This window comes from Homo sapiens, chromosome 13 (genome assembly GCF_000001405.40).
Source record: "Homo sapiens chromosome 13, GRCh38.p14 Primary Assembly".
Lineage (NCBI taxonomy): Eukaryota > Metazoa > Chordata > Mammalia > Primates > Hominidae > Homo > Homo sapiens.
The window spans coordinates 21,969,898-22,203,309 of NC_000013.11; the positions used below are offsets into that span (position 1 = coordinate 21,969,898).

General features: G+C 40.7%; 1 long non-coding RNA gene and 2 pseudogenes across 3 annotated transcripts, besides 14 other annotated features; 1 reads left to right on the forward strand and 2 right to left on the reverse strand.

Moving 5' to 3' along the window:
* Positions 28,950-29,119: an enhancer, noted in NCBI's record as "experimental_32608 CRE fragment used in MPRA reporter constructs". NCBI's record gives its function as "activates a minimal promoter by MPRAs in K562 erythroleukemia cells, with activity observed for the introgressed 13:22573071 variant allele {active_cell/tissue: K562}" and the evidence as "EXISTENCE:reporter gene assay evidence [ECO:0000049][PMID:34662402]".
* Positions 70,843-71,344: an enhancer, noted in NCBI's record as "H3K27ac hESC enhancer chr13:22614879-22615380 (GRCh37/hg19 assembly coordinates)". NCBI's record gives its function as "activates a minimal SCP1, AML or CMV promoter by ChIP-STARR-seq in naive H9 embryonic stem cells {active_cell/tissue: H9 hESC(naive)}" and the evidence as "EXISTENCE:reporter gene assay evidence [ECO:0000049][PMID:30033119]".
* Positions 71,074-185,659, forward strand: LOC105370108 (uncharacterized). 3 transcript variants are annotated; one of them, XR_007063716.1, is made up of 4 exons: positions 71,074-71,487; positions 94,076-94,333; positions 95,144-95,220; positions 103,886-145,591. It is a non-coding gene; the product is annotated as an uncharacterized LOC105370108 (long non-coding RNA). The 3 variants fall into 3 exon arrangements; XR_001749777.2 differs by lacking the exon at positions 71,074-71,487 and adding an exon at positions 185,370-185,659 and having other exon boundaries at positions 91,797-94,333; positions 103,886-103,939; XR_007063715.1 differs by lacking the exon at positions 71,074-71,487 and having other exon boundaries at positions 91,797-94,333.
* Positions 71,345-71,844: an enhancer, noted in NCBI's record as "H3K27ac hESC enhancer chr13:22615381-22615880 (GRCh37/hg19 assembly coordinates)". NCBI's record gives its function as "activates a minimal SCP1, AML or CMV promoter by ChIP-STARR-seq in naive H9 embryonic stem cells {active_cell/tissue: H9 hESC(naive)}" and the evidence as "EXISTENCE:reporter gene assay evidence [ECO:0000049][PMID:30033119]".
* Positions 91,071-91,621: an enhancer, noted in NCBI's record as "H3K4me1 hESC enhancer chr13:22635107-22635657 (GRCh37/hg19 assembly coordinates)". NCBI's record gives its function as "activates a minimal SCP1, AML or CMV promoter by ChIP-STARR-seq in primed H9 embryonic stem cells {active_cell/tissue: H9 hESC(primed)}" and the evidence as "EXISTENCE:reporter gene assay evidence [ECO:0000049][PMID:30033119]".
* Positions 91,071-91,707: a biological region, named in NCBI's record as "Sharpr-MPRA regulatory region 1095".
* Positions 91,413-91,707: a silencer, noted in NCBI's record as "tiled region #1095; HepG2 Repressive non-DNase unmatched - State 24:Quies, and K562 Repressive non-DNase unmatched - State 24:Quies". NCBI's record gives its function as "represses a minimal TATA promoter and a strong SV40 promoter by Sharpr-MPRA in HepG2 and K562 cells {active_cell/tissue: HepG2 | K562}" and the evidence as "EXISTENCE:reporter gene assay evidence [ECO:0000049][PMID:27701403]".
* Positions 91,851-91,900: an enhancer, noted in NCBI's record as "active region_7442". NCBI's record gives its function as "activates an Ori minimal core promoter by ATAC-STARR-seq in GM12878 lymphoblastoid cells {active_cell/tissue: GM12878}" and the evidence as "EXISTENCE:reporter gene assay evidence [ECO:0000049][PMID:35858748]".
* Positions 92,191-92,350: an enhancer, noted in NCBI's record as "active region_7443". NCBI's record gives its function as "activates an Ori minimal core promoter by ATAC-STARR-seq in GM12878 lymphoblastoid cells {active_cell/tissue: GM12878}" and the evidence as "EXISTENCE:reporter gene assay evidence [ECO:0000049][PMID:35858748]".
* Positions 93,833-94,333: an enhancer, noted in NCBI's record as "H3K4me1 hESC enhancer chr13:22637869-22638369 (GRCh37/hg19 assembly coordinates)". NCBI's record gives its function as "activates a minimal SCP1, AML or CMV promoter by ChIP-STARR-seq in primed H9 embryonic stem cells {active_cell/tissue: H9 hESC(primed)}" and the evidence as "EXISTENCE:reporter gene assay evidence [ECO:0000049][PMID:30033119]".
* Positions 110,846-111,397: an enhancer, noted in NCBI's record as "NANOG hESC enhancer chr13:22654882-22655433 (GRCh37/hg19 assembly coordinates)". NCBI's record gives its function as "activates a minimal SCP1, AML or CMV promoter by ChIP-STARR-seq in primed H9 embryonic stem cells {active_cell/tissue: H9 hESC(primed)}" and the evidence as "EXISTENCE:reporter gene assay evidence [ECO:0000049][PMID:30033119]".
* On the reverse strand, positions 129,266-129,656 carry NME1P1 (NME/NM23 nucleoside diphosphate kinase 1 pseudogene 1; annotated as a pseudogene).
* Positions 141,116-141,175: an enhancer, noted in NCBI's record as "active region_7444". NCBI's record gives its function as "activates an Ori minimal core promoter by ATAC-STARR-seq in GM12878 lymphoblastoid cells {active_cell/tissue: GM12878}" and the evidence as "EXISTENCE:reporter gene assay evidence [ECO:0000049][PMID:35858748]".
* MTND3P1 (MT-ND3 pseudogene 1) lies at positions 143,222-143,441 on the reverse strand (annotated as a pseudogene).
* Positions 144,957-145,296: an enhancer, noted in NCBI's record as "active region_7445". NCBI's record gives its function as "activates an Ori minimal core promoter by ATAC-STARR-seq in GM12878 lymphoblastoid cells {active_cell/tissue: GM12878}" and the evidence as "EXISTENCE:reporter gene assay evidence [ECO:0000049][PMID:35858748]".
* Positions 156,948-157,147: an enhancer, noted in NCBI's record as "active region_7446". NCBI's record gives its function as "activates an Ori minimal core promoter by ATAC-STARR-seq in GM12878 lymphoblastoid cells {active_cell/tissue: GM12878}" and the evidence as "EXISTENCE:reporter gene assay evidence [ECO:0000049][PMID:35858748]".
* Positions 192,130-192,219: an enhancer, noted in NCBI's record as "active region_7447". NCBI's record gives its function as "activates an Ori minimal core promoter by ATAC-STARR-seq in GM12878 lymphoblastoid cells {active_cell/tissue: GM12878}" and the evidence as "EXISTENCE:reporter gene assay evidence [ECO:0000049][PMID:35858748]".

Below are 233,412 nucleotides of genomic sequence, written 5' to 3' on the forward strand. Positions count from 1 at the left end.
GTTTGGAGGGGAGGGCAGCAGGCTTTGGTGCCGGAGACTGCTTAGTCACAACCCGACCACTGAAGTGAAGCTGGAGAGAATGGCAAGCCTACTGATTTAGAGCATAAGATTTCAACTGGCAGCCAGGCACGATGGCTCACGCCTGTAATCCCAGCTCTTTGGAAGGCTGAGGCGAGTGGATCACGAGGTCAGGAGTTCAAGACCAGCCTAGCCAAGATGGTGAAACCCCGTCTCTATTAAAAATACAAAAAATTAGCCGGGTGTGGTGGCCGGCGCCTGTAATTCCAGCTACTGAGGAAGTTGAGGCAGAGAATTGCTTGAACCCCGGAGGCAAAGTTGCAGTGAGCTGAGTTTGCACCACTACACTCCAGCCTGGCAACAGAGTGAGACTCTGTCTTAAAAAAAAAAATCCATCTGGCCACCCTCCATTTTGGAAGCCTCAGCCTTGAGGTCTTGAGGGTTGGACTGCAGTGGGTCTGAGGTCCTCAGGGACCAGGCGGGAGATGCATTCCACACCATCTCTTGTTTTCTTGGTCTGCAGAAACGATGCAGCAACCCAAGGAGGGTTCTGCTGCTCAAACAGTGGACCAGGCCGGCTACCACCACAGGCTTAGCACGTGCTCTGCCTGGAATCCCGTTTCCTCCGGGGGTTGTTGGCTTGTTCCCTCACAATGCACAAGTTTCTGCCTGAAATCACCTTTTCAGGAAAACCATCCTGCTCTTAAGGTAGTCTCCACCCACCTCTCTCACCAGAATTTCAGTTTCATGAGAGGAGTGACATTGCTGGTCTTGGTCACTGCATCACCGTGTTCTTATCAGTATTGGATCATTTTCAATTTCACATGAAAAAAGTGTGTATGGTGTGTATGTGCATGGTGTGTGTGTGTGTGTTGTGTGTGATGTTTGTGGTATGTGTGGATGTTTGTGGTATGTGTGCAGTGTATGTATGTGTGTGTAGTGTATTTGTATAGTGTGTGGTGTGTGTAAGGGATGTGTATGTGGGGTGTGTGATGTGTGTATTTCTCTGAGGGATGTGTGTGTATATGGTGTGTGGCGTGTGGGGTTTGTGGGGTGTGTGGGGTGTCTGGAATGCATATGAGGTGTGTGTGGTATCTGTAAGGGATGTGTATGTGGGGTGTGTGATGTGTGTGTTTCTGTGAGGGATGTGTGTGTGGGTGTGTGGTGTGTGGGGTGCATGTGAGGTGTGTGTGGTGTAGTGTGGGGGTGTGTGTGGTGTAGTGTGGGGGAGTGTGTGGTGTGTATGTTATGTGTGGGGTGCATGCGTGGTACACGCTATGTGGTGTATGTGTCTGTAAGGGGTGTATATGTGGGATGTGTGATGTCTGTGTGTCTGTTAGGGATGTGTGTATGTTGTGTGGTGTAGTGTGTGGGGGGCGTGTGGTGTGTGTGTGGTATATATGAAGTGTGGGTTGTGTGTCTGTAAGACATGTGTATGAGGGGTATGTGATGTGTGTTTCTGTGAGGGATGTGTGTGTGTTGTGTGGTGTGTTGTGTGTGTGGGGTGTGATGTGTGTTTTGTGTGGGTGTGGGGTGTGTGTGGGGTGCATATGAGGTGTGTGGGGTGTGTGATGTGTGTCTGTAAGGGATGTGTATGTGGGGTGTGTAATGTGTGTTTCTGTGAGGCATGTGTGTGTGTTGTGTGTGTGGGAAGTGTGTATGTTGTGTGGGGGTATGTGCATGTGGTGTGTCTGTAAGGGATGTGTATGTGGGGTTGTTGTGTGTGGCGGGTGTGTGGTATGTGTGGGGTGTGTGGTGTGTGGGGGTGCATATGAGGTGTCTGGGTGTGTGGTGTGTGTCTGTAAGGGATGTGTTTGTGGGGTGTGTGATGTCTGTGTGTCTGTGAGGGATGTGTGTGTGTTGTGTGGTGTGTTGTGTGTGGGGTATGTGGTGTATTGGGGGTATGTGTGGTGTGTGGGGTGTGTGGTATGTGTGGGGTGCATATGAGGTGTGTGGGTGTGTGGTGTGTGTCTGTAAGAGATGTGTTTGTGGGGTGTGTGATGTGTGTTTCTGTGAGGGATGTGTGTGGGTGTGTCGTGAGGGATGTGTGTATGGAATGTGTGTGTGTGTGTGTGTGTGTGTGTGTTGTGTTGTTTGCTTGTTGGGGGTGTCTTTGACCAAGCACACTCTCGTAGGACCACTGAGTTGCACAATTCCAGGCACAGCAGATCTGAGTTAAGGTGAGCAAAATCTTGAAAGATTATTTATCACTCAAACTCATGGGCCTCTCGTAGACATGACCTGACAAGGCCACCAAGGCAACCCAGTGCAGGACTTCTTAGGGCCTGGCCAGCTGGTCTTTCGCCGACGTTGAACACTGGGCTGGGCAGCATTTATTTGGAGTTTAACAAAAACTCCACTCAGACCATCTGTTTCAGTCACTAAATAAACAGAAAATACAAATTTAAAAATAATTAGGAAAACAGCACATTGGGCAGTCACCCATTTAGGAAACAGAGTGATAGTAGTGTTAGGCTCAAAGTATCTCAGCTATTCCTAATTGATCAAAATATCCTGATGTTTATAGCAAATGAGAGAGTGACTCAGAATGAAATGAAGTCAGCGAAATGCCAGAAGTTTTTACATCCAAAACAGAGACATGGCCCATATGTTCAGAAATACTTTTGTCCTTAGGAAATGTTTATGAAAAAAAACCAAATAGGCAGTTCCTCCAAAAACAGACTCAAATAATAGTAATATGATTCAGATAACAGAAGCATTTTTTTCCATTAAGATGACTTTCCTTTTTTTTTTTTTTTTTTTGCTAATTGTTTCACCCTTGTGTTTGAGAGACCATTCAGAGAGCAAATGCAAAAGGTTCCATTCATGGCATGTTCATTTTTACATGCAAAAATTTGAGAAGGTTGAAGGGTTTTTAGAAAGCTTTTCACGGTGCCATCCATATACTGATTATGGTAAATAAACATGATAAAAGATAATGCTATTGTCTCATAATATACAAAATATCTACACAAATATTTATAAGCAACTATATAGCTAGTATTTGCCCTCTGTATAATCCCATCCATTTACACTGGGACATAGAAAACTGTGGTGCTAATCACATGATGATTTTTTTTTTTTTTTTTTTTTTTTTGAGACGGAGTCTTGCTCTGTCGCCCAGGCTGGAGTGCAGTGGCACGATCTCTGCTCACCTCAAGCTCCGCCTCCCAGGTTCCGGCCATTCTCCGGCCTCAGCCTCCCGAGTGTCTGGGACTACAGGCGCCCGCCACCACGCCCGGCTAATTTTTTGTATTTTTAGTAGAGACGGGGTTTCACCGTGTTAGCCAGGATGGTCTCGATCTCCTGACCTCGTGATCTGCCCGCCTTGGCCTCCCAAAGTGCTGGGATTACAGGCGTGAGCCACAGCGCCCGGCCACATGAAGATTTTTTTAAAGTAAGAAAATGTTTAAATAGTAGAAAATAAGGGTACTACTAAGACCAGGAAGGAAAGGCGGCTGGTGCTGGAATGGGGCATTGCCGGACCCAGGGCAGTGACTGTGCTGCCTGGGAGAGTAAGCGACAGACGCTGTGAGAAAGGGGAGTTGAGCTCCTTCCTTCGGAAAACACTGCAATGGGATCTCATCAGGCAGCTCTGAGAGTAGAGGGGTCCTCAACAGTCGTGCCAGGACAGCGTGTGCCTAGGAACTGCTCTTGGGGACTCTCACAGGCGCCCTGCACTGCCCCTGCTGTGCGTGTCTCCTGTTGCCTGGGAAGCTAAAGGGACTGTGGTCCAGGCCTGCCATTGGCTCCCAAGAACCCCGCCTCCTGGTGACACCCCCTCCTCTTGAGTGTGGGTGAGACCTGAAGACTCACTTTTACCAAATGGAATATGGAAAAGATGTGGCCTCTGAGGTTGTTATAAAACAACTGTGACTTCATGGGGCTCTCCGTCCCTCACTCTCTGCAAATCTCTCACTCTGGGGCAACAGGCTCCCCCCCCGTGAGCTGCCCCGTGGAGAAGCCCATGAGGCATGGAACCCAGAACCTAAGACCTGCCAGCGCCCCCTGTGTAAGCCTGGACGCCATCCTCCCGAGTCGGGCCTGGAGAGGGCCCCAGCCCCAGCCCCAGACCCAGCCGACGCTCTGAATGACACCCCACGAAAGGCCTTGAGTGAGAGAACGCAGGTAAGTTGTGCTCCCTGGCCGATCTGCAGAAACTGAGATAATAAATGTTTGTTTTCTAAGCCCTTAAATTTGGGGGTAATTTGTTTCATAGAAAGAGATAATAAATACAGGGACCTTAAAATGTGGCATCCTAATTTGTTTCCAGGGTTTATAGTGAATATATTTATCTGTCAGCACAGTGCAGACACCAGGTGTGGACGTGAGCCTAGAGACAGAGCAGTGAGTGGCAGCCTCGCTCTGTGGACGTCCGTCTCCCTGAGCTAAGACCCCCTATTTTTAAAGGGAGGTGTGAGATGGATCTAAGCCTGCGCTTATAAACTCATATATCTATAGGTACCAGGCAGACACCATGAAGTAATAAAGCGAGCCACTCATAAGGTCCTACGTGGCCACCGACGCTTGGCTTGGCAGTGGGGAGGCAGTGGGGGTAGAGGAAGGCACCCTGCAGACTGCAAGCTCATTCAGAGGAAGAAAGCAAGAGCCCCTTGGGCTCACCCTCTGCGGACGTGTCCGTTGCCCACACAGTGTTGGCTTGTGCAGTGGTTTAAATGTGGGCCCCTTGGGAGGGGCCACGTTAAAACCTGGAGTTCCATCTCCACCTGGGTTATTGGAAGAGGAGGTATAGGTGCCACCTGCCACTTCTGCCCACCTAGCCCCGCAGGGGGCTGCGCCCACACCAGGATCTCCCTCTGGCACTGGGTGTGACAGTGTCCACTGCTTTCTTTTCCCCCACCTCCCCACCCGTTCGTCCTCCATGTCAGCGACAGGCACTGGTTCCATTGTTTTTTCCAGGAATCCAGCCAGGGACTGGGGGCTGGATCTGTGAATGGAGCTGTCTCAGGGTAACGGTGTGGGTTGGCATTGGGGGTCAGCTGAGCCGCGTTTCCTGTTGGTGGTTCCAGCGGAGATGAGGCACATGCAGGTCCTGCAGACAGATTGAGGCCAGGAGTCCTGAGTGATCTCAAGAATGCATGGACCTTGGTTTGTTTACATTCCCATTTCACTGAAGGAAAATGGAAACCGATTTTTTTTTTTTTGGTTTTCTGTTATCTGACCATTGTCCCCTTGAATTCAATTGAATCTAAACTTTAGAACATGTGGGAACAAAGGAAAATAAAGCAAACTGCATTGAGCACCCCATCATGAACAATGTCTGGTGCTCAATGGCCTTCCAGGTGCTCAGAAATAAATGTTCTGTTTTTCCCTGATTGTTCTATAAGATACATGGAACTTGGCTCAATATTTATGGTAAAATGTCCTCAAAATTATTTGAAGTTAACACAGCAGGATAATGAATGAGGAAGAAAAAGAATGTTGTGCATTTTCTCTTTTCTTTTTCTTTCTTGTTTCCCCTCCCCGCTTCCCTTTCTTTTTCTTTCTCTCCTTCCTGCTCTCCTCACTCTTGAACCGGTGGAACTGTGGCGGTTTTGTTTTGTTTTCCCCATGAGGTGGTCTTCAGAGGGTTTTAGATGGACACATCAGGGTTCTATTATTAATATAAGTGGCCGGTTTTCCACCATGTGGAAAGATTGAAGCAGAATTTATTTTTGTATGCTTTATGCCTGAAGTGTTTAAGGTGTGTGAGGTGCCCAGGGCCTCGAGGTGAACGCATGAAATGACAACAACTAAATGAGATCCAACTGAAAAAGTAGAAGCTGAAAGAATCCAAACCAGTGCTTGGGAAGGAGGCCAACTTGACCCATCTGTCAGAACTGAGGGCTGGAGACCGGCTCCTGTTGTCAGTGCCCTGAGAGGAGTCATGGTTCCTCACTTGTACAATCGCGGGAATGCAAGACGCTGCACACGTTTCACTCCATACCCTCCTCGTGCAGGCAAGGACACAGTGTTAAGGAGCTCACATCAGACTAGAACTCAGAACTGTATCACCTCACACTCCTTGTCCGCCCTCTCTTGCAGTCCCTTGATCAGCCTCAGGCAAAGGGAGGCAGGGGTCAGGAAAAATTATGACAATGGTTGGCTTTTCTACGGAGCTTTCCCGGTTTCAAAGGCAATTTACGTGCAGGATTGCACTGATTCTCCACAGAACCCCTGATGATAAGTATTAGTATAACTTCTCTCATTTTAGATGGAAAGGCCAACGCACACAGCTTGGTATTAAGTTAACAAGCCGTCAAAACGAATCAACTGAGCGCTAATACGTACCAGGCACTGTGGTAGAAGTGGGTGGCAGAGGTTCAAGTCCCTGCACTGCCAGCGATTAACTGTGTGACCTTGGGTAAGGTAGGGAACTTCACTAAGCCTCTGCTCCTGTGCTGGTGGAAGTGAAGATGATGTTTGTACTTACCCTGTAGGGGGTTATCAAGACGAATACGCTGGGCCACAGTGAATCCTCAGCAATGCCAATGATTCTGACTGCTCGGGAATTTACCCAGGGGTTTAGCTGAAGACTGACATTAGTGAGACTTGAAACGAGCTTTTCTAACTTTGCGTCCAGTGCTGTTTCAACAATACCAGGTAAACTGGAGTATAAAAGTCAGTGATTACAGAATGTGAAGGAACACAGTCCCTGCCTTAAGAGAGGAGCTATAACCAGGACCCAAACCACAAAGAATGTGCAGGGGATGAGGGGTTGCAGGGTAGAAAAAGTCGTGTATTTCATTCTCATCTCAGGCTCATGGCTGAAGCCCCTGTAACAAAAGACAGATGAACAGGAAAAAAGCGGTTTTATGTGGCATGAGAACCTTCATAAAGAAATAAAGACCCAGAGACACAGGGAATCCTGTGTATTTTTATGCTTAGGTTTGATGGTGAGTAGAGTTGTTCAGAGGTATGATTGCACAAAGGGGGTATGATCTAATAGTAATTAAATGGGGGGAAACTCGGCAAAGCCTGATTGTTCTGATTCTTCCCTGTGTCCCTGGGTCTTCGGAGGTACGGACATTCCTGCAAGGCTGAGGTGGGAGGACTGCCTGAGGCCAGGAGTTTGAGATCAGTCTGGGCAACATAGTGACACCCGTCTCCAAAAAAATTAAATGAATGAATGAATAAATAAATAAGTAAATAAGCCAGGTGTGGTGGTACACACCTGTAGTCATAGCTACTTGGGAGGCTGAGGCAAGAGGATCGATTGCTTAAGTCCAGGATTTGAGGCTACAATGAGCCACCATCACATCACTACACTCCAGCCTGGGCAACAGAGTGAGACCTTGTCTCAAAAAAAAATACATATATAAATAAGCATGTTCCTTTCCTCTGAGTATAGGGGGGTGCACCTGTCACGCAAGGGTCTCCCTGCATCAGAGGATTCTTTCATGGCTTGTTTCAGGGGAAAGGGTTGAGAAGGTCAGAGAGACCTTCCTGCTTCAGCTGTTTTCTCAAATGCTATGGTGCCATATGTTGGGGTAACATGTCCTGAATAATATAATCTCTCCCCTAACAGGTACTATTTTAGTGATGATCAGCGACTCACTAGAGGGGCTTTGGTTTTGGCTCTGTGGCTTCCTAATGTTCTCAGGACTGTGTGACTTAATTTTAGGTGAATCTTGACAGTTCAATACTGTGGAGGGATCTGGAGAATGCCAAGTGACTGTAGTCATGGGAAGGTCATGAAAACCAGAAGCAGAATTGAGGGCATAGCGGAAAGAGGGAGGGAGACCCCAGTCCAGGACAGGTGGGGCTCTGTGTCGGGGACAGCCAGCACTGCTCGCAGGGGTGGGGACTCCCCAGAATTGATACTCTCTCAGTGTCAGCCTTAGCAATGCTTGACGAGACAGTTGCTGGCATGCCCTTTAAAGCCGGCCACACCTGGGCTGTACCTCCCGCTCCGCCACCAGGCTGTGGGAACTTGGACTGTCTATTTAGCCTGTCTGAGCCTTGCTTTTCTCCTGGGAGGCTGAGGAAGCATCAGGAGGCCCAGCAGGAGGGGTGTGGTGAGGATGGGGGGAGTAAGCCCCAAAAGCACGGCATGTAAAGCATGGTGCCTGGTGCCCGGTGAGTGCCGATAAGTGACAACTGGATGAGCATTTTTGCTTCTCTGTGTAGTTCATCGCTCATGAGGTTAGGGCAGGGCAAGGCAGGCAAGGTCTCCTTCTCACATTTGGATCAGAAAAGCCTTCCTGTCATCCACTCTGAGGCTAGTGGGTGAGCCCCATCCCAGGGGCCTGAGCCCAGCCTGTGTGGTGATGCTGGTCGTCCCCACAGCCCCCTGACCCCATTACTGAGCTAGGTTTTTCCAGCCTGATGACTTTGGCTAGCATAAAGGGCTGAGAATTAGCAGAAACGTTCTGGTTTCCTTTTTATCACATTCTGCAAGGGGTGTAGGGAGTAGGTGGTGGCATTGGGAGCAGATGGTGAGAAAAAGGGGGAGAGAGTGGCCAGCATCCAGTAACATGCATGACCCCTTTGTGCCTGACATGCAGTGGGTTTTGGACAGATGTAAAGAGAGGTTATCTGCCTCTATGTTCAGCAGCATTCATATCAGCCTGCAAAGGACACCTGGCAAATCTATATCGAGATTTACACTCATGTTGAGAAGTCAAATGTAAATGACTTACAAGATATCTGAAGTTTTAAGTGACCCACTCACACCAGGCTCCGCACCAGGACAAATGTGAGTCCTGCGCAGGCCATTTTTCTGCTTCTCCCAAGCTGATCTCTGTAACAGTTCAGTAAAGTTTGGTGGCTGCACTTGACCTACACAAATAGAGTCATCATTTAAGGTCTCTGTTAGAATTTATCTCCTGCTGCCTCCACACTCGGCTGCTTTTTACTCCTTCTTTAAAACTCATGACTGGGCGATGTCTGCAGCCCTGGAGCTCGGTTTCCTCCTGTAGGTGCTTGTCTTTATCCACACCACGGCCAGGCTTTCCCACTCACCTGCACTTTCTCCAGCCTGAGCACCCTGGGCCAGCATAGCTGTTGGGACTCAATTTATGGGAATAAATGGATATTTTAAAAATTAACGTCATTGCTCTTTGCATTTGAACCATCAGCTTAACATTCAGTTGTACAGTTGACTCTTGAATAACATGGGTATTAGGGGTGCTGACCTCTGTGCAGTCAAAAATCTACATATAAGTTTTGACTCCTCCAAGCAAACTTAACTACTAACAGCCACTGTTGACTGGAAGCCTTACAGATAACAAAAACAGTCCATTCACGCATATTGTGTATGTTGTATGTATCATATGCTGTATTCTTACAATACAGCAAGCTAGAGAAAAGAAAATGTTAATAGGAAGATCATAAGGAAGAGAAAATACATTTTATACATTTACAGTGCTATGCTGCTGTGATCTGAAGTGAACATTTGTGGTGTCTGTTTACGAGATGAGTCGCCTGCCTGACATAGCAGCACCCGGAGCTGCAGCCCTTGGTCTACTACAGTACACATCAAGCAATTCAGCTTTTTCTTGGACTGTCACAACTTTCCTCTGCTTCTTGGGAGCATTTCCAGCACCACTAGTGGCACTTCACGTGGGCCCTACGGTGTTATTCAAGGTTTACGGTATTGCACTCAGCATGATGAAAAATACAGGAGAACCTCAAGAGATCACTTTTTACTGCGAAATGCAATTTACTGGTGAGACGAACGGCTCACGTGGAGATGATGAGCATCGCGCGGTGTTTTAAGCGGATACCCACAACACTTGAGCTCACTGCAATAGCAACAGGAGGTGGCTGCGAAATGATTCCGGCACTACAGTAATTCCTACAATGAATTGCATGCAGTTACGATTTGATGCTGCGTCTTTACATTTGTTTACATTTCTCTTGACTGCCAATGACACCATGTACATCCGGTCTGTGTGTAGGTAAGTTCTGATAAATTTTAACATTTTATAACAGATTCATGTCTATTTTATGGTAGTAAATAATAAAATAGGCTAGTATCTACATATATGTTATGCATTCATAGCATAATTTTTTCTGATTTTTTTTTTTTGCTATTTCTAGGCTGCACGGTTTTTCTGCGATTTTTTCAAATTGTTGCAAATCTCCAAAAAAATTTTCGATATATTTATTGAAAAAAAAAATCTGTATAGGTGGACTTGTGCACTTCAAACCCTTCTTGTTCAAGAGTTGACTGTATTGTCTTGTATTACACTACACTATTCCTTCTGCTCGGCTGTGTCATCCAGCTAGATTATAAATGTCTGATGCTGCTTTCATGGCTGGTACTCAGTTGTACTGATCAGTATTTGATTGACCACCTCTTATCTGGGTTTGTAATGCAATAACTGACATCTGTTTATTGACATAAGCTTCTTTCAGGTGCAGGACTGCATTTGAACCTGTACGTAGGAGCAGCATTTTATGTATTTTATGGGTGTGGAAAACTGAGATGCAGAGAAGAGAGGACTTGAATTAGAGCTTGTATTTGGATAGAGAAAACAAAATAGAACTGTTGTCAAATAACTCTTCAATTCACCTCTGCTGCTTATTCGGAAAGTTGTGACTGACAGAGAAGCAGTCCCCTACTGAGTGGCTTGGTTGGGGAGTTGTAAGACTCCCTGGAACTGGGGCTGGAGCATCCACACAGGGCACCCTGAGGCCATCACACTTCCTGGTGGGTAACTAGTTAGAACTGCTGTTAACCCTTTAATAGATGCAGTTCCTGACTACAGCAGCAAGCCCCCTTTCATCTTCCTGCTCCTTTCTCATCTATTACAAATGTCTCCAGGGAAGACTTCGAGTAGATGGCACAGTGATTTTAATGGCTAATTGAAAAGCCGTGGGCTTTTAAAGCTCAGAAAGGCTTTCAGAAAGATTGATGATGGCCCATGGATGTGGAGTGTACCTTCTGCAGCTGTGTGGGACTCTCGTTTCTTTCCTGAGGATCTAAGTGGACCCATCATCCCAGCTGGCCATCTCCCTGTCTCTCTGTCTCTCTGTCTCTCTCTGTTTCTCTCTGTGTGTGTATGTGTGTGTCTTTCTTGTTCTCTTTCTCTCTCTCATTCACTCTTAAATGGCTGGAAGTCATTGCCTGTTGGTATGTGAGTATGTGTTTGGTAATTTTCCCTTCTCTTTTCACTTGTAAACTTTGGAGATAAGAAGGCCTGGGATATTTTGAGCTTTCCTCCCTCCCCTAGGTGGAACTGTGGCTGTAACGTATCCCACATCTTGGGAAATATGCCTTCTTTCCCTGAAGTGGTAGAAGAGACCCTTTTCAACAATAACGTGTCATGGCGTACACATAGATGGGGATATTATCAACACCTCATAAGTAACATAATTATATTTTACCTGTTGCAGTGTCTCCACTTCCCCAAATCCTTGCAGCTGTAGCCAAAGATAGAGCATCTGAAGGAGAGACAGTTTGGATGGGGGTTTGCATCCGTTAATGAGCGGGAATTCAGAGCTTCATTCCTAACTGTCACACCGTTTTGGAAAGCTCCCCAGGGTAGACTCAGTTTCCACACAGACGAGGTTAGTAGTTCTCACACCTCGGGATTTCATGTAGCAGTAAAATTTCTAAGAATGTTAGAGGTCCTGGTAGGTTTGTCAATTTTTAATTTTGCTAACAAAATGGAACATCAGAAATATTAAAACAAACGCACAAGAAAAAAACCAAACCTAAAGCAAAATCAGATTTAAAAACCACCCCCTAACCTATAATCATTGCATCTTTCACAAAACAAATGACATGTCAACACTAAAATATGTAAAAAGCTTAGGTCCCTAAATTGTAAACAAATAGGCCTTTCAAATATACTAAATTTTGCATTACAAACCACTTACTACGTTTTTTATTATATCATAAGCTCATCCTATTTTTGAAACCTCTGACAAAGAAGGGGCTAAAATACAAGAGAGAGTAAATACACCTCCGTAAGTAGAGAGACAATGTCTGCCAAAATGATGCCATTTCTCTCTTTGGCTACTGGAACCAAAGGGATCATTAAACGTGTTTTCCTTTTTGCTTATGTGTGTATTCTGAAATTTATAAAAAATATTTAATATTAGGAATAATAATGGAGTTACATAAACTATGTTAGATCTTCAAGTCAGACTTTCATAGCTATAAAGGGTATGTTTTGGAATATTAATACAAGGGTCAGACATCGTGCACCTTGAGTGTCTTTTTGTGCTTACAGCTGGTGGGGGTGGGTCCCCTGCCACCCCGTGACTGTCTCCGCCTCTGTTGTCCCTCTCTTGCCTCCACCAGCCCCCACCCCACTGCCTCCTCCAGTCTTGCCCTCTGCTACCCGATGGCTTCCTCTTGATACCTCCTGGCCCTATCATCTCTCGGCCTTTGTCTATGTGGATTTTAGCTTCTGTGCCTCCTGCTCACTGGCCTGCATTCTCCAGTTCCATTTTCTGTTCTCACTCCTGAGAAAGGAAGGCTTTGCTTGGGCCTGCTGTGGTGAGGCCCTATGTGAACAGGGTCCCCTGGAGGATGATCGGTGGCCAGCTGCCATCGGGGCTGGAGCCGACCCTGGGCCAGTAAGGGGCGACTTGGGGCATACTCTCCGTACTGGGCATTTCTCTCAAGTTAAAAAGATCTGCGTAAGTTAAAGAGATTCATTGCACAGCATGGTGACTACAGTTAATGACAATGTATTGTATTATTGAAAATCACTAAGAGAATAGATTTTAGGTCTTCTCACCACACACACACACACACAGGCACACACACACACAAAAGTATGTGAGGTAATGCATAGAATGTTAATTGGCTTGATTTAGCCATTCCACAATGTATACATATTTCAAAACATCATTTTGTGTACTGTAATTATATATGATTTTAATTTGTCAATTAAAAAATAAAAAGGCTTGGAGGGAGGTGACGATGTGAACTAGCCTGAGCCCTGAGCTCTGGGAAAATCTGCCATGAGAAGTTCCCCACCCTCATGTGTTCCTAGCAGTGGCTAATCACAAAAGACTACCCTCATGTCCTCAGAATAAGACCAGCCTCCACCCACGTAAGTGACTCCCATAAGACTTGAAATGGATCTTTTATTGACTCCCTTTATGAACCCCAAGTTTCTCATCAGTGGAAATTCTTCCTCTTCTAAAACCTGAATAAAATCATCCCTTAATTGTCTGGGGCATTTGGTCTTTCTTGAGAAATTTTGTCGATTCACATTCAGGGGTAAACTAAAACTTGCCCCAAACCACACAGACAAAATGTCTTGTGTTTGGTTTCAAAAGGAACCCTGGGCATTTTCCCCATGGGCTCTGTTGTCCTGTGGGCATTGCTGGAACCCCTGGCTGGCTTTCCAGGGAGCAGCTTGGAATAGCACAACTTGAGTGAGCGAGGTCTCCAAGCCTCATGACCCCCAGCCCTTTGCATTTATCCCACATTCTTTTCCTCTGCATCTCTCATGACTTTCAGAAGCAAACACTTGGGTTCTTCAGAAGCATCGATGCTCTTCAGGGTTCTTGGCATGAGTTTTAGAGTCTTGGCAGGCAGCTGGCAATAGTCAGGTGTGAAAACAGGCAGTGGGCTTGTTACTGAGAGTGAGCACTGCGTGTTTGACACTGTCTAGAGGGCTTACCACTGTGATGCCCGAATGCTCTGGTCACAGTGATGGGGCCCAATGGAAGAAGCGTCTGCTTTTTATTGTTTTTTGTTTTGTTTTGTTTTGTTTTGCTGGCTTCTCATGCCACAGCCCTGGATTGTCATGCTCAGATTTCTTGTCCAGGACACAATGCCCTAGAACTTGTGTATACTGGATGGAACAAAGCGTGTACAGCACATCTCCGGATGTGTTGCAAAGGCTGCCAACCCTGCTGGGAGGTGAGAGCTGGCACTGTGTGTCTACCTTGTCCATGACTTCTGGCAGCACTAAAAATGGGGCCTTTTTCTGCTTCCAGGGACAAGTCAGGGAAGATGCTTTGATGTGACAGAAGAGTCTTATCACAAAAGGTATTTTGGGATTCTGAGTAGAATTTAAATAAATTTGTGATATATACATATATATACACATTATGCACCATATATGTGTGTATGTATATATGTATATATGTATATGGTGCATAATGAAATCCTCCAAATTTGTTTTCTTAAATGACTTTTTTCTTTATTTTATTTGATTATTTATTTATTTATTTTTGAGAGAGAGTCTTGCTCTGTTGCCCAGGCTGGAGTGCAATGGCGTGATCTCGGCTCACTTGCAACCTCTGCCTCCCAGGTTCAAGTGATTCTCTTGCCTCAGCTTCCCGAGTAGCTGGGATTATAGGTGCTGGCTACTGTTTGCATTTTTAGTAAAGATGGGGTTTCACCATGTTGGCTAGGCTGGTCTCGAACTCCTGACCTCAAGTGATCCACTCACCTTGGCCTCCCAAATGACAAAGAATCCTTATGTCTATTAAGAACCACTTAAGACCTTCATGAATTAAGTTTTGCTGACCTCAGCGTGCAGCCTGAGGCCTGCCCACCCTCTGTGGAGACTCAAGTTGCTCTTCTGGAGAGGGAGGGAAGGAGGCCAGTGCCTGTCCCAGCATTTGGGGCCACCACTGTTGCACAGAACCCTGAGCATTAGTGTGTACTTACTCCCTGTTTAAAAACATGCATACGCTTATCTTGGAATAGATGAAAATTCTGGAAAATGCTTAGCTCTTTTCTGTCTGTGATGTGTTTCGAATTATTATTTCCATCTAAGGCCAATAGGCTTCTTATTTTTATAGAGCATAATGCTTTTATTTAATGTGCAAGTATAGTGCACTATCTTAAGTCTACTTGAACCTTACACACAAGTAGAGATAAAAGATGTTTCTGGAGTCTGAGTGTATTAAAAACAAAATTGATTCTCAACTCCTTTTTCTTCCCAAGGCCTGGGGCTTCACCTTAAAAACTAGCTCCTTTCATCAACTGCATTTAGGAAAAACAAAAATCGTAAGCCACATCCTTTATTTCAAACACCCTGAGACTTTAAAAAAATGTATTTACAGCAATAAATTCTTATTAAATGAGAAAATGGTTACCAATGGTATTGAAATGGCTTATTAAAGGATATGGTGATGAAAAGGCCACATCGCCATCTGTCCTGCAGCTACCTATTCCTTCCGCTTGGTCACAGTTTTTACAAAATACCAAGCTTCTGGAACTCAGCTGCCTGGAATCAAATCCCCATACTGGCACGTATAAAACGTGTGATGCAGGTTTTGTTACCTAACCAACATGAACTGGTTCCTTTGTTTTAAAGTGGGGATATCTACCATGTAGACTTTTTTGTGGGGGGAATAGGCGTGGGAGTGAAATTTTAATGAGAAAGTGTGTGTACATTGCTCAGGGAGGCCTAGGATTTACTAAGGTTTGTGCTACTTACGGTAGCAATGAACAATCCCTGCTAATGGTGACCAAGTCCATTTTGTTTACTCTTTTGTTTTCTTTTCTCTCTTCTTTTCTTTTCTCTTCTCTTCTGTTCTGTTCTCTTCTCTTCTCTTCTTTTCTTTTCTTTGATAGAGTCTTGCTCTGTTGCCCAGGCTGGAGTGCAGTGGCGCGATCTCGGCTCACCAAAACCTCTGCTTCCCAGGTCCAAGTGATTCTCCTGCCTCAGCCTCCTGAGTAGCTGGGATTACAGGTGTGTGCCACCATACCCAGCTAATTTTTGTATTTTTTAGTAGAGAAGGGGTTTCACCATGTTGGCCAGGCTGGTCTCGAACTCCTGGCCTCAAGAAATCCACCCACCTCAGCCTCCCGAAATGCTGGGATTACAGGCGTAAGCCACCTTGCCTGGCCTGGCCTGGCCTGTACGATTTTTTTTTTTTTTTTTTTGAGACAGAGTCTGGCTCTGTCACCCAGGTTGGAGTGCAATGGGGCAATCTCGGCTCACCACAACCTCTGCCTCCTGGGTTCAAGCGATTCTCCTGCCTCAGCCTCCCAAGTAGCTGGGATTACAGGTGTGTGCCGCCACACCCGGCTAATTTTTGCATTTTTAGTAGAGACAGAGTTTCACCATGTTGACCAGGCTGGTCTTGAACTCCTAATCTCAGGCGATCCACCCGCCTCGGCCTCCCAAAGTGCTGGGATTACAGGCGTGAGTCACTGCCCCCCACCACCACTTCCCTTTCTTATGATGAGCACAGATAGCGGCCAGCCTCTCTTTCCTATCGTGGTTGTGGCTGTGGCTTCCCACACTGGCCATCCTGCCCCAGCACGTCGCACTCCAGACTGTCTGGCACATGAACTGTGATGATGTTTTTCCTTCCTGGATATCAGCAGAATCCCGCCTTTCTATACTGAGCCTGGGGAGCAGGGAGGGAGGAGTCTGCATTCCAGAGTACGTCCTGGACCTCACTTTGATTTCTAATTCTGGTTCTGGGTAGTCACGGTTTTGTGGTCAACTGTCATGAGAATAACCCTCTTTCCCAATGATGGCATCTCTTTAATAAATAAGAAAACACTGGAAGATTAAAAGTAAAATTCAACTTTCTGGTAGCATTATCATTTGTGTTTGGCTTTCCTGAGTTTGTGGTAAGCTCCTTGAGGCCAGGGCTGCCTTTAGGCAGGTTAATGCCCCCAGCGTGGAGAACGGGAGGTCCTTGAATGAAGAATGCTTGGGGGCCGAGTCCAAGGAAGACAACTCTGACCTCCAGCATCCTCCAACAGAGACGTCTGGGCCCAGACAGAGGCGGCCAAGGCGAGGAGAGGAAAAGCTATTTTCTGAGAGTGTGAACGAGAGCCTCCAACTTAACTTCAGCCATAAGAAAGCTGTTTATCGAGGCTCAAATATCTGACAGGCACCAGAGAACACCCAGAAAAGCTCCCTGGAGGCATGGTTTGAAGGCAGCTACAGCTGCATGCTGTCAGAGAGAAACCACATTGTGCACGTGGATCGGATCCCAGGGCCTCAGTGCTAGCATCCAGCTCCGGTGCTGGCCGGTCTCAGAAGGACACTGTGAATTTCTGAGGCATTTCCAGAGGCCCCGTGATGGATAGGAGATGAGCAATTGCTCCGCAAAGGGAGGCAGGCTGAACATTTTGTGCCTAACTTGAACACCTCCCTGATGTGAGAGACAGCTTTTGAGCGCCTGGGATACTTCGGTATCTGATTTAATTGGGAAACTCACAGGCAGCTATTAGACGTTGACCACCAAGCCACTGGGGGTAGGTGTAAGGATACCTAAGATCCTTGTAGCTCATCTACATGTTCTTTTACATCCCATAACTTTCTTAACACTTTTGTCAGACATACCAATTACACTTTGTTACTATTTTCAATGAAAAAATGTACAGTCTGATAAAGCTCATCAAAATGACCCCCAGTGCGGATCTTCATGGAGATGGCAGAGCTACCTTTCGGCAGGGTAGATATCTGCACTTCACAGGAGGGTTAAGTAAGACCTAAAGAGATCAAATCACTTCAGTTCTGTGTAACAAATATGTACTGATCAGCTGTTGCATGCCCCCAAAAATCTAAAGCCATCACCTTTTAAGTAATGGGATGTGCTGACTTCTCACTGTATTTGCACAAGGACGACATATCAAAGTAAAATAGAAATACATAGATCCTGCTTTATCCTACACTTGTACAGACCCATGCCCACACGCCATAACACACACAAACACACACACTCAATACACACACGAGTAACTCTTACAGAGAAGCTGTTGAAAGATTTTAGGAAGTAGGTTGTTTGAAATTTAAAAAATGCTGTAGGAATTTTTACGTCATATGATGTAGCTACTTCTATGCCTATAGGCCTCAGAAATGTCTAGGCTGCGCTCCTGGTAACATGACCTTTTGCAGATAAAGTTAGGCATATATAAAAAAACTTTCTAAAACTAACTTTTGTTAGAGTATTGGCCCAAATCTTTTTTCCAGGCATTGTCCTCTGGCAGCTAATCCTGTTGTGAGGTCTTTATTGCTGTGCTGTGACTCACCTAGAAGCAAGTTTCTCTGAGGAAGGACAAATCCTTGTAGCTTTTCAAAGCACACCTATTAAACTCTTTAGTCGATATCATGTCAGGATGCATGTGGTCAGGGGAAATTTTATCTATGATTGTCAGGCACACTCAGAATTTCGTTTTTGTGACGGGTGCCTGCGGTCAACCCCAGATCCTCCAGAAAGGGCTTTAAATTCAGTCTAATCTCGTCATGCTGCTTGGCAATTGATTTGAGTCACTTTGACATTTCTGAGACTGCAGATTTCCCAGAAGGAGAGCAAGAGAGAACGTTTTATAAATACTGCGACCTTGAAATAAAAAAGAGACTTCACTTTCCTGCTCCAGATCTTACCATGTGCTCTCCTGAAATTCAAGTAAGAAAAGGTAATGAAGTTAGAAAACGTGAATGTATTCTTGTAAACCCTCATTGGGCAACTCAGACTTACCAATGAGATTTTGCTTCACGTCTATGGTAATTTGCTAGATGTTTGGACTCAGCTGTTAATGAGGGCCTGAGGGATTATAATGTATGGCTTTTTTTTTTTTAGTGGATTTCAAGCAAAAACATGGACCCCAGGGTGACATATGAGACTTAAGCATAGGCAACTTGAAGGTGCTTAGGGGAGTGCGTCTGTATAGTGGCAGACAGGGAAGGTGGGAGCATCTTGGAGCTAAGGTAGAAAGCTAATTACAGGTAGAAATTAAGGTAGAAAGCTAATTACAATTCTCCCTGTTGCCCAGGCTGGAGTGCAGTGGTGCGATCTTGGCTCACTCACATAGTTTTACGGGAAAAGAAACTATGAAAAAAAACCCCACAGGCTACACAAGATGGTAAAGAGTTTCCATAATCAGGCAGCAAGAAAAGCCCCGTGCTGATGTGGACATTGCGATGAGCTGGGCATTGGACTACGGGGCCCGGACAGGAGCCAACACAGAAGACCAGAAGACTGTGTGCACTAAGAGTGCCGGGAGGGTCTGCATGTACTTCGAGGGGCCCTGCCTTGTGGGCAGAAGACATAATCCTGGATAAGTAGCCAGAACCAAGTGGTCCATGGCAAGATCTCTTCCATTCATCAGTACCCAAAACATCACATCAAATCAGCATCAGCACCCAGGGATGTGTGCCATTCCTGGCTCTTCTCAGTTTGTAGACAGCTCTATAGTCCTGGGACTTGGGAGGAGTATGTAGGAGGCTCCGGGGGTGAGTGGTGTGATGGTGGTAGTGCTGGTGGTGGTGGTGACGAATCTAAATGAAAATGAAAAATTTCAAAGAGGTAAGTGGTAACTTGACATGGTTTTGTCATGAGCACTATCACCTTTAATTTTACGTTTTGAAAATAATTTTCCCTTTTAGTGTAATAGTGGCATAATTCATTGTTGACAATCTTGCATCAAGAAACAAAATTAAAATGATATGTAATTGCATTACCCAGAAATAGATAACATTTTGGTACAAATTTTCTTGCCTTTTCTCTGTATGTACACACACAGAGAAACAAACTTTTTCCAAATTGGGCATCCAGTATACATCCTACTCAATAAGCTAAAATCTTCACTTAAAATTAGTGTGGATTTTTTAAATGTGATCAAATATTTTCATAACATCTTTTGTAATAGGTGTGTATTTTTTTAATGCATGCTATATTTGGTTTCAATGATCCCTTATTCTTGGGCAATTTGGTTGCTTTCTTGAATATGATTTATAGATGGATATTTCTATGGAAAGTTGACTTGGGGGAAAGGTGTGCTTCTTCTTCTTTTAAACACAAATTTCTTCTAAAATTGTTCGATATAATTTGATGGATGTTTAAATTGAGGTGTACTTTACAAAGGGTGAAGCGCACATATCTTAAGCGTGCAGTGTGATGAGTTTGACAAACGTGTTTTCTCCGATCAAGTCAGAGATCATTTCTATTGCCACAGGAAGTTCTCACGTGCCTTTCTAAGTCGAAGCTCAAACTCTCTACACTTGTGACTACAGGTCTGATTCTATCAACATAGTTTAGTTTTGCCTTTTCTAGAGCTTCTTATAGATTGAACCATACAATATACACTTTTTTGTATCTTGGTTTTTTTCTTTCAACATCATGTTTTTGAGATTCATCCATATCGCTTCAGGTCTCAGTAGTTTATTCTTTTTTTATTGTGGAATAGTTTTCTATTACATATATAAATACACCATAATTTGTTCATTCATTTCCTTGTTGATGGACATTTCAGTTGTTTCCAATTTTGGGATATAAAGACACTATAAATGTCCTTATATAGGCTTGTGTTTGCTTGCTTATTTTTGTTTTGTTTTATTTTTTCAAACATGTTTTAGTGGGTAAATACCTAGGATTAGAAATGCTGGGTCATAGGGTGAACGTATGTTTAGCTTCATAAGAAACTTCCAAACAGTTTTCAAAAATGGTTGTACCGTTTTACTTTGTTCTCCCACCATCAATGTATGAGAGTGCTGTTTTTTTCCAATTTATTAAAACATTGGTATTGTCAGCTTTTAAAATTTTAGCCATTTTAGAAGACAATGTGACACTTCATTGTGTTCTCTCTGCATTTCTCTGACAACCATGCTGAACACTTTTTCACATGCATATTGGCTATTCATATATCTTCTGTAAAATGGCTGCTCAAGTTCTTAGCCCATTTTAAATTGGGCAGTTGTCTTTTTTTTTCAAAAAAATTAATTTTTTTATATTTGAGGTATATAATAGGATGTTTTGATATGCATATACATACTTATCTTAAAGTGATTACTACAGACAAATTTACATATTCATCACCTTCCATAGATACCTTTTTCATGTGTTAAGGGAACCTAAAATCTACTCTTTTAGCACATTTTCAGTATACAATATTAACTATAGTCCTCATGCTGTGTGTTAGATCTCTAGACTTATTCATCCCGCGTGACTGCAACTTCATATCCTTTGAACTACATCTCCTCGTTTGCCCTCCAGGCCCCTGGTAAACAGCCTTCTGTTTTTTCAACTGTTTTTTTTTTTTTTTTTTTTTTTTTTTTTGACAGAATCTCTGTCTGAGCTCACTGCAACCTCCGCCTCCTGGGTTCAAATGATTCTTGTGCCTCAGCCTTCAGAGTAACTGGGAATACAGGCATGCGCCACCATGCCCAGCGAATTTTTGTATTTTTAGTAGAGATGAGTTTTACCATGTTGTCTAGGCTGGTGGTCTTGAACTCCTGGCCTCAAGTGATCCACCCACCTTGGCCTCCCAAAGTACTGGCATTGCAGGCGTGAGTTACCGCATCTGGCCATCTATTTATTCAACTTTTGTTTTTAAGATTCTTCATAGAAGTAAGACCATACAATTTGTCAGTCTTATTTCTGGTTTATCTATGTCTGGCTTATTTCACTTAGCATGCTATTCTCCAGGCCCATCTATATTGTCACAAATGGCAGGATTTCTCTCTTTTTAAAGGCTGAATTATATTCCATTATGTATATATACTACACTTGCTTTATTCATTCATCCGTTGATGGATACTTTAGGTTGTTTGCATAGTGTGGCTGGAATGATGCCATGCACGTGCGAGTGCAGGTGTCTTTACGAGGTGCTGCTGTCATTTCCTTTGGGTACATACTCAGCAAAGGGATTGCTGGACCATCTAGCATTTTATTTTTTTCTTTTGAGATGGAGTTTCACTCTTGTTGTCGAGGCTGGCGTGCAGTGGTGTGATCTCGGCTCACTGTAACCTCCACCTCCCGCGTTCAAGTGATTCTCCTGCCTCAGCCTCCCAAGTAGCTGGGATTACAGGTGTGTGCCATCATGGCCAGCTAATTTTGTATTTTTTTTTTTTTTTAGTAGAGATGGGGTTTCACCATGTTGGTCAGGCTGGTCTTGAACTCCTGGCCTCAGGTGATCCACCCACTTCAGCCTCCCAGAGTGCTGGGATTACAGGCATGAACCACCGTGCCTGGCCAGAACCATTTAGTATTCTATTTTCAGTATTTTGAGCAACCTTCATACTGTTTTCTGAAATGGCTGTATCAATTTACATTTCCACCAACATTGTACATGGTTTCCCTTTGTTCCACATCCTCACCAACACTTGTAATTTTTTAGTAGCCCCCCTAACTGGTGTGAGGTGATATCTCGTTGGGGTTTTGCTCTGCATTTCCCTAATGATTAGTACTTTTTCCATGTGTCTGGTGTCTATTTTTTCCTTTTATTTATAGTTGGCATGTAATAGTTGTTCATATTAATGGGATACAGAGCGATATTTCAGTACATGCCTACAATATATAATGATCCAATTGGGGCAATGAGCATATCCATCCCTTCAAACGGTTATCATTTGTTGGTGTTGTGAACACTCAAAATCCTCTCTTCTAGCTTTTTGAAAATATGCAATGTTATTATTAACCATATTCACCCTACAGTGCTGTAAAGCACCAGACCCATGGCTCCTCTGTAACTGTAATTTTGTATCCTTCTACTAATTTTTCCCTACCTTCCCTCCCCACAACACTCCTCAGCCTCTAATAACCACAGTTCTACTCTCTTTCTTTTTTTTCTTTCTTTTTGTGAGACAGGGTCTTGCTCTGTCACCCAGGCTGGAGGGCAGTGGCATGATCTTGGCTCACTGCAACCTCCGCCTCCTGGGTTCAAGTGATTCTCGTGCCTCAGCCTCCCTAGTAACTGGGATTACAGGCACCTGCCACTAGACCTGTCTAATTTTTGTATTGTTAGTGGAGACAGGATTTCGCCACGTTGGCCAGGCTGGTCTCGAACTGCTGACCTCAGGTGATCTGCCCGCCTTTTCCTCTGTAAGTGCTGGGATTACAGGTGTGAGCCACGGCACCCGGCCAATTCTATTCTCTTTCTATGAACTCATTTCTTTTAAGCTCCCAAATATGAATGAGAACGTGTGGCATTTATCTTTCTGTGTCTGACTTACTTCATTTAACATAATGTCCTCCAGACTCATCCATATTTTGCTGGCTATTTTTATATCTTCCTTAGAAAAAGGATTATTCAGGTCTTTTGCCCATTTAAAAACATTTTTTTTTTTTTTTGCTGTTGAGTTACGTGAGTTTCTTATATATTTTGGATATTAACATCTTATGAGATACATGGTTTGCTAATATATTCTTCCACTCCATTGGTGCCTGTGCATTTTGTTGATTGTACCTTTTGCTGTGCAGAAGCTTTTTAGTTTGATGTAGGCCCACGTGCTCACTTTTGCTTTTGTTGCCTGAACTCTTTGGTGGCATCGAAAAAGTTATTGGTAAGGCCGATATCAAGGGGCTTTCCCCTTATGTTTTCTTCTAGGAATTTTTTGGTTTCAGGTTTATATTTAGATCTTTAATCCCTTTTGAGTTTATTTTTGTGTGTGGTGTAAGGTAAAGATCCAGTTTTTTCCTCAAGGCCGTATTGACTTGTTACCATTGCTTTATAATAAATCTCACAATCAGAAAATGTAATTCTTCCAACTTGTTTCTTTCCCCAAGTATGTTCTAGTTATTCTAATTGTTTTTTGGCATTTTATATATATAAATTTTTTTAAGAAACTGTCAACTTCTACAAGAAAAAAAAAGCTTGCTGGGGTTTTAAAGGAGATTGTGTCAAATCTGCAGATAAACAGAATTGGTATCTTAGCAATTTTGGGTGGGTGTGCAACCTAGAAATATGGTATATGTCTCTATTTAAATCACTTAGGTCTTTCTTTTTATATTTCTCTAAGATGCATTTTACAGTTTTCCGTGTGCAGGTCTTGTGCTTATTTTGTTAAATGTATCCCTGGAATTTTTGGTTATGAATGTGATTTTAACTGCTATTGTATTTTAACCATAGTTTCAAATTTTCATTGTTAGTATATAGAATTACCATTACTATTTTTTATAGTGACCTTGTATCTTGTGATATTACACTTATTCACTCTAGTAGTTTTTTTAAAATAAGGTTTTATGAATTTTCTACATAGATATTCATGTTATTTTTGAATAAAGCCATTTCTATTATTATTATTTAATCTTTATGTGTTTTACTCCTGTCTTGCTGTATGCAGTGACTAAGCCTCCAGTACAATCATGAAAAGAAGAGATAAGAGAGGACATTCTTGCCCTGTTGTTAGTCTTACAGACAGAGTTCAGTGTTTTACTGTGAAGTATGATATTAGCAGTTGGTTTTTTGTAGATGTTCTTTATCAGACTGAGGGGAATTCCTTCTATTCCTACTTTGTTGAGAGTTGTTTGTTGTTTTGTGTTGAAAATATGTTGAATTTTGTCAAATGCTTCTCCTGCACACTCAGATCATCTGATGGCTTTTTGTTTTCAGTGTGTTGAGTGTCAAACAAATGCCATGTTCCTGGCCTGAGTTTAACTGATATATTCATATCAAGTCATGATATATTATCATTTATATATACATTTTGGGTTGATTTGGTTTACTAATGATTTGTTAGGGATTTTTGAACCTATGCTTTTTAACTATACTGGTGTCTTTGGTCAGGGATGGGTCATCTTTTTGTTTGACTTTGGTATCAGGATGATGTCAATTTCATAAACCAAACCAGAATGTGTTCCCTTCTCCCCAATTTTATGAAAGAGTTTGTGAATTATTGACATGATTTATTCTTTAATTATTTGGTAGAATTTACCAACAAGTAAATCAGTGAATCCTCTTTTATCTTCTGTTTTCTCCCTTCTTGAACCAGAATGTATATGACCCTTATCCTATGCCCTTTTCATCATCACACTTTGGAAGAAGATAACTGGCTTATTAAATTTTACAGGCTCACAGTTGGAGAAGAATCATGCCTCAGATGGATTATACATAATGCCTTGCCCATACCTTATTTAGATCATGAGATTCAGGACTTTTGAACAGATGAGGTTTGAATGAGATTTTGGATTTTGATTTGATGCTGTAATTGGTTGAGTCTTTTGGGGAACTCTAAGTGGGATAGATATATTTTACATTGGGACAGACATGTATTGTTGGGAACAAGAGGAAGATGCCCTGTGGTAGACAGAATAATGAACTCCTTGGAGATGTCCATGTCCTAATTCCTGGAGTCTGAATGTGTTGGTTTACTTGGCAAAAGGGAATTAAGATTGTCATTGGAATTTAGAATCCTAATCAGCTGACCTTAGGATAGGGATATTATCCTGAATTATCTGAGTGGTTCTATGTAATCACAAAATTCCTTAAAAGTGGAAAAGGGAGGCAGAAGAATGGGTGAGAGGGATGTGATGTGAGAAGAACTTCACCTATCCTGCAACCTTTCCACATACTCTTCCCTCAACCTGGAAGACTCCTCCTGTTCTTTACCTGGATAATTCTTACATAGCCTTCCATTCTCAACTCAAATGGTGTTACTTCAAAGATGCCTTTGCTCATTACCAAACGTATATTAGGCCCCTCTCTTACTTATTTATACTTCCTTTGTAAGCAGCGACATGGCTCTTTTGCTCACCCTGGTAAGCCTAGTGCCCAGTATATCATCTGACACACAATTGGTGGTCAACTGTTGATTCATGAGTGAATTTTATTGGTTACTGTTGATCGCCAGTGAAATAAGTGCTTAGAAACACTTATAGGCTGAATAGGAAGAATTAAACAAATGAATGACTAGATAATAGGTACGTGGGAGTCACAGGGATTGACATCTTATTTTATTCAGTTTTGCCTACATTGGCTCTTTTCTTACAAATGTCCTGATGCCTATTGAGTATATATCCATAAGGTTTCTTTGAGTTTTCTGGAAGAAATGGCTGTTGTTGATGTTGTTTTTAGCAGCTCTTTTGACTCGACCATCCTCACACCAGCGTTAGGTAATTTAGACAGATTAGAACATCAGCTTCTTCTCAGGAACCCACAGAAGTCTTGGAATGGAGACAGTCCAGAAATATACCCATGTCCACATTACTCAATCCCTAGAAATCGCTATATTTAAGCAGAATGAGCTAGTTTTTTCTAAGTGCAATTTCTACCTTGTTACTAGAGAATTGGATTTATATAGGTTGCCATCTCTTATACCAAGATACTTTCAGGGAAAGGAAAGTACAGGAGGTGTTTTAAGTGCAGTAGGAATTGTGAGTTAGAAAACATGCCTAACGTGTGGATTTCAAACAAAATTTGATTATTAATTTGATCCAAATCTTACTTTTCAGAAAGGAGAAAGATTTTAAAGACAGGGTAAGGAGATTCCTCCAAAATGCCCAAAGTAGACTTAAGCAATACAAAATTTATCACATCTACTTACCAAATTTTATAATTAATTCATCAGTTCAACAAAATTGCTAATCATCTCCTATGAACCACCCATTGTGCTAAGGGCTGTGAGGCCACCAAGACCGATATCATCAGAAGGCAGCTTGCACTTCCTGGGAGAAGGCATGCATCCCCATAGCTGAAGTCAAAGTGGCAAGTGTTCCCTGGCTGGTGGACCAGAGAGCTCCATGGGACCCAAAAGAGGGAGGGTGCAGGCCTGACTGGGAGGAAATCTGGTAGCAACGGGTTTCCGTTTCTCCTTGGATAAATCAAGAAGACTTTTCCTTCAAGGACATAGTAAGTTCAGTTTTACAAAAAATTTTATTTTTTCTTGATACATAATAGACATATACATTTTTGTTCAGTTTTGACAAGGTAAAGCACACACTTCCTCTTTCTTTTTTTTTTTTTTTTTTTTTTTTTGAGACAGAATCTCACTCTGTCACCCAGGCTGGAGTGCAGTGGCGCTATCTCGGCTCCCTGCAAACTCCGCCTCCCGGGTTCACGCCATTCTCCTGCCTCAGCCTCCCGAGTAGCTGGGACTACAGGTGCCCGCCACCATGCCTAATTTTTTTGTATATTTAGGAGAGATGAGGTTTCACCGTGTTAGCCAGGATGGTCTCTATCTCCTGACCTCGTGATCCGCCTGCCTTGGCCTCCCAAAGTGCTGGTATTACAGGCGTGAGCTACCGCGCCTGGCCAACAACTTCCTTTTTCTTTTTCACTCCTGTGATTCTGCAGCTAGAGAAAAAAAGGAGAAAGTTCAGTCAGAGAAGGATGTGGCTCCAGGTTGCCTCATGGGTGTGATTTTGAGTGGTGGGCAGTTCCTCCTACCTTCGCTTTCTCCCCGTAGCCTGAATACAGTGAGCCATAGTGTCGAGGCCTCAGGCCTCTTAATCCTCAGCTCTGTAGAGAAGGCATGGCCCATTGTTTCCATGGCAGTGCCCTGCAGGACAGTGACCTGCTCAAGTCTCGCCTACTAGGGACGACTTCCTATGAACTGATTTTTTTTTTTTTTTTTTGAGATGGAGTCTTGCTCTGTTGCCCAGGCTGGAGTGCAGTGGCGTGATCTCGGCTCACTGCAACGTCTGCCTCCTGGGTTCAAGGGATTCTCCTGCCTCAGCCTCCTGAGTAGCTGGGATTGCAGGTGCCTGTGACCATCTCCAGCTAATATTTTTTATAATTTTAGTAAAGACAGGGTTTCACCATGTTGGCCAGGCTGGTCTCGAACTCCCGACCTCAGGTGATCCGTCTGCCTCAGCTTCTGCCTGCCTTGGCCTCCCAAAGTGCTGGGATTACAGGCGTGAGCCACTGCGCCCAGTCTTTTTTTAATTTTTAATTTTTTTAATTTTTGATTTTTGTAGGTACATAGTAGGTGTATATATTTGTGGAGTACATGAAATATTTTGATACAGGCATGCAATGTGTAAGTGGGGTATCAATCACCTCAAGCATTCATCATTTATTTGTGTTACAAACATTCCACTTGTACTCCCTCAGTTATTCTAGACTGGACAATAAATTATTGCTGACTGTGGTCCCCCTGTCATGCTATCAAATACTAAATCTTATTCACTGTATCTAACCATATTTTTGTACCATTATCCATCCCCACTTCCCCACTGTCCTTCTCAGTCTCTGGTAACCATCATTCTACTCTCTATCATCATGAGTTCAATTGTTTTAATTTTTTAGCTCCCACAAATAAGTGAGAACATGCAAAGCTTTTCTTTCTGTACCTGTCTTATTTCACGTAATATCATGTCCTCCAATTCCATCCATGTTGTTGCACAAGGCAGGATCTCTTTCTTTTTCACAGCTGGATAGTGCCCCATGGTGTGTATGCAGCACATTTTCCTTATTCATTCATCCATCTGTTGATGGACAATTGGATTGCTTCCAAATCTTGACTGCCATGAATAGTGCTGCAATAAACATGGGAGTGTCGATATCTCTTAGACAAACTGATTTCCTTTTGGATGAAGTTTCAAAGCTCAGTGCAGTTTTGAGATTCTGGAAGTAAATGTCCCAACTCACACTAACAGCACTGGTTGATAGGGAGGTGGGCAGTCGGCCCCTCTTCTCAGTGTCCTCCATGTTTTCTGTAACGAGCATGCACTATAGTAAAACCTCAGCAGACTTGGTGGGACCTTAGAAGTCGTCTTATGCAGCATTTTCATTTTTCAAAAAGAAAAATGAAGGTGGGTTTCCCGTGGTGTCTTTCCCAAGGGCCCCTGACTGGCGTGTTCTCTGCCCATTCAACCCTTCCGGGAGCACCTCCACAGGCCTGAGCTAGGCTACAGGAGCCCTGACAAGTGAGAGACGGCATCTGTGCCTACTGGGAGCTGTCCAGTAGGGGTCCAGACACCCAGTCCATGAAGTGCAACTCGAGCCTTCCAGAGCAGAGACTTGTGTGAAGGACCTGCAGCAAGCTGGAGAGAATGGGGAATTCAGCCCCAGGCAGGAGGGATCTTCCCTTTGCTCGCTTCTGCCTCATTTGCTGTCTTTATGCCCAGCCTTCGATGGCTTCAGACTTCCTTCCTCCTGCCCTTTTCTTGCCGACCCCATTCCTCTTCAGAAGCAGGTAGTGAGAGATGAAAAGGGCTGTAAACAGCATTCTACGGTAATGGACGGGCAGGGAGCTCAGAGGGTGGAGGGACTGGGATGGGCAGAGACTGTTTCGTTTGATCTGCCTTTTACAGCTTCCCCCAGGATCCCACAAAGTCACTAACTTTGAAATAGTTAATGAGGGGAAAAAAAAGGCATGTTATTAAGGCAGTTTAATAAGCCTGAGCATTCAGAGGGCTGTGTTTCTAGCACTAGGAGGGCCCACATTATCTTGGATTTTGTGTTCAGTGCTCTGATAGCTAAGCATCATTCCTGAAATGAATGCTTTTGAAAGGAAAAAGTGCGCAAGGGAAAATACACCGTTGGGTTGCAGTGTTCTCCTGTTTGATGTGAATTGGGCTCTCCCTGTGCAGTGCCAGTCCCTTGCAGCAGACCAGTCCTTCTCACGCCACTCTTGGAGAGAATGCCAGGGCATATCAGAGACTTAATGCTCCCCTCATCTGCCTGACAGCTGGTTTGAGTGCTCAGCTGAGCCTCAAGCACACTTCTGTGCTCACCAGCACACAGGAGGGGCTGGCAGCTGGGAGGAAATGCTCTGTGCTGTGTCTGGAGCCTGGACATCAAGACATGTCAAGAGAGAGCCCAATATGTGCTGTGAGGCCTTAGGGATTTCTGATCAAGAGAACTGTTTGCTATTTGGGAGCACGCAGCTTGGACCACCATTCTCCTGCCTCTCCTGCTTCCCATGTGATCTGAGACACCTGCATTCACCTGACCAGTCGGTCCCAAAGCCTGAGCAACAACCCAGCTCCTCCCTGGCCGTCCAAAGCGTTCTTGGCTACACAGTGTCTTTTATGATGCCTGTTCCTTGAATTTTCTGTTGAAAATATTCGTAAATTTTCTGTTGAAAATATTCATACATTTTCTTGTTGTTAGTATTTGAAAAAACATCTCTTTAAAATGGTCATAATGCTTGAGCCCTTCAGTCAGGGCCAGCAGGTGAGAAGTTGGAAGAGTGTGTCTTGTTCTGAAGTAGTTTGTGGAGGAGAGATTTCAGGGAAAGAAGAGAGGTGGAGGAGGGAGAATCCAAGGGCGGGCTGGAGACAGAAGCTGTGGCTGGAACGTGGGCCACTCCAGAATCTGGGTGCAGGAAGGCAAGAGGGCTTCCTCAGCTCTCACCTCGCTGAGGCCAAGCCTGCTCTGGCCCTCACAAGCACACTTCATGCCCAGCTGGGATTTCAGGCCTGCTCCCAGTCCTTCTCAACTTGCTCCTCTGCTCCAGGAGAAGGCAGAGTGATGTCGCTGTGCTTCTGCGCTGGCCCCATTTCTGGGTAGCGCCACACTGAATGCTCACTGTGGTCTCACATGTCTTCTCTGAAATGGATAGGACCTTCTCCAGGGTTATTCTGACTTGTGCTTCTTTTTGCACCCCCTCTCCTAGTAATGATATGGAAGGGAAGTGCTGGGAAGGGAAGGGCGTGGTCCCTTTAAATAACACATAATGGGAAAGTGTTGGTTAGAGGAAGGCATGGTCCCTGGCTAGGGCTCTACCCCCTTGGACCTAGGTGAGGACAGGCATTTCCTGACCAAATGTTGCATTTCGCAAGATCACCCTGGCCTGCCATGCCCCCATCCTGTGCCCATAAAAACCCGAGAGACCCTAGCAAGCAGACACACGGGTGGCTGGATGTGGAGAGGAGCACATCAGCAGAGGAACACACGGGCCGCTGGATGGAACCGGCATGCTGGCAGGCCACTGACCGGCAGAGCGACATGAAGTTTGACTGGGGCAGTTGGAGGAGAACTCGGGCCACCGAGTAGCCTGACTCCAGGGGAAAATCTTCCCACTCCATCCCCTCTGGCTTCGCCCATCTGCTGAAAGCTACATCCACTCAATAAAACCTTGCACTCATTCTCCAAGCCCAGGTGTGATCCGATTCATCCTGTACACCAAGGCAGGGATAAAGAAAGCCCTCTGTCCCTGCCACAAGTTAGAGGGTCTAATTGAGCTGGTTAACGCAAGCCGCCTATAGACAGCAAAACTAAAAGAGCATCCTGTAACACACACCCACTGGGGCTTCAAGAGCTGTAAACATTAACTCCTAGACACTGCAGTGGGGTGGGAGCCCCACAGCCTGCCCGTCTGTATGCTCCCCTAGATGTTTGAGCAGTGGGGCACTGAGGAAGTGAGCCACATCCCATCACACACCCTGCGAGGGGGACAAGAGAACCTTTCCTGTTTCAGTAATTATGGTGATGGTAGTAGTAATGGTAATAAGAACGGAATAGGCATAGGTTACATGTGCTGGCAGCTTCTAGGCACCAATGTGGAGTGCTGGAGTGCTTATGGACTTGCTTAATCCTCATAAACACACTGCTGTGAGATGGCAGGGGAGCCTGCTCAGGATCGCACACCTAACCAGGGCCACACCAGGCTGCCTCACTTCAAAGCTCTTGTGTTGATCCAGGGGGAAATGAACAGAACCAAACGCTGGAAGTTCTGGACCTGAGACAGGAAATGGATTTTGTGAATGAGAAAGCGAGCGGTGGTCTCATTCTGGCTTCACTACTGTGACCATGATAGGATGTGGGCATTTTTAAAGACCTGACAACCCTGGACCTGCCATTCTGCCCAGATGAGTTGGAGGGACTGATCTGTTGGAGGACCGAGTCCCCGCATGGCTGGCAGCAGTCTTCTGCCATTTGTTCTGACGAGGCCGAGCTTCACAGCTGCAGTGGGTGACATTGGGAGCTAAGGAACTCAAAGCAGATAACACAAAACATGCCAGCAATCGAACTCTAGCCTCAACCACTGCCAGCTGTTTAAGGGCAAGATGGATGAGCTAAGAGTGCTCCGAGTTACTGCCCGGCAGTGGGAGCCTGCCTGCTGTGGCCCACAATGCCTCAAAGCTCTGGTAGAATAACTGCCCACAGGGATGAGTTCCTCTCTCTCTTACACCAACCCCTCCCCAGGTCCTTTCTTTTCACACCATGCTAGTGCACAGCCACAGCTATTTGGAGGCACAGAGACTGAGTGCCCACTGCATACGTTTCTCACGGACGTAGCGTCCAGAGATGTCATTTGCAGACTCTGACTGGGGTTGTCTCTCTGTGGAAGAGACACCCCGTGGGGCTGCCTCAGGTGATCCCACCATGCACCGTCTGGTCACTGTGGAGTGGCTAGTGCTGTGTGCCCTTCCTGTTGACATAATGAATTATAGGTTTTGTGTCCAGAGACCTGGTCTGGAATAACTATATCTGGCTCATTTCAAGTCACGTGGCTTCCTTCTTGAAGCAGGAAATATAATATTGACTATGTGGGTGATAGTTTCGCTAAATTAATATGGGATTAGTTTTAATAGTTACGTAGCAACACTACCAGGTCGTATCTGCGATGTGCCAGCCTGTGGGATCTCATCATGTAGTTTGAGAATGAAAAGCATTTTTCTATTATAATCACATATATAATATTAAAAAGCAACAGTAATATTCAAGATGTCCTATCTGCTCATCTCACCAGGTCTACAGAAAGTTGCTCCCATCTGCGGGGAGATGCCTTTGATGGTATTGATCGGCTGTACCTCTGCTATTGATCTGCCTTACTTCCTGCCTTTAGCCCACACAATTTATGGTTGTGTCCACTTTGTCCCCCATCACTAGGGAGGACCATGGTTTATTTCGTGAGCAATTCTAGCACAGAGTAGGTGCAGGTTAGAAGGTATCCCTGCATTCTATTAGACATTATCAGTTTCAGAATCGCCATCATTATTACATAATCTGAGGGCTGGAAGAGACCTTGGGGACCACTGTGAGACTGGTTCTATCCCAACAAATTTGACATTATTCTTTTTAGTCTTTGCTGTGCAATGGAGGGACACTGAAGCTGGTATTAACGGTGAGGCATGGACAGACAGGAGTCACACTAGAGGCAGCAGTGTGGCCAGGGCCTGCTGCCTGGCCAGAAGTTCGCACATCTGCTGTGGTCCCCGCCACAAAACCTGCCTTCGGGAGGCTGCTGAGCCTGCTGAAGGTGGAGCTGAAGTTGGGTCTAATCCGGCTAACAGGCAGCCACTAAGCCCACGTGCACTAAAATGCGGCTGGTCCAAATCAGGATGGGCTATAAAATGACAAATACACACTGGATATCAAAGCATTGGCTTGAAAAAAGAATGTAGAATATCCCATCAATGTTGTATGTTGCTTACACCTTGAAATAATAATATTTGGGATATTTGGAATTAGATAAAATAGATTACTAACATTCATTTTATCTGTTTCTTTTTACTTTTTAAAATGTGGTTCCTCAAAAATTTTAAAAATTACTTTTTAAAACGTGGACTACTTTACTTCTAACCTGCAGTCCTGATCCACAGCCCAGAAGATGGCCTTGAGTCATATCCAGAGGCCCAGTGTGTTTCGGGGTCAGAGTCAGCCCGGAGACAGCCAGGCTGGGCACCAGGGTTCTCTGTCTAACCAGGCTTGCCCTCTGAAGAGCATGGCTTATTTATCAGCTGCCTTGACATCAGCTTCTGCCTCTGTCCTGTGAGAGGTTTAGCCTAGAACTGGTTTCTGTGCATCGTCCAGCTCTAAAGGAATAGTGACAAGTTATTTCAACATGAGGGGCCAAGCTCTGTGCTGGGAATCTGCTGCCTTCAGTTCTGGTTTCTCTCCAACCAGTGAGCTGCTGTGTGTCTTGGAGCAAGTGACTATAGCAGTGGCATCTGCTCACCTCCAGTTCTATCATTTTGTTTTTCTAGAAGGGTAAAGGAAAATGAGTGCCATGAATGCCACCATGTGAACTGGGGATCGAATGGGAGACAGGTTCCGCACCACCAGAATCTTGGATGATTCACGTCGGCTCTGCTTTGAGTGGACTTGCCGTATTTGGTTGAAAAACGTAGCTGATGTGAGCAGCTGTGCAAAGATATGTGGGACTCTACACTATGAGAGCTTCTAGAACCACAAATGCTCAATGGAGACAGTCCTCCATTCTACACTCAGTCTCTATGACTGTTTGTTGGACTCCGTAACTGTGAGTGACAGTTCAAAGCCCCGTCTGGTCACGGTTGGTGAGGGCCTGGAGATAGTGGAAAGAGAGGGCATGGAGGTCCCTGGCATGGCAATGAGGAAAGCACACAGCTTTCTCTTGTTGGCAGCATCAACCAACACATTTTGATTGTGCATTAGGGCTGTTTGTGGTGGCACAGCTCAGTACAGTGTTGGCCATAAAAGGGAAACTAGACCAGAAAAACAAAGCAAAGCAAAGCAAAACAAAACAAAAAAGAAAAGAGAGAAGAAGGCATTGGGAAACTAGAGGAAGAACGACTCTCTAAAATATGATCAGGGAAGGAATATCCAGTGAAATGTGGCATTTGAAGATGGAATGCATGACCTACTAATTGAAAGCTGCATACTAGGAACATTTGATATCAATACAATTTACTCAACCAAATTACTGTTATTAGTGAGTAACAATGACAAAGAGTTATCCAACATCCACACATTTAATTTTGGTGATTATTATTTACGCGTGATTTATTACCCCCAGTGCAAAGCACAGCTGGAAGGATCACAGAGATGACTCGCAAGTTCCTAAGGCCAAATTTTTGTTTTGTTTTGCTTCGCCAAAATGATGGTTTTATCGAATCCCCGGGATGACAGCCTACACCTGATAGATATGTCGCTAACACCAAATGCATTGGAGGAAATGCAGGAGCATTGAATTATAACTTTGTTTCTAATGAGAGGTTCAACCTTCTCTTTGTTCTTAAATAAGAAGCCCTAACCAGAGATCTTGAGAAGGATACAAGCCTAATACTTTCTTTAAGACAGTAGTTGCAGACTACAAAGAGGGCACGGTAACACCATGTTATGTTCAAATCACTTGAAATGATTTAATTGCAGTATTTCTACCGTTTTTAGGAAGGCTGCCTTTCCAGGCCCACCAAAAACACTTACAGCGCATTCTTAAGCCTGCACAAAAATAATTTGCATAATTGTTATATTTAGGGAACAATGGGCCAGAGGGGAATCCCATTCTTGTCCCAGCATTTAATTCTGTGTAAGGTAACACTGTTCCCACTGCCAGAGCCCATCCCTTTCCTATTTTAGTTGCAGTTGGATAGCAGCAGGCAATGTACATTGCAACGTATGCATTTAAATCAAATTATCTTTTATTAGAAAACTTTCAGCGGGGCGCTGTGGCTCACGCCTGTAATCCCAGCACTTTGGGAGGCCGAGGCTGGCAGATCACTTGAGGCCAGGAGTTCAAGACCAGCCTGGGCAACATGGTGAAACCCTGTCTCTACTAAAAATACAAAAATTAGCTGGGAATGATGGCACATACCTGTAATCCCAGCTACTTGGGAGGCTGAGGCACAAGAATCACTTGAACCTGGGAGGTGGATGTTGCAATGAGTCCTGATCACAACGCTGCTCTCCAGCCTGGGTGATAGAGCAAGACTCTGTCTCAAAAAAAAAAAAAAAAAAAAACTTTCACAAAGGTTAATCCTACAGCATATCAGTCAGTAAACCACCGCACCAACAACTAGCAATGAAGATGGAATAGTTCAGTTAAAATGAATTAAAGGCAGTAGCTAGTCCTCCAAAGGGTCAAGTTCTCAGATTTTCCAAAATTTTCATTGACTGTGAGTGACTGCCTCACCTGTGTACTCTGGTGTCAGGAGGGGAGGCAGTGTTCTGGGTGGAGATAGGTTTGCACATCTCTCTGTTGGATAGGCCTCTGGCCAAACCACTGTGTCTGGTGGTGGGATTTTGAACAGAAAGCCTATGGAGCTTTATAACTAGAGTGAAAGCCACAGGCCACGGAGAGCCTTCTCAATCCACAGCAGGCCTGGGTACTAATCCATTGCCAGTGTTTTCTTTTGGGAACCTGTAAATTCGTGAGAATTCCCTCTCTCCTCTATCAACGGTTTTTTTAATGATTTCTATTCCCAGGCTGTCTCTGACATTCAGCATAAATGCTACCTTTGCCTAATTCTTAAACAAATAGATTTTGCCCCCAGTCAAATGATTAGGGCAAAGACACCTATCGTACAGTGCTAGCCATGGGATGGATGGAGGGGTTGGGTGTTTTAGTGCTTCTTCCCCATAATCCCCATCTATTTTACCTTCAAACCACCCCAAATAAACACTAATTCTAAGTAAATGCAGTGTACTTGCTGTGCAAATGATTTAAAATAATTCCTGCCATGTTCTTGTCACCCCAATCAAATTGTCACCAGCTTCTTTCTTTAGGAAGCCCCTCCCTGCGGGAAGTCCCAAGAGCTGGCAGTGCTTCAACAGCGGGCCCCTTCCTACCTGTGGCCTTCTCTATACTCTCATTTAGTTTCGGGGGAAGCTTGACACTATGGCTGTCCTTAGACTTCCTACCGCATTCATAACCTGGGAGATTCTCATTTGTTCTAATTCCTGAATTTTCCCAATGGGTCTTAAAAAAATAAATTACAAATATTTGAAAAGTGAAGTATTTCTTATCCGAAAGTTAGACAGCCTTGCCCTTTAGATGTTCCAGTGTGGCATGTCAAATCCTTAACTCAGTTGGTTTATCTCTGCTCCAGCTAACTGGAACATAAATTCCCCTGTTTTTTACCACTCGTCTCTATTGAAAGCAGCAATTTTCTGGCTGAGATGCTATCACAGGAACCAGCAGCCTTGGGGCCTAATCTGAGTTCCATGATAGAGTGTCTGTTGTACATGATGGGATATTTCTGAATGTATCTAGGCTTCCATTTCTCCATGGACAAAGTGAGAAGACATTGTCTCCACCCTCATCGTAAGTGGGGTGTAGAGATAAATTATGTTTTTGGAAGAATTTTGAGCTCTTAGGATGAATGTGATTTTAAAATCTGCAGAAACCCTTATTGCTGCCATTCTGTTGACCCCAAATCTTTAGTGTCCTGGATCTTTGCTTTTTGCTAATACACCAGTAATGGTTGTTTATGATGATATCTTTGAAATGCTGCAAGATTCCAAAATGTCTTCTGAGTCCCCAAAGAGACCTTCAGAATGCATCCAGTAGATTTTTACTATTTAGTAGATAGTAAAGGACATTCTAGATATTTGGACAAACAAGGGTGATATTAACTCTGTCAATCAAATATTAAATGATTAAAAACATGATAGGAGAGTCTATTCTCTATAACAATGTCTTTCTCCCCCTCTGTCACATAGACACACATCCATAGAGAGAAATAAAGAAACCCAACACAGCATGGTATAGAACAGTAGATAACCCTTGCTTCCTTCTTCTCTACTCTTATCCTAAGAGACAGATCTTCCCTGTTCATTTTAGGATGGAACTCATTTAACAAAATCTTTATTATATGAACATCAAAGACCTAATTAACACAGATTGTGTGTATATATATATATATAAGAAAATAGAATTCTTATAGTTTGTAGAATAGGACTTCCTGGTCTTGACCTGGTCTGCTGTAGCACTCAGAGGCCTTTGCTGAGAGAGTGTGTGTGTGTGTGTGTGTGTGCGTGTGTGCGTGTGTGTGAGGTGTGTGTGTGAGGTGCCACACGCCAGCAAGCTGATTGTAGATTATGACTCTTGAATGGGTAATGGCTCTTAGTTTATGCATCTCTTACAGGAATGTAATTTTTCTTCACTAAGAAAATAAGTTTTGAAAATAAGTAACTTTAAGGTAGTTCATAAGTTTTACAGCTAAATTTTAGGTAGACTATGAATTTATTCTGTAAATATATAAACAGAAAATAGTGGGACATGAGAATGGGAAATATTACTGGTACTGGCAGAATCTACCAGAGCACTAGACAGATACTATTCAATGGTCATGTCCCATGGTCCTCCTGGCTTCACAGTACTTGGTAGTCCAAGGGACATCAGCACTGTGTCGGTGGAAGAAGAGGCGGCTGGAAGAGGATAATTCAGACCTCCTAACAAGTCTGTGAATTGTTTCATATCCATTGTTTATGTGGTGAGGTCTCACAGGACCCACAGATTAGCACTGGGTGAAGGATTGTGTATGGGTATGATACGGTGTGGATGTTTGTCCCTCCAAATCTTTTGTTGAACTGTGACCTCCAATGTTGGAAGTAGGTCCTGGTGGGAGGTGTTTGGATCATGGGGGTGGCTGCCTCATAAATGGCTTGGTGTCCTCCTCACAGTAATAAATGAGTTCTCACTTGATGAGTCCTCTCAGAGAGCTGGTTGTTAAAAAGAGCCTGGCACCTTCCCTTTCTTGTCATGTGGCATATCAGCTCCTCCTTCAGCTTCTATTATGATTGGAAGCTCCCTGAGGCCTCACCAGAAGCAGATGCTGGCGCCATGCTTCTTGTACAGTCTGCAGAACCATGATCCAAGTAAACCTCTTTTCTTTATAAATTACCCAGGACCCAGTGATTCTTCACAGCAACACAAAACAAACAGAGGGTACCACTGGGCACTCTGACTAGAGACTTCCACACTCCTTCCTCTCCCTGACCTTGTATTTCCTCATCATCCACCCTGCTGCTTTGTAAAGCCCCACTCTACACAGAAACACTCATGTTCCAGGCCCAGTTCACAACCACTATAGTGTTGTCACACACAGGGTCCGCCCCTCCCTCCTCACTTCAGGATCCTCAGTGAGCTCACACCCTTAAATTTTTGTGTACATATGTGTGTCTCTCTGCTCAGGAGGCTCCTTCGACACTGAGAGCATTTCTCATGATAATGATTATCTTCACATCCCTGTCATCACACTTAAGACATCACTTTGTACACAGTAGGTACTTAATAAAGTTTAGTTGTTTTTAAATAATCACAAGTATTTGTAAGGCCGTGGTTAGTTGTCTTATGACTTTAAGGGTGAGAGTAATGATTTTTTTATTTTATTTTTTATTTTTTTGCTTTCCAGCATTCTTGATTTCTCTTTGAATGTAGGCAGTCCCCACTCTTCTGGCCTAGATCTCCATGTGTTCTTGCTCTCTCTCCACACCTGTCTTTCGTGGTGGGGGCTGCTATTGCACTTTTGACCACTATCTATTTTTTAATGATCCCCAAGTCTGAGCTTTTGTGCTCACATCTGTCCCAACCACTTGTCTTGTGTTATCCCTCCACCAGACACTGCCACCCACATCAGCACAGATCCCTCATCGTCTGCTCATCAGCCCCTACCCACTGAGCTCCAGATTTTGCTCAGTGATGTTACCAAGTGCCCAATAACCTGAGCTGGAATCCCTATCTCTTTTGAATCTGCGTCTTCTTATTCGCAGTGATTCTTTGCATGCAGAATGAGTCGTCTAATGTTCTGTGTAAGACTCCTTTGCATCTTGAAGCTGTTGTTCACATCTCTTCAGCAATATGTTTGAGGCCCCTTGTAACCAGCTCACCCGGGTTCCTGCAGGATCCCTCGGGCCCAGCACAGTCATCTTTCTTTTCTCTTTGAGAGCACCTCATTGTCTCCTGTCTCCCTGTCTTTCACCATGTGCAATGCCATTTCTGCGAACATCTGCCCAGTACCAGTCTACTCATACTTAAGACATCTGGCCCAAGGACTGTTGTACCTGTTCCCCATTCGATTTTTCTCTGGGTCTCAAAGCTCTTACTTTACACACCTGCAGTAGCAGGGGCTTCTTGTAACATAATTACCTGGTTATGCTTCATCCCTTTGCTAGACTTAGTTCTCCTAGAGGAAGGACTGTGCTTAATCATCCTGATGTCTATAGCATAGTTATCAGTTAGAAATAGAAACTTTATTCATTGAATGTATTTGGTAATCAGGTCTCTGCACCTAAAGACATTGGTAGCACGTCACTCACCTCATCGCACCGGGGACAGAGAAGCAAATGTGTTCAGCTCAGGCTGCCATGACAAATTACCATAGATTTGGTGGCTTGAACATTTATTTCTTGTGGTTCTGGAGGCTGCAGGTCTGAGGTCGGAGAGGCTGCACATCGGGTTCTGCTGACAGCGCTCTTCCGGGTGATGTCCTCAGATGACCTTTCCTTGGTGCCTACGTGCAGGGAGAGGGTTCTCATGTCTCTTCCTCTTTTTATAAGGACACCAGTCCCATCATGGAGGCTCCACCCTCATGACCTAATCTAACCCCAATTACCTTCCAAGGGCCCCACCTCCAAATGCCATCACACTGCGGATTAGGTTGTCAGCATATGCATGTTTGGGGGACACACACGTTCAGTCTACAGCAAACTGGAAGCTCTGGGCACGTGCCCTCTGTGAACTCCATGCTCTGTGGTTTGGTTAGGACTTTTCTCTGCTCTACTCTCTTTCCATTTTGGGCCGCTGAGTTCTGCATTATTCCTGTGAGCAAGAGAGGTCCTGCCTCCCGCCTTTCAGCTTCCCACACCAGGTGACTTGTGCCTCAGGTATTTCCCTGTTTGGTCCTGTCAGAAAGGAAGCAAGATGACATAGGTTAGACAAAGTGGCATTTGAGATGGTAATTGAGCAAAGACATCTTTGTTTTTAGAGGCAGAGTTCTCTCTCTGTCGCCCAGGCTGAAGTGCAATGGCGCAATCACAGCCCACTGCAGCCTTGACCTCCTGGGCACAAGCTATCTTTTCTCCTCAGCCTCCCAAGCAGCTGGGACTACAGGTACGTGCCACCATGCATATTGTTTTTGACTGGTAGAATGTGGCTAAAGGACCTTTAGCCATGGAGAAAATCGTGCGTGAAAACATGTTGAGGTCCAGAAGAGAGGAGAACAGATAAAACCAGTAGCAGATCACTAGTAGGAGAGAATGAAAGATGAGGCTGGCCAGCTCACAGATGGCTTGACTCTGAGGAAAGAGGAGGCCTTGGAAAGATGAATCCACTGCTGATGTTGAGGTGCGGTTTTCCCAAGCTTTGTCAGATGGCACATGTAATGAGCCTCGTTCAGCTGCAGCTGGATAAGCCCGCTGCTTCACTCTCTGGAATGAAAATGCTTAATCAAGGTTTCGGCTACAGAGTTTTGATCAACAGTGCAGTCCCCTTTGTATATTTGTGGATTATCAGATACCTGAAATAAATTCTGGGCTGCATTTTATTTAGTGCCTAATTACAACATCTAACTTCCTGAGTGAGCTCTGGTGAGGGCTGCAAGAGGCACTGACTGCCCAAGCCCAGGTGGCCAATCTGCCGGTTCTCTGTGTGTTTCAGCTTCTTATGCTCACCCACTGTGCCCGACTTCATACAGAGCTCAGTGTAGTGTTTAGCATGAAGAAAATGATGACATTTAGTAATGGGACTTTGTGGCCTGCAGTTAGTGGTGGAAAGGAATGATGAACTCTCTGAAAAATGAGACATGATGTCAGATGTTCTCTGTCAATTTCAAATCTCCACAGTGCTGATTGTGTGTGCTGTGTGTTTGTATGTGTGCACATGTGTTTGTGTGTGCACATTCTGTCCTGTTTACTCACTTTGAGGCTTCGCAGGGCAGGCTATTTATGAAGCATACAACTCACAATGTCAATGTTAAGCCCTAAATGCTAAGTCCATGCCAACCTAGGTCTTGGCCTGCTACAGAAATGGAGAAATGAGTACCTCGTGGTGGGTTTACACCACGAAAGACCACGTAATGTGCTACACATGCGTGGTTCTTCCCCCGGGACGTTGTCTGTGGCATAGCAGGTACTGGCTCTGTAGAAAAGAGTTTCACTTGGACAAGCTAGTGTCAAATAAGTTTTACCTGAATGAGCAGAGTTCTCTCCTTGGGCTAAACCCAAAGTGCCGAGACGTTCCCTCTTGTAAGCCTGGCTACCCCTGCCATGTCCTGTGTTACCTGGCTCGTAAGCCTGGCTACCCCTGTGCCACGTCCAGGCTACCCCTGCCACATTTCTGTGTGCGGGGTGACCTGTTTCATGAACCTGTTTCATGGCGGAACGTGTCCTTGCTGCTTCAGCATGATGCAGTCACGGTACACTGGACCAGGGAACACTGGGACGGAAGAAGTGAACTTTGCGGTCCCCCATTCTCTGCCGGACTCTGGTCCAGAAGTGCACAGCATTTGCAGCCACAGCCACTGCCAGAGCCAGGTGCGACCCTTCATCCCCACTTCCCAGGCGAGAAAACTGAGGCCCAAAGTGGAACAACACCTAGTTATTATGCATCGTGGAGGCGTCAGGAAAGGAGTATGTGTCTGTCTGTGTATATGTGTGTGTGTGTGTCTCTGTGTGGGTGTCCATGTCTGCGTATGTTTGTCTGTGTGTGTCTCTGTATTTGTCTTTGTGTGTGTCTGTCTGTGTGTATGTCCCTGTTGTCTTTCATGTGTCTGTGTATGTCTCTGTGTGTGTCTGTATCTGTGTGTGCCTCTGTGTGTATGTGCACAGACACATGTGTGCTTAGGGGTAGTGCAGGAATAAGGACCTGAAGGACAATGTTCTTCTTTTCACCTGAAGCCTGTGGCAAACATCCTTCCTTGGCTTCAAGGGCAGTCGACTGTCAGCTGTCATGCGGTGGGGACAGCCTCGGACAGAGCGCGCCATGTGCAGCTCAGCTCAGCGATGAGTGCTCGCTCAGACTTTGGACATCTCACGTCTAATGTATTTGGACCTGCTTGTTTCTGTAATGAAAAAAACATGCTGCTTCTCATGGATAATAACTTTTGACTTCCTGGACAGCTCTTTTGTTTTGTTTACTTTAGCAGAAAGTATTCCACCCTTTAAAAATATTACTCTCTCTTTTATCTGTTTTAGAGGATTAAAAATACATCAATGTGTTTATATTTAAAAATGGGAAATGTCAAAAACATTTTTATAGTATCTTTCTTTTAATCTTCATTTAACGGACTTTGGGGGTGGGGAATAGCTTCTAGGTTGTGTTCAATTTTGTCCATTTCTGAAAGGACTTATTTCTCTGTTAAGGATTCCACACCTTTTGTGTTGGACAGATGTTCAGGAGTTTTAAAAAGGCATATCACATTTCTTTGAACCTAGTAGTTTGAAGTATACGTTAATATAATATTAGACTCATTAGGATTAAAATTTGTTTGCTCATGATATTTAAATTTGTAAAAAGCATTAAACTCTTTGAATGACACCACATTCTGTTGCACGTTTTATTTTTGTTTTTAGCTATTTGGAACATAACTTGCCATGCTCCATTATAGCACCCTGGGACAATTATGCCTCTTTATCCCTGGTTGAGCCAGAGGCACCCAGAGCATGCTCCAGAGGTGCTGAAAAGAGCCTGAGTGACTAAATCCCCTCTTCCTGTGCCAAATGGTGAGAATGCTCCAGTGTGTCCCACTTCCTGGTGACATGGAAGAGAAATGGTCTTTGCTGTTGGTAATTTCAGGCTGCTGCTAACAGGAGCAATGACCCCATAAAAGGTTTTCAGCTGTTGACAATGTAAACAGACAGAATTACTGGAAAAAAAAAATTCTACCTTTGAAACAGTCAAGAGCTTTTTCTCTTTCATTTGGAAGTAATGATTCGAGCACTTCGAGGAGCCACAAATGTACACAATTTAGTGATGTTTTGTAGTTTTTTTGTGTGTGGGGGGGGGAAGCACTGATGAGACTTTTTCTCTCCCTTCATCTTATAGTTTTATTCTCTCACAAAAGCATATTAAATAAGATAAAGACCTGTGATACTATGCAATGAACACTAAAGTGACTAAAATGAAATGAAAACATATCATTAATTTGTAAAAGTTCTACATTCAATCAAACAGAATTGCAGAGACATATCTGTAAAATAGTCTAGTTAATATAGTGGAAAGATCTAATTATCTGCGGCTAAAGTTACCTCATTAATGTTTAATGCCAATCATAAATTTGTGCATTTATTAGAAATGAAAAAAAGAAATGGAAATAACTGGGGCTTTTGGCCATTGTGCTGACTGTTGCTGGAGACTGAGAAACTGTTCAAGGGTGGAGGTTTTTTCTTCTTTATTTCCACCTCCCCATCTCCTTCCAGACTGTCAGAGCCATGGGAGAGACAGTAAGTGTTCTTCGAATGGATGCATTGGAATTCAATGGGTCTTCTTGTTCAAATCATTTTCTGCTACACAGGAAAAGTCCTCTAAGGGTCAAAAGGATGCTCAAGTATAGTCACCCAGTGTCATTTCCCCTTGCAAACCCATTTCTCCTGTGGGGCTTCCCAGGGCAGTTTCTCTCACCTGTGATGCTTGTTATACTGAGGATGATGGAGAAAGGGCTCCTGGAACCACCCATCAAATATGTCTCCTTTCGCATTTGGACTTTCTGTCTTTAAATCTGTGTTGCCTTTACAACTGCGAGGTTGCGGTAACTCTGGTTTTCCTGAATCAGACAAATAATTTCAAAGACATTATTTGCATTTACTAACTAATTTTCTCCTGAGACCAATTGCACATAATACAGTGCATTGCCCATCTCTGTAAACGATGCCCAGAGTAAATTAGAAATCAAAGTTGGGTCCAGAAATAGTTGACGTTACTCTAGCACTCACTGTTCTAACCCCAGATGGTCTTGTTAATCCTTAGAACCTTCTGCCATTTCCTCGCTATTGCTGCCGTGGAGCTGGGTGGGTGTTCACCTAGACGTCTCTTGCTGTATGCAATTTTTATGATGTCTGTGGTTTTGACATTGTGGGCTATTACTGATGTGTCGTGTAAGACAGGATCCCCTTCAAGTCTTCCCTCAGCCCAGGTAGGTCATGTTGATTGGATGTTTTATACCCCATTCATTTGCACTGCAGTTGACTAACATATCTTCAGCCTGCAGAATCCTGCCCAAATTCACACTGTTAAGCAAGTTCCCTTGGCCGCCCTTACAAGATGATTATTTGCTAATTTGAGAACTGAAAAGTAAGTAAAAAGAATTTCCCTTAGGATTCAAACCAAATACTTTCATACCAGCCAGATATCTGCACCGACATTCTCTTAAGATGTCAAAAATTGTGGAATGTTTTAAAACTATTTCAAAAGGTCTACCTTTTAAGTCTATGTCTTGCAGTGTTGAATAACCTCACAAATGCACAACAGTGGAACATCAAAGCAAATGCTGCCCATTTATCATTATAGTTTAGGCAGTCAGCACACAAACCATGCTCCTCCTTGGTGCCCGGGGTACGTGATGGATGAGTCACTGGAAAGGATGTCAGAACAGCCACCACTTAGCCAGAGGCAAGAACTTCGTAGACTAAGAATCAGATCTGGCAAACCTAGATTCTGGAACGCCTTGTTCAATTCCAATTCCCCATAACTTAGACTCAGACTTGTGACGGGAAAAATTTAGCACCAGCAGGCCTACAGAGTGCTTTAATGCTGGAGGTGTATTTAATGTTTATGAGTCCTATATAATCCAGAGACCTTGTTTGTTCCTTGGCAAGGTGGTACTGCTCATCTACTTCAAAGGCTGACTAAATTAAAAAAAAAATGACTAGAATTGCTAGCCACCCTTCATTACCACACACTTTATGGAGGCATGCGGAATAATTTCATTTGCTTTTATTTCAGGGACTGTTACGTATCTATGTCCCATTTCATCTTCACTCTTTCAAGCTGATGCCCAGATCTCCAGAATAACTCTTATGAGCGTGCTACAGTTTCCCAGGTATCTTTCTTCTTAGTCCATTGCCCTAATTTTGGGCATGGATCTGTAATTCCAATTACTATGCACACATACATGAATACCTCTCTCTCACACACACACAAACAGACACACACAAATCATACATGTCAAAAAGATTGAAGGGAAATTGATCAAAATGTTAAGAATAGCATATTGTGTGATAAGGATATGGTAATTTACTTTCTTTCTTTTTTCTTTTCTCTTTTTTTTTTTTTTTTTTGAGACATAGTCTTACTCTGTTGCGCAGGCTGGAGTGCAGTGGCACCATCTCGGCTCACTGCAAGCTTCGCTTCATGGGTTCACGCCTTTCTCCTGCCTCAGCCTCTCGAATAGCTGGGACTACAGGCGCCCACCACCACGCCCGGCTAATTTTTTGTATTTTTTAGTAGAGACAGGGTTTCGTTGTGTTAGCCAGGATGGTCTCGATCTCCTGACCTCGTGATCCACCCGCCTCGGCCTCCCAAAGTGCTGGGATTACAGGTGTGAGCCACCGCGCCTGGCCGGTAATTTTCATTTTTTATGTGTTCTCATTTTTAAAATTCTATAATAAACATAAACCAATTTATTATCAGAAAGATACTATTAAAATGTTTCTTAAGAAGTTCAAATTTATAAATTACTAAACAAGACCTGTATGTATGCACACACATCCTCCCAGGTACTTGTGTCAATCTTATTTTTTGGCCATCTGCTGCAAAACTTGAAGGATAAAAATATCTGCTAAGAGAAGAAGTTTTACTTCAATGGATAGATGTCCTAACTTAATACTATATTTCCCTGCCATTAGGGTGCCATCAGTTTTTATGGCATAACAGCATTTGGGGTATGATTAAGAAAAACCCTTTATGACACTCTATGGCATTAAGAATCATTCTAATTGCAGAGATGTTAAAATGTACATTTTAGAACTTATAAAATATGAAATAATCCCTGTCTTACACAACTTCAGAAAGCAAATTATTAGGGAGCACCACCCAGGTTATTTAGTAAGTTTAGGGCAACCCCAATATCAAACCCTGATAGATACTGCAAGATAAAGAAACTGTAGATCAATATTTGTCATGAATGTAGGTAGATCCTTCATTATGTATTACCAAACTGAAGATAGTAATATTTTAACAAGAGAATGATACATAATGAACAAGTGACATTTATCTCAGCACTGTAAGATTGGTGTAACTTCTGAAAATTAATCAATATAATTTGCCACAGAAAAATATGATCAGCTCAACAGATAAAGAAAAAGTACATGACAAGATTTTTTGTGAGTAAAAAACACACTTTTTAGCAAACTAGGGAAAAGACAACTTTCTTAATTTTATAAAGAGTTATCTACAAAAATCCCACAGCAAACATGTACTTCATGGTGAAATGTGGAGTGCTTTCTCCCTAGGATTTGGAACAAGACAAGGATGATTGATTTTATCACCCCTGCTTAACATCGTACTAGAAGTTCTAGCCAGCATAAAAAAGTGATAAAAGCAGATAAAAAGTATAAAGTTTGTTATTTGCAGATGACATGATTATGGGTTAGAAAACTCTGAGGAATTTACAAAAAGCAAATCTAATGAATTTAATAAATTTTAAGTTGTTGCGTTATACAAGGTCAACATATAAAAAACAGTTATATTTCTATATACCAGCAATGAACATTTAGATAATGAAATTTAAATATGCCTTTTATGATAGCATCAAAATAATTAAATTATTTGGAATCAAAGTAATAAAAAGTTAAGACCTCTACACTAAAAACTATAAAATACAGGCTGAGGATCCCTAATCTGAAAATTTAAAATCCAAAATGCTCCAAAATCCAAGACTTTTTGAATGCTGGCATGACAAGTGGAAAATTCCACATCTGACCTTATGTGATGGGTCACAATCAAAAAGCAGATGCAGTTTATTCAGCATCTCCAAGGGAAACAAAGACACCCCCAGGCCTGTTTAGCTGCAATGTATCTCTTCTGCACAAGCTCATATTCCCCCAGACGAGCATGCCCACAAAGGGTGACAAGACTGCGCATGTGAGGGCTGGATGTGCCAGCGACAGGTTCCTCACAAGGCCCTATATTGGCCCAAGACCTTTGTGCATCACTCACTGGTTTTTTTTTTTTTGTTTTTTTTTTTTTTTTTGCTTATTCTCTGCTCTGTGGTGTAAAGGTATTGTTAAAAATGTCAAAAAGGACGGCAGATACCCCTGCTGGCAACCGTGGTAAGAAAAAGAGGAAACATTTTTATTTCTCTGTAGTGCAGGAAGTGAAGCTGTCAGAGAAACTGGGTGGCAGTGTCATTGTGAAACATCTTACAGAAGAGTGAGGTGTTGGAATGACCACCACACAGGACCTGAATCGTTGAAGTTCTATGTTGAAAAGGATGAACAGAAGTTAATGAAAAATAGAAAAACACTACATAAAACAAAAATAGAAGAACTTGATTATGTATTAGAAGAGTGGATTTGTCAGTATTTGCAGTGAACACATGCTGCTTAATGGTATGCTGATCATGAAACAAGCAAAAATCTATTGTGATGAACTGGAAATTGAAGAGAACAGAGACTATTCAATAGGCTGATGGCAGAAATTTGAGAAAAAACACAGCATTAAATATTTAAAGGTTTTTGGTGGTAAAACATCTGCTGATCATAAAGCAGTGGAGAAATTCATTGATGAGTTTGCCAAAGTAGTTGCTGATGAAAATCTGACCCCAGAACAAGTCTATGATGCTGATGAAAAATCCCTGCTTTGGTGTTATTGCCCCAGGAAGACACTGACTACAACTGATAAGATAGAACCTAAAGAAATTAAGGATCCCAAGGACAGAACAACTGTGCTGAGAAGTGCTAATGCAGCAAGCACACATAACTGTAAACTTAAGACAGACAAAAGCTTGTGTTCTCTCTATGTTCAAGGAGTAACTTTCTAACCAATCTCTTATTCTGCTATCAAAAGGCATGGATCACGAGGGACATCTTTTTTGATTGGTTTCACAAACGCTTTCTACCCATGGTTCCTGCTCACTGCAAGAAAACTGGGCTCGATGATGACTGCAAGCTTTGTTATTCCCTGACAGCTGTTCTGTTGATCCTCCAGCTGAAACTGTCGTCAAAAAATGTTTATAGCATGTGCCTTTCCCCAAATGTGACTTAATTAATTCAACCATATGACCAGGATATGCTTAGATCAATGAAGAGTAAATATAAACACACTTTCTGGAACAGCATCCTAGCAGCAGTGAAGAGTGTGGGTGTGAAAGGAGTTCAGCATGAGGATTCTGTATATGCCATTGCCAGTGCTTGGAACACAGTCACTAAAGACACAGCCATGCATGCGTAGCACAACCCCCAGCCTGTGACTAGGCTCAGTGTTGATGAGTAATGAAACAGTGGTTTTGGATTCCGTATATCAAGTGAGAAAAAATGATGTCTGACCTTATCATATAGGCAAAAAAGAAATGCCTTCCGAGTCCGTCAGCGAACTGGAAGAAGCGGATGTCAAAGAACATTGATAACAGGCTCCAGTTGTTCACTCATTGACCCATGGCAAAATAGCTGACATTATTGTGAATCAAGGTGATCATAACAACAGCGACGATGAAGATGATGTTGAAAGTGCAGAAGACGTGCTTACAGATGACATGGTGAAAACGTGTGATGAGCTCATTGAAGGCCTAGAGCAGTGTGTGTCCATAGCAGAACAAAAAAATCCAGTCAGTTTATAAAATCAAAGAGAGATTTCTAAGACATAAAACGTTGTTAATGAGGCAGATGACTCTGGAGAAAACATTTTTAAAAAGGCACCCAGCAGAGCGCCTACTCATCCCTAGAGGATCCGCTTCTTGGTCCCTCAACTGCTTCTCATGTTTCTTCTCAACTATAAAAATAAAACACAGCGCATAATAACTGCTTAATCAAAACACAGCACTGTAGGTGGACACTTGGGGCCTGCCATTATTTGTGGTTGCTGTTGTTTAACAGCTGATACAGGTATTCTGATGATGCCACTGTGCTACTTCATTGCCCTGAACATATTATTTTTCCACTGTATTAATGATTTGTCATATATTTTACTGTTAAGTACTTATGAGTGAAGAAGTGTAAGAAACTGATGGCTTATTGGTAGCATCTAAATTCAGAGTAAGCAATGATGGTGATGCCAAACAACCACCAATCATTCACATAGGTGGTGGAGGGAGTGGCATCTTTGTTTTCTAATGGCTCAATGTGCACAACCTTTGTTTCATGCATAATATTATTAAAAATATCATATGAAATTATTTTCAGGCTATGTGTAATAGGTGTATATACATAAATAAATTTTGTGTTTAGATTCCGGTCCCATGCCAAAGGTATTTATATATATATATTATAAAAATTATTATTAATATTATAAAAATAAAAATAATTATATATTATATGTAATACTTACTGATACTAATTATAATTATAATTATAAATGTATTTTTATAAGTATATATATAATTATATATATTTATAATTATATATAATTATAATTATATAAATATGTAATTATAATTATATATATAATTATAATTATATAAATATGTAATTATAATTCTATATATAATTATAATTATATAAATATGTAATTATAATTATATATAATTATAATTATATATACTTATAATTATATAAATATGTAATTATAATTATATATATAATTATAATTACATATAAATAAGTAATTATAATTATATATAATTATAATTATATAAATATGTAATTATAATTATATATAATTATAACTATAAATATTTATAGTTATAATTATACGTATTTATAATTATATATATTATATATTATATATTATATATAATTATAAACATAATATATTATATATATAATTATAAATATATTATATATTATATATAATTATAAATATATTATATATTATATATAATTATAAATATATTATATATTATATATATAATTATATATTATATGTAATATATAATATATAATTATATATATAATATATTATATATAATATATGTAATGAATGTAATTAATTATCTATATAATTTATATATAAAAATTATATAATTATATATAATATATATTATGTATAATTATATAATATATATATTATATCTAATTATAAATATATAATTATAAATATAATATATAATGTAAATATAACATATAATGTAAACATAACATATAATATATAAATATAAATATAATATATAATATAAATGTAATATATAATATATAATATAAATATCATACATAATATATAATGTATAGTATAAATATATAAACATAATATTTATATCTAATATATTATATTTAATATAACATATATTATATATAATATATTATCTATTAATATAAAATATATTACATATAATATAGTATATATATTAATATAACATACTATATTATATATAATATAAAACATATATTACATATATAATATATAACATATAATATATTATATATGCAATATATATTTTATATTATATATAATATATACTACAAATATAATATTTATATATATTTATATCATATATTATATATTATATATACATATATTATATTATAATATATTATATTATATTATATATAATATATAATATTATATTATATTACATTATATATTATACATTATATTATTATATATAATATATAATGATGTAATATATTATATTATATTATATTTACATATTATATAATATAATATACATAATATTATGTAATATATACTTCTAATATATCAATATATAATTATAATATATTATATATTTTATATGTACATAAAATATATATAATATGTAATATATTGTATTATATATAATACAGTATATTATATATTATATATATTGCATATAATATATTATATCTTCGCGGTGGCTCACGCCTGTAATCCCAGCACTTTGGGAGGCCGAGGCGGGTGGATCATGAGGTCAGGAGATCGAGACCATCCTGGCTAACAAGGTGAAACCCCGTCTCTACTAAAAATACAAAAAATTAGCCGGGCGCGGTGGCGGGTGCCTGTAGTCCCAGCTACTCGGGAGGCTGAGGCAGGAGAATGGCGTGAACCCGGGAAGCGGAGCTTGCAGTGAGCCGAGATTGCGCCACTGCAGTCCGCAGTGTGGCCTGGGCGACAGAGCGAGACTCCGTCTCAAAAAAAAAAAAAAAATGTATATATATATATATATATATATATATATTATATCTTATATATATTAAAATATATTATATATTATATTTTATGTATGTAATATAATGCATTATATATTATATATATTTGCTATATAATATATTATATATAAATATCTTTGGCATGGGACCCAAATCTAAATATCTATATATTATTATTATAATCATTATATGTAATATATATTATATATATTTTATATATAATGTATAACATATTATACATGTATAATACATGTATATTATATGTATAATATATATTATACATATAATATATATTATACATATATTATATATAATATATATTACATACTATACATGTATAATATATGTGTATAATATATATTACATATATTATATGTAATATATATTATATATTTTATATGTATAAAAATAATATATCATATATGTGTAATATATACGTATATAATATATCACATATAATATATGCATAATATATGATATATATTATGTGTATATATTATATATTATGTATTATATATTTTCTATTATATATAAATTATATATTATATATTTCAGATTCTTTATATATACTATATATTATACATAATATATTATTTTATATATAATATAGTGTTTTATATATTATATTATGTTATTTTATATATATTATATATTATATAATATGATATATATTATATAATATATAACATGATATATATTATATAATATATAACATGATATATAATATATATTATATAACATGTATATACATATATGTATATAATAATATGTATATATATGTATATAATAATATGTATATACATATATGTATATAATAATATGTATATACATATATGTATATATGTATATACATATATGTATATAATATAATATATAATATAATTATATATATTATATAATTATATTATATATAATATGTATAATATAATATTATATTATAATATGTATGATATAAGATTATATAATATGTTATTATATAATATGTGTAATATTATATTATATTTTGTTATTATATAATATAATATTATATAGTATTATATTATTATATAAAATGATAATATTATATATTATATTATTGTACAATATGTATAATATTATATCATATTTGATTATATAATATGTATAATATTATATCATATTTTATTATATAATATGTATAATATTATATCATATTTTATTATATAATATGTATAATATTATATCATATTACATTATTATATAATATGTATAATATTATATCATATCATATTATTATATAATATGCATAATATTTATTATATATTATAATATTGTGCAATATTTATTATACAATATTGTAATATTGTATAATATGTATAATATATATTACATAATATTATAGTATTATATAATATGTATAATAGATATGTTATATATGATATATAATATATATTATATGTATAATATATAGCATATATTATATATGTATAATATATATTTGTATATATTCCAAAATCCAAAAGAATCTGAAATCTAAAGCACTTATGTTCCCCAGCATTTTGGATAAGGGATACTGAATCTGTATTGCTGAGAGAAGTTCAGAAAGACAGAAGTAAATGAAAACATATTCTATGTTTATGAATTGGAAGACAATGTCATTAAGATGTAGAAATACTTCAAATTACTTGTAGATTTGTAGATATTATATTATAATATATATTACTATATATTATATTATAATATATATTATAATATAATATATATTATAATATATATTATATTATAATATATATTATAATATATATTATATTGTAATATATATTATAATATAATATTATATATTATAATGTAGATTATATAATTACATATAATATATAATAATATATTATGTATATCTATATTATATATTATAATTTTATAATATATAATATTTAATATATAATATATAGTATTATATATAATATATTATATTATATATGATATATAATATATACAGTATATAATACATGTATTATAACATAATATATATTAATTATATTATATATTATATATATTATATTATCTTATATATTATATTACATATAATATGTATATTATATATAACATACTGTATAATGTATATTTATATGTTATACATGTATAATATATATTTATATGTTATACATGTATAATATATATTTATATGTTATACATGTATAATATATATTTATATATTATACATGTAGAATATATATAATACATGTATAATATATATTATACATGTATATTTATTTATTATATATGTATAATATATATAATAATATATGTATAATGTATATTTATATATTATATATGTATAATATATGTGTATATATTCCAAAATCCAAAAAAATCTGAAATGAAAAACACTTCTCGTCCCAAGGATTTTGGATAAGGGATACTCAATCTGTATTGCTGAGAGAAGTTCAGAAAGACAGAAGTAAATGAAAACGTATATTATGTTTATGAATTGGAAGACTTAATATCATTAAGATGTACAGATCCTTCAAATTATTTGTAGATTCAATGCAATATGTATAAAATTGCCATAATTCTACTGAAAATTTCCACAAAATAAAAAAATTCTATGTTATAGAATATTTTAATATTTTTCTATAAATATTTCTAGTAAATGTTTTATAAAATTCTTATAATTCTCCTAAAATTCCTACAGGCTTTCAATTTTTTGTAAAAATTGATAAGTGGGATTCTAAAATTTAAATGGCAATACAAAGGATTTAGACTAACCAGAACACTCTTGAAAAAGAAGAGCTAAGTTGGAAGAATTATACTTCCTAGTTTTAAGACGTACTATAAAGCCACAATTAGAAAATTAATATTTCATTACCATATAAATAGATAAAGACATGTATGAAACAGAATAGAAAGACCAGAATTAGAATGAAATAGATACGGTAAATTAATTTTTGACAACATTTTCAAAGCATTTTAATGCAGAAAAGAAAGTCTTCAGCAAATGGTGCTGAAAGAAGTGAATAGTTGCGTGGGAAAAACATTAACCCCTACTTCATACACAAAACTTAAGTCAAAATGGATCATAGAACTAATCATAAAAGCTAGAATCATCAATCTTCTAAATGAAAACATAGTTGGGAACCCAAGGTGGGCAGTGCTCGAGCCCAGGATTTTGAGACCAGCCTGGCGGCATGGTGAAACCCCATCTCTACTATAAATACAAAAATTAGCTGAGCATGGTGGCATGCATGGTGGTGTGTACCTGTAGTGCCACCTGCTAGTGAGGCTGAGGTGGTAAGATTCCTTGAGCCCAGGAGCCGGAGGTTTCAGTGAGCTGAGATCATGCCACTGCACTCCAGCCCGGGGTACAGAGCGAAACCGTGACTCAAAAACAAACAAACAAAATAAAACAAAACAAAACTAAATGAAAACGTAGGAGAATATCTTCATGACTTTGTGGTAGACAAAAATGTCTTATATAGGGCACAGAAAGCACTGACTAGAAAAAGAAACCCACTGGGCTTCATCAAAAGTATACATGTTTGCTCATAAAGGCCCTGTTAAGAGTCACAGGCTAGGAGAAAATGTTTGCAATACATACGTCTAAAAGGGCCTGTATCCAGAAGATGTAATGAATTCTTACAAATCAATGATAAAAAAGAAAAGCCAATAAAAACAAGCAAGAAATTTGAAGACAGTATATAAAAAAGGATGTCTGAATAATCATTAGGTACATGAAAATGTGCTCAATAATTATAGTCATCAAGAAAATGTAAATTAAATTGCAGTGAGATACCACTTCACACACAACTGGAAGGGCTAAAATCAAGAGACTGTTAACACCAAAGTTGACAAAAATATGGGTCAGCCAGGACTGTCAGACATTGCTTGAGGGATTGTGAAACGGTACAAACACACTAGAAAACGAATACATTCTTACAAACCTAAACATCCATCCCATGACCCAGCAGTCCCATTCTTGGATACTTACCCAAGAAAAATAGAAATATGCCCATAAAAAGTCCTTATCAAAATGTTTACAAAAGCCTTATTCATAATGCCCTCAAACTGGACACACCACAAATGTCCATCCCAATAGGAACGGGTAATCAAATTGTGGTGTACCCACACCATGAGATGCGACTCTGCGAGAAAATGGAAGACTACTGATAATGTTCAACAAAGCGAATGAATTTCAAAAATGTTACATTAAGTAAAAGGTGTTGGAAACAAAAGAGAACATACTGTGTGATTCCATTTATATGTCATGCAAGAGCAGGCAAAGTAGCTGTGGCGACAAACAGCAGAAAATTGTTCCTGGGTGCAGAGGGGCTGACAGAAGGGGAACAAGGGGCCTTCCTGGGGTGACGGAAGCATTCCATGTCTTGGTTTGGCTTGTAGTTACATGGGTGTATGCAACTCTCAAGGTTCATTGAAGTGGACACTGAGGATATGTGCATTTTATTTCATGTAAACTCTACCTCACTGTGCACATGATAAATATCTCTTTTTCCATCTATCATTATGTAACCCATTCATCTATATGTTGTATTATGTAAACCAGTTCTGATTAAAAAAAAAAAGGAATAAATGCCACCCAGTGTATTTTGAGAGATGTTTGAGTACTGCTGGTTTGTTCTCCATAGTACCACATGGTGAACAGTGGTGAGTATTTTGGCAGGAAGCAGACTTCAGCATAAATTTCACTCTAACTCCTTGTTAGCTGTTTCCTTCTGCAGATTACATCACCCTTTCAATACAGCTTTCTCACCTGTAAATGGGAGTATTCGTTTTTAATTTCCAGAGTTGCTATGCGGAGAAAGCAAGAAAATGCATGTTAGAACAGTGAGAGGCACATAGCAGTTGTTCAAGCAATGTGGTTGCGGTAGAAGTGGTGCTGACAGTGGGGTTTTAGGAGTTGCCCCTGCACATGTATTTCCTCTGCCTGGAATATCCCTATCCTCATCCCTTCTTAATTTCCTGGTGAATTTGTACTGATTGAGTTGTAACTCAAATATTCTTTTCTCTAATCTGCCTTCTTCTTATTCCCAGCTAAAGGCTGGCCTGGGTTCACCTCACCTGCATTCTCAGATTTTGCAATTTTTTTTTTTTTTTTTTTTGAGACGGAGTCTTGCTCTGTCGCCCAGGCTGGAGTCCAGTGGCGTGATCTCAGCTCACTGCAAGCTCCGCCTCCCAGGTTCACATCATTCTCCTGCCTCAGCCTCCTGAGTAGCTGGGACTACAGGTGCCCACCACCACATCTGGCTAATTTTTTTTTGTATTTTTAGTAGAGACAGGGTTTCACTGTGTTAGCCAGGATTGTCTTGATCTCCTGACCTCTTGATCCACCCGCCTCGCCCTCCCAAAGTGCTGGGATTACAGGCGTGAGCCACCACGCCCGGCCAGATTTTGCAATTTTTTAAAGAACCTGGATCACTTTGTCCATGATTATCTGTTTCAGCTGTGTTTTTCCATTAGATGTGCACATCTGCAGTTCAGATATTGTGACATCTTGCTGTACCAGTGCCCTGCTCATTTTTGTAGAAACACAATACACATTCGTGAAATTGCATTGAAAGAAGAACTGTTACATATGCTTCCTGGGATCAGCGGAGCCACTAATGGCAGTCTGGGGTTGTCTAATGTTGTCTCAGCTGCCTAATATTTTAAGTTATGGTCCCTCTTTAACTATAACTCCTCACATGTATGAGAATGAAGGTCCTGCTTAGTTAACAGAGACAATTGTCCTCTCTAAGCATTTGTATTGTTATAATATGTTATTTAATATTACATTATTTCCTTAGTCATACTCTATTTTTTTTTTCTCAGTGAGAAATAGTCAAATGCATATCAAGAGAATCTTTTAATATATGTTGTGGGAGAGAGAAAGATTCAGGTAATTTTTGATACATGCTACATTTATACTATAAAACCACAAGTTCTACAAGACCTAATGTTTTCTTCAAGAGATTGTGGGTGCCTGTCATCCTAGCTACTCGGGAGGCTGAGACAGGAGAATCGCTTGAACCCAGGAGGTGGAGGTTTCAGTGAGCTGGGATTGCGCCACCGCACTCCGTCTTGGGTGACAGAGCGAGACTCCATTTGAAAACAAAACAAAAAAAAACTCCAAAACAAACAAACAAAAAACCTCCAAAAGTGTACATTATTAACCTCCATGTAAAGCCCATATTGTCTCTCCAGATTCACACTCATGGCTTGCCCAACGTGCTCCAAATAAGAAAGTCAATCAAGACGGGGAATGATGTGGTTGACACTGACGTGACGAAAATCCTGAGGTGGCCCCACCGTTTCAGGAGCACTATTTCAAAGAGGGACTCCTAAAATTCTTCTGACCCCTCACTTTTTCTCTGAGGTGATGAAATTTCCCTTTTGCTGGGAATGGCGTAGATTGAGATGACATCGTCTCCACGGTTCCCGGCTGCAGTGCTCTGGGAATTCCTTACTGTTGACATCAGATGACCGGCATTTTCTTATTTTATTGGTCACCGTGTGGGTTGGGTTATGTGAAGATTGGCATGTCAGGGTCACCATGAGAGGCAGCTGAGAGTCTTTAGAAATAGTGATTGTGACCTAATGTGAGAATTTAACAGAAGAGGATGAAAATTTAACTGTTATTTTATAGGCACAGAGGGCCCAGGGGATCAAGCCACAGAGAATTTCTGATGCTGTGCCAAAGTCACTATGCCATATGGATTTCCTCTACACAGGGCATTTATTCCATACCTTCACTTGGTTTCCAGAGGAAGAAAAATATTACTCCTCTGAACATAGAGAAAGCACATAACTAAAGTTAGAGAATGATGAGTTCTTAGAAAAAAAAAAGAGGAAGTCAGAGTAAGTAGCCTTTAATATAAAGTTTATATTTTCTGATTAATTCCATTAGCCTCCTTGGTTTGAGCTTACCAAGAAAACATCATTTCCAAAATGAGGGAGCCACTTCCCTCCCGAGTAGGAAGGTGTGCCTGCCTGCATCCAGCCTGGGGAACCACGTCTTGCCCACCCTGATTGCTCTGCTCTTCCAATTAGATGCCAAGAGAGTTTTTATTCCCAGTCCAAAACTGGGAGAGAGCTTTCCTCCTCAGCTGTGAGGCAGCCACCTTTCACATTAGGGTGATTGCCCTAGAACCTCTCACTGCACGCATAATTGCTAATCTTAATTGGTGAAACATCTTATGTAGTTATGTTGTTTAGGATGCTTGGAAATGGTGGCAGCTCTGTTGCCCCCCAAATCCTTATTAGTCGCCTCTTAAGTGACGGCAGACCAGTCCTGGATGGAGCAATGACCGTGAACCCTGAGTAGGGCTGGTGGCCTCTTTGTGTTTGCCAAGCACTTAAGTCCCCTCTCCCCATTCCGTCTTTCCTCGTCCCTCAGCCTGTTTTCTATCTCAGCCTTATTCCTATTGTTTAACAGCCACAAGAGAGTTGGAGTGAAAGTCTTTGGGAATCAAGAAAACTTCAGAAGATCCAGAAAGGAGTGATAAGAAGTCCTAGCTAGAAGAGAATTCTGTTCTGACTTTCTTCCATGTTAATTAGTTCTCATTTTGAACGTTTGGGAGGAATGTGGGTAGACAGGCTCTGGGACCCCAGGACCATTGCTTTGCGGGAGGGAGGGTGTGGTGCGGGAGCCCCTAAGACTCCTGTGCTGCAGCCGAGAAACGATGCTCAGTACTAGAGAGAACCCTGATATATCTGTTTTCCAGGGGGAACCATCTGAGTTCTCCACCCAGGTGGGTTTCCTGGGAGGAACGGGCTTCAGAGGAGTCCTGTCAATGTGAGGAGGGAACACTGTCAGGGAAGCGGGTGGTACTTGGAGGTTTGGATCAGGCTGAAGCCAAAGCTTGGGTATGGGAGCAGATTGGTCAGATGAAAGGGCAAGTGAGTCAAATGTTCTGCAAGGAACAGAGGAGGCAAGGAGACCAATGTACTTTGGACTGTGTGGCAAAGGAGCTAAAAGGAGGAGAAGAAAATCTAGACGTAGATCTACGGTGTAATGGAAAGCCAACTACAATACGTCAAGGAAGGGGTGGCATTTTCAGAATGACGAAAGCCACTTGATTTTATAGTGATTTTGAAACAAGGAAAGTTTTAAATTAAAGAATATGTCAATCTCCAGAGCCATTTGATTTTCTTTTTGGCAGCTTATTCAGAGTTGGTCTGACCAAATATTATAGCAGCTTCTCTTTTTTGCGCCAGGGCATGATTAAATGACTTCTTAAGATGGGTTTTAGCTGTGTAAGTTGCCAACCTATCTCAGGTGAGTTTATTAAACCCTTGCTGCACTGGACTTTCCTCCGTTCATCCCCAGCAGGGCACTTGTGGGCAACTGTGATCACAGGATAGCTGTCATCGGTCAGGGGACTGTGGCTATCTGCTGTAAAAATGGCATAGGTTCTTGTGCCTCTGATAAGAACTCACAGAAGAAATAAGAACTTGGCACTGGAGTAGCTCACAATTTGATATTTTTGGTTTAAGGAACTTTTTGGCAGACTTTTTGAGATCTGTGTACCTGAGTAGTTCACCTTCCTAAGACAATTTGAAAATTTCTCCTTTGATTCTGCCACCCAAGATGTACTCAGCTTTTCCATTAGAACCAGCCAGGGAAGTCTGCTTCCCAGCTCCTTCTGGAAATTCACATCCACAGGGGCTCCCCTGCAGGTCTGTGTTGCTGCGGGCCAGCTGGTGTCTGAGCAGGTAGGGGAGGTCACACTGAAAACTGGAGTCTGCTTGAAACCCCGTGGCCGCAGTCACATGCAGTCATTAAGTCAATTCCTGCTAGGTGTAGGTCGGTGCGTAGGATGCAAAGATGTATACAACATGCTCCCTGTCCTTGATTTCTTTACGACCTCTTTGGAAAGTCAGGCCATTGATACTGAGAAGGGCAGCCAGACCAAGCAGTTATGCTGTATACCTCACGAGTGGTACCAACCAAAGCAGCTATTTAGTGTTTCAGAGGAGAGAGCAGGCATTGTGGCTGAAACGCTTAGAGAAAGACACATGGAAGAGACAGGACGGGACCTGGTTTTAAAGAACAGGCTCTACTGGAACAAGTAGAGAAGGGAGAGGGAGATGCTCCCTGTCAGGGCTGGGATGGAAATGTGGCCCACTGTGTGGGTCTCGGATAAAAAGTCAAGTGCCATGAGGAAGGAGGGAATGGTCCTTGAGACCCTGGGAATCCATGGCTCCTTCTAAGACCAAACCATGTTGGGGAATCTGCAGGGCTGCAGTTGCGAGCTGGGCTGTTTGTCCTGGAGTCTGTGAGCCCTGGGGAGCCCGTGAAGGATCTTGGGCAGGTGAGTGATTTGAGCACGGTGCGGTCCGGACAATTTGGAGTCAGGATGCCAGGAGGTTGCTGTCTAGGAGAGCTGCTAAAAGACATGTAGGGCTATAATTTCAATATCAGCCACAGTGTCACAGCCTGACTGGTCACTGGGAACTTGATAATCACAGAGTCTCTCAAGCCATTCCTGGTAAACATTTGGGATTTTCAGGTCTGAGCTCCTTCCTCCCAGTTTCTGCTCTTTCCCCTACAACTCCCTTCTAACCTTTCCCTGCCCTGGATATTAACTTCCCTGTGGGCTCCTCAGCAGCCGGCTGGGATCTGAGTTTTCTCTTTTCAGGCCTGGGAGGTCTAGAGGCTGTGCTGGTCAGTAATTTCTGGAGCTCTAACATCTTTTTCTTCTTTTGAACTCACTATAAACCAGAAGTTAAAAAGACATTTAAAAGTTTACCAAGGTGAATAATGTGATAGAAATGTGAGTACTAGTGGCAATTGGGAAAAAGAAACAAGCTTGCTGATTATAAATGATTTTATCCTTCACATTGAGCAATTTATTTTATGCTATGTATTCTTATAAAATGACCAGATTTATTACTATGTGTACTCATTTTAAAATTTTAATTTTTAAATAAAATATTTTTTTGGCTTCCATTATATTTACTTTTATAATAAGGCTCCATTTATGGCAGGAGGTTCTGTTTTCCATTTTTTGTAATGATAGAAAGTTTCCTTTTGAAATATTAATTTAAACCAAAAATTCGTCAATTTAGAATAAATTGTTAAGTAACAGTACACGATACATGGCATATGGGTTTGCCAAAATTGTGACACACTTATAGGACTGAAGTTTATAAAACGACACCCTAGAGAAAGTAGACTATGCTGTCCCCGACATCTGCTACTGAAGAGGATGAAAACTGACTTGGCTTCCATTCCACCAATAAGACTATACCAAGATCCAAGAAGATGATGGATAAGGATCTGATACCTCTCATTGGAACCATGTGTCTCATCATCTGTACACTCTGTAAGAAACTTCAGGATAGGGACCAGATCTTATTGAGTTTGTGTCTAATATGCAATCCTCTAACATGAGGCCTGCACATACTAAGTACTAAATACATTTTTGCTAGAGTAATGAATCCGTAGATTTGCATTGCAGTAAGAGCACCTCTAGACAGTTTAATTTTGTGTTTGTTTATTCTGGAACTATCAGGCTATAATTAAATAAATGTTGCCAATGAGTCTAGCTTGTCACAAGTTTCAAAAGAATAAGACAACACAGGTGCATTCAGCTGATTGGTGGGATTTGGATTCCCACAGGCTAGCTTGCTGCAGCAGGTGTGAGGAACTGTGAATAAAGGGCACAATTAGAGCTACCTCGAGGATTGAGCCTGGCCAATTCCTACATATCTAACATTTTCTTTCTTCTTGTAGAAGAAAAAGATTCTTGGAAAAGAGACATAGCTGGTTCTTAGTAACTACTGGGAAAAACATCACAGGGAGCCCTGGATGAAAGCCATTATTTCCAATGGAAATACTGACTCGTAGCACCATGGCCTATTGTAAAATCTAGTGAAACGTGCATAAAAATCTTGCATCTGGTTTGAGATTTATCTTTGCTACCAACTCTGTCTGCATTTTTTGACTGTATTCGGGGGTGGCTGTTCATGCAGGAATGAGGGGCTACCTTAAGGGAGACTCAAAGGAAACAATATGTGGAAGAAACGTAGAGAATGAGTTGCTTTTGCTATCACAATGGTGTATGAAAAAAATTCTTTACTAAACAATTGACAAAGTATAAGGTAAATATGAGCTTATTGCAGTGACTTTCAGGGACTTTTTATTGGACAACAGTGCCTTGCCCTTCTCACAGTGAAATTCATTAAATTGGGCTTTGGTATCACTTGCGTGACTTGTAAATAAACAATACTTTAAGAAACAGCTTTGCAAAGCCCATGGCATTTGGGGTTGCAACTCTATTTAAGGCATGGTTTACTATTTCTCAGTATCTTCTATGTGAAGGCCCACTTACTTTAAAGTAAATGCTGGGAACTGCTTTGTTCTTTTTGAGATACTGATTCAGTTTTGCTCTATTGAAAAATTCTTTCACAATTATGTTCTCTACATTTGCTCACAGCCCAAGTCACCATCAGTGTAGGAGATTACGGTCTGCATATAAGCAGTTTACTGTTCCACCTGGTATTGCCACTCTATTCTAATTGAATTCCCTAGTCCTGATTTTTTATTTTCAATTGTTATTTTACCACTTTATGGTGTATATTTCTAGTTCACTGCTATTTACAATTTGTGGAATGAGGAAAGACATCTGAGGTGCTTGTGTGTAGCATCCAAATGCAAGAGCATCTCCTTGTTCTTCAGATGAAAATCAGAGTCAGTTATGAAAATGGATGTAGTTCTCTGATTCGAATAATGGTTGAGGACATGTATAAACGGCTTGGCTCAGTTGCAAGGCTGATAAGAGTGTGTTTGGAATAACCAGTCTCAATGCCAAGAAAAATGCCACATAATCTCAGCTTCATCTAGCAAGTGAACTTGGTGTTGGTGTGGGGTGATCTAGCATTGGTTGGGAATGTCAGGTTTGGAAATACTTCCTGGTGGTATCAGCTTTGGAAATAGACGCTAGACGAGGCTACGTAGCTCATCAGCTATTCCCTGAAAGCAGAAAATCCAGGGGTTCAGAATTCAGGGCCTCCCGGTAGAGACAGCATTGTGAATATTCAGTAATACTCTCCCCATTGTCAAAAAGCCTTGCATCTTTTCTTCCCTTCCTCCTTTCTCTCTTTATACTCATCCTTCTCCTCTTTTTCTTCCTCCTCTTTCTTCTAATATATGTTGAATTTCTTTATTTCATACCTCAAATACTCATTTCCTGCCTTCCTTTTCTATAGCTGCTGTAGCGGTTCCCATAAACCCAAGAGCTCAACACAACCTTTATTTCATCGCACCTGCCATGGTTGACACTTAAACATCAGCTCTACAATTTACATACACCATAATGTACCCATTTTATTGTACGATTAGATGAATTTTGACCCGTGTGTACACCCATGTAACCATCATCATAATCAAGATTTGGAGCTTTTCCTTCATTTTCCTTGTGCCCCTTTGCCTTCATGTCCCTCCCACCCCGCCGCCCCTGCTCCTGGAAAGTGACTATCCTGCTTTCTGTGACTGCAGATCCATTTTGACAGTTAAAGAATTCCATGTAAATGGAATTGCATCGTGCCTACTCCTTTGTTTCTGGCTTATTTTGCTGAGCACTGTGTTTCTGGGGCTCGTCCATCTCGCGGTGTGCATCAGAAGTTCTTTTCTTGATACCGCCAAGTAGTCCATTGTGTGGATACACTAGAGTTGGTCCATTCACCTGTTTTGGACATATGGATTGTTTCCTGTTTGGGGCTAATGTGAATAAAGCTGTTAGGAACATTTGTGCACAAGTCTTTGTATAGGAAAATGTTGTACTTTTTTGGAGAAAATACTCAGGAGTAGAATTATTTCACTTTAAGAGATTGGAAAACTATTTTCCGAAGTTGCTATACCACTCACCTTCCCACCAGCAAGGTATGGTATTTCCAGTTGGTTCATATCCTCACCAATACTTGGAATTAGTATTTTTTAAAGTTTGGACATTCTAGTGGATGTGTTGCAGTATTTCATGATTTAGTTTACATATCCCTGATGATTAATGAAGTTGAAAAGTTTTTGATAAGCTTATTGCTCACTGTGTAAGTCTTCTTTTGTGAGCATGTGGTAGGACCTCTGCTCATTCTGAAAACTGAATTGTCTTTGTCTTATTAAGTTAAAAATTCTTTCCCTTATATTTTGGATACAAGCTTTTGAGTTTGCATCATTTGTTGAACAGACTCTCCTTTATCAACTGAATTTCACTGACACTGAAAATCAAATTCCTATATATATGTGGGTTGTTTCTTGACTCTCTATCTTGCTCATTGTTGAATGTGTCTATTTTTAGATCACTACCACTCTTTCCATATATACAAAATCCATATATATGTGTGATGTATGTATATGCGTAATTCCTCTTTGTTCTTCTTCACAATTGTTTTGGCTCATCTTGGATTTTTGTACTTCCAAGATCCTGCTAGGATCCTGTCTGTGATGACTTGATTTTATGTGTCATTTTGGGGTGAACGGACATCTTGACTCTAGTATGCACTTCTGCTGAGGTGTCAATCACAGTGGGGAGTGTGATACAGGTGAGTGAATGTGCCAGTGGTGACAACTGGAGCCAACTGATGGGCCATTGTGCATCTCCCAGATACTTGGAAGACTAAGTAAAAGCAGAGGTGCATACTAGAATAAAATGGCAGAAAAAAAGGCTGTTTTTTTTAAATTAGCATTTAAAAATTCATACTAGTGATGTAATTAGTAGTCATCAAACTACTAAACTGATTTTCTAATTATATGTACATTTAAAATGTAGATTATTGTTGGATTTTTAAGTGACATAAATGTATGCCTTAGATGTGTGGTTGACAGACTCTAGGTCTGAGCCCTCATGTACTCGGTGTGTATCACTGCCAACAAGCCATTAATTCCAGGCTTTAGGATCCTTGTGCTGGGACTGGTGGGCCCTACGGGTGGGAGGAAATCAGAAGTGTAGCAGTGGGTCCCTGCCACCTGGTCAAATAGGACCAGACACTTGGCTGGTGACTTGGCAGAAATATGATGGAATGTGATCATTTTTGATGAGCTAAAATGCTAAACCTGTACTTGAGGAGATCTACTGTATAATTTATGAGTAGCACTGTGTCTTTCCTCTGTCCTACTTTTCTGAAGCAATGCATTTTCTTTGATTCATTTACTATTTAGGTCTCAGTTGATGGGCCACAATATAAGGTCTTTATTCTTGATGATTTTTTACTCTTCCTTTCTCACATGCAGGTGCCACTCCACCTGCCTGCTTTATTTCCACATCAGAAAATGATCAGGATCCACCAGCCTTCTTCACTCTGATTTCCCAGCATTGGTGGAGGATTTTTCTAATTCTTCAGTGTCTGGAATGTGTAAGCTTCAGTTTGTATTTGACTTCCACCAGCTTCCTTCCCACCCAGTATTTTTCAGTGATTCATCAATTATTTATTAAGTACCCACTATATTAGATATTTGTTTTCTTTTGTAGTGCCCTGTGCTTACCTCTTTTGCTGCATCTATCACATTAAATTATGTCTTTCCCACTACTTTAGGCCCCGAGGGCAAGAGCAACGCTGGGTGTACCGTTGTATTATGGTACTTTGCAAATTCATGACACTTACTATGTACTCAATACATTTTTTTTCCTTTCTCTGAACTTAGTAGTCACACTAAACCTTTTTTGTAAATTTACGTTCTTCTGACATTATTTATTTAGTTGGTTACTTTTTTCCAGTATAAAAAATTTTAACCATGCAGAAAAGTACAGATAAATAATATAACACCTCAGTATTAATAAACACAAGGCATCTTCCGACAAACTTTGTTTAGTCTGAATACTCTTATTGAAAAAATAACTAAAAATTAGTCTGAAGTGTTTTGCTATTTTTCCTATAGAATTTTTCTTATATTTTATAATTCCTACCATTTCAGTAAGAGAAAATCTTATATAGTTGAAGGCCTTGTGTATTCTTCCCTAATCCCATATCTCCTCCTCACCCTCCCAAAGAAATAACCATCTGAACTTGTTCTTATTTTCAAGTGGGTTTTTAGGCTTCTTGTCCCTGTGTTTTTAAATGATACCTAGGATTGTTTTATCTTTTTGTAAATGATGTGTTATTCTGTATACTTCTGCAACTTGATTTTCTCAACTGATGTGATGTTTTTTGAAATTAGTCCATGTTGATAGATGTTGCTCTAGCTAGGTCATTTATTTTAATTGCAGAATGGCATTCCATTGTGTGAACAAACCCACCATGTATTAATCAGGGCTTCTGGTGACCAGCATTTAGATGGTCTCCACTACGTCTGTGCTTACAAACAATGTGGCAATTAACATTCTTGTACATGCCCCATGTGCACATATAAAGTGCAATTACTCGGTCAAAAGAGTATACGCATCTTCAATTCTATTACTTACTGCAAAAGTGTTGTTTTTAAAAAAATCAGATCTGATAATGTTTGTCTTTTGAGTGGCAAGTCCATTTGTATTTATTAAATTCCTCCTGTATTTGGTTTCATCTCTGCCATCTTATATTGCACTTTCTATTTAGCCTGCTTTTTCTGTTTCCCCATCCTTTTTTTTTTTCTGCTTCTGTCATTTTTATCATCACCTCTGCCCTCTTTCTATTTGTTTGGAGATTATATAAACACTATATTCTATTCTTCTAGTAGTTAAACTTTATAAATTTAAGAAGTGCCCTTGAAATAGTAAAGTTTAAGCTTAGCCAATTGCTTTGTTATCTTACTAAATAATGAAGGATGGTACAACACATTAACTCTTATGAACCATTTCTGGCTTTCATATCATTTTCCCCTCAATACTTTAATTCTCTGCTTGATTTTTTTGACTCTATACCAAATGTTGATAAACTAGATTTAATCACAAGTTTGACAACTTTTTTCTCACCAATTCTTCTTAAATATTAGTGCTACCTGGCCGGGCGTGGTGGCTCATGCCTGTAATATGAGCACTTTGGGAGGCCAAGGCAGGTGGATCACAGGGCCAGGAGTTTGAGAACAGCCTGGCCAACATGGTGAAACCCCATTTCTACTAAAGATACAAAAAAAAAATTAGCTGGGGGTGGTGGCGCACACCTGCAATCCCAGCTACTTGGGAGGCTGAGGCAGGAGAATTGCTTGAACCTGGGGGGTGGAGGTTGCGGTGAGCTGAGATCACGACATTGTACTCCAGCCTGGGCAACAGAGTGAGATTCCATCTCAAAAAAAAAAAAAAAATTGGTGCATCCTTCTGGTTTCACCTTTGTCATAAATACCTTCTCAAGTAGGTCTTTCTGTGGAGGTCAGCTAGTGAACTGGTTTTGGTTTTTGTCAAAGACTGTCTCATTTAGCCTTTATTCTTGAATACTTGCTTAACTGGGTATAGAATTCTAGGTTTTAGTTACTTTTCCGAGACGTCAAAGACACTTTTTCTGTCTTTTCCTTCTTCTGTTTTAAGGTTGGCTGTCAGCATGCTTGTATTTATTTGTGAATAGTCTGCTTTCTCTTTTATTACTTTTAAGATCATTGTCTTTGATGCCCTATATGTGCATTATGACAGGTCTAGGGGTGCCTTTATTTATCCTACTTTGGATCTTCCTTGATTCCTCAAACCGAGGATTTATGATTTTCTTCAATTCTGGAAACACTTTAGTCATATGTATTCTCTTTGAATTTTGCCATTCTTGTTCTGATCTCTACTTTGGGAAGTCTTATAAGCAAACGTTAGACTTCATGCTTCCAACCAACCTTGTGTCTCTTTCAGGTCGTTCTTATTAAATATTGACAGATGCAAAAAGATAAACATAGTAAGATATCAAGAATAGATGCAATGCACACCCAGGCCCCAGCAGTATCCTTGCAAGTCCTCCTGAGCCTGTCTCCATCCTGCCCCCCTGCCAGGTAACTGCTGCCCTGCAATGTGTGGAAAGCATCCTCATACTTTTCTTTTTAGTATTACCGCAAATGTTTGTAACCCTAAACAGAGTATTGCTTAGTTTTTCAAGGTTTTGAATGTCTTGTAGATGGAATCATACTCTAGGTATTTTATGGCTTGCTTTTAATGCTTGACATTAACTGTTATCCATAATGTTAATTACTTAACTGTACTTTTTTGGTATATTTTCTAAATGGTAATCATTTCATAGATAAATTTGTGTTGTTTCTTTGTCTCCAATCCTCTTACTTTTTGTTTCTTTTTCTTTTTCCACTGACTGGGAAATCCAGTAAAATAGAAGTAGCAATAACCAATTTTTCTGCCTTGTCCCTCATTTTAAATGGTACATGTGCAATGTTTCTCCATTATCTGTGATGTATTCCGTAGGTTTATAAAAAGCATGTAGACTTTGTCAGTGTATCCTTTCTACTTCTAGTTTGCTGTGTGGCTTTAAAAATTGTGTATAAAGATGTTGTATTTTATCAAATGCTATTTAAAAAATCTATCAATTGATTCTATGAAATTTCTTTAATCTGTTAATAATTGGTAAATTATCTGAATTGATTTTCTGATGTTAAAAACAACATTTGCCTCCTGGAATAACTAAATTTAGCCATGAATTATTTTGACATAAATTATTTTAAGGCACGTTTCTTAATTTCCAAACAAATGCACTATACCTAGTTATCTTTTCTGTTATTGATTTTTACCCTAATTTCATTGTGGTCAGAGAAAATGGTCTAGATAATACCAACCCTCTGAAAGTTATTGAGATTTGCTTTTTGGCCCAGTGTGTGGTCAGAATTGGAAAGAACCCATGAGTGCCTGAGAGGAGAACGTATTCTCTTCTTGTTGGATCATGCTTGTTAATTATGATGCCCAAGTCTATATACACTTACTGGTGGTTTTGTTTTTGTTTTTTGATTGCTTGATCTATTACTTTCTGGAGAGAAATGTGTTAAAATTTCTGTATATGATGGTAGATTTGTTTTATTCTTTTTATATTGGTTAATTTTATGCTTAGTATATTTTGATGTTAAGTTTTAAGATTCATGCAAGGTTGATGCTATTATATATTTCTGATGACTTATTTTTCATTGTATGTGACTCTTTATCTCTAGTAATGCTTTTACCTTAAAGTGCTATTATATATTTCTGATGACTTATTTTTCATTGTATGCGACTCTTTATCTCTAGTAATGCTTTTACCTTAAAGTCTGATAGAGCTGAAGTTTGAAAAAAAAAAAAAATCCCATCTGGTAATCTTTATCTTTTTTTTTTTTTTTTTTTTTTTGAGATGGAGTCTCGCTGTGTCGCCCAGGCTGGAGTGCAGTGGTGTGATCTCGGCTCACTGCAACCCCTGCCTCCCAGGTTCAAGCAATTCTCTTGTCTCAGCCTCCTGAGTAGCTGGGACTACAGGCGCCTGCCACCACACCCAGCTAATTTTTGTATTTTTAGTAGAGACTGGGTTTCACCATGTTAGTTAGGCTGGTCTCGAATCCCTGAGTTCGTGATCCACACCCCTTAGCCTCCCAAAGTGCTGGGATTACAGGCGTGAGCCACCGCGCCCGGCCATCTTTATCTTTTAACTGAGTAGTTTTTCTATTTGTATTTTGTAACTACCGATATGTTGGGGTTTAAATTACCATCTTATGTTTTTTATTAGTCTTGACTTTTGCACTTAATTTTCCTTTTATCGTTGTCTTCTTTGGATGGATTGGGCATTTTGTTCCATTTCATTTCTCCCTTTACTCAACAAGAAACCATATCTTCAATTTGTATTGCATAATATCTTAAAGAGTTAATGTTACTCAATAGTTTTGTCCTCCTCATGAATAGTAAAAGAATCACAGAAAATAACCTCAAACACCCTCTGAGATTATATGCTTTGAGGCTAAGAAAGGCCAAAGGAAAGAAGGGAAGAAAGGAAGGAAAGAAGAAAGAAAGAGGAAAGAAAGAAGGAAAGAGGAAAGAAAGAAAAATAATCTTTTTTTAAAGCACAAAGCTTTTAAGCTTTACTTACCACTTTCTTTGCTCAACACTTTTTTTTTTTTCCATCTGGGATTACTTTTATTCTGCCCTTAAAATTTCCTTCAGTGAGTACCCATTGATAGCAAACTCTCAGATTTTGTTTTTCTGAAAATACTTTGCCCCATTCTTAAAAGATATTTTTACTGAGTATGCAATTCTAAGTTGACAATCATATTCTTTTTTTTTTTTTTTTCAGAGATGGAGTTTCACTCTTATGCCCAGGCTGGAGTGAGTGGTGCGATCTCGGCTCACTGCAACCTTTCCGGCTCACTGCAACCTCTGTCCCCCAGGTTCAAGCGATTCTCCTGCTTCAGCCTCCCAAGTAGTTGGGATTACAGGCGCCCGCCACCACGCCTGGCTAATTTTTGTATTTTTACTAGAGACAGAGTTTTGCCATGTTGGCCAGGCTGGTGTCGAACTCCTGACCTGAAGTCATCCACCCACCTCGGCCTCCCAAAGTGCTAGGATTACAGGCATGAGCCACTGTGCCTGGCCGACAAATTCTTTGAGCACTTTTGATACGTAAGGAAAGTGCTGTGAGGGAAAGAGCCTGGTCCCTTTAAATGATATGGGAGGGGGGGAAGGGAAGTGCTGGGTAGAGTAGGGCGTGGTCCCTAGCTAGGGCTCTACCCCCATGGACCTAGGTGAGGACAGGCAATTCAGGCATTTCCTGCATTTCCCAAGACCGCCCTGGCCTGCCACGCCCCTATAATGTGCCTTTAAAAGCCCAAGACCGTCGCTAGGCACAGACGGAAGTGACTGGATGTGGAGAGGAGTGTATCCGCGAAGGAACGCACAAGTGGCCTGACCTGCAGAAGAACGCTAGCTAGGCACTAGGCATGCCGGCAAGGTCAGCTGAGAGCTGACCCCAGTGCAACGTGGAGGAGTTTGGTTGGGGCAGTCGGAGGAGCACCTGGGCCGCCAAGCGGCCAGACTTCGGGGGAAAGCCATCTCTCTTCTGGCGCCTTTATCGGCAGAGAGCTACTTGTACTCAAAACCTTGCACTCATTCTCCAAGCCCACGTGGGTAAGATTCACCCACACTGCGGAGGGCGTCGGAGCTCCACAGCCTGCCTGTCTGTATGCTCCCATAGAGGTTTGAGCAGCGGGGCACTGGAGAAGCAAGTCACACCCCCATTGCACGCCATGGGAGTAGGACAAGGTAACTTTTCCTGTTTCACTGTGACAATACGATTCACACCCCTTTTTCCTCTTCGTTCTATAGTTACTGCTGAAAAGTCAAGATAGGGTTGTTCTATTGTAAATGATCTCTCTCTTTTTTCTGACTGCTTTTAGAAATGTTCATTTAATCATTGATATTTGGTGGTTTTCCTATGTGTTTAGCCATTTATTTTCTAGGATTCTTGGGCTCCTTGATCATAAGAATTAGGTCCTTTAACAGTTTTGGTTGGAAAATTCTCAGCTATTGTTTTTTCATATTTGCTTTCTCTTATTTTCGCCTTATGAATTCCAAGTAGATAGATGTTGGAACCTCTCATACCGTCTTTCATGTGTCTTAAACTCTTTTTACCATATTTATCTTTTGGTATCTGTGCTTATGTTAAAATGTATCCACAGGATTTTAATGTGTAGAGGTGACAGAGTGAGGACATGGAGCAGTCAGTGCCACTGGGAAGAAAAGTTTATTACTCAGTTTCCTAGAAGTGAGAGGCATTGCTTGCTATGCAGAAACACATGGGGCAGCCCCAGAGCTGGTCAGGAGGCAGGGTAGGAGTGAAAGAGAAGCACAGGCCATAGCCGTTTTTGGAGTTTCTGTGGGAAAGTCAAGGCAGGGCAGAGTAAACTTGGCTAGTTTGAGTAATTCTGGCAGGATTTGGGGCATAGCGGCTGTCTGTAATTGTCTGGTCATTGGCCACATTGATTTGGGGCAGGGAAAATATTGGCTTGGATTGTGAGAGTTAAAGCAGAAAGTTGGGGGTATGAAGTTGGGATTGGTTGGTTTGTAGATAAAAGATATGTTCACAGGTGACTTGTTGATTATCTCTAGTAATTAGCCCTGGAAGCTGCAGTCTCTCTGAAGCTGGCAGGCTCCCACTCTAAGATGTCAAAACATCATAAAATAAAAAAAACGAAATACTGTGCTCTTTTCTAGAAATTGTTTCATCTCTATTTTCTAGTTCACTAATTTTGTCTTCAGTGGAATCAAAGCCTCTATTAAATCCATTTATTGAGTTTCTAATTTTAATTAGATTATTTCCACAAGTTCTTTTTGTCTAATGAAAATTTTTTGCTTTTTGCTCATTTTTCCATTTCTTATTTTATTAAGAATCTTAAATATGACTTACATTTGTTTGTGTGTGGTAATTCTAATGATTAAAGCCACTGTGGATCTGATTCTGCTATTTGTTATTTCTGTTGGCACTTGCTCATACATACTTGCCTTGTTTTTCTTAAGTATTTTGTGATGTTTCACTGTGAGTTCATATTACTTGAAATTTAACTGGAAATTATTTGAAAATGAGATGACCGTATATTTTTCCAAAGAAAATTTGCATTTACTTTTGCTAGGTTTGTGGACACTACTGACCTAGAATTACCATCTACATTTTTAAATTTGAGGTCTTTTAACTCATTCAGTTAGGGCAACAAACTTGCATTATACTTAGCTTGTGATTACAAATTGTCAGGGAAAATACTTTTTTCTCTCCATTCGGTGCTATTTTGCTACAGATATTTTTTAGTATTTCTTAAGAGGGGTGCTGGCGGTGTGTGCAACATTTATGGTTGATTTATAATCTGGGAATTTAACTGATTAGAGTTCTGTTTTTATATAGGTGGTCTTGGATTAGATTCCACCTCTGTTGTGCCCTTCTAATTTTTCTTCTGGCCCCTAAACCCATAATGAAATTGTGTTTTGTAGTTGCATTAAGTTTAATTCAGCCACCAGGACTCATACTTCTCTGTATCTCTTCTATCGCTTCAAATTTTTTGGGCTTTCTTAAGCAGGCTTACATTTTTCCATCTCCAAATCAATTAAACGTTACATACTTTAAAATTATTTTATGCAGCATTTTTCTTTATGTTCAGTGGGAGATCCTATCAAAAATGGAAATTTCTCAGTTTTCTATATTTACTTTTCCAATATGTGTTTTGGAATGTCATTTAATCTTATTTTTTCAGTTAACTAAGTCATTTCTGCTGTGTCTAATCTACTGTATCAGACTTTCTTTGAATTTTTAATTTTAATGATTATATATTTAATTTTTAGAAGTTACTTTTGATTAATTTTCAAACCTCTGAGATTTATTTTATTGTATTTTAATCTTTATGTTTAAATTTTTTCTTTAATATTTAAAAATATACTCTTCTTTCAGCCTCTATCTGAATCTTCTGGTATCTGAAGTTTTGGGAGTCTAATCACATTCTCAGATGTCTGCTGATTACAGCAAATTATTTTTATACACCTTTGCTATTTCTGATTTCAAACTTATGTACAGAGGGAATGTGCCTGGATGCCTTCTGAAAGATTTTTTTTTTCCATTTGCTTCTGCCAAATCATTTAAGAATATCACTGAATCACAATTTATGTTAATTTCTTGGTCTGGAATTTCTTACCATGCAACTGTTATAAATTCCAACCTCAAAGTCAAATGAAGTGTGAGCCCATCATACAAATTCTCAAAGGACACTGTTTTTTTCCTGTACCAAGAGATGAGCATTCTTATTTTCTTTTTCTGATCATGCATGCATTTTTCTAGTCTGTTTTTTTGTTCCCTCCCTGAGAATTCTCCTTTATGAAGCATTTTCAGTTTCAATGTCTTGCCTCCCTTAGGTTCAAGAACTCTTCTGTACCCATGTGGGCATTAAATCTTCAGCCCCAACCTCCTTTATTAGCAAGAATGATAGCCCAACCATATCTGCTGCTGTGTCTATCAGCTCACGTGTCTATCTGTTTCTAGTGTCTACTTATTATTTGTTGCCTAAACATTGATCATGTTTTGTGATCTCACTATATATTTTAAAAGAATGTTGATTTTATCTAGCATTTCTGGGTGTTTTATAATGAAGACGTTTTGGGTTAGCTATCCATGTTACAAGCTATGGAAAGGCTTTGCTTACTATTTTAGTATAGAGTGCTTTCTGATTTTTGTGCCATCATTTGGTGGGGACCATACTAATCTTTATCCTTTCAGTTTTTGTGTTAATGCTAAGGAACTGGATTGTCCTTGTGAAATCTTGAATATTTCATAGAAATGCCTTTCTGTTATGGAAAACAACTGAGTAACAGTCTCTGAAAGTCCTTTGCTCACGACTGGCTGGTGTTGCTTTGTATTGTAGCTGGAATTTTTCAGAGACAGAATGAGGAACTTTAGGAGTATAATAATGGCCAAATGGAACTTCTGTGTAATATTGTGTTGATTTGAAACATGTATATTTCCATGTTTGGTGATTCTTAAGAAAACATGCCTTGGTTGTAAGGATATGATGCATAGGGATATTTCTGAATTTGATTTTATATCATTCAATATTTTCTGGTTTTAAATCCTATTTTTCAGATATGGTCAAAACCCATTCATTCATTACTCAGAATGAGTTTGCCTACTATAGAGATAATACAGGTTCTAGGAAACAGGCTTTTTCTACCCATGTAATGTAATATAATGTTCTTTGCTTCAACACTTATGAAAGTACCAAAAATTACTGTGAATGTTTTTTGTTTTTCTGTTTTTCTTTTTTTTTCTTTTGGGGGGACAGGATGGGGTTGGTGGGTGCTTGTGGAGTGAATTCTTGTCTTATCTCACTGACTCTCCTGACTGACTCTATCCTGAAGCTCTGCTTTCTTACCAAATCCTTGACATTACAATGGCCATGTGACCTTTGGTGTGGACAGTATGATAAAGCATCAAGATTCTCTTGAGACACTTTGGAGGATATCATGCTACATTGTACAGATAAGGTAGGAGAAGGAAACAGAACAAGAAATGACAGCGTTACTGGGAACAAGGGGAAAGAAGAGAGTCAGTTATCTGGTGTGTTCCTAAATAGGCGTGTGTGTCTTATATATATATATATATTATCAGCTTAACTTCAAGTACTAGACTTACTTATTGAATGACTGATTATTGGAGGAATCAGTGAAGATCAAGAATGATCATTCCATCAAAAGCAGGAGCTTGAGTGAAATGGCTGCAATAGAGACTTTGGAGGGAGGACACAGACCAGTAGGACTCCAGTGGAAGATTAGAATATGTGGAATAAGGTGAGATCATGGAGCCCTTGAATACCAGGCAGGTGAATGTAAACTTTATTCAGGAACCAATGGGGACCAATGAGTGGAGGAAGATGGGCTGAAATTGGAGGTTTACATGACATAGGTAAGAGATCCTGATTCTGGGAAGCTTGATAGGGAGATAAATGTGTGGGGTGATTTAGAATGAACGAGGGGACATCAGTAAAAAGGAGAAAAAAACAGGTATTTGCATTTTTAAGGGAGAATAAAAATACTAACAGTATGGTTAAGAAAAAGAATGAGCACAATTACTCACAATTTGGAATTGGATGTAAGGGGATTAACCCTTGGGAAAAGAAAAAAACACCGCAGGCCTTAGATGTTCAAAAACAAATTCTCAAATTAGCTTGCTCTTGTTCAAGGCATGATGATACTTGGGGAGTCACCCTGGTTCTTGCTTTGTGGAGGTCAGTCAAGAGCTAAGCAGAAAGCCCTCCTGATTATTTAAAAAAAATCAGTAGGCAGAGGCAGAGAAGCCAGGGAGGCCAGGATGTGGCAGAGGAGCCCAAGGCAGGTGTCATGCTGGGGAGCTTGGAAGCAGCCAGGGGTCCTGGTAGGAGCTGGCAGAGGTTTGTGTCCTAGTAATTTTGTTACCAAAAGGTGAAACTCAGCTTTGGTAACCAGCTTGTGATAAAGGAATTGCGTTTCATGTTACTCTAAGTCTTTTAGTAGTACAAATGACCCTTGAGCAATGCGTGTTTAAACTTTGCGGGTCACTTACTTACACATGTATTTTCATCTACCTCTGCCACCCCTGAGAGAGCAAGGCCTACCCCTCCTCCTCCCTGTCAGCCCACTCAACACCAAGATCACAAGGATGAAGATCTTCAGGATGATCCATTTCCACTCAATGCATAGAAAATATATTTTCTCTTCCTCATGATTTTCTTAACATTTTCTTTGCTCTAGCTTACTTTATTGTAAAAATACAACATATAATACATAAAACATGGAAAATATGTCTCCATCCACTGTTTATGTTACTAGTAAGGCTTCCGTTCAACAGTAGGCTATGAGTAATTACATTTTTGGAATCAAAAGTTATACGTGGATATTCAACTGTGTTGTGGGGTTGGTGCCTCTGTCTCCCAGGATGTTGAAGGACTGACGGTATACTAAAACATTAAGATAAAACAGCTCTCCCTTCTCTCCTCACTCACACCTGTGCTGGTGTTGCTGCTGCTTCTATGTGTGCTTTCTTCGCACTGTCTCTGATCTCCAAGCCAAGCCCCAGTCATCTGACCAGCCTCTCCAAGCCCCAGGCCTACTCAGCTTCAGTCTGCTTCTGCATCCTCCTCCCTCCCACTGTATTCGTTGTTACTGATTCCTCTGCACAGCTCTTCTGTCTCTATATTCTTCTCCCACACCCAAAATAAAGGGCTACCAAAGACCTGCCTCATACATCTCATGCCCGTCCCTGAACTTTCTTCTTTAGGGTTTTCCTTCTCCCCTTGGCTTCAGATGTCATGACCATGAAGGCAAATCTCAAATTTGGGTGTATGTGTATTCTTGACCTCTTAGTGAAGTTCCAGCGCCACCTCATTACAACTAGAAGGTGTTCCAGTTTGGCCATCTTAGCTGTTTTAGATTCATACTCGGCACATCGTATTTTCAGTCTATGCCTTCCAGAGAAACAGAACCAATACTATCAATGTATCTATCTATGAGAGAGAGAGAGAGGGAGACAGGGGCAGAGAGAAGGGGAGAGGATATTTATTTTAAAGAACTGGCTCATGTGATCACGGGGGGCTGCAAGTCTGAAATCCATAGGGCAGTTCAGCAGGCTGGAAGCTCCAATAAGAGCTGATGTTGCAATCTTGAACCTGCAATCTGTGGGGTTACAGGTAGGCTCTCCACTCAGGCATGATTTCTAGGTTGTAATTTTGAGGAAGAACTCTTTCTTGCCCTGGAAACCTCAGTCTTTACTCTTAAGATCTTCAGTTGATTAGATGAAGCCCACTCACATTATGAAGGGTCATCTGCTTTTCTCAAAGTTGACTTTAAGTACATTTATGGTATTTTTGTTTGTTTTTAAGAGGGTCTTGCTCTGTCACCCAGGCTGGAGTTCAGTGGCCTGATGACAGCTCACTGCAGCCTTGACCTCCTGAGCTCAAGTGATCCTCCCACCTCTTTCTCCTCAGTAGCTGGGATTACAGGAGTGAGTCACTGCTCCTGGCAATAGTATTTTGTAAATGTTAATCACATCTAAGAAATACCTTCACAGCAATATCTAAACTAGTGCTTGACCGAACAGTTGGGCAGTGTAGCCTAGCCAGGTTGACACACAAAATTAGCCATCACCTTCTGTGTTCAGACTTGCTTTTAATGGTATCAACCACAAATTCCAGAGATATTGTTGAGTTCTTCTACTCCCTGTCTTTGAAGTCAGCTAAGCCTGGGGATTGAGTCTCAGTTCCGCCATCACTATCTATTTGATCTTAGGTGACTTGTCTGATCTTGTCAAGATTTAGTTTTCTGCCACGCATGGTGGTTTGTGCCTGTAATCCCAGTACTTTGGGAGGCCAAGGCGGGTGGATCACTTGAGCCCAGGAGTTCGAGACCATCCTGGACAACACGAAAAACCGTGTCTCTACAAAAAATACAAAAATTAGCTGGGTATGGTGGTGCCTGCATGTAGTTACAGCTGTTCAGGAAGCTGAGGTGAGAGGATTACTTAAGTCCGGGAGTTCAAGGCTACAGTGAGCTGTGATTGTGCCATTGCACTCCAGCCTGGGTGACAGAGTGAGATCCTGTCTCAAAAAAAAGACTGAGTTTTCTTATAGGTAGGTTGAGAAAAAGAGCAGTACCTGTGCATCTCACAGACTTGAAATGGGGGGAGGCATACACATTCGTGAGCTCTAGAAGCTTGGCTCACGGCATGTTCTCCCTTGAGAATGGCGGCCGGGCCACCTTACTTAGCCATCACACCTGCATTACAGCATGGCCTCACCATGTCCATTTGGCAGATGAGGAATTGAAAGGTTAGAGTTTGCCAGTAGTAATAGAGATTGCAAACGCCAGTGCTGGAATTTGAGGTGAAAGTGTTCTGAAACCAAAGCCAGACATCCTTTTCACTGCACCAAACTGGGGGTGCTCCCAAGTGCTGGAGAAGCTGAGTAGGGTGCACCTGAGGTGTGGATGCACCTGTCTGCTCTCATCCACGCACCATCCCCACCAAGCCTGGAGCACATGGTGTATGTTTCCCTGGGTTGGGGGCCACTTAAAATCTAGCTCACCAAACTTCTCACCTCACTCAAATTGCCCCTCCCTTAATGCTTAGAAGAAACAGACAAATCACACAAAACATGATGGATAACATAAGTTTCTTTTATTAACAATCGAGGTAGACAGCCTTCCCAAACATCTGCCTTTGTTTTACTGTAAAATACAATTTTATTTGTACTGTATGAGTCTCAAGCAGCCCATGAAGACTCGCTTGCATTATGTTTGTTTTACTTTAGGAAAAATTAAGTCAGGAGAGAAATCCAGTATATAGTTTTAAAACTCGAATCCAATAAAGATGGAAAGAATGCCTTTCCTGGAAAACCGAGCTTTACTCTCATGTCTCCTACACTGTAAACTTCTCATATCCAGAGAGTGGAGTCCCACGTTGTCTGTTTGTCTTTAGTGCTGCACTTCTCTGTGGTTTTGCGATTTTTCTCTGGAAGTGTCTTGTTTTCCTCACTGCAGTGTGACCTTCCTGAAGGCAAAGGCTGGGACCCTTTCACCTTTGAAATTTCCATACTTAGGCAGGTGGTAGACACTCAAAAAATATTGAAAGAATATAAGGAAAAAGCAAGGCCAAGAAGGAGGGCATAAGGAAAAAAGACTGCCACAGGGGGCAGAAAATGGAAGCAAACCAACCCACTTACCCGGTTCCTAAGCATTAACGCTAATTGAGTTTTACTACATTTTCTTCAACCCTGTTGTGCCCATCAAATGGAGACACTCAATCACTAAGTCATATTCTTCCTGGAGGGTCACTTCTCTTTCCAGTAAGACATGAGCATGGCATGTTTAGGAGAGAGAGTGCCTCGACTTGCTTATTAATTGCAGCTTCTCTCCGGCTCATGGAGCTGGTTTGTGGTCTATCAAGCATGAAGAAATGGAGCTTGAAAGTTTGCCAGCAGACAACTTAGCTTTCTAAATAAAAGCTGAGGCCCTGAGAGCACTGAGGCCCATGAGTCTATTCACAGTGTGGGAGAGGGAAAGCTCTGCTATTTCCATATGCATAATATGAAAACAAGCTATATGACATTATCAACCTTTGCTTGCTTAGTAGTAAAAAGTACCTTGACTACAAGGATCCACCCTCCTCATCTATTGATCTAATCTAGAAGCATTGGCTATAATGATAGCTATATCCATGGATGGGTATCATGTTAATTGCTTTACTTCATTGAATCACTGGGAGAGTCCTGCAATATAGGTGGTGTTGTCATCTGCTTTTTAGTCATGAGGAGTCTTGAGACCAAGAGCACTTTCCTAACTTGCCCAGGACCTTACCTCATGGGGGAAGATCCAGACCTAGTATCCTTGGTGGTCTGGCTCCGAAGAACATGTCTGACCACCGAGCCACATACCCTATTTCTTTGTAAGGAGGAAGTATTTCAAACAAGAACACGTGAATTTCCCTAGAGACAGGAAAAAAGTCATGAAAATGATCTTCGGAGCTGGAGGTCATTATGCTTAGCAAACTAATGCAGGAACAGAAAACCGAATACCGCATATGCTCACTTAAAGTGGGAGCTAAATGATGAGAACACATAGATGTATAGAGGCGAACAGCAGACACTGGGGTCTACCTGGGGGTGGAGGCTGGGAGGAGGGAGAGGAGCAGAAAAAATAACTATTGGGTAGTAGGCTTAGTTAGTACCTAGGTGACAAAATCTGTACAACAAACCCCCGTGGCACAGTTGACCTATATAACAAATGTGCACATGTACCCTTGAACCTAAAATAAAAGCTTAAAATAAAAATGAAATGATCTTTGTGTATTTAGAGTACAATATGCATTTATTTGAGGAGAGCTTTTATATATATTTTTGTTAGCTTGTAAAAACTGAGCATGAACTTGATATCACCATCAGCCACTGAGATATAGACCGAGGCCTACTTACAGCGAGGGCATGTGTCTGAAGTGGTTGCCCTCTGAACTGTGGCTCTCCTGCTGGTGTTCTGGTGAGAGCTTCTTCTGGGTTCTCTCGAGGGAGGTTCCTCGTGTAGGTTATCCCTTGTGGTGACCGTTCCTAGAGTGTATCACTTGTTCTTCCACTTGTTGGGCCAGGTTTTAACTAACTGCTTTCACCTCTTTGTCAAAAGCTTCTGTCGCACACTCCAGAATCACAGATCTCAGGACGATGTGTCTGGTGCTTTCCTTCCCTGAAATTCAATAAAGAAATAAAGATTTCAAGAAACAATGTTTTTAGATATCTCAACCATTTCTCAGTGGGTGTGACTAATTCAGTTCAACTAGCATTTGTCGAGTGTCCATTCTATCAGTAATCACAGTGCCTGCATTTTTGTTCAAGCTTTCCTCATTTTAAAGCACTTTTGTAAACAGTATAGGCAAGGCTGTGTGTTGTGAAGATCAGGGATGAGAGGATGTGGCATGAAAGGGCCACCACAGGAAAGGGCTGGTTACCTCTTCTGGCTTGGAGGCTTTGTCAGGGGTGTCCTCAGAGCCTGCGGTCATTTGATGGGCTGCTTGAGGAAGATGTACTCTGCATTGGCTCAAAGGAGTAGAAGCACCAGATTTTGCACCATTGAGAAGACCTTTCTTACAACTGTTGTGTCCAGCAACAGAACGGGCTGCATATGACACTGGCAGCTCCCCAGCTAAGAAGCTGGCTAGGCTGAGTAACCAGTGTGACCGGGGAGAGGATACCAGCAGGATTCACTGTCCTTTCATTTAGCTAGGATCATGTGATCTGGGGCCAGATGACCTGAATTCTCATCTTGGCTGCACCACTGGCTCGTAGTGTGAACTTGGGAACTCACAGTCTTTCCCTCATTTGGCTGCTGAAAGGACTAAGTGGGTTAAGGCGAAGTGCTTGGAACAGTTTTTAGTAAGTCAACAATAAATGTTAGTAGTTATTTTTGTTTTGTTTTTGTTTTTTTGTTTTGTTTTGTTTTTGAGATGTAGTCTCACCTGCAGCTGGGCTGGAGTGCAGTGGCACGATCTCGGCTCACTGCAACCTCCATCTCCCGGGTTCAAGCAATACTCCTGCCTCAGCCTCCCGAGTAGTTGGGACTATAGGCAAGTGCCACCACGCCCAGCTAGTTTTTGTATGTTTAGTAGAGACGGGGTTTCACCATGTTGGCCAGGATGGTCTTGATCTCTTGATCTCGTGGCCCACCCACCTCGACCTCCCAAAGTGCTGGGATTACAGGCGTGAGCCACCACACCCGGCTCAAATGTTAGTAGTTATAAAGGACATCTTCCAACTCCTTTTGTGTTTGATTATAATGTAATATGCTACAGTGGCTAGTCGTGAATAATCATTACAGAACATTGAAGAAATATGAGTTATTAATGAAAACTTTTAAATTATCATATATTAGAGGTAATAAGGTGGGAAGAGTAGGAGATGCAAACAAGCAGAGGACACACTTCCTGGGTTCTGGGGTTCCCAGTCCTGCTGGGAAAACATGATGCATAAGATGATAACTTACAATTGCAAACAGTGCATGATAGAATGCTTCATGAGTAGTCTGGCAGTCAGTTGAGAGAGGAGATCACCAAAGCAGGCCTTGAGTTAAACACCCAGGTTTCTGTCAAATAATGGTATGTAACATACAACCCAATGTCTCATTGGCTGAAAACAACAAGCATTGATTGCTCACAGTTGGGCCTGTGGGTCAGTGACAACTCAGCTGGGCAAGGCTGCACTCGCTGCAGGCTCCTGCTGTTGGTTCAGGGCTTCTCTGTGTGGGTCTTGTCTTGAAACTCGGGCTGAGGAAGCAGCCCTTAGACGAGGTGAGTTCTCGTGGTAGGGGTGGGTGTGGGGTAGGATCATTGGCGACAGGGGATCCTCCCATGGCTCTGGCTTGGAACTGGCCTAGCCATCCCTTTCCATTGTCCAAAAACGGCCACATGGCCAAGTTGAACATCAGTAGAGCAGGGATGCCTATTCTGGGGTGAAAGTGAAGCATGGCAGAGGTGAGAGAGAAGGGAAAATTGTGAGGAAATAGTGTACAGCCTACCACAGATAGCTTTCAAACGTGCACATTAACATTCAGTAGATGCCTTGAAGGAAAGAATCACAGCGTTATTCTGCACACGATGGGCATGCAGTAGTCAGGCATGGTGGCTCACACTTGTAATCTCAGCTCTTTAGGAGGCTGAGGCTGGAGGCTCACTTGAGGCCAGGAATTTGAGACCAGCCTGGACAACATAGCAAGACGCCATTTCTACAAAATTTGAAAAATTATCTGGGTATGGTGGCACGTGCCTGTAGTCCTAGCTACTTGGAAGACTGAGGCAGGAGGATCGCTTGAGCCCAGCAGTTCAAGGCTGCAGCGAGCTATGATTGCATCACTGCCCTCCAGCTTGGGCGACAGAATGAGGTGTCTCTAAAGATAGCTAGCTAGCTAGCTAGCTAGCTAGCTAGCTAGATAGGTTCGGGTGATTTTCATATGATATTCTAAGTGAAAACCCAAATCATAGGCAATTCAGCCACAGCAAAATACCCAACAAGTTTGTAACCACAGGCCACCTGGCCCACCTGGAGATAGACTAAGATGCTGAGGAGGACGGCCCCTCCCTCCAGGGAGGAGGAGACAAACAGAAGGGCTGTAATTAGGTCAGAGCTGAGGTCTCTACCTCTCTTTCAATACATTGGAAATAGGCTGTTGCCAAATGTGGCTCTGAAGGCCTGTGGTAAATTGGGAAATCCTGAATGCACTGTAATTTCCAGGGGCTCTCTGTGTTGACTTTATGATAACACCCCCAGGAGAGGTCGGATAATACTTTGCCTTGTAGCAAACGGATTTTCTTACTGAAGTTTCTCTCTGCACTTTGGTCGCTGGAGGACATTCTCCTCATACCCATACCTCTGAAATGAAAGGTGCTGGGAACACATCCTTGTCTTCCAATTGATGGGTCTATGGCACATCCACACGCAACAGGCCGCAGAAGCTGGTGCCAGAGCCGTGGTTGGGAGAATTGCCTCGCTGGCTTCATCTCCAGTCTGGAAAGAGGAGGATGGGTGCCTTTGGGGGTGGACTAAAGTGTATAAACATCACAGTATCTATAGAGTATCTGTCATTTGACAAGTGTTCTGTTTGTGCCTCTGCATGCATCATATACGGATGCCCACCATGTCCTCTGGGTGAGGAACTACTCCCCTGTACGAGGTCTAGAGAAACTGGATATCTAGGTCAGTCTACGACCAGAGGTTGGGCTTCTTCTACTTTTTCTTCCTTTTATTTAAATCAGACTGACCTTTTTAAGAGTCTGAGAGAGTAGAATGACAGATCCCAGGAACTGGGAAGGGTAGTGGGAGGGGGAGGGGGGTGGTTAATGGGTACAAAAATACAGTTAGGTAGAATAAAGAAGATCTAGTGTTTGATAGCACAGCAGGGTACCAGCAGTCAGCAATAATTTATCATACATTTATAAATAACTAAAAGAGTATAATTGGATTGTTTGTAACACAAAGAAAGGATAAATGCTTGAGGTGATGATACCTCATTTACCCTGATGTGGTTATTATGCATTGCATGCCTGTACCCCGTAAATAAAATAAAATATTCCTTGTACCCCATAAATAAAGACCCTGCTATGTACCCATAAAATTTTTAAAAAGGAAACTGAGGTAAACTTTTGACCCCCTCTCCTGAACAATGTGTAAATGGACAAACACACACAAATTACAGACAATGTCAAAGAGTTCACTGATCTTTTAAAAACAAGATGTAGATAGAGTTGTGTTCTGACTTAAGAGCTGAAGGGTGGAATTAACTTAAAACCCCTCCAACAGCTTTTTGGAAGAAAAGGTGAGGTGCTGTGAGAACAGACTCACCTCTTTCTTTGAAAACAGTTGTGTGACTGACATAATTCACACACGCACACACACATATGCATACACACATGCACATGCGTGCACACAGGCATAAAAACACATACACAAACATACACATGCACACACATGTATGAGCACTGTGCACACTCCAAACCCACATTTATTGGACTGGCTGATTCTTAGAGTGGTTCTCACTGATCATGAGATGCCCAGCCCAGCATAACCTTCTTTTTATTGGAAGCGACAGACCACAAAGGCAGGGTTGTAGAAATTCTTATGAGGACATCTTACTTGAGAAGTTTCCAGTTCTTTCTCACTGATGCTAAGTCAGACGTGTGAAGAAAACCCTATTCAGGCATTTTGGCCAGATTCAAATAGGTCAGAGGCCCAGAAAGAGTAATTAACTTGCAGAAACTTTTTCTCAACTGAGGGGACCACATAACCTATTATCCCTTAATAAGGCCGTTTCCTCAGTGAATCATGGGAGCTTGGACAGGCTGAGGAAAAACCAAAGGGACATTTTCACTAAAGCATCATATGATCTTCCCTAATGTCTTACTACCCCAGAAATTGTGTCATCCTCTTAAAAGGGACCAAGTTAAGGCTTGATGTGCCTTTTATGCACAGTGAATATTGTTTGGCTTCAATCTTGATGAACTAGCTGTGCAAAATATATTTCGTTTCCTTGTTTTGAGTCATGTTTGATGTGGTTCCCTATCATAATTTGTATGATGATGAACAAATCACTGTGATAAAGATGGAAAATACTCCCACCTGGGAAAAATTCAGTAGAGACAAATGAGGTGAATCAAACATCCTCAAAGACTCCCCCAGGTGCTCTGGAAAGAGACTTTTGACATTTGTGCCATTGGTCATTCATGTCAAACGGGGAATAGAAGCATTATGAAAGAGGAGAACCAGGAAGAATGTCAGGAATGCTGCACTGTGCTTGGAAGGGAGACAGAGGAATCAGTGGATAGATCCCTTCATCCAACAGTCTGCTCATGTTCACAGAGTCCCTGCTCTAGCCAGTCGCTAGGCTGGTCCTAGGGACGGAGGGGCAGATAATAGTGATGTGGAGCTTTCTGTCCTGCATGGGGTCACATTAAACATATGGCGAATGGGTCTTCCTTTGCTTTGCCAAAGTGCGTTCACAGTATGCTCCTGCACATAGACCAAGTTGGGTTGAATACATATTACTTCCTCAGGAAATAGCTCCCTGAGGAGGTTATTTGTATTCATGATCTGGAGAAAGATTGAAATTACTCAGGCAAAAACAGGGTGGTGGACAAGAGGGTGGAAGGATTTCTAGGCAAAGGAAACAACATCTATGCATCTACAATGGCCCTGAGATTGGACAAAAAAAAAAAAAAAAAAAAACATGGCAGAGGTGGCAAGAGGCCAATAGGTTGGATCACAGTGATTGAAGAGAAGATGAGGGGTAGGGCTGGGGCCAGAGAGGCACAGACCCTTGTGGCCCTGGAAAGGATTTTGAAGCTGGATTGGACACAGAAGGGTTTGAGCATGGGAATTCCATAATAAGATGGTCATATTAAAAAGATCATGGAAAAATTATTGTGGACAGGATGAGAGTGTTTGCAAGAAGACAAACCAGAGCCCCAAATGGTCATGTTTTAGCCAGAGATGCCATTGACTTAGATGACTGTGTTGACCATGGGGGTGGAGAGAAATGGGCGCATGCAAGGGATATTTAAGAAGCAGAATTGATAGGACTTGGCCATTGATTGGATGCAGGGATGAGAGCTTTTGTTGGATGGCAGAAGTATGTGTCTTTGGGGAGACAAAGGGGAGATGAAAGGCCAACCGTGTTGTAGTAGTAGCCACAACGGACATCTATTATTTTCTATGTCTTCCGTATAGTGTTTAGTTGTTTATGTGCAATAACTTATAAAACCATTCTGTAGTTCATTACTTCTAAGAAAACTTCCTCCTAATCTAGGTCAGTGTCATTTATGTCTGTTCTACTTCTAAAGAAGAGGAAGAAGTGACTTTTTCAAGGCCGATGTGTAAGTGTCCACTGCATAGAAGCCCTGGACTACTGCCATGGATACAAACCCAGGACAGATAGGGCTGCACCATTGCTTTTAGGAAGTCTGTCCTTCAGTAGGAAAGATAGAACCCACAGACCTGCACACAGTGAGGGGACCACTTAAATGCAACACAATGCCAGTGACAATAAGCTTTGCAGACTTAGTGCCTACGTGCAAGGAGGAGGCATAGGCTTCCCTGTGAGAAGTGAAGAGTGAGAAAGACTTTCTGGAGGGGTGGGATGTAAGCTTGTCCCCCATCAGATAAACTTTTAATTTCACAATAGTTTTAGGCTTACAGAAAGGTTGTAAAGATAGTGCAGAGAGTTCCCATATGCCACAGAAGTCCCTTACAGTTAACCATTTGCATTACTGGGGTACATTTGTCACCAAGTCATTTTTATCAACTCAAGTCCCTTCTTTATTGGACTGCATTAGTTTTTCCATAATGTCCTTTTTCCATTCCAGAATCCCATCCAGGAGACCACGTTAACATTTAGTCATCACGTTGCTTTAGGCTCCTCTGGGCTGTGATAGTTTCTCAAACTCTCCCTGCTTTTTTTTTTTTTTTCCGGCATAGTCTTGCTCTGTCGCCCAGGCTGGAGTGCAGTGGCATGATCTTGGCTCACTGCAAGCTCCGCCTCCTGGATTCACACCATTCTCCTGTCTCAGCCTCCCAAGTAGCTGGGACTACAGGTGCCTGCCACCACACCTGGCTAATTTTTTGTATTTTTTAGTAGAGACGGTGTTTCCCCGTGTTAGCCAGGATGGTCTCGATCTCCTGACCTTGTGATCCACCCGCCTCAGCCTCCCAAAGTGCTAGGATTACAGGCACTCCCCCTGCTTTTGATGGCCTTGACAGTTTCGAAGAGTGCTGGTTATGTGCATTGCAGAATGTCTCTCAGTTTGGATTTGTCTGAGGTTTTTCTCGTGATAGAACTGGTATGATGGGGTTTTGGAAGACCACAGAGTTGAAATGCCCCTCTCAGCACATATCAAGGGTCCATACTATCAACATGTTTTATCATTGTTGATACTGACCTTGATCACCTGGTTGAGGTAGTTTGTCAGGTTTCTCCACTGTTAAGTAACTCTAATTTCCCCGTTTTCTTTTCTGTATTCTTTAGAAGGAAGTCACTCTGCCCAGCTCACACTTAAGGGATGGGGTGTGATGCTCCACCTCCCTGAGGACAGACTATTTACATAAATTATTTGGAATTTTTCTGCACGGAAGATTCTGCTTTTCTCTCATTTATTTATTTGTTAATTCAATCATTTATTTATATCAGTATGGGCTCATGGATATATATGCTATACTTTTAGTTATGTTTCAATGCTACATCATTTATTTGGTTGCTCAAATTTTTCCAGCTTTGGACCTGGGAGCCCACTCAATGGACTCCTGCTCCCTGTGACATACGCACTCATCACTGTGTGTGTTTCTCGGCACTTCCTTACTTACAGGTACTAAGAGATGCTCCAGGCCCTTCTTGCATATTTCCTGTTCCAGCCTTAGAATCAGCCATATTTCCAAGGAGCTGCAGTTTCTTTTATTAGAGAATGGTGTGAGGAACCAAGATCTGGGCATTGAATGTGTAAGCTGGGTTTTAAAGGACAGTGGACAATAGAAAGGAACAGGAATGGCATTTGGAGTAGAAAGCTTGGCATAAGCAAGTATCCTGAGAATGAAGAAAATGAATTCTATGTGGGGAAGAGCATATACCTAGATGGAAGCATTTACACTGGTGAAATAAATCTTTCAGGCTTTAGGTCCAGACTGAAGTGTAATATTATCCCATCCCCCAACCCATTTATTCATCACCTTTCTTCACAATAGCTTCACCTTTTACCCATTAGCTAATGCAAAAGTCCTGGGAGCTATTCTTTACTTCACTCTCCCTTTCCACTCATATGCAATCAGTGAAAAATATTTCTTGATTCTGCCTCCCAATAATTTTTAAACCTGTCTTCCACTGTCCAGAGCCACATCTCCTGGCCAGGTACCTTCAATGGTGGGTAAACCAGTTCCAACATCCCTGGCAGCGTCTTCTCCCTGCAGCAGCCTTGCCACCTCTGGTGGTATTCTCTACCATGATCAAGGCCATTGGGCTTCCCATTGAGTTTAAGGTGAAGCCTTCTGAGGCTGATGGGCTGGGTGTGATCTTTTCCTCACCAACCTGTCTACCTGACTCTCTGTTTTTGTAACCTGAGATCCCACAGCAAGATCTTCCATCACTCCTCAATCAAGCATTGCAGTGGGACCTTTGGAGGATGTGGCCTTTGTCCAGATGCTTTTGCCTTATCTGGCCTGGCTACCTGGTATGACTAACTTCTTTCCATTTTTGTTTTGCTGTCACTGCCTTGGGAAGACTTGTTTGCTCCATGGTCAAGTATGATCCTCAATACAGATTCTCACACCATACTAGGAGAAAATGGGCCCATATTTTCAATTTGTTGATTCTATTTAAAATTTATTCAGTAAATACTTGCTCAGCATTTAACTGTATACTAAGAGGGTGTTCAAGGCGCTAGGCATAGAGCAATGAAATGACAGAGTAAGAACCCCCTCCTCTTGGAGCTTATAGTCCGATGAGGAAGGCAGAAAACGTGTTGAGCATTCATCTGAAAATCCAAAATCTCAAAGGCTCCAAAATCAAGCTTTTTGAGTGCCAGTGTCGCAGGTAGAAAACTCCACACAGAATTACTTAACACAAACTTTGTTTTACACACAAAATATTAAACATATTTTAATATGAAGATATATATGAAACAAATGAACTTTGTGTTTAGACTTAAGTTCCTTTCCCAAAATGTCTCATTTATGTGTATGCAAATATTCCTAAATCTGAAATCGCAAGCGCTTCTGGTCCGAGGCAGTTTGGATAAGGGATACGCAACATGTAGCAAATACATAAATATGATATTTAGTATATCTGGAGCTGATAAATACTGTGGAGGAAAAAGGCAGGGGAGGCCAACAGGTGTGCATGGAGTTGGGGGAGTCTTACATTTACGTGGGTTGATCAGAGAAAGCTTCATTCAGAAGGTCGATGCATAAGCAAAGACTTGAAGGAGGGGAAGGAAGAACCCATGCAGGTAGGAGGGGAAGAGCATTCCAGGCAGAGGCCTGAGGGAGAGGTCGTGCCTGATGAGCTCCAGAACAGCCAAGAAATTTGAGTTTGATATGCCTGTGAAGCACAGAGGTCTAGATATCCAGTAGACAATTTATGCATGACCTTGAGTTTAGGGTTGGAAACTTCAGGCTGGAAATTGGGAGTTGTCACCTACAGATGGCATCTGAAGACAGGAGACTAGAGGAAGTCTCAGGAGGCTAAATGTTCAGTGGCTGAGCTCTGGGACACCTGAGTTCTTTAGACTCAGAAGATGATAGTGGACCAGCAAAGGCACTGAAGAATAGCTCGGAGGAAAACCAGGTAGGTCTGGTGTCCTGGAAACCACAGGAAGAATGAGGAAGTGACCCACTACTATTAATTAGTACCATCATGTACATGGGCACATGTATTTACAATGTGCCCATCACTGTTCTGAGTCTTGTATGTATATTAACTCGTTACATCCTCATAATCCCTATGAGGTATTTTGTTTTATTATCTCTGCTTTGCAAATGGGAAGTCAGGCCCAGAGGTAAATAAACTTGTCCAGTCACATAGCTCACAAGCACTGGAGCTGGGGTTTGAATCTGGACCATCTAGTCTCAGGGTCATTGGTCTTCAGCACCACATCATGTGTGCCCAAACACTGCAGGTGCAGGTGGAAAAGCTCAGCGCTGAGACGAAGCACTGTGGATATCTTCGGTGAGCTTAAAAGAGAAGCTTGGAGTGAGTCCTGGAGGAGATAGAATGATTAGGGGCAGTCGATGAGGCACGGGAGGAGAGATGGTGAAGATAGCAGCCAGAGACAACTCTCATGAATAGCTTGGCTGTGAAGGGGAGTGAGAAACGTTAGGAAGACTACAGGGAGATGTGCAATCAAAGAGGAATTTTAGGAAGAATGTTAGAAATTATGGTATGTTTGTAGATGGGTGGGACTGAAAGGGTAAAAAGGAAAAGAATAATGACCTAGGAGGAGAGAAGGTGAACCTTGCATTTGTAACTGTGATCTAGAGAAGAGAGAATGTGAACCCTGCATTTGTAACTGAAAAATTATTTGCTGAGCTGCTTAATGTCAGTGATCTCTGCCAAAGTATAAACTGCTAGGGTTGGGGGATTTTAGATTTCCAGGTGCTGCTGTGGCTCCATGTGCTCCACGTCCTTGCCTGGTGAATGGGGGAAGGAATCATGCCACTGATGAAGGTCAAAGCAGGGCTCCTGGTGCCCTGAACCTCCATACCTTCCTGCCCCACCGCTGCCTGCAGACCCAGCTTTCTGCTCGCAGCCTGGGCATGCCTTCTGCCTGTATCCTCCCATGAAGGCCAACTCCAAACCCACCAGGCATTGCTGAGGAGTAAGTGGGAGGGAGAAGTCACATGGCACAGGATGCCGTGAAACTGCCCCAGAGCCCTTGGAAGTCTCCCCGGACAGCCACTTCACGCCTTTCCCTGGTTCCCAAACCTCAGTCCTGCCAGCTGCCTGGGCTCTACCTCTATGCCACTGCTCCACAGGCTGCTTGGCTCTATTCTCACTGCCCTTTGTTTCCCAGCCTTGGGTCAGGGACAGACCTCCATCCATTTCATGGGAAGACTCCCTAAGGCCCAGAACTTCTCCATCTCAGAGGGATGAATGGTGGTCAGCAGAGATGCTTTCAGGAGTGAGGGATCAGAGGCTCTGGGAAATGCCTCACCATTTCACAGAAGCCCTTTTCCTTCTGCCAACCCCCCAGGGGCATTTATAAAATTCCAGAGTGAGATTGAGAAGCTGAACTAACTCACCTGCAGGGCTGGGTCTCCCCCACCAGGCAGCCACAATAGCCTGCAAGGCATCTGCTGAGTGTGGGAGAAATGCTGCTTTTCAACGTAGGTATGAGGGCAGAACTCATGCGTGTTTGTCAAAAAGGCCTCCCACAGTTTTTGAGGCATCACACATACACCTACTCACACTCCCCCATGGAGGCATGCTCTCCTCTCTCACACACGCACATGCACGCAGGGACTCACACATATCACTCATCATGCCTCTCTCCCCTCCCCACACCGAGCTACCCTGCCGGCAGCACAGAGTGAACAGCGCCGTGCACCCATCTGGGCCTGACCTGCCTACATTGTTAGCCTAAAATACTTGTGAGTATATATACAGCATGGTAAGGAACTAATTTTTGAAGCCAGTGTGGGGGCTCCAGGGCACTCCGCCATTTCCTCTTTTCCCTAAAGCTGTTAAACTAAATTATAGGGCTGGGAGAATGAGAGGCCAGCTGTGCTTCAGCTGCAGGCCCCAGTTGTTGTGACAAAGTGAAAAGTGTGGGTACCAACAGATCATTAACTGTGCAGCCAAAAATAGGCTGATGATTGGATCTCACGCTCTGCTCTGAGGAGACCGTGGACCCAACTCTGGCAGGTGCTGGTTCTAGCCCAGGATGGCACTGACTCTCACAGCCAAAGGGGCATTGACAATTGCCCCTAACACACCACCTCACGTTCTTCTTACTTCATTACATAAGGGCAAGTTTTATTTTTTTATAAACTGTTCTTAAAATTGACAGGGGTTTTTGTCTCTGTTTTGGTTTTGTTTTTAAAATTTCCCCACAATTTCCTGTTGCCTTGCCTCTTTGGCTGAGTTCGACTTTCCTGTTGACTATAATTACTGCGAGTCTGGTGAAGAGTTGAAAAATCTAAGTTGACATTAAAGGTGCATTACACTTGAATAAACCCAGAGACAGAATATCACACGTTGGTTTGGAGTTGCCCCTGTGTTTTGTCTAGATTAACAAATTTAGACGGCTTTTGATTTGCATAGCATTAATAACTGCTGGGGCAATCTCTGGAACTTGTAAACACTGCTCATAAATAGTCGCTAAAGTGTGAGGTTGAATAAACATTACCTCGATGGTTTGTGAAGGACTGGCCAGCATGAAACCAAATTGTGCTTTGAAATAAGACCTTTGTCATTGGGAAGGAGTGGAGAGAAAACAGGACTGGGACACTAAACAGTAGCTACTTCAATTTCTTGACTGCTTAGCAATCCACAAGTGACCAGAAACGGTTGACATCATCTGTGGTGCCTCAGTTTCTCTCTCATTATTTGTAAACTGGCAATCATAGTCTAGAAGACTGATGTTTTATGCAGTCACTTATTCATTCCATGTTGGAAGAAGAACTGAGAATATTTTTTTGGCTGCAGCCTTGTCACGTGAACGTACAAATTTTGACCTTGAAGAATCCATAGACACCTTCCAGTTCTGCGTCATTTTACACAGGGGGCATCCCAGGCCCAGGGAGCTGCATGGAGCTGGTTAGGCTCTCTGCTGCAGACCAAGCAGAGGCATCATTTCTCAAGGCTTCTGTCATCTGTGGCTATCAGCTTTGCTATCATGACTCACATTTGCAACCTGGCCTATTTTCCGGGCAAATGTGGACTGGCCTGGACTTGGCAGAGGCTCGTAGAGGAGATGTTTGCAAATGAAGATGCATAAAAAGTTTAAAGCTTAATGGAAATTCAAAATTTAAACTTACTTAGGAGAAAGGGTTTTAATCATACAACTTAGAATATTCTTCTTTCCACGCTTTCTGAGATGTTGCTAAGTAAAGGAAAGCTAATAGCCAGAGAAGATGTAGGGAAGTGTTCCTGACCAGGCACTGGGGGCCCTGTCTTGTTCCTAACTAACTGTACTGGTCATGATAATGTTTGCTGAGCATTTACTATGTGCTAGGATTTTAGGTAATGTGGTTAACCATACAGTATCTCATTTAGACCTCACAAGGAATCTTTGAGGTAAGTGCTGTTATTGTCACTATTTTATATTTTTAAAAAGTTCAAAGGAGGCTAACATTCGCCCAAGGCCACATGACTGGTAGTGCAACCAGGATTTTAACCCTGAGATTCTGGCAACCCGTGCTGCCTGTGCTTATCTCTGTTTTGATTCTGTCACTGAGATGCCGGGCCTTTCAAGGTACCGTGCAGATGCTTGGGCTGCCCAGCGCTGGTGATTTCTTGTTGGGGAACACTCCGATGATTAACTGAATGTCTTCGCTTCTTGTTCGTGTGAAGCACACATGTGTTTGGGCACCGCGTGTGGAGGCTGTGGAAGGCTCCCAGATGAGGGCACGTGGCACTCAGGGTTTGCCCACTTACCATTTGAGCCATCGACAGGCACGAGGATGGGAAGTTGGGCCTCGGTGAAACGCCCTGGCTGGAAATGCCTGGTCTGCTAAGCGGGGAATACTCTGGGTTGAAGCACTTGTTTTGATGACGTGTTTCACTGGTTGCATCATCATTTAAATAATGACCAGTCTCAGGGCTTATTTCTCAACAGAATTCTAGTTTTCAGGTCTGTAACGATGGGCAGATTTTCCATGACACGACTAAAGTCCAACGCCAGTGCCACTTCTCCCATGATGCTTCCCGTTCTCTCTTGTGCCCACCGAGGCCCTGTGGCTTTTCCTTGAAACTTCCCCGTGGCCCTCATCGCGTGCCTCATCTTGTGTCACAGTTATCTGCGCAGCAGAGAAAAAGGAGCACAGACCTCACAGACAGACAGATTGGGCTCAACATGCACCTGGGCCTTGAGGAGGTTAGTGTATCTCCTGGAGCTAACTTACTATTTTGTTATTTTCATTTCATAGATAATGGAAGTGAAATATTCCTTGGAAGGTTGGTATGAAGAATTAACTATAAAGTAGATTAGGCCATAGTGTGACGTCCAACATGGAGGAGGATTCCACAAGTGGTAGCTAGTATTATTGTACTTATTAATGAGTATATTTAGGCATATCAATTAGATTTACTTGACAGGTTGCATACTTGAGAGTAGAGACCACTTGTCTAACATTATGTTATCTTCATCAGTCCTACATATTTTAGGCACTTGAAAAATGTCTCTAAAATTAAAAAATGAATACATCTATATGGGTATACATATGTGTGTATACATATATTTTTAAAAGTTCGTATATGTGTATATACATACAAATATGCATATGTGTAAATTTAAAAATGTGTGTATATGTCTGTATATATATATGTGTGTCTATATATATAAAATATGCACTAGTGCTAGAACCAAATACATATGCGTGTGTATATATTTGATACATTGCTCTGTGGAATTTAAATTTCACCTGCTCTTTTTATCATTTCCTAATCTCCCACCAGTTAATTATTTGAGGACTAATATTACTTTAGGTTTTGTGGTTTTGTTGGTGGTGGCAGATGATCTTTATGTAAATTAAGAGAAAACCAGGGCTGTGGTTGGAGTCCGGCACACTCCCGTGGTGCCAGCGTTGTAGCCCAAGTGTAAGCATGCCTCCACTCACACCAATGTACCTCGACATCGGTTATTTATGACTCACTCCCCAGCCACTTATTTGTTCCTATGTCACAGAATCTGCCTGTGCAGGGAGGCTCACATGCTGACCGCGAGCAGACGGAACAATCCTCGTTTGTTCATGGAGAAACAAGGTGGGCAATTGACCTGACCATGTGCCCCCTGGGGAAGGAGCCAGGGTGAGGGTGGGAGTGGAAGGCCTGGACCAGGAAATGTCTGACACCTTCCCACTTCAGGACACTTGGGCATGCACCTAATTTTTTTTGTTGTGCCTTTTGTTCTGGCGAGGCTTTAGCTGTAGGGGAGATTATATAGACAGCGCTAGTACCAAACATTTATTTAAAGTGAAATAGCACCAGCTGCCATTTCTATGTCAGTGAAATAGATTCTTTGGAGGCCCTTCCCCTCCTGAGTCTGACAAGGCAGACAAAGATAACAGCCTGCCAGGACTCCATCCCCTGTGCAAGGCGTCACTATTAAATCCCAGGAATGTGCTTCCAACTCCTCCTCTCTCTGCTGCTTGCCTTTGTTTTTTGAAATGAGCAGGATCTTGGGTGGGCAAGGGAACTTACTGGGGGATCGCTTAGCACTCCCTTTCTCAAAGCCCTGGGATATTTTAATTCTTAGCCTTGGTGCCCAGCACTTAAAGCACATGAAAAGTAAAGCTTTAGATTGAAGTTGAAAGAAAATACCAGAAATGGCATTTGGAAGCCATGAAATATGGCACTCGACAGATGAGACAGGCAATACTACAGTATTAGCTGTAGATTTCACGAGCAAATTTCAGGGTTGCATGGGCCATTAAAAGCAAAACAAAAACCATAATTGCTCCTAATCTCTATTCATTCTGCATGTGCAAATCCTGTTCAAAGGGAGATTTTGAGGAGGAAGATCAAGAGAAAAATAAGCATGAATCTTTGGACAGTGTCAGATGTGATCCTCCTTTGAAGACTTGTGAAGAATAGGGCTGGGTCCTGAGGTGTGAGCGCTCCTGAGCGGCTCATCTGAGGTGACAGTGCTTTAAAAGACCTGGCTTCCTGGCATTGCCCTTGTCAGCCTCATCTACATCCACAATCCCCTTTTGTGTAGGTGAAATACTTCTGCTGGGTTTTGGCTCAGAAGCTGAGCAAGATGATCTTGCCTACAGATGTGCTTTCACTTAACTTTCCTTAAAAAAAACAACCAACTCTGCTTAAATTACAGCAAAATTAGTTGTGCACCTAAGGGGTTACAGGTTGGGAGTGGAAACAAGAGGGAAGAGAATGGCCAATTTAATCTGGTTGTAGACCCAGGAAAAGTATCCTCCTAATAATTTATAATTCTTGTCCTCTCTTCCCCTGAGAATAAAGGTTCTTACCAGTTCTCAGTTGCCTTACTCATGCTAATACTATTTTTAAGATAGTAGACAATTGTATGCAATAATTTTGATCTTTAATCAAGCTAGATAATAAAAAGCAGTAGTAAAGTGGCAATATATTGAGGCTAAAAAAAAAACCAGTAGCTGTAGTCTGTGTAGACTAAAATGTGAAGTATTCCTACTATTGATATACTCAGACTTTGTGATCCCATTTAAGAATATTTTGAATAATCTATGGCGATTGAACCTTTTTTTAGTATTACATATGCCTTGAACAAGGTCTGGTATGTTATAATTTGCACCAGCATTAGTTTAGGCAAACACTATGCAACAAAATGATTATAATCCATTAAAACCGTATTTGTTTCCACATTCACAGAAAATTAACTTGAGTTACTGTATTGATGGGGTGAGTGGGATGCTTGAGAAAGTCCTCCTCACCTCCATTTTTTCTTTCTCCTTCTCTGCCTCCACGTGCCCTACATTTTTTTCCAAACAAAGCTCATTCATTTTCAGTGACTTAATTTTTCTTAATTTATATCACTGAAAGAGGAACAAGTGCACAGTTTCGTTACACGGATATATCGCATAGTTGTGAAGTCTGGGTTTTTAGTGTAGCCATCACCCTAATAGTGTACATTGTACCCATTAAGTAATTTTTCTTTCCTCACCCCCTCCCACTCTTCCAAGTTTCCAATGTCTATCATTCCACCCTCTACTTTCATGGGTACACATTGTTTAGCTCCCACGTACAGGTGCGAACATGTGGTATTTGACTTTCTGTTTCTGAGTTGTTTCACTGAAGATAATGGCGTCCAGTTCGATCCATGTTGTAGTAAAAGACATGATTTCATTCCTTTTCATGACCAAATAGTATTCGATTGTGTATATGTGTAACATTTTCTTTATTCAGTCTTCCATTGATGGATACTTAGGTTGATTCCGTATCTTTGCTATTGTGAATAGCGCTGTGATAAACATATGAGAGCGAGTATTTTCTTCTTCTTCTTTTTTTATTTTTTCAGAGACAGAGTCTCGCTCTGTTGCCCAGACTGGAGTGCAGTGTCAAAATCATAGCTCACTCATAGTAACGTCAAACTACTGGACTCAAGTGATCTTCCTGACTCAGCTTCCCAAGTAGCTAGAATTACAGGAGCGTGCCACCAAGCCCAACTAATTTTTATTTTTATTTTTGTAGAGATGAGGTCTTGCTTGAGTTCCTTTCTCTCAGTAGGTTTAAATCAATTGTTTTGATTTAAAACAACAACAGATTGGACCTTAATGTTTGGTCTCAAAGTAAATGAAAGGTTTGAATGAAGAATATTTCCATGTGTCTTTCTGTCCTTAAAATCAAAAGTTGTGAACAGGCTGGGTGAGGTGGCTCATGTCTGTAGTCCCACCTCTTTGGAAGGCCAAGGCAGGCAGATCACTTGAGCCCAGGAGTTCAAGACCAGCCTGGGCAACAAAACAAAACTCCATCTCTACAACAATGAAAAAATTAACCAGGCATGGTGGCATGTGCCTGTAGTCCCAGCTACTTGTGAGGCTGAGACTGGAGGATCGTTGAGCCCAAGAGGCAGAGGTTGCAGTGAACTGTGATTGTGCCACTGTACAACAGTGCCAGCCTGGGCAACAGAGTGAGACCCTGTCTTTAAAAAAAAATGAAAACAAAAACAAAAAAAAACAAATAAAAAGTTATAAACAAAGAGGAGGAACCTTTTCTGGTCTGATTGCTGTTGAAAGGAAACAGCTTTCTTTTAATTTGACTGAGGATCAGGTAGGCCTGAGCCTGTTTGCATGGGTGCTCAGATTCAGTGTGAAGCCTTAGTGAGTGTCTTTCTCTTTCTGATGGGTAAGTTCGAGGCAGACACTTCACTCCTGGCTTCTATCCTAACCTCCAGCTCAAAACCCTTTGCATCTTACCCTCTGTAATGGATAGGCCAGCCAGGGATTCTGACTTCTGTACATTCTGCCACTTTGATCAGCTAAACTTTAAAGGGTGATTTCTTCAAAAGATGTTGAAAGCTGCCTTAAGTTGAGTGACTTCATAGCAAAGACTAAGCTGCTATTTCTTACCAAATTTCCTCTTCAAGGAGCATATGCAACTCTTCAAAACTTTTCCTTATTCAAATTGTCACACCAAACCAGAAGATCACCCCATTACAAAAACAGAGCCCATCGCAATTACCATCTCCTTTATAAAATGAAAAATTATGCTCAGACTATTTCTCCATGAGAAATTACAATTCCTGTGCAACAGATTGCGACTTAAGCCATTACATTGGTTCTTTATGAAGTCTGCGCAGAAAGGAATTGGAACCCCTTAGAAACCCCATCAAGAGTAGCTCAGGTCTTCCATATCCTTTTTTTTAGCTCTGGAATAACCTGGCTTTTTCTTGGTGATTTTGTGATAAATAATGGGAATATTTGCAAAATATGTTGTGATAAACAACAAAAGCTTGGCTTTGCTGTAAATAATTGCTTAAAGAAATACGAGTTTAGGTAGAACTAATTTAAGATAAAATAAATAATAAGAAAACATAGGCCAATATTTATGTAATCCCTTTATGGGAAAAGACTTTCTAAAATAATAAGCAAAGAAAGGAGCCACAAAAGAGAAAACTAGCAGATTTGCTTGCATAATAAGACTTTTAAAATCTTTATATATCTTTATGCATTTAAAACTACATTGATAAAGTCAAAACAATAAAAAAAGGAAAAGGATTTTCACCAAACCTAAGGGTGTGGGGTTACTCTCAATGAAAGATGAAGAATTCGTGCAAATCAGTAATTGAGTGCACAGTCAGTAAGACTATACAAATAATGAGAGGAAATTGAAATGTCTGATAAACAACAACAAAAAATTCAGCTGTGTTGTTAGTAATCCCAAAAGTTTAAAACTTTAAAGAACTCACCTAATATCAAAGAATTGTATGAAATGCTAATTACTGGCAAGAATTTAGTAATTGGGCATTTCTATATATTGCTAGTAGAATAAACCGATATGCCCTATTAGAAAAATAATTTAGCAGGCCAGGTGCGGTGGCTCACGCCTGTAATCCCAGCACTTTGGGAGGCCAGGGTGGTTGGATCATGAGGTCAAGAGATCCGGGCCATCTTGGCCAACATGGTGAAACCCCATCTCTACTAAAAATACAAAAATTAGCTGGGTGTGGTGGCGCATGCCTGTAGTCCCAGCTACTCAGGAGGCTGAGGCAGGAGAATCACTTGAACCCAGGAGGCGGAGACTGTAGTGCGCCCAGATTGTGCCACTGCACTCTGGCTTGGAGACAGAGACTCTGTCTTGATAAAAAAAAAAAAAAAAAACAAATAATTTAGCATTATGCATTAGAACCTTACCAAACAGTTTCAAGCATTAAGTCATTCATTGCAATGTTTTTTTTTTGCCTGCAGAAAACTAGAAATAATCAATTGATCAAGAAAATTTATAATTATGTAGTTATCAAAGGATACTCACTGACAATTTTAGCAATAAAAGAAAATACTCATGTTAATTTTAAAAAGAATACAAAATTATATATCCAGTATGCCTAGATGTGTAAAATTCTATTTTAATTCAAAATTGCATAGAGATATACCAAAATGTGGTGATTGTTTCTGGATTTTATTCTTTATACTTCTTACAATTCCACTATTGTGAAGTACTTAAAGTACTATTTCTAGTAGTTTCCATTAGCATTCCCAAGCTATTTTTACATGTCAGTCTCAATTGTCTCATTTTCATCATGGGAATTAGTGTGTGGTATATAAAATTAGTCTATATATTATTACTACATATAGTTTATAAACTATAATGCACCTATACTATGTAATATAAACATTTTATTTTAATGTGTTAATATATTTGTACTTGTTAACTTGCATTTTGTTAGTATATGCATGAGTTGATATAAGCTGCATAATATCAGCAAATACATACTACATAATTTCAGCATATATCAATATGTATTTCAGTTATATAAAATTTATTTCTGCCTACAAAAAAGGATTAATTACATTTGAACTTAATTCAGGGTGGTCTTAATGGCTGCTGCATTCTCCTCCATTCATAGTGACACACCACAGCAAGTACAAGTCCTTAAACTAATGTCAAACTCACGGATTTCCGAGCCCCACTTGGGGGCTCTCATACTTCAAACAGCATGTGCCACCACAAATCTCCACTGCAGTGGGGCCTTTGGACAGGGAGGGCCCTGGCGTCCTGTGTAATGGAGTATGACTTTTATAAGGTGTTAAGAGTTGCTGTGTGAATGGACATTGTCACCCATAACTTCAGTGCTCAGATTAGCAAAATATGTTGCCTTTGAAAAAAAGAATTAAGTTGATCTCCGAGAAAGGACAAACACATGGGAGAATCAAAGGGCTCTTTCAGATTTGTAAACCTAATATCAAAGAGTTCAGAAGTCTAGCCCAGCCTTACAGGTGTCCTTTGCTTTGATCATTAATTAAAATGTGACTTCTATCCAGTGTCACTGTGGGAGGACTTGACAAAACAAAGAATATCAGGTACCTGACAATTTCTTATAATGCCCTGAAAGACAGGTGTTCATTCCTGCAAAAGCTTTGAAGCTAAAAATAAAATAAAACGAAATTTAAATTAAAGGATATTCCCAAGCACATAGTAATCATCTTAATACGTACATTTCAGGGTCTCTTTTTCTCCCTGATGATGGTAGTGGTGGTGGTGGGGGCAGGGGTGTTAAAGACAGGCAAAACCTCTGGCTGGAAAGGAATGCAGAAAATGGGGTAAAGTAAAGCCTTGTAAGTCATTTGAGATCAATCGTCAGAGAATGTGTCTCAACGGTGTCATTATCAGATTAATATTTGAGTTCCAATTTAAGCTAGAATTATTTGGATAACAAAAATCAAAAGAAAAGTTTTTACAATTTTGCCTCAGAGCAAAAGAAACGTATCGGAGGTGGGATTTTTGTGATTTTTTACCACACCTCTCAAATTCCTGCAAGCTTGTGTTGCTCTGTAGAGTCATGGATGTTGTTACCTTCACAGCCCTGTTTTGTTTTACCTTGAGTCAAAACTGGGAAAAAAAATTCTCCTAATTTATTTTGAGTTTTAGGGGTACTGTAGACTAATCATTGCAAAATGTGATTTATTTGATAAGTCACTCTACTTTGGAACAAAGAGATGCCTCCTTGGGGATAAAAACAAACTTTTGATTAATCAGTTCCTTCTTTTTATTTTCTCATTGGCATTTCCTGGGGCCAGGTCCTCTATTGTGAGTGTACTAATACAATGTTTCTGAACTTTGAAGAAACTTACAGGGTAGAATAATTGACAGTCTAAACTAAGAGCAGTCAGCAAATAAAAACATTCAGCAAAATACATAGACTAGAAAACTGTGTACAGGGGTTACAAGAAAAGTGGGGCACATTCATTATACGTAGAGTTAAATAAGTGGCATAGAGCTCCAAGAAAACATTGGGGAAGGGTACAGGCAGGGATCACATGTCTTTTAGTTAAGAAGGGATTCAAGGGCTGTGGGACTCCAGAAGTCCACAGAGAGAGAAGTTTCATGTAACAGAGTAGGCGGATGTCACAGGTGCAGGAAGCTCTCTGTAGCAAGGTGGATTGCTACCCGTGGGACTCACCTGGAACATGCTGTGGAGGGAAAAGCCATGTAGGGGCCCTGGAGGGGCTGGGGAGCGCTAGGAAGATTTAAGCAGAAGTTAAGGGCTTAGCTGAAGGAGTGCTATCATGAGATTAACATGGTCAGTAATTTTGGTGAGAAAAATTACCTTGGTCCCAGCACAGGACACCTTAGTGAAAGAACTTCCGTCAAAAGTAGAAAGTCAGAGATACAGTGGTTTGTTCAGACTTCAGCTAGGTCCGTAAAATCAGGTTGAAGATGAATATTGGCAAGGAAAAATGGTCACAATAAGCTTATACAATATTCCCATTTTTATTAAAAAATACGTTTGTGAAGAAAAAAGGGGCCATAACAGAAAACATACTGACAAGGAAAGATGTTCACAGTATACAGATGTAATATTTCCATTTGTTAAAACCTGCATTTGCAAAGGAAAAAAAAATTCAAGCTGGAGATTGCAGCAGTGACTACTCCTTTCTTTATTCTCTGAGCGTTGAAACTTTCTCAGCTTCTGTTTCATGATTGCTTACAGAAATTGGCTCTTTTGAACGTTATTTTAGAGTTAAAGCGGTGAAATCTCCCATTTATGTGGGGGCATTTTTAAAGAAATGTCGTCTCTTCTGCACCCTCCTGGGACTTCCTGCACCATCACATCCCCTTTGGTTCTACTTCCTTCCATGGCTTAGTTATCGTAGGGGACTTGGGCTTGGCAGAAGCTCTAGGGCCCACACAACACCATCCCAGACCCCCAGGCCTCCTTCCACTGGCTCACACTGACATGTTGCTGCCTCTTGACCCCAGGAGTCCACAGTCCTCACCGCTTCAGAAAGCTTTGAATCAGATATTGCTGCTGAGCAGCTGTTGGTCTTGTCTGCGCTGTTCTGTCAAGCCCACCGGCGTGCAGCAAGGGCAGCCCCAGGGACAGTGGCTAGAGAGGACAGGTCTGCATTCTGCTTATCTCACTCTCAGCATGAAGGTTTCCAGTGGGTTTTCCCATAGTTTTTCATCTTTTTCTTTGGAAAATACTAAGTCTACTTGATCGAAGAGTGAGCAACTGTCTTCTTCATAGAAACTTACAGAAGTCCTCAGAGTGTTTCTATTGGCCGACAATATCCTGACTTCATGCAGGGTCACAGCTCCATTCTTTGTCTGGAACCAGATGCAACCTAGCTGCCCTTCTGTTGATCTTTCATTATAAAAACAACCATTCTGGATAACAGCATTGCTTATGGCAATGATGATAGTACTTCTTGATATTGTTTAACACTTAATATGCATCTGTATGCACACTATACTATACTAAAGTATGCATACTTAATATGCATACTATACCAGGAATCGTATCAGTATTCCCCACTTATCTGTGGGGATACAGTCTTAAGACCCCCCAGTGATGCTTAAAACCTCAGATAGTAATAAACCATATATACACTATGTTTTTTCCTACACATACATATCTATAAAATTTATTTTATAAATTAAACTCAGTAAGAGATTAATAATAACTAATAATAGAAAATCATAACAATATGCCATCATCACTACTCTTGCACTTTGGAATCATGAGTAAGTCAAATAAAGCTTAAACCTCAGCCTTGTGATACTGCGAAAGTAGATCTGATGACCAACTGGGCACAAGTGACTGATGGGTGGGTGGGTGGTGCATGCAGTGTGGATCCCTGGGACAAAGGGATTATTCACGCCCTGGATGGAGAGCAGTGGGACAGGGCAAGATTTCATCCTGCTACTCAGAATGGGGCACAAGTTAAAACATATGACTTGTTTATTTACAGAATTTTCCATTTAATATTTTCAGACCACGGGTGACTCTGGGTAACTGAGACCTCAGGAAGTGAAACCTCAGATAAAGGTGGGTAGGGGAACTGCTGAAGCATTTACGTCACTTTGATTTTCTAGCAATCCTGCGAAACAGGTATTTAGTGGCCATTTTACTAATAAGAAAACTAAGCCTCAGTATTAAAGTTTACACAACTAGAAAGTGATAGATGTGAGGTCACGTTGCTCTGTCTTCAATTTGGTTTATAGAGAAGCACACGTCTTATGAAATGCACTTTCCTTATTTCAGTAATTTTAAGAGGTACAAGATAGTGACACATAATAAGCTTTCAATAGTATATATTGAGTGGATAATAGAAGTTTCAGAAATTTCCACCTTAATTTTACAGCAAAGTCCAAAGACTGGTCTTGCCCCTCCCATGGGGGGCTGGCATGTCCTCTAGTAGAGGTGAGTGTGGAAACTTTCTATCCTTCTGAGATTGAGATTTGTGAAAATGAGGTAGGGAAGATGGGATGGCCCGTTTACTTTCCATTCCTCATTATATTTTGACTTTTTCTTCTAGAGTTGGTTTTACTAAGTGGATACCATTTGAGCACCATATTAGCCAATATCCTGGGATGATTAAAAAGATACTGTAATTGAGAAAAAAGAAGGAATTTTTTGTATTCATTTTCTCTCATTCCTATCCTTACTATAGTTTAAATGTGGTCATCAAAGAGACACCAAAATGAAGTTCAAGAATGTACAGGAAGGCAGTGGTGTAAAATTAGTTGGAAAATAACTGTCACTAAAATGTCAGAAGTGAGTCTTAAAGTACCACTCATCCCACTGAGTCCACCAATGGGTCAAATTGAAAGAGAAACCCATCTGAGGGTGGTGGCTTTAGGAGCTCATCTTATGGGAATGAGGCTGTGTCTCAACAGTTTAGAATTATGTGATCTTGGTAATGAATTATGAAGAATTGCCTTTGCAGGATTCTGCAGGTGAAGAAACTGAGTCCCACAGAGGTGGGATGACCTGGGCAAAGGTGCACAATCATGTCAGTCTGCCTTTCCATGCACGTTATTGTGCACTAGTATTTTCTCTTTTTTCTTCTTATTTTTGTATTTTTTCTCTACTTTTTTGTTTTGTTTCTTGAAGAAAATTCAACACAGCCCAACAGGAAAGTTTTACCTGGCAGATCCCAGACCAGGCTGAGATTCCTCACATAGCAGGGATGCATTGCCATCCCCACAAACATTGAGAATTCTGCATTTTTATTGGCTCGTGAGGTGGCAGTGATAGCATGTAATGAATTGGTAAAATGTTTGAATGGCCTTATTTTCTTATAGCTGATGAACTCTGGGCAGGTACGTAGTTTAAGCATAGGGAAGGATTTTACATCATGACTTCCAGAGCTTTTACTGAATACAGAAAAATATTAGCATTCTTAGTTGTGTCACTGGTTTCTCCAGATATTGTAAAATTTCCACATGTAGACAGAAACTATTGGCTTGCTTGTCTTCCTTGCAGACCAGCTACAGTGTGTATTCAACAAGTTAAAACCTGGTGGGCTTCTTAACTAGGGAAAGTGTGTACATTTATCCAAGGTGAAATAAGGTTGCCATTAATTTTCTGATTTACAGGGTGATTAAATGAAAAAAAAAAAAAAGGATAGAAACAATTGCAAGCAGATTGGGAAAATGTTCTTTATCCTTTCCAGAATATTTCTGATTTTTATTATCATTAACATCTGAGCATTTCAATATAGGTCATATGTTTTAACAAACAGCTTAAACTGAATACATTTTTTAAAACTCTCACTTGTGAGTATTGACTAAGTAAATTTTACTCATTGTGGTAATGGTGAGAAAGCAACCTGGTTATGATCAAGTTGTCAGCATTTCATTCATTTAAAAACCCCAATATGGCCAGGAGACGTTTCCCTCCTCCCCACTCCCCGCTGCCCATCCTCACTGGATTGGATTATTCTCCCTATAGAGGGAGACTCCTCAGGCATAAGCTCACATTTAGATGCTGAAAGACAATATTCTATCTAGACTATTTCTCATCTTTACATCCAGATTTATTTTCTTCAACATTCTATATTAGTTTGAATGCCTCTGGATATATCAGCAGAACACAATCCTATAATAAATTTTGTTTTGGGAATAAAAATATCCAACAATGCCCTTATCTTTTAAAGCTTCCCAGATTCAAATTTGATTTTTTTTTTTTAAGTTTGGGTTTAGTTAAAATAAAACGAAACAAACCACACAGGCTTAAAAGAATCCCAGATAACTTTGGCTGATAGAACTTGTCATGCTAGAGCTGACTGTTTTGTTTTTGGCAGATAATCCTCAAGAAAAAAGCAGAGGATGGGGCACAGTGTGAGTTTACTGCTGGATGGAGTTATTTATTATTGGGGCATTTTGTTTGAAAACACAACTGTTTTTTAAGGGACAAAGGTGCATAGCTCCTTACATAATTATCTATTTTTATATCATGTTATAAATTGGAAGTATGTACCCCTTTTATTCATTTATTTCAAGAAATGCATATGAAATACTACTTGTTGGAAATTGTGTGATGTTCAGGAACAGTGAGGATGACTGAGACTTAGTCCGTACCCTGAAATAAAGAGATTGAAAGATAAGTGAGCTTGGTAATCAGTCAGCCAATACTCATTGAGCATGGTCTGTGCTGCCCACTCGACTAAGTTTGGGGGACATAGCAGCGAGCCAGCTGGGCATGGTCTCTGCTGTCATGAAGCTTGGGACAGAGAAGCCACCATTAAACACAGAAACAGGTGTGCTGAGTCCCAAGCAGGACAGGAACATGGCCCTGTAGGTTGGATATAGGGACATTTTGTTGGGGGAGCCAGAGAAGGGATTACTAAGGAAGAATTATTGACTCTGATTTCTGAAGTAAGAGTTATAGTCAGGGCTAAGATCAGGAGTTAGGGGGTGGTGAGTATTTCAGGCAGAGGGAATGGCTTGCACCAGGGAAGTGAGGTGGGAAAGAGTGGGTTTATCTAGGAAGCATGGAAAGTTGGGTGTGCCCAAAGGAGTAAGAGTGAGTGAGAGAGAGAGATGGGGGCCTCTTTAGAGCTGAGTTCCCTCCTGGAGGGACCTGCGTCTGCAGATTGCAAATGAGCATTGCAGTCAGCTGCTGCATTCGCTACCTAAGCAAACAAACCAACAGACCACAACATCAAGGCTCAGGATAGCTCAGTCTAAGTTCATCACCTCAAGGGATTTGGTATTATACCTCAAAGCTTTTTAGTTCATTTTACAAGCATGTACCAAAATAAAGCCAGTGCTAATGAAATACCAGCCTCTGATATCTGGCTCAGGGTTCCGCTGTTTTCAGATTTTTTTAGGTGGTCTACACTTTAGTCACATTTTGGCCCCTCTTTAGTTCTTTCAGCAAACCAGGTGTTTTGAGATTGCTCAAGCTTTTATAAACAGGGGTTGGAAAAAGTCCAGAAATGACGCACATCTCCTTGCAGGAGGTGGAAAAAGTGATAAACAAAAGTGATTATCAGTGTGTAAGAGTGAATTTGTGTGTGTGTGTGTGGAGGGGGGGAACCTCAAAAACCAAACCCTCAGAGACGTAGGTCATTTTGGAAGTCTTTCCCAGGTTGAGCAATAGAATCTGTATCAGAGCTCAGTGTAGTAATTAGGTTTGGGTTTATTTACAGAGGGAGATAACAATTTTGGGAGGAATCAGTGTGACTTAAGATTTTTCAGATGAAAACAGCACACCCATATATCCACATCATCTGCAGCTATCATCTTATTTTACTCTCCTCCCATTCCCTAAAGAAAAAATAAATAAAGCACATTCTCTGGATCTTTTGGATTACATGCTAGGTATAATTAATATGTCTGTTGAGTTTCCCACGTGGGTGGCACTGTATAACAGTTCAGGAAAAAATGTTTCTTTCAACACTTTGAACATCATCAGTCATTTGATTCAACTTTTTTTGCACGTCTTTTTTTTGAGTTTTAATAAAACATTTTAAGCACTACTGAACGTATTTGGGGGGTGATGTTGTTCACAGGTATCTCTCTTAATTTTTCTGAACCATACATATTAGTGAGATTTGCAATGCTTAAATGTCTATAGAGTGTAATGCTCTGTCTCCTAAGCTGCAACTCTCCAAAGTAAATACATATGCATTCTCTTGTGAAGTTTGTGCTTTCATTTGTTTGACTCATTTCATTCTTTGACTCAACCCAGAATAAGTACCCTTTACATAGTTTGGGAATTGATAGTTTCATTCATTATATTTACCTTTGCTGAGTATTTACTGGTCAGAAGTCATTGATTCTCAGGCAGTCTAGGCTATAAGATAATGCCGTTGCCACAAATTGGAAAAAAAAGGTGATGACAAACCAAATAGGCTAAAAATACAGTTCACTTGGACAGGTAAAACAAACAACCTGGAGGGTTAATGGAAAGCACGCATGCTGTGGGGCTCCAGATCCTGGCTTACTCCTTATTATCTTTTTGCCCTTAAGTGAGTCATTAACCTGTGCTGAGTGTTGTTTTTTTTTTTCAACTATAAATGGATATAATACATACTATAAAGATTGTTGAGAGGACTGGCAATATGCATATACATGACAAGGCACCTGATAAATGGCAGTTATTCTTGTCCTTAATAGTAATGATAACATACATCATGCATGGCCAAATCTCCTCCTCCTCAGAGCTCTCACCTTCAGAGAGTGAACTAATAAGAGCATGGTAGCAAAGTATTGCCCTGAGGCCCAGCTGGACTTCAAATTAAACAAGAATTGGAGTTGGAAAGCTACTAAAATAAAAGCAAGCAAAATCTGGGAGCAGTAGGTGAGTTGCACAGGAAGATACATTTAGTTGCATGTATGGATGGCTTTTCTAATGAATGGGAACATTCTAGAAAGAATGTGGCTGCCTCATGAGGCCTGTGTTCCTGGTCTAAATGATTCCCAGCAGAAGCTGATTGACATTTGGCTCACACTGATGCCAGGGAGATTTTCCCTTTGGGTGGAAATGTGGATGAATAATTTAAAATGGTTTCTCTGACTCTAAGATTCTGTGAGTCTATGGCAGGATGAATTTGTGGTGGTGGTATGGAAGGACAGGAAGACCTTTGAATCCAGCATCAGGAAGAATTACTCCCAGTGACATTTATTCTGTTCTGAAACACTCTGTTCTCATGGATTTGGAAGAAAGTAGTAGTCGAGATTCATTTATCCTGTAGTTTAGAGTCACACATTCTGTAGAGTTGGCAAGGTCCACAAAAGTCATCAGATCCAACCTTGTACTCACTTTCAGAATCTCCTGATCCATCATGAAAGGTAGCATTGAGTTGGCTCAATTGCTTCCAGGGACAGAAAACTTAGCAAGCTTGGCCTCAGAGCTCCTGAAACCAGTGCCCTGCAGATGCCAAGCACAACCGTACTCGATATTCCAGTCTTGTGTGTGTCATTTTGCATTTTTTGAAAATTTATATTTTCTAAAACCTTTCTGGTCTTCGTTTGTGGCTCTCACCTGCCTCTTACTTTGACCGTGTCTCTTGAACCTTTCGGGAAATGGCTGGCCTCATCAGGAGGGTTGACTAAACCTGTTAAGTGGCCTCTTGCCATTTCTTCACAAACTTCCTTACCCTTTCTCTCTCTTCTAATGGTTTTAGAATCAACAGTCCTAGCTTGGCCCTATGGACGTCCACAAAAGCATATCTTCATCTTGGGACTTTCATGTATCTCTTTAAGAACTTTAGAAGAGAGAATGGAAATTCCTCTCTCCCTTTCTGTCTTGTCTTCCCTCTAACTTTCAATAGTTTTGCATTATATGGAAGTATACTATTGAATTACATAGTTTTGACTGTGATGAATGAATGCATGGATGAATAAGTATTTTTTTTCAATGGGTGATACCATTTTTATTCCTCCAGGCAAATTAAAAAGAGGAGAAAAACCCCTCAATGTACATGTGTAAAAAGACTTCGAGATTATTTCTCAAAAGTTGTTGAAACCTTTTTTAGGTTTGGATTTGCTAAACAACAGGGTGCGAATTCAAACACAGGCAGGAACATTTCCCTGACTTCTTTAAAAAAAATGCTTTGAGATGTTATGTGATATGCACCAGCACTTCAGAAAAATCCTGCCAAGGAAGCCCTGATTGACTGCAGTGGTGTTAGGCCGCTCTCTGCTTGTCGGGTTGCCTGATTGAGAACTGGCCCTAGTAGACTGCTATGCACCAAAATAGTCTGTTCTAACGGAAGACCTCTGTTTGCCACTGGCACATAAACAGGAGAGAGGGTGAGATGCCAGCTTCGATTGTCAAATGTGGTGGGGCCTGTGGAAAGAATTAACTTCCTTGGAGTTCACGTTTTGCAAGATTGAGCCATCCAGCACACGAGGGAAACAAGAAGAGCCACGTGGGAGTGCAAAGGCTCCAATTGCCAGCCACGTCGCTTCTAAATGTGAACGCTCTGGTTGAGTAGGACAAGGCGGCAAGTTGAGTGAGTCTGAACATTTAGGAGAGACAGCCTGATGTGGAGGGAGAAACGGGACACCAAGGCCAAGCCAATTACCCACCCAGGCAGAGGGAAGGTGACTCGAGACCCCTGCCTGCCTTTTGGGGGGTGTTATGGGGATCAAATGAGATTATGACTACAGAATCATTTTGGGATCTTTCTTTGAATTTTAAACTAATGAAATCATATTCTTCCCCTTAGGGAGGGGATAAAATCAATAAATGAATAGTTTTCATTTTCCTAGAATGGTTCAAAATTCGGCTTGAGATTCTACCATGTTCTTTCAGTTCTCACACCTTAACTGATCTCTCACATAACTGCCCATCAAATGTATCATGCTGATCCATCCATCCTATGCCTGGATTAAGGTCCATCAAACCCTTTAATTTGAATTCCCATTAACTTTAAAAAGATAAATTCTATAAATGTTTGTAATATCTAAAAATTTCAAGGTGCTTAGGTTACTAGAGATCACTTTGGAAAATCATATTTCCCTATCTCCTCCCAAAATACCCAAAAGATTATCTTTTCAGCTGCTGATACATCTGGCCATGGCAGTGCATTTTGAGGATGCTAGAGCATCTCACAGACATCTCAATGATGTTAAGATCATAGGTACTGTTTTCAAATAGGGTAGCTGGTTTTCTCTACTCCATGATTAGAGGCCATACCTTTAAACCCCCAACCAGGCAGCTGCCTAATTTGTAAGTGAATGCCTCTGCAAAGATCAGGCCATGAGAAAGAACATGAGAACACAGTCATTCACTGAGCAGATGTATTGAGCCACTCTTAGGTGCCAGGCAGTCTGTTAGGTCCCTCCCCTCGCTTGGCTTAGAGACTAGAGGTAGAGACAGGCATTCCATAAGTAACTACTAGTGTGATGAATGTCATAAGGAGAAAATGCATGGCTCAGTATACGTCCATCAACTGTGTTTGAAAAAGAAGCCATCAATATCTGCATTCTTTTCATGTGTATTTATTATTAGTTATAATATGTTTACATATTAATAATCCATGCATATGCATTATTATATTGGTTATTCATAATACATTATTTTACTTCTGTCTTCTTATAGCCCTGAGACTATTACTGTAAAGAGCAAGAATTTTGTGCTGCTCCGGGAAAGAGAGTAATCAGATACCATTTAACTCATTGGTAATTGTTGCTTATCAGTCCTCCTTTTAAAAAAAAAAAAGAAAAAAAAACGACCCTGCTGTAGCTGGGTGCTATTTTATTTTAGTCATCTTCATCCACGGTAGACTGTGTTGAAACAATGCCAGACTGAACATTGATACCAGGTGCCTGTCCTAGCAGAATCCAATATCACACCTGCAGATAGAGTGTAAGATTACGTCATGTGTCGTGCCCGAGCACCACAAATGACTCTATACTTCATCTCAAATAACATTATAATTTACACTTGGAGCCTTCAGACTATGTAGCCTTGGCCAAATGAAAGTTTTTGCAGCCAAACACATCAAACTCAATATATTTCACTGCGCCAGTGGGATTGTTTTTTTGAGAAAGTTGAACATAATTAAATCTATCAATGGCATTTCAAATAAAAAGTACCTGTCTTGGATAGGTAGGCTTATAAACATTTGGCTGTCAGTTAGGAAGATGTCACAGAGTTTTGTGCTGGAAACCAAAGAAAAATGAAAGAACTCTAGTGTGTTATGTGAATTGAATAAGAGTTCACCAATGAAAGGAGGAACAATGAGATCTTTTGTTTTACAGAAATGTCATAGTTATAAAGGTATACATTTAAACTTGGAGAATCACTTCAGGCAAAAATGAAAACCCTCCCAACTCAAACATTTTCCCAGCTCCAGGACATAATCTACAGTAATCTCTGAACTTTTGGAAATATTGTGTGGATATTTCAACACCTACTCACCTTGTCCATTCTAATTGTCACCTTTGCACTTTGGTGCCTGATAGGCTTCTCTTAGAGAGCAGGCATCGTCACCTGCTCACACTTTGATCCACTGGCTGGAAAGCAGCTGCTCTTCTTTGTTCGGAAAACCATTGCTAATGTTTATATGAATAGAGGAAGGGAAGAATGTCCTCATTCCTGTTCTTCCCCTACCACCTTCTTCAAAGGACCAGAGGAGCTTTCCACCTGGCTATTGGGTGCCTCTGACTTTTGGGTTCATTTTATCGTTCTCATATCTATGGAATTGCCCCAGCATCTTGAATCTTTCAGACAGGCTTATTTATGTTTAAGACAGGCCAATAATCTCTGTGGTCTTGAGTCTGATTGTAGGGGAGCCAGAGATCTTTGTCACTCCAATAAAAGTAACTCCCTCTTAACTCTGCCTTTGTTTTGTAGTATTGCCATGGTAGTTGAGGACTGTCTTAGAATCCTGCATTTCCTGTGCCTTGTCGCATGGGTGCAGGATGTAGAACACAGGAAGTGAGGATGTTGATTGTAGTCTATATAGGATTGTGTAACAAGGGTTCCAGGACACTTTGAAGGGCCTGGATTATTTGGAGGAAGATTGTCCTGGGAGGAGGTTGGAAAACAACTATAGGAGAAATGTGAAAGCACAGAATAGAAACTTGATTTTTATCACTCTTCTGTGTGCTATGACCACAAGCTACTGGGGAAACCGTTTTATTGTACAGCAATGAATACATCAGATAATATGGAGACATGTATGTAGAGGAAGCAGCATGCATCTTCTCACCAGGTCTTTGTCATCAATTTTTAATTGAACAATGCTTTTCTATGAAATTATTTTCATTGATCTCATATCAGGGAACAAAATGTACTGGGCAGCTTCTCCATGGTAACAAACAACCCCCAAGTCTCTGTGGTTTCCAAGAGTGTTCATTGCTTGCCATTTCATGTTGGTGACTGCAGTTGATGGTAGGAGCCACAGTTCCGCTTGGGTCTGTTGGCTCTGCACTAAGCATCTTCTCATCCTTGCCTAGGCTAAAGACACAATATTTACTGGGGAAAAGCCATGCTGGTAGAAAAAGACAAATGTAAGAAATCTGGGAGAAACATGCAGTACCTCGGCACACAATCTCCCTTTACTCCCACTCCCTCAGTCTGATAAAGCCACACGGCCAGGCTGTACAATGGCATGGGGAGTTGTATTTTGCCGACAGGGAGGCACTGCCAGCTACACGCCAGCAGGCAGGATGTGTGACATCTTATGGGAGGGAAATGAATAGAGGGATCAATAATTCAGGTTGTCATAGCATGTCTGTTCTCATGTGGTTTCTTGCCCAACTTTAAAGAAATCCCAAGTAAATTCAGCTTTAGAGATGTTCAGAGTATTAGTGCATGGAAAGCCACACAGCCTCATACAGTTCTTGAATATGTATCCATACCTCTTTCTAGTCTACACACTGAGTGCCAATTAACATTTCCCAGGGTGCTATTTGTCATTGGTACTTTTATTTTTATTTTTTCTTATTTTTGAGACCAAGTCTCGCTCTGTCACCCAGGCTGGGGTGCAGTGGTGTGATCTCGGCTCACTGCAAGCTCTGCCTCCCGGGTTCATGCCATTCTCCTGCCTCAGCCTCCCGAGTAGCTGGGACTACAGGCGCCCGCCACGACGCCTGGCTAATTTTTTGTATTTTTAGTAGAGATGGGGTTTCACCGTGTTAGTCAGGATGGTCTCGATCTCCTGGCCTCGTGATCCACCCACCTCAGCCTCCCAAAGTGCTGGAATTACAGGCGTGAGCCACCACGCCCGGCTACTTTTATTTTTTTTTAACTGTCAGGTGAAATTCAACTAAGAGCTAAACTGAACTGAAGGAAATGTGTTTTCCTACATTTATTTTCTTTTGAGTTTAAATTTTACTTAACTATTAAATTTATGATGATGTGTTCATATTTTCTTCAAAGTGGACTCTATATAAACAGTTAAGAAATTAACTATCAAAATTATTCACACAGTTATTCGCAAGTAGTGACAGTAATTTATGTGTAGCTTTTATCCCAAAGGATGTTCTAAGGTTGCTTAGCTCCTCTGTTAATCAGTTCCCTAACACCCTAAGCCATTAGGTCATTAAAGAGCTCTTGGCACTTTACCTAAAGGCTTCAGGGTGTTAATCCTGGTTTCCTGATCAGAATCCAAGTAGGGTAATGACTTTGTGACTTTTTAAATTATTCCTGCAATTTTGGTCAAACAGGATGTTCTTCTTGCTCTCTGTCCCATGTGGTTTCACTAAGTGGCTCGCTTGTTAGAGAGATGTGCCTCTTCCATTGCAAATGAAGTGAGGATGATTTAAAAGCATTTATAACAGCTTCTGAGCTGCAGTGATGTGCTGAACTCTGTCATGAACCTAGATGTGGTTTCTCCCCTAATGGAGACCCTAAATGCCACCAAACACAGGTGTTCACCTTCTTTTCTATGATTCACTTGGATGCATTTTCCCTGGGTGAGCTCAGCTCACAGAAGATGACCGGGAGAAGGCACTTTCCGATCCTGCCTCTGAATGACGAGCACAGAGGCTCTGAGCAGCCTACCTGGGGGGTCTCCTCTCCAGCTGATCAGAGAGATTTCCTACAATCTCTCCTGGAAAGATTGGTGAAACTAAAGCTTATGGAGAAACAATTTTGGATGCTCACCAAATAGTAAACATTTTCTTGTTTTTTGAATATTTAAGGGCACATTTTATTATTTATAAGTTAAAGTATATCTCACTAATAATAGAGCCTATTTAGAAAAATGTGTATTATCTGCACACATTTTTAACAGCACAAATAACTTGAATTCTATTTTTCTCATTAATAGGCTATTTTGACTTGTACAGAAATTTAAATAAAAAACAACTGAATGGATGCTTAGTGTGTATGTATTTGATTTCATAAGAATCACGAGTTTCCAGCATTTTCACCAATAAAGTTCACTTTTGTTAGTTTTTGCTCTATTTATTCTAGATCAGAAGGATTTTTGCCTCCCAAATGGAGTGTATTAAGTAACAGTTAATTTGCTTGTTTAGTTTTCCCTTTTTAACATCAAAGGCATAAACAGCTAGTATCAGTTATTGAGCATTTCGGCTCACTATTAGACTGCTGGCTCCTTGAGGGCAGAAATAATGTCTTATTTTTCTCCTTAGTGCTGAGCACAGCAGCTAATACATTATATAGATGCTCTCTGAGCATCATGGAGGGAGGCGGGGAAGGACAGAGGAAGGAAAAAAAGAAGGAAAGGAAGGGAAGGAAGGCAAAAAAGAAAAGGAAGAAAAGAAGGAAGGACAGAAAGAAAAGAAGGACAAAGAAGTATAGCAAGGAAGGAGAGAAAGAGGAAACAGTGAATTATTGTCTTGAGTAGATACAATCCCAGCCCCAAACAGAGCAACTAGGTGTCTGACTTACCACTGGAGACTTCTGGGGGTGTGTGTGCGAGTGCGTTTCACCTGTTATAGATTGGCGGTGTCCTTAGCTGTGTTTAGTGAAACCTTTACTAGTTTTATTCATTTACTGCTGCAGTCGGAATACTGCCTTTGCTCTGTGTCTGTGTGCTTCTCCCTTCCAGCCAGATCAACTTGTTTGTGTCCATGTGAACGTCAGGAAATGGCTTTGAAAGGCTCTAGAGAGTAGCTGAAGTGCATTGTGATTAAATGTTAATAACCATAATGAACAATACTGTTAACTAATTAATTACTAACTCTCAAAAAGGGCTACAAATCAACCATTAAACAAGTAAAGTCATTATTTTTGTCAGAAGCCCTCAACATTCCACTGAGTTAGGGTCAGTGACTCCATATAGCAAATTAAGTCAGTTTCATAGGCAATCAGTTTATTCATTATCATTTTATTTATGATCAGTTTCTTTTGTAGTAGAGAGCAGCATTAAATATGCTGTTGTCACTTGACTGAGATTTTCTTTGTAAGCTAAGGAGAACACCTTATTTAGTTTTTCAGACTAAAACTATTGCAGCCACCTTCTGTGGAGGAGAGCCTGGGTAGGTGGGTGGGCAGGGGAGGTTGAGTGCTCCTTTTACCAGGCGCTGAAATGTGCTCTAACTGCACATGGAGAAGAATTGTGGTCCCACTTCCTGAACTCTCTACTAGAGATTCAGCTCCACAGCAGAAGAGGCTGGCATACAGCTCAGATGGGTGTCTTTGCCAGGCTCCTCAATGGACAGAAAGGCGGCAGTCACAGCTGCCACCTTAAGATGTTGCTTTCAGTTGAGAGCAGTTTCATCCTGTTATGACCAACAACATGAGATCCATGTGATCCAGAAGCGTATCAGTGAACAAAACCCAAATGTCCTGATCAAGACATACATATCTAGAGTTTGGTTGAGACAAATGATGAGCCTGGAGGAGGGCATAGAATATCCTTTCATTCTCCTGAGGATATTTACACTAGGCTAGATCTTCTAAACCACTTTTTCCCAAATTGCATTATGGGATATTTATAAAAAGTGGAGCCCACTATTTTCCAAATATTTGACCAAAGAACTCTTTTTTTGGCGGGGAGTGGTGGTGGTAGGAGAGCTGCATTACTTTGTCTCCTGCCAAGTTGATTGTATGGAATTCTGCTTTGGAGTGGAGCCCTTGGCACATGCTCAGAGCAGCTTAGGAGAAAGACTGATGAAACTTTTTGGTGTTTGTTGCACAAATACTAAGAATCTGGTTCATTTCTCAATTCATGTCTTTTTTATGGGGTTGATAGGAGGATTTCGCCCTTCCTCAGTGCTGGAAATAGTTGTTTTAACTTAGAAACCGTTTTAATGTTACGATCTCTCACAACTGTGCAGCTGATTGGCTCCCTATGTGAGTGGGCCGATGTGAGGCTATAGACAGAAAGTCCTTTCCCCTTGAGTGAAGCCGAGGCGGTCAGTGAAATTGCAAAGGTATAAAAAAGTGCAAGAATCTGGAATGCTGTCTGGATTGTCCAAGTGGATTCGGAGAGGGAGGTCATGACCCAAGTGGAATATCTTCAATGGAACAACTGCGGGGATGGAGATGGGGCAGCAGGAAGAAGGCCGAGAAGGGGAAACAGCTGGACAAAGTGTCTCAAAGGAAGGGTTTTTATGTGAGGCTAAAAAAGGTTGAGGAATAATTTTCTGAAACTGGTTACAAAGACTAGAGGCATCTTTCACTTCCTGTGAATCCTGTGAACTTGGAGCAGGGTGGGACCCCCTGCTGCCGCTAATGGAAGAAGGTAGCAGGATCCACCTCTCCTCTTCCGCTGACAGCCTCCCTCCCTGCTCAGTGCCTCGAGCTGGTGAACTCCCCTCCGTCCTGTGCACCTCCCGCTTTTGCTCCTCACACATCCCACCGGTCCTGTATATGTGGGGTCTCCAGCCTCCTCCTTCTGTGTGATTAGCACCTCCACCTTGGTTCAAGGCTTTATCCATCATCTCTTCACTGGATTATTGCAACAACTGCAAGAACCTCCAACCTAATCTCACTGTAGCTTCTCCCCGAATCCACCAGCCTCACACTGTTGCCATAGTGATCCTTCTGAAACGTGGACTTTGCTTTGCTGATGCCCCACGCTGAGCCTGTACTGCCCAGAAGAAAATGTTTCAGCTCCTGAGTGGGCATAGAAGGCCTCCTTGGGCCCATACCTAGTGGCTGGGATCTCACTCCCTTCTCTTGCCACTCCTCCCCCAGCCTCTACCTCAGGCACACCTCATCTCACTGTTCCTCCACTCTTGGCCTCCTGACCCAGGCCCACCCTTTCTTCCACTAATAGGAAAGCTCCTCTCTCCTTCTTCATGAAGCCTGCTCTTTCTTCCCTCTCACCTCACTCCATTCATGCTGTGAGTTTAGCCCTTGCTGTCTTCTTCCTGGGGCTGTCCCTTTCACTAAAGCAAACTCCCCAAGGGCAGGGAATGAATATGATCCATGTTCTTACTTCCTAGCCTAATCTGATATATAGCACTTCTGGTGATAAACATATAAACACTTGAAAGGAGGCATGTCCCTAGTTAATCAAGTTACTTTACATTTAAAGAAGAAATCAGTGATTGAGGTAGGACCTTAAAGGCTCACTCTTAAACTCACCCTAAGAACTCAGCCACTTCTGAATGGGACACCCATTGTATACCTGGTTCCACAGTAGACAGCACAGAGGCCCTGGAAAGGAGAATGGAAGATATTTTATGCATCAGTTTCTATGTGGTGGTGTAGCAAAAACAGTTAATTGACTTCCAGTATCTGGCCTCCTTTTCAGCTCTAGTACTAGAAGTTCTAGACCCCAGTTAAAAAGGATGTTTTCTAGCCTTTTTTATACTGAGCTGTGGCCACTGTTCTGGCCCATGGAGTGTGAGTAGATGTGACATGGGCAAATTCCCAATAAAAGGAGCATGGTTTCTCCTCCTCATCTTCCTCTTTCTGTGGGCTTCAGTGGGGTAGGTAGAGCCCATGTTTGGCCAGAATAGAAGCCTGGGAATATGCAGAGAGATACGACTGAAGTAGACTGAGTGTTCCTGTGTGGCCTACTGCAATAATCCATTGACAGATGGTGGGTAAAGACTTGGACTCAGGCAAGAGTGATGATATTAAGGACCTAGACTCTTCCTACTGTTTCCTGACAACCAGGGCACTCTCTCCCTTGCAGTGCTGACATCTGGGTTTTTACTGTCTTGTTTAAACCACTCTGTAATGTTTTGGGGTATCTTTGTTACAGCAGCTCACCATATATTCTTAATCAGTACCAATGGGCTCAGGTATTATTAAGGTTAGTCAGTAGGCATTTTTAACAAATACAGGTTGCTGTATAAAAAGATGCCAACTTACTTTATTGGCATAAGAAAAGACTCACTGTGTAGTCTAAAACTCATAATTTCAATCATTTTCTCCTGTGACCTACCTTCCCCACAGGGGGCCACTAACATTAGCCATTATTCTGGCCTCCCCTTTACTATGTTAATCTAGGCATAGACAATTTTCTAATATGCAGCTCAAACCAGGTTTTAACAGTTAACAAGGTTTTGCTAAATATTCAGGATAATAGAAAGAGTAATTTGTATAATGAGTAATATACAACTTGCCATTAGGTATGATTCTTCTCAAACCCTCAAGCAAAAACCCACCTCATAGGGTTCCCTGCAAGGAATCTTATGATGAGCTCTGAGCTCCTTATGGCAGAGGCCATCTCATCTCTCCTACCCCCTACCCAGAAGTACTCCAGAACACATCTAGATTGGGAGAAGTTGAGGCCCAAGAGGGAGTTTGAGATCAATTTCCAGCCTAAAACCACCCTGGAAGAGTCAGCTTCTGCTTTCAGCTTCTTCTCTTCCCAGGAGATGACTGGCCTTCGCTGTCACGGAGGAACAGCCCTATGTTTACAGGCCCAGAAGATAGAGCAACACCATATGGGGTCATCAGAGCAGGGTCTTCCCACTGCTAGTGGATTTAATTCTCCCACTTTCACAGATGAGTAAATGAGGATCAGAAAGTTAAAACAACTTATCCTATGTTACATGGCTTCTAAGCTTCAGGGTCAGGATTTGAACCCAGTGTGTATGGGAGGGCTTTTCAAATGCCCACCCAGTGGCTTGCACCAAGCTGGCTGCCCAGACCCTTGAGGGAGCTTGTTAAAATAGTGATCGGTTCCTGATCCTACCTTTGAAAATATCTTTTAAGTGGTTTTGGGATGAGTTTTTAAGGCTTTTTATTAATAAACTACTCTGGCAATTCCAATACACTGCAATATTTAGAGACAGTTCCTTTTTACCAAACAGGGCATGTTAGCCTCAGACATTTTTTCAGTCTTTTTCCTTTTGCCAACTCATCCTGTTTCCCCCATGTAAAACAAATGATTCAAGATGAGAGCAATATGTCTCAAAATGGAACAATTCAATATTAGTTGAGACAATGCTTTGGCGGTTATTTGTATGAATATATTACTATTACAGCTATAATCTCCCCCAAAGTTTGATGGGTGTATTTCCACCCATCCGTTACTACTTATTGAATGAAGCTTTGCAGCCAAGCCTGATGGGGAATGTCATAGATGAATAAGCCTCTCTTCAGATTGCCCGAGCTGTCTACAAGGGAGACCAAAGTACACCCATGAAACAATTCAAAAGTAATAAAAAACGTGGGTGGGGTGCCATGGTTTATGCCTACAATCCCAGCACTCTGGGAGGCTGAGGTAGGAAGATTGCTTGAGCCCAGGAGTTTGAGACCAGCCTGAGCAATCTGGCAAAACCCCATCTCTACAAGAACCAGCTAGGCATGGTGGACCACACCTGTAGTCCCAGCTATTTGAGAGGCTGAGGTGGGAAGATTGCTTGAGCCCGGGAGGCAGGAGTTGCAGTGAGCCATGACCTCACCACTGCACTCCAGCCTCGGGGACAGTGAGACCCTGTCTCAAAAAACAAAACAAAAACAAATATCCAAGTAGAAAATACATATTGAGTTGTGGCAACAGGTACTAGGTGGAGTAGAAACAGAAGTGAAGAATTACACCAAGTGAGCAGGAGAAGAACAGGTGGCTTCATAAAAAAGAAAATGCTTAAATTAAATCTGGAAGCATGATTTAGGTTAGGAAAGTCAGACGCAGGATGGAAATTCATGTAGTAGGCATGGGCTAAGCAAAGGTACACTCTGTCATAAGCAACCCAAGGTACTAAGGATACTGTTCTCTACAATAGGTGTAATTTTTCTGAGCTGTTAAAAATATAACTGGGAAGATAAACAGAAACTCCAAGAATATCTTATCTGCGTTGATCCACCAGTGTGTGTCTGTGACGGAGGCCTGAATTGTATGCTGCCATGTGGGTGGCCAGAGAGAAGGTGAGCCTACGGTGGAGAGCAGTCCTGTGGTAGGATGACAGGGAGGATGGAAGCAGCACTGGAGACCTGGGAGAACTGGGATGCCTGTTTGGAGAGAGGGTGTGGCGTTGGGCAGGTAGGTAGAGGGAAGGTCTCTGTTCAGCAGCATAGCACAGCACAGGGGACACGACCCAGAACTAGGGCCATGTGCTATGAACTGATGGGCAGCTCTAATTACTTTTCTAAATTTTGGGCCCAGTGACATTTTCTTTCCTGCCCCATGGGTCAGGTTGGTTTTAGAAGTGAGACATTTATTTTATTCTCCTTCAAAAACAAACTTTACATCATTGATCTGCCACTAAAAAATGTTTGTGTAAAATTCCTGCCTCGAAGCCAGTGCCTGTGACTCAGATGGCGTGCATTTCAAAAGTCTCTCAACATAATTTCACATAAAAAAGAAACATCTTACGTTGGGCCAACTCTGCTGAAACCAACTGCCTTGTATCACTAATATGTAGCTGGATTGATTCATGATGTACATCTTCAAAGACCTGGATAATCATCTTTGTTTGCAAATTCCTTATTAACATGGAGATAAATGCTATCATAAATTTGAACTTTTATATTATGAGCTGAATTTTTTGGTCTTTAAAATTTATTTCCAGAATATTCGATAGCATGACTCTAAGGCTGGATGGCTCTTTCCCAACTGGACACGGTTTGAGATTTTTTTGTCTCCTTTTTCTTCATGCGAGATGATAAACACTTAATAAGAAGATGGAACTTATGGAAAGTAGCCAGAAGAAAATAGCATTCTACCGATGGAATTCCACTTCAGATGCTGTGCTGGAAAGAAATCCTCATCCTGGGCTCCTTTTGCCTTTTGATGATGGCTTTAAAAACTGTGAAAACAGCGAAAGCCAAGTGTGTGGTCTTCAGCAATTTCGTAATAGTCTGTGCAGGAGACAGAGGGGGCGGTGGTTTGCTGGAAAAAATGATTAACTTTTTCTTTACGATGACAGAAAACAGTTGCAATTCAAAAATGCCGAGGTTTCTGCAGCCCTCCCTTTTGGCAAATTGTTAGGTAATCACTTCTTCCAGGTGGCACTTTCAATAAAGACCTTGGAAAGTCACGCCCCTTCCAGAGATGTCCTCAGGGCAGAGCCATTGTCAACTGGGAGAAACTTGTAGAATGAGTGAGGGCAGGGTTAGAGGAAAGGCTCTAAATTTTTCTTGTTGGGGGTAGCGGGGTAGATTTGCTGTTGATTTCCCAGAGTGGGTTCCCATGCCTCAGTCTTGGTCTAATGCGCGTTACAGTCTGCCTCTCAGCTTCTCCAGCAGAACCAAGGGAACCCTCCTCACATCCTATGATTATATTTGTTATTATTTACTTTAAGTTATCCCAGGAAGCAGCAGGCCCACCCTAATTGAGAGGTCTGTCCACATACAAGTCAGCTTAGTAAAACAGGTTCTAATTAAGTAATTACCTTGATTAAAATATACCAACCATTTTTACTTTTTAATAAACATTTCCCAAGACTGGATTTTATCCTGTTATTTTGGTAGAAATTTGTTTAACCTGGTGTGGAACTGGAACCCAGAGCTAACACTGTCCACCTGTGGATATGTGTGGTTTCCCTTATTTGTAACATGGAGTAGAAACATAGCAGATGCTCTGCAAGGTGCAGGAAAAGCCAGGTGCATCTATCAGGTCAATTCAAAGTTCCTTTTTGAGTACAGTGCTGGACTTAGGTCATGTAGAGGCATAAAAGCCAATTTAACTGTGCACAGTCCAGTAAGGGACAGACATTTGCAAAAGTATATCAATACATGATGCAAATGTTAAGCTAGAGTTACGCACAGGTGCTCTAGATAATTGTGACATTTGAAGGCATGTATTTTGACTACATTGGTCATTCCTGTGGTAAACTGACAAGGATTGAGCCCTGCTGAGGTACATGGTCCTTGCAGACACTTGAGTCCTGGATAGTATGCAAGTAGATAAAAGAGAATCCCTGTGACTCTACCCCAGTGACTCTACCCCAAGTCGTCAAGATGTGGGCATCACCTGACTCCATCTGGTCAGCCTCCTAGCAGAGGAGGCCCTTTTCTGTTGCTGAATTTACAACTGCTTCATGCCCATTGGCTCCTTGGAAATTCAATCCCAATTCATCTAAAACTCCTCAGGGTCAAAATAGTTCCTGAAAATGAATTTTGCTGAAGCTTGCTTTTGGGTGCCTGTGACTTCAAATCCTTATCCTCTGCATCTTCAAGATTCTGGTCTGGTTACTTAGGCAAATTTCTCAGTAGCTCTGGAAAATTCGCAACGATTTAAACCATTTTTTTTCTTTAGCCTCTCTGGGACCTATGACTCTTTGCATGTTGAGGTTTTGAATTCCTTTGCATGACAAATTCTCTGGTGGTTACAACAGAGAAGAAGGAAGAGAGGTGATCAGGGTCTCATGAGGAAAACCATACCTAGATAGTTTGCTCAAAGAGAGTGCTGTTAATTCAAAGAGGCTGGTCTTCCTGAGAGATTCCTTAACCCAAGGCAATTCAAAAGTTGGTGTTTGAGTGTGCGAGAGAGGCCCCATGTTATGAAGGCATGTCAGAAAAATGATTATGGCTGGGTATTAACTTGAGATCTAGGCTGTGAAAGAACAGTAGGTTTTTTTTTTTTTTTTCTTTGAGATGGAGTCTTGCTCTGTTGCCTTGGTGTGATCTGGGCTCACTGCCACCTTCACCTCCCAGGTTCAAGCAGTTCTCCTTGCCTCAGCCTCCTGAGTAGCTGGGATTACAGGCCCGCCCACCACAATGCCTGGCTAATTTTTGTATTTTTTAGTAGAGACAGGGTTTTGCCATGTTGGCCAGGCTGACCTTGAACTCCTGACCTCAGGTGATCTGTCCATCTTGGCCTCCCAAAATGTTCAGATTACAGGCCTGGCCAAGCACAGTAGATTTGTGACTTGCCTTTCATACATGGGAGGGTGACTAAGGGAAGGAGGCATGGGGGTGGAGAGAGGATGGTGCTGGAGGGAAGGTGGGCAGGTGGATAGAGTCATTTAAGACATGCAAGGAGCCCCTTGGCACTTAAGAGAAAAGGTGCCACACATCCCGAAAGCCTGGAGCAGGGGCACACTGTCTTTGGAATGTATTTTCGTTGACTAGATTAATCTGCTTTCAATTAGAGTATTTATAGACTACTTCCCCCACAAAGGCCTCCATGATTGATCCCAGCAACAGTATACTTTTGGCCTTTGAAACTTTTTTGAAGTTTTCTTGCTATACCTACCATACTGTAGCTAGTTTTATAGTAATGCACATAGTCTTTGAGCTACAGCCTCAGCTCGTTGGTGGGGCCCATGTCAGTTTTCTCCTAGGGTCTCCCATAATTCCTCAATATAGTCCTTGTAAGAAGTGCCCCATACATGTTTTTTGACTTGAGCCCTTGCCCATTCCTGGGAGTCCAGGATCCAGGCCAGACAGTGGGGTTAAAGGACTGAAACAAATCACGCTACCTCCCCCTGCACAATATTTTCATGGGATAAAAATGCCCTTAAGATGAACATCAAAGGCAACTCTAAAAGTGAAAAGTAATAACAAGGCTATTTGTTATTACTAAATTGCTTGTTTGGAATAAAGAAGGGGTACCCATTCTGCATGTGCTAGTGAGAGTGCTGGTTTATAGGTCAACTCTTAGGCACAGACTTTTCAGCACTTAAAAAATCGCCAGCTGAGCATCCCCTTCCACCTCTTCTACCCTTTGAATGTCATTGACCCACCAACACCACCACAGGGCTCTGAAGACTGCTCTTGTGATACCACAGATAATCAAACACACAACACGAGCAGTGGGGACACTCCTGACCGAGAGACAGAGTGCAGAGGACAGACACCCGGACCTGTGCCCAGTATCAAAAGCACTAACAGAGCGGCGCTTCCCGTGTTCACTGGACATGCAGTGTTCATATTAGGACTAGTTCTAGTTGGACATCTTGCTGTTTCCACATTTGTTTTAGTGGCTCTTCATCGTGTTTACATTTGTCTTATTTTTGGGCTATTTCTATAACCAAGTGACTATTTGATTAAGATTTATCCATTCCATAAATATGCCCATTTCATTCAACATGCTACCAACAAGTTTTTGGCAAGTCCTACTATGTGGCCAGTGGTCACACAGATTAAAGTCAAATTCATGCAGAATCCTGGCTTGCAGACAAAGTTTTTATCTTTTCTCTGCAATGACTCATCCTCACTTTCCAGAGGTACCTGGTGCAGCCATGGGTCTGCTCTCCCCATCTCCCATCAATATTTGCTCCTAGGGCAATCTCAGTCATACTTTTGAAATTATATGTTGCTCAAACTGTTTGTTTAAAAACATTTAAAACATTCAGTTAAGAGGCAAGTCTAAAACAGTGTCTCTGAGCATTCATTACATTAGAATAATGGAGGTGATTTGAAACAGTAGAGGTGGGGGTAAGGAATATGTCTGGCCCCTCCAGTCTGTGGATTTCTGTCTTTGCAGATGTGTAAGTGCAGATCTGCCCAGGACTGTCCAATGTTGGGGCTTCTTTCAAGAGCAAGGTTCTAGCGTCATCAGGAGATGGAAGAAAGTTATATTGATATACACTGTTACACAAAAGGTAGTATTTTGGATGCCAAGTATAAGATATTGCAGCAAATTCTGTGTCCTCTGTCTTCGGAGCCACCTACTATTTAACCGCTCGTGATCAAAGGCTTTTTTCCCTTTTTATTCTTGTGGTACTTTCTGGTGTCCATTCACCCTAGCCAGGATGAGCAGGTCTACCCAATAGCATTTTTTATTATAGACAGTTCTTCGTACATTATTGCACTTAACAGATTTACAGAGAGCACCTTTTTTGTTTTCAAGACTGAGATTATTGTTCAATCTTTTATACTTGTGTTGACTTACACTCTGTTGTAAAATTTGAAGGAGGGTAAATGCATAATCAGTTTTAATGACCTACGTTATGCAAGTTACAATCTGATTGGCAGTGAAGATAAGTTTAAATGCAAACAAATGGCAGATGTTAATCTCTGCCTCCTTAGCTTTCAGGTGGTAGGTGTAGGACACTTCTGGCTTGCAGTTCCCAGGTGATGCTTGCTTGACTTTGTTGTCAGCACCTGCATTAGTCCGTGCTTCATTGGTATAAAGAAATACCTGAGACTGGGTAATTTATAAAGGAAAGAGGTTAATTGGCTCACAGTTCTGCAGGCTGTACAGGAGGCGTAATGCTGGAATCTACTTGGCTTCTGGAGAGGCCACAGGAAACTTACAATGGTGGCAGAAAGTGAAGGGGAAGCAGGTACATCTTACAAGATGGGAGCAGCTGCAAGGGGTGGTAGGAGGTGCTACGCACTTTTAAACAAGCAGATCTCACAAGAACTCACTATCACGAGAACAGCACCAAGAGGATGGTGTGAAACTATTTATGAAGGATCCACCCCCATGATCCAATCACCTCCCAGCAGGCCCCACCTCCAACAATGGAGATTACAATTGAACATGAGATGTGGTTGGGGACACAGATCCAAACCATATCAGCGCCCCTCAGTGTGTGTGGTGGAATCTGGCTCTAGAGTGGCCCATTTCGGCAAATGAACTGGAGATATTACAGATGGAACTTACTCTGATTTCCTGCACTAAACCCAGCTCTTCATATTTTCTTCATGGGTCACTTGGACATTTTTTTCCCAACATACATTTAATTGTAGTGTGATTCCTTCTGGGCAGCAGAAACTTCAGATATCCATAGATAATTTATTCCGTCAAATCCATAGCTATGGGTTCTTGAGGCTTCTCCCTACATCAAATTATGAGGCAGTATGAGCCATCCACACAGAGCACTCAGAGCCCACTCCTGGGCAAGTCTGTGGAGTGTATTGCTTGGTGGAGAGTGCTTCGGACAGGAAAAGGGGAGCTTCCTCCATGCCTTCTCTTCTGATTGGTGGCCCAACCCCAGTGTCCTTTCCCATCCTGCCATGTTTTTTTATGGCATGCCCCACCTGGTCTCAGTTGTCATCTCTGGCTTCAGGCTTCATGAAGGCCCTTTATGCTCAAGATTAATGTGAACTGCTTCTCTGGACACTATAACAGGGAACTAACCTACAGAAACTAGGAGGGGAACAACCTGAGTTTAGCTGCTAGACACATTTAGGACACATTTTAAAATTACATGCACAAAATTATGTATTCCAGTTTCCTGAAAACTTAGCAAAAGCAATGCCTTTGGGCTATGAGTTTAAAACATGACAACCATTTTAATTTTCCTTTTGCATAGAATGAGGAAATGTGGGACCATCACTCGTGATTTGGGAGGTGGGACCGTGTAAAGACCGCAAACAGCGGAGTTTCTACATTGGTGGCTCATATGCAGTTTGTGTCTACTTGCTTTTCATCATCATTCTCATATAGGAGACCAGCTCTCTATCCTCGGCCAAACTGTGCTTTCGGTATAGGAAAAGTAAATGTTCTTTATTTGCATAGTTAAGTGTGTAATGCAAATAACATCGTTTCATCTTTGACTAAACAACTCTGCTTCTGAATTTGGGCACATCACCTAACACGTTCATGCTTTGTGAAAGAAACTCTAAAGCAGCAGTTTTCAAACATGCTTGATTTTGATTAAAAGTTAGAATTACATTTAACATCGTAATCCAATACCCATGCCAATGTGACACATGCACTACTATTATTCTATTTTCTGTTTCATTCTATTCTACTCTACTTCATTGAAGAAATGTTATCTATGAGGCACTAACTTGATTTCATAACCTGTTAATAGGCTACGGTGTACAATTCCAATCCCCTGGAAACTGTTCTCTCTGTGACTATATACTGCTTATCGATGGTGTAGGGGAAACTCTGGGTTGAAGCAGTCACCTCTAGAACCTCTGGGGGGCCGTGACCGGCAGAGATGCATGCACACCGGCTGTTTTGACTACTTCTCTGTGGGTTCCCAGTTGTGCACTGTGACAGGAAGGAAAAGCCAGGAAGGATTTTGCTGCCCCTTTACAGTTGCGAAAGTGTCTCTGTGCAACCTTTGAAAATGGACAAGGGATAGCTGCCCTCTGGTTAAGGCAACACACACCATGTGCACCTGAGATACACTTGCCTTGATTTTGCTGCATCCCTGAATGGGAAACATAATCTGCCTACCTTCGACAGTCATGACCACTTACCTAGTCTCTTCCATGGTAGCAGACCCGTTCCTGCCCCAGACACTGTTTTCACACTAATGTGGAGCCTCAGACACACTGTGCTCCACACTGTGCTGCCACCTTCCTCTGAAAATCCAAATTTTGGTTCATTTGCCTGCAGTTTCCTTTGCTCTCTACCCCTTACCCCGTGCCTTAGCTAGCTGGATTGACCACTGAAACAGTGGCCCTCTGGTTCTTGCTCTGGTTACCAGCACCTGACCGCAGGGAGTGTCATGCTTCTTCATGTGCATGCTTGTCCTGAAGGATGAGCGGGCATTGCTTTCTGCTATGATCTGGGAGGCACTGAGTGTGAATACGGGCCACGGAGGAAACCAGATAGACCAACCCTGTGGACAGCAAGCCTGGGACCATCCACAGGAGCTTTTGCATTGAAGATGGCAGGAACATTATTCATGGCAGCATGTCTGTGGAGAGTGCAGGGACATGCTGCACTTTGAGCTGCACTTGGAGCTGGGAGCACCTCCAGCTCCAAGAGTTACCCTCTAGATTACAAGGGAAATCCAGACATGTTTCAGAGGCCAATCCAGCTGCCTAAGGCACAGGATAAGGGGTAGAGAGCAAAGGAAACTGCTGGAAATTGAACCACACTTTGGGTTTTCAGATGAAGGTAGCCGCACAGGGTGGAGAGCAGGGCCTGTCTGAGGCTCCACATTAGTGTGAGGATAGTATCGGGGGCAGCCCTTGTCTGCCAACATCATTGAACTTTTGTCATTGTGCCAACATTGATTTCTTACACCTTTTTGTCCCATATTGGGATGAAATATTTTCACCTGATAGTAGCACATGACATTGTACAGGGAGCACTTCCAGCTCCAAGAGTTCCTCTCTAGATTACAAGGAAGTTGATGGAAATAACTAGATTTGTTAGAGCATGGTCTCCTGCCCATGGAAGGGAGGAGAGTAGAGTGGGGAAGCATGCTGGCCTGCCCTCTGTCACACATTGCAATCCACCAGTTCCTTGGGGGTGAAAATACAGGCCAGTCCTCTTCTCTGCACTCCCGACAGACATGCTACCATACATAATGTTCCTGCCATCTTCAATGCAAAAGCTTTTGTGGATGGTCCCAGGCTTGCTGTCCATAGGGTTGGTCTCCGTGGTTTCCTCTGTGGCCTGTATTCACATTCAGTGCCTCCCAGATTATAGCAGCCACTGGCTCTGAGTGCCAGTATTGCACAGAATGCATGAGGAGGTCATCAGAAGCCTATTTGAATTTGAAACCAACAAGACAAATCCCGTTTGCTTGAAACACTCAATGATCTCCCCAATAAGGCCTCACTGGACCCTGCTGAGCTTGAAGGCAATGAAGGTGTGCTGACTGTTGGCCATGGTCCCACTAGCTGCTTTGGCATTACCTTTGACTGCCACTACCAGCACTGAAAATGCCCCTGGCCCTACATGCTTTCAGGCAGTGGCCATCTAGCATCCATGGTGATCCCCACTCACAGCTCCCAAAGAATGAGCAGGCATTGCCACCAACATTGGGAAATCATACAGTCAATACTCATTTGTCCTATATTTCTGCCAAGAAGATAACCATGAGCAATCAGTAATACTGTATAGGCCTATCTTAGGATTTCTGTAAGAGCTGTTTCTAGCTTCATTTAAAAAAGTGTTTTCTCATAGCCAAGTATGTTTTTATATGTTTCTAATGAAGTGTGAGGTGCTCTGATAGCTGTCAACAATGGCAAGGCAGTGTACTTGTTCTTAGGGAACATTGTTTAAATTGCTGTACAGAGGAATATGCATAGCTTTGAATGTAATTAGGAGGCAATGAACAATAAAGGGGAAAATATTGGGTTAACACACTTAATTTAGAACAAAGACCATCATCATTATTGTCATCATCACAAATATCATCTGCTATGCTTTGAATATCCCCTCCAAAACTCAATGTTGAAATTTAGTTGCCCATGTTATGGTATTGGGAGGTGAGGCTTTCAAGAGGTGATTAGAGCCCTCATGAGTGGGTTAATAATGTTATTGTGCAAGTGGGTTATTGGAAAAGTGGGTCCCTGCAAAAAGGATGAGTTTGGCCCAGTTTTCTCTCTCAGCCTCATGCTTGTGCTTCCCCCTTTTGCTTTCCACCGTAGGATGACTCTTGCCAGATGCTGGCACCATGCTCTTGGACTTTCCAGCCTCCAGAACCATGGTCCAAATAAAGTTCTATTTTCTATAAAATTATCCAGTCTGTTATATTCTCTTATAGCAGCAGAACATGGACTAAGACAAAACATTGGTGCTGAGAGGTGGGCTTATTGCTGTAGCAAATACCTAAAAATGTGAAAGTGGCCTTGGCAATGGTTAATGAATAGAGGCTAGAAGAATTTGGAGGTGCAGGCTAGACAAGCCTAAATTGCTGTAAATGGAGCATTAAGGGTAATTCTGGTGAGGGCTCAGGAGAAGAGGAGACCTGTAGGGAAAGTATAAATCTTAGAGATTACTTAAGTGGTTGTGACTAGAATGTTGGTAGAAATATAAACAGTAAAGGCCATTCTGATGAGGTCTCATGGAAATGAGGAACAAAGTATTAGAAACTGGAATAAAGGCCATCCTTGTTATAAGGTGACAAATAACTTGGATGAATTCTGTCCATGCCTGTGGGTTTTATGGAAGGCAGAATGTAGGAGCAATAAAGTAGGCTATCTGGTGGAAGACATTTCTAAGCAAAATATTAAAGAAGCTGAGTGGCTATATTCAACCCATACAGTAAGATGCAAAAGGCAAGAAATGACTTAAAGAAGCAATTTATAACTTAAAAAGAAGCAGAACAGGAATATTTTGAAAATGTTCATCCTGTCATGTAAAGAATGAAAAAGCATGTTCAGAAGAGCAAACCAAGGATATGGCCAAGTGACCCTTTGCTAAGGAGATTAGTATAGATAGAAAGGATCTCAAGACAATGGGAGAGTGTTCCCAGACACATTTCAGAGCGCTTTGGGACTGCACCCCCATCACGGGCCCAGAGCTCTATAGGGGCAGAATGGTTTTGGGGAACAAGCTGGTTTTGGCATGAGCTTGTTTCCCAGAGCCCCCTAGGGTCTCTGCTCCCTGCATTCTGTCACAGTTCTCCTTGATCATCCCAGTTATGGCTCAAGTGGGTCCAGGTGCTGCTTGACCCACCAACCTGTAAGGTGTAAGCCATAAACCTTGGCAGTATCTATGTTGCTGACTCTGGAGATGGGCAGAACGCAAGGACTATGGGACCAAGGCAGCCTCCAGCTAAATTTCAGAAGATGTGGTCAACAGCTTGGAGACCCAGTCAGAGACACCACAGGGTTGGAGCCACAGCAGCGAGCTCCTGCCCCTACTTTGGCAATCCTGAGTAGTAGTTGGGGTTGGAACTACCACAGAGTTACTATTAGGGCTACCACAGAGTTACTAGTGGGGCTGTGGAAGTGGGGCTGCCCTCGAACCCCCAGAACTACAGAGCTACTAGCATGCAGCTTCAGCCTGGAAGAGCTGCCTGGCGTAAAACTAACCGTGAGAGCTACTGGGTGGACTGAGTCCAGCAAAGCCTTAGGAGAGGGACTGCCTAAGGTCTTGGGCCCAACTCCCACCCCAGCGTGCCAAGGATGTGGGAAATAAGGTCAAAAGAGCTTATTTTGGAGCTTTAAGTCTTGGGGTTGTTTTCCTTGTTGGGTTTTACACTTAATTGGAACGAGTTACCCCTTTCTTTCTGCCCTTTTCTCCCATTTGGAATGAGAATGTCTATTCTATACCCATCTCACCTTTATATTTTGGAAATAGATAACTCGTTTTGATTTTATAGGCTCATACCTAGAGAGGAGTTTGCCTCGGGATGAACCATGCCTTGAGTCTCACCCATTCCTGATTTAGATGAGGCTCTAGACTTTAGACTTTTAAAATAATACTGGAAAAAGATAAGAACTTTGAGGTTATTGGGATGGAATGAAGGTATTTTGTATATGAGAAGAACATAAGTTTTGGGGGAGCTGGGGAGGCATGCTCTGGTTTGAATGTCTTCTTGAAAACTGATGTTAAAACATAATTGTCAATGCAACAGTGTTGGGAGGTGGGGCCTTTAAGAGCTGATTAGGTCATGAGGGCTCTGTTCTCATGAATGGATTAATGCCAATTTTTTGAGAGTGGGCATCTAATAAAAGGATGAGTTTGGCTGTCTTTTTCTCTCTGTCTTGAGGATATTTCCCTCTTCTGTCTTCCACTGTGGAGTGACCCTCGCCAGATGTCAGCAACATGCTGTAGAATTTTCAGCTTCCAGAAATGTGAGCCAAGCAAACTTATAAATTAGTCAGTCTGTGCTATTTTTTTATAGCAGCAGAAAAAGGACTAAGACATCATCATCTTCAAGAACTTATATTGATCATCTCTCTGTTATAGAAATTTGGCCCATTCTAAGATGATGATTTTGAATGCTTGTGATTGTTGCCAAGAAGTCTGTCCATAAATAAAACTCACAAATTTACACTGGCTCATTTTAAGTTTTCAAGATGTCCAACTCATCACCAGTTTCTCTCTCTCTCTCTCTCTCTCTTCCTTCCTTCCTTTCTCTCTCTTTCTTTCTCTTTCTTCTTTCTGTCTCTTCCTTTCCTTTCCTTTCCTTCCAAATGCCAAACTCAAGCACAATTTTTTTTATTAATTAAAACAATAATTCACATGTTGGTTTTATGTCAGACTTGTGGCATTTTCTTCCCTGATGTATATTCGTAGTGCACCAGGATCCCCTTACGGTCAATGGGGTGATGAGCAAGGTGCCTAGGAGCACTGCCTCATTCTGCTTCTGCTCCCTTTGGGCAGCCTTCTCTTCTGGAAAACTTTGCTAACATAATGTTTGCCCAGGAGCACAGCTGCTGATGCTGCCTACACATGTAGCAAAGATAGTAGCTCAGATCTAGCCCAGGGTAAAAGGTGAAATGTTTGTCAATCAGGACAGCATCAATCTCCAACCAGTCGGTAAAAAGACACAAGTCAGAGTGCTGGGGCAAGCCTCATGAGGGCCCCCTGCTGGGGCCCTGGGATTCCTAGAAGAGTGGCTTGGCAGCAAGGGTGATAGGCGGGCACTCTGTGATTTAGGGTCAGTGGCTACTTCCCAGCCAGCACGGAAGTGCTGCAATATCTTAACACCTGGTACAGCCATCCCAGTGCCTACTGGCTGAATGGATGATACTGGATGATCGCATTGCAATCACTGCTTCACTTCTGACGTCAATTCAGGCAGGGTTATTTTTCATCCCTAGGAATGCTAAATGCTAAACACCACTGCTGCGAGGTATGCTGATTTGGGGATTAGTTTTTAGGTTTCCTCCCAAATGACGTGGACTGATATGGCTTTTATTTTTCTGAGGTTCACCCAGACTTAAGTGGGAAGAATGGACAACCAAAGAAAACATCTGAATCTCTGAAATACCATCTGACAATTGTCTCACTAATGTAATATTGATTCTAGGTAACAACAAATCCAAGTTATCCTCTATTTTTTAAAGTCTTGGTTATCTCATTATTGCAATGAGGTTATGACTGATCCTTCTGTCCAGAATGTTTTTGGTGAACTGCCATCTTATTTTACCAAAATGACTAATTCCTTTTGAAGGAGAAGTAACAAAAGATAGAGATGATTCTTTTGAGTGAGCCCTGTGTATGACTCGGTACTTAGTTGTGGAGGCTGTAGGGAGTGGCCTGGTAGTGCAGGCCTGGTGCAGGCTCAACCATGGGTGACAATAGCCCTGCTAGCTCTGCTAACTTTTCCTCGTTAGCCTTCCTGCAGCTACAGCACCAACAGGGCTCTCCGGCAGCAGTTGTGGAGACTTTCTGGCCTGACTTCTGTCTCCTGGCCGCTTGGCTTGGAGAGTAGCCATCATGGATTCTGCGTTTACTTACAACGTGCACTACAAGTTTGCGCAGCTAAACGTCTGAAGAAAATCCCCAGATAGAGCCTTTAGTGCTAGCAACTGAATTGGATCTCCAATATCAAGATAGGAGCATTTTGAGTCTAATGTGAGAGATACTTAGAGGATGTCTATGCCTTTGGTTGTTTTGTTGTTGTTTTGTTTTCCTGTGTTTTTCTTTTTTTTGACCGAGTTTCGCTCTGTCACCCAGGCTGAAGTGCAGTGGCATGATCTTGGTGGTTGTCTATACCTTTGTTGTTTTTTTGTTTGTTTGTTTGTTTGTTTGTTTGAGATGGAGTCTTGCTCTGTCACCCAGGCTGGAGTGCAGTGGCTTGATCTTGGCTCACTGCAACTTCTGCCTCCTGGGTTCAAGCAATTCTCCTGCCTCAGCCTCCCAAGTAGCTGGGATTACAGGTGTCTGCCACCACGCCTGGCTAATTTCTTTTTTGTATTTTTAGTAGAGATGGGGTTTCACCATGTTGGCCAAGTTGGTCTTGAACTTCCTGACCTCAGGTGATCCGTCTGCCTCGGCCTCCCAAAGTGTGAGGATTACATGCATGAGCCACCACGGCCAGCCACCTTTGGTTTTTTAAAACAGGTTCTTATTTCTTTGCTGAATAATTTCACTTTTAACTTCTCATGATGAAGAATTTCCAAGTGTTACAAAATGAGAGAGAATATAGACTAATGGACCTCCTGTGTACCGACACCCAGCTTTATCAATAATGTACACATGGCCCATCTCCTTGCACATAATCCCTACTCAGACAAATACCTCTAATACTGACTTTTTTTTGGAAGAGCCGATTGTGTTTAACAGTGATTTGGTAGAGTGAATCCATGGTAGTGCTAATATCAAGGTGCTTCTGTCATTGAGCGTAGTTGTTGTACAAGGGAGGCAGAGAAGGTGTGTGTCAGAGAAGCACAGAAAGGATGAATGACAGATACATCTAGATGGGAGCTGTTTTTTGTTTTTTGTTTTTTGTTTTTTTTGAGACTGAGTCTCGCGCTGTCACCCAGGCTGGAGTGCTGTGGCGCGATCTCGGCTCACTGCAAGCAATGGGAACTGTTTTAGAACAACAACTTCCAAATAGTGTCATTGAGTTGAGTAAGAACTTGAGGGAAAAAAGATGGAGGAATGCAGCTGGCTCTGGGGAAAATAAAATACTACCTGGGACAGAAAAAGAGAAAACTTGGGGAATAGCACGAACCGGAAGAGGACAGAATTACAAAGGCACACACAGTCACAAAAGTGTGCACATGTCTAAATGTAAATCCGGACAGCCCACTGCAAACCAGCAGGTAGAAATACGTTTTCTGAGAGCAATGAATGTAAGTCCCAGGGGCTAAAATCTGTAAAGGCCAAGCGTGCGTTTGTGTTTCCTGGAGGCCATTCCCTGTGTGAACAGGGATTAACTGTTTCCCCCAGCTACTGGTCTCTTTTCTATGTAACATCCTATCAGGTATTCTACTTGAATCTTCTATTTCAGATTTTGTTGGCATGTAATTGTCTTTCAATTTAGTTTGAGTGATGTTAATATTCTCAGAAAATCATCTATCTATATCTATATATCTTAACATAGCCTGCTGCATTCTCTTGGGCAATTTTACTATATCTTCAGGATGTGTCTTTTTTTTCCCCAAGACAGCACATCCATAATTAATTAAATGAACACTAAAGTCTCATTCATGCCTGTATTCATTCAATAAGTGGCCACTTAATGTCTATTAAGTGCAAGATACTGGTGGAGGGAAAGACGCCTGTGAGCCATGGTCATCTGAAGAGCATAGAGGCTGCTCAGGGCATAGGCGGCTGCAGGCAGGGCCATGTGGGAATGGTGGAGCCTCCATCAGTGCTCAGCATGTGCCCCGGCAGCAGGCGGGTGTGTTCAGGGGATCGAGGATGCACACCAAGGGTGCATCAGAGAAGCAGCGGGTAGCATGATCTTGCCTTCCAGGGTGCACTGAATTCACATTCCAGCTCTGTGGCTTATTGCTCCTGGAAATCTGGGATGAGTTAACTTCTTTCTACCTTACCTCCTTCATTTAGGATGCTCATAGTTGTATCTACCTCCTACAATTTGTGAGTTGTGAGTGAAAAAGTCAAGTGTTGTAAGGAAATGAGTGTGAAGTGTTGTAAGGAAATGAGTGTGAAGTGTTGTAAGGAAATGAGTGCCATGATCATTACTCTGCCTTGGCAAAGCGGGACCAGCTTCCGATATGGCCAGGAGGAGGACTGGGGCTAGGCCCTGGTAGGGGAGAGCAGGGTGCCTGGGGAGCTCAGGGAAAGGAAAGGTGGGCCCCCATTATGACACCCTGTTCAGGGTTTGGGGAGTGGCTGGACCGCCTTTTATATAGAGCACCCTTGACAGAAGTAACTCCATTTTAGGAAAAGACTCCTTACAGCTCAAAAGGCAGTCATGCCAACAGGACTGATACTCACCTAATCAGTAGAGGCGACACCCAACCAAAGGAGGGTGTAACCAGAACCTCTCTTTCCTGTCAGCTCTCACCAGAGGACTCCAGGGCTATCAGAAGAGCAGGAGCATCATGAGTTTGACGCGGCCATCCTGCTAATTCTGTTTTGCAGTCACTCGTGGTCAGCACCTGCATTTGCCCCTGAAGTCTCTGCCCAAATCAAAAACTCTTCCTTGCAAAATGTTGGTGACCATCTGGATCAGCTAGGACACTCAGCCTAGGAGAGTGTCACATCGCTTTCCTTGGACTAGTTCATTAACTCCTTTCCCTACCCTGTTTTCCTCTTAATGTTAAATTTTACTCTTTTTGATGTGAAAGCTTTAACCTATAACATTTCTATATTAAGTATACTACTATGTATGGCTTGCAGTATTAACTGACTTGTGGAGTGGCTGGAGCCTGTGTGCCACCAGGTCTGACTGCCTTGTGAATGCTTTGTGAATGGCGCTAAGGAGAATCGCCTCCTTGGGAACGCCATGTATCTCCTGGCTTTTATGATTGAAATAGCATCCATAAAAGTCTGACCTTGTGGAAAGACACGAACGTGTGTGGACCTGGTTATGTTTGACCTTGCGCCACTCATGACACATCCGGAAAAGAGAGCTAAGTCAGCTGAGTGGGGAAAGGCAATTTAAGAAGGAGAACACAGGTTGGAATGCATCTGGCAAGAGATGATGAGTGGGTCAGCCAGTGGATGGAGCCCCAAAGGAGGCAGCGGGAAGTGGCCCTGGCCTGCAGGGTTCAGGCGTCTGTTGCTTTGGGAACAGTGATGCTTTGATCCACTGCCTTTGAATCCTGGAGTTTTAGGAGAAGTCCTTGATAGTCACCAGCTTTCCCTTTAACAGCTTGAAAGTTGGAAAGGTGAGGTGCTGAGCCCAGGTCCACACAGCTGGTTCTGAGGAGCAGGCCAGTACTTGAGCTCAGTTTCGTGCATTCCTAGTCCCTTTGCCTTTCTTGCTTTTGCTGCCCGCCTTGTCAGGAGAATGAAAGAATCAATATGCGTGGAGTGCCCACCCTGTGCAAAGCAACAGCCTGTTCCCTTTAGACGAAGAAGGCAAGAATCCAGGCCAAGGGGTAAGCTGCTTCAGTGCTGTCATTCTACACGGTGACCAAGGTTGTTATTTTATATTCAACCTTCTTGTAAGGTCAGGGAATGACAACACATTATTCATCCTTTGATGTTTGCTAAGCAAATATAAAGTTTGTAAGTTGGCGTGAACCCAGTGTTGGTTTGAGAACTCTCAAATTGCAGCTTGCAGAGTTGTGGGTGAGGGTAAGAGATACAGAGATGTGATAAGGAAGGAGCATAGCAGATCTATGCAAAACTAACCATTTGTAAATTGCATGGAAAATTGTGTTTTTGCACTGTTGTGTTTTCCCTACTGCCTTTCATTGCATTTGTAAATGGGGTGCAGATTTAAGCCCCCAGTATTTGGCAGTCTTTAAAGATAGTCTGTTTTTGGTTTCGAAGAACTTCAGAACTGTGCTTCTTAACTTTATTAGGAAGACTATGCACATTTATGCTTTGAAGAAAATGAACGCGGATTAAAGATTAAGGAATTTGTGAAAATGGGAAGTCAGGGAATTTGCTCAGTTAGGACTGATGGAGAGGCTGAGTGACCTTAACATCAAAAGGAATGTCTCTATGTGATACTGTTTCCTGTCTGTTTCTGGGAGAGCATTTCAGTCACATTTTATCAAAGGCTTAATCTGCTGATTTTTGGTGAGTTTGTATGTTTTTTTCTTTCTTTTTTCTTTTTACTTCATAATAAAATTTTGAATTGACCTAAATCTGATAATTTATTCAAAATAAAGCCAAGGAGCTATTTTGCCTGAGGACACAGAGCTTGAAGGGGACAAGTGAACAGAGTGAGGAGAAAGGGCTTCTTTTCTTAGATTTGCTGTGACTCAGCCGAGATCCTGAGTGAATGACTCAATTTCTCTTTACTTTAGTTTCTCCATTTGTAAAACAATTTTAATAATACTCGGGATTGCTGCCTGTGAAATAACTTTATCCCCTCAGAAGAAATGAGCTATCAAAATACAATATGTGATTAGGCAATCTGTAGCTTTTGATTGTGTACTAAGGGGCCAAGTTTAGCAATATTTTTTTGGCCAGTGTTCTGAAGGAAATAGTTTGATTTTCACAATCAGTTGGGCTTACCAGCAAATAATGATCACAAAAGCTATGTGTCTGAGTAAAATACAAGTTATTTTCTAGCATGCTGGCTCCCACTGTTCCAGGCAGCTAAATATGTAGATGGTTGTTCAGCTTCACTGTTATTTTTTTGGTCTTGTCTCATCAGATACGCATTCCAAGAAATTAAGATTTGTTTCACCATTAAACTGACATTCTCAACTGCACTCCAATCAACTGGATAAAAGCAGAGAACCCATCAGAAGCTGTTTCTGGTTGACTATCACCTTTCAAAGAATATGTATTGGGAGAGAGCCTTCATACTTCTCAATTAGTGATTGTTAGAAATCACTAATGATGTATTGTAAGATGCTTTTCATGTCAAAGTGTTCCAAAACCCTTTGCAAGCGCACATATAAACAGGCATTACTTCACCGCCATTGAAATGCAGCCACCTCTTGGACAAAATGTGGCCGCTGTTTAATAATGCATAGCAACATTCCAAAACAATGGAGGCCTGGAAGTAAGGGGCAAACTTGCATCCAACTCAAATCACCTGGGAAGTTTTCTGGGCTGAGTTAGTTGTGCTGTAAGGGAGCTTTTGTAACTGCAGGAGGCCAGGACATTAGTTTGACGTCTGTTTAGGAAAGTAGGCTCCATTCTGCTCAGCACCCCTGGATCACGCTCACCTGTTAAATCATCCATGTCCCAGACTGTATGTAACTTGATGGACAGTCCTCTGAAATGGGGCCAGTTTTTGATACCAGCTGACAGAGGGGCTGGGCAGTATGGAGAGGTGGCCTTTCATGAGAGACAGGGTGGGCAGACCCCTGCAACAAGATTTGGAACTGGGAATGGTCCTGGGTGATAGAAAGCAGAGATTCATCCAATTCTTTCTGGTTACTGTAAAGTGTGTTCTCCAACTTTGGAAATCTTTCCCACAAATTCATTAACCTCTGGTCTATGCCATCCTTCATACTGATCTACTCTGATGGGCCACAGATCTTGAAAAAGAGCCAGAAAAAATGTCTCTTTTTGGACCAAAATTTGATTAGCAAAAATAGCTTATCCTTTAGGCAAAAGAATAACTCAATTTACAAGTAGATTAACCTGTTCTGAATAGGAAAATCAAAGCTCAATGACCACTTGTATTGCTTTACACCTTCTGTGGTCCCCAGGGTAGTGTGATTATTTTTATGGATAAAGAGGGAAGTCAACACAGCATACTAAAACTTACGGGATGCATTAGAAGAAGTGCTCACAGGGAAATTGATCGCTGTGCATGCATACATTAAAGAAAAATGAAAACCTCAATGTAATAACCTAGTCATACACCTTAAGGAACTAGGAAAAGAGGAGCAAATTAAACCTCAAACCAGCACAGGGAAGAAAATAAAGATTAGAGTGTAGAGAAGTAAAATAGAGAATAAAAAATTATAGAGAAAATCAAAACCACGAGTTGATTTTTTGGAAAGATCAAAGGGTTGACAAGCCTTTAGCTAGACTAAGAGGAGGAGAGTCCATCGTGGCAGGGTCTTTTTCTTTCATTCTGGGGGCTTGATGGGGCTGGGCTGGTCTCTTTTCTCACTCACAGAAAGATCTGGGAGTCTTTTCAGTGTTGTCTTGGATGACGGAGTGTAGTGGAGCATCCAAGACCCTTCCTGGGAGGCTGTGTGTCACAGGTCAAAGAAAACTGTGTGTCCTCCACACCCTAAATATTCTTATATGAACAAAAAAGGAAACACAAACATCCAAGGCCATCCTACAGTGGAAAAGAGCAGCCTGGAGCTGGGGCGGGGGCTGGCAGGCAGAGCCCGGGCTGAGTCAGATTAGGAGGAACATGCGGTGGTGGGGATGATGTTTGCAGAGTGATTGTCTAGCCAAGGTCTTGGCTAGAGCCATTGGCTGGTAGGGCCACTGCGGTCCCTACCCTGAATCACCCTGGAGCCCAGCAGCTGTCTTCTCAACATGCAGGAACCAGGGCTGTGGTTCCAATTCACCGTATCCTGGTGACAGTTCTGATTCTCCATGGAAAATTCCGTATTTCCCAACTAGGTCCAAATTAAATATTGACTTTACTAATTTTAAATTGTTTCACCCAGAGACATGTACTTTTATAAGGACATTCTGAAGAAATATTTTGAGTGATTGCTAAGGCACTTCTGCTAGACAAGGCTTCATGGAGGTGCAGTTGTGGGGAGCAGCAGAGATGTGCCTGCAGCAAGCATCCTGGCCTGTGGGAGGGGCAGCAAGAGCCTGGAACCCTGAAACACTGCCCCTGACCAGGCACGGGGCACAGCTGCTGGGCTCCTTTGGGGTGTTCACCGTGCATGTCTTGCGGAAGCTGTCCCCTCTGCCCTGCAGGACATCTCAGCGTCCTCTGAGTCCTGGTGATTTGTAGGCTCTTCTTCTGCCTGGCTGTGGATACACAGTGTTTCACGCCTGGGCTAGCCTTAGGGACTACCAAGGGTCCCCTTTCTCTGGGTGTCTTTCTTACCTAATCCACATTTCACTTCATCTCTACGGCGTGTCCAAAAGCAAAATTTCAACAAATGGAGTTGACAGATTGAGTTGACTGTTATTAGTCATAGCCCATCTAAAGATTTAGACGGGTGCTGCACTGGGCATGACAGTTGGTTTCTATAAGGCTGCTTGAGCAGGAGCAAGGAAATGGCATAATACAAAAAGCAGGTGGGCTAACATCTGGTGATTTCAGGTTGCTTTTCTCCAAAGGGTTAAAGCAGAGGGGATTTCCTTATCATGCTGGCTGAAAGTGGCTTCCTTAGAAATTTGGCTGTTATCTCTCCTGATTTCTCAGAAGGCCAGATAAACACTTTCATTTCTGTTTGGTGGCATGAAACTTTAGCCTGAGTGACTCCATTTTGGTGTGATCTGTTGAGGCGTAGTTTCGGAGCTCACTCCAAATCAATGGCCTCCCTTAAGTCATATTTAGCAAGTACCAGCAACGTATGTCTCCAGCACAACTGGTGGAACCAAGTTAGTTCCGTTTGACGATTGTTAGGATGTTCTCCAGTCACCTTCCCTGCCCCCTCACTTGATGTCAGGTCAATGTGTTATCTCACCCAGGAGAGCATTGTTCTTGAAAGCCATCCTCTACTCATAAAAAGCAGTGATTCTCCAGGGCATGTAAGGGAATTTGGTGTTTTTTCTGAATAGGAGGGAGAGACATCAACAGATGTATTGGAATGGATTGGGAGTTGGAGGTGATGAGACTGGAGTTTGGGATCCGTCCAGGAACCTAATAAGATGATCCTATAGAGAGACGTTGGGGTCTTATCAAAAGCGTTGGCCAGAGGAAACTGTTACCGGGAGCTACCACTCTTCCCTTCAAAAATGAAACTGACATTGACAGGATGAGGACATTTCTCCATAACGAATTCCAGGATCCTTTGTGGAATGCATGTGGCGGTGTAGGCACTGGGCTGGGAGTGGTATGCACAAGAAGGAGTGTGTCCTGGTTCTGCCCTCGGGGACCTCTCAGAAACTTGACGGAGACTTTCATGCTAACGCTGGTATAGCAAGCTCACCTGCATCGTAATTATGCGTTTCACACAGGCTTAATGAAATAGTAGACACAAAACGCAGGATAATTACTTAAAATTGAGGCAAGACATTTTCTTGTATCCTGTAAGTATTAATGTTTAGTGACCCAGACAAGCCTCTTTTAAACTTTTTTCTTTGAGCCATTTATAATATACCAAACTTTGTCTAGGAGGAAAAAAGTCACACTAGTTAGTCCTCATACTATCTTCTGTTCAATCAACCTACCTTGTCTCTTCTAGAAATTATTATTTCCACACTTAGTGCAAGCACAGTAAACACTTATTTAGTATTTTTATTCTTTAACCTTTTTAAAATTTCTATGAATATATAATAGTCATATTGTATTTTAAATATTAAAAATTATACTTATTCATTAGTATGCAAAGCAAAAGAAAACAAAACCCAGCGAAATGTTAGGCATCTTATTCTCTAGGATTTATTCATGTTGTAAAAAAATGGCTTGGCTTTTTGCTTAGATAGGAGCACTTGACCTGTGTTTGTGAATTTTGTAGGATTTCCTATGTCTTATTCTGCAGGCAGCATTGACAATCGCCGTGCATGCACCTTAGCATCTCTCTGTAGTGGATCAGCCAGGAATTGCTGACAAGGACCCCGCATGGATAAGGATGTATGTGTGGCCACAAGGAAATCTTTCCTGGCTGAGGCTGAGTTGGAGACCCTCTGTGTGCTTCCCTGTCACCTGGGCTCACCTGTCCTGACACTCCTGATTTGACCTGCTGCCTGAATGAGCCGCAGCTGATGGAGTGAGTAACAAAACGGAAAGCTTCCCTCTCTGTGCCCTCTCACAGGAGGGGATAATAGCTGTTGGTTTTCCAAGAATAGGCATTCTTAGACATGACTGGGATGACAACAATAACAGTTAATTATCAACAGAGAGGAAACTAAAAGAACTCAATGTCCTGACTTAAAGGAATGCGGGCAAAGGATAGTGGGTCAAACCCGCATTCGTAAGGGTTAGACTTTTCTATGTAAGTATTGAGTTGTGGAAGTCAGAATGTAATAATTATTAGTGATAGGGCCAGTAGGGTGTTGACTTACCTCATGGATTATATAAAACCCCTGGTCTTTGGCACCTTCCTAACATTGGACGTAGGTCACCCCTGCACAAGCAGCGAAGGAGCAAGCACTAAGATCTAACCTCCAAGTGCATGTCCAAGCTTAGCTTCTGTGACTTTTCTCCCAAAGCCTGACTCATCTACTCCCAGTCCCCGATGCATCTTACCTTTTGAGCGTGCTATGTAAGAATTTGCCCCCTCTCTGCCTGGCAGTAAATGTTGTCGGTGAAGTGGTTCCATCAACAGGAATTCACGTAGAGCAGTGGGGTTGTTGAAATATAAAACTTATTCTGATTCCTCTTTACTCAGAATTACTTCTGTTGTTCTAAGTTAGTCATGTGTAGAGACTACTGACAATGCTAAAATCATTCACTGGGCAGATTGAAATGCATTTTGTGGATGTTTTCTCTCTTAGAAAAATAATTGTTATCATTTGAATTTTTTTCTGCGTCTTAGAAATATTTTTCTCCTTGTGTTCCTGTATGATTGGTTTGGTGCACATCTTCACTTAACTCTCCACGATTCTCTCAGGTTCTGATGATATGAGAGACTGACTCCAATACCTCTGTGTCCCTAGGAGATTGTAATTGAAATGCGAGCTCTTAGCATTTTCTCTGTTTTGAGCTTAAAACTGAAGAACTAAAAAAAAAGGAATTATTAGAGACATCATTTTAAACATTCTTTCTCAATGGGTTTTCATAGATAGAGATGCTTTACTAAATGTTGAATTATTTTGGTAAGTGATTATACATCTTTACATTCAGGACAGGAGCCTTTCAATTTGTGTTTTTGTGTTGCTGAGGTCACTGTTTTTTGTTTGTTTGTTTGTTTGTTTTTCCGTTTGTGGGTGGGTATTTGGAGGTAAGAAAGGTGGTGAACTCAAGAGTAGAAGTCACAGAAGTTACATGACACTTTAAGTTTGAGAAAGGACTGAATGAGCCACGTTTAACAAAGTCAGACTTGTTACAGAAAAAGAAACAGAAAACCTTTAGAAAATGGCATATAGCTCATGCTTGTAATCCCAGCACTTTGGGTGGCTGAGGCAGGAAGACTGCTTGAGGCCAGGAGTTCAAAACCAGCCTGGGCAACATAGCGAGATTCTGTGTCTACAAAAAATAAAAATAAAAAATAAAAATAAAAAAAATTAGCTGGGCATGGTGGCAAACATTTATAGTCCCAGCTCCCTGTGGGGCTGAGGTGGGATTGTTTGAACCTGGGTAGTTGAGGCTACAGTGAGCCATGATCATGCTACTGTACTCCAGACTGGGTGACACAGTGAGGCCCTGTATCAAAAAAAAAAAAAAAAAAAAAGAAAATCGCAGAGTACAAAAACTAAGAGATGCATTCTGGAAAAATAACAAAACGTGCCGCCAGTCCTAACACCTCTATGTTTTGTATTTTAACCCCCTCCTTGGTTAAGTGAAGGGGAAGTGAAGACCACAGTGACTCGTTTCCTTTAGAAACACTGCTTATTGGCCTGACATCATGGAAAGAAATTTCCCCAGCTATTTTGGTAGTGGTGGTAATTCAACCCTGAATGTAAGAACTGAAACCTTCTCCCACATCTGAGGTCACCATAAACCATTGTGCAAGTCACTAACTCTTTGGCCATTTCAAGTCATTGTTTGTCTTTCTAACAACAGTCTCCATAAATCAGTCACTCGGGTGTTCTCAGGCATTGGAATGAAGTGTGAGTTTTCTCATCCTTGGAAATTAATTGAAATCAACCAGGAGGATCAGATGGCAAGGTGATGAAATCAGAGTCAAAGGAGGGATGGACTAAGAAGCGGAGCCTTGGCCTGCATGCTCCTCGAGGCCTCCGGTTCCCCTTTGCTGATGTGCTCTCCCCAGTGCAATTGAGTTTGTTTTCACTTCCTGTTATTCCAATAGGTCATCACTCTTGGTGTGTGAATGTTTGACCTCTCCCTGTTTCATTACCCAAACCACCGCCCCATCAAAACACCAGCAACAACTGCAGCTTTAGGAGAAGGATGCCAAGTTTGATTTGTTTTTTAGGTAAAGAGTCATCTGATTTTAGCAAGATGGTAACCTGGTGAATGTAAAAGTGAAAAGTTCAGCTCAACAAGGGCTATGTTTTTCTTGTAGATGTCAGAGGATATTTTTCAGATGGTTCTAAAGTGGTTTCTTTTCCTCAGGTGAATAGTAATACTTTGGACTATTTTCTTTGGGGTTATGGAGATAACCTGAAATTGCTCTTCCTTTATCTGAGTATGGTTTCCATGGTTGTACATAAAAGATGTGCTGTCATTACCGAAACACATAGAGGAAAATACCTATTTTCACTTGTATCCATTGCATGTGATTTTTTGGCTCTAGTTCATGAAATTGACCTGTCAGTGAAAAACATATTTCACTGGAGAAATGCCTAAGAAAGTGTTGTTATAACTAACATCCTATTCCTTCTGTTTCTACATCATGGAAAGGTGTGATGTTTTCAGTCTATGTTAAACATTTTCCCGGAGGTGTTTTGTACTAAGACGTTTATTCATTTGGAAAATGTTAGCGTAAAGTCCAAGGACTTTAGAATCAGATCCATTCCTCTGTGTATTAACTGGGCAGATTGGCTAATCTTTCTGATCATCAGATTCCAACATTCATAAAGTAGGAAGAACAATGTCTACTGTTCAAGGTCCTTACTGGGTTTAAAGGCAGTGCAGCTAAGGACACTGCCTGGCATGTTCCGGACATTCTTTCAGCCAGTGGAGGTTTTCTAGCCATGTTCTGACTCTTTTTATTTTTTTGGAGACCGAGTCTCGCTCTGTCTCCCAGGCTGGAGTAAAGTGATGCGATCTCAGCTTACTGCAACTTCCGCCTCCCAGGTTCAAACAGTTCTCCTGCCTCAGCCTCCCAAGTAGCTGGGATTACAGGTGCACACTGCCATGCCTAGCTAATTTTTGTATTTTAGTAGAGGTGGTGTTTCACCATGTTGGCCAAGGCTGGTCTCGAACTCCTGACCTCTGGTGATCCACCTGCCTCAGCCTCCCAAAGTGCTGGGGTTACAGGGGTGAGCCACGGCACCCGGCCATTCTGACTCTACACAGTGCTCCATTGAGTTTCTTACCACAGTTGTAATGCTGCTGGTGGTATGGTTACTAATTTGCTTGTCCTTTGCCAAAATTCATTTGGCTATTTTTATCAAGGAACAAAAGGGAGATACGGAGCCCCTCTGCTTTTGATGTGTAAACTCAGAGCCCTGTGATTTTTTAACATAGTTGAGGTGTTTGATATATAGAGTATTTAATGTGAAGATTCTTTTACAATTTGGTAAAATTGTTGTTTTGACTATTGGTCTGTTGCTTGACTATAAGACTGGGTGTTGAAATATCCTTATTCCAATGAATTTAAAAGCCATTTCTCCTGTGATAGAGGTAAATCATTTGAAACTGCACTTATATTGTCTCCAAAGGAATATTGCATTGTTCCTGAAGAAAAATCAGGTTATATTTCTTAGGATTTGGTAAACAATGAAGGTTACCATAGAATTTTAATGATGACAGCCTTGCAACACCCTTATCATTTTTTGTGTCTGACATTTTCTTTTTGGTGGCTTGCCCTGGTGATCTTTGTATCAGTAGTATCTGTTATCTGTGCCTTGTAGAATAAGCTTTCTGGGGTAGATGTTAATATTGAGCTCAGTACAAATTGATCCCATCAAAAAAACTTTCAAAGTCAGTTTCTTTGTTTTGATTTTCATAGTATAGTAATAAAAATGGCTTAAGTCAGGGGATCTAAGGCTGGGCTTGAGCAGATAAATTAACACACTTGTGGGAATTGGCTCTTGTCTTTAGGCGCCTCAGCTGGGAGTCATTTGTTTGGAATAGGCGACATTTGGCCTCTATCTAATAGTGGGAAATGGACGAGGATTTGAGTGGGCACAGGACCCAATGGGAGCAGATGCAGATGCCCACCAGGCTTGGAGGGCTCCAGAAAGACAGGGATGGGGGTGGGAGCAAAGACTGTAATGAGCTCACTCCAAAAGAAACGGGGCAGGCAGTTCCTGAAAGTGAATCGCCAACTGATTGGAGGGCAGTGCAGCTTATTTTAGAAATTGAACACAACTGGGCTCTTTGACAGAAAAGCGTGGCTGGGTAGGGGTGTGGAATTAAAAACTATCTTACCATTGTCCAGTAGGATGGGGAAGACTTGAGGGCAGACATTAGAGAGAAGAATATTTAATTATTTAACATCCGCTGGTATCATAGGGATCAACATGTCCCTTCTCTGTGGAATATAAGCCATGAAGCAGCATTGAGAAGAGATCATGCAGGTCAGACAGAGCTTCAATAAGTACTGTATAAAAGAACAGAGAGCCAAACAAACTGATGCCTCCCTGGATGCTTTTCAAGGGCGTATGGATCCTAGGTATAAAGGTCTCTATGGCCAATGAGTTGTGGGGGATAAAGGCTTTGGATGCCATCCTGAAAATCTTATCCCTGCTGAACCATGGGACCTCAGTGTTGCCAGATGGGATGGCTTCTCTGTGGCAGGTCGGAAATGCATTTGAGGGTATGGGGTGGGAGTGTGCTGCTGAGTTGGGCTCTTAATGGACAGATGAACATCTCACCGAAATTTCCCGGTATTTGGAAGTAATTGGTGACTTGTTTCCATCCTAATTGACAGCCTCAAAACCAAGATCATGTGCATATAGTGATTGAATTAGCCCTTCCTCCCCCAGCCCTACCCCTGCCCCACCCCCAGCATCCCAGATGTTTACTGTAGCTCAGGCGGACTCCAGGGCACTAATTGATGTAAGAGGATAGAAACTCTTGTGTGCCTGATAGGCCGTGAACATCTATGCTTTGTAATATATATGACTATAACCTTCTTAAAGGATTTATGTTCCTTATACAAGAACAAGAGGAAAAAGAAAGCCACTCCCTGATCCCTACTCCTAACTATCAGAATAGTGAATTGGAAAAGGATCTGAGACAGCCCTCGATCTGAACCTCAGTTTTGGGAAGCAGTGACATACCTCTGGGACTCAAAGCAAGTCACTTGGCCCTGCTAGACTTTGGGATGGCCCCGGCACTGTGCCAACTCTTTCAAAAACATTACCTCATTTAGTGCTGAAGCCACCCATGTCTTGCTTTCTTTTGCATAAAACTTGTTGGATGAAAAAGGACCTGGTTAAGGTTTAAAATACGATTTGTAATAATAATAGAATAATAGGCTCTGTGTTTTGAGCACATTCCACATGCCAGGCATGTGATACTTACAATGTATGTTTCCAAACACCGTCTCATTTAATCTTTAGAGTAACCCTATGAGGCAGGTACTGATTGAGGTTGGTAAATCTCAGGTCGTAAAGATAGTATGCCATGTTGTGAAGATAGGAGTAGAAATCTAAATCCCGAATTATTGTATTTAAAATCCAGAGCATCTTTTGGCAAATCTGTATTTTAGCTTCCTAGAACTATACTGAAATTTTTTCTGGAGTAATGAAGTAGTAATGAGTAATGAAAACATTAGCAATTCTAGTCATTCTTCACCACCATAACAAAGAATTCAAGATTTCTTTTTATGTGGATCTCAGAAATCTGATGACATACCTGGAGTGTTCTTCTGGAGGGAATATTTACACTTTACCTTTAGGATATCACACAACTCTCTTGTCCATTTCTAGCCAAGTCCCACAGAAGCCCTGCGGGTCACTGAGCATTGACCCCAGAAGTTAGCATTTTCTTTGTTCTCGTCTTGAAAGCTACAAGCAGATGAAAAATCTTAGATCCACGCATATGTGTGCTGTAGGGCTATGGCTTTCTTTACTAAATGAAGGCATCTTCAAACTTTGAGAAAACACTTTGCTTATGTAGCTGAAATCACATCAAATGTTTGCTTTCCTTTTCTTGTTGTTGCTGCTGATGCTATTTTTCAGGCAAACACTGAGCTTGAGACAGAGAAATCTTCAAGAGTATGTTTCATAGAGGTGTTTCAGCTTCTCTGGCAGAAAAGAACCCACAAGTTCAAAAATGAACATGGACCTCTTGAAACAGACTGTATTCTAGCCCCGATCTCAGGCAGGCTCCTGACCCACAGAAAGAACATGTTCTCCAGTATATCTGTTATCACAGAAGGAGAAAAAAGATGGAATCTGACATGGCTACAGCTTTAGGCAGACAATATTATGTATAAGCATTTTTTTTTTATAATTGACAAAGGTAGTAAAACTAAGAAAGTGATACGCTTCATTCTTTTAGTCATAAAAATGGACTTTTCTTTGGTTACTTTCACTGACTGCTTAAGTAGCTTTCCAAACTCCAAATCCTATTGAGACCTGACACAGAATTGTCTTAAGTTCTTTCTTCTCCTCTCCCTCTGGCATATCAAGGGTCAGCCTAGATGTTCCATCTCAGCGTTCTCCACATCCCTTTGCAGATGGCGGAGGAATGGGGAGGCAGGATCTTCAGTGGTAAAAGGATGTGTTAGTAGAGGAGAGCCAAGGAGAGCACACCCTTATCTGTGCTTGAAGGTGAGAGGGAAGGGGTGGTCAGTGGGTCAGCTCTGGTCCTGCTGAGGATGGCCCCGGTCTCCAGGCAGTGAGGGCTGAAGGGAGGACAGTCAAAGAGAATGGACTCAAGGCCGTCAGAGCAGGGCTGGAACCCATGACTCGCCATGAGTTTACCCGGGCATGTAGGTCCCATTTGGGACAAGGGACAGAACCTTTGAAACCAGCAGATGTCACCAGTGCATACCCAGTGAGCCATGCAAGGTCAGAGGGTCCCCCTTCCCAATGGGAGGATATGTGGGTTGTCTTCTACCCTTTACACCTGGATGCCGTCTTAGGGAGCTGAGTAGGAGAGACCCACTGGTAGAGACAAGGCGTTTCTATCTGGGAGAGACTGAAGACTGCATAAAAGAGAAGGTTCCAATGATCTGATGGAAAGGCCAGGCTGCTAACAATGCATATCACTTTTCAGCACATTTGAATTAAATGCTTTAAGTGGGCAAATGTTGCAGCTTCATCGTAGCTGCTAAACCCAAACAGTGAATCTCCAGCTGATGGATCCGCAGAGAGGAGACAATCTGAGTCCGTTTTTGATCTGTCTAAATTACACAGCAGGACCTGCTTCTTTGCCCACTGTACTCATGTAACCTGTGACCCTGTGACCTGTTTAATCTTTGATTGACCTTAAAGCATCATATGCTAAATGAATCAGTATCTCTAGTATATATTGGATAAACCAGAGGTCTAACTTGGAGACCTTTCTGAGTAAACAGTAAATACCTTTTGGTACACTAAATGTTTTTCTGCAAATCTTCCAGTCCTTTGCCACGGCCATATTTAGCTCCTTCCTTTGTTTCGCTCTCACTTGGTCCCCACTAGTAATCATCTCAGACTTTATATGGAATGCCCCTGCTTTTCCAGTGTGAAATTCTTTTTGGAGGATCTGAAACAAGGAGAATGAGTCACTGACACGAACACATCTCAAACGCTAGTATTATGGCTTTAACCACCTTCCTACAAGCTGCCAGCCCTATGCCTCCAGAAAGCTGTGCGGCTGTTCCCCTGACCTCACACACAGGTCAGCTGCTTGGAGGTCGAGGTCAGGCCAGGATGCGCAAATGAAATTGTGAGGTTCATCTTGCCCTCACGTAGCCCAGAGTAGTTGAGGGAAGAGCTGCAGGTTTGGCCTTGAACTTGGGAAGCTCTGAGTGATCAGCTGGGAAACATGGCCTGGGCACAGCCCTCTGCCTAGCTGTATTACTTAAGGTCCCCTGTGAGCTCCCGGCATCACAAAGTGTAGCAATAAACCATCACCATATGTGCCATGGTACCTCTTAATGCACATTCTGGGAAATGTCTTTCAAGGAACGCTGTTGTACAATGGAATTAATTTTCACAGGTAACTTGTAGGACCAAAAGTTTTATTTTTAAAAAAATGCTCTAAAATTTCCATGACTTCAGCACCTGGAAAAGCTGTAGAGCCTAACGGGGCATCCCATTAGACAGGCCTGAAAAAGAGCAGATGGAAATTCTGAGGGTGAAGTGAAAACAGATGGGAGCTCTGCAGGTGAAACATGAACTTGAGTATTTCAAAGTTCATATTGCTGAACGTAAAATCCCATTAAGTGCGTTCCGATAAAGAGTTAAACTGACAAGCTGCCTGGTGATCTCCCTCCTTGTGAGTTTCCAACGCATTTTGCCACGGACAGTTTCTGTGGCTGGGGTTAAAAAGTACTTCCTCCAAGGCTGCCCGCTCATTTGCAAATGGCAGGTCTTCAAGCTGCACTTTCTCCTGCCTGGGACTCCAAGGTGGCGGCCTTGTAAACAGGGAGACATGGTTCAGCCTCTTTCTTTTTCTTTTTTAGCTGGTTGCTTGTCTGTCCCCTGTAATTTCCCCATCTCCATTTAGACAGCTGTGCACCCACGGAAAGCTGTGCTGGCCAGGCAGGCCGGCTGGTGCTCTGGCCAGTCTGAAGCCTTCTGGTGTTTTGAAAAGATGTCACTTCATCCCACAAATGTCCCCTTCTGTGAAAGAGGCCAAACTGTGTGACACAGCTATCCTCCGCGCAAGAAGGGCCTGGCACTCAGCGTGGTGTTTACTAGCAGTGGGTAGTCCACCACCTGCTATTTCTTAAATGGCATAGAACTCTGCAAGTTGCAGGAGATAAATAGGTTCTAAATTTACTTGAGTCTGTGTAAGTGACCTGAACAGCCCAAAGGGAAGATTCTCTCTGATGAAGGGGCTGGCTCTTCACTTTGGTGCTTGCTTTGTGTGCGCGCGCGCGCGTGTGTGTGTGTGTGTGTGTGTGTGTGTGTGTGTGTTTTAAGAGACAGGGTCTTATGCTGTTACCCAGGCCAAGTGCAGTGGTACCATCATAGAGCTCACTGCAGCCTCAACCTCCTGTGCTCAAGCAATCCTCCTGCCTTGCCCTCCCAAGTAGCTGGGACTACAGGTGAGCACTACCACACCTGGCTAATGTTTATTTATTTTTTATAGAGACAGAGTCTCACTATGTTGCCCAGGCTGGTCTCAAACTCCTGGCCACAAGTGATCTTCCTATCTTGACCTCCTGAGTAGCTAGGAGTACAGGAGCCACTGTGTCTGGCTTGGTGCTTGCTTTATGATGTCAGACTGCAAGGGAGAACTGGAAGGGGAGTTGGGGGTTGTGTCGATCTTTTCTGTCCATTGTCCCAGCTGCTAGCTGCATAGAATCCAACACCAGACTTTCCCAGGAGGAGGAGGATGATATGCATTTATCTAACATCATCTCTCTGGGTTGACTTTCCTGTATTCATAGAGGAAAAGTTTATAGGATAGGGAGTTCTTAGTCAAGTGGTCAGGGGTGGGGAGGTTTGGAGGTGCAACCTTTCTGGTATTTTTCCCAAGAGTCCGAATTACCCTTCTTAAATCAAAAAGCACATGTGAATCCCAAAGGAGCTCAAATTGTAGATGTGGGTGTAGTTTGCTTAATTCACAGGGGCTGAAATGTAGGAGCTCTGAAAGAGTCCCATAAAGGAGTAAAACTCGTGCATTTTTCTGAGATTTTAAATATGTGAGATGTTACACATCTAGATGCTTCCAGAAGCTATGACAATAAACGTATTTAACAATCATGCCAGCAAACAAATGATGCTGGTTTTGCACAACTGGTCCAATGACACCAGGGACACCTGTGGGAGTATCAGCCTTGCTTCAATGTGCCCACAAGGCTGCAGACTGCCTAAGTACTGTATCTGAAGCTCAGTGGTTTCGATGGTATCTTTAGAGCCCAAATTGATTGAATACTCACTCTCAATAAAATAGGAATAAAAATTTGCCTTGTAAATTTGTTGTAAAAATAATGCCTGATGCGAAGTGCTTATTAAGTAGCACTTGCTATTATTATTCAGCATTCTTCAGACTAGAACATAGTAAAAAATTTTTTTTATTATACTTTAAGTTCCAGGGTACATGTTCACAATGTGCAGGTTTGTTACATATGTATACATGTGCTGCACCAGTTAACTCATCACTTGTTGGTGTGCTGCATCCATTAACTCGTCATTTACATTAGGTATTTCTCCTAATGCTTTCCCTTCCCCCGCCACCAACCCCACGACAGGCCCCAGTATATGACATTCCCCACCCTGTGTCCAAGTGTTCTCATTGTTCAATTCCCTCCTATGAGTGAGAACACGCGGTATTTGGTTTTCTGTCCTTGCGATAGTTTGCTCAGAATGATGGTTTCCAGCTTCATCCATGTCCCTACAAAGGACATGAACTCATCCTTTTTTATGGCTGCATAGTATTCCATGGTGTATATGTGCCACGTTTTCTTAATCCAGTCTATCATTGATGGACATTTGGGTTGGTTCCAAGTCTTTGCTATTGTGAATGGTGCCTCAATGAACGTACGTGTGCATGTGTCTTTATAGTAGCATGATTTATAATCCTTTGGGTATATGCCCAGTAATGGGATCACTGGAAATTTTTATTTTTTATTAGTTTTTATATGTTGATGCTGACAAGGTCTCTGTTTGAGATGCACCTAGCTTTGTTTGTTTTAAACCACTTTATTGAAGTATGATTAATGTACTAAAAGCTGTACATATTAAATGTGTACAACTCGATGAGTTCAGGGATAAGTGTGCACCTGTGGAACTGTCATGGCCATCAAGGCCATAAACGTATTCATCACCTCCATCACTGAAACTTTGTACCCTCTAACCAACACCCTGTCCTCACACCAAGCTTGTTTTGAGTATTGAATGTATCATAAACAATCTAACATGTCGAATCATTTGATGGCATTTTCATTTGTTAAGCCTGGCAACCCTAGCCAGATTAGAAGAAGCAATGGCTAGTTGTGGAGTGGCCATCATGTATCTTAGGAAGGCACGTCCCTCAATATGTAGAAGATTTGGCACCCAAAGCCTGGGTAAACCAGTGAAGGGGGCATGCGTGACTATTGGCCTGCAAGCTGAATCCCAGCAGTTTACAATTCTCTGTGCTCTGGAGACTCTCTGTGCTGTTTTGCTTCAAGCAATCTTGTTTAATTTGTACCTTAACAATCTAGAACCTTGCAGGAGGCCATAAATGTCTGGCCTCTGTGAAGTCGAGATGAAACAAACAGCCTCTTTAATGAAACTAGGGCAAGTGACAGAGTTAGAGTTAAAATTCGGCCATTTTTATTCCGGAATTCTTGCTTAAAATATCCAGGGGTAGACATCTCCGAAACCTAAAATTCAGCAGCCACATGAGATGTGGAACATGAGGCCAGTTCATGAGATGCTACTTGGTAAATGGAGAACTTACAAGTCTAGTGATGTATCTGATTATGTGGCTGTGTAAAAATTGCTTGTGACTTTAAAAAAACCTTCTAGGTTTTTTCCTACTTCTAGGTAACAATGGGAAGCCAGGGAGACATTGTTGTAATACCAAAAATGTGCAAGAAATGTTTACTAAAAGTTTTTGTTGAAAGACATTTGTAACAATGAGATTTTCCCCAAGGAGCTGATGATTCAAGTAGTGGTTGTTGTTTATGTGTGGGTACAAAAATCACTGTCACTTAGCTAAAGTTTAACACATTAGTTCAAATAACAAATAGGTCTCTGAAAAAAAAAAAAATAGCCTGGTTTCTTAAATGGGCTTATTTGGGTAGCTGCTGTAGTCTGGTAAGACAATCATAGTGACTTTAGTCACCTGGGTTGTTGCAACAAATTACCGTAGGCTGGGTGGCTTGAACAACACACTTGTTTGTCACAGTTCTGGGGGTTGAGTGGTCCAAGATCAACTTGCCAGCAGATCCGTTGTTTGCTGAGAGCCTGCACGCAGGGCTGCTTCCTGGTGGTCATCTTCTCACTGTGTCCTCATGTGGCAGAGAGCAGTCATGTCTCTTCTTTTTTTTACCTTTTATTTTTTGAGACAGGGTCTCACTCTGTTGCCCAGGCTGGCATGCAGTGGCATGATCATAGCTCACTGCAGTCTCAAACTCCTGGGCTCAAGCAGTCCTTCCACTTCAGCCTCCCAAGGTTCTGGGATTACAGGGGTGTGAGCCACCACCCTCAGCCATGTGTCTTATAAGGCCACTAATCCCATTCATGAGGGTTCTATCCTCATGAGCTAATTTCCTCCCAAAAGCTCCATCTCCGAATACCATCACATTGGGATTTAGACTTCAGCATATGAACTTTGGGAGGATAAAAACATTCAGTCCATTGCTGTGGTTAAAAACTTTTATGTGGCCAGAGGACAGTAGGGTATCCAAACATAGGAGGCAAAGGCATGGAAAAACAGAAGAAAACAGGACCTACTCAAATGGGATCTGGAACACCATCATTTGGGTCTTACAAATGGCCTCATAGGCAGGTGAAAGGAAAAACCTAGAATAAAAAATCTTTTACCAAAATTGAGGGAAGAAGGCTGACTTAAAACAAATAGTGATTTTATCTCCATGTTTTAAATATTCCATATGACAGCGCTAATATAATTGGCATTTTCACTTTATAGTTGCTGGTAAAAGGAACATACTTTCCTCGATACGTCTAGAAATCCTTGGCATAATGGGCCAGATGCTCTGTTTTTGAGGCAGAAGATGTCACATCTCCTGCAGGTCCCTTTGCTGCTCTTCACTGTGGGGTGGATTCTCATCAGCCATGCCTGGAAAAATGCAAGGGGGCTGAGACTTCTGTCCCATTCCCTGAAGCCAACCTGGCTCTGATAACTGCCCAGGCCGGAGTGGCTCTTCAAGGTGTGACAAAGAATGAGACCCTTCAATTCTTCCCTGGACACCAGTGATCAAACTCACCATTCAAACACAACTAATATATCCCACAGATAGTACCTACTGTGTAGTATGCCCAGTGAAACAAAGCGGGCATATAACCTGCCTCCATGGAGTTTAATGTTTAGAGCGGGAGACAGAGAATTAGCGGGATACAGGGAATTATTGGTAAATAACAAAGAGTAAAACACTGAAGTCTGAGGTATTGCAGATACACAGCAATGAAGGAAAACAGTAGGGCATACCTTTGAGGATGAGGAAAGGGGAATATAAGGTGGTCGGGGAAGAAGATTTTTGATAAACTCAAATGATTTAAGATATTTCTGGACTGCCTTGTTAACACTTCAACATTATATATGCTCCTGGAATTTTTTGCCTTTTTAGTCAGATCTCACACTTTAACTCATAATGAAAAGCAGGTAAAATGTGGGTATCTGATGAGGTTGAAAGTTCACACAAATGGAAACTGTCAATTTGAAGCATATAGCTTACCATACCTTCATTTATATATAGTGAAATTGATTGTGGTGATCAGTATTAAAATCTCACAAAGTAGTTTTCATCTTCAATGCAGTTTCAGCATTCCAACGAGGTATGTAATATTGTCTGTAATTTCTAGGAAGGAGAGGAGTAATTTCAAGTCAGAGACAGATTCTAAGTTAACACCCACTTCTGTGGTATGGCTAGCCTGATAGACCACATTTTCTCTCTCTGTCTCTCTCTCAACTTCCCCTTATTACTCTAATTCTGGTAAGCACTCCCCCAACTTCACCATCTTCCTTCCTCTGAATAATTTGTCAGTATTTTTAATGATCACAGCTGCTCCAGGTCCAGGACCCTAAAATTCTGGGAACCAGGATGGGCTCAATTGCAGGAAAACCGTGGGTCTTCCCAGATGGGAGAAATGGAGGCCCTCATTGCTCAAGTCAGTAACTCCTCAGGCAGGCAGCAGAATCTGGCTTTCAGAAAGGGCCAGCACATTTCTTTCTCCATCCCAGAAAGCCTTCGAGGAACCTGCTCGAAAGTGGCAGGTATCCAGGGGTCCCTTCAATCCCTGAGGATGTGTGATTCTTTTGAGTAATGGTTCCTACGGTGCCTGCAGCCACTTAAGATTTTATTCTGGAAGCCAAATCAAGAATGTTTCCCATTTCTTAGGTGTTTTTCTAATGAGAGGAGGTAATGAGAGCCTGAGAATTCTGGTGATGGTCCACATACCTAAACAATGTGGATAGTCTTCAGCTGCTGCTGCTTCTGCAAGCCAAGAAAATAAAAACCCTTACAAGCACCACACACATATACCATACACACACATGCACCACAGACCACACATACACTACACACCTATGCATGCACACACACACACACACACACAGAGCATACACATCCCATACACACCATACATGCCACACACATTACTCATACACACACCACACCCCTAACACCCCACACATGCCACACACAAATGCATATACAACACACGTGTGCACACAAACTACACATATACACCAAACACATACACATCATACCCACCACACACATACTGCACGTGGTACACATGCCACTCACACACACCACACTCCCCACATATGTCACACACACCACACACACTAAACATGCACATGCACCACACATCACACACATACACATGTGCACACACATGTACATGCACCACACACATAACCTGATATATCAAAAATCCCAGGGCTCACAAGCAAAGAGAGATTGCAGGTCATGGGCTTATTTTAAAACACAGATGACCACAATTCGTAGTTCTTTGCACACAGTGAACAAAAGTTTGTTTTCCTTTTTAATCTTAAAAATACCTGTCTTGCAACAAACTCTGAATGATTCATTTTTTTCTCATATCACTGTTAGGTCAGCAGAGCAAATGTTATTTTTGTTTCACAGTTGGGGAAACTTGCCAAGATAGGTGGTGGCTTCTCCTCATTTTGTGTCTGGCCACGAACTCAAGACGTGTATTTCTATTCTGGTGGAATAGAATCAATGAGCATCTGCTGCTCTCTTAGAGTTAACTTATACCCAGGATTTGGGGAGACTTTCAAGTGCCCAGTTCTACAAATTTTTTTAAATCTAGGCCAGAAACCTTACCAGGCAATTTGTTGTATAGAAAATTTATAAAATAATAATGACCTATATAAACCAAACAAACAAATGACCTATCCAGTTGTAAGCTTTTCTCATGAAATTTAACTGTTTCAAAGTGAGTACATGATCAATTTGAGGCTTGGGTGTAATTCCTTAGAGTCTCATCATTGAGATCTCCCAAAAATTGAGAAGAAATATTTGAAAGGGGAAGGAATTAAAGTGATTTGTGGATTTCTATATTGGAAGATTTTTATGCTTTTCCACCCTGCTAGGTTTTTGCCTCAGCATAAAATGGATTCAATGGAACGACTGTGTTTTGCCGATGAACAGCTGGTTTTCTCTTTTTTCCCCTCTGAATTAGTGATTCATGATTTATTTTGGTCTTGTGAAGACACATTCTCAGATTGTGATGACATACACAAACCATTTGACTGAATTCAGTAAAAATACAGTAAAGTAAACCCAAAAGGATAAACAGGACGGTTGCATTCCAGCAAACATTTGTTTTTACTGAGACGATCACAGATAACCAGTTTGATTGCGTCTCCCTCTTTTAGACGGTCATCCCAAGTCCTGAAGGACAATGATTAAACAATGGAAGTGGACCTCTCTGTGTTCCAGTCTCCTCTCCCGACAAAATGTGTTTGTCATGAAAGGGAGCTTAATTTTTAACATGGTTGAATTACTAAACACTTGAATTAAACATTCTCATGAGGGCTTATCTCCTAAAGAAGGCATTCTGTTTCCTTAACACTGGAATGGGCGTTTCATGAAGTATCATAAACAGTTTACGATTTAAGAAGAAAATGTAGTAACCTCCCCTGGATTAGGAAGGGTTCTGTGGCTGTAGCTTGTTACTGGCTGGAGACTGCTGAGATCGAAGGCCATCAACCTTGGAGATGCTGGCAGGGGAAGCTTTGCCTCTTTTCCTGGTCTATAGTGAGATGAGGTAGGACTGCAGGAAGGGCTGGAAGGTGGCCTGCAGTTAACAAGACGTCTCTCTGCCCACTGAGCTGTTTCCCTCACGTTTCACTGATGATTTCACAAGTGTGCATTTTATTTTAACGCGAGGATAATATTTACTCTTGGTGCGCATGAGGCAGGCATAGCTAGTGTGACAGACATTTGGAGAATGTTTAAAGGCTGTGAGTGCATTGAGTATCTGAAAATTAGGGAGAGAGGACCCATGAAGCCTGTTCCATTTATTACATCTGTATAAAAATTACTCCAAGATGAAGTGGCTTAAATCAATGGCAACATTTTATTTTGCTAATAGATTTATAATTTGGGCAGGGCTCAGGAGCAACAGCCTATTTCTGCCTTGCTTGGCCTCAGCTTGGGAGGTTCAAAGGCTGGAGCTAAAATCGTCTGAAGCCTCATTCACTCATGTGACTGTTGATGCTGACTGACTGATGTTGGCCAGAACACTTACACATGGCTCTTCATATACCTTGGGCTTCCTCACAACATGGCAGCTGGGTTGTGAGGGCAACAACCCTGCGAGAGAGAGAAAGACGACTAGGGGAAGCATATCACCTTTCTGACCCAAGCTTTGGAAGCCAGGAAGCATTACAGTGCTTCCTGTGGGTTCCGTTCTGAAGTGCTTGCAAAATCTGGCCTGGGTTTAAGGGGAGCAGAAATTGGTTTCACATCTTGATGGGGACTGGTAAGTTTCTGGAGGAGGAGATGGAACTAGAAATATTGCTGCACCCCAGTTTTGGGAAAATCCTCCAGAGGGTCCATGAAAGGAGCATCTAGTAGGTCTGTAGGAAGATGGAAACACACACAGCTCTTACTTTGCCCATACCCTGGTGCCCCTGGAGCAGAAGTCCTGATGTGGTGATATCATTTCTATGCCTTCGAATAGAAATGAAATTCAGAGACACATTTTGAATTACTGTGAATCTGATAATAAACTTTCATAGCATTGTCTAACTTAAGTGACTCAACAACTGCCTTGTGAAGTGGGAAAGGCAGGCATAAGCCTCTCCATTTTGAGGAGGAGGAAGCTGAGAACTGAAAAAGTTTAAATGACTTTTTGAATGCCATAGATTGCATAAATGTCAATATTGGGACTCAAATTCACATCTTCAGATTTCAAATCTGGTGTGTCTTTTGTTCTAACCACGTTGAACCTGAAGAAGAAAAGACCAAAGCAAATACATAATCAAATGGGTTATATTCTGAGATTACAGTAAGAAGGGGCAGGAGATTAAAGTGAGATTGACAAAATTAAAAATATTCAGAGGGTATTTTTTGCTGTCTAATGTGCTTTTTTTTTGCTGAGTAATGATACATTTAAAACCTTAATGCTCATTTATTAAAAAAAAAAACTTTATTAGGAGCCTACTGCATGCCCAAAATGATGGTGGTATAAGTATAAATGGCAAGATTACTGATTTCAAGGCTCTATTAAGCTCACTGGGAGAAACAGACATATAAAAGTCAATGGTATATGTCCTTTTTAAAATGATAACAATGAAATGGTATTGTATTATGCTCCCACTCCACATCAAAATTTCCATGAACACTAGAAAAAAACCTTTGAAATGATATAATTAGAGCACTGGAGAACTTAATAGGTGCCATGATTATGAGTAATCTAGAAATTTTGAGGAATTTCAGAAAGAAGGATAGCAGCTGGAAATGGATAGAAAAAGTAGAAACAGGGAAGATATACCCCCAAATGTAACCAGAAGCAATCTTTTTTTTTTTTAAGATCAGTTCCAGAGGTAATTTAAGCCCGTAGTGAGTAAATCATGAACTCTGAAGGATTTTTATGGGGCGATTGTCAGACAATGGATTAATTTTCTGTGTCTGTAGCAGATGTGCCAGACGAGCTCTACTTGGCTTTCCTTCCGGTGCTGAGCATCTGGCAGCAGCAGTGTTCACACCCAGGGTAAAACCTAAAAATTAAATAACCCCACAAATGGAAAAGAGAACGAGATCCCAGTTTGTGGGAACTTTGGGCTCACCAGTACCTACATGAAAAAATGCAAACAAGGAAGAAGAAAATGTAATCGCTGACTCAAATATTTGTCCACAGCTAAAATTGAGAATGTTCTCCAAAATGGAAATTGAGATATGAGAAGTTACTGCAGTGGACCAGGCCCAGAGAAGCAGATAAGATGCAGGAGGAACAGGTCAGCTGTTTAGGTCTGTTCTCTCCATCACCCAGGGCATCTGTCAATATGTGGATGGAGATTCTCATTTGGGCTAGAGTCAGCTGAAACCCTCAGCTACAAGTAAAAGCAGACACCCAAACCACCAGTATTTGATTGGTGGTAAAATAAAAAATAACAAAACACCGCCACACGTATACACATAAAAGAGAATCACCATGGGGACAGAATTGGTAGTGCCAGTAGACGAAAACTTGAAATATAACCTTAGGGAGATTTGAGGAGCTTTGATGAAAAGGCTGTATCAAAAATATGTCTCGGAAATTCAAAATATGTCCATCAAAATGAAAAAAATTAGATATGTTGAACGCAGAATAAATACAGCTAAAGATTGAATTATCCAACTGGGCAGTTGAGTCTGAGTTATGCAATACAAAAAGTAAGAAACAGGCCAAGTATGGGGGAAAAAAAGCTAACGGATATGGAAGATGGATCTAGAGATTAAATATCCAGCTGTGGATCCCAGAAGGAGAGAACAAACAGAATGAAGAGTCAGGAATTCCCAAAAGCTGAAGAAGCTCATGACTCCTGAGACTAAGGGAGACTTAGAACTGATAAGGTTTGCCAAGCAAGATACACGACTGCACATGGGCTAGCGAGGTTATAAGCACCAAACAAAAAAAGAATCATAAAACTTTACACAAAGAAAAATCAGTTAACTACAAATTAAAGAGGATCAGCTCAACATCAGACTTCTCATCATTGATAGAAAACAATGTAGATAACAATGGAGAGTGTCTTTAAAGTCATTTGATAAAAAACAACTTGGAATGTAGAATTGTTTCATACTGAGTTATTTTTTCATTCAAGTGTGAAGGTGAAATAAAAATGCTTGTAAGTAATGAAAGCCTTATAAAAATTACCCACAATAGGCATTTTATAAAATAATCACTCAAGGAGGTATCCAAACATGATTAAGGAAAAATATAAAAAAGATGATGGTATGAGCTATAAGAAAGGGTGGCACACAAGGAAATCAGTGTAGTGCCTAGCTGAATTTCCGTAATTGTTGATGTATGATTTGAAAGAACACAAGCCCCTCCTCCCTTGGTAAAAATTCAGAAATGTAAACTCCATATAATTTCAACATGGGAAACAGTGAAAAATAAGAAAAGAAAGCTTGTGAAACATTGCCAAGGTCCTTAGTCTGTTTGCGGCGAGGCGGTATATAGAGTAATTCTAGACAGCAACAAAAAAATCCACATATAAATACATGCTAACATTTTAATGACAACCCTTCCAAATATGATTAAAATGCATATCCTAACTGAATAAGAAAATTTGGGTGGGAAATTGATCAGTTTACAAAAAAGACTCTCAAAAATAATGATCAGAAACCGGATGATGGAAAACAGAAAAAATAGCCACCTCTTTCACTCCTCCTAAATATGGCAGGAAAATATGGATAGCCTGTTAGTAATTATCTAAATGTGAACATGTTTGTCAAAAAGAACAGGGTATCCTGTACCATGTATCCTTTTCAACTTGTTTCTTCCATTTAATATCATGTTTTTTGTGTATATCTTTGTTTTTTGATACAATACAATTTAGGTTAGTGCGCTCTCTCTCTCTCTCTCTCTATATATATATATTTTATTTTATTTTATTTTATTTTTTATTTTTTTTGAGATGGAGTCTCGCTCTGTTACCCAGGCTGGAGTGCAGTGGCGCGATCTCAGCTCACTGCAAGCTCTGCCTCCTAAGTTCATGCCATTATCCTGCCTCAGCCTCCAGAGTAGCTGGGACTACAGGCGCCCGCCACCACGCCCGGCTAATTTTTTGTATTTTTAGTGGAGATGGGGTTTCACGTGTTAGCCAGGATGGTTTTGATCTCCTGACCTCGTGATCCGCCTGCCTCAGCCTCCCAAAGTGCTGGGATTATGGGCATGAGCCACCGCGCCTGGCCAGGTTAGCAATATTAATTGCTCTAAGGTATACCTTGTATGAATAAATTGCGTTTCATTCACTTATTATCCTCATTCAAAGCCAGTTATGTTTTTTCTATTTTTTTCACTATTAGAATAATTCAGTATACACTTTGCGTATTTTCATATGCACAGGAGAGCTAATTCTGGGTGAGTGTTGGGTGATAGAATTGTAGGGTTTCAGGTGATCGGCATCTCCGATTTTAGGAGATATGGCCTAATTGCACTCCAAAGTGATAAATAATTGTTTAATTCATTTAAATGGGCTCATGCAAATGAAAAAGTACTGAGGATGCATGAAGTCAGGCTGACACACACTTCAGAACAGTTGTTATCTATGAGGAAGGCAGGAGGGAGAAGGTGGGAAACTTTGGACTGGATCCATAATATTTTATTTCTTTAAAGGGATTGAAAACTAAACTAACATGATAAGCTGTTCTCTGTTAAATCTGGATAGGGAATACAAGAGCATGTGTTATGCTATTTCCTCATCTTTATTTGAAACATTTCATAATGACATGTATTAGAGATGAAAATTCCATATGTATTGGTGTAAAGAAGGGAGGGTACAAAAGGAAACTTTCACAGTTTAACTGTTGGGGAACAAATAATTCATTATCTGGTGACAGATGATCAATAGCAAGGAGTTAGAAAAGAGCAGGACACTTTTGGTGGAAGGCTGCACTGGTGAGAGATGGACAGGAATTTAGACTCAAGGACCAGGATTGGGCCAGATTATTAGAGGTCCTGAGATTCTGGGCAGAGTTTCTGAATTTCCCAGAAGCCATCTGAAGGGTGAGTTGAGGTGGAGAAATATTCGAAGCAGGAAGGCACATTAGAACATGCAATACTGTGGTTATGAAGGATGAAGAAGTTAAATAAACCGTGGCAGGATGGACAGGCATGACAGCAAACTGAATATGAAGAATGATCACCACGGGAAAGTCGCAAAGCAATCCTCCTAAATTTGGGGATGGAGAATGGTGCCATTAAGACAATAAATACAGAAGATAGATGAAGCTGGGAAGAAAGATACTTAGTTGGATTTGGGACACTATGGATGTGAAATGCACATGCAATTTGCAGATGTTCAGTAAGTAATAGGAAAGACTTTTTGTTCTCAAATGCTCATGACGCATGCTTTATATGCATTATTTATTTATCCTTACAATAACCCACATCATGTCTGACGTAACTGACGCTGAGCTACACATGTTAGCTGAACTCAAAACCAGGATTGTCTCACTTCACAAGGAAAGAGAACACAGCTAGCAGTACTGAGTGCCTTCTAGGACATAACCATTCCCCAAATAACTTAGAGTCTGCTATCAACTCTATTTTACAGATGAAACAGTTCAGGCCTGGGATGCGTGAAGGCACCTACGTGCCTGAGGCTGCCTTCCTGGTTAGAGCCGGGCTCAGGTTGGCTGCAGACCTCATGGTGTGTGTGGCCTCACTTCACTCCTCTAGCCTCAGTTCATTACTGCACCCGCTGTCGCCATTCCGAGTAGTAATGGGGTAAGCTGCACACAGCATGCAGAAGAATGCCTAACATGCAGGACAGTGCTCAAGGCCAGCCAGTTATTTTTCATTATGGAACAAGGTTGTGCATCGGATATTACTTTTATTCTCTAAATAATGGCAATGATTCACCCACATCCACCCACCAGGGAGTGGTGGAGCATATGTGGAATCCAGGTTCCCCTTCCTTCAATCCTACAAGTTTCTCATGGTGCCTCCACCTTTCTTTTTTTAATACTCACTTCCAGGAAGCCTGAAATGCCTTCCCTCAAAAATACATTTACCTCAACATGCATGTAGTGAAAGCGTGTTGGTGTCTGAAAGAAGAGACCTCTTCATTTATCTGGAAAGTCTACCTGCAAGCTCTTTTCTCACTGACACTGTGTATAATTACTTTTTCCGGATGTACTTAAGCCCCATCACCGTGCTCTCTGCTACTCTGCGCAGGATCTGCGGTGCAGCTGCTGAGGGGTGCCTTTCGGGACTGGCCTCTGTGGAGGCTGCTCTGGGCACCCAATATTGAATCCACCTCTTGAAAGCCGTGAAGCTATGCAGTCCTAAGAGAACACTTTATTTTTACTGGCGAGAAGAAGATCACTTTCGACACATTGCTGTGCAATTCGTAAAAGAAAAATTATGAGAAAGGCTTATAATTTTTTCATGACATGGAATGACAGCAGGAAGTTACGCTGGAAAAGGAGTAATGCACGCTGACATAGCTTTGAGGACAATCTCCCCAAGACATACCGGGACCACACATGGGAGGTGATTACACTCCAGTTAAATTCCTTTCACTCACTTCTGTACAAAAGCTCTGCTGTTTCTCTTTGATCCTCCAGAGGATATCTTCTCTCTGTTGTGTGGACTGTGGCCACTGGCTACTCCTGTCTCTCATGATAACCTTGTCGATTTTGGACTGCGCCTTCTCTGCTGCTATTATGAGAGCTGGCTTTATTCTCAGTTCAGAGGCAGCAGTGCTCAGCTTTTGCTGAGAAAATGCTAAACGTTAAATGTTATCACACATTTTGCTTTTCAATGATAAAAGGACCAAGAGGAACCACCTCTTCCCGACTAAATAACTCTGGGATACTGCAAAGAAAGCATTTCTCTCTCTCTGGTGTTTACAACTCAAGGCTTAGATCAGTAGTAAAGATAAACTCAGGTGAAATTCCTTTGTCCTGGATTGAGTGGTGAAGAAATTACTTACCTAAAATCTAAACAAATATGACTGTTTAGTTTCAGAATGTTCTAAGGTGTGTTTTTGTTTTTTTAGTTCAGTTTCAAATTACACAAAGTATAATTCAGAGAACATAATTCAGTGCTCACACACCCTAGAAATGATTTAAGAATTAAATTCACTGCTTTTCTGAGCCCTGACATTACTCTGATTTTAGTTCTGGGCACCTCAGCTTCCTTCTCCTATCTCTGTCAACATTTCTACCTTCTTTTGACTTCCAGCTATTCTCATCCACTGTCCTCTGGTTTCCCTGGGGCCTCTCAAGCTGTCTTGTATGGCTGATTTGAATTGATGGCCACAATGATAATTCATAATGATTGGGCTTTACAGCACACATAAAAATCCAAGGATTCTGTGAGATCCATATTTGCAGCTAGCAATTTTCAAGGACTTGAATTTTAAGACCAATGGCAAATATGATAATAAATATCTTCAAAACAATGCAAATTGCCAGGGGCAACAATTTGGATATTTCCTGTTAGCCATGTCAGACAATTTTAGGTTCTGTATTCAACAAATTCTGCAACGATTGTTTCATTATGAACTTGGCCCCAGGAGTGTGCTGGGGGCACAGTGGACATTGTTATTTTTTCCTGCATGGAGCTTATAGTCTGAGGAGGAGGCAGATGACAACCAAATAGCTGCTCACACAGCAGTCACAGCAAGGTGCCCTTGGAGCATGTGGGCCCCTTTAGAGGCCTGGCAGAGTCTAAGTGGGCCTCCAGAGGGTTTCCCATGAAAAAGTGACCACGGAGCTGAGATCTGAAGGGCGTCTGAGATTCATAGATGAGGGGAGCATGTTTTAGCTCAGGGAAGAGTGGAGGCAAGGACTGGGGGCAGAAGGGAACATGGCCTATTCCAGGACCCGAAGGACGGGCTGTGTGGATTGAGCTTGCAGAGGGAAGGGAGAAGCTGGGAGGCTCAGAACCCTGGGGCCACAGTGAGGATTTTGAACCTCATCCTAAGAGTAAAAAGAGGTATGTCGCAGACTCTTCCTAGCCCTCAGCTTTGGGGCCTTGGCTTACTAGATAAAGGAATGCCTGGCTGTGTGTTATTTCTGGAAAACACCCTGCTGCTGGCAGAACCCTAATGAGGGAAGGGGGTACAGCACCCCTTTCAGGACCTTTCACAGACAGAGGAGGGGTGTGGGCCGGGAAGTTCATTGTCGTAAGGCCTTAAATCATACCACATATTCAGCACTCAAATCCCCTACCCACAAGTGCAGTTCTGGCTCCTGAAATTTGGGTGAATAAGTAAACAGCTGATGCTGCTGGGTCTTTCCTGGGTCCAAGACTCCCCTGCTCTGGGTCTTCCTCTTGGTGACAGCGGACTTGGGCTCCTGGGCTGGAAGATTCCCAAGATGTCAGTTTAGTTCTGGAGTGAGTTTTTTTTAAAAAAATAATTTATTTTGTATCTAGAGTGTGCAACATGATGTTTTAATACACATACTGAAATGGTTACTATAGTAAAGCAAATTAACATATCTATTAGATCACATGGTTACCCTTTTTTTGTGGTAAGAGCATCTAACATCTGCTCTCTTAGCACATTTCCCGTATACAATACAAGATTATCACTCTAGTCTTGAAAATAGCAAACATTTGTCTTATCCTCCCTCCTTAAGCTCCCCTAACTACTTCATTCTACCTTTCATTTCTCTTTATGTCCTGAACCCAAATAACCCTTATAAGCCTTTTAAATGAATACAGTTTTGTTGAATATTAAACATATGTTTAGCTTTGTAAAGATGTGGGGGTTCAATAAATATAATCGACCTAGATGTAGGAACTGAAACTATAAAATTTCTCAAAATACAGAAGAAAATGGTTGTGACTATCAGTGAGGCAGAGGTTCCTTGAACTGGGCAGCAACAGCACAAAATAAAACACCTATAAATGGCACTTCGTAAACAACAACAAAACTTTTGCTTTTCAAAGGCACTGTTAAGCAAATAAAAAGTCAAGCCAGACACTGGGAGAAAATATTACAAATCACATGTCTGACAAAGGGCTTGTTTTGAAACACGAAAGGAACTGTTACAAGTCAGTAAGAATGTGAACAACCTAGGAAAAATTGGGCAAGAGATGTGAACAAACACTTTACCAAGAAGTGATAGTTTGCATCCCTAGTCATTAAAAAACTGCAAATGAAATGCACAATGAGACACAATTACACACCCACTAGAATGGCTAAAATTTAAAAGACTAATCATAGCAATTGTTGGCAAGAATGTGGAGCAACCGGATGCTCATAAACTGCTGTTAGGAATATAAAATTTCTTTGGAAAACAATTTGACAGTTTCTCAAACAGTTAAACATATACCTACCATATGACCCAGCCATCCCACTCTGGGTAATTCTCCAAGAGAAATGTAAGGAAATACTCACACAAAGACTTGCACATGAGTGAATGTTCATAGCCCTGTTTGTAGCAGTCAAATCTGCAAACAACCCACGTAGCCTATCTATCACTCAGCAATAAAGGCTATTGGTCTTTGCTACAACACGAGTAGGGCTTTAAAAGCCATGTAAACAAAAAGTACATAACAGTCCATTCATCTAAAATTCTAGAAAATGTGGACCAATCTGGATATAGGAGGATAGACTGGAGATGAGTAATTTCCTGAGGACAGAAGTGGGGACAGGGTGGGTTACAGAGGGGCATGAGGGAACTAGTGAAGCTGAAGGGAAGATTAGCTTGATTGTGGTGATGGTTTTTTGTATGTAAAATTCATCAGATTGTACACTTTATGTACAATTTATTGTATATTAGTTCTACCTAAGTAAAGCTGGAAAATGCTAGGAGCTGTCCTTGTCTTCTAGAGCCGTACATTCAGATGGATCTAATCAGACCTAGTCTTGCTGACCTGATTTAGAGGAGTTCAGGTCTTTAGAATTGTTTTAACCTCTTGGGGGTCGGGGATCTCCAATCTAGCATGCCCTGAGGTGTCTCTGCTGCTCCTGGGACCATTCTGAGCTACAAAATAATAAGTAGAGACGCATAAGCTCATGCTCTGGCATTTTGGGAGGAGAAAAGCCTCAGAGAACTGTAGGGGGAATGAGTTCAGAGCTATCTCAGCAAAACAACTGAGACCTACTGAATCGATCTACTTGCTAAATACTGTACTGGGTTAAATACCGCAGGCATTTAATCTTCACGATAACCTTGTGATTCATATCCTCCTTTTATAAAAAGGAAACTGAGTCAGAGAAGATAAGTCACTTGCTCTTGAAATCTCATTCAGGTGTTCAGGGTTTACGGGATTGCTTCTTTGAGGCTCGTGATGGTTTCCGATAGCACTTGAGCTATTTATTTTTATGTTACAATGAGGTTCATATGTTACAGATTTTTCAAGCAGTGTTGGCCGTGGTATAGGCAATGGCTAGCTTATCATGGGTGTCTTGGACAAAAGAAATTGTCATATCATTTCATCCCCCAGTAACAGAAACCACTCCATGACTATGAGCTCACTGCTGTTTACTCATAATTTCTTTTAAAGTTGATATATAGCAAAATCCACTCTTTTTAGTGTACAGTTCTATTAATTTTGACAAATGCATTGAGTTGTATAAATAACCACCAGTCAAGATATAAAATAGTTTCCTCACCCCCTTCCCTAAATTTCCATTGTTCGCCTTTCAGTCAGACATTCCTCCCATCCCAAACCCCTATCAATCACAGATCTATTCTCCATTCCTCTAATTTTATATTTTCTAGGATGTCAGATGAATGGAGTTATACAGGATGCAGTCTTTGAGTCTGGCTTCTTTGCCTTAGATGAATGCATTTGAAATTGATCAGTGCGGGTGCCTTTGGTGGCCATTTGTTCTTTTTTGTTGCTGGGTGTACTCTTTTGTGTGGATGTAACACAACCTGCCTAGCCACTCCCTCATTAGGGCACAGAAGGATTGTTCCTGGGTTTTGATGATTATGAATATGGCTCCTATAAACATTAGCATACAGGATTTTGTGCAAATGTAGATTTTCATTTCACTTGGAGAAAATATTTAGGAGGTGTTCTTCTGGATCCCTCATGCTCTGTTCATTATTTGTTTTCCAGCTTTTTTCTCTGTGTTTGATTTCTGTTAGTCTATCTTCAAGTTTTTCCCCTTATCTCCGTTCTGCAATTGAGCTCATCCAATGATTTTTTTAAATTTAAAGTATTTCATTTTTTAGTTTAGAATTGTCCATTGTTTGCATCGTTTCTATTTCCCTCTGAGATCTTCTTTTTTTTTTTTTTTTTTTTTTGTTCATTTGAAGATTGCTCACTTTTACCTCATGGAGATGATTTAAAAAAAAAAAAACTGCTCTAACATCTTGGATGATTCCAACATCTGGGCATCTGTGGCTTGTCTTTTTCCCTGAGAATTTTTCAGATCTTCCTGGTTCTTTGGATGTTGAATAATTTTGAATTGTTTCCTGAGCATTTGAATGTTGTGTTGGGAGACTTTAAAATCCTCTGAAGAGTATTGATTTCTTTGTCTTAGTAGACCTTCGGCCTGTTTCAGTGCAGACCACAGTTCTATCTCACCTGCTGTGGGTGTTGGTGCAAACGTCAGTACAGTCTGCAAAGACTTCTGTGATATTAGGGTTGCCACAGGCTCCCCTCAGTGTGGGTTTGGGATCTGGGTGGTAGTTAGTGCCGTATTTGGTTTTTCAAACTCCTGCTATGCATCTGGGTGTCTGGTCCATGCACCTGAAGCTTGGTGGAGCCTGGGACATCTTTTGGATACACAGAGTTTGGAGATACTCCTCTGCAGCTCTCTGCTATCTGGGGATTTTCTATATGCTTGAGCTCCCAGAGGACCATTTTCCCAGATCTTACTGCCAAAAAGTTAGGTTCCTTTCAGAGATTTTCCCCTTGGCCCAGTTTTGGTTGTCTCAGGCTGTCCTCAGGTCAATGTGGAGAGAGAAAAGAGAAAGGAAAAAAAAGAGAGAGAGAAAATTTCCCCTAAGCTCCTTTGAACTACGGAGGCTATTTTTCCTTTTTCCTCTGTCCAGAGACATGGCTTTTCTCAGATTCAGATGACTGCTCCTGCACAGCTCCTGGAGTGGTACAACTCCGAGCACAACCCTCTCAGGGTGGGACCTGAAAAGGAGAGGAAGCAAGACAAAAACCTCAACTGCCACCACCTCAAGCCCACACCTTGATGCAGGAATGCCAAGAAGGTTTGCATAGGTGCTAATTTTTTGCAATGAATCTTAGAATTTGAGTACAAAGGATCTTGTCAAGGATCTTGTACTCCTGCTGGATTTTAAAAGCAGGGAGATAGAGTATTTTCTAAGTGTGAACACAAATTAAAATGGCACAATGAAGATATATGAACAGCACCTGCGAAGTGCACTGGTTGGGACTTTAACTTTTGTAAAGAAAGAGTTTTATAAAATGCTTTTGAGGAAGAATTTGTGAGATATTATTTTCCTGCAATTCAAATGCCCCGTGTCCCATCTCCATTGTCAGAAACAAAAGATTTTTTTGTTGTTGTCCACATTGACGGACTCAGATGAGAATGAAAGTCATGCAGATGGAAATCTTGAACCTGCTGCTGTTCAACAGGGCTGTTGGGAGAAGCCCCTGGAGCCCCAGACTCTTTCTTCATCTCTGAAGTGTGTGTAGCATCGAGCGGGCTTCACTGCAGAAAGGAGAAGAAGGAAGAGCTGGAAATGGAGTCCTGAGGGACAAGGGGACGCTGAGAGCCACTCTTTCAACCAGGAAGAAAAGCCACAGTGCCAGAAGAAAAGGTCAAAAATAAAATATTTAAATTTTCTTACTGGTACTTTTCAGATCCAAGACTCTCTGTGAATAGTCAAATGGAGAGTTGACTCACAAATGATGTGTTGAAATGTATTTGGATGCTTCACAGTGCAGAATTATAAGCCTCAATTAACCAGATAGTTTCCTCAGTTCTCCTCTGCCCCCACCCCTTTTTTTTTTTTTTTTTGGAGAAAGATTGTTTACAAAGCTCAATCTGTGTTCATATGGCAGTCATCATCTTAAACAATATTAAGCAATATTTATTAAGTCAGTAAAAATAAATTTGACACTTGCCTTCTCTGTAGAGGTTTGGAACCAAAACTTGTTGCACAAGATGTGGTTAAGTGAGAGAAACACACACAGTTGTGTAGTAAACACCAAATTAATAGTATGCATAGATTATATATTTAAATTGTTCTCAGGTCAAGGGTAAGTTCAGAAGATTTTTAGAGTATGTTAAATTGCAGGAGTTTTATGTTTAGGTAAGGTAAGGTTAAAATAATTGGTGTCTTCTAAAAAGCCTGGGGGGTGGACAGCCAGAGGAAATAGGCTTTAATGAACTGGTGCACTGGGGAAATTTGGATTTGCAGTGGGTGAGCCTTCAAATGCAGGGGCCCTCACTATGTTTGCTTTGAGAGCAGCACAGAGGCTGTGTGGCATGGGCTCTCTGGGAGTTCCTCACTATTTCTGGGGTGGTGGCTCTTTTATAGAAATTGATGTGAACTACCTTTTCTAAACACACACACACAATCGTATTTCTGGTTTGGAGGGTTCATCAGTAGGCTGTGAGTTGAGAAGGCAGGTGCTCTATTGATTTCACACATTGTATCTTCTTAAACAATATTCAGTGCATGAAGTGATGAATTCAGTAAGCAAATAGGCATCAAATGCCTCCTATGTGTCGGGGACAGCTCTTGGTGCTGGGGACATAACACTGAGCCAAACATAGAAGCATTCTTGTTGTCATGAAGCCTGGGGGAAGACAGACAATCAACACAATGAATGAGTCAAAGCTATGATATATGAGGTGGTGGTGAACACCGGGAGGAATGTCAAGCAGGGAAGGTGGGTAGAAAGTTTGCACGGAAACTGTAATTTTAGGTGGCATAGCCAGAGAAAGTCCCACTGAGAAGTTGGCATTCAAGGAAAGACCTGAAGGAAGTGAGGACATAGATTGCACCTCTCCATGGGTCATCCATCCACCACAACAGCTGGGTCAGTTTTATGTCACTTATTCATTTATTTTCTGTTAATTAATATTTGGAGGTTTGGTGAGATCAATATTTGTCAGAGAGATGGGCTGAATGTCAATTTAGAGGGGAAGGAAGCTTTATAACCCTACTGGTCTACTCAGAAGGAAGAAAAAAATTATATATAAGAATGACTATCACAATAAATAATCCGAAATTAAAATTTTGGGTTGTATGTAATTTCTAATCCAGGTTGTTCATGTCCCCTCTTCAAAGTCTCTTCTATACGCAGGGCTTGTTTCCTAATATAAGACAGTGTCCTAACATGTAAACCAGGAATACTTTCCTACTTCAAGTAGGAAAAAAACCTAAATAGAGTGACTTAAATAAATAGGAGCTTTTCCCACAAAACAAGCAACCCAGAGGTAACTTGCTGCTGGCATTTGTTCAGCAGTTTAGCAGTGTCAGAGACAATAATGATTTAATTTTTCTGGCCTTTTCCTCATGGTTACAAGATGGCTGTTGCATACTCAGCCATCATGTCCACATTCCATCAGATGGGCTAAAATTGAGTGAGGGGAAGAGCAAAGGACTGAATCAACAAAGCAAAACCTTCCTCAGGGATACAGAGAAGACACGGCTTATGTCTCATCAGCCAGAACTTTTTAACAGGGCCAATCCCAGCTGGAATGTGGCTTTGGAGGAAGGAGGTTATAAATGGAGGCTGGGCATGACAGGCAGCCTCTCTGAGATGGCCTCCATTATCCTACATCCTGGTATTTATGCCTACATCTTTCCTTTTCATGTGCACTTGACCTAGTGACTCACTTCTGTGCATGCACTATGGCAAGTGATGACATGTCACTTTAGACATTAGGTTTCAAAGAGACTGTGTCATATCTTCTGTCTTGGGCATGCCCTCTCCTGCTCCCCCTTGATTGCTTGGCTTGGGGTGACCAGCTGCCACACTGTGTGGCAGTCCTAAGAAGAGGCCCATGTAAGTGAGCTTAGGAATAGATCTTCTGAAGTCTGTTCACAACCGTGTGTGTGAGCCTGGGAGAGGATCCTTCAGCCACAGTTGAGATTTCAGACGAGTGTATCCCTGGCCAACAGCTTGAGTGCAACCTCATGACAGAACTTGAGCTGGACACACCCAAGTAAACTGCATCCAATTCCTGGTCCACAGGAACTGTGAGATAATAAGTTTTTGTTTTAAGTTGCTAATTTTGGGCTAATCTGTTACACAGCAATAGATAAGTGATACATTGGGTCAATGAATTAACCATGTCTTTTACATCTATATGTGATAATATTCAACAACAAAAAACTGCTTGATGAGAAACTTATTAAAGGTTTCTCGCAAGTTTAAGTAAATTAAGTGTTCTAATTCTCCATGCTCTCAAAGTTATTTATCTCTTCAAGGAATACTAGATTAATGAGCATCATATAAATTTTTATGGAAATTTTGTTGTTACCTAATAGGGACACTCGTGTAAATGTTTCATGGGTGTATTCTCTATGTCTAATACCAACCAACTCTCCATGTCCAGATTATGATTTATTTATTTGCAAGTCTCTGAGTTATCAGGAATATTTCTCATGGGCAGAAATTACCCTGGCCATATCTCAGTCTTGTGATCTTTGTAATACTAAATAAAACATTTCTTTTCAGTACAAGCTAATCATCTAACATCCTACTAACATTTGTTTTGGCCTCAGAATTTTGTGTATCTCAACGTTTTTCAAAGTTCTCTGTGATGTGGGCCAATCTTAAATATCCAAAAATTGGTTTATTTTTCTCCAATATACTTAGAGCAGGCTAATTTTCTCCTTTTTTCTAAATATGCTCTCTCATTGTTGCCTAATTAGGCCTTTGACTATTTTATATCACCATGTAAATTTTCCTTGCATACCACTCCTTCTCCCCAACAAATCTCATCCACATCTTTCAAACTCACCTCCAAGGCTCCAGTGATCGTATCAGTCCATGCTGGTCTGTTCTCTAACACCCATTTGGCCCTCCGCCACCTGATTGCCTAGAGTAGGCATACTAGGAAAATATTTCTGGAATTAAGTTTGAAAAATTTTAAGGTGTTTTGAAACATTCTCTTTTTTTAATAATATCAGCCTTTCTACTTCATAATAGGGAGTGAGGGTGAGAAGTATTAGTAATTACTATGTACCAGGCATTCCTTATACCTTATAAAATACAACAAGCTATGACATAGGCATTACTATCTCCACTTTGCAGATAAAGACAGTGAGGCATAGAAAAGCTCAAGTCCTAGGCCGGGCGCGGTGGTGCATGCCTGTAATCCCAGCACTTTGGGAGGCCAAGGCGGGTGGATCACCTGAGGTCAGGAGTTCGCGACCAGTCTGGCTAACATGGTGAAACCCCATCACTACTAAATACCAAAAAATTAGCGGTTCATGGTGGCGCATGCCTGTAATCTGAGCTACTTTGCAGATTGAGGTAGGAGAATTGCTTGTACCTGGGAGGCAGAGGTTGCAGTGAGCCGAGATTGTGCCATTGCACTCCAGCCTGGGCAACAAGAGTAAAACTCTTTCTCAGAAAAAAAAAAAAAAAAAAAAAAGCCAAAATAGTTAGTCCTTAATATCACAGTGATTGAGCAAGGATTGGACCTCAGGTGGTCTGAATCCCAAGCACTTTCTCTTCCCTTGAAACCACACATTCGTTTTTAGATTTGAGAATTATGTTAATATATTCCTCAAAGTAAACCAAAATCGGAAATTAATTATCTCTTTTTCCTTTAATTCTTAAGCAAATCCTTTGCACTTAGGATCAAAAGTAGTTGCATTGATTCTCCTGTTGAACATCTACCTTTGTTATCTTAAAAACCTGAATTATTGGCTTCAGAGTCCCTTGTAAGGTATTCCTTGAAACTTTCTCTGACATACCTAATTTCTAGTTTGAATTTGGCATTTTGGACCTTGTGGGTTTTATTGTTTATACTTGGGTGGTTTATTTTTCATTTAAAAACCCATCTGACTTTTTCTTAATTGAAATCTTTTTGCTTAATTGAAATTAACATTTCTTTGGTATGTTTTGGAAAACCTAGTGATATTAAATATACATTTTAAACAATTTTATTAATGCTCAGAAAAGTATATGCAAAAACTGTACAAGGATCAGGTCCGAGCTGTGTCAATCTGAAGTTGGTTGACAACTTTTGCTGAGCTTTCTTACTGCACAGCAAGTCACTGAATTGTACATGAGATGACCAGTTTTGTTCAGATATGTGTCCTTGTGTTGACGCATATTTCTAATCCAGTCATATAAATGCTCCTAAATGTGCCCCATTCAGTGAGATGGGAGAAAGTTCAAAGAATACCATATTTTCAGGAAGGTCAGTTAGTATTATAGGAGTTGATAGAAGAGAAGGAATATAGGGAAAATTTCAACTCTCCATAATTGGAGTAAGTGAATATTAAGAAAATTGATTATTGATTAACCAAAACACCCAATAGCATTAGTGTCCTGAATTTTCACCCTAGGATGCTTTGCAAACGGAGGCTTAGAAAAGTAAAAGGGAGAGAAGGATCTGGCAAAGTTCTAATCTCCCCAAGTGGACACTGTGAAGCATAAAGCACTGTGCATTAGGAAAGTTTTATTGCTATTTTTATTTATACAAGAATGTAGTTTTCTGAAATTAATTAAAAATTATCCCACAGAAGGAATGGAGTTTGAGGTTGTGAAAATTGGTGATTCCTGAAGTCTTACTGTAATGTACTTTATCAAGATGAAGTCCAGGGCCCTGGTGAAGTGGGAGAGGCTGGGCAGCCTGGGTCCAATTCAGCTGCAACCTGAGTAGGCCATGACTGTGTGTGTGTGTCTCAGCCTCACTGCATCAGAATTTTCTCATCTGTACAAGGGGATAATCATAGTACTTATTAATCAGACTTCCAGGATCAAATCAGTCAATAAATGTAAGGCTTTAAAAGGAGTTCGTGGCACATAGTGAATATCTATCTGATAAATGTTAACTATTATTTATGACCATAATATCATTTAATCCTTCCTCAAACATTGTTATGTAGGTATTTTACACAGAATTTATAGAAGAAGAACTCAAAATGCAGAAACACAAAATAACTTCTCCAGGGCCATACACAAGCTATTAATTGATAGTTTGGAGATTTGAGCAGAGATTTATCTGATGCCAAAGCTCATATGTTTATTTAAATAAAGTTTGTAAAAACAGTGATTTGACACTTACAAATACAATCTCAATTTTCTAAATAAAAAATTATTTTTATTTGACTAAGTGATGGATTAAGGAGTGAGTTTTCCTAAATATCTCAAAAGAAATGATTAAGTCAAGGATTCACCCAAAGACTGCTGAAATGGAAACTGAAATTATTATGAATTAGCACAGTGCTTGGTCTCATAAAATTCAGGTGTGCGAGTCAGTGGCAGAGAAGTTCTCTGAGTGTGTGTGCTGAGAAATGAGGTGAGAATGACAAAACTATATCTATAAAGTGACAGCGATACATTACAGGTGCTAATTAAAACAAAATGGTCTCTGTCTTGTTTCCAGGAACCCCCATCTCCTCATTCTTATTTTTAGTAGGCTTTGTTTTTAGGATGACATGAGTCAGTTTGGTGGATAATACACTTAAGGCAGAGTCACAATCTCATAGTTCTTGATTACCTGAAGTTGTTGGTTGGATATATTAAATTAAAAAGTTGCTTCAGTTTGGAGTGGACAGTATGGTTTAAGAGCATAATTGGAAGTAGGAGTTCTCAGCAAACACCAGGTCAGCATGGAGTTATTGTAAATCTGAGTAGGAAACAAATGGGGCGATATAATTTGGGCTGCTTGCTTTCTGTCTCTAAATTTCGTTTTCATAAAGTGATCCAGAAGAGATTTTGTATAGTGTGAATCTAAGCTTGATGGAAAATCAATCAGGTACTGAAATATTCAGTCATTTAGGATAAACTGTAGTGACAAAGAAATGATAGACACTTGGGATTAGAAGAGATCTCAAATGTTCTATGGTCCAACTCCACCTATGGTTATACCTAGTTTTTTTGTTTTTTTTTCCAATCTCATCTTGACCATCTGTAGTGATATAAAACTTATTATTGCACATGTAAAAGTTACAGTCTCAGATGGCCTAATGGCTAGAAAAATGTGTTCTTAGATAGAGCAAAATCCTTTTTCAGTAACTTCCATCCATTTCTCTGATTTCAACCCTCTGAAGCCACATTTAATTTCTAATATCATTTTCATATAATATGTTCTTGGAAACTTTTCTTCAGGTTGACGATCCTTATCCGCTTAAAGCCTTCTCCTTTTGAGACCCTTAAAAGAAATGGTCAGTAGACACTTGCCAGCTTGTTGACATTTCTTTTAAAGACTATTTTTCAGAACTGAGGACAGTTCTCCAGTGTGGTCTCCACTGATGAGGCCAGAGTGCTGCATGTTCTGATCCCTCCAGAACAGGCTGCTTACGGTTGTATAAGCCTTCCTGGCCACTTACTGAACTGTTGACTCTTGTTGAGGCCAATGGTAATCATAATCTCTTGAGTCTTTTTTTTTTTACAATTAGTTATGTCTCCACAGTACTGCATTTCTATCCCTCCCCTCCTCTCACCTCCCCTCCCGCTTTCTCTCCCATCCCCTCCCCTTCCCCTCTCCTCCCCTCTCCTCTCCTTTTCTCTCCTTTCTCTTTTTCTTTTTTGTTGAAGCTTGAAATGGACAGTGTTTATGCCTATTATAGTTTATTGAGCTAGATTTGACCCATCTTACCACACTGCTAAGATTATTCAGGACTTTGTCTCTGATATCCCCTTTGACATTCCTATCTGTAATTTGCTAGTTGGATCCGTGTGTGTCTTACATGAGAGCCAGTAATCACAGGCTGTTGACTCACATCTGGAACCCAACCCTGGATCCAGTGTGGTGAGGGGAGGCGTGATGGCTCTGGCAGGTAATGTTGGGAACTTGACAACTGAGCCCTGGTGTATGGGGGATAAAAAGCAGCCCAAAGCAGAAGAAGGACAGGGCCCATGGATGCAAGATAGGTTAGGAGGCACATTTTAAATATGTCTAGGTAGGCATTGCCCACCTGTCAACATTGCAAAGTAGAAAACCAGGAGCTGGAGGCACAATGGTAAGGGAGGGATGATGCCCTGGTGGGGAAGGGGCACCATCCTGCCCAGGTGGGTGCTGACTTCACACATGCACTCCTCCCAGCACCCAATACGAATCAGTGTTGGGATTTAGGCTGAAGCCTCAGAGGCTTTCCTTTCTGAGGAATTCCTTCTGCCTCAAAGTCATCAGAAGTGCACAAACAGCAGCCCAGATCGCCTTCCTCTAGGTACACGTGACCTTCAGAGGCACAGAAGGCCCTCAGGAAATACATGCTCACAGGGGATGATAGGGAAATATCTTAGAATTAAAACCCCTATAAGACACAAGTGACACATAGAACAAACAATGGTAATTAAGCAGAACTTAAGAAATCAGACAAAAAACAAGCATAAAAAGTAAGTATAAGAAATACTTTAAAAGAGATAAGAGAAGCTATGTGGAACACGGAGCAAGAATTTTTAAAAATCATAAATAAGAATCATTAAGAGCTATCTAATATGAAGACGTAATAGCTAAAACAAAGAACACGGCAGATGAACCAAAAAGAACAATTAATAAGTCTTAAGAATGAATTAATCAGCTGGAATATTTTGCCAAGGAATTCTTCTGGTAAGCATCAGGAAGGGATAAAGAGGGAAAATGTAAAGGACTTGTTAAAAAATATGATGTCTTGATATAGAAATGTTAAAATATAATAGAAGTCAAAGAAACTGAGAAAAATTGAAATTACAGCAACATTATTTCTACCATAAGATGATAGAGGACCTCAGATTATAAAGACTGCCATAGTGCCATATACTAATGAAAAACCCACATACACATACACTGTAATTAAATGTGGGAAAATGAAAGACAACAAAAAAATTCTAAAAACTTGGAGATAAAAATTCTTATACAAAGAAACAGGGATCAGACTGGTATCAGCCATTTTGTAAGAAACACAACAGAGTAGCATTTTCAAGTATTAAAAGAAACAAAACCCCTGAATGCATAATTACAATTTTATATTAACTAAACTATTTATTTATTTATTTAGAGACTGAGTCTTGCTCTGTTGCCCAGGCTGGAGTGCCGTGGTGTGATCTTGGCTCACTGCAACCTCTGCCTCACAGGTTCAAGTGATTCTCCTGCCTCAGCCTCCCAAGTAGCTGGGATTACAGGCACATGCCACCACGCCTGGCTAATTTTTTTGTATTTTTAGTAGAGATGGGGTTTCACAATGTTGGCCAGGCTGGTCTCGAACTCCTGACCTCAGGTGATCCACCCGCCTCGGCTTTCCAGAGTGTTGGGATTACAGGCGTGAGCCACCGCGCCTGGCCTAAACTGCCAATTTAAATGCGAGGATAAATAAGACAATCTTAGGCAAGCAAAGCATCAGAAATTTCACCAACTACCTTCTTTGAAAATCTCCATTGAGGTAATACTCCAAAAAAACTGTTAAGTCCAGGAGGGCACTGTTAACTTGGAAATGAAGTCAAGATTACTGTTGTCAAAATAATACTTAAAAAAAATATGCTCAATGCTCATAATAATTTTTTAGATGGTATCAGCAGAGCTGGGGGTGAGTGGAAAGACTGAATTGAGTGTATGGTGGGTTGTGTGGTGGAAATTATTGAAGAGCTGAGGAAAATTGGAGCTATTGATTATTAATAACTGTCCTGTGGAGGAACTGGATCAGGGAAAGGGGGCAGATTTTAGGCACTGAGAAGCCTAAGAAATTGATAGGGGAAAATGAACAAAGTACAACATACATGAAACAAAACCTAGAATGACCAGGGATTTAACTAAATAATCTAGAATGACTAGGGATTTAACTATCTGATGAAGATATTCAGATGGGATGAAAACCAAAATGTAATAGAAACAATTTCAATAAAATTAAAGGGGTATAAAATGATTTACTAGAGAAATATTAACTAAAAGAATGTTATATATTAGTAAAAAATGATAGTTTTCAAGAAAGTCTAATAAACATGAATATGTATACTTTTTAAGATTTCCTTCAAAAAGTAAACAATTGAAAAAACTATGGGAAGAAATAGATAAATCAATGATTAGGCTTTGATATATCGATCAGAAAAAATAAACGGGTTGAATATCTAGTAGATATAAATTACTTTACTTTGAACAAATAGAGAACATACTTTCTGTTTGAACACACATAGAACACAAAAATTGACCACATACTACATTACCAAGAAAGTAAACCTTAACAACTTTTAGATAACCAGGGTCATACATGGTATATACTTTGACCATACATGTAGTGAAATTAAAAAAAAATTGAAAACCCAAAGAAATCACATATGTTTGGAAACTGAAAGAAAAATCTGAATACTTGACGAAGAAATCATAAAAGAAATGTTAAAAGAAGACAACTGACACGTCTGAGACACAGCTCAAGCAGTTCTGGGAGGAAAATGTATAGCTTTAAATGTATTATTTTGCAGAACAAAAGAAAGAATAAAAACAAATTTGATGAGCTTGCAGGCATGTTTTCATTGAAGTCGTTGGTAATGCTGTTGAAGCGGACTGTGCATACGGCTGAGAGTCCTGTGACTTCAAAGACTTTCCTCTGTTAAATTGATCCATCACAATGGTGAAGAGGATATTCAGTCAGTCATGATTCTGTCTAAATACATTAAAACTCAAGCAATAATTTGTTATACCACCAGAAAGGTATCACGAATATTTTTGTCTATTGACCACTAAATACAGATGTGTATTTAATGGTGCATTTTTAAAAAATCTTCCAGGCAAGAAGAACGTTCATGATACGATTATTGTGAATCTTTCCTGACTCCTAATGATTGTCTCTTTACTTCAGAATTAAATTCTTCACACATTATTTGCTTACCAATTTGTTCAAAACATTTTCTTGGCTGAACACCAAACCTGCCAGCCTGTACAGTTTGTATTATGAACGTTCTTGTCCTTTCTGAACATTACAACATTTATTCATCTTCAGTCCTCCTTTTACTTATTAGTTCCATAATTATTTAAAAGTTCACTGAAAATCAATTGCATTAGACCCTAGGATGATGCCTTTGAATGATTAGTTATAATCAAGACAGAAATCTAGGAACCAAATTTTTTTTTTTTTTTTTTTTGCTGCTGTACTCTCAATGGTCAGGAAAGCCCATAGGCAAGATTGGGGAAGATGTTGAAAATGAAAATATTTAACATGTTTAAGCAGAAAAAAAGTCCATTTTTGTATAAGAAAATGTTCTTATTATGCACACATGATTATCTACCTCTACATCATCACTGTTCTTCCTGTCCCAATCAAGAGAGGTATTTTTCATTCAATTTTTGCAAGAAACATGGCATTGCCAAAATTTAGATATTTTAACTTGCAAAATGGCAATTTCAAATGGCTCAACTTTGTACCATGTGCAAGGCATTGGGTATATGGTAGGGAACAAAAGTGATAGAGGCTCCGTCTCTTAGGACCCCTCCCTCTCCTAGAGGGACAATGTCCTAAGCCTAGAGAAAAGTCACAGATATTAATGGAGATGGTACAACCTGTGACCTTATCTTGAAAACAACTATGATTTTTTTGCCATGTAGCTTGGACCACTGGTCACCAGTCCTGAGCAGTATTTTTCTGTTGGTATGTATTTGATAAGTAACTGGTTTTTTAAAGATGCCAACAGACCCACAGGATTGAAATCATTCCATTACACTAGTTTCCCATTGTTCCTCCATCAGCCTCACATCATTTATCCAGGGCACTTGCTGTGTACTGCAAACTCTGTGGCGCTAATGATGTAGAAAGAATTTAAACTTTCAGCAGTAAATGTCTGCTAGATAACAGCAGCTGGATGGTTGGAGACCATCTCTGGTGCCATGAGTATCCTCCCTTCTGCCAAACATTTTTATCTGTGGAGCACAACACAGAACTCACTTCACATCCCTGCAACTTTCCCTGGCCAAGTAGATTTGGTCTCAGTGCTCTTATCGCTCATGTGACAAATGTGTTTCTCACAAGAATGTGTGTTTATATATATATATATGTATAAAAATGAAAGGTTGGCAAGAAATTGATATGAACTTGTATAGATTGGATACCTCTGCTAGCGATAATATTTATTCATCCATCTTGACTCACTCCAGATTGCTGAGACTCTATGTGTGTAAAGACAGTTTCTATCTCAAATTATAAACAATCTCTTAGCACTTATTGTGGTGTGATGGAGCTAATAGTACCTCAATAAATGCTCATAGAAGATTATAACTTTCCAATGTCTGTTTTGTGGCAATCAACATATAACCAACTGAAGTAATTTTATCACATTGAAAATTAAGTGCTAAGAAAAAGGAAAGAATTGGGGTGTGTATTTTATGATATAATTTCATGTGGCAATGTAGATGTCAATGTAACTTTTTCCTTTTCTAAATGCCCAAGTCATTTCACAAGACCACAAAACTCTTCTTTCTTTTCAAGTGAAAATGATTTCTTTTCAAATAGACGAAAAAGAAATTCATTGCCTTCAGGTTATATGAGGTGAGAAAATCAGGGGAGACTATCCTGTTTTAAAGGATAAGAATTTGAGCAATGAAAATAGCTAGAGAGCCCAGATTCTCATTAGCACCATTTTTATCTGGTGTGTGATAGCAGGAGATAGAGTTGATTAAAATCGCTTTTCAGAGGATTGAAAAAGTACATTCTTGTCACTCTCCTCAGATCATTGGGGCATTCTGTTTATTTTCTGCCTCTTTCCACTGATACTTATTTCTAGTTTCCATGGATCCTTTTTCTCTTTTTCCCACAGTGTGGTAGTCACTATGTAAGGAATTCCTTAAGTCTGGCAAGTGCAGTAATTTTTCAAATTAGAATTATCATAAAAATTTTAATACCAATTTAAGGATATTCCTGTTCATACACTTTGAACATTACAATAGATACTCCCTTAATTATTAAACTTGTGACTTTGGATCCCTTTCCCTAATAAATGTTAGGTCAGTTGAATCAAAGGAGGAGAAGTCTACCTGGAGATTTTAGTGACTATTGGGGAAATTAAAACAAAACAAAACAAAAAAAGACCCATAACGATAGAAAAACATCCAGTGTCTTGCATTGGTATTTCAATGTAGTGTAAGATAAATTCCAGTTGCTAAAATCTAGTTTCACCACCAGGGCTGGTCAATACCTCCTGTGTCTATGAGGTTGGAGGAGGAGTTTGCCTCAGCGGGAAGGTTCGTAATGTTAGGTAACTACTCTAACATGGCAATACTTGAGTGATTATTTATTTTCTAAACACACATTTCTCTGGTCCTTGTTTATTTATGGCATGGGAATAAACATTTGAGACTTTGTATAGTTTTATCTATTAATAATAATTAATCCAGTATCTGAAAACATTTCTAACTAGTGTTTTCCATGAGGCCCTTTAAAAGAGAGAAATTCAATTGCCTTTTGAGATGTGAATGTTGAATTCATTTAGATCTCCTGCAGAAATAAATCCGTCATAGGCAAAGTTAACATCTCACTAGTGTTAGAAAAACCTGCTGAAGTTCGAAATGTTTCTCAAGGTAGTATGTTCATTTGGTATTATATTTAAGTAAGAAAGCTAATTTTATAGGGGTTGGGGCTTTTGAACTTTCCTATCTCAGACATTCCTTGGAACTGGAGAAACTCATATCTGAGATCAACATTTGGCAGCATTCAAAATACTTTCTTCATTACAATAATATAATTTCCCATGTAATTTGGCTTCTTGGAGTGGAGGCGGCACTAACTTCACCACTTTAAATGGAAGAATAAGATTTGGCACCCTGTCATATGACTTGTCATTTGAAGTCACCTGCTTTTAAGCAATCCCAGAGAGGCTGGGGTTTAGAGTCCCAAAGGATGGCATATGACTCTTCTCCATGCTCCTCAGGCTAAACTCATTGAAACAGAAGCTGCACTTGTTATTTTTGTGATGAGCACGACTTAGTATTGCAACCCCAGAGCTGGGCGAAACACTGGTGTTGTGCAGAATCAATCAAATCAAGGTATGGCCTTGCCAGACAGCAAATATATGAAAAGAATACAACTTTCTTCCAGCAGTGAAAGATTGGTTGAAGGAAATTCCCTGTAACCAAGAAGGGGCTAGAAACTAAAATCAAATGATTTGTTTATAAGTATATAGGAATAATCTACTTTTCTTCTTGTGAAGGAAGCTCGGTCTGTGCATCTGGGGTCCTGGTAAAATCATTTTGGGTGGCTCTCTGGCTTCTGGTCCCGAGTTTTGGAACTCACCTGTAGAAGGTACCCATGTTGCTTGCAAAGGTAAATCTCTTCCCCTGAAAGGTGAGTAGATGTCCTATTCTTGGAGGTTTTAATTAAAAAGAAAAAAGTAAATAAATCAACCTATGGAAATTCACACTTTTAAGCATAGGGACAATTTTTTATCATTGAGATAATCTGCATACTTTTGGTACTTAAAGTATATGTAATATTGGCCGGGCACGGTGGCTCACACCTGTAATCCCAGCACTTTGGGAGGCTGAGTTGAGCGGATCACCTGAGGTCAGGAGTTCATGACCAGCCTAGCCAACATGGTGAAACCCCATCTCTATTAAAAACACAAAAATTAGCCAGGCATTGTGGCAAGTGCCTGTAATCCCAGCTACTTCGGAGGCTGAAGCAGAAGAATCGCTTGAACCTGGAAGGTGGAGGTTGCAGTGAGCTGAGACTGTGCTCCAGACTGGGAGACAGAGTGAGACTCCGTCTCAGAAAAAAAAAAAAAAAAAAAAAAAAAAAAAGTATATGTAATATTTATGTAAGATAATTCAATCAATTATCTTATGTTTAAAATTTTAAAAAGATGATTCAGCAATTGATTTTAGACTTCAGATATAGAAATGTGTAGAAGAATTTCACGATGTTTTAAAGTCATGGTTGTAATTAGCATATAACATTTATAATTAGAACTTCAAATTTATGGAAAATTGGGTTTTTGCATATGCAATTTAATAATTTGAATTAGTTAAAAACATCTGGTGACTTCGGTTTATGGTCTCTGTGCACAAAAAGCCCCCCTTTAACATCAAAATACTCATAGTAACACTTTTTGCAGATGCAGAAACTGAAATCCTGTCTATCTAGAAAATGCTGCATGCTCCCTTCCTTCTCCTGGTCCTGGCCTGTCACCTCCTGGCCCTGGCCTATCACCTTCTCTGGAAGCCATCCCTGACACACCTGTACCAGGTAGAGCCACCTCTTCCCCTAGGTCATCATCCATCTTTAGCTTGCTTCTATGGATTTGCTTTCTGTCCTATGTAACAATCCTTCACATTACCCAGAATTTTCTTAAGGATTTACTCCTATTTCAATCCCTATTACCTACCAAAATTTATATTTTGTTCTTGGCATTGTTCTAGGCTTGCTAAGGTGTTAAGGAGACTCCCTAAAATGTTATACTACATTGTTGTAGGCCTCAAGGAACTTTACATTTTAATGACAACTAGTACATATAGTGTGATAAATGACGCAGTACTACATGGCTCCCGGATGTTCTGATTTAGTAGTTGAGGTTGGGCCTCAGGAATCAGGATGTTCAGGAAATCTCCAGAGAAATCCAGTGTGCAGCCAGGTTTGGGGACTGCTGGATTACAGGAAGGAGATTAGAATCTGCAAAGCCAGTTTGAAGGCACGAGGGTTTTTAAATGAATATTCAAAAGTCTGGCTCAGGATACACTCATGGGTAGAGCAAGAAACTGATGGCGGCCTTGCATGCAGATCCTTCCACTCTATACCCAGACATCATGTAGGTGCCTCTCCTGGTGGTTGCAGGCCCTTATGGGGATCAGGGCACAGGTAAAGTCTTAATTCCTGGGAATCTTGGTAGAGAATGATTGCAGGGTTTTTCCCAGTGGGGTGGTCAAATGTATGGAAAAGAGCAACAGGGAGCCTGGGGTGAGGCCAGAAAACAGCAGAACCTGAGCAGAGTTAGGCTCATAGAAATAGGAGGATCTTTGTGCCAACCCCAGCTCCATGAGCTTGTGGCACGTCCCCTTGGCCTCCAAGAGACCAACAAAGAGCTAAACAGGTAGTGGTCTTTCACCATCCTGAGGCTGACAAGGACCTCAACAGGGACTGGCAGGCTTTCTGCTTCCACACACAATTCTAAAAGGGGAGACACCACTTTCCCTTCCATCACATGCAAGGGTGCTGTGCTATCCCCTGGACTCTATAGAACCACATTCCTGTCCAAATACAAGTCCCTTTTAATATCCAGAGAAGGAAGAGTGGTCAGAAGAAACACAACATAAACCTAAACAGAAAGAACAAAAGGCAGAAACAAAATACTACATTTTAAAAAGTACTTAACTTTCTAAAGTTGAAAATATGATGTATTAGTACATTTTACGTTGCTATAAAGAAATACATGAGACTGGGTCATTTATACAGAAAAGAGATTTATTTGGTTCATGGTTCTGTAGGCTGTACAGGAAGCATGCCACCAGTATCTGCTTCTGGGAGGCCTCAGGAAGCTTCTAATCATGGTGGAAAGCAGAAGGGCAGCAGGCATGTCACATGGAAAGAGCCAGGAGCAAGAGGGAGGGGAGAAGGTGCTAGGCCCCTTGAAACAACCAGCTCTCCTGTGAGCTAGTAGAGTGAGAACTCATTCATTACTGAAAGGACAGCACCAAGCCATTCATGTGGGATCTGATCCTATGACCCTAATACCGCCCACCAGGCCCACTTCCAACAGTGGGGTTCAAATTTTAACATGAGATTCACAAGGGACAAAACTGCCAAGCTATGTCACATGATTTTCCAAACAAATAATTGACTGATGAATTAAAGATGAGATAGTTATAGTTGAGACTAAAGTTTGAGAACTAGAAGTTCAAGTGGACAAAATATTTCAAACAGAACATAATTATAAAGAGATGGATATAATGAGGAAAAAATCATTTTGGTGGGGAAAACCCATCTTTAATAGTGAAACAATACATCTAGGTGGGGAAATACTTGGTCAGTTGCTTTTAAAAGATAGTAGGAAATGTATATCTAATTATGAGAGGTAACTATTAATGAAATGGAAAAGTATGGTAGAATTTGTAAATTAATAAGAGGAAAAAATAGAATTATTAGAGAATGGATCAAAGTAACAAAACTAAGAAGCAATTTGAAATATTTAGCAATCATAAGGTAAGATAAAAAATATATAATCAAGGCATCTTAGCCATTATGGTATATGCAAGTGGGCTGAATGCTTTCATTAAAGATGATTGTTATTTTTGCATTATAACACAAAACCCAGTTATATGCTATATGATAACACTTAAAACAAATAAATACAGAAAGCTAGAACATAAGGTTGTGAAGATAATTAAACACAAGGCAATATTAAACAAAATAAAACTAACAAAACACTTATTTAAAAACCCTAAAAAGTAGAAAGTGGGAAAGGCAATATACTAATATCACAATATCATTAATATGATAATATATTAAAATACTCTTGCATTTAAGGTTAAGCAGGGGTATTATGTGATGATAAAAAGAAATTATAACATTCCTAAATTTCTACGCATAAAAATATATCAGAAAAATATACAAGGCAATAACTATGCAAAATGCAGTATGTAATAGGAACATGTTTGTAGCAGGAAACTTTAATATACTGTTTTGGAAAATGGACAGATCTAGCAGGCAAAATAAATTAGTCTTGCAGTAATGAATACACAATCAACAAACAATAACCATAAACGTAAGCTTGCGTTTTTCAAAGGAGGCCATACATACTTGGTATGACTTTCACACAAAAAAAGTGCTCATTAAATTACCTACGAAGAAAAAATAAATAGAGATTTTTTAGGCCACAAAGACTACTGAGTGGTCACAAAAATCATTTTCCTACTTGAATACTAAGAAACACACTTGGATAAAATTTTTGGATCAAAGACAAAATTAAGAGGGAAATCACAACCTATCTAGAAAGCAATAAGGAGAAAACTTCACACTAAGTGTGATGGGGTAGAGCTGAACTCAGAGGGACATTTTTTATTTTAAATTACTTTGTCACTAAAGAATAAATACTAAAAATAAAGGAACTAAGGAAAAATGAAGACAGAAATCTATCATAAGGAATTAGAAACGGAAAAACAAAAACTGAAGAAACTGGGAAGAGAGAATTAATAAAGGCCACAGCCAATCTTAATGAAATAAAAAAATGCAACAAGTAAAAATTTCAGAAAGGATACTTTAATCCAACATTTAGTTTTTTAATAGATCAGAAAAATAAAACTTTAAATGTTCCTGGTTCATGAAAAAGGAGAAATAAAAAGCAAAAATGGACACACTTACACACTTTGAGATACTATTTATTATAGTCGGTTTTTAAAAAGAAATTATTAAGAGTGAAGGAAAATGGAGTATACCTCCTGACCTGACAGTGTCAGTAGACACTGACAAAGGGAGATTATTTAAAATAAGGGGGTCAGGAATTTTGCTACTGATGAACATATCTCTCAAAGCCTTTTCTAGCTTTTAATATCTTGGGATGATTAATTGACTAATGCTAAACTTTAAAGTATGTTTAAATTTGAAAAATGGAGGAGTCAATCAATGTGTTTATAATAGTGACACTCAGTATAATAGTTATTGGTGCGCTACACACTTAAGTCTCTTGAATGTAGCCTTGGAAATCTGTAATGCAAGATTATTAATGTTACCCACAATCCACATTTAGTTTCTTTTAGTGTCTGTTTATATTTGAAAATATTACACATTTGGGAGAGAAGACTGATATCCGTCAAGATAGCTATATAAAGCAGAAACCTGCAAAATATTTAGCAATATGGAATTTCTCTAATTTTGAACAGTAGTAATAACAACATTAACTTGGAACTGGATGAACATATGCATTATGTCACAGATTAAAGCAGCAGTGGTTGCTGTTAATATTTATAATCTTTATTCTATATGTGATACTTCTTCATCTAAAATAAAACTTGACCTTTGAAGAGGTTCATATGAAAAATAAGAATGACTTTTTGTAACTGTAAGATGGAATTTAAGAAAGGAGCTTAAAAGTTGTGATTCAGTTTTGTTCCAGGCCTTTATACTTTTTACTTTATACTTTTGTACTTTATATCTCTTTTGTGACACTTCATAAAGTTGCCCTTTAAAAGGAAACAAAACAAACACCAATGTGAAAACACTATATTGTACATGATAAATACGTTCAATTTTATCTTGTGACCAAAAATACAGAAATAAACTTGAAAAACAATGCAAAAAATGAAAAGAAACAGAGATGTAAACAGTAGTAGTTCACCCACATAGCATTTTAGTGTCTCTCATTTCATTTGATTTTCCAAAATACTTTAAAAGCATAGAGGGTATAAATTTCCTTATTGTATACGTGAAGGATCTAAGATTCAAGGACAATGACTTGATGAGATAGCATGTCCAGTGAATGGGCATTGAAGACTCCTAGACCAGCAGTTTCATTCTACTACGCTATTGTGCCTATTCAAGGGAATAAAGTGAAGGCTGATTTCGTTTCATTTCATTCATTAGTCTATTAATTTATTAGCATTTTATGCTCTTTTTTAGCATTTTATGTACAAGTAAATCTTAGCCGTCTTAGGAGCAGGTAGAACCACGTTAAGAGTGATGATTAGAGATGGGGGCAGAGAGAGAGATGGAGAAAAGAGAGAGGAGAGAGAGAGAGGTCCGTGTGTGTGTGTGTGTGTGTGTGTGTGTGTGTGTGTGTGTGTGTGTGTGTTTAGGGGTCTTTTTAAATAGCATACCTCAGAGAAATCCAACCCAAGCAAAGTGAAATTTGAAAGTAAGGACATGGGATATGTTTCCATAGTTTTCTGGGCTGTAGCCTCATTTTCCACAGAATGACGTGGAGCCCTTCTCATCTGAGTCATTCGAAACTGTCCTAGACAAAACACTTGCAGTCCCAGCTTAGGGAATAATCTTGCATTGGCAAGAGCCTGGACTAACAAACTTATTTTCTCTGATTTTTACTTTGACATTACAGTGAATACAATATCTTTAGTTTAAACACACATACACACACACCTCTTGGGCGTTACATTATTTTTCTACATGGGTAGGAAGTTGGTATGTCGCACTGTGGACTAGATTTAATTGACGAGATCAATTAAATAGTTGTTGCTGACTTCTCTGTTCCCCAGAGCCCTCTCTAACTTGTGCTTTCTGCTCATGTGTTTTGAGGATGAGAGATACAGCTTTTTCCCGGCGTTTTTGAGGAAGGGCAATGTCATTTTAGGAAGAAGAAACCTCTATTGTAGATATTACCTGTTCTTTTTGTTTGTACACACACACACACACACACACACACACACACACACACACACACACTCTGTCTCCTGTTGGTTCTTGGTTTTGTTTCTATGAAGAACCCTAACTAATACATCATATAATGCAAATAATAGAATATGTGACCTTTTGTGCCTGACTTCTTTAACTTAACATCATTTTTCTTAGATTCATCCAAGTATAACAGTACTTTGTTTCTTTTTATGGTTGAATAATATTCCATGACATGTACATGCCACAATTTCTTTATCCATTCATCCAGTGACGAACATTTGAGTTGTTTTAAACTTTCAAATATTATGAATAATACTACTGTAAGTATTTTGTGTATAATTTTTTGTATGGACATACATTTTCACTTTCTCTTGAATACCTAGGAGTAGAATTGCCGGATCATAGATCGTATGTTGATTCTATCTGTAATTGTTTGAGGAATCATCAAACTTTTTTCCACAGTAGTTGCACAATTTTATATTCCCAGTAGCAATGTGTGAGAGTTCCTGTTTCTCCATATCCTTGCCAAACTTATTTTTCATTTTCTTGGTTTAAGATATCCTAGTCGGCGTGAAAAGGTATCTCTCATTGTGGTTTCGATTTGCATTTCTTTAGTGACCAAGGATATTCAGCACCTTTGCTCTGGTTTAGAACCTGCAGTATAATTATGCATAGCAGAAGTGAAAGCAGCAATCCTTTTCTTGTTCTGATTTTGAGGGCAAAATTTTAGGCTTTCATAATTGAGTATGATGTTAGTTGTGGTTTTCTCATAAAAGACCTTTATTTTGTTGCAAAAGTTCTCTGCTAGTCCCAGTTTTCAGAGTGTTTTTGGTATGAAAGGATGTTGAATGCTGTTAGTGGATTTTCTGCATGTATTGAATTCTATTAATGAGGTAAATTACATTAATTTTCTTATGTTGAACTGCCCTTGCTGTCCTGTGATAAATACCATTTGATCTTGGTGTGTAATCCTGTTAATATGCTGTTAAGGCTAGGCATGGTGGCTCACACCTATAATCACAGCATTTTGTGAAGCCGAGGCAGGAGGATCTCTAGAGGCTAGGAGTTTGAGACCAGCTTGGAAAATATAGTGAGATCCTGTCTCTAAAAAATTTTTTTTAAGTAGCCAGGCATGGTGGCATGCACCTGTAATCCCAGCCACTCAGATGCTGAGGCAGGAGGACTGCTTGAGCCCAGGAGTTCAAGTTCAAGGCAGCAGTGAACTGTCATTGCACCGCTGCTATTTAACCTGGGCAACAGAATTAGACCCTGTCTCAAAAAAAAGTGCTGTTAATATTAATTTGCTAGTATTTTGTTGAGCTGTGGTATGTGTGTGTATGTGTGTATGTGTATGTGTGTGTATGTCTGCATTCCTAAGAGATGTTTGTCTGTAGTTTGCTTGTAGTATCTTTGTCTGACTTTGGTACTAGAATAATCCTGGCTTTATAGATGTGTTAGGAAGTGTTCCCTCCTCTTCTAATTTTTGGAAAAATATTTGAGTATAATTGGTGTTAATTCTTCTTTACATGTTTAGTAGAATTCACCAGTAAAGGCATCTTGTCCTGGAATTGTCTTGTTGAGAGGTTTTGATTATGGATTTATCCTCTTGTAGGTCCTTTGAGATTTTCTACTTCTTCTTGAGTCAGCATTTTCAGTTTGTGTGTTCTAGGAATCTGTCCATGTCATCTAGATTGCATAATTGTTAGGGCATCTAATCTCTATAGTTTCTGTAAGGTTGACAGTAATGTCCTTACTTTCATTTTTGATTTTAGTTACTTGTGTTTTATCTGTTTTTTCTCACAGTCTAACTAATGATTTATCCATTATATTCTATCCTTTCAAAGAACAAACTTACGGTTTTGTTAATTTTACTGTTTTTATATCCTCTGCTTTTCTTATCTCTGCCCTAATCCTTATTATTTCCTTTTTCCTACCGGCTTTGGGTTTAGTTTGCTCTTCTTTATGTAGTTCCTTAAAGTTTAAAGTAAGGTTGTTGATTTGAGATCTTTCTTCTTTTCTAATGTAGACGTTTACAGCTATAAATTTCCCTCTGAGTACTGCTTTCATTGTTTCTTATAAGTTTTGGTATATTGAGTTTTTGTTTTCTTTTGTCTCAAAGTATTTTCTAATTTCCCTATTGATTTCCTTTATTGGGCTGTTTAAATGGGTGTTGTTTAATTTTTATGTATTTGCAAAATTTTCAGTTTTTCTTCTGTTACTGATTTCTAGCTTCACTCTATTGTGGTCGAAAAAGATATTTTGCATGATTTCAATCTTTTAAAATTTACTGAGAGCTGTTTTATGGCCTTACATATGTTCTATCTATGAAATGTTTCATGTGAAATTGAGAAAGTGTATATTCTTCTGTTTGGTGAAGCATTCTGTATATACGTTTAGTCTAATTGGTTGGTAGTATTGTCCAAGTCTTTTGTTTCTTTATTAATCTTCTGCCTAGACATTCTATTATTATGGAAAGTGATTTGGTAAGTCTCCAACTATTATTGTAGAAGTGCTTATTTCTCCCTTCAATTCTGTCAATATTTGCTTCATGTATCTTAGGTCTCTGTTTGTTACATCTGTGTTTATAATTGTTATAACTTCATAATGCACTAACCGTTTTATCAATATAAAATGTCCATCTGTCTCCTGTCACAATTTTTGACTTAAAATTTATTTTTTCTGATATTAGCATAGCCACCCAGTTCTTTGTTGGTTACTATTTGCATGGAATTTTTTTATCTTTTCACTTTCAACTTATTTTTGTCTTTGGTTCTAAAATAAGTCTCTTGTAAGCAGAACATTGTCAGATCATGTTTATGTTATCCATTCTTCCATTTTCTGTCTTTGAATTGGTGAGTTTAACCATTTACTGATTATTAACCATTTAAACGGATTACTGATAATGAGGAATTTACTTCTGCCATTGTGCTATATGTTTTCTATATGTCTTATATCTTTTTGTTGTTATTGTTCTTGAATTCCTCCAGTACAGGCTTTCTTTGTGTTTGATTGACTTTTGTCTAATATACCATTTTGATTCCTTTTTTATTTTATTTTCTGTATATTTTAAAGTTTTTTTTTAGTGGTCGCCAGGGGTATATTAAATGTATAACTAGTTTGAAGTGATATCAACTTAGCTTCAATAATATACTTTAACTCTACTCTTATGCAACTCCATCTTTCTTTATCTTGCTGTTGTTACCTATTACATCTTTATATGTTGTATGCCCATTAACATAGATTTATAATTACTGTTTTATGTAATTGTCTTTTAAATCATATAGAAAACAAAAAGAGTGTTTATAAACCAAAAGTACAATAATGTTGAGTTTTATATTTACATATGTAGTTAACTTTATGAGTGATCTTTATTTCTTCATAGGGCTTTGAGTTACCATCTAGTGTCCTTTAGTTTCAGTTTAAAAAACTCCCTTTAGCATTTATTGTAGTGCAGGTTTACTAGTGACAGATCCCTTTAGCTTTTGTCTATTGGGGAAGGTCTTAATTTAGCCTTCATTTTTGAAGCCATGGAAATCTTGGCTTAACAGCTTTTAAAAATTCAGTACTTTAAATATATCTCACTGCCTTTTGGCCTCCATAGTTTCTGATGAAAAATCAGTTATTAACCTTATTGAGGATCCTTTGTGTGTGACAAATTGCTTCTCTTTTACTGTTTTCAAATTTTTCTGTTAACTAGGACTTTCTACAGCTTGATTATAATATGTCCCTGTGGATCTCTGAGTTTACTCTGCTTAAAGTTGAGTATTTTGTGTGTAGCTTCACATCTGTCATCAAACTTAGAAAGTTTTGGGCCATTATTTCTTTACAAATGTTTCTGCTCTTTTCTCTCTTTTCTCTTTATGACTTTTATAATATGTGTGTTAGTATAGTTCATAGTGTGCCATAGGACCCTTAGGCTCTTAATTTTTCTTCATATTTTTCTTTCTGCTTGTCAGACTAATTTTAATTACATTCTCTTTAAGTTCACTGATTCTTCTGTCTGCTTGAATGTGCAATTTAACTCCTTTAGTAAATATTTTATTTCAGTTGTTTTACTTTAAGCTCCAGAATTTCTATTTGGTTCTTTTTAAAAATAATTTCTGTTTCTTTATTGATATTCTCTATTTTTTCATATATTGTTTTCTTGATTTCTTTTAGTTCTTTATCCATGGTTTCTTTCAATTTTTGAATAAGACCGTTAATTTAAAGTCTTTGTCTAGTAAGTCAGATATCTCAGTTGGTCTTACTTAATTTCTCTTTTTTCCTATAAATCTATAATTTCCTGTTTATTTGTATGTATTGTAATTTTTGTTGAAAAGTGAACATTTTGAATATTGTAATGTGGTAATTCTGAAAATAAGATTCTACCTTTTCTCCAGAAATTGCTTTTGTTGTTTGATGAAGGCTGCAGTTGTCTCTTTTATGGAAGGCATGTATTTCTTGTCATGTGTGTTCTCTAAAGTGCCCATTATGTTATCTCTACAGTCAGCCAATGACTTGACAGGTATTTTCTTAAATGCCTGGATCCAATAAGAAAAGAAAGGTACCTGTCTTTGAAAACTTCTAATGATTTATGTGGTGGGAGTAGTGACTCCAGCGAGTGGGGGTTGATATAATATCTAACCTCTGTGCTGACCTCTCAATGATGAAAAGCAGTGATCAAACTGAATCATTTCTATTTTGAGGGAACACAGTCTCTATTTCCCAATCTCGTTCTAGCTAGCCACAGCAGCATCATGGGTGCCATCTCCATATCTGCCTGTCACAGGGTTTGGGGATGGGTTGATAGTGGCTAAGCAAAACACCAAAATTCAATGAAATTTACCAGTCTGTTTCTTCATCAAGCGCCTCCCAGGATGTTGAGAGTGTTCCCCTAGATTACAGAGCTCCAAAATTGTTGCCTTACAGTTCTTGCCAGCCAGCTTAATAGAACTGTGTGTGTGTGTGTGTGTGTGTGTGTGTGTGTGTGTGTGTGTGTAAGGACAGATTCCTGGAGCTTCCAATTCCACTATCTTTTGTGATGTAACTTCTCCTATATTATGTTTGTTCTTCTATTTATTAAGAAGAACCCAAAACAATGTTTAGACTCTTAGCTCTGGTAGAAATGGTACATTCACTAATTTTCCAATTTTGCTGCTATGGCCTATAGACTAACAAGTGGGAATCTAGAAAATGTATCAGAATTTTAGATCATCCAAGGTGGATAAACTACTCCTTTGCACTCCAGAACCTCCTGGGGACAGTAGAGAAATAAGGTGATTTTGAAGACTATTGTGAGAATGTGGAGGGTGTGTTTTAGTTAGTTAATTAAATTATAGATGGAAACTCCATTATTTAAGAGCATTAACTAATGTCAATAAAAGAGAACAAAGTTAAAACAATTTCATATCTAGAATGTTTAAGAAAAATTTACAATATGAACAATATGATATAAAACGTCTCTTAGAACAGCTCAAACAAGGCATCATGAAAACTTGGGAAAGTGTAGGTGATGACTTATCATGGGGCTTTTCCATTCCAAAGAAATACTGTTCTCTCCTGCACACATCTTCAAGTCAGCAAGTTTCTTGACAGAAGGCGGTAATATCACACAAATGAAATTATAAGGGTCTGTATTAAAATACATGCACTTTTTGCTACTTACACTCTGAAAATAACAAAATGCATTCATTTGTGATATTTATAATTTTTTCTTCAGTTTTTAGTAAAAAAAAAATGTTAACATATATAGTTTTACTATATAATACTCTTAAATCTCCATGAGGTGAACTACTGTTTTTATTTTCTGGTTACTAACAGGGTTTAGGGAGTCAATTCCTGATCTAAATTTATCTCTAAATTCTAATAGAAAATGAATTTAAAAATCATATACAAGAGGGAAATTTTAGAGATAATAAAACTCTGTATTTTGTAGGGAGACCGCAGAATGCTTATTGAACAAGAATCCAGTTTGATGTTTTGTTAAGTAAGGACAATTAGTGTCTTAGGTCCTTTTGAATTTAATGATAAAGTATATTGTATATTTTAATGTATAAAAATTGTAAGTATTTTGCATACAATTTCTATGAATCTGAAATGACACCCCAATTGAGTTGTTTCTTCCCAGTGAATTTTATGATTAGATCTTAAAAACATGGGCACATTCACAATAAATGCAGTAGATTATAATTTGAAAGGAGTGATAGTAATAAGCATAAAAGAAAACAAAAATAATGGCAGATTTAGGTTTTACTGGCACATGAGAGGTCAGTTTTTGAGATATTTGAAATAACATAGAGTCTCACTATATATAAACAACCTGATAATTTTTTTAAAGTTTCATAACCAAGTCAGCATTTCAGAGGGAAGAAATTTTGATGAAAGCCATGCTGTGTAAAAATTAGCTCCTGTATTCATTAACTCTGTTGGGAAGCAAATGTTTCACCTAAGGAGGAATGTTTCTCAGGAAGCTAGTGTACGATATGTGTGTATTGATTAATTTTATGTCTTAAAATATTTAATGCAACTTGATAAAAATCAAATTGACTACAGAGAATTAAAAATATCATAATATAAAATTTCATTTTAGGTATGTGTAAGTCGTTTTCCACTGAATTCTGTGTCATGTGAAATCCTTACAAAATTTTATAAAGATAATTTATAGATATATGTCTGTATATGTATGTATACACATGTACATGCATGATTTACATTTGTTTTTCACAGAATGGAGGCAATATTAGCTTTCCTTAAAGAAAACCATGACTCTTGACAGCTCTTTAAATATTTTGCAGGTTACTGTGACTGATTCAGTTCAAACATTATGTGGCATGAACATTTGCTCATGTGTCATATTGATGTTGATGATGTTAGCTGAGAGGGAGGAAGTACTTAACTGGAATACTATGCTTCTCAGTTTAGACACTAATTTTCTAGCTATTGCAAAACACATTTCATTCTCACTTTAGACACACAGGGTAAAAGGCAGACTCTGCGTTCACAGACTTGGAGAGCTCATGGAAATTCATTGCAGTTCTTAGCAATTCCACCTTTGATTTTTCTCTTCAGAGATGAATATGATTCTAAGAACTACTCCAGGAGCTTTCAAACTTTTGTTTGGGATGCCACCATCTTTGAAACCTTTTTTTCTTGTTGGCTGGAAATTTTGTAAAATGTCTCTGTGAATTTCCCCTATGGCATGTCGACATCCAAGATGGTAGCCATGGGAGGCCCCGGCCCCCGCTTAGTGGCGACTCCACTCAGGAATGTGCACAGCTGCAGGAACCTGGGCTGCTGCGCAGAGGGGATTGTGCAGTTGCTCAGCTGTGTGATCCAGTGAACACAAAATATTTCACTCGGAAACTAATACTGCTTTAAGGAAAACTTATGGGGGGAGGAAAAACAGGTGAGACCAGATGATCTAATCCAATTAAAACCATGGGATCTTTCCTTCTTATCTTTAAATAGTTTGCTTCCAAACATACCGTGGTGTGATTGTTTGCCATGTTCTAATGTGACATAAGGGTGTATTTTCAATTTAAATGCACTGTGAGGTGCCAAAAGATCACTAAGGGAGTTTGTGGAATATGTTTTCCTTAGAGCTCCAGGGCTCAATATAGAGCAATTTTGCTTGAGGAGAAACGGAGATCTTAAATGAGCTCTAGAGGTCTCTTTATATCACATTTATAAAATGACAAATGGATTGAAGTAGGTTCAAACCACAATGCAAACTCCGGGAAAGTTCCAGGGTATGAGGTCAAATCTGCCTCTCTCTCTGCTGTTCGTTTTTCTCTTCGTGCCTTGGCTCTGTCTTTCCTTTGTTTCACTCTCTTTCTCTTGGTTCATCTTTTTCCCTTTTGTCTCTCTTTCCTCCTCTTATTTTGGAGAGCGTAGCCTGTTTGTTCTTCATCTTTTCCTTATCTATGGGCCTCATGACCCTTTTCTTTAAAGCAGTTGTTCATGTCCTTATTGCTTTTAGAAACCAACAGAAGTTTCTGACATCGTATATTGAATATGACTGAGGAAGAAGCCAAAGTTGTATTTAAAGAAAAGAGATGCTTTCTAAGAGAATCTGGTAGTGTTTGCAAACTATGTTAGTGTAACACAAAATATTTACGAAGTAATTTCACAAAGGTAAGTCAAGCCCAGAGCCAGGATCTAAACTAAGGAACAGAGTAGGTGTTTGAGGAATGAATGCTGTCTTCTCCCCTCTGTCCTCCAGTAAGGAAGCACACCACTGTGACAACTGAGGGGTTCAGAAGAGGGTGATTTCACAGCAGGTCATGAAAGGTAGAGGGCTGGTTAGAATTGGGCAGAGATGATGACATAACAGCTTTGGAATGATGCTACTGTGAGGTGAAGGGCTTGAAGCAAATCTTCATGAGCAAGCTGTTAGTCTTGATAAATAAGCTATTTTACTTGGTTCCTGTCTTATCTTCGAAGTAGCTTAGTTATTTTTGCTGCTTCTCAGTGTCATTTATCACAGGGACAGGAAAGTATTTTGGATTCATTTTTCAGCCTGCATCAACTTGTCGTGTGTACATCTCATTATGGTGCATCACAGTTAATTACTTACATGTGCTTTTCCCTCAAGACTGTGAACAATTGATAGCATTTAATTTTGTATCATGATAAACATGTTGCCTGGTGGCAATTTCAGCCACATTTTAAAGTGGAATGGATAATGTAATGTCAAAACAAAAACTAACTCAACCTCCCCTACTGCATTCACCCCCTTCCCCACCCCACAATGAAGCACTGTGATCATAGTAATAGAGATGACCAGAGAACCTTGGCACTTGGGCTGACTCCTGGCAGCTGGACTGGCAGGATTTAATAGTAAGAATACAATTTTGTGATAGAGGTGAGTGGACCACATTGCTCATTCCTGAAAGGATGCATTTTGCCTGAGGTTGCTGTTTCTCGTTGTTGCAGGCAAGCTGTGGAAGACTTAGCTGGCTTCTGCTGGTCTCAGAGGTCAACAGGTATATTCACACGAGTTTTCTTGAAATCTGCATGCCATTGCACAAACTCTTTTAGATTTTGTAAACTCGGTAAAACCATTTCATTTATTAGGAGTAAATATAGAAAGATCTATAAGTTAACTAATGATATTTATCAAATGCTTATTTTTTGGGACACCATACCAAGCCTTTCAAGGTTCATTATAACTATGGACAATTTGTGATGCATGGATGCCAGGTGTGCCAGATTTTGTATTCTAAGGCAAAGAAAATATATATAAGCAAGATAGGTTAGTAGCTCAGCTTCTTTGTTGAGATTTATTTTCAAAAGCAAATGTGACTTATTTTTTCTTGGCAAACTAGGGCCTGTCCTGAGAAGCATAACCAGGTTGGTGAGAGGATCTAGAATCTTGTAATATGAAGAGCAGGTGAGGGAATTAGGGATTTTAGCCTGGGGAAGAGAAAACATAATGGGAACAAGATAGCTGTCTTTAAATGTTTGAAAAGCTGTCAGGTGGGAAAAGGATTAGACAGATTCTGTGAAACTCCAGAGGGCATAAATATGGGTGGAAGTTTCAAGGAAGCGGGTTTGGGTTGAAAGAAATTTCTAACAATTTGAGCTATAGATAAAACAAATGATGTGTTCTAAAACACCGTAGGGTGTGTTCAAGAAAGGAATTTCTGCACCAATTAATCCATGGACGTTTGGATTAGATATCCTCTAAGAGAACTTTCAGCTCTAAGGCTCTGTGTTTCTTGGGGATGAAAATCACACTTTACACAAAGAGGTAGTTCGGTTTGCCATAACCAGTCACAACAGCCAACTTACAGATGTCCTGAGAAGCAAACTCAAACACTGCTTATGCGGACCTCTGAGCCCAACCCCTGCACGCGTCTCCATTTTCATCCAAGAATCCTCTCTTCCCCAGTGTCCAACTTTCAGCCTTCTTGGTGGTTCTAGATTTTTCTTTTTTGGTGAGAGCCATCATATAGGCCAATTCCTCTGCCTAGAATTTCTTCTTTTCACTTTTTCCTTAGCTGACTCTATGCCTCTCAACGTAAATGTCTCTCTTTCCAAAGAAGACATTCTTTTTCTTTTTCCTTTTTAATGTTTACAGGATCTGTGCGATGCTTTGTTGCATGTATACACTACATAATGATCAAATCAAGGTGATTAGCATATTCATCACCTCAAATATTTATCAATTAGTTGTGGTGAGAATATTCAAATTCCTCTCTTTTAGCTTCTTTGAAATGTACAGTACATTACTGTTAACTATGATGACCCTCTTGTGCATTAGAACACCACAACTTATTCCTCGTGTCTAACTGTAATCTTGGACCCATTGTCCAAACTCACCCCATTTCCCCTCCCCTTTACCCTTCCCAGCCTCTGATAACTTCCATTCTACTCTGTACTTCTATGAGCTTGCCTTTTAAAAATTCCACGTATGAGTGAGATCATAGTGTCTGTCTTTCTCTGCCTGGCTTATTTCATTTAACATCATGTCCTCCAGCTTCATTTGTGTTGTTGCAAATGGCAGGATTTCATTCTTTCTGACGGCTGAATAATATTCCATTGTGTATTTGTACCACGTTTTCTTTATCCACTTATCAGTTGATAGGTACTTTGGTTGATTTCATATCTTGGCTATTGTGAATAGTGCTGCAGTGAGCAAGGAGGTGCAGAGATCTCTCTGACATGCTGGTTTTATTTCTTTTAGATATATACCTAGCAATGGGGTTGCTGGATCATATGGTAGTTGTGTTTTTTTATTTTTTGAGAAATTGCTATACTGTGTTCCATAATGGCTGTCCTAATTTACATTCCCACCAATATTTGTTATTGTTTGACCTTTTAATAATAGACATTCTAACTGGAATATGGTGATATCTCATTATGATTTGGATTTGCATCTCCCTGATGATTAGTCATATTGAGCCTTTTTTTTATATATGCCTATTGGCAAGTTGGATGTCTTCTTTTGAGAGCTGTCTATTCAGGTCATGGGAAGCCATGCTTGATTCAGTGGTTAACTTCCTCTGTGAAGACCCTGCATGGCGTGGCACATTGCCTTTTTATAATACTCTTTACTCTGTTTGAGAATTATTTGTTCCCTGTCTGTTTTTCCTGTAGGACTGGAGCCTGTTTGAGGGCAGGAACATGTCCCTTGTTCTTGGCTGCATCGCCAGTTTTAGACATGTACTGTATACTCATGTATTGACATTGAATTTACTTTTCAATTTTCACGAACTCATATATTGTGTGTGGTAGCAGTGTGTTGCTATGAGGGATGATGAGCTGTGAAGATTTAGAAACTGGGAAGCTTTAAAAAATTTAAAGTTTTTAGTATCTTTACAAGGTTAAAGGATTTCTTTCTCATGATAACGCCTTTGGAGTTCTTAGAATAGCTGTCCACACGTAGCACCGTAATTCTTCACCTAACAGGAACAAAAATGCGTGGTCAGAATGACCTTATTTTTGCACAGAGTGAGCCTAGCAGGGAATAAAATGCTAATAGTGAGACCAGATGAAAAGGTGACAAATAAGTCAATAAATGACTTTGCACATAATTATCCTTGGTTTACTTCTTCTCAGCTGCAGTTGATCTCAGTTACCACCTTGAGAGTAATACCCATTCTTCTCCACTTTAAACTCTAATGACCTAGTCAGCTGACCAAACAGGAAAATGTTTGACTGTACCCTCTAGGAGAGAAATTTATAATACTTTATTGCAACCCAGTAATATTTACTTGTTTTATTGTCTGAAAAACTATTCTTTATTATTCCTGCTGTTTTTGCCTAGGAAAAGTTAGTTTTCTTTCTCCAAGAGACTTGCCATCTGTTGACAGGCATTCACACCAGTTGGCATGAAAGATCACGGAACAGCTTTCCTGGTGGAGTTTGGATCCATGTATATCATTTACAGTTAATTAGAGGTGATTTCCCTGAACTTCTTGGGTAGTTTTGAGACCAGATTGAGAGGAAGAGATTTTCGTTTCTTTGTGTTTGTGTAACCACATGAAACAGTTTGTCTCCTCCTGCCCATCCATCCCCTTTTTGCTGTAAGAAAATAACTCCAGTCTTGTGCTACTAACTCTCCTGATAAAAATTATTGGCCTTTTGTTAGGCGAAACAAACTAAACCCATGGCCCAGATTCATGGATAATATTTTTGGGGTTAACTGCTTACAGAGATCTTTAAAAGTTATTATTATCCAGAGAAGAGATAGCAATAATAGTTAGGGACCATTTTGTAGCAGTTACCACTGTCCTAGAAATATCAGCACAGAATTATTGATTTTCTAATGAAAAGAAGAGTAAGGCATACAAGTAGTTGTAATGTGTGTAGTGCAGAGAATAAGGCTGATCCATTTTCAGTAGGGAATGGGACTTCAGTTATTTTTCCAGGACTGATGATGAGTCTTTGATGAGTCATCCTTACTCTCAGCTGGTTACAGTCAAGTCAACAAATATTTCCTGAGAAATACAGAGGAGCACTGAGACAAGTATGGATTTTACACCAAGGATTTCTTTGGGAATGAAGGTACGAGCTTTCTGGGCCCGTGGATCTCATTGCATTGTTTGGGAACATATGGATTGGATTTGTGATGTTAGTCATATTAGCAAGATACTCAGGTCAACAGAGTCAAGAAGTGTGTGTGTGTCTAAGTCACATAATAGAACAATAAATTCTTTTGGTTGTCTTTTATTTTAAACATAGTGAGACCTTTTATCTAACAAAAGCCAGGTGTGCCCATGTATGCTGGTGGTCCTAGCTACTCTGAAGGCTGAGGTGGGAGGATTGCTTGAGCTCAGGAGATTGAGGCTGTAGTGAGCTGTGATCACTCCACTGTACTTCAGCCTGGGCAACAGAACAAGACTCTCTCTCAAAAAAGTAAAATAAAATAAAATAAAGCAGCAATTAGAGCATCCAAAGAGTGCCTCCAGATAGTCATGGTGAGAACAGGTCAGTCAGTTGGGAATTGATAACAACTGTGATGAAGGTGGCAACTGAGGTCAACTGCAGCAGTTTAAGCACTTTGGTAAACAATGCTTTAGATCCTATAGTTTGAGAACATTGCAGTAAAGTCAGTTAAGGGAAATAAATGAAATTGACCAGCGAGAAGATTGTTAAAATAATTGCCCTTGAGAGACAAAGAAGTCTATCTTCTGGAGGAGAAAGCTCTCTCCACAGAGTCAAATGTCTCCACTGAGACACTTCCCTGGTATGACTTCAGTTACCTGGAGGTGCTGCCTGTGGATGCTCTAATCTTGGGGTGGCTCTTTCCAAACTCCTGCCTGTGCACTCATGCATTCTTGCAGAAACCCACAGTGGCAGGGATTCCTGTCCTGTGCCGCACGTGCCTGTGGAATTCTTGTCTCTGGGATTGTCAGGCTGTCACATTTGATAAATCCTAGATTTGAAAAGGAAAAAAAGAAACAAAACATTTACATCAAACCAATATGCAACGGCCAGAGCTGAGAAGAAAAATGGTCCACCCCACTGGCCTTCTCTCTCTCTGCCCTCCTTTTCCTCCTCCTTCTCTTCTCTCTTTCAGCAAAACCTGGCAAATTCTTTCGAATTCAAAGCTGGAACAAGACTGCTTTCTCCCCAGCGCCTGCTCCTTAAGCCTTGGATGTTCGTGGCCCTACTGCACTGCTGAGCCTGGCAAAGGGAGAGGAGGTCACGCAGGACAAATTGAAGCAGTGAAGGGATATTTGGCACCAAATTTAGCAAGAAATCCTGCAATCCTGTGGGCCAGCTGAGTCCATTACTGTGTAGGATACATCCACGTGGAGCCTTTCTATGGCCCTCAAGGACAACTGATGGAGCAGTGGCAGAATGCCATGTGGTCTTAGAAAAGGCTTTTAAATCTCTTGTTCTTATTTTCTAAAGCTCATGCACTTTTTATTTTATTTTTTTAATGCTGGAAAATTTTGCTATTGGCCTTCCATTACCTAATTAAAATGAGAACAGTGTGTGAGGAAACTAGTGTGTAAGAAAAAAGCTCCTCCGCTCTTGAGCAAGTTGCACTTCCAAGCCCTGTAAGATGCTCCCCCTGGAGGGCGACTCACACCCGAAGAGTACCCCTCCCGACTTTGGTGATTTCAAGCACTTCAGAAGGAGCAACATTTGGTATGTCAAAGAAAGGACGTGCGAGAAGGGGAGAATTTTCCACAAAAGCACAGCTCGCTGCCAGAGAGCACACATGAGGCCTGAGCATTTGAGCAGAAACCACTCTCATATTTGAAAGAGCTGCAGCGAGGCAGAGAGAACTGGAGGAGAAGGCTGAAGAAGCCAATGTATTTTTCAGAATGTGGCAAAAGTTCTCTGTGGTAATCCTACCTGAGGCAAAAATATCAAAGCAGATTTAGACCTCCTTATTATGTTAAGCCAAATATGACCTTCACCTTCCAAGAAAGAAATAGAAAAAAAGTGAAAAAAAATTGGGCAGGAAACTGAAATCCCAATTTTTCATATGATCCAGTGTAGAGAACCTAAATCCTTTGTACTTTATATTCTCACTGTTTAAATGTAAATCGCATCATATATGGTCTGTGGGCTCTGTGACGGTTAAGAACGTCAAGTCACAGTTCTGCCCTCCTTCCTCCACTCTGGAGGGTGAATGCGTTTTCTCTGGGGGCAGCCTCCAGGGGGTGCTCCACACCGGGAGGAGGGCTGAAGTATCTTGTTGTCTACTGAGGGCTTTCAGACTTAGGGACCTAGGCCACGTGGTTAGGGGACAGGACCAGAATGGGAATGAGCCCTTTCCTTTTTGTCTTTCTGTTGATAGTTCCATACTATTAAGAGAGATACTATTAGGGTTGTCTCTTTTCAGCTCCCCATCCGCATATTTGCCTACCTTTTTTGAGTTCCTGCAGTGCTGCCTTTCTCCAAGTCCATATCTTGGATCTTGTTGCATTTCCCTCAACCCTCCACCCAGTGGTGATGCTTCCCAGGCTGAGGTGTTGCTCGCCTTCACCTGTAGCTTGCATTGACTCCAGAGCCAGCCTGCCAGCCTGAAGGTCTTGAAGGTACCTCAAAGTCAGTATTTCCAAAATCAGGATTATTCATGCATTTGCTTATCAACAACATGCTGTGTACCAGATCCAACCACTTAACACACTCAGTGATAAAGCAGCTTTAGCATCATTTTAGGAGCATGGACTTTGGAGAAGGGAAGGCTGGGGCACATTTAAGCTGTATGAACTTAGGCGAGTTACAGAACTTCTCAAAACCTCATTTTTCCAACACAAAGGTTGGATAATAACACTGTTGTCTTGAAGTGTCATTGCAAGAATAAAATGGGATGATGTTGTAAAGTATATAAACAATGCATGCTATATAATTGAGATCAATAATATTAGTTGTTGTGAAAGAGATGTGTAAAATAAATATGGGAACACCTAACTATGTGTTAGTGCATCAGGGACAGCGTCATAGAGACAGAGCTGTTGAGGTCCTCCCTCAGAGACAAGAGGCAGCCAGCCAGGTAAGAAAGAAGGAAGGGTTTTCTATTCTTCTATTTGTGAAGGTATGAGGAGGCAGCATGAAATAGCACAGGCATTTGGTAAACATTAAGTAGTGTAATACTGAGAGTGAGACTTTGTGCGGATAAGTGAGGAGATAGGGAGGTAGAATGTACACAGGCATCACATCATCATGTACCTTTGTGTTAAGCTAAATAGTTTCAATTTTATCCTGGAAGCTATGGAGAGCAATTACAGGGCTTTAAGCATGGGAATGGCATGATCAGATTTATATTTTAGAAATAACACATTGGCAACTGTGTGGAGTAGGCACTGGAGTCATGCCAGGCTGGAGGCGGTGAAACTAGTTAGGAGGCAGTTGCAGTAATCCAGGCAAGACTTGTTGAGGGCCTGGATTAAGGCAGTGACTTCGCAGATAGAGAGAATGGTGTGGATATGAGTGGATATTAAAGAGGTAGAATCTGTAGGACTTGGTAACTTTAGATGAGGGCTAAATGAGGAAAGAGAATCTGGGATGCCTGCCAAATTTCTGCTCTGGGCAAGTGGATGGATGAGTCCACGGTAGCATCACTCAGTGAGATATGGAATACTGAAAGATGAAAACATCTTGACAACGGGCCCAGTTTGGGACCCAAGGAATTTTCTCTTAGATTAATTGAGGAGAGATGGCTAATAAGGTCTGGCCATTTCTTTTCTTTCAGAGGTAGGGAACCAACATCCAGGAGATGGTAAATGGAGTAGTGTGTTCAGATGAAGAGTTGTGTGTTGAGTGAGAAGAGCCAAGGCCAAGATCTGGGAAACATGGGCACTCAAAAGAAGGAGGATGTTGAACTAGTCGGTGACATAGCCTACACCAGCAAGCCATGGAACCCCAGAGAGAATCAGGAAAGATCGTTCAGTGTCACAGAAGGCAAAGGAGAGGCTGAGTCATGTAGTCAAAAGACACAGACCACATCAAGTTAGAGAAGAGAAAACTGACCACTGGGTTGGAAACATGGAGGCCATTAGTGACCTTGGCAAGGGCAATTTTATGGGCACTGTGGGAGGAATGCCTGAACGTAGTGCGTTGAAAGAATGTGGGAAGTGAGAAAGGGTAGGTATCCAATATATTCTACTGCTTCAAGAAGCTTTGCAGTGAAAAAGGGAGAGGCGTAGAGAATGGAATTTAGAAAGGAATTTGAATTTGAAGAAATTCAAATTTGCTTTCTTTTTACTTTCAATTTATTTATTTTTGGAGTAGAAATGTGGGAGAACACTGTGTGTGTGTGCGTGTGCGTGTGTGTGTGTGTGTGTGTGTGTTGTAGGGAAAATCCAGTAGAAGTAGAAATATTGAAATAAGCGATGGGATGCAGCCCTTGAGGATGTGTGAAGGGGAGGGTCACAGAGCATGAGTGATGGCAGGGCCCAGCTAGAAAGGTCACCTCCGTGAGACAAAAGAGAGTGAGGAAAGACCAGTGCAGGCATAAATATGTTTTGTTTTAATGATGGGAGAAAAGAGTTCTTTCTTGATACATTATATTTGTTTCTGTTAGGCAGGAGCAAGTTGATTTGTTGAGAATATGTAGCAAGGAGGCTTGAGGATGGAAATAACATTTAAAGTAGAGGAAAGAGCTAACATGCATTGTGTGCTTACTGTGTTCCGATCGGAATTTACTTGAAAGGTATTGACTTTTTTAATCCTCAAAATCACCCTATAAGTCAGGTAAAATTAGCACCCTCATTTTACAGATGAGGAAACTGAGGCACAGATATTAACTGTCTTGACAGAGGGGAGCTGGAACCCAAAGTTTTGCCTCCATGACCCATTCTTTTATGCATTTATACATCCGTGGAGCACCAAATTTGGAAGTACTACCACTGATTGAAATAATAGACCATGAAGTCCAATCTTTAAAGGAAAGAAAATTAAAACTCAAAAAGGTAACAGTGGCTTCAGATATTCTTTCACGATGTGAAGGAGTCTGGGATGGGCATCTTCAGAGAGTATCTGTGACCTGGAATGTGGCTGTGGCAAGACTTAAGAGTAATGAACCAGATCAGAAACAAACAAACCCTGGAGGGGTTGCTGAAGGGAAGTGGAGTCAGACAAGTGAAACTACTCTAAGGTTAAGGTGTTGGCTGGATTGACCACTTATATTTTAGCTTTACTGAGATATAATTGGTGTACAATAAACAGCATGTATTAAAGTGTAAAATTTGATAGCTTTCAACATAGTATATTTCATGACGCAATCACTACAATCAGGATAATGAACCTAACCATCACCCTCAAAAGTTTCCTCACACCTCTTTGCAATCCCCCCTCACTCTTTCCCATTTCACTCTGCCCACCCCGTGCCCAAGGAAACACTGTTTTAGTTCATTCTGGTTGCTATAACAAACTACCATAAAGAAGTTTGTTTATAAACAACAGAAATTTATTTCTCACAGTTCTGGGGGCTGGGAAGTCCAAGACCAAGGGGCAGGCAGATTAGGTGTTTGGTGAGGATCTGCTTCCTGGCTCATAGATGGCAGTCTTCTCTTTGTAGCCTCACAGGGTGGAGAGAGGAGGCAAGCTCTCTCAGGAATCTTATTAAGGACACTAATCCCATTCCTGAGGGCTCAATCCTCATGACCTTTGCTAACTCTAATTACTTCTTAAAGACTTTACCTCCCCACACCGTCACCTTGGGAGTACAGATTTCAACACATGAGCTTTTTGAAGGGAAACACACTTTCAGACCATAGCACTGATCTGCTTTCTGTCACTATAGGTTAATTTGCATTTTCTAGAATTTTACAAAAGTTAAATCATACCACATGTTTTTTTTTTTTTTTTGGTTGTCATTGATTTTTTCACTTGCCATAATTATTTTGAGTTATTCACATTGTTGCAAGTATCAATAGTTAATTCGTTTTTACTACTGAGTAATATCCATTGTTTGGTTATGCCACAATTTTGTAATCTATTCATCTGTTAATAAACCTGAGGGTTGTTTCCAGTTTTGGGTTATTACAAATAGAGCTTCTGTGAATATCTACATATGAGTCCTTGTGTAGAGAAATGCCTTCATTTCTCTTGGATAAATACCTAGGAGTTGATTGGCTAAGTCACATGGTAGCTATACACTTCACTTAGTAAGAAATGACCAGATTGACTTCCAAGGTCATAGTGTATTGTATCATTTTACCTTCCCAAGAGAATTGTATAAGAGTTCTAGTTGCTCTATATCCTCTCTGAAACATGATACAGCCAATCTTTTTAATTTTATTAATTATAGTTAGTGTGTAATAACATCTCATTGTAATTTAGTTAGCATTTCCCTAGTGACTAGTGCCATTCAGCATGCTTTAATATGGTTTTTGATATCTGTATTTTTTTGGTAAAGTATCTAAACATTTTTTTGTTATTGTTGACTTATCTCCTTTTTTATTAAGTATCAGTTCTTCATAAATCTTTTGTACAAAGTCCTTTGCCAGATATATGATTTGCAAATATTTTCACCCATTCTGTGGCATTTTTTTTCATATTCTTATGCAGTTAATGTTTTTGGAAGAATAAGAGTATTTAATTTGGATGAAGTTCAATTTATGGATTTTTATCTTATACCTTTTGATTTTTGGTCCTCTTTAGAACATATTTGCCAAACCCAAGGACATTAACATTTTTCTCTTAAGATTCATTTGTATATTTTGTAAGGTTACATTTTTTTCTTTGCATATGGCTATTCACCTTACAGCACAATTTTGTTGAAAAGATTATCCTTCCCTCATTGAAATGCTTTAAGGACTTTGTTGTAAGTTAGTTGATCATATGTATAGGAGTCTATTTCTGGACCCTCTATACATTGCCATTGATGTATTTGTCCACCTTTATGCCAGAACCACATTGTCATGATTATTGTAGTTTTATAATAAGCCTTCAAACCACGTAAGTGCTGTAACTTTGTTCTTTTTCAAAGTAGTTTTGACTATTCTAGGTCACTCACATTTTTATATAAATTTTAGAATCAGCTTACCAATTTCTGTAAAATCCTGCTGGAATTTCAATTGGAAAAGCCTTGAATCTATGGCTCCATTTGGGGGTGATTGGGTCTTAAGAATTGGGTCTTAACCTTGAAATGTGTATTTCTCTATTTATTTAGGTCTTGAATTTCTCTCATCAATGTTTTGCAGTTTTTAATGAGCATATCTCGCTCATCTTTTGTCAAATTTATTACTGAACACTGTATTTTTGGCCCTATAATCAATTATTTTTAATAACATTTTATTTTAGAACACTTTTAGTTTTGCAGAAATTTGAGCAGATAGTTCAGATATCAAATAATCACCTTTCATACACACTTTATCCTGTTACTAACATCTTACATTAATGTGGTGCATTGAAGAACCAGTATTGCTCCGTAATTATTAACTGAAGTCTATAGTTTATTTAGAGTTCTTCAGGTTTTTCCTGATGTCCTTTTTTCTGTTTTAGGTCCCTTCCAGAATACCACAATACATTTAGTTATCATGTTTCCTTAAACTCTGCTTGGCTATAACATTGCTCAGACTTTTCTTACTTTGAGGATCTTGACGGTTTTGAGTCGTAATGATCAGGTATATTGTGGGATGCCCTCTATTGTAATTTGTATTATGTTTTTCTCATGTTTAGACTAGGGCTATGTGTTTGAGGAAGAAGGTCACAGGAACAAAGAGCCATTTTCATTATATTAAGAGTACATGCTATCAACATGATTTATGAATGATGATGTTGATCTTGATACCTGGTTGAAGTAGTGTTTGTCAGGTTTCTCCACTGTAAAGTTAGTGTTTTATTCCCCCTTTTCATATTGTACTCTTTGGTAAAAAGTCACTATGCACAACATACCATTACAGAGTGGGAAAGTTATGTTCCGTGTTAGAGGGACAGAACTAATAGGATATGTGTGTGTGTGTGTGTGTATACATGCATATACACCCTGTATATAGACACACACACACATATACACCCTATATATACACCCTATATATACATCTCATACATACATCATATATATTTATGTATGTATGTAAATGGGAGTTTATTAAGGAGCCTTACACGATCACAGGATCCCACAATAGGCTGTCTGCAGCCTGAGGAACAAGGAAGCCAGTCCGCGTCCCAAAGCTACAGAACTTGGAGTCTGATGTTCGAGGGCAGGAAGCATCCAGCTCGGGAGAAAGATGTAGACTGGGAGGCTAGGCCAGTCTAATCTCTCCACGTTCTTCTGCCTGCTTTTATTCTGGCTATGTTGGCAGCTAATTAGGTTGTGCCCGCCCAGATTGAGGGTGGGTCTGCCTTTCCCAGTCCACTGATTCAAATATGAATCTCTTTTGGCAACACCCTCACAGACACACCCAGGAACAATACTTTGCATCCTTCAATCCAATCACGTTGACCCTCAGTATTAACCATCACATATTCCTTCTCTTTTAGGGTGAAGAATACATATGATTTATTTAAAATTCTTCTGCAGGGGAGATTTGTCTCTTCTCCATTTATGGATGTGTTCATTTATTTATTTATACCAGTAAAGGCTCAAGGGTATTAATTTTAGTCTTTGGATTACAATCCAATACTAATTAATTTATTTCATTGGTCAAATTATTCCAACTTTCATCATCAGGAACCCTTACAGTTGGCTTCTATGCCTCCTTTGACATACCCCTATCAATCAACGTGTGGTGTGTGCATTTTTTTTTTAGTACTTTCTTACTTTCTGATATTATAAGATGCCTCCGGCTCACCTAGTGTATTCTCTGCTGCAGTCCTAGATTCATCCATTTTCTCCAAGGGGTCCTGGTCCCTTGGAATTAGAAACCAAGATTTTGGCACAAGATACATTTGTTGCTACTGGATTTCATTTCTTTTAGGCCATCTCAACTGACAGAGCAAAGAAATGTGTGTATATATGCTAATCCATGTATAGACATGTCTGCAAATATTCCTACATATAACTATCAACATCAAGCTAGACATGAGTTCATACTGATATCCCCAAATCTAATCCATTACCACACCCTTCTCCCCATGCTCATCTGTAAATTCTCACTACAACAGAGAGATACCTGACTCCTACTATCCACCATCTATTTACTTAATTTATCAATTACAGTATACATGAGTAGCATTATCAGAATCATTAACCCCTCGCCCCATGGGGAGCAACTCTGTCAACTACAATACAATTGCTTATATGCAGCACCTTTTGCCTTCAGTACTACAGATTCCATTCATTTCCAGAGGTATTGGTTCAGCCCCTTGCCCCCACTCCCTTCATTTAGATTGTCTCACACATTTGTAATACAGTTAGACTCTCTAGTCAGTCTGCGTTCTTTCCTTGGATGCCCTAACTCCCTAAATTATTTTTTTAATTCGCTTACCTTAAGATGCACTCTTTTAAAACTTTTATTATTTTATTTTATTTTTCCATAAGTTATTGGGGTACAGGTGGTATTTGGTTACATAAGTAAGTTCTTTAGTCGTGATTTGTGAGATTGTGGTGTACCCATCACCCAAGCGGTACACACTGCACCATATTTGTAGTCTTTTATCCCTTGCCCCCTTCCAACTCTTCCCCCCAAGTCTCCAAAGTTCATTGTATCATTCTTAGGCCTTTGCATCCTCATATCAATGAGAACATATGATGTTTGGTTTTCCATTCCTGAGTTACTTCACTTAGAATAATAGTCTCCAATCTCATCCAACACTGCAAATATTGTTAACTCATTCCTTTTTATGGCTGAGTATATCATGTATATATCACAGTTTCTTTATCCGCTCATTGATTGATGAGCATTGGGTTGGTACCACGATTTTGCAATTGTGAATTGTACTGCTATAAACATGCATGTGCAAGCATCTTTTTCAAATAATGACTTCTTTTCCTATGGGTGGATATCTAGTAGTGGGATTGTTGGCTCTTGTGTTGTAAAGTTCTATGGATTTTAACAAATACCTAATGTCATATATGCACAACTGTAGTATCATAGAGAATAGTTTCACTGCCCTAAAAATACCTTGTATTTCACCTATGCTTTCTCTCCACGCTCCCTGACGACCACTGATGGTTTTACTCTTTCTATGGTCTTGTCTTCCAGAATTGGATAATTGGAATCATGCAGAATGTAGCCTTTTTGGAGTGGCTTCTTTCACCTACCAATATGCAGTTAAGTTTCTTCCGTGTCTTTTTATGGCTTCACAGCTCATTTCTTCTTATCATTGAATAATATTCTATTGTATAAATACACTAGTTTGTTTACCTACTCACTCACTGAAGGACATCTTGGTTGTTTCCAGTTTTGGGTAATTATGAATAAACCTGCCATAAATATTTCTGTATAGGATTTGTGTGTGAGGGGAGTACCTAAGTTTTCCACTCAGTTGGGTAAATACCTAAGTACATGATTGCTTTGTTGTGTGGTAAGACTATTTTAGCATTGTAAGAAATTCGAACTGCACTATTTTGCATTCCTACCAGCCGTGAATGAGAGTTCCTATTGCCTTGCATCCTCCTCAGCATTTGGAATCATCATTTTTTTCTTTTTTTTTTTTTTTTGGATTTTAACCATTCTAATAGGTGTGTGGTGATATCTTATTAATAATTTAATTTGCAATTTCACAATGACGAATGATGTTGATCATCTTTTAATATGCTTTGACATTTGTGTGTCTTTTCTAGTGAGGTCATTGTTTAAATCTTTTGCCCGTTTTTAACTGGATTGTTTATTTTCTTATTGTCAAGTTTTAGGAGATCTCTGTGTATTTTGGATACAGGTACATTATCTGTTTCTTTTGTTTGTTTGTTTTTTCCTTTGTTCTTTCTTTTTAATTATTATACTTTAAGTTTTAGGGTACATGTGCACAATGTGCAGGTTAGTTACATATGTATACATGTGACATGCTGGTGTGCTGCACCCACTAACTCGTCATCTAGCATTAGGTATACCTCCCAATGCTATCCCTCCCCCCTCCCCCCACCCCACAACAGGCCCCAGAGTGTGATGTTCCCCTTCCTGTGTCCATGTGTTCTCATTGTTCAATTCCCACCTATGAGTGAGAATATGTGGTGTTTGGTTTATTGTTCTTGCAATAGTTTACTGAGAATGATGATTTCCAGTTTCATCCATGTCCCTACAAAGGACATGAACTCATCATTTTTTATGGCTGCATAGTATTCCATGGTGTATATGTGCCACATTTTCTTAATCCAGTCTATCATTGTTGGACATTTGGGTTGGTTCCAAGTCTTTGCTATTGTGAATGGTGCCGCAATGAACATACCTGCGCATGTGTCTTTATAGCAGCATGATTTATAGTCCTTTGGGTATATACCCAGTAATGGGATGGCTGGGTCAAATGGTATTTCTAGTTCTAGATCCCTGAGGAATCGCCACACTGACTTTCACAATGGTTGAACTAGTTTACAGTCCCACCAACAGTGTAAAAGTGTTCCTATTTCTCCACATCCTCTCCAGCACCTGTTGTTTCCTGACTTTTTAATGATTGCCATTCTAACTGGTGTGAGATGGTATCTCATTGAGGTTTTGCTTTGCATTTCTCTGATGGCCAGTGATGGTGAGCATTTTTTCATGTGTTTTTTGGCTGCATAAATGTCTTCTTTTGAGAAATGTCTGTTCATGTCCTTCGCCCACTTTTTGATGGGGTTGTTTGTTTTTTTCTTGTAAATTTGTTTGAGTTCATTGTAGATTCTGGATATTAACCCTTTGTCAGATGAGTAGGTTGCGAAAATTTTCTCCCATTTTGTAGGTTGCCTGTTCACTCTGATGGTAGTTTCTTTTGCTGTGCAGAAGCTCTTTAGTTGAATTAGATCCCATTTGTCAATTTTGGCTTTTGTTGCCATTGCTTTTGGTGTTTTAGACATGAAGTCCTTGCCCATGCCTATGTCCTGAATGGTAATGCCTATGTTTTCTTCTAGGGTTTTTATGGTTTTACGTCTAACGTTTAAGTCCTTAATCCATCTTGAATTAATTTTTGTATAAGGTGTAAGGAAGGGATCCAGTTTCAGCTTTCTACATATGGCTAGCCAGTTTTCCCAGCACCATTTATTAAATAGGGAATCCTTTCTCCATTGCTTGTTTTTGTCAGGTTTGTCAAAGATCAGATAGTTGCAGATATGCGGCGTTATTTCTGAGGGCTCTGTTCTGTTCCATTGATCTGTATCTCTGTTTTGGTACGAGTACCATTGCTGTTTTGGTTACTGTAACCTTGTAGTATAGTTTGAAGTCAGGTAGCGTGATGCCTCCAGCTTTGTTCTTTTGGCTTAGGATTGCCTTGGCAATGCGGGCTCTTTTTTGGTTCCATATGAACTTTAAAGTAGTTTTTTCCAATTCTGTGAAGAAAGTCATTGGTAGCTTGATGGGGATGGCATTGAATCTATAAATTACCTTGGGCAGTATGGCCATTTTCATGATATTGATTCTTCCTACCCATGAGCATGGAATGTTCTTCCATTTGTTTGTATCCTCTTTTATTTAATTGAGCAGTGGTTTGTAGTTCTCCTTGAAGAGGTCCTTCACATCCCTTGTAAGTTGGATTCCTAGGTATTTTGTTCTCTTTGAAGCAATTGTGAATGGGAGTTCACTCATGATTTGGCTTTTTGTTTGTCTGTTATTATGGAACTTATGATGATACATTGTTTTGATGTATTTTAAGTTTCACCACTGTAAGCATTCGAGAGCAGAATCATTTGTTTTTTTTTGAATTATTTCTCTCTCTTTATAATTGTAGTCCCCAAGGTGTTGCTATTTAATGATAGTTAGTTATTCTCATTATTCTTTCCATAGCTAATGCTTAGTTCTCTGCTTGACACATGTATGTATTCATAATTGTTTGATGAAAGCAACAAAAATTAATTCCAGGCACAGCATGTTTTGAAGCCAACCAGCAGAATGCTGAAATATTTTAGTGATATAAAGCTAGTGCTGATGGTGACACATAGAAAGGAATCCCCATTTATTTGTGGTGTTATTTTAAATTAATAAGCTGGTAGGCTTTATTAGTAATGCAGCTACAGATTTCTGACCTCTGGACCCCTCAGGACGAGGAAGGGCAGAGAAGGTAGATTTGGAACTTTATCACTTGTCTGGGCCACCAGAAATATGGATTAGATGTGTGTATTGCTCCATAAACATGCTGACATAGTGCAAGACTTTTGGGTTGCTTCAACAACCCTGTCTTGGCTCTGAGGTCAGATTCTCCTATCCCATTTCCAGCCTGTCCTTTCCTATCTCAGGGAGGAGGAGTAAAACAGGAAAATGTGTTTTGTGTAATTGTTGGAGGTTTAAGAGGTCTAAAATGAGTAGCACCATCTTGAGTCTGTAAAATCAATCAGAGCAGGAATAATGAGCAAAAAAATCTTTTCAACAAAGTTTCAATGAAATCATAACAAGAAAGAAGTGACCATTTAGGCCTCCTTCAGTCTTCTTTATATTATGAGTCAGAAATTCAGGAGGACTTCCAAATGTTCCTACTCTTAAAAAATGAAGACGCCTGTTGTAAAACACTTAACCTAATCAAGGATCACAACCATGTTTCTAGGGCATTCCTGATTGTCTTTGTGATCCTTTGAAATGTTGTTATTGAGAATGTTTTACAGCCATGAATGAATCATGGAAAAAGCCTCTCAAAGTCAAGCTTGAGCACTCCTGGGCTATCATGAACATTTATCAGCTTTTTTGGTGGGAACTTTCTCTCCAGTGTAGTAGAACAGTCCTGAGAACCCGGTCTGCTAATTGCATTGAATTGCTTGAACAGGCTATTTCTTTCTTAAGAAATCACTACCCTTGCTGGAATGAACCAGGCTGTTTCTTCCTGAAAAGTTTACTGTTGTCTTCTTACCCTGGTTCTCTCCTGCCCTCTTTGGGTAAACCTACATTCTAACCTTATTTATTGGTATTCTCTCTTTAAAACTTCAGATGTGCATAATTACTTTCAAAGACAATAGTATCGAATTTTTTTGCAAGTACTTTTACTTTTGATTACTTCAACATTCCCATGAGATAAAGGTCAAAAAATTTAAGCATCACAAGATGATAGCTAAGGTCACACATTTGTAGAGGTGGAACCCAGGCTTCTGTCTCCTAAACCAGGATCACTCCACTGGACTACACGGTATTGAGCACTTGCTACGGACTTTGCATATATTAACTCATAATTTTGAAACGTTATTTAATGCCAGTTTTACATATGAGGGGACTGAGGCTTAGAGAGATAAAGCCATGCTCTCCAAATGATACAGTAATAAATCCCAAAGCTGGTTAATATTTGGATGTGATTGAGTCCAACCTTTGAGCCATGCTCTAACACCTCTGTGGCTTGGCCATAGCTATTTTTCCAAGACCAAGGTCACTTCATTTGGTTGCTTAGGAAATGCCCTGCATAAAGGTGCCTAGCTTTGGATATTGGCTAGGCTGAAATCAGCCCAAGGTTTACTGGCTGGATTCATCAGGCCTTGGGCGTGTCAGAGTCATCAGGGAGGAATAACTTAAACTGGAATGTCCAGTGGGGACACTGTCCCAGGCTTTTTGGAGGGGTGCCTTTTCAGCACATGCAAAGATGCCATATGTGCTGGCTGTGAGCCTGGCTGGGTTTTTCACATGTATTCCTACCTTGGGATCATAGTCCTTGCTGTCTTATCCAGCTCTCCTATAAAATCAGCCTGGGGTATGATCAGGGCTTAAGAGGGAGGAGTTTAGAAATCCCAAAGTTAGTTTATAACTTTTCAGCTAAGTCATGAGGGAAAAATGCGATTTTCATTGGAAATTGCCTCTGTCCCATTCAGGTAGAACTCAATATCTAGGCTTGAGATTATGTACTTTTATAAAGAAACTTCAGAGTTCATTGAAAATGTTATCAGCTACCTACTTGCTACTGATAAAAAAAAAAAGACTATAATATTTACTAAGCAGGTAAAGTATCAGGCTACAAACTGTAAGCTTTCCTATTGCTGATATTTGATGTTTCTGGTGAAACTCAATTCAGTGCCTGAGATGATACCTGGGAAGTCTGTAAAACTTCAAAGATCTATAAACGAGTCAACTTAACTACCCCAAATATCCCAGTGTGCCATTTGTACTTCAGCTTTCCCACATGTTTACTGAGAACGAAAACTCAAACCACACACAGGGGTTTGAAGCAAAGTGGGTCTATTAGTTGGGGAATTCTGAGCTTCTAAAAGAGATGTAGAGTGATTGAGTTCCGGATTACATAGGAGAGGTTGTTAGCCTTGTGAGAGTGTCCTTTGTTCAGGTCCAGGTAATAGGAACTAGAGTGCTCCTTAGGATAGGAAGGGATTTAACAAGTGTTATTTACACAGTGAATACAATGATGGGCCCAACTGGTTTGCAGGTCAAGGAAAGTCAGGGAACTGGGCAGCTCACTGGGCTACGCTGTATCTGCATCACACTGCTAAACCTATCACCTATTGCAGGAGTGGAAAATGCTATGGACACATGAGTTACGATTGCTGTGAAAACCATAGCTTTGCATTTATTGACTTCGTTGTGTTTAAAGTTTTAGTGTTGTGTCAGCATGTTTGAGGAAGGTGTGCAGGGTAGAATATATGTCTCACTTTCAGATGAAGGTCAGTCTAACTTAACACATTCTTTCCCCCTTAATAGAAAGTTACAGAAAACTGTCAGACTTCAACTCTGGTTCAATAGCTCCAGTTCCATTGGCCCGACTTAGAAAATATCAGTCTGGGTCCAACTCACAAAATTTAGACCCAGAAGGAAAAATAAATTCCTTGTGAGGTCATCCCTCCAGTCTGAACACTATCTGGTAGACTCCTTGAGCCACTAAAATGGCAAAGATCTTGGCCGTCTGCCCAGATATTGGAGAGGATGGAAGAGTTAAGCAAAGGAGCCAGGAGTTGTGGCGCAGGAGAGCACTGAGCCTGAGCAGGGAAACAGAGCGACTCAAGGCTGTGCGGACTGAGTGGCTGCTTGTGGTGGAGCAGAGAAGAGCAGACTCCATGTGTGTGCTTGGGGTGGGGAATTGGGGATACCTGAAAACCAGAGAAAAAGAAGATGCTTACTCATTACTTTACAAGTGTGGAGTCACAAAGAGTTTCAGAAAATGCAAGAACATCACTGTCTGCCTTTTCTTGTTTTCAAAAGTCCAACAGAAATTTAAAGGTATAGAAAAAGTAGGGGCAGAGCTTTGATGTTTGTGAGCTCTATTTGGTAAGTAGATTGGGTGTGAGTGTGCATCTGTGCTTCTGGCCGTGCTCCTCAGTACTCAACACCTCCTCGGTCTGCATTCACAGCCAGCAGCCTGTTACTGACCTTTATAAAAATCAGCCTGAGATGGTGCATTTCAGCAGTGCAGCTCATAAGCAGCAAGCTGAGGAGATACTTCTTTCTGTAGGGTTGTGTTTTCAAGCCAACTGGTTATCTGAATGAAGTTGAGAGGACCAGCAACCCCTGAGTCCTAACACTGTGTGTCTCAAATTTGTTTTCCAACAGTTTTTTTTTTTTCAGGCATTTGGGAATATTGAGAAAATATCATAATGTTTATTTTATTTTATTTTAAAAATGTTTCTAAAAAGCAATGTGGTACCTTTGTATTTCTCTCTGGATAAAATCATGTGAAATTATTTTTTATTGCTGGACAGACTGCATTGTTAACCCTTATCGTGTGCAGTGTGTGTCAGTAATGCATTACAGACAGCACACACTTATTGGACTCTGTAGCCTCTTAAAATACGGGTAAAAGCTGCTCTAAGCATCAAAATATCTCTGTTCTCCCAAGAGCAGTAGATATTGAGTTACTGATTGTTAGTTTGATGGATATGGTTTAAACACTTACTTTAAATAAAAGTACACATAAAACAGACCCCATTTTTGAAACACCTTTGATCTATAAGAGGTATGAAACAAGAATAGATTTTACTGAGGACTAACATATTCTCCATCAACCTGGTTGGCTTTTTACATATTTTTATAAAAGATAAATATTTTGCACATCCCTTGAGATGGAGAGAAAGTTCTAGAAAGGTGTTACAGTGCAGGTTTTCTTTTTTTAAAAGCTGTTTTTGGTTTGCCAGAATCTTCTACTTCTGCAGAATTTCCCTCCAGCCTATTTCAGCTGAAGACCTGATGGCAGCTGACGTCCATGGGAGAACATTCACAAGCCCATGCGTTCAGGTCCTCTGGGCACTTTCCTTATGAGGATAACATCTTTGTTGGTTTAAGTTACTTTTGCATGTTACAGGAGCCTGATATATAGAAGGTTGCCTGACTTTATATTTCAAATTTTTCTTTGCTGAGAACACACATAAAAATCCATATCTTTGAAGATGGAAAAAAGAATAATCTGCACATCTGCATAATGTCCTGGATGTATTCCTGACAGTAAAAACATTTCTCTGCCCATAGTTGGTGGGGAGAATTAGGCTGATAGTTGTTTTATTTATTCAGCATTCAGAATTTACAAGCATACTTAAAAATTATATGAACCTAAAAGTTTTACATATACCAAGCTAAAGTCATATGTATAATGCTAAAACCATTTAGATATTCATATTCATATCTGTATGAATCCAAAAAAGATGGTCTTTTGTTACTACAAATGCCTTGATTGGTCATTTGGGAGACAAGTCAGGCTCCAGGGCTGTCCCCAAAGACAGAGAGAGGACGTGGCAGCCTCCTAGAGAGCTGAAGCAAGAGTTTGAAGAAGTAAGCACATTTCTAGGAATAATGGATCTAATATGCAAATATGTGAGTAGTTTACATTGTCCATTGTCCTGATGTAAATTTTTTTTATATCTTCAAACCTTTAATAACTTTGGCTTTTTAAATGATAGGAATCATATAAAAGGGGCCCAGCTCATGCAGACTTATAACCCAAGGTGTGAGGAAAATATATTTTTTAATCAAACCAGTAGACAAGCATCATCTTGTGGATCGTGATTTTGTTTAGTCACTTTAATGTATATAGACAGGTTGCCATGTGCAGGAGAAAAAGGACTGCCTTCCATGAAAATTCATTTTTCTACAAGAGTTCTTAAATTCATGAATGTAGTCACATTGACCTTTCTCTGGGGGTCCATATAACATGGTTAGGCATCTGTGTTAAATTAGATTTGAAAATTTTCTGCTACTATAACAGGTTTTAAAATATAGGACACTAGCATTTTTTTATTTCAAGCTGATTTCATATATCAGTTCAGGCTTTTTATTACTATGATATTTCACTCAGTTGGTTTTTTTAAATCCCTTCTGTGCAGTTAGATTTAATTGTTTTCATTAAATGTGCTAAAATAATATTTTAAATAGCTTTATAAAATTGGCCATAAAATGAGTTCTTGTTGGGGGAAAATATGCCATATACACATATAAATAGAGGAAAAAATTAGACTTGCAACATACTGGGTCTATGAAGTCTGCGTAAATGTAATGGAGTAACATTTGCTTATTTTCAATAAATTATGTTAGATTTACTGATTTCTGCAGTATTATGGGAAGGTCGCATTGCAGATATTAAATCATGGTTCTATACAGAAGTCCTAATGAATGAGTTTTTAGATGGATGCTAGATTAATGAGATTTCTAATCTGTGTTACTGGGCAAGTTTTTCAAAAACAGATACAAAATCAATTACATAAATTGAACTACTGAATTAAATTGATCGCTTGGATGGTTGTTCAAGCAAATACAAACAAAAGAAAATGTTTGAATCATTAAATAATGGAATTTACATGGCTCATGGTGAATAATTCAGACATTGTGCCCAGATTTGCAACTGTATTTTGAGTGGTGCTCATTAGGTACGGAATCGTATTTTGTTGATCTAATTGCCTACCTCTTGAGTTGATCACGGTCCTTTGCAGCTTCTTTATGCGGCTGCACATTGTAATGGCTGGGGGAGTACGCACGACTGGACACCCTGACTTCCCTGCTCCGAGGGAGTACTTGGTCAGTGGATTTTCCTTAAAGCTCCCCAGGAGAGGCTGGGCGCAGTGGCTCACGCCTGTAATCCCAGCACTTTGGGAGGCCGAGGCGGGCGGATCACGAGGTCAGGAGATAGAGACCATCCTGGCTAACACGGTGAAACCCCGTCTCTACTAAAAATACAGAAAGTTAGCCGGGCGTGGTGGTGGGCGCCTGTAGTCCCAGCTACTCGGGAGGCTGAGGCAGGAGAATGGTGTGAACCTGGGAGGCAGAGCTTGCAGTGAGCCGAGATCGCGCCACGGCACTCCGGCCCGGGCAACAGAGTGAGACTCTGCCTCAAAAAAAAAAAAAAAGCTCCCCAGGAGAGTCTAATACACAGCCTTGGGTTGAAAACCACTACTCTACTGCATTTGTTGGCTTTTTACATTTTTATTAAAACAAGAAAAAAAGCAAAGCTTGTTTCTCCAATTCAGCACTCAACTGGGGACAGTACCTAGTATAGAGTGTGGCCCACCACAAGCCTCAGGAAGTGTTGCCTAAACGAGCTACTGTGTTGTCTTCTAAGATGACTACACTGCCCTCTAAGCAACACCGCTTCTAACAAGACAGTCCAGAAATTAAGCTGAGCTGCTGACAAGTAGAATCAGCCTTAACTCAACAAAATATGAGGACAGGAAATTTTCTCAATGGTCCTAACTAGTGTGACCTCAGGAGGAGGTGAAGAAAGGGGCTCTAAGCTCAGCACTTGAAGGCATGAGGTACAGAAGATTCTAGAATGGCATCATCATCCTGACACCCAGGCATCAGGAAGGACACAGAGAGGACCAGGGAGGTGTATGTTTTCTAATGGTGTGTTGTTCAGAGGAGGAAATGGCCACCCAAGCCCCATGGAACTGTATCCAGGCTTAAAGGAACCGAGGCCGCACCACCCAAAGACATAATGACTGCCCAAGAACACCTCAGACAGATAAGAAACTTATCTGTCTGTGTTTGTTTCGCTTCTAACCCAAACAAGTTTAGGTGAGAACATTACCAAAGTTTAGGTGTCCCATAAACCAAGTTAGGTGAGTCAAAATTTATCCAAGATTACAAACTTTGTAATAGGTAGTAGTTTTGTCTTTGATACTCCCATGCTTTTGAGTCTGACAGAATATTTGATTTGAGATAGTCCAATATTGTCACTACTAAACCAGGGCATTGGTAGAAGATTTGTTTCCTCTAGGCTTTGATCAGCATTAGGAGTGATGATAAGATGGCAAGCATTTAGTGTGAATTTGCTTAGGCACAGGTACTATACTAAGTGTTATCTAGGCTTATGTTATGTAATTTTCCCAATAGACTTGAACCAGGATTCTGTGTTGCAAGTGACAGAAAACCAATCCATACTGGCTTAAACAAAAACAGAAAATGTGCTGGCTCCTATAACAGAATCTAGGTCCAGTGGCAGTTCCAACTTCAGCTGCAGCGCAGATGAAATTGCTGTGACCTGGCTTCTCTCCTGCTCTCGGCCTTGCTTCTCCTGCAGTGGCTCTGTTCCCTTGAGGCAGCTTTTCCAGGGCAAAACCTGACTCACCCCAAGCTTCGTGTCCAGTGAGGAAGAGAAAACATCTTTGTTGTCAGCAGCAACAGAATGCATGAGATTCAACTTGGTCATTTGCTCACTCCTGAGCCTATTGCTTTGAGCAAGGGACCACAGTGAATGGATTGACTTCGACTTGGGGAACTGCAGCTACAGGTAGAAATAAGCATGAACAAGAGGAAAATGTGCAAATAAAAATCAAAGGCAGCTGTCAAAAGAAGGAGCCATCTGGAGGCTTGGAGAGTCAAAATCGTTTGCCTGAGCTAAGACAGTTGGCACATGGCCTTGTTGGCATTTGGAGGAGGAGTGGATGACAGAGCACAAGTCAAGTGGCTGCTCTACAGGGTCATATTTTCTTCCCAATCATGTAGCGCGGGGACGGGGACAACAGAGCCTGGGGGAGGACCAGATCCCAGGACGATGAGCAGCCTTCCTTCCACAGGGTCCCTCTCCTGGTCTCTCCAATTGCAAACCCATGTTTTCAAAAGAAATTCTGTGAGGCACACAGCTGTGAGCATTTGTTTATAATAAGTTGTTTCTTTTAATAATAACTGTATTAAAATATTGGTCCCATGACCGTTTTTCCCCCACCTATTAAGAGGCATTTTCCACACAAGTTCTTACAATTGGCAGTAGGTTAGTCTTTTTAAAATCCTCAACCTTTAACAAATATTTTCACGCTATGTAAGCCAAAGATAAGGAGGAAGGGCAATTTTTTAACAAAGAAAATTAAAATAAACTTTGGCCATGCTTGCTTTGTGCAAATCAAGCCTGTCAATACAGGCTTGTGGGATTTGCTCTGCGATGTCAGGTATGTTGCATATTTTGATGCATTTAGATGTCTTCTGTTTCTCCTTCTAGTTGGCCTTCAACTGTCAAATTATCTTTACCCTATCCAGTATATTATATGCTTAGTTTTTCCATTGCCTCTGGGATAGTTATCGATTTTATGTAACTCTTTTATGCTTTTTGCATTTTTTCTTTAAAACTCTTGCTAGCCACAAATTCAGTTTTCAGTCACAGACTGGTTTGTCATTGACAGTTCCTCATCTTGTATATTACCTACTCTTATTCGTTGGCTGCCAATTAAAAGACTCAGCCCTAATTCTACACAATCAGGTTCTGACACTTGAGGTATTGCTTTTTTGTTTCCACATCATCTTGTCTGTGAAAACTTTCTTGTCCTGATTTGCAATTTTAACTTACTTTATATACTACCACTTTTAGTTCATCTTCTTTAGTGTTAATTACTTGATCAAGAATGATGGATTCTTAACAATATAGAGTGCAAACATCCTGAATCAAATGCTTATAAAGATGAAAATGTAAGTGTAATATTTTGGTTGTATTTGGCAAGAGAATCCTGAAATACTGAACATTCCCCTTGATAATTTACCTCATCAAACCAGGTCCCTGTACAGAGAAAAAAGCAAAATAATTTAACTTTTCATACTAACAGTGCCTTTAGCCCCTAGGTTACAAACTCTAGTAGGCTAGGTGAAATTCCATGGAGAATGATATTCAGCAGTCCTTCCGAATGAACACTAACAGTGCACAGGTGCTAGTCTGCCTACAGTCACCCATGAGCTGGCCTTGTCCCCATCTTTCCAGTCCACTGCCCAGAAAAATGAGAGTAGATCTGCCCATGAGAAAGCCAGAGGAGATCAGTGAGCAAGACGGTTTGATCCAAATCAGAAAAAGGAAATGGCTGCAATTTATCAAGACTCTTCTCGGTTGGTGGCTGGACACGGTAGCTCATGGCCACTCAGGTCAATCACGCCATTGCACTCCAGCCTGGGTTACAAAGTGAGACCCTGTCACTAAAATAAATAAATAAATACATGCATATGTACATACAAAGACTCTTCTCGGTAGGGGGAAGGATTTGGGAAAACAGGATGTTGCTTCCTAGGTCCACCTGACTTAGCCATATCAGAGAAGAGAACACTGTAAAAGGCAAAAGAGGTGGCCAGGTCTCTCCAAAGAGGAGATCCACCACCAGGCCTAAAGTCTCCAGGTTTCTTGGATGAACAGATTCAAGCAAAAGAGAAAAAAATATGAGGACTCATCAGTCTTGCTTCCTTGGATTGGAGGAGTTGCCCAGGCCAGACTATGTACTTCTTCATCCAAACATATGTGCACGTGCGCATACACACCAAGAGAAACAAAAAAGAGAGACTGAGACAGGGACAGAAAAAGAGAACCAAGTAAAAAGAGATGGCCAGACCTTCTTTCAAGGGAAGTAGAATCTACTTACTTCTCTTGATATCTAAGAAAATAATTCTCAAACCTTCACCCTTTCAACCAGTTTGAAAGCTTTACCTTGGGGTAAAATGAGGGGCTTATGCTAGAGGCTTACTAAGAGGAAGCATATGTGAAGGAGACAGGAGTCTCTGACATTTTCCCCATAGGGATCAGTGAATTCCATTATATACTACCTTCAATACAGAGCAGGTGAGAAGAGAGCAAAATAGGTGTCTGCTCACTTTGTTCCACCATTTTTTTAATACTATGGACTCCTTTGCCAATCTGGTAATGCCCATGGACCCCCTTCATGGGAAAATATTTTTAAATACATAATATAAATGACAAAGAATTATAAAAGAGACTTATGCTGAGATAGACTTCTACCAGTAGATGGCTCAGGGGAGGGAATTCAGGGAGCCCAGGTTAGGAATCACTGTTACACAGGGCTGAGCACCAAGCAAGGTCCCTGCAGGAAACAGGTGGCATACTCAGGCTAGGATAATTTGAGGATGATTTCATAAAAAGATATTTACAAAGCATGGGCAGGTATGGGGAAACCATGAAGTGCAATGCAGTGCATGTTTCCAGAGAAGGCAGGCCTATGATCAACCCCAGATCCAAAGGAAAGAGGGGCAGCATTTACTGGAAGGAGGGTAATTTCAGAAGAGAAGTTACTCATCTTGAGATTGGGCCAACCACAGGTGACCCTTACAGAGAGGGAGTCAGGAGCATATATGCTCTCTCCTTACCCCTCGCCTGATCTGCTGGGATCCCCAGAGGTGCCATACATTAAGCAGACTTTAAAAAAATGTAAATCAAATTAGGTTGCAAGAATTCTCATGTCCCAGAGCCAGAGCCAGCCCAAGCCCATCAATCCCCATACGGGCCGACCTCCTGCCAGTGGATATACAGCATTATGAAAAGGTGGAGCAGGGAAGGAGACGAATCACCAAGTGCAGATGATATTAGTAAAAAGTGCCTTCGCTATAACTCGGTCTTTATTTTTGTTGGCAAATATTTAGAAATACTTTAAACCATATGTGGAATTAAGAGTAATTGACCCCCCTCCCTTTTGCTAGAGTAATTTTTCTTTTGTGATTTATTTAAAAAGCAACACCCACTGATAGATTTCCCAGGAAATCTTTTTATTTGCAGGTTAGCTGGCCCGAGATGTCAACTGTGCTGAAGGAGAAATCCTTCACAAGTTTCATCTTGAGAAATGGTTAAAATCACCAGATTCTTTGGGCGCAGCTATTTGGTCTTTGAAAATATAGGTGGAGTACTTGAAAACTATTTGGAAAGTCATTTGTTCCAATGGGTTGTATTGTCATTCTGCAAATTACCCAAAACTATTTTAAAAATGAAAAAAAAAAAAAAAAACGATTATTATCTACCCACGGAGATTCATTTACAATGTATACACAATGTTCTGTGATGGTTTTACCTCTTATAATAATAGAGGGTTAACAAAGATCTGACCCCACCTGTCTGTGTTCCCCAGACAGGTGGTCAGTTACCTTGGTGCGAAGATAGTGCCGATACAGAAATGAAAATCATTTACTCTGGGAACTCAGCCTGCCAGCACGCCTGTGAAATGATTTGCATACGGTTGTACCAGGAGTTCCCAGAACTGTTCCTGGGTGTTCCCTCCTCTATTTCCACTGCTGGCTGGCTGATTCTGTTTGGGTGTATGTCTGCATGTGTCATGATGTTCTCTTTTAAAATACAGCAAAGTTCAAGAAGTTTTGCTTCCTTAAAAGCACACTTGGTGCTCAAATATGAAATACTGAGCTTTTTTTCCACAGGGCATTTTTGTTTGTTTTTGAACTGCAAAGCAGTTTTCTGAAACTGATCTTCCAGAGTGAATGACGGGAGTGTATTTTCTTCTAACGCTGGCTTTCCTAAATACTAAACTGCCACTTAGGTGTCCCGCTGGTTTATCTTCCTTTTCTGGAGATCCTAATGTTGTAGGGGACTTGATGACTAGAGAGGGCATTTGCAAAGATGAGGATGTCTGCAAAACATTCCCTTTTCTTTTTCTTTTTTTTTCAGGCAGTGATTCTCTGCAGAAGCATTTTTCTTTTTAAATGAATTCTCAGAGGGCAAACAGAGATGAAAAGGGAGGAAAAGCTGAATATTTCTGCTAGTGTTTTGACCAGAACAGCCCTAAAATGTTCTGTTTATTAACAAGAGGAGAACGGTTTGTGTAAGGTTAACGTTGGCATTACTTAGCCGGGTCACTCCTGTAGAGCGTCTGCATGAATTAGGAAAGGCTGCCAGGTTTCCATCTGTCAGCAAGGCAAGCCCGGCCACAAACACAACTGTCGTGACAACCACACCGAGTTAGTCTTTCAAATAAAACTTGTTAAAAGCTACTGCCTCCAGCCTCCACCCACTGCAGCTAACTGCATTAAATCACCCTCTAACTAGTATTTATTTTCTTCGGCATTCCTTACTTGTGCAGCTGTGGGCATGCTGGCCTTTGATTTAAAATAACCCCACCAGGATGAGCGTTTACAGTCCTGAAGGTTGAGATGTGTTGAGGAGGATGTCTGAAAGCAATGTCCCACCTGAACCTTTCTCAGGCTGCAGTGCCTGTATCCGGGCCCTCTGCATCTTCCCTGTGGGACATGGTCTGTAACTCTGGGAACTGCTGGATCAGCTGATTTCTTTCAGATGATGGCAAACCACAAAGATCCCCTCAGAGTAAGGCCATACTCTTGGTGGTGGAAGGCCCGCCCTCAGGCCAGTTCCTCTCCCCAGCCCCCCTCCACCGCCCCGGTTTTCCCATTATGATGAACTTGGGTGGCAAAAGCAAGTTTGGATTAACTTTAGCTCACCTGTGAAATCCGAGTTGACAAGGGAATCAAAGCTATCACGGAGTCCACTGGCACTGCGTCTCCTGGGGTGTGCGTTTTCTTTTAACTCACATGCTTGAAATCTGTGAGATCAAATGGCCTAGTGACCCCCTGGTAGGACTCTGTTATGTAAAAGCAATTTAATATTCTCAATATGCTCTTTTAGGTGCTAGGTCCTTTTAGAAGATTTCTGCACAGTAGAGAGGTATCTTCCCTACTGGTCAGTGTGGGCTGTAAAAATGGGCACTTGGTTAAAAAAATACTGAGGGTAGAAAAAGTGAAGTGATGGTGAAACAGATTGTGTATTTCTGTACTCTGTGTACATTTTTGAAAAAAAAGGGACAGCCCTTTCTGATTGTTAGAGGAATACTCAGCGGCTATGCCTGTATCTGAACAATGTGGTTAGTACCAAACCTTTAAAGAAACATTTATGCCTAAAATATTATGAGATAAATAGAGGCTTTTAAATGTCAAATTCCAGCTTCTGCACAGCTTCTGAGGTGTTGTAGGAATTGAAGGAGCTTATGGTGTCTAGTACTTGGTGGTGACTCAACAATACCTGTTGAGTGAATGATGAATAAATAAAAATGGTGATGGTGATGATGGTGTTAAAGGATAAACTTTAAAAGAGGATAAGATCATGATTCTCAGGCAAATATACAATCAGCACAAGTCAAAAACTGCATTTAATGTGTAAATTAATGAAGAAACCAATATGATAATATTACAATTGGTTCATAAGACAACTCAAAGAACTATATTCCTTATAGTCAGACAGGGATTGCTGAAATGAATTTACAAATGGATGTAACCTGGCAAAACTGGTCCCCATCCACAGGGTGACACAGAATTGACTACCAGGAGATGAGACACAGTATGTATGTCTACAGGCAGGAATTGTTTGTATAACTAAGAGTTTTCTACAAATCAACTTGCGTTTAGCAGAGTTGTAAAGTAGCCTAGTCAAAGAAAAGCAACCAAGCAGATGTGCACACCCTATAGAATCGAATAATCCTTGTAATAGTAGCATTCCATTGAGGGCTATCCAAAAATCCTTTAGGCCTATTTCAAAATCTTCCACAATCTTCCCCACAGTAGTTAACATATCCATAGTACATATTCAGTGCCAGACACTGTTCTGGATGATATGCTTTACACAATAATTTATTGAATCTTCCCCAGCAACTGGCCCAAGTTTACAAAGCAAGTCAATAAGGGGTCAGAATTTGAGTCCAGCCTGTCCAACTCCACCACCTCAGGCTCTTGCTGACCATGCAAAACTCCCTGAGAATGGATGTGGTCAATGGGTGCCTGCTAGCGCAGCTGAGAGGCTACTGCTACCTATGCTGGTCTTCAATTAGCATAAGATATCATGGGAGGAAAAGGGGTGATTGAGGCTCTACTAGATTATCCCAGGTCTTTGGCAGTAGACATAGGTGCATTGTGTTTTCTGGTTTTCCTTTGTTTACTCATCAAATCTGCACCTGGCATAGCGTGTTTCATCTCACTGTGATTGGCACATTCACAGACTGACGCCACAAGCCACCGTGTGACGAAAGGAGTTCATTGCAGGTTGAGTATAATGGAATAATCAAGTTAGGTTAAAAAATATATATATATATAAGCCCAAGTAAAACAGGAGGATTATGGCAAAATACGAGTCAAAAATGGTTGCTTTGGGACCCACCCTGTGTTTGCCCAGAAAGGTCTTACAAGAGGTTGTAGGCCTGCTTGTTCCTACACGCAGGAGGCCTGGCATGGCCCAGGCACTGCCTTGAATCTTTAGCCACAGGGGACCAGGCCTAGTTTTGTAAAGTGGAGAGTGGCAAATACAGAAAGCTGCAAATTCCCAAATTGGCAAAAAGTTCGTCCTATTCATTTTCTCCCCCAGTTTTACTGCTTTGTATTAAAAAAGAAAGTCCAGGAAATATTTAGTACAGTTGTAGAGCTATACCCTGGGAATTCTCAAATTTACTATCCTTGGCCTTTTACTCTCTGTCATCCCCACACACCGTAACAATGGGAAGATTATGCTGGAAGGCCTATGCATTGTGTTATGTATCTGCAAAGGCTCAAGAAAAGCAAAGCACCTGCAAAGCTCACATTCTCTTTTGGCCTCTGCCTCCACTGAGTGGGGACAGCTTATTCCACAGTTCAGTGGTCCCCAAGAGGAAGAAACCATGGTGGATTCTCCCTCATTCTGTGCGGGATCCCCTTTGCTTTGGGTAAGACCAAAGCAAAGAGAGTAAGTCATTTATAGTTTTGGAGAAGTGCAATTTTTTTTTTTTGGCTGGGTTTTTGTTTTTAAATAAGCTTTAGTCCCTTGTATGTAAGTAAAGTTTGGGCAGGAGCCCATGTTTTATTTTGCTTTGGGAAGAAAAAAAAAAAACAATGTCATGATGACAATAGGAATAGTTTAAAGTCTATATCACTTCTTTTATGTTCACCACATCTCTGAAAACCTACTTATAAGAAATTGGAGAAGGAGAGGTATTGGATCATATTTCACCTTCAGGGGGTAATGTCAGAAAGGGAGGTCTGTGAGGGTGGATGGGATTGAGGGTGGTTTATTTATTGATTCATAAATAAACCATCTGGGAGCTGGGCTGGAGCCAGAACTGATGGTGCACATTCTCTTCCTAATTCTGCATCTCACAGGTCGCTGGACATTGCCTGTGGTGGAAGAATTTACACCACAGTAACTGGCAAATGCTACAAATCAGGGCTTCCTCATTGCCTCCTCTCAGAGTGTCATTTGGTTGTTGAACACGTACTAGCACTCCACTTAGGATACCCCAGGTACCAGAACAGTGCTTGGGATACAGTTAGTGCCCCAAAAATACTTGGAAATGAAAGAATGAATGTTTCTAGGAGCCCTGAAGTAAATTTCACTCTGGTGAAATAATATCTTTAAGTTATGTAAGTTCAGAATTTTATCTTCAATTTCCCTGACAGCATAATTTAACTTACTGTTTGGTCTGCAGGTTGCCCGTTGCTTTTTCATGCTTTGCTTCTTCTAGTTTCTATACAATCTCAGGAAAAGTGAGAATTATTCTCATTTTACAGAGAGGAAAAGGAGGCTCAGAGTAGCAAAGTGTCACTGCTGTATTAAGAGGCAGAGTGTGTGTTCACTTCCAAGTTCTGGTTGATTTTCAGGCTGCTGCTTGGCTATGAGACAACACTGCCTGGCCTTACTGTGAAGGGAACCTGTGTCCTGTCATGGAAGGCAAAGAGTGTCAGGCTCATTAACTGCAGGAGCCATCCCGAGAGCTCCACTGCCCTTCTTCAGGCCTGATGTTTCTTGAAGAGCAGAATCAGTGAATTTCCAGCTCCATGTATGCTTCCCTTGTCCCCTGCTGGGAGATCTTAAAGCAGATATAATACTTATTATTAGATCATGACAGCAGTTAATACATTTTAAACTCAGAGCAGTGAAATTCGGCTTGCTGGTTTGACTTGGGAGTGTCTTGAACAATGAGCGATGAGTACATTGGCTGAGCAGAAAAGATGGAATGATATAAGATAGCTGCAATGTCTGGTGTGACTGTCCTCCCAGGCACCCGGTGTGAAGATGGCTGTCTTTGAATATAAGTACAACATTTCACTTTCTACAAGGACATCAGCACCCACCCCAGTCTGCCCCTGTGGCTTCAGGTTTTGGGATGCTTTCTGTGTCCTGTCATCAGTAGAGGAGGCAGAGGCGAGGGGATGGGAGCAGCTGGGCTCAGCTCTTTGAAGGCCTTCGGAGAAAAGGCTGAGATGATAAAGGAATTTCAATGCAACGCCTAGCAGCCCACCCACCTGTACCTGAGCCTACTCTGCCATCAGGGATGAAAGGGCAGCTGCTCGCCCATCCATTCTCTCTTCATTAATTTTCTT